The following is a 267,387-nucleotide window of genomic DNA, read 5'->3' on the forward strand; positions in this document are numbered from 1 at the left end:
CCTAAACTATAAAAGATAGAGGCATAAAATGTTCTAAGTAATTATAGATCTTTTAAATATCTATAAAAAAGTCCGCGACACACTATACCTATCTATGTTGAGTGAGGCACAATAACCATTTTTTTATTAAAAAATCTAGATTTTTTTTTGGACTATATTTAAATGCGTTTATTTAAATCATGCTATTGACCCTTATCAAAATAAATTATTTCATCACTAAGTAGGTACAGTTAATGTTGATAATATTTGGTCTTTGAATGATTAAAATTGGACGTTTGGTTTTAATGTTATGGCGAAATTAAAATATTACGATTTCTGCTGCACGTTGCGAATTGGGCGTCAAGGCGCGATGCGCGGGTGTGCGTGCGGTAGGGGAGAGATTTACCCCGCGTTCCAGATGACGTTAAAATCGCTCACGCTCAAGACCGTAGCTTTTCCCGTTCCACTAGCATGTGAGCGTCAGTGATACAAACCCAAGTGGAACGGATTATGGAGCGTTTTGAGAAAAGTTTAAAAAAAGAACATAATATAATATTTTTTTATACTTACTTACATTGAACAGAACTTGGATATTACGATCCTTTTCTTGAAGTCGTAAATAAAAGTAGGTAATTGTTTATAGTTACATATTTTATTTTACAAATAAAATACATACTTAATAATATATTTGTTTCGTTTTTAATATTATTTTTTTTTTACATAAGTAATCATATTTTAATATACATAGTTAAACTTATATTATATTTCAGTTTTCACACTGAATCATATTTCAATAACAAACCACATACTTTGCATATTGACTATTAACACATAAAGTTTTTATGTAACAATACGGTACTACGTAATGCTAAGTCAACAGGTACGACTCAGGAGAGACGAAAATTAGTATTTATTATATTTTATAAGAAATCATATTTTGACCTTTCATTTAAAACAATTTCTTTTCCAATCAAAATATTTTATTATTTAAATATTATTTTATATTATAATACCTATTTCAATTAAAATATTTTTAGTAATGAAATAATATGAAGTTTTGTCTCTACTCTCTCATCAAAACTTTCCGAACATGGCTTTCGCGATATAGTTACGTTAAAATTAAAAAAAAAAACTAGAACGACCACTTTGACCCATCTTCGTCGAAGGTCGTTTTGAGCGAAAATGATGACGTCATGAGTGACGTCATAGCCGCGATCAACACGACCGCGGTCGTCAAATGGAACGGCAGAAGGGGACGTTTTGAGCGTTTTGGTCAAAATTAACGTCTTCTGGAACGCAGCCTTAATTATCAGTGCCACAGACTCGCCCGGAGAGTCCACGTAAATATTACCTCGATCGTGGGAATCGCAGACACAATAGATTTTCAATAGTTATGCGACAGCCGGGTGCTGCTTTATTGATTTGATATAGACTATCGTGCTTCATTATTATAATCCTAATTTCAAAAAAGCTTTAAAAGTTATGACTACGAAAGTAATATTTTTAGAACTTTTTAAAATAAGTTTTGAATGACTATTATTTTTGATTGCTATTATAATTAATTAATTTCTTTAACTATAAATCTCCAATAGCGGCAGCCGGCTGCCAGCATAACAATTGAAGATCTATTGTGTCTGCGATACCCACGATGCCGATGCACGATGGAAGTATTAATGCATATTTTTTAATCCACACTATTTCTGCTGAATAAAGGCTATATTTAATGAGAGAAAAAAGGGAACCGTATTAAGTGTTAATAATTGTGTGAAAAATCTACCAAAATATTCCTTCTTGCTTATGCTTTATAAATTATAGACTATACTTACTTATCGCAAAGTGATGTACTATAGTCTTATAGTTCTGCAGGTAAGGATAAAATAATCAAACATAACACTTAAAATATAAAAATATAAAAAAAAAATACAATAAAAATGTGTTATATGTACATAATAATTATAATATAGTAGTCGCAGGCTAAATAATGTAAACTATTTTTATGTTCTGCTTAACTTAAAGATTGACTACCTTTATTTAAAAAAAATAATTTAAAAACCAATGTCCACCCCTGCGAAGCCGGGCCGGGCCGCTAGTACTATTATAAAGAGGAAAGTTTTTGATTTTTTGTTTGTTTGTTTGTTTGTTTGAGTCGAATAGGCTCCGAAACTACTGGACCGATTTGAAAAATTCTTTTACCATTGGAATCCTGCATTATTTCTGCTGAACATAGGCTAATTTTTATTTTGGAAAAATATAAGGTTCCGTAAGATATTTAGGATTTTCGGACGCAAGGTTTAAAAAATCAACCAGAAAAGTTACTTATTTTGCGTACGCTGCCTAAACTATAAAAGATAGAGGCATAAAATGTTCTAAGTAATTATAGATCTTTTAAATATCTACAAAAAAGTCCAAACACACACTACACCTATCTATGTTGAGTGAGGCACAATAACCATTTTTTTATTAAAAAATCTAGAATTTTTTTTGGACTATATTTAAATGCGTTTATTTAAATCATGCTATTGATCCTTATCAAAATAAATTATTTCATCACTAAGTACAGTTAATGTAGATAATATTTGGTCTTTGAATGATTAAAATTGGACGTTTGGTTTTAATGTTATGGTGAAATTAAAATATTACGATTTCTGCTGCACGTTGCGAATTGGGCGTCAAGGCGCGATGCGCGGGTGTGCGTGCGGTAGGGGAGAGATTTAATTATCAGTGCCACAGACTCGCCCGGAGAGTCCACGTAAATATTACCTCGATCGTGGGAATCGCAGACACAATAGATTTTCAATAGTTATGCGACAGCCGGGTGCTGCTTTATTGATTTGATATAGACTATCGTGCTTCATTATTATAATCCTAATTTCAAAAAAGCTTTAAAAGTTATGACTACGAAAGTAATATTTTTAGAACTTTTTAAAATAAGTTTTGAATGACTATTATTTTTGATTGCTATTATTAGGTAAGCATAAAATAATAAAGCATAAAACTACAAAAAAAAAACATAAAATATTTTAAACAAAAAAAAAACATGAAGAAATTGCAAAATATTATAAATAATAGTATCTTCTGCAGGTAAGGATAAAATAATCAAACATAACACTTAAAATATAAAAATATAAAAAAAAATACAATAAAAATGTGTTATATGTACAAAATAATTATAATATAGTAGTTGCAGGCTAAATAATGTAAACTATTTTTTGGATGCCCCAGGGGGTACGGGAAAGACGTTTCTTGCAAATTTATTACTAGCGAAGATAAGACAGTCAGGGAAGACAGCGATAGCGGTTGCTTCATCAGGAATTGCGGCAACTCTCCTAAAGGATGGTAAAACTGCTCATTCTACGTTCAAACTTCCGTTATCTGTAAATTTTGAGCAACAATCTACATGTTCTATCCGCAAAAATGGACCTCTTGGTAAAGTACTTCAAGACGCCTCCTTAATTATGTGGGATGAATGTACAATGAGCCATAGAGCACATATAGAGGCCGTGGATAGAACCCTAAAAGATTTAAGAAACTCTTCTGCTCTAATGGGTGGGATCACTTTTGTTTTTGCTGGAGATTTCCGTCAGACACTCCCAGTCATTAGCAGAGGTACGCGAGCAGATATCATCAAAGCTTGCTTGAAATCATCCCCCTTATGGGCGTCAGTTGAAAATTTAAAATTACGAACAAATATGAGAGCTCATCTCCATGGAAATACAAATAGTGATTTTCCACAACAACTGCTTAAACTTGGGGAAGGAATTTTTCCCACTCCAACTTTAAGCGGAAATTGTGCAATCCTTTTGGATGAGTCTCTAGGCCAGATAGTCCATAATTTAAATGATTTAATAGATGCCGTTTACCCTGATATGGAGAATTTGCACCAGAAGGACCTTCATTGGTTGTGTTCTAGGGCAATAGTCTCACCTAGGAATGATACTGTCAACGAAATAAACAATCTGATTTTACAGTTACTTACAGTAAGGGTAAAGAAGAAACATGAACTAGTCTCCTGGACGAAGTCTGTTAGAGATTTTAGCAATGACAATATAACAAAATTTTGTAACTGTTTATCATCATACAAATTCTCGGATGTTTATAAAATGAGCAGCTTAAATCACGCTTTTAAGGAATTCCATGACACATTAAAGTTATTCTTTGAATTATGTTTCCCAGTAATAATATGCAAGCAAAACAATAGACAGACGAATAAATTATGGCTTACTAAGGGATTAAGAAAATCATGCATCGTAAAAAGGAAATTGTATCTTAAATATAAATCAACAAGTGAAGACAAATCTAACAATTATAAAAAATATTTAACTTATTATAAAACTCTTAAAAAATGTATTTATAAATCAAGACAGTTACAAAATAAAAAATATATAAATAAGAATAAAAATAAATGTAAAGCAATTTGGGACATTATAAACAATAACATTAATGACATAAAATCGAATCATGACATAAATACAATTTCTTATAATGACAAAGTTCTTACGGCTACTAATAACATTGCCAAAGCATTTAATAAATACTATACAGAATTGACGAACAAAGAATTTAAATTTAAAATAAATGACATTGCTAAAACTTTAAGTACACAATTAATAAATACAATTTTTCTTAGGCCGACCGATCAACATGAGGTACTTCAAACAATAAATGGTCTTAACAACAGTAATTCAGTAGGAATTGATAACTTAAATACAAAAATGATTAAAGCTTGTGCGAAACATATATGTGGTCCCTTAAGCTATATCATAAATCTATCTTTTGAAGAAGGTGAATTCCCAGAAATATTAAAAACGTCTATAGTCAAACCTCTATTTAAAAAAGGAGATAAAACTGACATAAATAATTATAGACCGGTCACCTTGATTCCAGTTATATCTAAAGTATTCGAAAAAATTATGATAAAAAGGCTTTACGAATTTGTCACTACAAATAATATACTTACTCCACAACAATTCGGTTTTCGTAAAAATAGTAATACAACTTTAGCTTGTTTTAATCTTATAAAATACATAACAGAAGCTATAAATGATAAAAACCCAGTAGCAGCGATATTTCTAGATATGTCTAAAGCTTTTGACTTCGTAGATCATAAGCTGCTACTATATAAGCTAGAAAAATATGGAATACGTGGCAAAGCCTTGGACTGGATTAAAAGTTATCTATCGGGACGAAAGCAATGTGTACAAATATCGAACATTCAAAAAGGGAAAGAATCTACTACCAGGTCGGACTTTTTACCTAATAATTTCGGGGTCCCGCAAGGTAGCATACTAGGTCCGTTACTTTTTTTAATTTACATTAATGACCTTCCTAACGTAACAGATCAATATACAATTTTATTTGCAGACGACACCACGGCTATAATTAAGCGTAAAAATATAAATTATTTTCAAAATGACATTTATAATACAATTAAAAAAATCATGACATGGCTTAATAATAATAATTTAAAAATTAATATAAATAAAACAAAATTAATACAATTTAGAGATTATAGAACACGACCTATTGACTTGAATATTAACATTGACGGCACTGCTATAGAAGAAGTTAATTCAGCAAAATTTTTAGGAATAATTGTAGATAGACACTGTGACTGGAAGGATCATGTAAGCCATGTATGCGATAAAATTGACAAGTTTATATACGCAATTAAAATATTACGTCTAAAAGTCTCGACCGAAGCAGCACGTTGTGCATACCACGGATATGTTTCGTCTGTACTCTCATACGAGGGCTGCTATTTATGTATCCGGAACTGGCCATTTACAAGAACAATATTTAAAAAGTAATTACAACATTTGAAAATAGAACTCTTTGGTTGAAGAATACATTTTGTTTCATGTGACTGTCAATTATTTTTCCATTGTGGCGTCATTTTGAAAATTGCGTGTCTTCATTTGCCATGGATTTAACGCGTGAACATTTTCGTGCAATGATTTACTACGATTTTCGGCGTGGGCTAAATCAACAACAGTGCTTTATTCAACTCACCGCAACTTTTGGAGATGAAGCACCATCAAAAACCACTGTTTATCACTGGTACAGTGAGTTTAATCGTGGGCGGTCTATGCTCACGGATGAAAATAAAGAAGGTCGCCCAAAAACAGCTGTTGTCCCACAAAATATAGATGCTGTGCGGGAACTAATAATGCGTGATCGTCATGTTACATATCGCGAGATAGAGGCGTCCTTAGGCATAAGTATGACGAGCATACATAAGATATTACACGAACATTTGGCTGTAAAAAAAATATGTTCGCGTTGGATTCCGCACAACTTGACAATCGATCAAAAACGGGCTCGTGTCGATTGGTGCAAAAAAATGATAAAAAAATACAACCGTGGTACGTCAAAAGCCGTTTATAATATCTACACAGGTGATGAATCTTGGATCTATGCATATGACCCCGAAACTAAACAACAGTCAACGGTGTGGGTGTTCCAAGATGAGCCGAAACCAACAAAAGTTACTCGTGCAAAAAGTACTTTGAAGCAAATGGTCGCCTGTTTTTTTGGAATTAATGGACATGTGGCTACAGTGCCATTAGAGAATCGTAAAACGGTTAATTCTGAATGGTATACGACCATTTGTTTACCAGAAGTCTTTGAAGAAATAAGAAAGGACAACCGACAACGCAGAATCATATTACATCACGACAATGCTAGCTGTCACACCTCAGCTGAAACAACTCAGTTTTTGGAGGGTCAAAAGATCGAATTGACTGGTCATCCGCCGTACAGCCCTGATTTGGCACCTAACGATTTCTTTTTATTTCCATACGCGAAGAACAAATTACGTGGTCAACGTTTTTCGAGCCGCGAAGAGGCTGTTGATGCGTTCAAAATGCACGTTTTGGAGATACCTCAATCAGAATGGAAAAAGTGCTATGAAAATTGGTTCCAGCGTATGCAAAAGTGTGTCGATCATCGCGGCGAATATTTTGAAAAGCAATAAAACCATATTAAATGATATATGTTTGTTTCTTTTTTTAATTCCGGATACATAAATAGCAGCCCTCGTATGGGCTACTACTATGGGGAAACTCTGTTGAAATTGATAGGGCATTTAAAGTTCAGAAGAAGTGTGTAAGGGCAATCTGTGGAGCTTCCCCATTAGATAGTTGCAAACCAATTTTTCAGAAATTACAGATCCTCCCTTTGGTATGCTTGTATATAAGAGATATTTGTGTTTTTGTTAAGCAACATTCGCACTACTTTCCAAAAAATGCTGATGTCAACAATAGAAGTGCTACAGCAAGATACAAATATAAACTGTACATGCCACAGTGCCACATGGATGTATATAGGAAAAATGTGTACATTAACGCCATTAATATTTTTAATAAATTACCAGATAATTTTAAATCATTAAATGCAAGTAACTTTAAAAGACAAATTACTAAATGGCTATTAAACAATTGTTTTTACACATTAAACGAATATATGACATTTAAAGAAAAATAATGCCATGTATAACATATATATTAATTATTAAAATTAATTAAATTTGACAATTATAGACCAATAATTCAATGTATGATGTAATAAAATTAATTAATTAAAATCTCTTATGACATAAATATTTTCTATGTAATGTAATTATTATTATTGTATAGTTATTCAATTTGAAATGTATTTTATTTTATATGAAGCTGATAATATATTTCTTCAATTGACAAATTATATATAAAATTCTTTGTAAGATAATGATGTGGGTATTAATTAATTTTACTTATATATTTAATTTAATTGCACGCCATTGTTATGGCAGAATGTTAGAACTATAAGTAGTGAATAAGACCTTTATATCAACAACATTCTGGCAATAAAGACATTTGAATTTGAATTTGAATTTGAAAAAAACAAAAAGTTCACGGCGAAATAAAGACCTACAAATCGATCGACACCGTCACTAATATCGAAGATGCAGTCCATTATCCACAGGAGTTTTTAAATTCGCTGAATCCTTCTGGACTTCCACCACACGAACTGACGTTAAAAATCGGAATTCCAATCATGCTTTTGAGAAATTTATGCCCACCAAATATGTGCAATGGGACAAGGCTGCTTATTAAAGAATTAAAGGACAATTTAATTGTAGCTACCATTATCACCGGCCCAGCAGCTGGTCAACTAGCTCAATACCGAGGATACCGATGATTCCAACTGATCTGCCAATCCCATTTAAACGGCTTCAATTTCCGGTAAAAATATCTTTCGCATTGACTATTAACAAGGTCAAACTTTCGAATTAGTAGGCATCGACCTACGAAAAGAATGTTTTACTCATGGTCAACTATACGTTGGCCTATCCCGAGTTGGAGCTGCTGATAATCAATTTATTTTGCTGCCACAAAATAAAACAACATCAAATATCGTTTACAGGGAAGCTTTAACCCAATTTTAATGGAATCTTTTACGCAAAAAGAAGTATGGTGTAAAAAAACATAAAGCGCAAAAGTACAACAAAAATACTTTATACAAAAACAAATAGAAAATTTCAAAATGTATATAATAGTAGATGTAGGTAAGCATAAAATAATAAAGCATAAAACTACAAAAAAAAAACATAAAATATTTTAAACAAAAAAAAAACATGAAGAAATTGCAAAATATTATAAATAATAGTATCTTCTGCAGGTAAGGATAAAATAATCAAACATAACACTTAAAATATAAAAATATAAAAAAAAATACAATAAAAATGTGTTATATGTACATAATAATTATAATATAGTAGTTGCAGGCTAAATAATGTAAACTATTTTTATGTTCTGCTTAACTTAAAGATTGACTACCTTTATTTAAAAAAAATAATTTAAAAACCAATGTCCACCCGTGCGAAACCGGGCCGGGCCGCTATAATGAATATAAATCAAAACTGCTAAATTGATTTTAATATATATTTTATACCCGTGCGAAGACGGGGCGGGACGCTAGTAAATTACTAAATTATTCTCTTTGCTGTCAAGTTTCAACAAAATGTCAAAATGCAGGAACCACATTCACGCTCCTGCTTTCTACACGGCAGTCCACCACGCAGGACGCCGAGCCACTGACGGTCCTTTGCGGCGGACTGCAAGCGGTGGGCGGAGCTCGCACACTTTGTGCAGAACTCAGGTCGCATCCTGCTCGGTGTTGCCGGCCGGCATGCAGGTTGCAACACCATTCCCAGGATCGGAATAAGCCGGCGGACGGCAAGGCGGCCTGCCGTGAATAGGCCCCTTAACAATACAACTTCACTGTCTGCTTACGATTTTAGATAAAACTATCCTGCTGGCAGTGCTGGCTGCTTTCGAGTACATAACTACAATAACTATGTAGGTAATAGGTTACAGTATAAATTATTATTTATTACTTTTCCAAACTTTGAAAATATATTTTTTCAATAGACAAAACAATAAACTGATTTCTGAACGGAATGATCGAATCCAGCAGGATGAAAAAAAAAAAATGACAAAAATGAAAAATCAAAAATGTCGGTTGTGTTTCAAAAGTGCATGTTTACGAAAGTTTAATTTTTTACTAATTCGGGAATTCAAATTATTACTTTCGTACATATTGATTTATTTGATTAAAACGTTTTCCGTGTAATCACTAACATGCCAAGAACAAAAAGACCAGTACGTAAACAAGAGAAATGCTCGGAGGATGACGATACTTTGAAACGGCTGACCAAGCTTGGTGACTATTTACAATTATTAGTTTAAAAATAATAGTCCCGAAATTTGTTTAATCATTATTTTCACATTTATATTCCAGTACAACAAAAGAAGGATAATGTGGAAGCCCACGCACGTAACGAACAAATGAATATAGAGCTCGCCTTCAAAGTACTACTCGCATCTATCAGTAGCTCCCACTTGGATAAAACACTCGGACAGTTGGTAAGCTATTTTAAAAACTATACAGAAGATGGTTGTCTACATAGTACAATAAACAACTACAACAACTCATACTAACATAGTAATTCTATTTCATATTTCAAGTCAGTTTTAAATTTCATGCACGCAAAGTTTTTTATGATAGCATCTATGTATATTATTTTGCTCTAAGCTTTTTATAAAAAGAAATATAAATCATCGTATTTCCAGAAAACGGAGTCACAACAGAAAGAAACACAAGCAAGAAGATCTAACACAAGAAAAGTCAGTCGGGCAGCATCACATGATGATGGTAAATATTCACAAATCATGTAAAATATAATAAAGGCTTTGGCATGCTTAAAAGCTGTAGGGAAAAAAGAAAAAGTTTAAAATTTAATACTAATTTAATTAAAAAATGTTTGATACCAACACAACACAGGCATTTTTAGTTTCAGAACATGCTTTGATTATTCTGAGTGAAATATATTTATTTTGAAGCCTTTGTAGTGTAGTTAGTAAGAAAATAATATCATAGTAACCATAGGGTAGTTCTTAGATATATTTGAAAGTCAGAATAACATCAATAATAATTATTATTTTTTTGTATTGAATAATTATTGCAATTTTTAAAGAATTGCCATTTTCTTCTTGTCAAATATTTGTACTTTGTTTCTTCCTTAGCTTTGTAGGGGTTTTTATTTTAAACAAGTAGCTGTTAAAATACATTTTCTTTAATTTACTTTGATCCAATCTCTGTAAAATATAGCCAAGCATTATTGTTACCAATTTGAAAGTCACATAATGGCACATAATCTGATAAGATAGTTGTGTACATTTAGATCAAAATGAATTAAAATGAAATGAAATTAGAGACTTGTTACATTATTATTGCAGCCAAAGCTATACTTTTACTTTTCTATTGAAATTTACTACTTTGTTATTGTCTATGCACTGTTGTGCTACATCATCCATCATAATATGCACAGAACAAGTAATAATGCAATAGAAATGGTATAAAAACTAAGAATACTTTCCATTTCCACACTTAGCATGATTACCAAAGAAAGGCTTTATTGATAGGGATCAATAATCATTTTTATTCATCCCTAGCAAGAAACCCTTAATATATAAGACAGATTCACAAAGGAAATCTGTCACTTTCTCCCTAAAATATTTCATTGTTTCCGTTCTTCACATTTTTATTAAGCTTAACCGATTCAGTGCGGATGACACGGGAGCCGTGTCTAGTGTTGCCAGTTCCGATTTGTTTTCAGTCGGTACATGAGGTCGAGAAAATCGGGATTTAGGGTTGCAAATCGGGACAAACAAAAAAACAAGGTGTTTTTAAATTAGGGTTTAATTTATTGCATTCTGTATTAATAGTTCAAGTTTAGTTTTATATTATCTATATCAAATATGTCTTTATTCTAAAACAAGTAGTCAGTCTTGCTTGCTGTATTAGTGTAAATTAAAAAATAAAGTCGTAAAGTCGTATACCTATAATTAATCGTTGTCAAAAATTTTTATTTACTATTTTATAATATTCTAATCTAAAGACACACAAAAGGCACAAAAGCACTTCAGAACGTGAACGAAATGGAAACATGCAGATTGCCGAATGACCGACCGACCGACCAACCGCATTGAGTATTGACCGATTGATTGAGAGACGTTCGCAATGCACACACGTCTCAACTCTCTTACTCTTATCCATTACATTACGCTCTCTCGTTCATGCAATGCGAAGTGACGTGAAGCTGATGCCATTTTGAATTTGAAATAGTGATGTGATGAGTAAAAAATTAAAAACTACGCACTGACCTACTTAAAAAAAATTTTATGATTTTCTTTTTCACTTTTTGATTTATCGGGACATTTGGCGTCCCGATTAGGTATAAATCGGGACGCGTCCCCAGACCCTTGAAAATCGGGACATCCCGCGCAAATCGGGACACCTGGCAACACTAGCCGTGTCATACATGTTTTTAACGTGTGGCGTATGAGTGACGTATGACACGTTAGCCATGTCATTTAAAAAACGCTTGTATCTCTCTCAAATTACACTTTAGAAGATTCTACTCTGAACAAAATCATCTTAATTTTCAACGTAGAACAAGCCTATACGCATCGCCTCTGAATATTCTGTGAATTGAAAAAAAGTAGGGGCCGTCAACCTTTTTTAAAAGGTGCATTCACATCGGAAACCCAGATCTATTTAATATACTCATTTTTCTTTGAAACCTACAAAAGGTTTGCAATATTTGAATAAAAAATCGCTTACCTGCCATTTTCAGGTTAAAACTTAGTAGTTTTACTAACCGAACTCGAAATCAACTCAAAACAACGTAGCCTTCCGTTAACATCAATGGTTTGGGTTCAATTAAATAAATTAAGTTAATAAACACGTAAAAACAAAAAAAAAAAAACAACCTTTTTGAACGTGGCGGGTAACACGGTAGCCGTATCACGAGAAAATTGTATGCCGCCACGACTGAAAGTCTTCGAAAAGGTGCGTCGCATTGAATCGGTTAAGCTTAAGCTACAAATATAGTAAGTGAGAAGTAAGATTCATATTTTGTTCTTGCCAAGAAATTATGGTTAAGAAATGCACTAAGCCCTCGTTAGTACTTGTGAAACCATTTCTATTTCATTATCAGTTCTGTGTCCTAACCACATTGTTTCCACTAACCGGGTGCTTTTTGGGGGCAGGCTATCTCACAGAGAACTCGTCTCAAGGCTCGGGAGGGAAAGGCGCTACCAAGCTAATGGGTAAGTACAGCTTTCTTTCATTTGCACTGTCACTCCATATTGCACATGTTCTTTTCTATCTTGTAGGCTTTAAAAATGTTTGAAATCATATTTCTAAATATGTATGTACATAGTAGATAAATGTACGATGAAATCTTGTTCTTAAAACTGATAGTAGACTTAGTTATTTAATACCTCGACCGTGGGAATCGCAGACAATAGATTTTAAATTGTTATGCGACAGACGGGTGCCGCTTGGGGATTGATGGGTTAAATGGTTGACAATTTGATGACCTTTCAAACTTGTAAAATGTTTAGTAGTAGCGCCTTATCCTTTGCAGTGTTTTAGGAGTGTAGAGTTGATGTTAAAATATTAGAGCTAGCTTAGATGCTAAAGAGTAAAGGGTATAAGTTCCCTAGCATAGTAGTAGTCAATGCGACGCGAACTATTATCTATTATATGTATATTTATTTTAACAAAGTTATTGGGTCTTGACCCCCTGCTCAGCAGGGCTGAGTAATGGGCCACTGCGTTGCGAGTGTTGCGACGTCGCATCATATAAATCTACGACGGCGCAGAACGCATCGTGAAAATTTCCGAAGTAAAGAGTGCCATGCTATATGAAATTTTTGCGTTGCGTCATCGCATCTCATTTTTGCGATACGACGCGACGTCGCAACGCAGTGTTGTGTCACAGAAATGCGACGCGATGTCGGAGCGCCAAATTTCATTGGAAATAGTTGTGACGCATCGGAAATTTCCACGATGCGTTCTGCGGCGTCGTAGATTTTTACGATGCGACGTCGCAACGCAGTGTTGTGGGCTATGGCCTGGCCCTATGTATCTTGTGACAAGTAAGCAACAGGCTTTTGACAACAGTTTTTGCGCAATATTAGCAGTTTAGCGGGAATTTTGTAATACGAAATTTTTAAAATACGTTTTCACTTTTCACCCTGCGGATCTGATGCCAAACATCTTGCGATCTATTAGACCGCCTTCACATTAAGTCGCGAGCCGCGCGGCTGCCGCACTACTCGCGACTTAATGTGAAGGCAGCCTTAGATACATCAGCCTGCTACAGCTCTCAGATTAGTTGTGCAAAACTTTTGTAGGTAAAATACAGAGCACGTACAAATTCATATTTACTCCCGCATAATAGCTATCGAATTTCACTCCGCTATAGCACTGAGTAATAGTTTCATGCGCGAGTGAAATATACATATTATACGTAAGATTTCCACTTGCTTCGGAACTAGGACTATAGGACCACTCTAACTTGTCGACTGTTGCAGCGCCCCCGTCATTGTCGAAGACTGTCCGTCGGTCGCGATCGGCGGACTCTCGAGTGCGCGCCACGCCCATGTCGCGGCCGCAGCGTCGCCGCTCGCGCTCCGTCTACCGCACGCCCGCGTATAACAAGGCGGCGCCGAGCACGCTACCGCCTATCACGCCTAAGGTGAGTGACTATAGTGTGTGTGTAATGATAAAGCGGTGGACATCAGTAACATAGTAGCAGTTAAGAAACCATAGGTGATGTAGCTGGTCTTTCAAAACCTCAAGTCTCCAGTGAGTGATCTTCCAAGCTTTGCTTAATAAAACACAACCTATTAACTCCAAGTGCGACCTCCAGTTATCGGGGCCTGGAAAAGAGCGAGGGCTAGTTTATAAATCCTCGCACCTCACGTATGAGACAAATTTTTTACGGCGTCTGCTGCAGTGCCAAGTTACCAAGTACATTTGGAAATGCAAGTGAAGTTAAACTCAAGTTGGTGCATTCTATGATCTGTCTTCGGATTTGTATGTAAACATGTTGGTTTGACACAAAGTAATTGTGCATCTGCAGGTGAACCCGCAAGTGCCGCTGACGTTGCTGCGGCAGCCGCGCCAGGGCGAGATGGTGGTGTCCATGTCCGGCTCGCCCGTCATGGTGCCCTCGTGCTACGCGTGAGTACCATCGAGGAAATTGATTCCTAGGTAGTTGACGGACCTAGGTCATGTGGTCGGCGTATGTCAATTCAATGTTAGCTGTGCTCGGTTGGATAGGTTTGACGTAACGCGACCAAATTACTTAGGTCCGCCATCTGCCTAGGAATAAACTTCTCTGATAGTACATCTATTTAAAGTCCTGTCGCAGACCACGAGATCCTTTTCGAGCGCGATTATACTGGGTGTTTCAAATAACTAATAAGGTATACTAAGCCGAAAGAGGGTGACTCAGGGGGTCATTCTGCACAACTTTTGTTCTAAGACTTTTTCAAATTCGCGAAAAAAATTTTGCTTTTCTACAGTAAAAAAGTCCCATGACCAACAAAGTTTCTATGGAGTATACCTTATTTGAAACATCCTATATTATTGCTATCACCTTTCACAGGGACCCGATAAGAGCGTGATCTCGACTCGCGCGTGTGATTTTGTGAGCTTAAACAGTAAACACATTGTTCATGATTGATTGCTTAAAAATTTATAATCTTGTACATTTATTGTACAAAATAATTATTTCAGTTTGCAACCAGAAGAGAAAGCGAACTGCAACATCCTCCTCACAGATGGCACCATGCTGTCCCTCCAGCCCAAGAAGTTGAGGGAGTCCCAAGCGTACATCCCGTTCTCCCTCATGAACAACAACGTGTTGACCCAGCTGAAGACACTCAAGGATAGCCTGGATCAGATGGTCAAGCTCGGAGAAAAGGTCATCACTAAATAGTATTGTGACAAATATATTGTAGTGTAGTCCGGTCGTGGAATGCATAGAAAATTGGACTTGACTAAGCCGGCCCCTAGACGAGCAATTTTATTGTCAATATCTTATATCACGTATTGCGTAATATAATTGTCCGTCAAGGGTTGATATTGAACATAGCGCGCCTTCAATCAAGTGTTAAATAAACTGTTCAATAAAATTGCTCGTCTAGGGAGTTATAATTAGTATCATTCACTCAGGCAATAACATTGCTATTTCGCTACAACCTCATACTTGTAGAAAAGCCTAATTATGTATAGTTCTTGCAATCTACGAGTGCGCGGCGCCCTTAGTTGTGTGAGTGACCATATCTATACACGCGTACATGGCTCGCTCGCTACTGACTGCTCCGTCGGGTACGCACACCAACGAAAATGTCTATATTACAATTACAACTACAAATAAAGGCTACGCGCACTCGTAGATTGCAAGAACTATACTCATGTGTGAGAAAGAGATGAGCAGTGATCCGTCAACATGAATTTCTATGTAGTCCATGACCTTTATTGCGTTAATAGGGTGGTCAGATATTATCACAAATATGGACAATATTTTGGTAAAAGGTAAGAAAGGTACCTGCCAAATCGATGAGTCTGATTTTTTATTATTGACAGCCTCAGTACAAGGCTGAAAAGAATACACGTCGACATTTATAATTTTAAGAGCCCCCGTAGACTACAGACTTTTAGTCGGCCGATAGTTTGACCAAATCGGGGTTTCAGTACATTATTATCGGCCGAAACAAATCGCACCTTCATACGTCTTCGTACTAATTAAGCTTTCAAAATATCGGCCGACTAAAAGTCTGCAGTCTTCGGGGGCTCTAAGGTCATTTGAATAGTATTGTTTCTTTGTTGATTACTAACTCAGGTAACTTCCTACCTCTACTTTTTTTATTGGTCCCTCAGACACACCAGTTATATAAAAGGAGTTTTGTGGTCCCCAATATTGATGACTGTACAAAGGAGTTGCAAGGGGGGGAATGTCTTGGGGGGCCAGTTCCAAAGTTTCAAAAGTGCTAGCCAAATAGTTATTGTCGATTGTATTATTTTCGGACGACTGCTATACTTAGTTTATATTTTTAGGTTATATTATTTGTAATTAGAGTTATTGAAAATTAATGTTTTAAGATGCATGAGTAATGGTGTTAATTAAATAAGTAAAAGTAATCCATTTTTGGGACTTCGACAGGACATATTTTATTACAAGACACTAACTTTTCTCCACGTATTTTTTTGCTACTTTACATCGAGAAGCCAGATGTCAGCATTGGCTCTGATGCTGGATTGCATAGACCGCGCACAATGTAAAGATTGTTCTGCGAAGCAGTGTCTCTATCGGTATTCGCTTCGCACCACCTGTCCACATTCCACCAAAAAGATCCAAAAAACGAAGAATGTACTTTTGACGAACGTTCTTAAGTTTTGCGCGGCCTATATCAAGATAGACGTTACACGCTCATTTTCTCATCAGTTCGGTTCATCAATCTGGTAAGATTGACGCGAAACTGAACGTCTAACCAGTTGATTGACGGACTGATCATTTCTTTTTGATGTACTTTTAAGTACTGTCGCCAGATTGATGATTGATGTCTGATTGAAACTGAATGTGTAACCTTCATCAGAGACCTATTTAGCATCCAATGGCTACTACTGTATGTAAATTAGCTATTAATTTCAATTATTTTCGTAGTCCAGGCGTCTTATTTTGTATTGGGCTTGGGAGATTGTGTTGTTTGAATTGCTTGTGAGATATATAATTATTTTTGTTATGGCTGTTGTGTGGCCCATACGAATACTGATGTATAAAATCAATAGTTATGTTTACTAGCAAAATGTATGCCAAATATTCAAAATATTAGTTTAAACAATGACTTGTATACTCTTATACTACATTGATATAATAAATACTTTGAGAGACGACGTTTTTAATTTGGATAGCAAAATAGTAACTTGCTTTTCGATAAGTATATTCTTACATTGCGAAATCAATAGATAGAGTAGTTCTCGCTGTTTTGTTAAGCCTTTATAAGTTTTTTTTAAACCTAAACGCCACTAGTCCACCGACTCTGCGAACTGCGAAACAGCGGCGAACCGATTTACTGTCTCACTCGCTGCACGACAATGCGTTATATTGCATCTCGCTCTAGTCCTGTTTCGCATCGGTATTGCAGATATTTCGCTGTTCGCAGCGTCGGGGACTAGAGGCGTAAAAAAGTAAAATGTAACTGTGCTGAAAACTTCTTTACTAACTATAAACAGATGATCGTGAATTGACTAGAATTTAACATTACAATGTAAGCAATCACTTGTATCCGTGTTTTGCCAGCGTCTGCTCGACCTCTTTGACATATTTCTCGGGAACCTTCTGCTGTCTCATCTCTGCAACCTGTAAGTATTTTAATAACATTTTTATATGTAGCAAAGAACATGTTTATAAACGAAATTAAATTGCGGTCTAAATACAAAAATGTACAAAGTACATAAAGTTTGTCCCGAATATTTTTCATTGGAAGAATACATATTTTGTGTTTGTCAACACTAACTCAATTCTCTTTGATTCACAGGTCTCTGTATACATTATTTCTCAGATATATATCAGGACACTCTCCACGTTGAGCCAAGATCAAGAACCAATGTTGCTACCATGATTGCATAGCTATCAACATACGCAATCACAGTCGATCATGAGCAATCGGAGACAAAAAAACCTCTACACACTGGCTGAAGCGGTTTGGTGCCTACACCGCCAAGAGTACAAGTACGTAACAATTTATTTAAATAGCGGTGCGGTGGCACTGTTATTTACATACATTTGCTTGTCATCTTGCGGAGTAGCCGCCAAATAAATTGAGCCTTTCCAGATGCGGCGTTTTACGAGAGAGTGAGCGACTCGCGCGTAAACCGAGATACTGGAGCTACATATATCGCGGCCAGATGCCTACGCTCGTTTTTTACTCGCGCGTAAAACGCTTGCAATGAGCAGGACTCAACTCGCCCGTAAAACGCGCGAGTCGAGATACTTGGGTGCCATTGCAGCGTGCAGAATTACGCGCGAGTCCATTGCAAATGGACGTATTTGATTGGAGTGTGGTAACTTCGAGTCCAATATATATGTTTCTAGCGTAAAAACGCGCGTAAAACGTGGTAACTGGATGCAATAGAAATTGAAACGCGCGTATGGACTTCGCGCGTAAAACGCCTCATCTGGGCCGGCACTTAATCGCATTGTCTTGGTACAGAGGGCCTCTTGGTCCAGCATTCAGATACCTCGAAAGTAGCTTTAATCGCTGGTTATCACACTCGCGCGTGACACAACAGCATGTGCGCGCGCGCGAGAGATAGTTTGCGCTTGAAGCGACATTCGAGGCATGAGAATAGGGGCCCGTGAGCTTCTACCTAGTCAAGGCCTTTTCTTCGTCGCTTCTATAAAGAATCGATTGAACGCCTCCGTGGTCTAGTGGTTAGAGCGTCGCTCTCGACTCCGGAGGTCGCGTTGAAAACATGTTATTTCCAAGTTTGGTTAGGACAATGCAGGCTGATCACCTGATTGTCTGACAAGTAAGATGATCCATGCGTCGGATGGGCATGTAAAAAGTCGGTCCTGCGCCTGATCTCTCGCCAGTCGTGTCGGTCTTCCGTCCCACTGGGTTATGAGAGTAAAAGGAATAGAGAGTGCTCTTGTGTACTGCGCACACACTTGGGCACTATAAAATTACTCCTGCGTATCTGGACTGGTTTCAATGAAACCGGCCACCGTCACCGAAACCGGTGTGGGGAGTATTATTATTATTATTAAAGAATCGCCAATAAAAATGTATGGAGTTAGCATTAGACCAGTAGAACGTCAACTTCATAATATTATCGAACGCTTATGTCAATTTCATATTATACAGTTCGACAAGGCTCTAAATGAATGTGTCAATGATGTCAATGGGCGCTGCTGAGGAGAACTGTCAAAAATGACGTTTTTGTTAGAAGCGTTAGTTCCATTTCTCGCCACGGTCATAAACAGCCTTGTCGAACTGTATTTTGATCGGCGATTCTATAAAGAAGCGATAAAGAAAATGTCCTGGCTAAAGGTTCATTTTTTTATTTTTCTTATTGGCCTGGTCTCTGTACCTTCTGTTTGATGACTCCCCGCTCGAACTTCTCCTGCTGCTCCAGCTCCATGCGCAGCGCCACACCCTCGTTGTGGACTTTCTCCCGAAGCTCCGAACTGGCACAAACAGGTTTAGGTTTGTACTCAACTAGATTTTTTTATATGTAAAAGCTAGGATGTAAATGCAGTTCCGAAGGGAACACTGTACTTTTAAGGTCACTGCACACATACCAACAGAGAAAGGAATCGCATAAGGTGTGACCTTTTTGTTTTGCTAAGACTACTTTTTGGGATAAAATGTAGCCTTAATTTCTGCCATGCCAAAGGTCCTATTCTGTTCACCAGATTTTGTGTGAAGAAATAACAGATACATAGAGTACAGGCAGTTTAAAAAAAGGACGTATTAACATATTTTAAGTACTTACCGCGCCTTCTCCTTGTCGTTAATTTGCTTCATAATCTCTTGACGATGGCGCTCGATGTCAGCTCTACGTTTTTCCTCTTTCTGAATTGAAAAAAGCAAATAGAATAATATTATAGCCCGGTCGCAGAGCAGGTAGAAAATCTGTTCAGTGACCCATTGTCCCTTTTATTCGAAAAAAAGGAACGTTTCTATGGTATTTTTCTGCACTAATGAGAGGAGTAGTAATGGGTCAATGGACGAATTTTCAGCTTCTTACGCGACCGTATTTAAGCGTGATTTTTTTTTCAAATTAACCTCTTTTTCTTTACGAATGAACTCCTCGTTCTGTTTGGCGGCGTTGTTGAAGCTCTGCTCATCTTTCGCGATCTCCCGGGCTATCAGACGATGGATGTCGTTGATCTGAAAATATAATTTCGCATTCTGCATTAAACAAACACAATACGGGTGGTTTGAATTCTTTTAATGGACATTTCCTACGGCGATTTTCATTCAGTGTAGAGTAGCTTTATCAGGTACATTTGGAGCAATGAGCTTAAAAGATTTTGTCTTAAGTAATTTTTAAACCTGTTGGATTCTGGCTTCGTGCAACCGTTTCATTTCTAAGTTCCTCTTGATAGCTGCGTCTCTTTCCTTCCTTCGGTACTCTCTCTCCACGTCTTCTTGGATCTTCAGATTCCTGATACGCTCCAACTCTTCTTTCAACTCTTGTTCAGCCTAGGAAAGTAAATTTGAACAGCTGTTAATATTTACTATTTTACTATAAGATTAGCGCCAGAGTTAATGTTAAAGCCATTGGGAATCTTTATGTCAAATTATTATTAAGGCATAAAAACTAGCATCGTATTTTTAACCTTTTGTGCTTTGGCAATGTGATCAATTCCTTTCTGTTTCGCTGCTTTAATGGCTGCTGCTTCTGCCCTATTCTTCGCCTCTCGTTCTTGTTTCTTCTGCAGAAAGTTCTTGATCCGTACATCCATGATACGATCTTCTTCGTTCTGCAACTGTTTGTAGTAGAGTATCTCTGCGTTACCTAGAAAAGTTTCGGCTATTATTTTTGCTCTTTTGTGAAGATGGTATTAGTACGATAGCATTTCCTACCTGTATATGATTTGCTATAATTTTAGCATATTCTTTATTTACAAAATGTTGTAGGTTTGGTAGGAGATTTGATATACTTACCTTGGTCAAGAATCTCTTTTAGTTTTGCTTGTCTCTTTTGCTTCTCTTTTAGTTTCTGTGCTTCGTCAATTTGCATCGCTATGTTGGCTTGGTTGACTCGTATACTCTCTTCTTCTATTCTCTCTGCTTCCATTATCTGAAAATTGTTTAACCCACCTTCATATAGTGTTCTATGTTTGTTCATATCAGTTAATATATGATTCACTATACATATTTCTTGGAAAGTAACAATACCTTGACTGTATCATGTGCTTTTATTTGCTCTTTCAATGCTGCCAGGTTTTGCAGTCTCAGTTCGTTCTGTCTCTTCTCTTCTTGCTCAGCTCGGCGCACGGCCGCTTGTCTGTTTTCCTCCATTATTGCGTCCAATCTAAAAACAACAACACCAATTCGCTACCATGCATTTACGATACACCGACATAGGACCACCGACCACCGACAAGGCCTATGCCTTAGTTATGTGTCGGAATAACATTCTCCCTCAAACTAGATAAATCTTTACCTTTTTTCTTCTTCCGTTAGCTCCTTCTTAATAATCTGCTTCTCCACAATCTGCGCGTCTCGGATGGCGTGGCATTTGGATGCCAATATTATCCTATTGCACAACTTCGGACCTTGCATGGCGTCGGCTTTCAAAACTGAAATTAATGTTACTGTTAATCATTTCGATCTTTTATTACTCGGACCAAATCAAACAGCGTAGACAAAATTTTGTCCAAAAAAAAAATAAGGCTTTATGATCATAGATAATTATTATACTAATATTAGAGTTTTCGACTGTCGTTTCTACCAACCAAGAGCTAGGAAAATATTTTATACTTTCAGCTCTGGACAGAGTATAGGCGGCCTGGTCTGGTCCTTCGAGCTCGGGATCCGCAGTACCGCTAGCCTCCGCGCCGGGCTGCGGTCGCAAATACTCCTTTAGCTTCCGTTTCCGCTCTTCCGACTCCTTGGCCGCTCTCTGTATTGCCTCCTCTTGCGCCTTTATAGCTTCTATCTGTTCTTCTTGAGTTACAATCTGCGAAGACATGTATGTGATGAAAATGAGCTCATAGTGATTTTTTCGTTAGCAAGTAAAAACCAGTTTAAAATTTTTTGCATACTTTCGCTTGTTTCTTCAATCTTTCATACTCGCTCTTGTGCATGATGGCTGGGTAGTAGTTTCTTTCCTTCTTCGGGATGAGGTGGACTCTCCAGCCGCCGATCTGGGGCACCAGGGTGTACTCTCGCTTCGGCAGCTCGCATTTATGGATCGGTCGTTTCGTGATCGGAAACTTGAGACGACAGTCTGCGGGCCTTTTTAAAAGCAGAAAATAGTTTTGATGCTCTGAAGATTATCTTATCACTTATTATAGAAGTAAGTAACTATTCATGCTTAACATATTGGATGGTAGACCTATTATAATTCAGGTTCTAGCTCCACTCCAGGTACAACATGATAGCGGCTCTACAAGATGGTCCAGGGTAGTGGCCCATCACGATGGGCCAGTGTGGGGAGGACGTAGTGGCGTAGGATGGCCGATGGCGCCAGCGATGGCCTTGGAATGGCGGCGGTGTCGGTTTTTCGGCCGCACATCAAAGGATGATGGCCCAGCGATGGCGGTACGCCTCTACCCGTGGCCAAACTACAGTCGCTGCCCGACCGCGGTCGAGTGAGGATGTCGTATTATAATAATAATAATTTACGAATTTCATTCAAAATGACGAGTACGTGGTCTCATAATGAATGAAGCTATATTAATATATTATGATTTATGACAAATGCGAAAGTTTGTATGGATGTATGGATGTTTGTTACTCTTTTACTCAAAAACTACTGAACGGATTTTAATGAAACTTTACAATAATAATAGCTTAGACATAAATCCTGACTTTTTAAAGACACAAGGGAGTATCGGCGTTGTTTTAAGAAAGGAAAGCATATTATGCTATTATTACATTCGTCATTATCATCATCATCACTACCATAAACCATTATTTTAATTTTAGGCGTAGAATTGAAGAGAAGGTTCATATTAGGAGGAAGGTCATACGAAGTTCACCGGGTCATCTGGTGAAGTCATAAATTATTAAAAATCTAATAATTTATGACTTACGTACTTACGTACGTTTTGCATTGCCGCAATGGCTATTAATGCTTACACGTCCATCTTGAACGACGTTTAGATCACAAATCACAACTGAATACGGCCATCATGTAGAGGCCATTGCATAGCCATCGCATGCGCCATTCGATCGCCAGCGCTGGCCACTCATGTAGAGGAGAATTGAGCAATTATATGTCTAGCTGTGTGATGATGATGAATAGTGTATGAGTAATGTAATTTGATGCCCACCTGTGTAACTGATAGCATCCCGGATCACTTCCTCTTCTAACTTGATGGTATTTTATTCCCTCATGAAAATCTCTAACTGCTTTTGGCATCTTTAAAACTTTAGTGAAAAGGTAATTTCTTGGTACAAATTGAATGAGACGCGAAATTTTGTCAATTTCGTTGCTAGGATACTTTATTTTGGTAATTTCCAAAATCCAATATATTATTTTTCTCTATGGTAATTTTCCTTTGCCATTTAAAATGTGCGACCAACAAAAATGTGAAATTGTCTATGGTTGTTTGGGTGTGTTCCGAAACTCGAAAAGTGTACTAGTCTTACTTATGTCTACGGACATGTGCGATTTAGAGAGATTTTAATGGCTACTCAGAAGTCACGTGGCACTTGCTAGTATACTTTCTAGAGAAGAAAACACACTCCTCACTTTGACAACTAATTGACAGTTGACACTTCAATTTATCATAAAAGTAGAAGAATAATCGCAAAAATATTTCAAATTTTTCAAACTTTATCTAGGTATGTTTTCAAAGGTTACAAAAAATTTAAAAATGTTCACTTAAATTTTTAGTTTAAAATCTAGGAGAAATATTTTAATGCGTTAGAAGTTTTAAAACGTTTTGTAGTATTTAAGTTATTCTAAGATTATTTAGAATTCTAAATAAAAATAATATGGATTTGCAAGATTCTAAACTTACAAGTAAATATTTAGGACCACTTCTGGTAAGTATACTTGCTTTAGAAATATATATCTAGAAACTTAATATGCAGTACTTAAATGTAAATAAAAATAATATTATTATGCAATAACATACCATACCAGAAAAGTTATAAAACTGCTTTGACAAATTTTAAAATGAAATAATGAAAGATTTTTATACTATTTTTCTTACTACTTCATTTGCATATTACATTTTCAGGGCGGTGCTTTAGCTGGTTTAGCTGTGGATGTGGCCATGTATCCTCTGGATACATTGAAGACTCGACTACAGAGTCAACAAGGTTTCTATAAAGCTGGTGGATTCGGAGGCGTCTATAAAGGTTATATTATTAACACATCAACTTCCATGCGGTGCCGCATAACTTAACAATTGAAAATCAATTGTGTCTGCCATTCCCACGATCGAGGTATTACAAGGCCTATTCATGTTTGGCCTCGATGAATAAACATGCTTGCCACTTTGACATGATATTTGAGCTATCTTTATGCTTCATATTATGAGGCTGTACTATTTTCACTATGTACTATTATATACACTGTAATTTAGACATTAATTGTACTATTGACTTGCTGTAAATTTTATCAGAACTATCCTCTTATTCCCAGGCCTGTTGACTGTAGCTTCGACGTCGATGCCAACTGCTTCCCTGTTCTTTGTCTCCTACGAAGCTACAAAGAATATCACACAGCCGTTACTGCCTATACAATATGCCCCTCTGGTGCACTTGCTTGCAGCTAATATTGCTGAAGTTGTAAGTATCTTGGTATTAAACTATTCCTCTACATTTTGTTATTATATCTAATAATGCTTCAACTCCAAAGAGGCTACAAGAAGATAACAATAGAATAGCTATTGTGTCTGGTTTTCCCACAATCAAGGGATTAATTATTATGTGACCTGGATATCAAAGTAAAATTTAAGTTTTTATATTTAGTTAGCAATCGCGCCACATGGCCGGCTAACTACACTGCATAACCTACCTATCTACATTTTGGTACTTCTGCAAATAATTCAAGCATAATTTTTAATGTTTCAGCTAGCATGTCTCATAAGAGTTCCTACAGAAGTGGCAAAACAAAGAAAACAAACATTTGTTGGAGGGAACGCGAGCAGCATAAGCATATTGGTCCAGGTAACTTTTTTAACTTAAGGCCTATTCGAACTGGAGCGGTATCCGCTACCGTCGTGGATAGCAGTACAACAGTGGTCCCATGGAATGTTTAATACTCACTATAATTTTATACACATTTTATATCAGTGTTTTTCATCCGGTGAGCATTTTCGAAGCTTTGTAAAGGGGTTGTCACAGGTCGAGAGAACAATTTTAGTAAAAAAAAAAACAATTAAACACACAAACATGACAAAAACCAAAGACCTGTCCCTTTTGCTGCCTGCAACACAGCTTTCAGATAGAATTACATTGTTAGTTGAATGAAAAAAGTAGGATGAAAATCCTCATTATGGTTTATGCAATGATTTCATAAAATATATTATGTCATTAACAAAAAATATGTTGCACGTTTTCAGGCGTTCCGTACGGAGGGTCTATGTAAGGGTGTGTACCGGGGGTTCCTGTCGACCGTGCTGCGAGATGTGCCCTTCAGCTCCATACAGTTTCCGCTGTGGGAACTCTTCAAGAAGATGGTGCAGGACCGGAGCCATAGCAAAATTACTAGTTTTGAGGTATGGGGCCCATTTTTTTTTTAATTTTGCTCATTACAAAAACATTTCGAGGAATAAGGTCAGTGATCGTTTTTCTGTATATAAACGAAAAAAATACCCATTAGTTACTTATATTTTTGAACAAATACGTTTAAGCTTTGTTTGACCTTCAATGGCGTTAAATTAGCAATAAATTCGACCAACATTACGTTTCAAACTGGTAAGCTTCTCGTATCAGCTTTCACATAATGAGAACTTGCATTTGACAAACCAGCCATTATAAATAAGATTGAAAGGAAAAAACATACTGCAGAGGTCAATTATTGGCCGCCGATGATGACGTCAGAGCGAAACTTTAAAAATTTATTGAGAAAAAACTAGCCAATGAATTTCAAAATTATTTAATTTATATTCTTAAAATACCCTATTTTAACGAAAAAAAAAATATAAAAAGTACATGTGATTTTTTTTGGACAATGCCCATTGTAAGATCGCGCTCATGATTAAACTGAGATCCTAGCTTGAGAATTTGCCCTATGATATTTTAATATGCATTATAAATTATTATAATGAAATAGAATAATGGATTACCCATTCAATGAATAAGTGCATTAGGAATGTAATGTAAACTAGTCTGATTGTTGTAACTTGTATATTTTATGATAATGTCCCCGCAACTTCGTTCGCACAGTAAATTGCACATTGCGCAATATTAATATTTTATTTAATTTAATAATAAACTGAATTATAATAATACTTAAATGAAAATTTCATAAATAATAGTAATTGGTTGATGTTATTATCACACTATTTTTTTTGTTGAGTTATGAATGCAGTCTTGTTTCCCTAATTCATCTAAAGGAACTTGACTGCATTCATAAATCAACTAGATGTCCCGCGCGGCTTCGCCAGCGTAAATTAGGAATTTCTCAGAAACCGTACATTTTCGAATAAAAATAGCTATAAATACTCTTTTCACTTCTACTCTTTGTAAGTGCCAAATATTGCTATAAAAATTGCTCCAGTAGTTCGTGAGATAAACCCTTTCTAATATTATTCCCGTTTTTACCACATTTTCCTGAGTTTCTTCGGTCGTATTAGTCTTAGCGTGATAATATAATATAGCCTATATCCTTACTCCTTAAATGAGATATCTAACACTGAAATAAGTTTTTAAATCGGACCTGTAGTTCCTGAGATTAGCGCATTCAAGCAAACATACTCTTTAGCTTTATAATATTAAGTATAGATTTTTTTAAATTATCGCTTGACAAACTCGAGCCTCGATCTAAAAGACTATGAAAAGGCTCATAATCATGGGACGATGCATGGTATAATATTATGGTAGTGATGATGATGATGATGAATGTAATTTGCATAGTAGCATATGCTTTCCGTTCTTAAAACAACGCCGAAACTCCATAACTTGTATCTATAAAGAATCAGGAGTTCTCTCAGCACCTTCCGAACCACGGTATACCAGGTATACCTCGGTACAAAATCTTACTTGTTTGTAGCATATTATGCTTAGAATACTTCTCACGATGATATTTTAATATGCATTATGCACTTCTCACGAAACGAAAGTCACCACATGTTTCCCCATAAAATTTGAGGAGTTCCCTCGATTACTTATGGATCCTTCATCAGGTCACCAATTTCGTGAATATAATACCAAATTGGGACGATACCCTACATACCAAAAGAAACATTTTGAAAATCGGTTAATAAACGGCGGAGTTGAACATAAGAAAACGAACATAACACCTCCCCCATTTTCAAAGTCGGTTAAAATTGTAGCCTATGTGTTATTCTGATGTATAAGCTATATTATTGTAAAGTTTCATTAAAATCCGTTCAGTAGTTTTTGCGTGAAAGAGTAACAAACATCCATACATCCACACATCCATACATCTATACATCCATACATCCAAACAAACTTTCGCCTTTATAATATTAGTAGGATACTTACTTACTTACAGAGTGCGGTATGCGGGGCGGCCGCGGGCGCGCTGGCGGCGGCCGCGACGACGCCGCTCGACGTCGCCAAGACGCGCATCATGCTGGCCACAGACGGCTCGGCACACAAGGTAGTTCATTTTTCATTCAAGTTAATTTTTTTTGGATATAATTTTTCCGGTCCAAAAGCCTCCTTTTAAGCAAAAAACTTTTTTTTTCTATTTTGTGTGTATTGTTTCTTTTGGTGCATTAAAATAATTTCATTCATTCATTCAAGGTGCGCATAGCCCCCGTTCTGGCCCACATCTACGCTGAGCGGGGCATCGGGGGCCTCTTCGCCGGCGTGGGGCCCCGAGTCACGAACATATTCATAGGAGGCTTCGTCTTCTTCGGCATGTACGAGAAATGTAAGATGCATGTAGAGATATATTTGGACAGCTAACATTGACTATTTTACTATACAATATTTTTATAAGTAGGCAAATATATGTGTATATTATAATATAAATATCACAAAGTTTTAGCATTGTTTAATCTTTCATAAAGATTTTATATTAATGTTAAATTGTTTTAAAAAAAGTGATAATATGTGTATTAGGTTTTCGTGATTTTGTATGACAGTAATTTGAGAATGTTGCAGTTGGTAACATGGTACATGTTGGTACATATTATTTATTCATGTTATTGATTGTTACTATTTTGTCTTGTTTATATTACAAGCTTAATAATATGTTTATAAATGAAATGTGCAATACAGACTGTGATATACAAATTCACAAATAAAAGTAGCTAAAAGCAACACAGTTGTATTTTTTTTTTTATGAAATAAGGGGGCAAACGAGCAAATGGGTCACCTGATGGAAAGCAACTTCCGTCGCCCATGGACACTCGCAGCATCAGAAGAGCTGCAAGTGCGTTGCCGGCCTTTTAAGAGGGAATAGGGTAATAGGGGAGGGTAGGGAAGGGAAGGGAAGGGAAGGGAATAGTTGAGGGTAGGGAAGGGAATAGGGTAGGGGTTAGGGGATTGGGCCTCCGGTAAACTCACTCACTCGGCGAAACACAGCGCAAGCGCTGTTTCACGCCGGTTTTCTGTGAGAACGTGGCATTTATCCGGTCGAGCCGGCCCATTCATGCCGAAGCATGGCTCTCCCACGTATAAATTAAAATGATTAAAACGCCAAGAAATTATTAATATATTTATTTCCTTATACTTTTATACATTATATTATATTTCAGCAATATACATAGAACACGGTATCTCTATACAACGAGTTTTGGGTGCGATCAAAAACTGTCGATCGCATCCAAAAAATTTATACATTTTAGTCAGTCGCAATCGTCCAAATTCCAAATAACTTAGCTTGTAGTTTTGTCGCTACTAACTTTATATTGAGTGACGGAGACAAATCTTCTAGGTAAAGTATTTGTCACTGGCGATTGTGAAACGGACCGCCAAACTTATTCTATTAAGTACATTTTATTATTAAAAAGTGTTAGTAAAAAATGCGACTATGTCGCCGGTAAAGCATAGACAATAGTCGCATAGTTAGGGTTAGGTTAGACTTTAGATAGTTGAAGAATACTAATTGTTTGGTATAGCTTTTCCAAAATAGAAATACGACTCCATCATTAAGCAACGTGTGTAATGATTTTTGTAAATGTCAACACTTAATTTGGTCTACATTGAAACATCGGTCAAGTCAGACATTGCTGCAAGCGAATGGTAAACCCCAAGTACGTAACAGTTGGCAAATAATTAAAATTCAAAAGAATTGTCTGACTTTGACCACAGTTTTTAAGTCAAATGGTCATAAAATAATGTGTAAAGCTTAGGTGAAGGCTGATGCCCAGTTATTAACCGTGGTCAAAGTTTGACATTTCATTTTTAAAAATTTTGACCATTTAATTATTTTTCCAAAGAGTTTTTAGAACGTTCGAGAGTATTTCGACAACTGTGCACTTCTTGAACGAGATAAAGATGTGACAGTACGCGCGCGCGCTTTTTTCGCGCCAGCAGTCCCATGAAGTCAAATTGTGAAATGTCAAACTTGACACATGGTTTGTAGTCTATTTCCGGGGATGAGTTGACATTTGACAGTTCCATCGACAATGGCGCGAATTCACGATTCAAATTATTGGTACAGGAGTCTGCGCCTTTTATTAACCGACTTCAAAAAAAGGAGGTTATTTACCTTAGAGGTATAATTATTTATTACATTAGTATAGAAGTGCGAAACTTTTTTAATGAGTGTGTTATACAGTGCGCTGCTATATATTTTAATTATGCCCGGGCCGCACATGCGTAGAGCTTCGTGCTTAAAACGATACTATTGGACGATCTGCATGTATCGTCCAATGGTATCGTCTCTTAGCACGAAACTTCGTACGATAGACGCATGTGCGGCCGCGTCATTTGAAAGAAACCTTACAGTAGCTTTACAACAGTTTAGCTTTTTAAGGTCGGTTAACTACTTATTTTACTTACTTTAAATACATACTACACTTTCGTGACTTAGAAAAATGTTAAACAATTCTAAGTAATATGCACAACTTGCAGTGTATTATGTTACTATTTACAGAAGATATATCACCAAATACCTGTGATCTACAATTTACAAATATATAATTTTCAATAGTAGTTGTATATAAATCGTATTATGATTTTCACATTTTTAAACTGCTTACTTATGAGTTTTGCAATGTTAAAAAGTTAAATTATTTATATATTTGTATCATTTATATTTTTCAAATATGCTTTGGATAGTCATAGCCAAATTCCTAGTCTAAATATATGAAGGGTCCACTGCAATAATGATGAATGTCCTAAGTTGTTAGTTTAAAGATAATAATTGGGTTTTTAAAAGAACGGTATAACAAAACTTGGAATTAAAGATTATTTTAAAGTAAACACCTGTGAGTTGTGACGTTGAGCGTTTTATTCTTATTTCAAGTGACCGAATGGCATTACTTGTTAAGATTTTTATTTTTTTGGATGTTCATCATTATTGCAGTGGACCCTTCATATGTAAGCAACAAAATATACAGAAAACTTTATAGAATTTAAAAATAAAAATTAAAAACGCAATATGTACTTATCATCTACAATAAAAATAATAAAACAATGAAAATCAACTTTATAAATTCGTAATTTTCACTTTGATATTGATAGATATTTTATGATTAAAACTATTATCAATATTTAAGAACACAATATTTAGAAACCATCACGATTTGCACCACGTAGCGCCATCTAGCGAGATGTGTTTACTCGCTATAATTAAACGTTTTGTTTTTGATTGTTAAAATTTATATTATAAATTATTTATTGCTTTTCTTGTTTACTTTATTGGACGGAATTGAGCAGCCCTACCCACGTGTTTTTGGTTTTAAATCTATCACCAGAAATCGCTTCTCGGATTCGTTTTGGATTTTTGACGGCAAAACCGCTCATATCAGAGCAACTTTAACCTGGAATTTTTGGTCCCTCGTCATCAATCTCCTCGTTCGACCTGTCTGATAATATTTTAGTGCTAGTGCGTACTTTTGACCCATAATCGATCTTCACCAAGATCAGTCCCTACATCCGTTTGTCCTTATCTGAATATGACGTTGCTGTGTCGATGCGTGCTGTCCGCTCGTGCGGCGCGACGGAAGGGGTTCCAGGAGGGGAGGCGGCGCGCGCGGGGGGTGGCGGTGGACCCACTGGACGCTGTCGATGCTGCCGACACGGAACCCTGGTTGGAGCTGGACTGTCGCACTGTTTCGGGTGATGACTGAAAGAGTATAACAATAGTTAGGACATTCTTACGTTGTGTTTCATCGAATGCGGCAACTGGAGGCCTCGGGCCTCGGCCATCGGGGGTCAAGACAGTAACAAAACGCTAGTGTGCAACTCCAGACTGCGTTACATTAGCAGAGGATATCGCTTACGTCCGCATAAGTTGGTCTGGTCGTTTCTTGGTTTACTACATAAAACGCTTAGTAACTTCAGTTGGTCGTGTTCCTATTAGATCCGTAATCCGTTGAAAAATGTAAAAGAAACTCTGATTCTTTATGAAGTGGGTATTACCTTGTGCGAGTGCATGGGCGTGGCGAGGCGCAGCGCTAGGCAGTCGCCGGCGCGCCGCACCAGGCGGACCACCTCCTCCCGCGTCCGCCACTTCACGTCCTCGCTGCCCACCGAGATGATGTAGTCGCCCTCCCGCATGCCGCCGATCTGGAATATCGGAACCATGTTAACTTATAATTACTGAAGTAGTTTGAAGTGGCTTAGCGCCTAATTTATTGCGGTTAAATCGGAGGTGGGGGAATTTTCCCATTAGGGGGCAAAATTGGTAGTTGTCGGCCAGATTTGAAAGGCGTCTTAACCATTTTTATGCAACAAACTAAACTTACATCAGCCAGCGAGTTGGGTTCCACGGCCGCCACCATGACCGGCGCGTCACCTCTCACGGAGAAGCCGAACCCGTCCTCGTCCTTGGACACGATGCTGTGCTCGCTGGCCGCCCTCCTCAAGTCCTTCCTCCCGTTCCGCTTGTGCTCCCTGTACCCGTTCTCCTTGTATTCGTAGTCGTCCAGAACCTTCGGGTGATAATCGTTCTTGTCGAAGCTGCTGATGTAGACGCCGTTCTGTTTGGTCACTTTGTCGTCGTCGTTCTTGATGACCTGGCTGTAGTAGGCGCTGTTGTCCTCGGACCTGTCCCGCTTGTCGCTGGGTCGCCGCTTGAGCTGGTCCTCCTCCCTGCGTCGCCTGTGCCGGGACTGCTTCTGCAGCTGGACCAGTCGCGGCGCGCTCCAGTGTCTCTTGGCCGAGAACACCGCGATGGGCCCGAGAGCCTTGAACAGATCTTCGACGCGGTGCTGCGCGAAGTCAGGCGGCGTGAGCGCCAACTGGAACCGGGAGGATGCTGGAAATAAATAACAGGATCGCATTAAATGAAGATTAGTGTTATTCTGAAGTAAAAAGGTTGTTAAAGGTTTTTTTTTATAATTGTCCAAATCTAATTTTGTTTATACGATACTCACGTCTGATGGAAGGCGCATCTAGCAGGTCGGTGAGGTCGTCCTGCCCTGGCGTGTGGTCTCGCTCAGCTCGCGCGCGCGCCGCACCCACTACGCGCGACAGCGCTTCCTTGTCTCGCAACTCCCTGCAAAATATGATTGGTCAAAGCTTGAATATTGTATCGGTAGACTTTATTGCCCTGCTAAAGCCCTATAGTCATGGAAGGGATGACACTTTATGAGGCTTTAAAACAGGCCCTAAGTGCCCTTTAAAATAAAATAGATACTTTCTTAGGCACTAGAAAGATCAGTATAATACTAATTACTATACAAAATTGTAGTATTACTAACCGGCACATTCTCTGTAGCCGTTGCGCCTCTTCATACAGCGCGAGGGCTTCAGAGAGGTGAGCGCGGCCCAATGCCACCTGGTCAGCCTCATCCTCGTACTTTAGCGCCGACAGCATTGAATCTGTAATCAGAACATTGAAAGTTAGGCGCCTAACTGATTGATATAGATTTAGGGAAGGCATATCGCCAAAAATATAGCATAGCTTGAGATCATTGTGACAGAAGGTAGATGAAGTGGTTCTTACCGTCTTGTTGGTCAGGGCCATAGAGATCCGCGAGACGGGCAGCAGCGCGGGCGCCGGCCGCATGCATCAGACCCGTGGCGCAGTACTGGTGAGCCAGTGCTAGAACACAATACATAGATTGTTTATTGGTATTATGACGTTTACATCACGTACCTAGAAAAAAGGTTAGCATTATATTACCGAAATTGTGCCAAAAACGCAAGTCCCCAAAGTTTAAAGAAAGTAGCACAAGATCAGAAAATCAACTTGCTGACCTCCCAACTTCCACATGAAGATGGCACATGACAATGATGACTACCTTTATAGAATTCTGTCTTGACATGCACGAGGGAGACCCAGGAGTATGGCACGTAGTTGAAGACCGCCTCCGTCTGCATCTTGTCGTACAGCTGGCGGTACGTGGCGGCGAGCTGGGCGGACTCCTGCGCCAGGTCCAGGCACATGTCCAGGTCGAGGCGCTCCCCGCTGGCTTCGCGCGCTTGAAGCTGCAGCTTGTGGAGCAGGCACTCGCGGGCTTGGGCCTGAAATGGTGAAGTTTGGTCAATATCCTGGATAGGTTCATCCATATACCTAGTGTGTTTTCAGACCAAACTAGAGGCTGACACTAGTCCAATGGTAAGCCTTTTCTTCGACTCTTTGAGACTTCTTTTTAGCATGTTCACGCAACGAATGGACGCGACGCGCTTTAAGCGCACCGTCTGGAGCTGGAATTCACGCTGTTGCGTTCCTGGTACAGCAGCCCCGTTGCAGCAGCTACGTACCGTCATGAGCGCGCCCAGCACGAGCAGGGTGTCAGCAGCCAGGTCGACGGAGGGCGCGTTGGTGAAGTTCTCGTGGATGTAGCGCAGCGTGCCCGCCGCCCGCAGCAGCGCGTCCACCGCGCCGTCCAGACCCGCGCACGTGTTGCGTTCCTGGGGGATTATAAGGTTAAACTCAAAATGTCGTTCAAAGTATATATTTTTACCTGCACCTGATCTGATTATTTAAAAGCTTAGTAGTACTTTATACTCTTAACTTTCATCATCGTTTCTAGTTTTATAAGCCAAATTTCTACTTTAGGTCCATAACGTGCTTATTATTGAGGCAATTACCTGTTTAGCACCAATCTGCGTATATATCCCAGCTATGTTGAATAGCACGCAAGCCTTCTCGAACGCGACTGTTCGCTGACAGGATGGGACTCCTGGAAAAACAATAAAAGGCAACTTTTTGATTTAAACAGTTTTTAGGCCTAAATAAAAAAATATCCAGTAAGTGAATAGTGGAAAATTTGAGGCTGAGTAAGCCATGGTCTTACCAGTCAGCGAGTCGAACCATTCGAAGTAAACGCCGAGCGATCTGTCCGGCGGGAAGAACCGGCGCTCGATGTAGTACAGCTGGTTGTAGTACTTGAACAGCAGCGCCACACCCGCGGTAGACCGCACGGGGGTACGGATGGCCTGCAATTAAATGGATGCTTGATTACTTTCGACATATTTTGGGACAGCAATAGGGCGTTTCTCAAAAAACTAAAAGCGATATTTATTTGTACGGTACCAACGAGGCTAGTCACAAAATTTATACTTTTGACTTTTAACATGAAGACTTTATTGTGACTCGCTTCGTGGCTTTGGATAAGCATGATATAATAAGACCAGTCGGGAAAAATTCACTTCCCTCAGTCTTACACCCGTTGAGCCCTAAAAGTAACCCTAAAACGAACCAATGCTATGTAAGTAAACTAGATGACTCCACACGACTCTTAAATGCCATAACAACTTCATATGCCCTCACCTGTCTCATATCCATGAAGTCGGAGATGGGCTCCTCGTACGCGAGCGCGTCCTCGCTGTAGTGCTCCAGGATGAAGTCCTTGAACGGTTCCCGGAAGTCGATCTCCTTCGTCTCCTTCAGCCCCAGTGGTATCATCGGCATCACGCACTCCTTGCTGGAGGGACAAGTATTAATAGCAACTTGGGTACTGATTTGTGTTGATGCCAAAGTGTATAGTCGCAGTAGGATAACGAAATATAATATTATGAATAACTAGCTATTTGACCGAGCTTTGCTCGGTATTCGATAAAACACGAATAAAATGACATTTTCTAAAAATGATTCCGGGTAGTATTTAATCGAGTGACTGTAAATTACAGTTTTAGGTGACAAAATTACTAAATTTGAGTTACAAAATTACTATTTGAGCGACTGAGAGTGAGTGACGAGAAATTAACAGAACAGCTACCTAGAAATTATTTATTTGAGTTACTTAAAATACAAAATGAGCAGCTTTATAATTTTTGAGCGACCTAATATCTGTTTGAGTGTCAACGTTACTCACTCACTCACTTAGAAAAATTGAATCTATATTTAATATTGAAGTATTTCCAGTCGCTCGGATAGAATTTTAATATCTGAAATAGATTAATCGCAATCCACATTTTGTAAGCTCGTTCTGGATTTTATTATAAATCAATATTAGTCGTTAGTTTAGTTTATTTTTCGCTTAGTCAAATTAATACCGCTCATGTTATTAAAACAGTATGTTCATCATCAGTCGCAAAGTAATTTTTTATCCGCTCGTTTTATTATTTCCCAATGATTCCTAGGTAGATCGATTTATCGCCCTGTATATGACGCATTTGAAATCTGTCAAATCCATACAAATTTAGAAATGCATCTACGCGTCGCGTTGCGGTCTGAATCAACCCCAGTATAGAAACCTCGTTATTTGAAAATAAAACAAAGTTTCGGGACCTTTCACATCACTGAAATTATAACTCTGCTCTTATATTATAAAAAAAATATCCACAGCCGAATATATAACCTCCTCGTTTTTTGGAAGTCGGTTAAAAATGAGTTGTAAGATTCGAAACACATGTTGATGTGAAAGGAAAGGGTTTTATTTCAGTTTTATTATCATTAGCTTACTTTGCCTGATGCGGAATGCCTATACTAATATTATAATTAAGAAGTGTCTGTCTGTTACCTCTTCCCGCTAAGTTGGAAGAGGTAACAGAAAAGGTTGGATGAAGAACGAATTCCAGTGCAACGATCGAGTTACTTAATAAAATGTAGAGTCCTATATAAATGTGTTCTTATAGCTTACAGGAACTTCTTCCTAAAAGGGTCTGGCTTAATTGTAATGGACCTTATCCTATGTATTTTGACCCAGGGAATGCTGGAACATTTGCATAAGACAGCACCTTACATCGTAAATAGAATAATTGCAATGCCTCAAATAACATTTAAGCCTACCCATTAGTAGAAACAGCTGTCCCTCTTGTTTTTGTTCAAGATTTCTTTGGACAAGTTGGGATTCTTTGATTAATTTAATTAGAGTCATAATTTGTCTCCGCGGCATAACATAAGTTTTGGATTATCTTTTGGTTTGATGCGGTTCCGTAGGTATCTTTTACAATACACGTGAATCATAATAGGTATTTTATTGATTTGCTTGACTGGCTCTACCTCTAGAATTAATAAATACTGTTTTACTTGAAAAAATATCATTTAGTTTAAGATTAGACTAAAATAGACTACCTGTTCAATATCAGGAAAAATATTTTCAGCGTAGAGGAGTATAGGGGTCAATGTCTTACAAAGAGGTAAATTTACTAGCAGAAGATGGAATAAAAAGACGGAAGCTGTACGGGCTTAAGTTAAAGAAGAGCAGAAAAAGCAAACGCGCAAAGAACTCTAAACGCATTGACGTATATGAAAGAAACGTATGGCATCAGAAAAACCCAACCACATAAATCCATGTTCGGCAGTCCGCTAATTGATTTACTTCTTGCTATTCCGAATGTTAATTATATAAATAACTTGTGAATCCAAAGCATTTATTAACGAGCTTGTCAGCAGTCAGTTGTTGTTGTTTGAAGAAATTTTTATGACTGCGTGTGGAACTAGTGTTACGTGATGTTGCATTCTCTTGAGTTATCTGAAATTACGCTAACATGATGTGGAGTAATGTGAAGATGTATATTTTGCTAATATGTAGTTCTAACAAACTGCTAATTGGACGCTGTTAAGCATTCGTGTACTAACCCACAAAAATTACGTATTGAGTTATGAATGCAGTTATGTTATTTAGATGATTTAGAACAAGACTGCATTCAAAATTTAACAACAAAAAAAAAAATTGGTTTTGGACTCTAATGCTTAAGAGGAGTCCACACCGCCCTTTTTTCCATACAAACGTTGTCCCCTGTTTCCTCCCTGGATAATGCTAGTAGAGTTATAATTTTTTTCCTGAATATTTACGGCCACTAATACAACGTCCCTATGTTTTCTTTTTTTTCATAATTTAATTATTAAATAAGATATGAACGTTCAAAAACCCAAAAAAATGGCCAGATTTTCCGCTGTGTTCAAACGTCCAGAAAACAGATTTGGCTAGATTATACAAAAAAAAGCAAAACATAGGAACACAGCTCAAGCCTTTTTTTAATCTTTAATGAAAAAAGTACTTAAATCGGTTAAGTTTTGGAGAAGGAATCAGGGGACAACGAATCGTTGATTTTCTGGATTTTCTGCAGTTGTCTCTATCGCGTTCTGCGGTATAGGCTTGAGGTAAGGGAGACAGCTATAGATATTACACGTACTTTTTTTTCATTTCTCTAGCCCCTGGTGTATCCTCTTAACAGCGACCAATTAAATCTTTGAGAACATCTCTGTATTTTTTCCCTAATATCTCCCTTTTAATTGATTGAATTTAGATTGGATACTTTGAAACTGTAGTTTGTATATTATTCTGTCGTTGCGTTTTAACGTAGGTATTTCTTTTGATAATAATAATTGATTATACTACGCATAATATAAGCTCGATCATTATAAAATAATACTCCTGCGAAGCTAATTGAAACTAGCCACCAACATCAGCATCCATAAGGGAGCTTACGATATTATAATAGATATTATAATTTATACCATATTATGCTCTTAAATTCAGGGTGTAACAAAACTATGTGATAAATGATAATACTTTCGGGTTTGTATGTTCTCCTGTATAAGTTCACTGTGAAAGTAGCAGCGTTGAAATAGCAACTTTTAAAACTTTTGTATGGGCAAACTCATGACGCTCAGGCGCTTGTCCATACAAACCACAAAAAAATGTTGCTCTTTCCGCGTTGCTACTTTCTGAGTGAACTCTATACAAGGGACTACAAACCCTAAACTCCAAAGTATTATCACACAGTTTTGGTTCATTCCGTATATGTAAATGTATAGAAACAGATGACGTCACGCATACCTGTCGCTCTGGTACAGCTCGACAGAGGAGTTGAGCTCGGCCAGCTGCTCCTTCAGCAGCTGCAGGTTGGAGTTGACGAAGCTCAGCTCCAGCGCCACCGTCTCGCGCAGCTTTCGGTTGGTCGTCGCCTGCAACCATAGGAGGTAAGCATCGAGAGGAAACCTTCAAGGTCTCTAACTCCACGCTTAAGCTTCTTCATGTAGATTAGTGTTTCCTAACCCTTTTCAGGCACGGACCCCTAGGAAATGAAGCACAGATTTCACGGACAGCAAAAAAAAAATCGGATTACGTATGGTCCAGAGATGACATCGCGGACCCCATTCATATACTCGCTGAACGCTGGGGGTCCGCGGACCACAGGTTGAGAAACACTGATGTAGATCTTTGTCTGTCAAATGGCTTTTCAAACTTAGCCTAAGTTTGGAGTAAACATTGATATTATCTTAAGGAAGGGCCTTTATCCTAAGGGCCCTGACTGATTTGACTATAATTTAGGATTGAAGGTACAAACTTCCATTAAGTTGCATGGGTAGAAATATTGTCTTCATTGTAAGCATGGAAGAAAATTAGTTATCCAGCTGTTTGTACTGATAACTGATAATGCATATAAGCAGGGGTGATATAATAAATGGCAATAATGATAACTCAATTTCAGACAATATATGCTATGAGGCTATGACTTTATTGGATTTCTCTATTTTCCAGGGTCATCGGTCACCCTGACCCCAGTGACCATTGTTACTATTGTAATGCATGATGACTAAGCAGGTATATGTAGGGACTGAGGAAAGATATTAGCTTTCCTACTTTCTCACGACCAAGCAGGGGCAAATGAGAGCAATTTACGCGGAAAAACAGTTCCGCAGCTGGTTCAGGTAGATAGTGACCCGACCAAGGTCAAGATGGGTCGCGGGTCGCTAAACACAATACAAGTCAACGGACGACAGCGGATGTGACGTCACCGTGTTCTCATTTTGAAAATTGTTCTCGGAATTTTCAATTTTAAAGATAAACGAGTTCAGTCTCAATCAATTGTTTTAATAATACTTGTTTTTTTTATTCGAGGTAGGTAACTATTTTCCACATATTTAAGTTTAAACAAATTAAATTAAAACTTTTAAAAATTTTAATTCGGGCAAAGAGTTTTTCAACCTGCATGGTGGACGTTCTTGCATGCGAGTGTACACATAGGCAGTGTCGGTAAGGAGGTACGTACCCACTAATTTACTTACACGTTGACACTTGAGGCATATTTTGCGGGATAATCTCCTAGCACCTACCTTGAAGAGGTTCTCGGCGCCGGCGCGCAGACGCAGCTCCTTGTTGATCTCCTGGTTGATCTGACAGCGGCGCGTCTGCAGCCGCCCGCGGCATGTCGCCACGCGCGGGTCCGAGCCCTAAAACAATGGAGAATGCAGTTTAGTATAGGCCTCCTTGTGAGTGTGTATACGCTGGTAGGTACAGGGTCCAAGAAGAAAAGCAGGATTGTGGACATTGGCTCACCAGTCACCACACATGCCCATCATTGTATATTCTGTTGCCAGGATGGCAGGCGCGGTCCGAAGGGGTGGTCACAGGGGACATGACCACCCTCAAAATCTAAGGTAAAATTGAAAAATCTCAAAATCTTGCTAAATAATAAAAGGATTTCTAGATATCCCCTAACCACCACTTCGTCCGACCTTAGACAGCTGCTGTGAACCCAGAACCGTCCGAGGGCGCAGATTAAAAAAAATAGTAAGATGACTACTGAGTGACCCCCCAAAACTTCAGGCTGCGACCGCGCCTGCAGGATGGAGCAAACTAATTACGTAAAACCTTCGATATTTGTGATGGAAGCGTAAAACCTTTGAAATGATCTCACACCTGAGAGACATACTAAAGCTGTCTTGGCAGTTGGGACCCGCAAAGATCAAGAAGAAAATAATCCGGCAAAAATCAAGGATTTGAGCTACTTATAAAATAGGGGTTGATGCGATGTAAGGTATCACATAGCTAAGATCATAATATTAGTAAAGTTTAGTTGAGAGTAGTATTTTTAAACCTAGCGGCTAGTATCAGTAACTTAATATATTATTACTCATAGAAGTCATAGAACTTCAATTTTACAGAAAATTAATGTAAAGCTTTTTCATAAACTGTGTCAATATAAATCCATACTTCCATACTAATAATACTACTTATAAAGTGTGTCTGTCTGTGTTACCTCTTCACGCCCAAACAGCTGAATCGATTTTGCTGTTAGGTATGGAGACACTTTGAGTCCCAGGAAAGGACATTTAACCGTAGAAAAATATACAGGTCCTGCGCGATACACGAATTTTGGCGCAACGGGCGTCTAGTACTGTATATCTCTCCCCTGATGTTGTTATGGTAGTGTGGTGCGTGTGGTGGTGATCAGTGATGATCGTGAGCGCGGTGGTCGGTCGTGGGCGACATTAGGAGCGATCGATCACGGCACGGATGGCCTGATAGACATGTACACTGAGCTACATAATCTATAATACGAATATTTTTTCATCTTAAAACTAGTGTTTCAAACAAACAAATGTTGACTTGTAGAATGTGTTCACAGCGCGGAAACTCTACAATCTACATATTTTTCAGAGTAAAAAACTCTATGATTGGATTTATTATGTTAGTAGAGACGTATGTCGTAAAGATGGAAAGGGCGCCAAATCAAACGATGGGAGGACGATACCAAAAGGATGAAGAAGGCTAACTCGTAATAGAGAAGATCAGAAGAAACTAGGGGAGGCCTATGTCAAAGGACAACCTGACCAACAAAATGGATGCTGATTAGTCTAAGTTTTAGTTTAAATTTATGTAACAAGTAACAACTGTATTTTAAATGTTAAGTATACCCTGTATTATTTAAGTGGTCAGTGAATGAAGGCTTTTATTATTATTATATTGTTAGATAATAATTGATGTCTGAAGGAAATTCTACCAAATATGTTATTGGCAATAAAAAAATAATGATCGTTAATACTGGGTCATAAATTATTTATTTATTAATAAAACTAAATACACTTTCATTACTTCGCGTGTACATATTTTTATAATAATTACAGGTTGTATGTACCTTGCTATATACATTATACACACTGTATTAAATGGCAAAAACGCCTCCGTAGTCGAGTGGTTAAAGTGTTAGACAATCGTTGTAACTTGTATTGTATCCTAGATTGGTAAGATTATTATTATTATTATCATGGGTCGGTTCACGGTTGAGTCGGAAAAAGTCGGATCAGCGCCTGATATCTCTCTCCAGTTTGTGGATTATTCTACTACTCGGTAAACAATTGTATTGAATAGAGTTACAACTTACAAACATAATCGTTATTTATGCATTCATCAATTCGTATTCCATGTGAATCGTATGTTTGTTTTCTCATTAAAATATACGATGAATGTTTGTGTTTATGTGACGGAGTGTACGTTTAGCGTTACGTCGCGTCGCGTACCGCACGCGAGACGCACTTTCGTTCACAAGAAAAAACTCAGTCGGTAATCGTGTCACGAAGCTATTTCTTTCGTGGACAATAAATAAATATTAAATGAACATTCAGTAGTAACTATCGGTAAAGTTATCACAAGTCAGGAGCTTTACTCCCGGAACTGCTTAGATTTCATCGATTACGAGTCTGCATTCTTACCCCCGAAACAGCCCGAAACTGATAAAAATAAAACTTATCTAAAGTAACAAACAAGTTACAAAAGTGTTGATTGTTGCAAGTACAAATTATGTTAAACATTTCACTTATGCGAATGAAATTAAAAGCAAACAAATTCGAGGTTAATTAAAAACATATCTCATATAAACGTGCCAAGGATAACAAAATATTACTCTGTTGTGAAAAGTAACTCAGCGTGATTGTGAAATAAATATAAAAGTTATATTCAAATTAAAAATTTAACGGCCTTCAATAACTATGCAACAAATAACATACTATGTAATATTCTAATATTTTATGCGAGTATCTCTTATACTTTATCAAATCAGAAATTAATACTTCAGTTAGGCTAGAAAACCTTTTATCTTTATGTACCTATAATAATCGGTGTGGAGGCGGTAGGCCATTACATCTCATCTCACATCATTGACATGCAAAAAAAGTTTTAGGGCCAAAAAATCTTAATAGTCTCTCTCGAGAAATAGAACATATTTTGCTTAGCTTTAACTTTACTCGGAATTAAAAGAGAGCTTCAAAATCATAGAGTTATTCATGGTTTAAAGCTTTCTTTTAATCGCGAGTAAAGTTAAATCTTCTATATTATAAATAAGTATAGGAAAAAAATTTACACCATTCGGATCGTCCTTAAGATGATTATTGTCATCATCATATTGCCGATAGATGGTGGTGATGGCAAGGTTACAATCTACCAGCAAGGTTTGTAACCGAAGCCGGCAACCCGACACGGCGTGATTTGTGCAACCGGTAACGTATCAGTCGGGCTACTTCGGTTACAGCTGTAGTGGATTGAAAGGTAACATAGGGCTGTCGAAAAGTTCAATTTGAAGGGAACTTAGATTGCATTCGATATTATTTAGACGGCGTAGTTAGGTTGTGTATCCCACAATTTCTTCTTAATTAGCTATCGAAACTATCGAATATTCATTTTGACTACCTAGCAACTATAACTTTCGTTACTCAAAAAACAACGCCTTTCCTTTGAAGAAGGACATGTGGTTTGTGGTTTCATGTATTATTGTTCTCTATTATCGTCTCTCTTCAAGGTATATCTTCCGCCAGCCGTCAACAACGGCGTTATCGCACATCTGCAGTGCGACCATTTTCTGTTGTTGCTCGGAAATCATGAATTTTTACATCGATACATGTCTGTCATTGCTATAGAAAAGATTGTGCTTATTCTGCAAAGTATCGCAACAAATGATAATATTTTTACTTCTACATCTGATTAATAATGCTTTTTGTGCACAAATTATATTATATCTATTACCGTGTTGGTGAAGTATTACAGTTCAGACTGTGACTGTTCTCTGTTCGTAGCGATGTACAGGCGATAATCTGTTTGTTATGGCGCGGAACATTACCAATTACCAATAATTGATAAATTCAACCCTATTACCTAGTATAAATTATTCAGTAGGTCAATAATTATGAAATGACAATTAACTAAGTGTCGGTATGCGCTGATGTAACGTGTCAGGGTGACATGACATGACTCAATATTGTCAAGGGACCGTGGGGCAACCGGCAACACCGATTTTGGACTGTAATTGCACTGTGAAAACGTGAACGCAATGCAAATCACATAGGCGTGTACTCGCCTGATATTTGTACATACATAATATCTATTTTAAAAATAAGTAACGTAGCACGCATAGGTAAACTAGAACATAATAATTAATAGATTATATATTAATAGTTGTTGATTTTATTGCAATTATAATATACTTATTTTATGTTTTGAACTGTAGTCTTTATGAACGACATTGAATAATTTTTGGAGAAAATTTTGTCAATTATAATATGTATGTATATTTTTTTACATACTAAAATTATTATTATTCTTAATTAGATATTGTGGATGCAGCGGCAATATTCCACAGAAACAGCGTACTTTTTACACTACTTTTTAGACTCAGGACGAAAAGTAGCAAATGTTCCCAAAGCATAAAAATACTTCTAAGCCGAATGTAGACATGATACGTTCCTGCACCTGTTTCCTGTCTGTCTCAGACAGTTCTTAAAGCAAGGAATGCGAATTATATATTCTACAGACTATCTCTATTCTCTACCTATCTCTCGCCACTCTAAAATCAAACAATACAGCGGAACAAGAAAGGCCATTATGTAAATACGTCACGTAGTACGGCGGAAAAGGCGGGCCGCGGACACGGGTTGCCAGCTAACGCGTTTCCTTAAAACTGGGGAAAATTGCTAGGTGGAAATATATTTTATATTTCCTCTTGATCATTACGTGTGTGAATTTATTTAATTGGCGTTTAGGTTTATAGACGTCAAAAGTCTTTATTTAAATACTCACGGGTTTAAAAAAATATTAAGAACCCTTGAAATGATCTTTAAAAAAAATATTTACAAGTGCTATATTATGTCGACAATAATATTATTATGAATTCGAAAATGTGTCTCTGTTACCTAGAAGCTACAAATAGCTTAAACAGCTAAAGCCATTTCAATGAGCAAAATATGGAACTTGATTTGCAGGAAAGATACATCTAGTAAACAGTAAGAATAATAATTAGATTTTCATCCAATAAAAATTTGGAGAAAACTGTTTTTTTTTACATTTATCGAGGCATTTGAGTTTAGGGGTATTTTTGTACTGCAACCTTAGCAACACGAAGCCCACCGTCCGAATACAAAATAAGCGATAAGGTCGTCGGGTTCAGATTCATTTGGGTTTGTTTGTTATGGCCGTGCTTTCTCAGACACAAATAAATTGAAAATTTCGTAATATGAAAGGAAATATTGCTGTGTGCTTTCGTTCCGTAAGTATACAAATAATAATATGATATATACATATAGTTACTAGAAGCAATTTTTGTAGGGATCAAATTATATTTTTCATTGAACCTTTTTATAATGATAACTTTTAAGAAAAAGATTTATAAAAAGTTTTTAACATAGTACAATTAAATTGCTGTAGTTCAAATTAGTAGAAGCGTGATTAATAAGTATCAGTGTTGTTACTCGCATGATTAGGTAGATGAAATAGGATAAGCCAGCGCAAGGGTTACGACGAAAGACATACAACTTGCAAACAATGATCAATTAATGCATTTCTGTCTACTGGTAAGTGTTTCCAGTCAGTATTGTCATAAAACAGAGCGCTATGGAAAGAGCTATGTTGGAAGTATCGCTCATAGAATTAGCACGCTGAAGTGGAAGTGGGCTGGTCATGTCTGCAGACGAGAAGACGGCAGATGGAGCAGACAGGTGTTAGAGTGGAGACCACGCTTAGGCAAACGTAGTGTAGGACGTCCCGCAGCACGGTGGACCGACGATTTGAAGAAAGTGGCTGGTATGGATGAGGGCTGCCCAAGATCGGGATGGTTAGTGCTCATTGGGGGAGGCCTAAGTTCAGTAGTAGGCTGATGATAATTATGATGACTGTAATAAAGTCACCAATTGACTAACACGCATTTCCCATACTTATGCAATATGCAAGTAGGCCTTTTATTTTTTATGTCGTTTTTATGTATCTAGATTGACTATAAAACTAATCTGACATTTTGATGGAATAATCTAGAACTAGAAAGTAAATAAATAGCAGAGCTAATTTAAATGTGCATAATTAAAAAACTAACGTGTTTCCTTTCCTGTCAGTATTATCTTACGAAATAGATAAGTAAACATTTTCAAACTACTAACAGCCGTATGCAGATATAATGATACTTTAAGTGAATAAGATTTTCATATTTAAAATTCCATTTTTGTATCAATCTCCTCATTAAAGTTAAATAATCATTAAATGTCTTTGAGTGCGGCCGTTTCATAGAAATGTATTCACTTTATGTCAAAATGTTAACTAACTCGTTGATTAATCATTAAATGTGGCCGTTAGATTGACTAACATTTAGAATACCTAAATTAAAACCCGAGCTAATCCTTGCTTTTAACAGTCATTTCCTAATATTATTTAAGTTGTAATATGAGGAAACGTGTGGCACTCTCGCAACGTCGCAATGGACACATTTCAGTCGGCAATTAAAAAAACAACTTTGACATTAATGACGTTTCATTGTGACAACTCCGTCTCCCACGGGAATTTTCCCGCTAAATAATGCTGTTGACAAATTAACCTATTATTACAAATAGTGGTTTTGAGATAAAAACTACATACAGGAACCCTTTTAAAGAGTTGCATTAGAAAGTATGATAACTGATTCGATCGTCAATAATCTTTATTTACAGTAAAAGTTATTATTGTCTATGTCACATAACAGTCACAAAAATGGCGGACCGTGACATTTAATCATGTGACAGCACCGTGGACGATTGGCGGGAAATTGATTAGGCGCCATCTTGGAATTATCCGCCAATGGATTGGCTGCTGTTACGTCGTACGTACTTGTATACCTAATCCATACTTACTAATAATATAAATGCGAAAGTGTGTCTGTCTGTCTGTATGTTACCTCTTCAAGCCCAAACCGCTGAACCGATTTTGCTGGGTATGGAGATGCACGGAGTTTTGGTATGGATTTGCGGGCGTCAGAATAAGATAATTAATAATGACATTTAATAAATTATATTTTATTGTACACTGCACAGTGTACATACATAAAATAACTCGGCATAAGTTTCCATAGACAAAGAGCTTCTTTAGAAGTGCCTATAGTTAACTTCTGCGTGTTATAAAATGTCTTATACTCGTTAGTCGTTACTCGTTAGTGTCTACCACACTCCTAATTGCAATGTAACCAGAGTGTAAGACAATTTAGCAAAAAAATAGGCTTTATTAAGTGCAATTTTTTGCTTCCAGAAAAAACTAGAAAAGTTATTTGCTACAAGAGTAGCGTTTATAATTGACACGGGCCCACCCCGCCGTCTAACGCGGCGCCGCTGTCCGCGCATGCGCAGCCTAAGAAATATTTTAATGCATTTACATTTTTCACTGCACATAGTTGCACAAAATTACGAATTTATCCAGCACTAGATGTCGCCCGCAACTCCGTTGCTCCAAAATTAGTTTATCGCGCGGGAACTGTACTTTTTTCCCTGACTCAAAGTATCTGCATACCAAATTTAAGGTTTAAGCGTGAAGAGGTAACAAACAGACAGACACACTTTCGCATTATATAGATAACTAGATGACGCCCGCAACTCCGTTGCGCCAAAATTCGTTTATCGTCCGGGAACCGTATATTTTTCGGGATAAAAACTGTCCTATGCCCTTTCTCGGGACTCAAAGTATCTCAATGCCAAATTTCAGCAAAATCGGTTCAGCGGTTCGCGCGTGAAGAGGTAACAGACAGACAGATAGACAGACAGACACACTTTCGCATTTATGATATTAGTATGGAAGTATGGATGACTATCGTAAGCCTAAATGATTTTGTATTATCAGAAATATTTTCGGGCAGATGGCGAGTCTATGTTATTTGGTCGGGTTTATTATTTATTCATAGCCTGTCGGCTGGGTTACGCATAACCCGAACGAAATATATACGTCCATTTGCCTAGAAATCAATTTTCCTGAAAGTACTTGTATAGGCTATAAGAATGTAGCGGCATACCTGGGTAATAGATCTATGGCGGAAGTAGACTAATCGAAATATAGTTATGAAAATAATAAAGTTTTATTACGGTCCGTTTAGCAGTTAACTTTATACTGACACTGAAATGAGGCGTAGGAAGAAATTGAAGGTTCTCGTTTATAATGATAGCCCTAATGATAATCCCCGTTGTTTAAAGTTAATATTAACTGAAATTATCAACCACTATAACATCGTGTAGTCAAACTAAATTAAATCGGTTTGGACGCGTCGCGCGTCGTAATAAAGGCATTTTGGTGATGATGTCACTAAAAACCAAAAATAATAATCGGTCAAGTGCGAGTCGGACTCGCGCACGTAGGGTTCCGTACCATTATAGAGCAAAATTAGGCCAAATTTTGTGTTTTTTGTATGGGAGCTCACCTTAATTTTTATATAATTAAGGACTTTAAGAAAAATCCTATTGTCATTATTGATATAAAGCAAAAAAAGGTAAAAAAAAATCACGTTTATTGTATGAGAGCCCCCCTTAAATATTAATTTTATTTTGTTTTTAGTATTTGTTGTTATAGCGGCAACAGATATACACAAGCAGTAAAAATTTCAGAATTCTAGCTATTATAGGAGTTCATGAGTTACAGCCTGGAGACAGACGGACAGACATCGAAGTCTCAGTAATAGGGTCCCGTTTTTACTCTTTGGGTACGAAACCCTAAAAATACAAGGGGACAGTAACGCTTTTGAATAGCATTTTTATTACCTCATGCATTTATAATTCGCATACGTCTAGTCGCATGCATACAAACACCGTGCCGAAGTCTGGTGATGCCTCGCCGCACCGCCGCGCTGTGCCGGTCGGTCGGGTGTTAAGTTTTTTCGTTACGGAATTTCTTGATTCGGTCACCGCGGACTAGGCCCGCGATTTAAGCTAAGTATCCAAAAGCTCAAAAATATATTGCTTATAAATATGTGTTAGGCAAAAATAATAATTGTTATGTCCGATCTCAATTAGCAACTGGGTAAAATAATATTATGTAATATTACTTCAAAGAACGAAGAGATGGAAAAGACTTTAACGCGCGCAGCGTTTAAGTCTTTTCCTTGGAACAGATTCTAACGACTTTAGTCATAAGTAGGTAGAGGTTTTTTGTATAAAAAATCGTAGCATTTAGTGAAATGTAGCTAATAGGGCTCTCAAGGGTCGGTTTGCATAGTGTGTGTTAAGGTATTTAAGAATTTTTAAGATGTTTTTATTCTCTACTAAAATAAACTAAATTATTTGAATAAAGTTCGAATTTCTAATTTGCTTTTTAAAACTAGCTTTTCGTTTTAGTATAAGCCGATCGCAACCCTGGCCAATAGTGACATAGACTACAAAATACTATATCGACGGTAATGATAGCATGTGTTTATGTAACACGTATGCAATGGTGGTAGTGGTGGTGGTGGTGGTGAGTGGTATGGTAATGTGGTGTTGCGATGCGGTGTAGCGTGGCGACCATTTCTCCGCCATTTCACTTAGAAACCGCGGCCAGCGCCCCTACCATGGTGCTGAATCGCTGATCGAGTTATGTCACAACTCACACGTGTAATTACTTATTTGTGAAGTGTGAAGTCACACTACATAATGTCGACTTGCATGCGACTACTATTTTAGGGTTCGATTCTCATGCCTCTAATGTCGTTTCTCTCGATCTCATGGATTGTTGCTTTGTCGTTGCATTTCAAAGCAAATTCGAACGATAACAATCGGGTCCTCGAGCTTTTAATTATTCGACAGTTTTTACAGCGAAGTTTAGAGTTATAATTTTCATAACCCATTCTAAGTGGCATGGTGTTTCGAGAGCACTGCGGGGCTAAAAAGTTCGCTTTGATCAATCATGATATGATTCATTTTTCTAAAATCGCAAAATGCAACTCTGCTTGCAATTCATTTCTGTATTTTTGTACTAATTTGACATTTGTCAGTTTGACAGTTTTGGAAATTCATTTGCTGAATTGATTGAGAGGAATTGCTAAATGTGACCATTTTAGACCCGCTGATCAATCCTAACAAGAAATAGCTCAACTGAATGCTAATAGAGACGATATCGACTTGTCGATTTTACATGAATAAAGGAAGGTCGTTATGTTAAGTAATACGCGAACAGAATACACTTGGAGTATCAAAGGATTTTCGATGACGGTTTCACTTTTCGATTTTTAAGTGGCTCGTTCAGAATTTCTAATGTTTTATCGTCATTACGCATTTCGCACGGAGTAAAATCCTAAATTACGTCATACTTGACGTAATTTAGGATTTTACTCCTCGATTCATTTTGCTCTGAACGTAGCGCAGAAAATTAAAACTCCTTATTGTGCGGTAATAATATTTCATTTTAGGTAACATTGTAAATTGTAATATACTATATGTATATAACGTTTACTGAACTTTGTATTCGTTTTGATCATAACGTACCAATTCGGAGCATTCTCCTAGATTTTAATTTACTGAATAAAACTCGAAAGTCTTTTTCACACATACTCCAGTCGTAGAGCAAATCTAAAGTTACAAAACTTTATTGAGAGATTAATAACTCGATCGTTATAGAATCTAGTGTCCATGGTAGGGGTGTACCGTTAGAGGCCGGCTTCCCGGCACTATTAGCTGAGATTTATTACCCGCGTGTCCGGATGCCGGGATATATTATGCAATGAGAAATTTCTTACATCCTCGGGCTGGAATTTATGTGCTTCCTATTGATGTGAAACGTCTCAGCTTGGTGGAGTAGTGGTCAAGTGTTTATTTACAAGCGTAGAATACAAGCGAGCACATAATATCTGCAAGGATAATACGCTGGAAGGAAACTATTTGGTAAAACAATACAACAAATATATAATAAAGAAATAGGTGACCCGGTGAACTTCGTTACGTATCACATACCTCCTAATAAATTAGCGGAATTGGTTCAGCTCTTTTTGGGTTACAGCGAGGCTAGCAAAATTTAGGATTATTTTTTATTTATATAGATAAAAACATTTCAAAACCGAATCTACCAAATAATAATACCCCCACATCGTTTTCGGTGACGGTGGGCGGCTTCATTGAAACCAGGCCAGGTACGCAGGAGTAATTTTATAGTGCCCAAGAGGGTGCGCGATTTTTACATGCCCATCCGACGCATGGATCATCTAACTTGTCAGACGTCAAGTGATCAGCCTGCATTGTCCTAAGTATATATTAAGTCTATGGTCCTAACCTGACTTGGAAATAACATGTTTCCAACGCGGGAATCGAACCCACGACCTCCAAGTCAAGAGCCACGCTCTTAGCAACTGGACCACGGAGGCGTTAATCTACCAAATAAGTGCTTACTCAGCATGTATTGCGACCTTACTCGCAACGCTGATTTTCAATGAATGTTTGTCGGTTACCTCTTTCCGCCGTCATCGCCGCTAAAACAATTTTGATAAAATGAAAGCATGGAAAAGCTTTGGCCTTTGAGTCGTGAGCTGGAAGGATATAGGATGATTATTGCGGAAAAATCTAAGTTTCATGTGCGATAAATTACCTGTGCGAACTAAATTGCGGAAAATATCTAATTAAAAGCAAAACTGAATCGGTTTAATTAATTCATACTTTGTGTCTCGATGTTGCTCGCGACTTTTTTTTTTTTAAATAAAAAACCGGCCAAGTGCGTGTCGTGCCATGCGCAATAGAGGGTTCCGTAGTACTCCTAGTTTTTCATAATTTTTGTTTTGTTAATGAATGCACATTAACGTGTTTCACACTACTATAAGTTATATGTAACATCTTCTCAGTTACGTTCAAAGGAATTTGAACGAAAAGTTCCTTTGTACTTCTACGAATACATTTTTTTTAGTTGATCGACTATTCCTCAATAACTTATGAAGTCTTCTTAGCCGTGATAGTTTTCCTTTTAGAATTCAGCATATTTCTAATCTCGTGAATTTTTTCACATGTTAGACGGGGGACACTGGACTCAAACGATATTTTCCACTTTAAAATTTTATATTTCACAAATATATCTCTAAATCGGAAAATGATCTTTGAATACTCGTAATATTTTTAAAAAACCTATCCAACGATACCCCAAATGGTGGGGTGGACGCGAAAAAAAATCACCCTCGCATTGATGCGTAGGTATGCGTACTGTAAAAAAAATATTTTTTTTAGGATTTTCTATACCATTTTGTCGGCATCATTAAGATGTGCATTCATGCCGAATTACAGATTTGTAGGTCTTATAGTCTCTGAGCAAAACCGCGGACAGACAGACGTACGGACGGACAGACGGACAGACAGACGGACGGACAGACCGAAACTATAAAAGTTCCTTGTTGACTACAGAACCCTAAAAAGGGGGTAAACGAGCAAACGGGTCACCTGATGGAATGCAACCGCCGTCGCCCATGGACACTCGCAACATCTGAAGGTTTGCAGGTCGTATAGGTCCGGAAATACTGCCGGTGACAGTTCGGTCTAGAGTTTTACAGTGCGCGGCAGAAAGTTACGCGAAAAACGCACTGTGGAAGACTGCTACTCATCAAGGTGATGAGAATGGTATATTTTTTCGCGTGGATCGATGGCGAAAAGTTGCAGAAAGATTCTGAACAATTCCTCAGAGCACTCCCCGTGATACAACCGATAGAGGATGCAGAGTGAAGTTCAAAGCCAATCCTAAGGATATCGTCCACTTTGCTTCAATAAAAAGTAGCACATTCTGTATCTTCTCTCTTTAAACAGCAAAGCGCACGTCCATGGCAGGTTTCCGTTCCACTTAACTAAGCCTAGTGTTTCTTAATGTGCGATTCGCACATCGCGGCGTTTTGTTCTCGCATCTGTTGTAATCACGTTGTCCAACAATGGGATTACAAGTTACCAGCTTAATAAAATCGTTAATTTCCTAACCATTCATCATTTTATATGTAACGGCGAGGTGACCATACGGTTACTTTTGATAGACATATCTACGTATAAAAACGTAAATTTCGTCAATAATTCTATATGTTTTTATATAAATTATTATACTTTCATTATAATTTTGAGACAACAAAGAGCTTATTATCATCTTTTTTTTCAATTTAAATTAGTTTAGGCAAGTCTGTTTCTTTTTAAATTAGTTTATGCAAGTCAATTTTATTTTTTTGTGATTTGTCGACCAGACTACTTTTAGACTTACGTAGTTCTAAATAGTTCATATAATCAGGCGTTACTTTGCGAAATGCCATAGCTTAAAATTTAGTATGTTATCTTTTTTATTTAATCTAGAAAATAAAAAAGATAACATACTAATTTTTTTTAACGTAGTTCTGTCATTGGCTGCATATAAATCAATTTATCTGTTTGTACGTTTACTGTTATTGTTATATTCCTACAAAACCTAAATGCATGGCTACCTCCAACATAATATGTATTTGTTGTATGTAATCGGTACCGTTGCTTCACCTATTGTTTCAAATAAGTAAAAGGAATTACGAAAAGAATTGAGGATATACGATTATCACGATGATATACTATAGAGTTATATGAAGGGCAAATGTTATTGTAATAGTTGAGTGAAATATTCCCATAAACTTTGGCAGAGAAGTAAGAAACTGAGAGTCAGACTTAGAATATAAGAAAGTTCTTGCATAATTGACAATTACCGAAAAAGAAATAGGAGATAGGGATTTAGGAGATAGGGAAATAGATCACAAATTGGATATCTTGGTTGTAAGTACCGTTTAGTTACCCTAGATACACGAGTAGGTCGTAGTGAAGTAAGAGCTTTATAATATAAACCTTTACAGACTAAAATTACTCATCATGCTTCATCAATTTTATTCTAAACATAGAGAAACATTATATGAGAACTTTTCCGTATTAAAGAAGTTCCGTATAAGGCTCGCAGCGGGACCAGTGGTGACCAGTTTCACATCCCAGCCGCTAGAAACCCTACGGAGGAAAGTGACCACTTTCCCCGCAAATCTAATTACTCACAATCTTGTTAATGCCAGATAACATCGCCGCGTAATTACATACGTGCTTTATGATTTTTGCAAATCTGATTTTGTAGAGATAAAATTGGCCTTTCACGCCTTCATTTTAAAGGCTCTATGTATGTGCGTCCGCGAGACAGAGCGGTTTGCCCGCTACACAACGAGATCACAAGCAAATATATATAACGATTTTAGTTATAAATAGCGACACAGTCGCGACGATATTGACATCAAATTGGTTGTATAGCGGCTAGCGGCCAAACCGCTCTGTCACGCATATAAAGCCCAGTTGGACTATGATGGAAAACAATGATGAATGAAGCAATTGCGTCCACGTTTGGTTATGATTGACCAATATTTACTATCAATGACCAACTCTTAGAAATAATCGTCTATAATTGCTTATGATCGATCTCTATGCGCTATAGACTTAGCAATCCTGGCTATAATAGTTATCTAACTTGGCCCATCGTCGAGCTACATTAGAATAACACCGAATTAACCACACACATTCAAAAACATCGTAAAATCTCTATTACAAATTATTTGACGTTTAACATTAATCTGTACGGCTGGTGAAGTAACACAATTGCATAACTCTGATGTTGGAAAATACCGTTACAAACACATAATATTTATGATAGCAAATAAAACTTAACTGTAGGTTAATCTACAAATTCTTATTAAAATTCTCAACGCGGTATACTTCAGATTCGATACAGAACGAAACACTATGAAAGAAATAGGATGTAGTTTTTAAAGATAGGCAAATATTTGCTTCTTTGTAATTTTTATTCAACTTTTTTGTAGCAAAATTCAACTTTGTCCTACTAATTATCAGCCTATACTCGTATATAGAATGAACACAGACATATATTTATATTAGATCACGCGCGCAATTCCTCGCACGGGAACCGTACATTTTCCGGAATAAAAAGTATCCTACGTCCTTTGTTGGGACTCAAACTGTCTCCATACCAAATTTCAGCAAAATCGGTTCAGTGGTTTAAGCGTAAAGAGGTAAAAGACAGATACACATTCGAATCTATCTATATTAATATAAAACTCAAAGGTGACTGACTGACATGGTGATCTATCAACGCACAGCCCTAACCACTGGACCGATCAGGCTAAAATTTGGCATGCTATTATGGTAGATATTATGACGTAGGCATCCGCTAAGAAAGGATTTTTATCAATTCCACCTCCAAGCGGTAATAGGGGATGAAAGTTTGTATATAATAATACTTCTTAATGCGAGCGAATCCGCGGGCAAAAGCTCGTTTATATTATAAGTATGGATTTACCGATTCACCGTACCTTTAGACTTTACAGCATAGTAAATACTTCTCGTGGTTCTCATTTCTCCGCGACCGAATTCCAAAAGCGCTTACCAGAGCGTAACCGCTCACTCATTTACGTTTTCGATCAGTCAAACATTTCGTTATGGTTTGATTTATCACCAGAATTCGATTGCACAACATTCGACACAAACAAAATAGGTCCCGATACCGATCCCTGGAGTACTCCAGTTTAAAGAAAATATTAAAATGTTTATGTTTATTATCAATTGAGGTATTATAGTTAATAGACGAAAATAGGGAATCAGACGGATATATAAAATCTATAGCACCTATGTAATAACAGGAGGTATTATAATTATTATTAGTGCAGCGCCCAGAGGTTTTAACCTACGAAAATTGTAATAGTACATAGATTTTTGTTTTTGAGGTGTAATTTTCTTTTTTACACTATAACTTGCAAAGTATACCAAATTTTTTTTTGTGCTTTTAATTTTTTAGTTAAGTAATTAATGATTAATATACGTAACAAATTAGATTTGATAAAAGCTACATGATTAGTCTCGGTAATCTGCTAACATTCATCTAGATAGCATATCCGCACTCAATCTGCAGTAATAAAGGAGATTAAAATTATCTCGTTTGTAAAGTGTACGGACGTGCTCAGCGGTAGACGCTAGTGTGTCAAATTAGCGGAAAATTTCCTTTCACAAAACATCTAAAGCATTCGTAAATTCTCCTGAGTTTCGTTGCTTTTCATCTTTGTATTTGTGAACTGAAGACATGAGTGGACTAACGTTTTATAATAATAATAATACTCCCCACACCGGTTTCGGTGATGGTGGCAAGTTTCATTGAAACCAGGCCTGTTACGCAGGAGTAATTTTATAGTGCCCAAGTGTGTGCGCAGTACACAAGAACACTCTCTATTCCTTTCACTCTCGGACGGATGATCGACACGACTGGCGAGAGATCAGGCGCAGGACCGACTTTTTACATGCCCATCCGACGCATGGATCATCTTACTTGTCAGACAATCAGGTGATCAGCCTGCATTGTCTCAACCAAACTTGGAAATAATATGTTTCCAAGAGCCACGCTCTAAACCACTAGACCACGGAGGCGTTACATTTATATCATAAGGACAGTTGGCATTTTTTCTGTTATTCTTTGCACAAACCTTGTAATCTAGCTATACATCTGGCTATACATAAAATCTCCATTTTTGATTTCATATCATTTTCTCGGTCAAGCGTCAATTTATGCAAAAAACGGCAGTTTTCGAAATCTCAATTCTTATTAAAAGTTTTAAACTTCCATGAGAATAATCATATTGTGGGACGAAAGTTTCGATTCTTCATACCGTATTGATGGTATTGTCAAATCACGCGGTACTTTCTCCTCAAAGGTCTTTTGTGTTTGTACGAGTATAGCATCTATGGTAGCTTCATTAAATCGCTTATGTCAGATCCATTAAAGTTCTACCTTCGATGTATCATTAGAATCGCTTGTGTCAAACGCCTCCGTGGTCGAGTGGTTTGCGTGCTCTTGACTCGGACGTCGTGGGATCGATTCCTGCGTTGGAAACGTGTTGTTTGATGTTTCCAAGTTTGGTTAGGATTTAGGACAATGCAAGCTGATTGTCTGATAAGTAAAATGATCTATGCGTCGGAGGGGCATGTAAAAAGTCGGTCCTGCGCCTGATCTTTCACCAGAAGTGTCGGTCTTCCGTCCGTCCCACTGGGTTATGAGAGTCTTTTACTTCCTTTTGAATAGTGATAGTGCTCTTGTGTACTGCGCACACACTTGGGCACTATAAAAATACTCCTGCGTAACTGGCTTGGTTACAATGAAACCGGCACCGCCACCGAAACCGGTGTGGGGGTATTTTTTTTCAGACTCAGCAGATTTTTGACAGAGTTAGCAGTTGAATAAAGAATCATTATGGCAGTATCCTTTTTGATTGAATTATGCATTTTGTGCAACACTCTGAAAGTGTGATTTAGAGATTAAAATTCAATATTAGTCCATAGATATTATTATAATAATAATATCTATGGACGCTTCACACCACGTCAGTCTGGCTCCGTGCTAAGTACCTGAAGGACTTGTGTTACAGGTACCAGACAACGGAAATTTATTTAATACTTTTATAATATACATATATTTAAGATTTTTATTATATGATACACATATTTAATACACATCCATGACCCAGGAACTTTGAAAACTTTTTGTTCCGTCGGCGGGATTCGAGCCCGCGACCCCTGGCTTGAGCTACCAACAGCTAACAACTGAGCCACGCAGTTGACCAAACAGTCATTTTATCATTTATTTCGGCGTAATCCTTAACTTTTTTAAATTATGCATTTTATGCAACAACGTGAAATAGTGATATGTAAGTGATATAGAGTCGCTATAAATCTTGATGAAAGACGCCGCTTGTTACGGAATCGTCTGATCGACGTAACAATCACAGACCGTATGTGAAACGTGAACATACCAGTTTTTGTCACTTACTGCGGAGGCTAATTAAAATTAAAGCTATTAATAATTAACCAATAAAAAACCGGCCAAGTGCGAGTCGGACTCGCGCACCGAGGGTTCCGACAGCTTAAAGGTATTATAGACCTGAGTATTTGGTATGAATTTCAATTTAATACCTCTACGCGTTTATGAGGAAATGGGTAGTAAGTTTAAAATTATTAAAAAAAAATATATTATGTGATGTAACTAAAAATTTATGGTTTTCGTAATTTTTCCTTTATCTATGCTATAAGACGTTGCTTCGTACCAAATTTCAAGATTCTGAGTTCACGGGAAGCACCCTGTAGGTTTTGATTCCCTTGCAAGTGTCGAAAATTTGCGGCATAAACGGCTGTATCTTTTGATTGCGTTGGCTTAGAAGTTTGATTTTTTCACAGCTTCAAGGGACAGTAGACCTGAGTAATTGATATAAATTTCAGCTTCATACCTCCACGCGTTCCTGAGAAAAAGGGTCTTGACAGACGGACGGACGGACAGACGGACAACAAAGTGATCCTATAAGGGTTCCGTTTTTTCCTTTTGAGGTACGGAACCCTAAAAAACCGTCCAAGAGTGAGTTGGAATCGTGCACGAAGGGTTCTGTACCCTAAAATTGCGTTTTTGTATTGGTATTCCCATAAATGTCCTTTTTTTAGTTTTAGTACAATTGTCGCTACGGTGTGCGGAAGCAAAAATATATTTATATAAATATTGTGTCTGGCTATCGCGGTTTTTGAGATACGGCCTGGCTTAAGTACAAAAACCTAAAAACCAGGTATAATCGAAAATTGAAAAGCGTTCGATTTTGAATTCTAGCACGTTGAAATAAGCACCTTCGGGTCTCGCGTGAGATGGCGCACGCGATAGAAAACGCGTTGTGCAACACCAATTAATACGAATAGTATTGATTCGTGTGGAAATAATTGCTATTGGATATGACTCCGACCTCAATGTATTAACCTAGCATATAATGTGTTCAAAAAGGACGTTGAGCAGAAAATATTATGTTGTAATTTGTACGAGTATTATGTGATTTTTTGTAACTATTTAGGCAGGTAAATAAATTAGTTAGATACATATAGTTCATATTTTAAGCTTGTAACATGAACTTATGTAAAAAACTGAAACCCGACTACTAAAAGACGCTCTAAAAATTACGAAGCAAGAAAACAGTTTATCACTATTAAGTCTATTAACCACGGCTATCCTTTAAACATTTCCATATCACTATAAACTGTTTTCTTGTTTCGTACTTTTTAGAGCGTGTTTTAGTAGTCGGGTTTTAGTTTTTTAACTTTATTTTTATTTCAATTATTTTGGGGCTCGCTCGATAAATTTCTTAACCTTTCCAACTCCTAAAATGATCGAGGATCATATGGATTTTTTACAATTTAAAGTGAGGAAATGAATAGTTATTTATTGTTTCATATTGCATTGAAGTGATTTATGAATACTTGCAATTATCAGGTGATTGCTCGTAAACCCGTGAGAAATTGCTAATAACGGTTACAGATTTGAAATGTGCTAATAAAGTTCTTTCTTTTGATACCCCACACGACACCGTCAGGAAAAATATTTTATTTTGTTCTTTACTTTAAGTCCCCTAGATGGCGCTACAGTCAATTTAACGTGATGACATGTAGCCTTTAACCAGTGGACAATCAAGACGTTTCTAACGACACCTTATTTGTCCAAATGAGATAAGTCGTTTTAAAGTTACGAGCTAACAGATGAACATCCACAGTCCACACCTTCTATACAAACTATGCTTCCCTTTTAAGAGAATCAAGAAAACGATAAAATAAATAATAAATTGAGTAATTTTAATATAATCAATGAAATTAAAAATGAGAATAATGACATAATACATAACTCTACCGACATTGCGAATGAATTTAATAATTATTTAATTAACATGACAAATACACAAAATAATAATTCTCTACCTAACACTAACAATACTTACATTCAAAATACTATCTTTCTGAATCCATGTACTCTGAAATAAGTGACATCATTGGCTCTCTAAAAAATACTAAATTTGAAGGATACGACGGAATGTCTACTAAGGTAATAAAATACTGCAGAAAGGAAATAACACCAATAATTACACATCTGGTTAATCTATCACTTGAAACGGGTACATTTCCAGATCGTTTTAAGAAATCTGTAGTGAGACCGTTACATAAGAAGGGAGATAAAACACTATTAGAAAATTACCGTCCGATAACACTATTACCCGTACTGTCAAAAATATTCGAAAAAGTAATGTACAAGAGGCTTATAAACTTTATAGAAAAACATAATATAATTAAGTAAGAACAATTTGGCTTTCAAAGTAATAAAAGCACTACTACAGCAGCAGCAAAATTAGTAAGACAAATTGTTAAATACTTAAACGACAAAAGTCTACATTTTTCTTTCGATTTCGTGTCCCACAAAGTGCTGCTGAAGAAATTAAGCAACTTAGGCATCAGAGGTCCTGCATTAAGTTGGATACGATCATACTTATCTGACAGAGAACAATATACTGAAATCGTGACAGTCATTAAACAAATCTTAACTACAGTTAGATCTAAAAGTAGAGCAAATAGAGTCGGAGTACCCCAAGGAAGTATACTTGGTCCACTCCTGTTATTGATTTACATAAACGACTTCCCTGATATAACAAATTATGACTGTACCCTTTTTGCGGATGACATCTCTATATTAATAAACTATGACAATGATAATAAAAATAAAACTAATATTGACATACATAATTTGATCAAATCTCTAAATAACTTAAATATAAATCTGACCAAAACCAATTTTATTGAGTTTAAAAATATTAGGACTAAACCCGCCATCTGCAATAAAATAATATATGAAAACGAAAGTATACATAAGACAACACACATAAAATTCCTGGGTTTGCCTGGGTTTGCATATCGACGAGCACTTCAATTGGAAAGCTCACATAGAGCATGTATGTAGCAAAATTAACCGATTTGTATTTGTCCTGGGAAAACTCAGACAGGTTGCATCGATGCATACAGTTCTATCGGCATATCATGGATATGTAGCATCAATCCTTAGATATGGCCTGCTACTCTGGGGCAACTCGACGGACGTAGACAAGGCTTTCATTGCACAAAAAAAATGTGTGCTTGCGATGTGTGGCAAGCCATCGTACGAGTCCTGTAAACCACTGTTCCGAACACTAAGTATAATGACTCTACCGAGTATGTACATATACGAATTAGTTAATTACGCAAAAATAAATCATAAAAGTTTCAAAAAAGCATGTGACATATATCCCAGAAACAAAAGAAACCCTGACAGACTAGTACTCGATATCATTCCAAAATACGCAATGAACCAAAAACAATATTATGCTATGTGCATAAAAGCATATAACGCTATTCCTAATAATATAAAAAACCTACCGTACAAAAGATTTAAAAAGGAAATAGTGAAATGGCTAAAAATTAAAAACTTCTATTCTATAAAGGAATTATTCAATTCAAAAAATGACATACATTTGTAATTATATTATTGTAATAACGTTGACTTAATTCTATATAATTATATAATTTTTATTTTATTTTAATCATTGTGACCATAATTTAATTAATTTTCGTAAATAATTGACCATATTATTATAATTTAATTAATACTATGACATACATTTATTCTAATTAGTTCGTATGAACTTGATGTCTTCTCTGTTTTTCTTTCCTATATAAACGTGATAATTAATTTAAACAATAATTGTACTGACATGTCATCTAAGATTGATTACTCTACCAATTTGATATTTTAATTATTACTTGGACGAATGTTGACTTCCAATAATATCTAATGATTAATGTTAAAATTGGACAATTAAGAGTTAATTTAATTTTTTATAATAATTATGTATATTTGCATGCTATTTTATAATATAGCTAAAAGTGTTAGACTATAAGAACATCATTACCACCTTTTAGAGCAAATAAATAAATTGAAATTGTATTACATGCAATACATACATACATACGTAGGTCAAAATCATAACCCTCCTTTTTGTTTCGCCGTAGTCGGGTAAAATATATCGGAGTTAAAGTTTGTTATGTACCATCGCGGAAGTTGATTCCTATGCAATTGACAGACCAACGTTATTTGGTCGAATATGTCAATGCAATGTTAATTGTGATCTGTCAGCTGGGTTTGATGTAACGCAACCAAACTACTTAGGTCCCCGATTTGCATAGGAATCAACTTCTCTGATAGTACCTACATGGAATAAATTTCTGATAAACCAGTCCTAAAACTTTGCTTTCGCAATAGGATACCTAACAATATTTTAAGAGAAGGTTTCGGCAAAGTCTGCAGATAAAGACTACCTTTTACTAGTTAATATTTATAAGATTGCACTATGAAATGACAAATTTCCTCGTTGTTGGCTGAGCGGCAATTTTGCTGATGGTAAATTATATATTTGTATACTTAGCATAATATAAAAACTTTCAGAAATTATTCTACGGAAATATAGAGAATTCAGAAATACAGAATATCATTCTTTTCTATTTAGAAAGTTTATGCTCAGATTTTAAAATTTTGCTCAATTCTTCTCATTCGCTAACAACCTTTTTAATGTGTTTCGTTATAGTCTGTAGAGTGGCTGTAAGCTGGTCACGTGAGACTCTTGCATTAATCACTAATCAGTATGTACATCTGTAATTGAGGAAGCGAGTGCTTAACCAAATTAATACTTTTACTACTTCGCAATGAAGCACTGATTGAGAAAGATTGACAGCATTTACATACAGAAGTCGTTAATTTTAATATTCGGAATATGTATATGCATTTGCCATGAATAAATCATAAAAATATTTAATCGTTTTAAAGCATTTCTATACATTCTGCGTTATTATAAATCAATGTTGTTATCGTTATGTTTGACTATTCATAAGTATCTTTCTAAAATAAAAAGAGTTTAATTTATAACATTCAACTTATCCACATATCAAATTGAAGCCTCCGCTTTAAAAATGATAAGAGTAGCCCACAGTTTTAACCAAATTGAAATTTTGACTACTATTTTACTATTCATAGTAGTTGATTCATACGAATAATGCAGTTGGCAGGCCTACGTAATTTTGTCGGATTGTGTCAATTTAAAGTTAGCTGATCACAGCTAAATATAATATCAAGCTTGACAAAATCATTGTTGGCTGGGTTTGATATAATGTTACCGAATTACGTGGGTCCGTCTGCCTATGAATAAATTTCTTTGATGGTATTTTGACACTCATTAAAATTATTCTACTTTGAAGATTCGGTTAGTCTGTCTTTACCTCTTTTTCTATCAACCAAATGCCTCCAAGCCTCTGTTGTAAGCATTTTTTATGTAGAATCTAGCTAGGCAACAGTAGCTAGGTCCACATAATAAGCTATTAAGAGGATACACCAGGGGCTAGAGAAATGAAAAAAAAAGTACGTGTAATATCTATAGCTGTCTCCCTTATCTCAACCTATACTGCAGAACGCGATAGAGACAACTGCAGAAAATCAACGATTCGTTGTCCCCTATTCCTTCTCCAAAACTTAACCGATTTAAGTACTTTTTTCATTAAAGATTAAAGAAAGGCTGTGTTCCTATGTTTTTTTTTAATATAACCTAGCCAAATCTGTTTTCTGGATGTTTGAACACAGCGGAAAATCTGGCCATTTTTTGGGTTTTTGAAAGGTTATATTAATACGTGAGCCAAAAACTATGTATCCCTTTTGACGAAAAATGGGGAAACGTAGGTGAATGAAATTTTGCACGGTTATAGTTTAAATATGGTGAAGGAGTGCATCGAGCTAATATTATTTTGAAATTATGCTTTTATCATACATTTTTTTAACAAATAAAACATTACACACACTACAACACACACTAGTAAAAATGACAGATTTTTGAGTGACAAGCCTATACATACGAATTATACTCTTTTATTTATGATTGAAGTCTGTTGACAACATTGACAACAAGGTGACAAATTGAAAATCTATTGAAAATGGATTATAGTTTTTTTTATTGAATCTTAGATTCTATAAAGGCTGATTTACATTGATACAGTAGCTGGCGCCAGCATTACTGGATTCCGTCGCTGCACTGGCATTGGCACTTGATCGCATCGTTTATACGCGTCCAGTAGTCAGTTCTCCTTTTTTTGCGGTGACAATACGTTTGCATCCTCAAAAATGAGTGTTTCACAAAAACGTTTCTAAGGGTTGATCCAGACCGCAACGCGACGCGTAGACGCATTTCTAAATTTGTATGGATTTGACAGATTTCAATTGCGTCAGACGTCTTGCGAATCTGTCAAATCCATACTAATTTAGAAATGCATCTACGAATCGCGTTGCGGTCTGAATCAACCCTTAGCCTTAACGTCATCTACAGTTAACCCTTCAATATTCATGGCAGTACAAATATTCTGCAATGCAGTAGAACGCATGTTTTTGTTACGGTAATTTTGTGATTTTAAATTCCACAAGCACTCTTCCTGTCTATATAATTGCACAAACTTAATGAGCACCTCAACAGACCACTTTTTGGATAACATTTTCGATAACAATAATATTATGTTGATTGAATAAACAAAACGCGTGGCAACTGTACGATTTACGCGCCAGCGACTGGCGTTCACTGGCGCGTAGTGTTTATACAGATCCAGTGCCACTGGCACGGGCTGCGCGGCGTGCGGGGGGCGTTCACTGGATCGAAAAATAGGCAGCCGGTCTATTTCGATCCAGTGCTGGATACTGGATGCTGGACTGGATTGAAACATGTTTGCATTGATACAGTGCTGATCCAGCGACGGAATCCAGCGATGCTGGCGCCAGCTACTGTATCAATGTAAATCAGCCTTAAGACAATGCTTACACGGCTCCGGCCCGTCTTCAGAGATCAGCTGAGTCCCAGAGACAAGAGTTGAAAAAATATTATGACTAAGTCAATATTTTTTTACAAAATAGATATAGCCTATAGGTAGTAGTTCTACTGTCGTTGAAAGTAAGGTCGAATTTCGACCATTGGGCGACCTCTAGTCTTATTTAATAATTAAATTATGAAAAAAAGAAAACATAGGGACATTGTATTAGTGGCCGTAGATATTCAGGAAAAAAATATAACTCTACTAGCATTATTTAGGGAGGAAACAGCGGACAACGTTTGTATGGAAAAAAGGGCGGTGTGGACTCCTCTTAAGTATCTCATAGAAGCACGCGGTCAGGCGCCCAGCGTCGCGGACGGTGGACGGTGGACCGTATTGGATACTGTTATCTAATGATTTGAGATCGCTATGTGGCGCATACTCACACGGACGTATTATGATATTTTTTCGCACGTAATATTATAATGTTTGAAGTGATAGCCTCTAGCTTCAAAGTAAGTTTGAGGAAATATATTTTTGTCTTTGTCCATATGAACAATACTTAAAAGCATTTTTTGTTGGAGTTGCGAGAACAAGCTTGTTATTACATTACGTCCTTTGACAATCGCTGTATAACATACCTTTTTGATTTTTTTTTCTACGGCAAAAATTTGCTTTATCAATAAAAAAAAATCCACAGCCGAACATATAACCTCCTCGTTTTTTGGAAGTCAGTTAAAAATAAAGATTATTTTGAGTTCGATTGGTTTACATGTAAGTTAGTTTGATTCGTTTATCATTGTGCTTAATAGCCACAAAGCCATAAGACATCTCAATCCAGTCGCAATTCATTTTGTTACGACCAACCGATAATTACATTTGAAGACGATTATGGCACCCATTTAGAGAGCATTTTCTATCGGCCGCGGGCACTCGAGACAATTTCTACGGCAAATTCTTGCATCATCAATCATTTTAACGACTGAGCATTATAAGATTGACATTCTTTTTAAGAGCGTTCTCTTATAATCCGATTCGATATCGGACGTCCATATTTGATAGCCGAGGACAAGCAGAGTATTCATACTATAATCTATATATATATATAAAACTCAAAGGTGACTGACTGATTGACATAGTGATCTATCAACGCACAGCCCAAACCGCTGGACGGATCGGGCTGAAATTTGACATGCAGGTAGATGTTATAACGTAGGCATCGGCTAAGAAAGGATTTTGATAAATTCCAACCCCAAAAGGTTCAAATAGGGGATGAAAGTTGTATATAATAATACTTCATAATGCGAGCGAAGCCGCGGGCAATAGCACGTAATATTATAAATGCGAAATTCTGCATATCTGTCTGTCACCTTTTTACACCCAAACCGCTAAACCGACTGAAATTTGGTATGGAAATACAGAGAGTCCGGGATAGGATACTTTTTATTCTGAAAAAAATGTACGGTTGCCGCACGATAAACGAATTTTGGCGGAACGGAGTTGCGTGGTCATCTAGTGAGCTATAGTTCATTAGCCCCGCGTTCCATTTGATGTTAAAAACGTTTTGAGCGTTTTGATCGTTTTTAACATCAAATGGAACGCGGGGTTAATAATATCCGCCTAAACACACACATTATTAGATACGATATTCGAATATTTAAATCCAAAGTAAACGTTCTAAATTTAAAAAGATACTGTTATTGATTTAATCTTAGCCTTTTAGGAAAAAAATGTCGGAAGTCAAGTTGTGTTTCCGTTCAAACGAGCAACTGGAGGTCGTGGACTAGTTTTCCACTAAATTAATAACGGACCGTAATAAAATTAAATCCTGTCACTACAGCCGATTGGCAGCACCATTAAACATAATCGGTACTATTATGGTATCAAATATTTGTTTTATTGATAGTTAAATCGTTAATAGAGTAACAGTACGCTTAATAGTTGTAAAAGAACTGGAGCAGTGGGAAAAGTGTTTTATGCAAGCTCATGATGATACTTACTATTTTAACAGTTGACCTTGTTTAAATACATTTGCTACTGATATTATGATTGCGAAAGTCATTTTTCTCATGACCTATTCACGGTTAGGCTGCCTTTCCACCAGGAATATGTTTTTGAAAACCAATAGAATCGCTTCATTGTCATGACTTTGCCATGACATCGCTTAGCGCGGCGATGCTATTGGTTCTCAAAAATACATTCCTCGCAACACAGCTCCGCTCAGCTCTGGTGGAAACGCAGCCTTAAACTGCTAAACTGATTTAGAATTTTGGTAAGGAGATACTTTGAGTTAGAAAATACTATTCTTATTTTGATGAAAGATTGTTTTGAGGCATCCTGGATAGATACCCAAATTGCATAAATAAAACACATGTGATTTCTTATTTAGAATATCTTCAAATTTCTTTTTTCGATCTTTATCCCTGGTATAATGGTAACTATCTAACTATTAATTGCGACTTGACTAAGTTCCTAGATCTCGGTATCGCTAAGTAGCCTTTAACGGTCGATTAAGGTTGAGCAAGTGTCGGCGGAAGCGGGGAAGGTTTGTTACGACACCATTCATGGTCGTACAGCGATGCGCCAAGATATTGTTATCATAATCGCATGCAAAGTATGCCGTTACGAATTTTATGCAAGGTTTGTAATATGTAATGTATCTCTAATTAATGGTTTCTTCAAAATGGTTAATATTTACTTAAGTACTAAATTGCTCAAAATGTTATTGAAACGAAATTTGTTTAGGGCGACGGGAACCGTACTGTTTTAGCACAATTTTGGCACAAAACTATTCTACGTTCCTTACTGGTGCCCAAGTATTATATTATCCGAGATTTCATACAAATCAGTTCACATGGTTTAAGCGAGACAGACAGACAGACGGGGATATACGTGGGAGAGCCAAGCTTCGGCACGAGTGGGCCGGCTCGACCGGAGAAATACCACGTTCTCACAGAAAACCGGCGTGAAGCAGCGCTTGCGCTGTGTTTCGCCGAGTGCCTATTCCCTTCCCTACCCTCCCCTATTCCCTTCCCGTCCCATCCCTACCCTCCCCTATTACCCTATTCCCTCTTAAAAGGCCAGCAACGCACCTGCAGCTCTTCTGATGCTGCGAGTGTCCATGGGCGACGGAAGTTGCTTTCCATCAGGTGACCCGTTTGCTCGTTGCCATTATTTCATAAAAAAAGACGGATAGAAAAATAAAACAGACATACACTTTAAAATTTTATTGGCATGATACAAGTGGTACAACTGTGTGGACCACTATTTTTCATTTCTTTTGTTTGTCAGCATCGATGCTGCTAAAATTTGGCCCACCATAGTATTTATTACCAGCACAAAACAATAGCAAGTACCGGTGCGTATACGCACACCATTCTTCATGAGTGGGTGAATTAGCAGCTGATGGTAAGTCATTACCGCCGGGAAAGGAGGCTGGCGGTCGACGACCTACATTACACCCAAATATACAACCGGTCCCAAGCCGTGTGGCTTTCAAATAGTGCAGTGCTGTTTGAGACTTGAGCTTACTATTATTGCAATATGTATTCATGGTATTCTTGTTCTGTAGTATTTTGCATTATTGAAAATTCTATTCTTTCTCAGGAAGAATCTCTTTAAGATAGTGAATCGTTAATACAAACCATAGTTACTTACTTACTAATATTATAAATGCGAAAGTGTGTCTGTCTGTCTGTTATCCATGAGCGTACCGAGGGGGGGGGGGGAAGGGGGGCAGCTGTCCCCCCCTTGGATCATGTCGATGTCCCTACTAAGCATATTATCTAGTACTTTTATCTATAAAAATTAAAAATTAAGAAAACGAATTTTTGCCATTTGTTTGCAATACAATATTTTTACAACTAAAAATTAATAATTTTTTATTCTTTATAAACACCTAGCTTATAAAAAATTTGATTTGCCCTCCCCGGCCCAGAACTTGGTAATTTGCCCGCCCCCTGGCCCAGAACCTGGGTACGCCCATGTTGTTATCCCTTCACGCCCAAACGGTTGAACGGATTTTGCTAAAATTTGGCATGAAGGTACTTTGAATCTCGGGAAAAGACATAGGATACGTTTCATCCCGATAAAATGTACAGTTCCCACACGGAGTTACAGGCATCATCTAGTAATTTATATAAACTTAGAACTTCTGCAATTAATCGGTTGGTCGTTGGTCAATTCTGTCATTTCGTTCATGACATCTCTTTGATAACGCACGAAAAAAGTAGCCTATTTCTTTTCCGTGATCTGTAATCATCGGCCCAGTACTTCTAGAGCTTATATACAAACAAACAGTTCCTCCTTTATTAGTATACCAGATACCGATTAGTTTAATCAGTACCGGTGTATAAGGCCCGTTTAATGTCGGCCAGTCTCCCGGCACACGGAATTCCTGCAGGACCGGCTCGGCCTGTCATCTACCGGGACGACATTATGCAATGGATCGACGAACTCCCTGCGAATACGTGGAGTCGCTAGTTTTGCTATAATTTGCCATTTTGTAACATGGCGGAGGGTTGTTTGGGGGGTGACTTAATTTTGACGTGTCAAATTGCAAATTGACGCAATGCCATTTCAAACTGAATTAGATTAAATGTTTGCCATCGGCGGTGTAGTGCTGCCTGTTCTAAAGGGCATTGGGTAACTTTGTATGGACCTGTGGCGTCATTTTTTTTTCCAGCGGCCAGGGATCAAACCATAAGTATTTTGTGGCACTATATTAGAGAAACATATATTAGTAATAAAAATTGTTCTAAGTAATATCGGAGCTGAGCTACGATTATTTTAGTATATTTATTTTTGCACCTTATGTTCACAAAATCAATAGTAATTAACGTTACTTTATGTAGGTATCCTCAACAACAGGCGTAGAAAGGGTATATTAATCTGTTGGATATATATTTCTCACTAACTATTGCCCACGGCTTCATCCGCGTCAAATATGAATAATTTTTCATACATATTTTCACTCTGGGTTTAACTCTCGTCCGGCAAAAATATAGCTAGACTTGAGACTACATTTCATTAGACAGTGCTTTTCAGAGGGCCGGATGCAATATTAGGCAATTATAATTATTGTTCTTGTGTATCTATGTATATCTACAGGTTGTAACATAAGTGATAATACTTTAGTTAATACTTTAGTAGTATATATCAATATATTATGTGTCCCTTGTATAGAGTTCACTCTGATTTTTTTTTGTGATTTGCATTTTTTTGGGTCGGTAAATTCGGCTCTAACCACTAAAACCCGACCGTGTTCCTTTTTGCATGGGCAAGCGCCCTGTGTAAAGAGTTTCCCACAAAAGTGAGAAAAAATATGTTCTCTTTCAGCGCGAAGTGTTTGTGTGTTTGAAAGTGCTAATCTCAGGAACTGCTTGTTCGATTGGAAAAAAATATTTTTGTGTTGGATAGCCCATATATCAAGGAAGGCTTTGAGCTAATAATTAACACCGTTTTTTTTTGTATTTTCCTGAATATTCATGTTATTATTGAATTTACGATTTAGTTGAAAATACGAACTTAAAATGCTTAATATCTCGGCTCCGATATAGTTTAGCTATATGTCCCCCATAATAAAGTTTACTCCCCTTGATATGTTCTTTCATAATATGTCGGTTTTGTGAGTGGCCGCGAGATTTGAAAATGACGCCAATATTACCCAAACCCCTTTGAATGGCTCATTTTAAAAATATTCATAGTCGAACATATAATATAACCTCCTCCTTTTTGGAAGTCAGTTAAAAATGCGTCGCAAGTCACTCGCAACACCTCGCAACTTTGCAATTGGCCCTTAAGGCGCTGTGGTTGTTGCAAATACGTAAAATGGGTTTTTTAAAACACGTTTTTAGTAAAGGAAATGTCATTATTTAAGTATAAAATAAGTACCGTTTTAAAATTGAGAAAATTTCCTATACGCAAAGGTATATCAGTATCCATTTTGAAAATTCTGCTCGATAGAAAAAAATCTCAAAGATGACTGTTATGACGCTGTTTTTCATAATTAAATCATTTTTTGACTAAATTACACACTTTCTAGAAAAAAAATGTAGTATATGTGTCGTAACCGACGATACGACGATATAAACGATTTGATATATTTAATTTGTGTAATACTACAAACAAAAGGTTTTTACTCCTATTTTCTATTATCAAGGCACGCGGCGAGCGCGTAACCGCCACTGTACGAGGCGCGCTGATATGAATGTTATTTTAATGTCCTTAACGTCGATATTCGTACTGACAGACATCGACCTGCTAATTTTAGGGACTACTGGGCCTTAACGTTGTTTATGTCAAATAACATCAAATATTTTTGGTTTTGAACTTGTAATCGGCGATTACATAATTTAACTAAGCGCTCTGGCGCTGAGTTATTCTTGCTCAAATTATTAGATGGATTCATATTATTAGGTGCCGATAGTGTTATAGCTATTTTAACAAGGACTATTTTATCATTGTGAGCATAATACAGGAACCTGAAGAAAAATATTTGAAGGAATTCAAGATAAAAGCGACAAATCCAGGGCAGTGTACGGAATTGACGAGTGCTTTAGACAACTATAACGATACTATTTCCCTAATTAAAATAAGGTCATTTTAGTTGTTAAGGTATAATAAAAATATCCACAAAACTTTACAAAACAACATACTTAATTACAAATAAAAATAATTGGATTGTTATTACAAATTAGATAACCATGACATTTTTAATTTTATGATATAATAGGCCTAAATTTGAACTAATGAAGTTTTAATGGAATGGAACGGATATTTGGGGAAATACAGTTTCCGTAGAGCGAATCGCAATACAAACAAAACTGCCATTTTGCCAAGTGACAAATTATACAGCACACATTACATAATATATACTGATTGTATAATGTGTGAGTTGTGACGTGCATTATACAAGGAAAACAAACTACTAACAATGTATTTGGTATGTACTTTCATTATTTTCTAGGTGACAGATTTAAAATTCTAGCGAGCAATAATATCCTACGTTCAGATATTTAGATTTTTGCAAAAGTTGCTAAATGCAATGATTGGATAATATTAACTGATATACCTATATGATCTTTATATCTAGCAAACTTAAAAATGTTAGAAAGTTCTACTGATTATAATTTGGCGTAGGACTTAAAATATAAGTAATGTAAAACCAGTGTGCCATGTTAGGTTAACCGCCAAATTGAATTCTTCAATAGCAACATCAAGTATCCGACACGGTGTGGGAACAAGATCGCGATACCGATCACCATTGTTATTTATTACTCTGACGTATTATTGTTAATTATTTAATAGCTCTTACCCGTTATTGTTGAGCTAATAATCTCACGCAGATTGGAGGGGTCCTGTAATATAGGCTGCAGGCTTTATTAGGAGCGTTCCTGAGATCTTTTGCGTCATCCGTCCGACTTACAACCAGAAAAGCCAAAAACTTATTGAGTGTAGATATTTTATAAGAAACACCTTTAACTCTTCTGAATTCAAGACGTGAGTGGATGAATAGGGTAGGTAACATGAAAAAACTTCCCGTTTTTTTGTTTTAATGGAGGCTTTAGGACCGGAAAAAATATTTGAAATAGAAAAAGTATGGATTATGTGTGTAGCCAGATATTTAGCTTGGTTATGAAGTAGATAAGCTACAAGTTTTATGAAAATAATAAGGGAAAAAAGGAGTTATTGTCCGCATGTTACGAAATGTTAATTGTTCGATTCTTCCACTCACGTCTTCATTATTCTGTTTTTACATATTTTTGGTAACGCTGTATCGTATGCTTGTTTTAGATATGGCAAGTCACGTCGTGGCAAAAGGCGTAGTCAAACCAACTTCACTTTGGAGTTGTTTGGGCCCATTTTGCCATTTAATTTCACACACGAACATAGCGAATTTTTATAGATTGTATCTTAAAGTTAGCAAAAATAATGTCATATACGAAATGCAAAAGCAGCTCCATGTTTTCTTAGCAGCGGCGACCGGCCCTTATGCAGGAACTCGCGACACGCACCGCGCTGATAGCCGGCTATCGACCCTACATCAAATGTGGCGGGACCCCGCCATGTTAGATTTAATATATTATCGACACCTTAGTATTTTATTTGTCATGTATTTTAATATCTGTTAATATAGCATGATAACATCGCTTAACATAATACTTACTACGAAGGTTTAGCAAAGTAGAGAAATGTAGAGAAACTTATATTATATAGTATGTTTAATGTTGTGTACAGACAGACGAATAAACACCAACATTTGAGATAATATTGATTGTTATCTTTTGATTCAATTATTTACTAGCTAAAAGCCGAGCTTTGTGAGGGCTCGCGTCGTCTCACCATGACGGATTGATGGTTATAACGCATCTACATATAAAAAAAATACTTACTAATGATAACACATCTACATGTAAATAAAAATTACTATGTTAAAGCACACGTGATAGTTTTTCCGTGTACCACAAAATGTAAGGGTTGTGGGATATACTAGGGCTCGCTACGCTCGCCTTGATTAATTTATCAGAAACTTATGAGAACTTACCATTATAATAGACGCCATTTTCATAACTTTAGACAGCGACGATCGTCTCACATCACTTCACAGAGTCCTCAGTATCTCACTGTACTAACACTGTCGTAATTTCACTCAGAATACACCGTCTTAGTTAATTCTTCGAATATCTATAAGATTGGACATAAAATAATACGGAACATTTATTGACTGTACTTTAAAAGACCATAAACCTATATAAATTATTAGTGTGCCGTTAAATCTATTTTAAATACGAAAGTTTTTAATGTCATACATACGAGAAACTTATTTCATTATTTTAATAAGCGTTTGCTAAAACAGTAATCCACTTAAGATGCACTACTTTAATAATTTTATAGTGGTTTGGTTGAGCGAAGTAAATTGCCGAGATAACTAACCAGGAGTTAATAAATGAATAAAAATATACTTTTATTTGTATAATTTGCAGTATTTTTTTTTCTCAGGATATGACGTCAATAATAGACTAATTTTATTTCCACAACATTATGAAAACAAAAGCTTTATATAATACAATAAAACTAAAGAAAAACTTAATAACTTAAACTTTGCAGTAATTTTAATATTAAATTATGCAAATTGTTAACCAATTGGAAACTACAAGGCACGCCTCGATCAACGATCAGTAGCGAGTCAACGGGTATAAGTTATTCAAAGTATACAGTTATGTATGTAAATATGATAAATATCAGCTATCTACTGAACTAGACGGTAAAAAACATCATTAATATTATTAAATCGCTTGTAAAGTTAAGTTCCGTTGTGTATTACAATTGCTAATAACAACGGTGTGTTTGTGTGATGAAACACAGGAAATAGGCCCTTATGATTGCTCAAATGTTTAAATTTCCTTTACACATGCGTATAGTCTGCCCAAGAATACTGACAGAATATAAAGACCCGTCGCACTCAGAGAAATTGAATTTGGTGATTAAACTTCAATTTACGGCGTTCCCAATATTTGATCTATCTCTGGTTTTGCCCTACTAGAGATAGGAATAGCTCACATAAGACATTGGAGACATATATTTTATGTCAATTCAATGTTAGCTGCGATCGTTTGTATGTCAAACCAGAGATAGATTGAATATTGGGAACGGCCGTTAATGTTAGTTTGACAAATAACAAGTCAACACGATTTTTGAGCCTGAGTTCTGTGCACTCTATTTGGGTGTATTACACCCTAATTACAACTAATTAATTATAGAATCAGTAATTTTAATTCAAAAAGTTGGGTTTTATAGAAACTGAGAGCTTTTGAACTTTAAAATTTTGAAGAAAAGCTGAATTTTCTTCTTTCAGTTAGTATGAAAATAATAAAATATATATTTTTTTTTTATTTATATATATATATATATATATATATATATATATATATATATATATATATATATATATATATATATATATATATATATATATATATATATATATATATATATATATATTATATTCCCAAAATAAAAAATTAAAATGGTAAAAATGTATAATTTAGATTTAAAAATTAATATTTTTTGTATCTAGGTGAGCATACCTAAATACAGCATGCTGTGTGTTCCGGTATAGTTATTATGTGGCGCTCCTATTTATTTTCTAGTTTTGAATAGCAACTTAAAACTATTTCATATGCTCGACAAAGTCTTTAATTTGTTGATCCAACTATCTTTTTAACTCTTATTTTAATAAATCTCTAAGAATTTTGCAAAAATCTTATATTTTTATTCGACTTCGTCTAGACTATAAAGGCAAACTTTTATTTTTGAAATTTGTGTTTCTGTTTAATCGGATAATAGTCATTAAATAACAAACACAAGAAAAAAATTTTTTTGTCGACTTATGAAATGTATGGGTCTTATGTCAAAATCATCATTTAATTACAGTTAAGTAATTATTAATTAATAATCTTTTCTCAGTGAGGCAGAAAATGACAGATAACAATATCTCATTTTGTCTACACTTCCCTGGGAAGAATCTTGTCCGACTATGCTCGCAGATGTGACAATTTTGATTAAATCAAAACAAAAAATTCCTATGCCGTGTAAAATCGGATAAATTGAAAGCATCTTTACTCTACCATGAAATCTATTTTTCGTGGAGAAATATATCGAGATGGATATTAATATCTCTTAGCCAATGATATACTATGTTACTAACGTAACTAGATTGGAAGTTTACGGTAGCAACGCATTGCCACTTCGAAGATGCCTGCAGGCATATCTCACATACATAATGACATAACGAATATATGACTTGACATTGTCTTTTGAACAAAAAAGTGGTTACGCATTTCTGAGAATCTTTTGTAAGACATTGCTACTCTAGTATTTTAGAAACTCATTGCTCTTAGCATAATAGCTCTTCGGGTGGTATCTAGAGTTCGGAAAAAAGTAGAACAAATTATTAAAAAGTCGACTTACGGGTTTTTATGAATGAAATTTTTGCTAATTTAGCACAAGTTTATAAGTAAGAAAACTTATTGCATCGCAAAATGGAAAGTATAAGTAAATAAAAACAAAAAGTGACTCCATTAAAACGAAAGTACGCGGCGAGATGGACGCCACAGATAATAAATTGAGGCTGGCGGGAGAACGGCTTTGTCGGCGAAGCGGGGACTGTCAAAGGGAAATATCGCCAAAGTGCATATCGATCTGGGATATTCTAACAAGGAAATTAATCTTTTGCGGCAAATAATATTCAGGAAAATAGTTGTATTAGTCGATCAATATAAAATAGATGTTTGAAAGCTGCAAAGACACACTTAAACACCCAATTGTTGAATCTTCTAATATCTATTTTGCAAAGTAGAGACAAAAAGTACTAATAAAAGACCTGAATTGAAGCGCACAGACCACAGAAAATTCGTTCTGATATATAGCAAAATTCAAAATAGCTGCAGGCTTAGCACTGCTTAGAATTTCTTTCTGCCGTAGACAAAATGATGTATTTACATATTTATAGATCATTTTGTCTCTACAATTAATAAGTATCTACATATTATATCCATGTGCTTACAAAACGTACGTTCTGATAAAATCGAAACTTTTCCTTCTGGTTAAACCATCATTAAAATGCATTAAAATTGAAGAATCGAGCAAGAGGTCTGTTAAAATAATTGCTCAAAGAACATTTGTGTTAAGGCCAAGCCGAAATTTTTATTTGCGTAATATTGACGAGCAATGAAGCCGGCTCTGCAACTAGAAAGTGGATGAATAAACACACGTGACAGTTTCCTACCGCACTCAGAGAGATTTAACGATTATTTAGGTTTAATTTAATGAAATTTTTGACATAACTCCATACATTTTTATCAACCTTTTCATTAAATTAAACCTAGGTAATTAAATGTCTCTAATTGGGCCGATATTCTAGTCTTTAGATTAAGGTAAAGCTGTGTCCCGATCCAGGCAGTTTCTTATCCAGTTAGGAAATTTAAGAGGGGTACTGTATTTGGATTTGCGCCATGTTGGAAAGTTGGCATCGTACATGAGTGATCAGTGATCGGTGATGCATTTCATTCATGAAATTCCTGCGTCTCGCGAAAGTGATCTTTCAATATAATAATTATTATTATGTAGAGAAAATTAAGAAAAAGTAAGCGATTGTGAATTGTTTGAGCTTTAAAAGTTTTACGTTTGCCAGATTTAATTTACCTACTGAATAAAATAATTTAGTTACCCCTTATAACATAAGGTCAAAAAGTATAATTTATAAAAAAATATATTTTTAATACAGATATTTATTTTAATGGAATGCGGTCAATAACCAGCAAAAAAAATATTTCGTAGCTGGACGTGCACTTAAATAAATACCCAATATCACGCTACCGATTGTTAATTGAGTTCAACAAAATTTGTAAACAACAACAGAATTAGTTTACTAATTAGTTACACGATTTATGTATTTTTTTTTTATTTTTTTAACTGGAATTCTAAAAACTAAACCTAATCCTACCTACCTATTTTCAGAAAAAAAAACAAAAAAATCTACGCACACACAGACACAACACAACACAGCGCGCGTGCGGCGAGCGCGGCTCTCGCGGGGGAATGCGCCTGCGCCGGCCGCGCCAACGGTTGCCTAGATCGTGTTAAGGCCAAGTGGTAGAGAACTTAGGAGCCTTTTCAAAGCCTTCGAAAACTTTAGACTTTGGAACTATGGTTTCCTTAGAGTCTAAGACTTTGACTATATCACAAGATACAGTAAGCTTTGCAGGCTGAAACGCTTTGACACTTGTCTTGGTTTTTGGGTTTTTTTGACTGGTGTTTGTATGTATTAAATAGCGTTTGTGCTATTGAATTAGTAAACACATGGCAAAATACCTTCAGAAATAGAGTACGGGAATTTTATTTCACTCTGATACGGTATGGCTTGCATATCTCGAATCCTTAGTCTCTACATTCTGTAATCTCTAAGAAACACGGAACTCGTCAGGTGGTAGACAACAAAATTTTAGTGTCTACCACCTGACACGAGAACTAAATTCAAATAATTAGCGATCGTATAAATATGTAGGTTGCCAGCTGTTATAATTAACTATATGGCTTTTTTAACACGCTTTTATTTATAAGCTTGGATTGTATGTATGTAACGGAATCTTTGAGCACGATTTTTACCTATCTCCAGTAGTCTAATTAATTCGAAACTTTGCATACGTACTAAGAGCCAATGACAATGCACTTATTTGTAGAATTTTTTGGAAAAATAAAATTAAAAAAGCGTGTTTTTTTAACTATTATTTATAATACTTATCTATTGTGGACCAGGACCTACGATTAGTCTAGACTCTGGAGGTAGGTATAACAAGTGCAATATACTAAATGGAAAACACATCCACTTCATTAAAACTAATTGCACGTGGGACAGCCATACTTCGGCACGAATGGGCCGGCTCGACCGGAGAAAGACCGGAGAAAACAGGCGTGAAACAGCGCTTGCGCTGTGGTTCGCCGAGTGAGTGAGTTTACCGAAGTTTGCCCCCTTATTTCATAAAAAAAAATTGTTTACGTGTTGGAAGTTTCGGGAGCACAGAACAGAGGGCTTGGCTTCGGGCTTGGCCTTAACGCTACACTACCCGGAAGGGCCGCGCGCAGCTGACCGCGGCTAGACCGTTGCGCGCTGTAACAACTACCAGTTCACAGCTATTGTACCTCCAGATAACCCTTATATCCAGACCATAAGGACTAGTCTCATAGAAATTTCGAGATAACTGAACGGACTATAAGTTTGCTATGCTGCACTGAAAAACTACGTTAATGATAACAATTAATCTTAGAGAAATGTAATTTTTTAAGGAGAGACAGAGAGAGATAATCCACTCATAATCTCATATAATGAGATTATGAGTGGATTAGTTTTGATGTGTGTGTGATGATGTCTATGAATTATAATGTCAAACCTTAAAGTTAAGAGGCATACTTAAGTTAATAATAAGAATTTGAAAAACTAGAATTGAATAATAATAATTTGTAATTTAACTATTGTATTAAAATATTTTCTGTTCGAAAAGGGTGTTGCCTAAATAAAACTTATCTTCTATTTTTTTATGTTTTTCTTTCCAAAAAATCCAAAACGAAAGTAAGGAATATAAATGGCCGCAAAGACAAAATAATATGCGCCTGTCAGAAAACAACCAAAGCAGCGCAATCAAATATTATATTATATTGGTTGAATGTGAAAAACCTGTATAATGATGCCTTAAATTTTCCAATAGCAATAGCAGTTGAAACTTTGCTATTTACTGACGTGTCTGACAAATCTAAATATATAAAACTCAAAGGTGACTGACTGACATGGTGATCTATTAACGCACATCCCAAACCACTGGACGGATCGGGCTGAAATTTGGCATGCAGGTAGCTGTTATGACGTAGGCATCCGCTAAGAAAGGATTTTGATCAATTCTACCCTTAAGAGGTTAAAATAGGGGATGAAAGTTTGTATATAATAGTACTTCTTAACGCGAGCGAAGCCGCGGGCAAAAGCTCGTCCATAATATGTAGGTACTGAGTATGGAGTGTAGATGGAGGAGAACTATCTATGTATATAAAAAGTGTCCGCTGAAATGCGTTAAATTAGGGTGGCGATACAGTAGCAACAGGGCAAATTTTAAATCATTTAGCAGCTTTTATTTCAGCTATTTTAGGTTATATTTTAATATACTTCAATTTATATTTTGTCACCAACGGCTATATTCATTCCTGACCCTTTGCTGCAGCTAGCGCCACTCTTGGAGGATTTTTCAACTGTTATTTACTGCGTACAGCTGGACACTTTTTCAAATATCCCCCATATAAAATAGTTTTCCTCCATCTACCCTCTATAGTACTGAGGTACTGAGTACTGATATTAAAATTGTTCTATTATCAAGCAATTCATAGTTTTAAGTTAAGTATTATAAAATTTGAAGTAAACTTTATAAGAAGGATTAAAGAACAGACAAAAATCAGAACTACAACTCGACTCGACAATTGCAATTTTACCTGATAGTTATTGAAAACATCAGTGTTTATTTGCTAAGTAAGATTGAACACACTTTTTTGGTTCATCTTATTCGGTAAAAATTAAGCCAAGTGACTCATTTTAATTTGGGATCAATTTTACGGGGGGTAAGTATGCTATTGATTGATCGATAATCAATTAGATATCATTACCACGTAACGATTCACATAGTGGGGTGACCATAGAACTAAATAATTGCGCCAAAAAGCTTAGTAATCTAAAGAGCTTTTTAAAAATCATAAGGAGTTGTTTCAGAAAGGTTTAATGCTTGATATTAAGGTAGATAGCGTAACTTTTTCTTGTGAAGATATGTTTTTATCAAAATTTCAGTGTTTTTATAGACAGATATGCGTGATATTTCTACATACTTAAAGTTCAATACATAACATGAAAATAAAATTACAGATAAAGAGAGCGCCTGTTCTCATCATATGAGCAACAAGCAATCGTAGAACCCAATTTTCATGTAAGGCGTTTTCCTAACGTTAAAAAAAGGTTCTAATTTTGATCGTGACGCATAACATTTTTATAGCCGCGGTCCCAGTCTCACATTTTTAGGGAAGTCACAAGATTTTTAGGGGATATTGATAGAAATAAGTTAAATACTTACTAAATAGGAAGTAGTCCACAACATAGTAAGCAAGTACCTATATTTTGGGAATCAATGTTTAAAATTTTAATAGAAACTTTAAATAATAAAAATTATAATTGAGGTACTGGCTCACATTCAAACGTTCCATGCATTTGTTGCAATGCATTTCGAATAAAAGCAGACCTTTTTTACCACTTTTATTAGTGAGTGTGAAGCCTATTTGTAAACTAAGCACTATTTTTATCACATCAAGCTAGTAAAGGCTAAGGTGAATCGTGTGCGAAGTAATTTTCCGGTTGTCGGAACACGTGAGGCTTCCCCGCGGGCGGAAAGGGTAGAATAGGTAAGGGTTCAGCTCACTTAAATAGTAAGTACTTATAGTATTGGATCCGACCGTAAAATTCGAAAAAAACGATTCATGCAGAATTTTACGGTCGGATCTTAGGATATTAAGTTATAAAATATATCTATAGTAGGTACTTATATTATTCTGATTCAAGCTTTTTTGCGAGGAATGAGTTTTTAAGATCCAATAGAATCGCTGCGCTAAGCTAGGTCACGTAAATGAAGCGATTCTATTGGTTCTCAAAAACACATTCCTCGCAACACATCTCTGGTGGAAACGCAGCCTGGGTTCAGACCGCAACGCGACGCGTAGATGCATTTCAAAATTTGTATGGATTTGACAGATTTGCAAGACGTCTCACACTCACGAAATCTGTCAATTCAGTACAAATTTAGAAATGCATGATCTACATTTTGTGTGCCATCTCTTTAATTGGCACAAGAGCCTTGAGGTCAGTGACGACACCTTTCCTGTCTATATTTTCTCAGATAATACCAATTGACATTGATAAGATAATCCCAAATTAATGACGGAAACGTTTTATCAATATACGGAACCCGTATAATACACGCCCACTCGCGTGTAGGGCTCCGGTAATTGAGTTAGGCTGTTCTCATTTCAGACCGAAGCCCTATCACGAGACCTGAGCCTCACGTGCCCTCGATAGAGTCCATCACCACCTGCATCATCATCATCATATTATGTTGATCTTTCGTACCTACTTCATAAAATTATTTAAATCTCAGAATATCTAAAACCACTGTACGTAGAGCCATTATAATGTATTAATAATAATTGCAAAGCCGCCATGGAATAAGATTTTCAATATGTTTGTTATTGCTTATTTTTTTGGTGTATTATTATTGTATTGGTTTACCATGATTGGCCGCATACTCGGCGTACTGCGAAAGGTAATATTGTAAACAATTTTCTAAAGAAGAATTTTATGGATGTGCGAAACAAGGGTAGGTATATCGCATAAGGGTCTTCAAGCGCAATGCTTCAAGTAATTCAGAGAATCCCTATATTTTATAGGTCTACCAGAATCTGATGGAAAATTTAGATGGCATAATTTCAAAAAATATCCTTGATCATTGGATACATTTTTATATTTGCATGTTTCACTCACAGTATCAACCGTTATCCATACTAATATTATAAATGCGAAAGTATCTCTGTCTGTCTGTCTGTCTGTCAGTCTCGCTTTCACGCCAAACGCCAAAAGTATCTTTGTCTGTCTGTCTGTCTGTCTGTCTGTCAGTCTCGCTTTCACGCCAAACGCCAAAACTTCCGAACCGATTGTAATGAAATTTTGTATACAGATAGTCTAAAGCCTGAGAAAGGACATAGGCTACTTTTTTACTGGAAAAAAGGGTTGTAAGGGGGTGAAAATGAGTAAATTTGTTCAAATTAAGTTAGTTCCAACAATTCATAATAGATGGCGCCGTGCGTCTTCTACATCGCGCTGACGCTTGCTCAAAAGTCTTTCTATAAGACGTGGTATCATCTTACATTTAAGTTTCGATTTTTTTCGATTGTTATATCTATTCTACGGTATTAAATAACTCAGTACTTTATCTGTGCAGTGACGTAACCTTAAATCTATCAATGATAAATAGTTTATGGGTAAAGTTGTGTAATTGGAGGGCTAAATAAGCTTTAAAATTTGGCATAAAATATAAAGTTTAATATAAAAAAATGAAATACTTATTGTGTGCACACTGCACAGCTGTATTGATTTAAGGGGTACCAGGGTTTTTTTATAAAAGCTTTTGACACCAATTTTGTTGACATCGCGCGCTTTAAACTGAAGTCCACGCGGATGAAGTCGCGGGCAACAGCTAGTAAGAAATAAAGGATCAAAATGTTTTAATCCAATTACCCCGGTATTGCTAGAGTCAATTTCTTTTCTCACTTTTTGCCATCAGATCCTGGTAGACCTATAATAATTATTAAGTCCATTAACATATGCCCAGAAACAAGCTACAGGAAAAATATTTTAGGTCTTTACCAATGACTAAAGGGCTTGCTTGCAGCAAGAGGTGGGTGGCAACGCATGATTGCTGTTGCTTAATCTGTGGTACTTACGCCTGATTGACAGCAATTTTCTTAATATCGCCCATTAATTTATGTCAGACAAACGCATTAAACGAATTTGATGTAAACGACAAAATGCCGGCTTAACCGAAGGGCTCCAGCCGAACAAATGGTGAATACCAGCACATGAGACTTCATCATTGGGATATACACTCTATACTTATACAACTCAAGGTATATTTTCAGTTGATACCACCACAGGAGCCTTCGTCAATGGAAAATATGCTCTATGTTGCTACATTAAGGTGTGTTTCCAGTCAGCAGGGGTACAGAATTCAAGGCGTCCGTAGGCTTGGCCGTTGCGAAATTGGGGTCACATGAATAAGTTGGCAGACTTGAATGAACTGCAAACGGAACGCGATGTACTTCAATAAGCAGCAGTGAGCAGGTGTACACTGTACATGGTGTGGGTTAGCTACTATTTAACGCCTCCATGGTCCAATGACTGTAACCCTTGACTCGAAGGTCGCGGGTTTGATTCTTGGAATTTTGTTTCCAGCGGGGCTAAAATTGTCACATTTGGAAATTCGTCTCAATCAATGCAAAATGCAGCAAATGAATTGTCAAAACTGTCAAACTGACAAATGTCCAATTAGCACGAATTAGTAGACATGAATTGCAAGCAGACTTGCATGTTGCGATTAAAAAAAAATTATTATATAATTATTATTCATAATATTATTATGATTCTTCAAAGCGACCATTTTAGCCCCGCTGGTTAGGTTAGGTTGGGACGTTGCAGGCTGATTGTTTGATAAAAGAGTATTTATTTATCCATGCGTCGGGCATGTAATGGTCCTGCGCCTGATCTCTCGCCAGTCTTGTCGGTCATCCGTCCTAACTGCCACTGGGTTATGAGAATCAAGGAAGGAAGTGTGTTCTCGAATACTGCGCACACACTTGGGTTTTAAATACACTCCTCGCTTACTTGCTTAGCTGCCGAGGTTTCAATGATATCGGCCACCGACCATTTATATTATTTTTACTATTTATAACCTCACTTACATAACTTTGACCTTTCGCATGTGACCGTTAAGTTACCGGTTGAAACACAGCAGTAAAAGACGAAGTGTCTCATTGACATGTAAAGTTTCTGTGACCTTGTATTAGAATGTCATATTGCCTACCACGGAGAGCACTATGTCTTCTATTGTTTCATGTCCTCCGCTTCCAGCCTTCCAGCTAATACCTTTGTTATATAAAACCTGTGAAAAAGTGCTTTAATCTAAGTTAAACAAAAGTATCTTTCTATATTTATGAATGTGTACATTTTTAACTCAGCCTGGAACTGTAATAATGGAAATGGAAATTTGGAATGTCGAGGATAACTCAAATTACTGAAAGGACAAGAGTTGAAAAAGAAGGGTCTATTGACTATTCAATATTCAATTGTCAGTGTTCATTAAAATCATGATGATGATGTGAAGGCGATGATGCCAAATGTGGCTTCACAAGTTCAAAGGTCCCACGGCGAAAGTGTCGCATAGACTTGTTACTAGGCTCGTAACGACCACGGTGACAATTCTTACGTACTTCGTGGGACAGTCTCGAGTCGTAAATAGGCTTTAATACTTCGAAGGGTCAATTCACATTGTAAAGTACTTGCGAATTGCGATGCATTTAAGACAATTCAAACAGGCAGCCTAATACTACGAACGGAAGTCTGTCAATTCAATGTGTGTTTTCTTGTGTAGTAAATTAAGTTCAGTTTTGAATGACCTATTTAAAATGCATCACTGACCCTAAATAGGTAGCATCTATAGAAGGTTCGAGATAAAACTGTTCGTAACAGTTAAGAATAACTATTATTTAAGCTATTCAAACATTAATTAACTAAACCGTATTACTTGAAGTATACAATAAAAACTAATTTGGCGTAAACTTTTTTTGGCTAGCTAAACCGGTCACTGTAAAAAAACCGACCAAGCCTTGTAAAACCAGACTAAACACTGTAAGAAAAACAGATCAGCTTTAAAATAGACAATGATTGTGAAGGAAGTCGTAGGATCTGCCGTACCATTTAATCGTGTAATGATATGAATTAGGTATCCTTGTATCGCTGCGTGACAGCGGGCTAATACCACCTTCTCATCTCCGTGACACCAACGTGATAATTACGCCTTCATCGGATGCCTCGCCTACACCCTGAGGCCAAAAGCGGTGCATTAGAAGGCATTTCAGTTAATTGCTAAAGGGTTTGATGCCAGTTTAAATAAGTTGATATTATTATCCTCGATAAAATGTATAAAGTTTCATTAATAGATCCAACTGTGAATAAAAATAATAATTATATTTTGGTAAGACTGTTTTGATTAAACGTCATATTTCTGGTGAAGCCAAATTAAAGAACCAGGTACGCACTTCAAAGTTTAATAACTCCGCTAGTGTTGCGAATTTACGAAGAAAAAGCTACAGGTAACCGCATACAGCTGATATAACATGCCTTTTCTTCTGAAAATTCACGCGGAATTTATCATGTAATATTTCACAACTTTTAAGTTAGACACATTTTCTTTTCGTAGAAAAAAAAAGTCTGTCTGTAAAATTGTAAAAAGGAACTAATGGCCACCCTAACTATGGGATTGGCTGAATAAGTAATTTGGTAAACATCCCATTGTCTAGTGGGAACTGCTTTCTACTGACGGCCAATACAAGTGGTTCACATTGAAACAATTAATTTTAGGAAATGTTTTGCCTAGTCGAAGCGAAGTAGTGGACTATTTACATTACGGCGGGGTAATTTTCCAACGTAGTTCAGTGAAGAGGAGGTCTGTGGCTCTTTTATGTGAGGAAGTCTGCCAATCGCCAGGGATTTTAGTGGGTGAAATCCCACATATCCACCCAGGAATCTTTTTTAAGATTTCCCCTGCGTCAACAAAAAAAAAGGTATTATAATATTATGATACAGAAGATTGCGTGTGTAATCTTTAAGAAATTTAATTCTTCCGCGTGATTTGAGCCAAATTTGATGAAAAGCGGTTTATTGGTTTCGGAACCCTCAGTACTTAGATACCTGTTTTATTCTGCAACTCTAAGACTTCTGTATATTTAATATGGACCTATAAGGTTTTATGTAGCTTTATTTTCCGTGTATACAAAAAACTTGTCCAGGAACTAAGTTTCAGTGAGAGTGGTTAGGGAACAACTTTCGTTATCCAAACACGGCATCGAGGAAATATTAGAAGAAACTGGCAGTGCCTCATAAGAAATGAGTACTGATTCTTAGTGTGTGAGTGTACAAGGAAAATGAGGTATCAGTTTAATGTATCATCAGGAAAAACTAAAAAGGAACGGGGAAAATACATAGATTTCATAAAGATTAATTTCAATCATTCATTGTTCGGGGAACATCAGGTATACCCCCGTATTAAGGTAAAAAATGTCATAAATACTTATTTAACTAATTCTCATATCGTGGTGTTTATTATTAAACTCCTTAGAAAATATAGCTTAACCTATTTTAGTTGAAATTTTGTGTGCTTATTGGCTAGGTTTCGAGAATAAAAAATGGAAAAGATTGTATTAAAAAGGATAATACAAAATTATGAAATATAGGGTTTCTCTGGTTCAAATAAATATATGATTGGATCATCTTGATGACTAAACATACAGATTCTAATTATTTGTCAATAATCTTCACTCTGAAGAACTTCGGCGACACAAAGTACTATCAAAAGTTAGTCTACTCCTACGTCCATGGGCGTACCCAGGTTCTGGGCCAGGGGGGGGGCAGCTGCCCCTCCCTCGGTACGCCCATGCCTACGTCCACTCAGATGATAATTCTGAATGAAAATCGATTCACCGTTGACAGTTAAGATGATAAACGGAATTATAATGAGTACGGTACCATTGCCTATTTTGCAATACCACAAAAATTGGTTGCGCCAGCTCAAGATGGCATACGAAAATTGCGACATCGGGTCAGTGACCTTTCTGTCACCGGTACTAATGACTCACTGTCACAGTAGTCCACATAAATAAGACCGGTCAGCCCACGCGGGTAGCCAGACCTCTGATTAGACGCTGATGCATTCTATTGTCTTTCTAATAGACGTAGAGAAAGTTCTTGTTATTTTATCTGACGGACCTTTGAAGTATGTTTGAGAATGAACTTATTTCTGTTATGAATGAGCAGGGGTTCCCAAACTGTGCGCCGTGGAAAGGCAAGAGGGGCGCCGTGAGTCGATCCTCTATCGTAATCCAAAACAACAAATACTTATTTTATAAAATAAAATTATGTAAAGCAGGTAGATGATTAAATATTTGTTTATTATTATTTACCTGCATAACGTAACTATAATCATTAAAGGTGATTAATTATGTATGTTTTTCTATTACGGATATACGGATAGACGGACAGACGGATGAACGGACGGACAGACCGAAACTATAATAATATAAGGGTTCCTTGTTGACTCCGTAGTTAAACCCGTCAAGTCCGTAGTAACCCTAAAAATAATCATGCTATAATGTAACGTGATCTTATCAGCATGAAATGTATGAGCGCTGGTGTCACTTTTAACATGGCTTTACTCAAAAAGTACAATCAATCTTGACAAGCGCCCTATTGGTCATTGTACATGGGTATTAGCTAGGTAGGGGTAGGGCGCCGTTACAAAGTATTGTGATTTGTGACGTGTAACTGAGTCGCAGGCCGAAACAGATTGGGAACACCTGCTTTAGAGTATAAAGTCACTGTTAAACTCCAGTTCTACTAACGCTAATCTCTAAAATCTAAACTCTAAATATAGACTTCAGAGATTAGTAGAAATGGATAATATATATTTCGAGGGGTTGATTCAGACCGCAACGCGGCGTGTAGATGCATTTTGTACTGAATTGACAGATTGGCATGTCGCTTCGCGCAATTGAAATCTGTCAAATCCATACAAAATGCCACGCGCTGCCGCGCCTAGTCGCCTCGCTTTGTCGCGTTGGGTCTGAATCGACCCTTAATGCTCTAAAGTTGAACATCTGCACCGAGATTAATTCTGATACGTTGTCAGTATCCATATTTCGTAATACGTAATACTTTTGCTGACGAATTGCTGATGATGGAATTCCAATGTACTCGTATCCACCCAAAATACAAATAAACGAAATACGGCCCGATTTCTTGGCCTTCTTCCATGGGTAGCTTGGAACTTGTTAGAAGAAGTGAGGAAAAGAAGCAGTACATACCCTGACGAAGGGGTTCTTCTTGGGCAGGTCGTAGTCCACCTCGTCGCGCGACTCTTCATCATCGGCGGAGTGCACGCGCACGCACGTCTTGTGTACCTTTACCTCATCCATATTCGAACATCACTTACAGTTTACACAACACCACAACACATTCACTTATTTGAATCTTTTAAATTTTCACATTTCTACGCAATAAAAATTCACTTTCACTCGCCACTCGGACCTGAAACAAAACTAGCTGTTAGCACTTTCCAGATTACCATTAAAAGTAATGTTGTTACTGTAGTGTTATGGCTTTGGTAACGACTAACGAGTTCTGTTTACGTGCTTGTAGACTGTAGGTAAGGATGTAAGTTGATGATAGTTTTCTAATGAAATTAACTAGGAAACGAGGGGGTCACCTGACAGTAATCAATAGTCACCGCCCTCGGACAGTCACAACACCCTGAAGTCTTAACAGTCACGCGGTCGGTCCTTTTTTATGAGATAAGGGTGCAAACGAGCAAACGGATCACCTGATGGAAAGCAACTTCCGTCGCCCATGGACACTCGCAACATCAGAAGAGTTGCAGGTGCGTTGCCAGCCTTTTAAGAGGGAATAGGGTAATAGGGGAGGGTAGGGAAGGGAAAAGGGTAGAGGATTGGGCCTCCGGTAAACTCACTCACCCGGCGAAACACAGCGCAAGCGCTGTTTCATGCCGGTTTTCTGTGAGCCCGTGATATTTCTCCGCTCGAGCCGACCCATTCGTGCCGAAGCATGGCTCTCCCACGTAATTACATGACAATATGTACTTTTCTCCATCATATTTTGATTCAGAGCTACGAAAAAGACGGGGCACCACAGTAGGCGCCATACCTCTTCAAATACTCGTAGTCTGGTGATGAAACTCCGATGTATTTAATGACTAAACTAGATAACAGCTGATAGTGCAGTGAGCTCATTGGTGTCGTCAGTGAGATGTAATGATACCCATCAGTGCGGTAAACAACAGGATCACATTACTAACTCACTATAGTTACTAGGACATTATTGTAAGATGTATAGCATTATAAGACATTATAATATTTAAGACGCTAATCTTAATATAATGTAACATAGAAGAGTCAAGTTCATCACAAAAAGTACAGCTTGATCATTGGCAACACAGCCACACAGAAAACGAGGGTAAAACAATGCATAAGTGTTTCGCCGATGTGATATTATGAGGAAATCAGAGACCGAAAAGATCGAGGATTGGAAGTACTAAACACTATCAACACAAGACGAGTACGCCCAGTATAACTTTTCTGATATAAGAAGGGAATTAAATCTGCACACATTGTAGGACTACCCATTAGGCCACGGTTTCTGCCAACTAACCGGGCGGTATGCTCCAGTTGAGGCTTAGGCTCAAGGCCCCGTAATAATGGCCTATCGGTTATTGTCGTGCACAATGGGCTGTGCGAGCAGCCATGGCCGCAAATCTGAAATATCGCTATATTTTCCATTACTCAGTAAATCGAAAACTGAAAATGATATGGTAAGCGTCTCAAAATCGGTGAAATTATTCAACTGATAGTATTGATATGGTGTAATTGGTAACATAGTAAAGCGTCTCGAAATAGATTTAATAGAAAAATAAATGGATTTCGGACTAACGTAAGCAACACATGATAATATGAAAGTGCGATGTTCACGCATTACTAGAGTTTACAACCTCTTTCTCGCAAGATTATGCCTATATCCCATCGATCTCTTTAAATTGAATTCCGTACGTATAAACGTAGAGAAATCTATGAGCTCTTTAAAACATAATAGCTAAAATAAAGTCTTTTTCCTTTTTGAGAAGCGGTTAAAAACATTGAATCTGTTTAATTCGAAGGAATTTGAATAAAAAATTTTGAATCTCCTTAGCTCTAATCGCAGTAAAAAATGTAGGTCTTCGATAGAATATTCAAACAGTTTTTAAAGAACTTGTCCAATAAAGCACTAGTTACAAAGAATGTTAATTATCGAGTGACTTTGAACTCAATACAAGTAATTGTTTAGTTATTAAATAACTATTAAACCATTACGCGACCTGCTGTTGGCCTGAAGTCAACTAATGGTTCGTCATCATTACATTACACAATATCATTATACAGAAGATTCCGTTGTAGAAGAAGATATTAGACTTGCAGCATAGATTTTAGCAGCTATATAGTGTCTAAAGTGAAAATTACGCTGAAAATGTTGACTGTCCTCAGTACATGTGGTGACTTGTGGTTTTAAAAATGATTAATGGCGAATCCTGGCACTTCTTGAGAGGAAGCGCTTTGAAATGTAAGAGGTGGTAAAGACAGAAGATGAAAATAGAGATGGATAATATTATACAAGTCCCACGCCATAGCCACAAGATTTGGAGTCCTCTGAAAAAGGTCTGTAACAAGACTTACGGCCCCTTTGGAGAATGACAACGTTTGACAGAATATGAATAGAATTTATATCTTTTTCTAGTTAATATCTAGTGCATCCACGCGTCTCACCAGTATAAACGGGCGTATCCGTGCGACTGAGCATGTGTTACTCAAATCATGTATATCGGAGTAATGACTCGATTAGATCCACCTCGCACTTTCTAACGACAGACAGACGGCCGTACATAAATGCTTTAGCTATAGATATTGTTGAAGCTGACTCTGCAATAAATATTATGTTAAATGTAGAGCAAGAAAATCTGCTGTTAAAGTTATAAGATACTGTTAGTTTAGGGAGAATTTTAAATAAGGCAGCAATATTAAGCAGGTTGTAAAAATTCGGAGAAAAGATAATTGCTGCCTCAGAAAACAAGACCAAGAAGGCACGCAACGAGCAATGTAGAGTTTGGAAATTGACGACTTTTTAAATTCACATTCTTAATGATAAAAATGAGTGGATCTCATACAGAGATTTATACGTGGGAGAGCCATGCTTCGGCACGAATGGGCCGGCTCGACCGGAGAAATACCACGTTCTCACAGAAAACCGGCGTGAAACAGCGCTTACGCTGTGTATCACCGAGTGAGTGAGTTTACCGGAGGCCCAATCCCCTACCCTATTCCCTTCCCTATCCTCCCCTATTCCCTTCCCATCCCATCCCTACCCTCCCCTATTCTCTCTTAAAAGACCGGCAACGCACCTACAGCTTTTCTGATGCTGCGAGTGTCCATGGGCGACGGAAGTTGCTTTCCATCAGGTGACCCGTTTGCTCGTTTGCCCCCTTATTTCATAAAAAAAGAGAGATTACCATTTTTGTCATATTTTAATATGTGTACTATTTTTGTTACCTGTTTCTTGGGATATAATATTATAAGAACTACGTGCGAGCTTCAAGGAATAGAGCCACGCTCGGCTATTGCAAAATACTCTTTCAATGTTCCTCACAATCCCTCTGAGCTCCCGCGGCTCATATAATGCAAACGTAGAATTAATAGCAGTGTATGTGTGTTGTGGGAACCGTTTTTGCTGCGGAGAAAACTTTATTAGCTCAGATTGAATCATTGAGTTTTTCGCGTCGTAATGTGAGGCTATTCCAGTCTCATTATACTTTGTAACTAGATGCTAAATGTTCTGACTTGTCTCTTATGCAGGTTCATCTTTTGTAGCAAGAAGAGCAAAACAGTTTTTTAGTAAACGAATGATTCTGCTTGGAAAAATCGAAAGCAGAAATATTGACTTTGGTACCTTGTTTAGACTAGTTAGGAGATAAACATACAAAAAGTCCTGACCCCTCCGAGGTGAGCTCGAGGGAGAGGGGGGCAAAGAAGGTCCCGTTTTTTGGTTTTTCGCTTACTCATCAAAAACGATGCTTCGTACGAAATTCTCTTTTACTACATAATAAAAACTAATTAAATTCTCTACAACTTCGTCCTTTACACTTTGTATCTATCTCCAATCATTGCCTCGCTATGAGCTTCTAAAATTGGCCGATTTTTAAAAGTGTGTTTTTTAGGGTTTCGTGCCCAAAGGGTAAAAACGGGACCCTATACTGAGACATTTAATGTCTGTCCGTCTTCTTGACCGTCTGTCTGTCCATCTGTCTGTCCTTCTGTTTGTCTGTCTGTCTGTCCGTCTGTCTGTCCTTCTGTCTGTTCGTCTGTCTGTCTCCTGCTATAACTCAAGAACGATAATAGCTAGAGAGTTGAAATTTTCAGAGATTATGTATTTATGTTGCCGCTATAATAATAAATACTAAAAACAAAATAAATTAAATATTTTAGGGGTGCTCTCATACAACAAACTTGATTTTTCTCATACAAAAAACAATTAAATGAATATCGAACCTTTGCCTGATTTTTTAGCTTAATATCACTTTGGAGAAATTGTTTATAATTAGCAAAACTAGCCAGCTCAGCCTGGATACACAGACGGAAGGCAGACATCAAAGTCTCAGTAATAGGGTCCCGTTTTTACCCTTTGGGTACGAAACCCTATAAAACACACTTTAAAAAATCGGCTAATTTTAGAAGCTCATAGCGAGGCAATGATTGGAGATAGATACAAAGTGTAAAGGACGAAGTTGTAGAGAATTTAATTAGTTTTTATTATGTAGTAAAAGAGAATTTCGTACGAAGCATCGTTTTTGATGAGTAAGCAAAAAACCAAAAAACGGGACCTTCTTTGCCCCCCTCTCCCTCGAGCTCACCTCGGAGGGGTCAGGACTTTTAGTATGTTTATCTCCTAACTACGCTAAACAAAGTACCAAAGTTAAAATTTCTGCTTTCGACTTTTCCAAGCAGACCCCCATTTTGGGCATTCGTTTACTAGGCTAGTGGGGCGCGACGTGTTTAATGATGAAATATCCGAAAATGAAATATCTTCTATAGAGGCAGGTACGAGACTAAAGCATATAGTCATAGTGAAAATATTTTGTATGCTCATTACGTTTTTAAGAGTACAAAGATATGGATATCAATAAGAAGCTTTCAGTGATAAGTATCTTATCTGATTCAGAAAATATATTGACACACAGGTAAACGTCATAAACGTTCCCACCCTAGTTACAGAAGTGGGACACGGCTTATCAATAAATATCCCTATTATTGTATCTGAAAATTTAAACAGTGTAAATTAGTTGTAACACTACGAATTGTTGTATGTGTGTTGTTATTGTATTTGTGTGCACAATAAAGTATATTCAATTCTATTCCATACTACGAATTCTACGAATTATAAAAGCGGGTAAAATCGAATAAAATTTGTGAATTAATTCATTTAGCTAAACTTCTATGTTTCAGTAAATAGGTAACCTAACCTTGATATTACTGTCAAATGTAATTCAGTGAATTTGTCATGCCCTTTATCGTACAGAGTTTGCCCCTGCGTATTAAACATGCCTATTTGGTTTACATGTGAGGCTTCATTGTACAACACTGATTTGAATAGATTGTCTTCTCCAATCAATTTTGATTTTACTACTTTGATTCTGCTAAAAAGGGGTACTTTGAGGCATTGTCTTCTTCTATTTTTGGCCTTGCTCATTTTCTTTATAAAATTAATTTTGGTGTGCTAAATTTGGTTGGGTAAATTGTTCTTTCTTTCCAAAATAAATAGGGCCGATTCGTACATTCATTTAATGAATGTATGATCATCCACAAAGTCCCTTATCTATAGATCACCTTTCTTTTGTAAACGAAGCATAAGTTGCTTGTCCATAAAGTACTATAGAGTCCTGACTATAGAGTCAGCGGGCCCGTGAGTAACAAAGCCTATTCAAGCAATCTATACGCTTCTATAGGTAATCTTGTCAATATTGATGGTATTAGTGAGCGCTTAGCGTCGCCTAACTGTCCGACCACAGTTAGTGCGAGCGAGAAGTCCGTGCGAGCGGGATGGCACGCGATCAATTTGTGCATGAGCAAGTGGAGTGTGAAGGATTTAGGGTTGGCACCATCAAGTTTTTTGGATTAGCTGATCAATATTGGAGTTTCAAATAAGATTTTTACTTCAAAGGTAAGGATAAGGTTATAAACCCGAGGAGATTCACTTACAATCTTACTAATTATGTAAACAGTAATGATTAATGGTCATAGTTCCTTGTTGGTGGCGACAAAATGGAGCCTACAGAGCACAGGCACTACATGGGCTATTTGGCCTGAAATAAAGATATTATTATTTATAGGTACATTTTTATGCTATTGTCAAGTTCAGTTACATAGTTTACCATAATATGATGACAGCTAATCTGAATTATCGAAGAATCCGATGTGTTAGTAAATGGTCGTCGCTTCGCGACTTGCACGATGGTATCTGTTTATTTTTTATTTTTTATTTATTTATTTAACTCAGGCCCATATTATAAATACCTTATAGACATACATACATACAAATACTAAAAACTAACACTAACACTAAAACACTATTGTCTGCAAATGTTTATGCTCCATGCTAACTATGAAGTGTCAGCCCTGTCGTCGTTGGGGCATGACGCATCGGGCCCGCTTCCTGCACTCGTACGGGATCCCGGCGGCCACACCGGGTCGCCTTTGTTACCTTTTGGGGCTTTGTCCGGAGATTTTGGAAGTCTCCTGGAAGGATACTATTTTTCTCAGGAAGAACTGCATCCTTTGAAATTGTTTCCTGCGCTGCTTAGAAATTCTTCGGCGCGCAAAAAGGTAAGGAAGTTAGGATTTTATAGGGAATTGATTATTTGTTGAACATTTTGAAGGAACTGCTTTCAGTATTTTAATTAACTTGGTTATGGTAGTACTTGATGAAAAAATACATTCAAAATGAGATTTTTTGGAAATAGAAGGATTTCTGCAGCAATAAACCTTTGAGAAAAATATTTGGAAGTCCATTTCGCCATGACGAAAAGTACATGGCACAAAATTCACATTCCTTGTTTACGAAAGGAAATGCGCGCACGCATATGCATGCACCATTCCTTTCCCACATCGCATATGCGGTCGTGGCTTATCTACGGCGCTTACGCATAGGTCAATGTACTTTTAATTATTGATCACATATTCTTTTGTTGACCGAACTTTTTACGTATGTAAATGACCATTAGCTGTTGGTTACTAAGCTGTAGGCAGCAAGCATACAGTTGTGCTGTCTGCTAAGTACATTATTAGCCAATTCTGAGTTTTAGTTAGCAAGGCAGACCGTAGAGAATAGATACTAGACCGGCAAAATGCAGTTAACATTTTGTAGAGCATAAATTTTTACCCCGCCGTTAAGGAATTCTATTGAATCGATAATGGATGTGTTGATTAATTTTCACGTGAAACAGTTTTCAAAACTAGGAAAATTTAACCAGCCTATCAAAGTTATTCTTGCGCATAGGTTGAATAAGACAATATTGTTTGACCTCAAACTCGGAATTCGAGTACATCTAAAAATAGTTAAATATGAAGACATTATACAAGATGCATATTGCATATTGAGTTGAGCAAAAACACCAGATCTGCCCGTACATGGCCGTCATAAAAATACACGACTGGTACTGTCCTTTTTCAATTACATACATAATACATACATACAAATTGATGGGTGAGCGTCAATAAGTTTTTGCAAAGCTGAAACAAGAAGTTATCTTATGGCCATACATTACACACATGATCAGTATGGCGGTCAGGGACCATCTTACTGCGGAATACGATCGTCGACATCAATAGCGAGGGATTCTGTGGACTAAAGGACGATCTTCGTGTAGAAATAATTAAGGTTGCTGTGATAAAAAGTTTCATTATGCTTATATTCTTTAATCACATTAAAGTAAGAGAGGTATTAATATTGGTCACAGTAAGTTTTTAGTTTCTGTGACCAATATTAATAGTAGGTAAGTTTAAAAAAAAAAACAATCAAAAAGTTAAACTCTTCAAGATAAAATTCGAAATTTAATTTTGTCTGTCGGCACTCAAGATGGCGTCTGGCAAGGATATTATCTACCTGTTTAGGGTCGTTATAACTTCCCGGTAATTATATTTAATTCGGCAACGTCTTTAAAAATGGCAGATACTCGTAAGAGGTTGGGTTCCGTTGAGAAATATTTATTTCAGGCTTCTGATAATGGTTTCGTAAGTTTGCCTTTTGTTGTTGGCCTTTGGAAAGTCCACCTCTGCAAAGTAGCCTGCCGTAGTTGTCATGGGGACTGACTTCAATGAAATACACATTGACGCAATAGACATAACGACCAGTAGTTCGACTGCAAAGAGACGGACAGGTTTCAATATCTGTCAAATTCGTCGGGTTTCACTAGAATTATAAATGGAATGTGCCTCGCGCTGGCTGATATAATTTATTTTTAAATATTTAAAATAATGATTTCAAAATTGGATTCTGACAATTTTGATCGCATGTGCCAAAACACAAACAACAATACGACCAAAGAGGTCGTCCAGAGAATATGTCATAGTTTTAAATTCGTAGGTAACAATTTAACAACCCTAGCGACGATTTTCGTCATAATACGTCAAATTTAAAAATTTCAACATCAGTTCTAAGTCGACATACTCTATCATTCTGTCTACTCTGACATTGAAGTCATTAACGTTTTTATTATTTAACTGAAGTAGGTACCTAATTTATTTAAGTAAATAAGTTCTGAAACTAATCAACAAAGAACATAATACTCGTAGTTGTTTGATAAGAAAAAATATCTTACAGCACCATTATTTTAGCTTACACGTTTGCCAGCTTTTTTTTTATGAAATAAGGGGGCAAACGAGCAAGCGGGTCACCTGATGGAAAGCAACTTCCGTCGCCCATGGACACTCGCAGCATCAGAGGAGCTGCAGGTGCGTTGCCGGCCTTTTAAGAGGGAATAGGGTAATAGGGGAGGGTAGGGATGGGAAGGGAAGGGAATAGGGGAGGGTAGGGAAGGAAATAGGGTAGGGGATTGGGCCTCCGGTAAACTCACTCACTCGGCGAAACACAGCGCAAGCGCTGTTTTACGCCGGTTTTCTGTTAGATTGCCTTTTTGAAAACAAATCAAAGAATTAACATTTTATGTTATTACATACGACTAAAAAACAAAACAAAAAATGAGGATGATTTGAATAACGCGTGTTGGCAAAAACAAACCAACATACGTTGCAATAAAGAAAACTTCATAAATACCAAAATAAAATTATAATTATTTAATATAAATGAGAAAAACAGCACGTAATACCTAAATATATATAAAATTATAAAGTCAAATGAGTCAAGTAGATATAAAAATTAAAAATAAAGTATGAATCCAAAGATATTTCTGAGTGCAAACCTAAACATAACCATTTGTTTTTACTTTGTAAAGAGTTGGTATTCTGAAATTATATTTTCTGATATTTTTTTATCAACTTTATACACTTTGCTCTATTCTTTTTTGGCTAATGGCTATATCTGCTCAACTACACTACTACTAACTACAACAACTATAATAATAACATAAATGCTCTTTTCAAATGCTTAAATACGATGAAGGTCAAAAAATTTTGTTATGTCCAGTGGATTTTTTTTTATTTTTTTATGTAAGAAGGGGGCAAACGAGCAAACGGGTCACCTGATGGAAAGCAACTTCCGTCGCCCATGGACACTCGCAGCATCAGAGGAGCTGCAGGAGCGTTGCCGGCCTTTTAAGAGGGAATAGGGTAATAGGGAAGGGTAGGGATGGGAAGGGAAGGCAATAGGGAAGGGAATTGGGCCTCCGGTAAACTCACTCACTCGGCGAAACACAGCGCAAGCGCTGTTTCACGCCGGTTTTCTGTGAGAACGTGGTATTTCTCCGGTCGAGCCGGCCCATTCGTGCCGAAGCATGGCTCTCCCACGTATATTTATTAGATCTCCCACGTATAGAATTACTTAGCAGTAGCCTAGTGGCTATACTTCACCCTGTTTACCCATTATCCATCCTTGTCCAAGGTTGGGTGTACATATTATAACCATTTTAAAATTACTATCATAATCAAAATTACTATTACAATATGGTATTATTTATATCCGAGGCCTCATTACAGGATGACCCTACAGGCTACAACGTTCACCTCACCTCTACGTTGTCTTATGCAACAATGTTTTGGCCTTGACTTTGTTCGAACAACCCACTTCCTGTCATTACACCTTATTGCGGTGTTTGTTCAATTTTTACGGTCGTACGACGACTCGCTATATAATTCTGTTTATGAACGTTCCAACCGTTGTTCGGAAAACACACGAAAGATGTAATGTTTTAACACGTTCCGAATTAAATTGAAGTATTTATAATAATTTAGATTCTCCTTGATTCAAAAGGTTCTACGGTCTACCTCATTCATTCTAAATTCAGTCTGTCCTCCTTAATTCCAGAAGTTTGTCGTCATGTTTTAGAAAATGTATGTAAATTGTAAGCCCATAAAGGATTACCTATAGACTTCTGCCTACATTTAATGAAAAGTTGTGCGCCCACGAGACAAAGATTTTCCTCCGGTAATGAGAGATAATCTGTCAGAGATTAATCAGAGGTCGCGAGTGTTAAGGTTGTATTGCAAGCTTAAAGGTGAGATCACACTAGACGTATCTACACTGCAGCATTGCGACGCGCGACGCGACACTAAGCTAAACGAGCGTTGTGAGATGTGAGTCGCAGAATTTCGGCTGGCAGAATGCTGCATTCTGTTTCATACAAAAGTCCTGTTTGATTCACACGAGCGTAATTTTGTGAGTCATGATTTGCATGAAAAGATATTTACGCGGCAGAAATTCTGCGACTCGCGACTCACAAAGTTACGCTCGTTTGGCTTCACCCATAGCAGAGTAGACAGAATTATATAATATATATGTTTATTTTTGCGGTGTGCCCATAGTATTGAAGGATAGTGTCGCGTAGTTTTTCTGGCGCGCATTGTGATAATTATTATCAATTTTTTTTCTTTTTATGAAATAAGGGGCAAACGAGCAAACGGGTCACCTGATGGAAAGCAACTTCCGTCGCCCATGGACACTCGCAGCATCATAAGAGCTGCAGGTGCGTTGCCGGCCTTTTGAGAGGGAATAGGGTAATAGGGGAGGGTAGGGATGGGAAGGGAAGGGAATAAGGGAGGGTAGGGAAGGGATTAGGGTAAGGGATTGGGCCTCCGGTAAACTCACTCACTCGGCGAAACACAGCGCAAGCACTGTTTCACGCCGATTTTCTGTGAGAACGTGGTATTTCTCCGGTCGAGCCGGCCCATTCGTGCCAAAGCATGGCTCTCCCACGTATAAAAGAAGACGACGCGGACGCCCGCCACTACTTTGCGACGAAATCCTTTGCAAGCATGAAAAAGTAACAGATAGACACACTTTTATATTTATATAAGTAATATTAGGGATTTGTAAAAACAAGAATGTCCTATAATAAATATTTTGCCGTAAACCGCGCCATATGATAATATGTCGCGGCGCTTCCCTGGAGTCCGCTTAGTGTGGTCACACCTTTAATCTCGTAGCCAACTTATTACTTGGAGTAATAAATAATAATGAATGGTTATTGCTTTATCTACCGGACTTAACCTTTTAGTGCTCATCGTCCATGTTTTATCGAGCTCCTATACACACCGTTGCCTGTGCACGTAATATCTGGCCTAGACGATTTTAATACTTTGAAAACGATTAAGAACCGATGACTTTGCTCTACCATTACCCATTACCATTACAATTCGAATAACATTTACAATTTGAAATTCTCCAAAACTGTAGTTTTCATCTTTTACGGCCGTACTTAAAGATCACCGATAGATAAAGTCCGAAGGCATAACTTAAGGATTTCCTTTCTAATCATAGCTGAAGCTACGTCTCTGTCGTCGCCACATTACCAATTTTTAGCAGTTGAAGCTTGAGACGTGTTTCATCACAATACCTTTGCCCTATCCCTTGAATAGTTCACGCGTCGGTCACGCGGTGTTTCGTCACGGCTGGCGGCCGTCCTCGCCGCGGCCTTGCGTCGCACATGGACCGACCAGACGTTTGTGTGCTTGTCACGTCAAAACCCCCTAACTTATAGGCCTCAAGAGTGTGATGTGTTTTCCGCCTGTGATGGTTTAGTCAACATTCATTTTGTAGAACTTCGATGCAAGTTTAAATTCTAAATACGAATAGTGTTAAGTTATTGGCAGTGCCGAATTCATACTTTTTGTGAGAGTAGGCCACTTTATTTCCGCCGCCCCATGTACGCAATCTGTAGGGCCTCTATGGACGCTGCCGCTCCTAGGCCATGGCCTATAACGGCCTATTTATAAATCCGGGGCTGGTGATTAGACAAACACAATATAAGCCGTAAATCGCACTGCCTTACCATCAGGGTACCTACTACCTAGTCCACAAAGTTATTTTTCATGTTCTTATTATTATAATTTTTTTTGTTACTTTATCTTGTTTATTTTTTTTTGTACTTTGTATCCGTATAATATGTGTTGTTGAATGTTTGTTGAATAAATGTTTTATTATTATTATTAAATTATTTGAAATCTCTTCTTTAATTCATTGTAGGCACTAGAATTACTACGCAAAGAGAGCCTTAGAACTAAGAATTACTTCTTAGTTCTTAGGCTAACCATACTCCTTAGCTGTCGCCTGTCGATGATGTCTTTGAGACGATAAGAATTCACTTGAACATGTTAATAGTATAGTTAATTCAGGTATTCCACATGTCATACAAACTATGTAGGAAATATCCCCCCCTCCCTCGACAATTACTCACATAAGTAGGTGAGCAACTGCGCAGTCTCCGGTAAACATAACTTATTATAATCACATGTACTGCCAGCATTCCGCGTGTTAGCTCACCCAGGCTATGCTAATGTAGGCTAGGCTAATGCTAGCCTAAGATAACCACTAGTCCTAGTATGACTGGGATTAGATAGACTTATCACAATTTGTAGGAGTCAAGAAGATGTCAAAATAAGCCATTGATTTGATAAGTTTAAACATTTTGGATTCTCCGTACTAAGTCGGTAAAGACTGCCTCGTTTTTGAGTTTTTTTTGACGGAAGGGTATCTTTTCACTAGCGCACGGCCGTATTTTCAATCTTCAATCTATCTCTGGGTTGACATACAACCGATCGCAGCTAACATTGAATTGACATAAAATATATTATGTCTCTAATGTCTAATGTGAGCTATTCCTATCTCTAGTAGGGCAAAACCAGAGATAGATCAAATATTGGGAACGGCCGTAATTGGCTAACATCCCTAATCAATGAGTAACGCTATTGAATAGATAAACTCCTGTCAAAAAACCGAGACAGTGGTTCATGTAGAGATCCATAATGCGGTTATTCGGTGAAAAGAAACGTTAAATATAAGTTTTTCTTCCTTACTTATTTTTTGTTCGACAGAAAATACGAGTAGTTATGAACTTCGTATTGTTTACTTTACCTTTGCAAATATACGACCGTGTTGGAATATTTTACATTACTTAACTAACGTGTAATCGGTAGAATACTAATAAGTGATAAGTAATTACTTAAGTCTTGACTCTTGAGTATTTAAACAATATATTTATATCTTTCGTCGTTTGTTCGTCGGGTTTAACCTTGTAGATTACAAGTATTTAAGTTACTTTGTTGAACAATGAATATTATCTATGAATCGACCACGACTTCAAGTGCATAATTGTTTAGTTTGTAATTTTGAAATGCTGTGGCCTGCGTTTGAATAAGGTCCAAGTATTTCTTATAATAATATTCATATTTACTTCCTAACTTTTAAATATATTTTATAAGTGGTAATTTTTTTTGTAACTTACTTAATGTAAGTTTTTTAAATATATTTATTGTTAAGACTGTAAGTTAATATTAGAAGTATGTGAAATTTTCGTTTAATCGTTCAAAAGGGGGTCAAAAATAACTTTAGTTTGCACGCTCTAGTAACTGTCGGAGTTAAACCATAGTTAAACGGTTATAATTAACCGTGAAAGAGACAACTGCACGTCATTTCTTCTTTTCTAATTTTTAATTGCACCTATCACTGCGAGTGATAGTTTTGGCTGCATGCCATCAGTGGGGTTTCCGGGTTCGAGGCTTTCTTGGAACTTGGTACCGATGGTATCAGGTAGTCCATGGTACTACCAATTACCATGGGCTATAGCAGCGATCCTCAAACTTTTTTGGTGGCGGAACCAAGAAGTGACATTTTTGACGGACCACAAAAAATGAATGTTATGTCTTTGAATAAATTGTTTTCGCAAAATGCTCGGTCTAGACTTTGCCGATGATAATGATTTTATCAAGTTCTCATATCCTGAAATAATAGCAGAAAGTACATACCAGCTGATTAGATAACATAATGAATGAATAACATAGTTGGATTAAAATTAGTCGAAAGTAGTTTGTAGTACTTATCTTTACTTTTTCCCCTAACAAATTTATCGATTATATATTTTATAGTTTTTGTAGAGTTAGTGACTATTTTAAACTTGTATAAATTGGTTGAATTTAAAGGAAAACCACTAAAATTACAGCGCAAAGCTTAGGTAGAGTTTAGGAAGTGCAATACTTTGAGAGTACCCAATATTAGAGATTTATAAAGTAAGCGTGCGATTCTCTATTCAAAAATATTAGAAAAATATTCGCGCAAATAGTTTACAAACATGGTCGATGGACGTCAGGCCCGCGATGGAGTCAGGTAAAAAATTGCACAAAAACATCCTCAGCACGATACAGCCTCTAATGTTGGTAATTATACTAGACGATGACTTTTTGCCGACGGTGAAAAACGACCTTCGAAAACCCATAACAGCGCTCCGTTGTTAAAAGACCGAATTGTTAGCGATAAAAGGAGTAAATACGATCCTCTACGGCTCTGTCCATAATAGAGCGGTAATTCTCGGTAATTAGTCGTTATCTAAGGTATTATAAATAGCAACCTGGGTTAGGCCGGTCCTTGCGATGTACAATCCAAAACATAACACATCACATATACTTTCGCTAATCGGGAATTTTTTATCGTAAAGTTTCGGCAGCGAGTTCGACACACGTCCGACCCGTACGACGCGCGGAGGAGAACTAACTTCTCACTTCTGTAAATGTAGAAACGAAGTCGGAAGGTAAATATGTCGCTGCCCGCACAGGTAATTACTTACATTACATTCGGAGTTGTTCTACCTCTTAAAGAACTTTTATGTCCCGGACATAAGGGACAAATATATAGAAGAAAAAAATAATGCTCATTACGGATTATGGGATGATAGACGGTTTTAAGTTTTTAATAAGCCATGTGAATGACAAGTTAGTGGTATTATGCTTGTAATTATAAATACTCTATCATTAGTGATGGTGCTTATCTCTTAATATAATAAAAGTATAGAGTCTCCGTGTTTGTATAATATATTGAAGACAAGTTTAAACTACTGAGCAGATTTTAATTAAGTTTTCATCTATCGACAAAGCAGTTCTAAATTATAGTAATTTTTGATATTGTCGAAAAATCTGGCTTTTTTTTTCTGGTTACTTTCATCGAAATTCGAAATATACCTACGTAAACAAAAATAAGACCAAAATCAGTCCACCGGTTTTGGTGCTACAGCCTACGATGTAATGGCAGACTCACAGACTCGTCAAACTAATAACACCTCTCTGTTTTTAGCGGGGGTTTCAATAATAATTATTAAATAATGGGCATTGTCCAAAAGAAATCACATGAACTTTTTATATTTTTTTCGTTAAAATAGGGTATTTTAAGAATATAAATTGAATAATTTTGAAATTTATTGGCTAGATTTTTCTCAATAATTTTTTAAAGTTTTGCTCTGACGTCATCATGGGCCGCCAATTGACCTCTGCATATGTTTTAAATTTCCTTTCAATCTTATTTATAATGGCTGGTTCGTCAAATGCATTTGTTCTCATTATGTGAAAGCTGATACGAGAAGCTTACCAAAAGTTCGAAACGTAATGTTGGTCGAATTTGTTGCTAATTTAACGACATTGAAGGTCAAACAAAGGTTAAACGTATTATTTACGTGTTCAAAAATATAAGTAACTAATGGGTATTTTTTTTCGTTTATATACAGAAAAACGATCACTGACCTTATTCCTCGAAATGTTTTTGTAATAAGCAAAATTAAAAAAAAAAAGAAAAAATAAAAAAAACCCCATTACGGTTTGAGAAATCATACCATAATAATTCATTTATTAACTATTAGCTCTCCTACACCTATTGGAAGAAAAAAAAGCAAAATGAAATTTTAAATTCAATTTATTGAATGAACTTTTGCTGGATTTTCATACATACAAAACAAAGGAGTTCACAATTTTGTGCGTTACAGACAGAATAACGTAGAACTTACATTATCTACAGTATCAAGTATTACATTAACTATGGTACGCTGAAAATATATTATGTAGAGCTAGAGCCTAGAGGGGCATCTTTGGCGTATTTACATTTGAGTTGAAAGTTGAACTAAAATGGTCACTTTTAACAATTCCTCTCAAAGTCTCAATCAATTCAGCAAATGAATTTTCAAAACTCTCAAAGTGACGAATGTCAAATTAGTACGAATTCCTAGACATGAATTGCAAGCAGAGTGACCATTTTGCGATAAAAAAAAATCATATTCCCCACGTTCCACTTGACGTTAAAAACGATCAAAACGCTCAAAATATTTTGAGCGTTTTTGCATTTTGAGTGTTTTTATCGTTTTTCGTCAAGCGCGTTCCAACGCGGAGAATATACCTAATTCAATTTTTTAATCGCAAAACGGTCACTCTGCTTGCAATTCATGTCTAGTAATTCGTACTAATTTGATATCCGTCACTTTGATAGTGAAGTGGAACGCGGGGATTATGATTTATTATAATTATGATTCTCCAAAGCGACCATTTTAGCCCTGCTGGAAAGATGTAATGCTGGTATCAACAATGGCCCATCATGGATTTAAACACAAGAAATGATTGCACATGTTTGACATTTGACATTGCAGACTGCATGCTATAGCTTCGCAATCATATTGTTAATCATAGGCCAACGTGAAGGCCTTTACAGATTTATTACAGGTTTTATGTCTGCCACACCCGTTCATGTATTTTGTTCAATCAATTTTTTTTATAATTTTCATCATGTACTCTTTTATCTGCATAAATTACTCAATCGTGTATGGCGACTTTAAATCAATGAACATCGTCAAGAGACTGAACAAAATATTCAGACTATATTATATAGAAAAAATACAAATTAGAACATGGAAATAATAAACAGGTTCGTATTTAGATGCACTTAGCTAAGGTTTTGGTACGCTTAAGTACTAACGCCTTACGTCTATAATAATAATTATTGAATTCAAACTTACATCCGACGCAGTCAAATCCGTTATAAATATTTAAATATCCATCTGATATCACTTAAAGTACGGTAACGTTAATTTTGTAAATTATAAGTACAAATCAGTCTATAATTAATTATTAAAATAATTATTATAATTAAGTAAGTATACACAATTATTCTCATTCATTTTATTGCACGAATAACAACAGTAACTATAATAAAATAATAATTTCATAGTAATAAACCACCGATTGTAACAAAATATATGTATGATCTATTATTTTAAATCGCACATTGCAACGACGCATGTAATTTTAACTTTTTTATAATGATTTTAAGTTACTTTAAATCAAGTGAAGAATGCATATATGGCGTTATAGATTTCAAGAAAAATAATAAAAATGTAGATTTTACAATACTATAGTCACTAAAGAACATACCATGCACACATAATTATTATAATAATAATACCATGGTACGTCTCTTCACAAATTCTTTCATAATATTATCATGTCGTCAAGGTAAGATATAATATAGAGTAATGAGTAAAGTAATTATTTTTTAAGTATATAATTCGGTGGTTTATGACTATATTAAAATATACGTAGTACTTCAATATAATATGTCCTCTATACACGCAAAATATACGTTCTTTAAGAACTCATAACAATCTAATAAAGAAACGTCAGAAAACGCTTAAATGCGCTACAATAAAATTATACATATTATAAAAGATATGTTTATTATTATAACGGTACATATTAAACATCTATACTTATAAAACGTAATCTCTTTAGGAAATGCTAGCACTCGTTGGCTTCACTGTCTAATGTCTAAGAAAGTTCAGGAATACTTTTGAAGTAAAATTTAGTAAGATTCTTTTGACAGGTTATCTTTTCAATAGTACTTTTGATTGGCTTGCGTCATATACGTTGGACCAATCAACAAAGCTGTTAAACAGATGAGCTTCAGCTTTTAAAAAACTTTAGAAACTGGATATAAGACATACGGAAAAATTACGATAGTTCTTAATAAAAGAAGAAGTAGTTGTTGATAGTGTTGAGAGAATAGGTATTGTATCAATAAAATAGTGAAGATACTTGGATCAAAGTCGTAGAGCAAGTCAGATATAAACAATCAATATGTCACGAAACCTAGGAGCCAATACTAGGTATTATTTTCGATAAAACCTCGCTAGGGCACTTATGGATAGAAACGATTTATCGTTATTAAAATGGTATAAACTGGCTTTTTAGAGAGAAATATGAACTTTGAAAAGAAGTCGGTTCTTAATAGTTTATTAGCGATTGATTGCAATGGAGTGGCAGCTCTAAGGATTGGCACAGTACCACACCCGCAAACTCCTCAAACAATGCGCGTATAGGTGGGTAGAATCTCAAACCGAAACTTTATCGAAAATCGTTCTATTGGCCTCTCATATTGCTGAAGTAGATAAATATCTGTAATCTATCGTACTTATGCTATCACTAAGTCTTTGTCAATAGGACGAATCACTTACTGGACGTGGTTAATTATCTCCCGGTGTCCCTCCGCAGCAGTCTGTTGACTCGGTATATCCTGTTCTTGTACAGCTCTAGAGGGGATCTGCGGAGCATGCGCGTCGCCGCCACCCTCGTGACGGCCGCCTTGTGGCTCTCGGGCGACAAGATGGCGGGCGTCTCGCGTCGCCGCAGGAAGTCCGTAGGGAAGACGGCGTCGGACAGCATGGCGTCGATGTCGCCGTTCAACATGGCGAGCGAGTCCGCGGACGTGTAGTTGCTGATCGGCGTGCAGAGCGGTATCGCGTTGGACCACTTGCGGTTCCTGGAAATTTGGATAATGTTGAAGGATCCAGCCAGGAATTTGCTTCGGTTTGCCATCCGCCGAGGGCGACAAGTATATTATAGACAAAATTCTTTGCAGCCTCCTTCTATACCTATCTATATAGGCTATTCAGCTCATCAGGTAGTTTATCAAGTCAATGTTACAACTCGAGTAAATGTCGGACTGATCTATCTGCCTAAGCAAGGCACTTAAGTATGTTTTAACAATGTTGTATAATTACTTGGTTGGTAACAGAACAAAGCTCTCACTTCTGTCCAAAACATCCACCCGTTTGTATTTGGTTGTTACTAAAATTTTTAAAGTCTGATGCCTAGCCAAGACAAGTTGTTCGACTCACTTGAGACACCGGAGCATGGGCGCGCCCTTCAGCCGGTACCCGGGCTCGCAGGTGAAGGAAACGGTCTCGCCGATCTTATAGTAGAACTTCACCGACGACATGCGACCCGATATCGTCGTGCCCGGGTATGTGCATGCTTGAGCACCTGGGACGGGATAGTTCAATATGAGGAGGCTATTGGATGCCCAATGGAGATTTTAAGACCAAGATCGGTAGTGCGTAGCATTATATTCTCTCGACGACCTCTGTGGCTCAGTGGTGAGCGCGTTGGTAGCTCAAGCCGGGGGTCGCGGGTTCGAATCCCGCCGACGGAACAAAAAGTTTTCAAAGTTCCTGGGTCATGGATGTGTATTAAATATGTGTATCATATAATAAAAATCTTAAATATATGTATAGTATAAAAGTATTAAATATATTTCCGTTGTCTGGTACCTGTAACACAAGTCCTTCAGGTACTTACCACAGGGCCAGACTGACGTGGTGTGAAGCGTCCATAGATATTATTATTATTATATTATGTCATAGACATGTAATTTGTCTGGTGTTGTAGTGACAGTATTGCCTACCATCAAGCGATTCGTTTGCTAAAACGAGAAGACAATTCGCATCGTCTCAATGGTTTCCTTAACAATTTTAATAACGCCTGTTTTTGGGGATTCAGAAAACGGAAACGCACTTGTTAGTGATTTCTTTCGGAAACTGTAATCACCGTTCGGTCAATTCCTTATCGCGCTTTAATTTTTTTGGAACAAATCGGAGAAAAAAGTTATCGGCTCATGATCGTATAACTCACAAGTTGGCGGTTTATCGCTCCATCGTCCGCTGTCCTGGCACACGAGGATGGGCCGGCCGTGCAGCGTGTGCTCGGGGTTGCAGTGGAACTGCAGCACGTCGCCGGCGCGGTACGGCGCGCGGCCCAGCACGTAGCCCGACGCGGGCGGCGGCAGCGCCGGGCATGATACTTCTGAACATGGCAACAATAATATCTACCATGGGACTAGCAGAAAGGTCCGAAAAATACTGTCCATGGACCATGGTAAGAATGTGCACTTTGATATTGGCAGAAATACCCAGAATAAATACTGTATTTTTTCAATAATTGCCTGATGATGAGCTAGAATTTTTGGTGTTATGGAAAACACCTACTAACATAAACGTCTTAAAAAGTATTTCTAATATATCCAGTCAGCCAGTCACATTTGCACAACCGCGGGATGCTCGCCAGCCAAGAATAAATTGCTATGCTGTGTTTGCTCTTAGGCAATATGATATTATTTTCTAATTGATCATTCTTAAAGATACAATAGCGGATTCCAGACACTGGGTAATAGAATAACTGAATTACATCATGAAATAACCTCCTCAGTTATTACGTCTTTGAATAATCTCCCCATACCTTTACACACCGGGAACGGCTTTGCCCACTCCGCAGCTGGCAGGCAGACGGTCTCAGCAGGCCCACTGAGCGCCCAGCCGGCGGGGCAGGAGAAGGCGGCGCGGCCCCCCACCCCCCGCGACACCACCGCCACCCTCGGCCGCCGCTCCCCCTCGCCCACTGCGTCCAGCACCACCTCCCCGCACTCCACACCTGATCACACATCTGGGCATCTGGATTAGCTGCTCGACCACACTGTACTATTTTCTCCTAATTTATTTTCTCCTAATACAAGTTTTACTTAAAAGAAGAAGAAAATTGAGTGGCATTGCATATTAAGTAAATTAATCATGACATTTGCAAGTCATCCTAACGTCCATCATGCTTACTTCTAATTGCCGTTGGTCTTGGTAGAGGCTGTATAAGGTACTATCAGAGAAGGCAGATGGGAGACCTACGTTGTTTGGTCGCGTTACGTCAAAATCAGCCGACAGATCACAATTATTGTACATGATCCGACCAAACGACGTAGGTCCGTCAGTTACATAAGAATCAATTTCCTCGGTACATGTTGCCGTTGGTCTTGGTAGAGGCTATGAGGTACATTCACGTATATACTTACTTTCACAGACCGGCAGGGGCGCGCTCCAGTTGCCGGACGCCCGACAGTGCAGTACGGGCGAGCCCAGCAGGGCGTTGCCGTTGGCGCACGAGAACCGCACCTCGGCGCCGAGCTGCGTGTCCGTGCTGCTCGCCACCAGCCCGCGACGCAGCGGCAGCGGCGGGCAGTGGATGTCTGAGAGAACAGATCATTGTAGGATGGTATCTAGTGAAGACGGCAAATGATGATTTTCAAAGGATTTGTTCCAATTTTTGTGAATTAGACTAACCTAGTGGTACTCAACCTTTTTTTTATACGGGCCACAAACACGTTTAGGTCTCGGTGTCGCGAGCCGTTAGTTAAAAATAGCGTTCTTCTAAATTAGCGATCTAGAAGTGGAAAAAATTTTGACGACATTTATGACAATTTTGCTCTATTTTGGCGGTGGGCATGAATTTCAAAATGGCTTAACTTTACGCGGGCCCTGATAACATTGAGATACAGACAAGTAAAGCACAACATAAAATCACCCAAGCCAAATCTTTGAGCACTTATAGAACTGTAGAGAAAAAGAGAGGGTTGTTCCATTACCTTCAACAATAATTTCAACTTGATGGCTCTGTCTGGCGGGCGTCTCGCACTTGTAGACGCCGGAGTCCTCCTTGACGGCGTTGATGATGCTGAGCCGGTACTCCAGCTGGCTGTCCCGCCCGGGGTCGTCCGTCCACCCCTCCTGGTATTTACGTTCCGATCTGTGGAAGTTTAACAATGCAAGCTCACAGAATTGGTAAAGTGAGAAGGAAACAGGGCTCTGGTTTCAGAGTACGTTAATCTCTGGATGTTTTGCATGGATGATTGGTGAGGTTATTTTTTGTACCTAGAGTATTTCTGTTCTTTATTCTTATTTCTTTTACATCATATTTTAATAACGTACATAAACATATTTTACAGACATAAGCCACAAATATAACAAATACTCACTCAGGATTAAAGTGTGTGACGTTCCACTTGGGGTTTCCGAACCTCCTCATCCACAGGCACTCCATGTGCAGTATAGTGCCGGGGTAGACTAGCAGCTTGCCGTCGTTGCTCTGAGCGATCGGACCGTTGGAATGTCTGAATAGTATCGTCGGAGGTTTCTCCACTGAAAGAATTTTTTTTGGGCGTAATTGTTTTGACACGGTTTCGGAAACATAATGAATGATTTCCTTTAGAGGACTATTCACTTGGTTAAAAGACTTACTTGCGTAATCATTCTCCTGGTTCAGACCGAAGCATGTAGGCTTCACACCGTCCCAGACACCCCCAATACATCTTCTGGTTTGTGACCCTACCATTGCATATTTGCCGATGTCGCTGCATCTATAAATATAGAAGTAAGTTGTAGATTTTTTTATTTATTTATTAGATGATAATATGAATTCTCTCAATGAATTTAATTACCTGGATATTATGACAGCTCCAGGAGGAAAGTCAACAGTTTCAGTAATTTCTAGGTCGTTGTAGAATGACACAACATGAGGCTCCTCGTTTCTGAAGGTGCAGGTGTTGTTGCTCAACAACTCTTCACTTTGAGCCTCTAATTCCTCTGCGAAGCGCAATATTTAGGTCAGCTCAAATATATATTTTTAAATACATTAGGGACTTGACTTATCATTGACTGACATGATTAAATTCTTCAATGATTTACATTTTACTTAAACACACTTACCACAGTTAAAGCTCTTGCCAACCCAGTTTCCATTCTCGCATATCAGTATCCACGTGGTCTTCTCTCCCATGATGGAGGCGATACACCTGAACGTCACCTCGGTCCCGTGCGGGTATCCGCCGGTCGGCGTGGTCTCGTTCACCTCCGAGCCGTCCCGGTATATCAGAGTGCCCTGGACCCTAAACGTTACGACATCATTGGGACGAGTGAGGTTATCGTGGAGCCGTTGTTCGATTTCAACGAATTCAAAACATTCTCCAACCCAGAACAAACTCTCTCGTCAAAAACGTACGCATGCACTATTTTACTGATAAATTTTGCAAAAAATTGCAACAAAACGCAAGCTCGGCCAAGACAGAAAGGAAAAAGCCAAAAACAGCGAACGGCTGTTTCACGTACAAAAATGAACTAAGCCCTGCCTTCTGAGGATTTTGGAATCGTTCAAACGATGTCGACCGACAGAGAAAATCTATAGAACCAAACTTATGAAAAATAATTATCGAAAACGAAGAGTTTGTGAGTAGAACGCCCGAGACGAAGTGTTCTTCGGTAGTGGTAAAGTTGATGGAGATGAATCTATCGGAAAAGTTGATGATCGTGATTAAAAATATAATGAAGATATAGAAGCAAAAGTCCGAACCTAGAAGGCTCTCACCAGGGCTTGGCATCCCTGAACGCCTGGGTTCCCTTCAGTCTTTCCAGCCAGCAAATAAGAAATGCAGACTTTGCAAAAACATTATTGTTTGCCGTTCCCATCGATACTGGGGCTCAAAAAGTCTTTGATAAATTGTATCTTTATTAAAATACAACTTATCAACATACACGTACATAATACAAGCAAATAAATTAAATTAAACCAGTGCTCTTCAAGCGCGATGACTCCCGATCTGATCGTATCTGATATTTGGAACAATTTAACACCAGCAAGCTCAGGGCAAAATTAAATTGTAAGGTACAGGGTACACCAATATTCACTTCAGAAATCAAAATGTCGTCTCAAAATAAACAAACAGTCCACACAGAAGCTACAATGAAAGCGCTCACCTTAACATTTAATTGGCCAATGGATCGTTTTTCTTGATTTAAGTACATTTTATTTACACAGAAAATATTACAAAATACGTAAAGTAGGCTTCAAGAAATTTGGTTTTTTAACAACCCATTGGCTCTGTCTAAACAAAAATATGAATAACATAATGAAATACTACAAGCATGAAAAGTAATATACCTCGCCGGTGGTCCGCACTCCATCGCCTTTCCTGGCAAATCTGGCTCAAGCTCGGAAATGTCTTCTCTCACAATATCAGACCCACTCTGGAACTCTGAGGTAGGTCTAGGTCTGGACAGATTTGCTGCAAGAGGAAGCTTCTAATTAGTTAGGGAATTTCTTGGATTAAAGCGCGGCAGCTAAGCTTCTGTATTTATCATAGTCGACCTTACCCAGTGGTCGACAGAAGTCGTGGACCGTTGGCTGGAGCCTGCCCAAGTGACAGTTGAGGGTAGCTGGTGGCGACCTGCCTGGCTCACAAGCGATACTGACAGAGGAGGCGTGTGCTACTGTCAGACCTGCTCTATACCCAGCCTCGTAGGTTGCTCCGTTTAGTAGCGGTAGTTCACATGGAGCTAGAATAATGGTGCCCATGAGTTTTATGTTGGAGTTTTAAATATTAATTGTCGAGAATATTCAAAAAGTCACTATTGTTAAAGTTTATGTTAACGATATAATATTGTATTAGATAATTCATAATGGCCTCTTTAGGTGAATAAGAGCATAAGACGAATCAGCTTCGAAAACTTTACCTGCACTTTTACAAGCATTACAATGTAAAATAATTAGTACTTTTATAACTACAAAATATTATATAACCACAGTTATCATCGCAGACGTTTGTCTTGTAATGATAGGACACGGGTGGAGCAAAATTACCGTGCAATTATTGTAAATTAAATACAATGTTGTGTTACCAACAAATATATAAATAAAAGTTTATCTCAATTAAATTTTTAAGACAATTACCATAATTTTGTGTTTACTGTTAGCAATTATGTATATTTCTCAGCAATGGTAGATAGCTAATCGTTATTTTTCTGTGTTAAAAGGTTCGGGGGCTTTTATTAAAGACTAGCTGTTGCCCGCGACTTCGTCCGTGTGAACTTTAGTTTATAGTTGTTCCCGTACATCGATTGAGTCGTTAATTATCTCCAATCTCCATGCCAAATTTCATTAAAATAGATTAAATAGTTTAGGCGAGAATCATAAAAGTTATTATCATAAAAGTTATTCATAAATATTGTGCGGGAACCGTATGTTTTCCGGGATAAAAAGTATCCCTTGTCCTTTCCCGAGACTCAAAGTATCTCCATACCAAATTCCATCAAAATAGATTGAATAGTTTACGCGCAAATCATAAAAGTATATAGTGCAGTAACCGTACAAATTTTCCGGGACAAAATGTATCATATGTTCTTTTTCGGGACTCAAAGACTTATTATTATAGATATTATTATTATAAAGTATCTTTATACCAAATTTCAGCAAAATGGATCCAGCCGTTTACGCGGTGATGTCGTGACCACGCGAAATATAACGTTCCGCGCAGCTTCGCCCGCGTAAATGAGATATTTCACAGACAAATTAGTCCACAAAAAATAGCCTATGATCCTCCACGTGGTCTATTTCTCTCCTGTGCCAAATAACAGAAAAATTGCTCCAGTAGTTCATGAGATAAGCCCTTTCAAATAATTTCCCATTTTTTTCCACACTTTCCTCTATTTCTTCGCTCCTATTAGTCTTAGCGCAATAAAATATAGCCTATAGCCTTCCTCGATAAATAGGCTATCTAACACTGAAATAATTTTTAACAAATCGGACCAGTAGTTCCTGAGATTAGCGCGTTCAAACAAACAAACTCTTCCCAATTATAATATTAGTATAGATTTTTTTGAATTTATTTTTAAAAATATTCATACCACTTTTTAGCAGACCTTAAATTGTGATACTTGCTCTAAAAGATTAGCTGTATCATTTACTAACTAGATGACAGCCGCAACTACTTTGAGCCATAATTCCTTTATCGCGCGGGAATTGTAAAATTTTCGGGGATAAGAAGTATCCTATGTCCTTCCCCGGGATTTAAAGTATCTCCATACCTAGAAAAGCCTAGCAGAAGAACCTAGAAGAGGTAACAGACAGACAGACACACTTTATCATTATTTTGTGTTAATAAATTAGTATGGATTTATAAGTAGTTAGTTTTATAAGTACCATTTGCACCACTTAGGGGTGAACAACATCGCTTATCTTCAGATTATTATAGCAACGAATTGCAACACGATTGTTTATGATTACTCAATGTCACAACTCCTTCACTTACAATAGTAAATATTCAACGTATGTAGGGCAATGATCCAATATGAATATCTCCAGAGACTTACATTTGAATATTGAGTGACCATTACAAAACTACAGCATAGCATATTAAATATTAATGAGTATTACCTGCGACACATTCGGGCATGCTGGTAACTGCCCACTCGCCCAGCCAGCACCGCAGATTCGTCGGTCCTTGCACATTGTATCTACCACAAGGAAAATAAAAATTTGCCTTTATATGCTAAAATGACAATGAGTACAATATTGCTTGTATTTGTGTAACTTAAAGACAAAACAACAGAAGCCTATGAACTGAAAGATTCATGTTAAACATATCTCAACGCGGGAAAACCAGCCGTTTGGAAACTTGAACCTTGTGATCAATAATTCCATATTTATGGAGAAACTATCGAGGTAAGATTTGTTAGTTTGCATTGGATGAGTTTCGTACACAGATATGGAGTAGACAAATCGGATGAAGATAATATCTTACTGTTTATCTGGGGAATTAGTGGTCCAATAGGACCTAATAGGTCCAATAGGATCACTTAAGCCCAATTGTAGAGGAAATACTTTTTTTCACGTTTCTTCTTGCGTGAAGTTACGTACAAGACGAAACACCTTCTAGGTACTAGGCAAACTCATAGCAGACTTACCCATACTCGCAGGAGAAGTGTACGACCTGGCCATTGGGCACCGGGTCGGTCTCGTTCAACTCCTTCTCATCCCCCTGACCCTGAACCCCGGGCAGCAGGGACGGGCTGTTCGCCATCGTGTATATGCCGTACTCCGTGGGTGGAACGTGGCAGGGCACTAAAAGATTTTCGCTCCTTTATGGTATTCAATTTTTGATTTGACATCGTTATGAATGAGATATATGTTTTTATGTTTCATTGCTATTTTGGGAGAATTAGATAAGTGAGCCACTGTTATATTTTTTAAATAATATTTGGGTTTCGTAGTTTCTCTTCATTTATTATCATTAAATGAATCAATTAGTCAATTAGCATAAAAACATGCATCTTCTTTTCATTGATTGTGGTATGCATCGTCTAAATTAGTGGTTTCAGTGGTTATTGTAACATGACAGTGAATAAATAAACTCATTAATTTAATCATCATTTCAGTGGTTATTTTAACATGACAGTGGTTTGAATGTGGTGCAAAATGCAGTTGCTTAGTGGTTGCTAGTGCCGACTCACAAATTTCACATTTGGGTTTCTCAGGCTTCCACCTGCCTCGTACGCATTTGGCTGTGGCATTTGCCTCCAGGTTCAAGCCGTATCCTTTGCCACAAGCCACACGGACTATGGTTCCTGAAAAGTAAAAAATATGCTTTATATTTTGACCCGTGTATTATTTTTCTCTATGATTTTGACATTGTATTCTTCAGTGAACATTTGATTATTTTCTGTGACACGTCCAGAAACTTTGAGATTTTTTTTACCTTCCCTTTCATATTTGTATCCTGTATCTCCCTAATAATTATGATATACCTTTGTTTAGGTATACTTAATCAGGTATTTTTGTAACTATTTCATTTACAAAACGCAAACTGCTCTTATTTAGTAATTAATCATTCAAAAAGTTGCAAGTATGAGAAAAGCTTTCTCCTAACTCGAACGTGTAATGTTTCACAGAACTACGAATGCGCTGAGAAATTTTTACCACTTGGAGACAATTGTTACGCAATTCTGTCTGCTCTAGAAAATGTTAGGTATATCAAGGAGAAAGTACTTTGCTATTACAATTTGGTTAGTAATACAATTTTAGATAAGAACGAAGTCGAACATGCATCATTCAAGTGCAATATAATCTAGTCTATTTTAACTTCATTTACAATATGAACTAATTTTAATTCATAAATCGAACTAGAAAACGAGCGGCTGATCACCTGATAGCAAGTTATAGCCAAGTTACATATTTCATATACTTATTACGAAATACAAGCTGGTAATACCCTAATAATATTAAAGCCTTCGAAAGCGAATCGCAGACACAATAGATTTTCAATTGTTATGCGACAGCTGGGTGCCGATTGATGGGTTAAGCCACTCCATTAAAGTACCACGCAGATGGAGTCGTCCGTCCCACTGGGTTATGAGAGTAAAAGGAATAGAGAGTGATCTTGTGTACTGCGCACACCTGCGTAACTGGCCTGGTTTCAATGAAACCGGCTATCGTCGCCGAAACCGGTGTGGGAGGTATAATAATACAGTGTAGTGTAATAACACTACACTTTGAACTTACCCGAGCTAAAGGTATTATTAGGATCCCTCCCGTACTTGACAATCTCGATGTTGATGTAGGGCTCGCTGGCGATGGGCTCGCAGGGGCTCTTGGGCCGGCCCTTCTTACCGTTCCCCTTGGCCCCCGTCTCCACCGCCTCCCCGCTCTGACCCTCCTCCTCGCTGCTGCTCGTTTGTCCCTGACGATTTCTACCGCCCTTACCGTCCCTACCGCTTTGGAACAAAATTGATGAAATGATCAGTATGATCAACACTTTTTCAATTAATACAAAAATATTAGTAATACGCAAACCGTAAAAAAGTCATTTATCGCAACAAGTCCATTGCTCTTAAAGTATTTCCATACCAAATTTCATCTAAATTGAATCTGTCGTTTAAGCGTGTCTGATACCTCAAGAGACAGACACCTACAGACCAAGAACCTAGATATCTAAACATCCAGCTTAAATATTTTATTTAATAGTGGCGAAACATACGTTTTAGGAATAGTTGCTGTCGTCTGATTAAGTCTGTCTGTTTTCCTGCTCGTTCGTTTCTCGCGTTTCTCCAATACATTGCCAATTTCCGTTGAATTCGTGTTCCTGTATTGTAGCGGAACTTGAGCCGCTTCTTCCTTCTGAAGAAGGTTCGTCGAAACATTCTTTGGACTCTTCTCTAATGGTATCACTTTGAGGTGATCTTCATTTTCTCTACTAGCTATGATATCAATGAGATCGAAAAGTGTGTTTATTGTCGAAAAGTGGCTGTTATGCACATCATTCACGTCTCGTTTTCTCCTAGCGCCTGTATATGGTGTTGCTGTAGTTTGTAGACTTCTACTTTCATTAGATTCTAAATCTGACTTATTCTTTTGTTGTTTTTCAACCTTTTCGTTGGAAAATCTTTTCCTCCTTTTATCTACATATCTTTCGAAGTAGTCGTGTTTTAACTTATTAATATTCTCTGATACATCATTAGTATTTTCTATACCACGATCTGGGAACGTTCCTCCTTTTAAGATTGTCAACTGTGGTTCTGTTTCTTGTTCAGCAGAATCATCATATTCCGATGATTCCTCACGATGAAGAATTTCGTCCTCTTCAGGCTCATACACCGGTTGGTAGGAATAAAACTTGTGCCCTATAGGTTCCCCGTGCACATTGTAAACTGTGTATACAGCGGTGGGATAATTTTCACCTTCAGGTCCATCGGACTCTATCATATCTGCACTAACGTCTCCGTTAAAATCTAAGTCGAATTTCTTCATTATTTTGAAGTTAGCGTGTCTCAGGGTCGGTTTTTGGCTGTCGTGGTTATATTTATTGTATAAGCTATCTAGTTCAGTGTTACTCTCCTCTTGTCTTTTCAGTTTATTGTAGTACTTTCGGAGGTAGGCTGAACGCTTGTGCCGTACTTCAGTTTCGTCTGCGGATCGTCGTCTGCGACTCCATCTTATACGAGGATGTTGGTAGAGTGTACACCTGGAATAAAACAATGTTACTAAGGAATTTGTTGTTAGTAATTTGTAGTTAACGTTGTACTACTACTCTTTTAAGGAATATGTACTTTGGTTACTGTTTTTTGACTCTAATAAAAAAAAAAAGGAATCGAGCAAGCAACAAAATACTATTGCTGTCTAAAAATATGGTATGTCATACTTGGGAAGCTCTCTAGGGCTCCAATGTCCACCAATACACGTAGCTCCAGGTGGACCTTCGGACAGGACATAGCCTTTCTCACACTCGTACATAATTTGCTTGTTGTTTACCACCTGCAACGTTTAATAATTAGTTAATTAATTGATTGGTGGAAAGAAAAAAAATAAAATAATTGGCATATTGTGTTATTTTACCTTTTTAACATACGGTCTGTAGTCGTACAGTCCCATGTTGCCAACTAGTAGCACTTTTCCATTTTCCACGTAGCCAGGGAATGGACAAAACACTGTAACATTTTTTTTATTAATTTGAAGTTAGGTAAAGCGACCCATGATTTTATCGAAAATTTATAATAGGGCTACTTATAATAGATTATCATTCTAACCTTCTTCACATCTAGGCGTTTCTCCAGTCCACACTCCAAATGAGCACACCACGATAGGATTTCCTTTCAACTCAAAGCCGTCCTTACACCTGAACCTCGCTTTCATTCCGTGCTCAGTTTTTGGCGCTATGACCATCCCGTTCCTAGGATTTCTAGGCATCTTTTTACATCTGAAATTAAAAATATATGCAATTATTATAAAAGTTCTACTAATATTTATAGCTATTTATCGAGTGATAATACTCATAAGTCATAAATATGGTTTTAGTCCACCTATGTATTTTATTTTACTGTCCGTCTTCACAACTAGTCTACTAACAAAGTATCTAATAATTTCGTTTTGCGGTACTGTTTTTATTTCAGGTTCATTTACATTTTACGCCAATGAGGTTATTGGTAATCCTATGTTAAAATATCATATTGAATTCTCTTTCACAAAACAATCCAGATTTGTATATGTGGTTTTTACTTAACTATTTGGAGACTGTATTGATTACCTGGCTGGCTGACATCTTGGTATCTGCGTCCATGTGCCATTGTTGCAGGTCACCGCCAGGTTGTTAGACGGGAACTCGTAGTTCTTCTCGCACTCCACCATTATCATTTCTCCTGTAAAGCACAAGTATATTTTAGAATGTTCTTATAAAAGTTCGCAACAATCTGCAATCTTTTATTCTTTTTCTTGTTCTAGTAAATCGAGCTGGCGGGAATGCTATCACTTTAAATTATTATTTCTGTATCTACTTTTATTTAAACTGCTCTTTGTTGCATAGCTCGACGCTTTTGGAACCTGTTTATTCCTATGTAAATTTAAAAATGCATTGCTGCGTTGCCAATGAAAAATGTTTTTGTAATTTGTATAAGATGACTCATATTGTTATGCTTAGAAGTTAGATCGTAACTCACCATGCTGCACCATGGAGGAGCTGCCGACGATCTGCGTCTGCTCATGCGTGTCGTTGTCACCAGTTCGGTTCTCCATCATCACGACCCGTCCTTGTGATACATGCGGCACCACGCACGGGGCTGGAAATATCATAATCAAGAGTTATGTTTCAATCTCAAATATTTCCACAAATGTAATTGTTTTAGATTGGTGCTTTAAAACCTAATTATTTCTCTAGGCAGTGTGGCTGGATGTTTAGTGAGCGTCAAGTTGTATTTAGAAATTACTTTTTTCTCTCAAATCGAAAATCGTCTTCTATTCTTCTATTTATCATCTTCATCATCTATCAGTTATTTACCATCTTCTCATGAAAAAAAAATATAAGCGTACCTAAGCACATAGGCAGCGGGTGGCTCCAAGTGCCGTCGCTCTGGCAGATCGCTGATCCGTTCCCCTCCATCTTCATTCCGTCCTGGCATCGGAATATCAACGACGCTCCCAGCCCCGTCCCTGATGAAATGTTCTCGAGCCATCCGTTCCAAAGTTGCCCTGGATGTCCACAGTTGATTTCTGAAAAATATTTTAGATCTTTTGGTTATTTAGAACTTAAATTATGTAATGTCAAAATTAAAAACTAATTCTAAAACATTAAAATAATTGAGGATAGTTTCAAAAATTATTTCATCTCCCTGCTCACTTGTCTAATATCGATATTTAACGCTTGAAAATTAAATACCTAAGTGAATTTTTAGTAGGTCATAATTTCAATAAATTACCTTTGCACACAGGTTGCGCCCCCGACCACTTCTTATCGGCTCCACAGCGTCGCGTCGCGTCACCCACCAGCCGGTAGCCGTACTTGCACTCGTACGACACGACCGAGTTGTACGCGCACGACGTGTACACCGCCTTCCCGTGCCGCGGCGCCTCGGGCGGTGGACACTGCACCTGCGTCACCACTAGATGGCGACACGCGTCGCTTTACTTTCCGCACTAGATGGCGCTTAAGACGCTAGATAGCGCTAGAATCTTAGTTAGTGAAGCAGAGAATTAAGTTAATTTTTCGCTATTATATATAGTAATTTTTTAAATGTACTACAGCTTCTAAGTAAAATCTGATGTAACTTACCACAGAGATATCCGATTCGAGATAAATGTAAAGAACATGCACGGTAAAATAGTCATGCAGTAGGAAAATGAAACAATAAGATTTAATCCATATTTATTTTTCTACAACGTTTGAATACATTTCGTTTAAGAAGAAACTTGTAAACATAGATATAGATAATTTTATCAAGAAAGCTTTATCTACGTAATATCATCTACTTCGCACCACAAAGTTTAGGCTATAGGCAGTATTTGGTTTGGTTTACCATGGCCATTGAATTCTATCAGAGAATTTGGATAAATAACAACTCTATAGTAGTTCGACTACGTAAATAATTCAAATAGTCCCCTTCTCTCCTTCTATTTGCAGCAGGAAAGGAGAAAAATATGATTTAAATAAAATTATAACTCAGACTTATTATAGGACATCTCACTTGCTTATAGTCACTTTATTTAAGTTATTATTAAGGTTAAGCTGTGCCTAAGTGGGTTCTGCGATTTTCAGTGGAAACAGCGCTTTTGAATTTTAAAATGTCCGTTACTTAGACTGGTAACGCCATCTGTTGTAATAGCATGGAATTAATATTTTCTCGAAGCACGAACTCAGATTAGGCACACTTACGTGACTGTAAATATCGGACCGAGTCCAACCAAGTGTGAGATCCGATCATATTGCGTCATGACAATGATATTGCTGATGATAGCCATGATAAATACTAAGCGCCATGCCATCTAGTCCTCGGTAACAGATCCACGTAACTCCAAAACCATGCAACATTCCAAACGACACCGAAATCGGCAACTACATTGTCACGAAGCAATGCCAAACGCGAGGTCACTTATGATGAGTCCTGCTCAATCCTAACTCAAGACGGAGCTTACGTTTCTAAGCAGAAAATAAAACAATTCGAAACTTTAGATCATGCAATAAACTGAATAAAATTATATTCAATTTAGCTGAAGCAATGTTTTAACGTATCTTTAATGTTAATCATATTAATAAAATTTCAACATGCGCTATCAAAGCTGAGACAATTGGATCAGAGAACAAAGGAAAACGAAATGTTAGGATTAAGGAGGACTCATCATGTAATGTATCATCTGGGAGGGGTACTCACGGACACAGGTGGGGAGTTCCTTGGGCGCCCAGGCACCGTCGGCCTGGCAGTACCGCTCCGCCTTGCCCACCAGCTCGAAGCCCTGCCCGCACTGGACCACCGCCCGGCAGCCGAACGAGTGGCAGTCCGCTGTCACCCATCCATGGGGCACGTCACCGGGCTCACCACACGAGCGGGCTAGAAGGTGGTATTTAAGGGATTTATAAGGTGGTGGTTTCGATTTGGCGTTGAGTGTTGATCTTTCCTAGCCAGGTGGTGAAATTAGTTGTCCACAAGAAATGCTAGCTCCCGAACCTTTCTAGAGCTAGAACATTAGTTCCTCAGCCATAAAAGGAATTATAATTTTATGGCGAAGATCCGAAGATCAGAAAGAAAAAAACGAATCAATATTAATTGTAAAAGAGCATTGTGAAATCTAGATTAAGTTACTGGTTGGCCGAAACGTAACCCAAACCCTTATCTATTGTTCTATTCCAATTCTATTTCCTGAGGTACGCCTCTACCGAGTCCGCTAGATCGGTAGTTATTTAGGGCCCGGATAACCTTTATCAATTAGGTCTGATTTATTAAGGTCCAGGGATTTCCCGATTCGAACACAAAAATACAGCTCATTGAGCATTACAATTTATCTAACTCGCCGATCTCTTGGGACTTTTTGTAACGTTTGGTCGCATACAATTGTTTGTGTCTTCAAATGAATGATCTACCAAATAGCCATTGTACAGTTAACGATTACGAAATTTACGACCAGCCACAAAGGATCTATAAAGGAATGGGGTATAAACACAAACTTAATCATACAATTTTAAGGACCCCTTAATCTTAAAAATTGCCTTAAACTCACGTTCGCAGGTAATATCGGGGCCGTACCACGACGCCTGTCCGTCGATGGCCAGACACTTGGCACGGGGGAAGCCGTTAGTGACGTAGCCGGTGTGGCAGTTGTACTGCACCGTGGCGTCCAGGTCGAAGGTCGCTTGCTCGGGGAGCGCGGAGTGGCGCGCGTGTTCGATGGTGGGCGGCTGCAGGCAGTAGACTAGAACATGGAAGTTGTGTTAGCGGAAGTCAGGAGTGCTTCACAATATTGAAAGTGAGCTGGATGATTTTTCTAAAATGGCGTGGGTAGGTGAAATCCGAAAGTGTAGGAGATTACAGGGAATTGTGACTCTGCTATTGGTAAAACACAAAAACTTCGTCTAAAATTATCTATCAATCAAAATCAATTTCTGTATCAAAGAATCGAACGACTGAGCTGAAACATTATGGACTCAAAATCTGTCTGTCCTTAAATTCTTTAACAAGGAATCGAACAAGTTGAACTGACACCTTATCTATTGTGTTATTAATCTGTCTGTAAATTCTGTCATTGTTTCTATTTTGCACTTACTGTTCTCCTTGCAGGCGGGAGGCTGACCGGCCCAGGAGCCGTCGGCCTGGCAGCTGCGGCTCTGCAGACCCACCACGTGGTAGCCGTGCGGGCACGAGTACACCGCCCTAAAATACAAGGTCCATTAATGTTGAAACAATTACTTGAAACTAGAAAAACTATTCAATTTGCAAGCGTGCCTTGCTCTGAGGCTGCCAAAAAAGGTGTGACGTGACGTAGATAAATGACGCCGATTTTGTGATGCCGCTTAGGTAGTCCTAGTCTAGTTGTAGTCTTTTACTAAAAAGGTGACGCTTTTTAGTAAAAGACTAGAAGAGAGAAAATACTTGAAATAATTTTTAGTTTTAGTAGGATGACGAGTTTTGTACCTATGAAAAACGTACAGTCTTCAATATTCATACGACTCCTTTTTGAAAGTTGGTTAAACCTATAAATTGATTGGACACTCACTTGTCACCAAATAGTCTGCCGGTCAGTGTCACCTTGCCGATCTCAGGCTGCTCTAGCTCTGGACACTCGCGATCTGCAACAAAGATATTTAATAAGCACATGACTTATTGGACACTACAGTCATATTATACTTTTGTTTACTTTTATGGCGCCTTTAACTAATTTAATTTAATTTTTCTTTTCCCTGGAATGGGAAAAGCATACCGATTCTACAAATCCTTAGAACGAAGTTAAATTTGGTTTCAAAATTAGCTAAGCTAATCCTTGTAAATTCAATATTGTTAATAAAAACGCCCGGAACGCCTTAGAATTAAGCAGTTTGTGATTGTTGATCCTATAATGAATCTCGTTGTGATCTCGTCGTCGACATAATTTGTCGTGACGACTGACGAGTCGCCACTCGTCGGCCGTCGCCGAAAGCTCCCCAATCAATAATCCCGTGAAAGCTTTTATTAAGTCCCTTTTGATTAGCAAAGGTTTTTTTTAATTAAACTTCCCGCTCCGAAACAACTTCAATGGAGCTTTCGGCTTTGACAGATCAATTCAGATTTTTTTGCGAGATTTCATTAATTTTTCATGATAAAATTTCATTTCATCGAGTTGATTCACGGCTTGAAATGTTCATGAAATTATGATAAATTGGTATTTCGTTCGACAACTTGCGCCTAATTTATAATTAAGTCTTCAATCAAAATGACATTTTCACAAAGTTTTCCAACAAATATAGTCGATTAGCATAACTTTGTGGGACTAACAGACCCAACAAACTAACTTGAAACTTTTAGAAAAACATAATTTCCCTCTTCGGTCAAGAAAAGTCCCGAAGGTTTACGAATGCTATGAATAAATATTGGGCAACTTGTTCAATAACATAATATTGAATAATAATCGTCTTTTGGAAGTTTTTCGGAGTCCGGACAAACTTAACGTATATTAAATCGATAGCTTTTGCCTACTTCTTTAAAGATGAAGTGTTTGATAGACCGTGAGATGGTGACACAAAATTCTTGGTCATTTGTACTAGTATGGCGGTTCTTCAGGAGTCTAATTACGTAAAGGCAAAAAGGATAATAATGGTCATAGCGCTCCCACTGGCGGCCCAAACGTTGAACGCGTGTGGCTTACAGCCCGCCATAAAGACACGAAAACATTAATTTAAATAAAACAATTGAACCATTTGTACCAGGCTAATTTTTCCATAGCTAATCATTGTCGAGTAGCCATTCACGAAAATCACCTTGCCATACTTTTCCGACAGTTCCCAATGGCCGTCATACCATTGCAAAGGATGGTTTTTTTTTGCCAAACGATTTGTACCACCATGAAACTTTTTTTAACAGTTTCCTGTATGATCATAAGTAGAAGTCTGATAATGCCATACCTGTGGGAGGTGGCGAATGTGAACAATATTTTTTCAAAATCCTAAGATTTTATTCATAATTCAAATGGTTTTTCAAGTATGGCGCCAGTCTTTCCCTCTACTAGAAGTATGGCAAATATAATAATGGTCACATTGTATCGTATAATTTCCAAAAATCCAAATGCCATACGGGTACAAATCGTCCAATTTTTATCACTTTTTTGCTAAAGTCCTACAGCCATCCGCCCCATGGTTACAATCTGTAATCATTTTTTTTGGTACAATTGCATCCAAATGACGAGAATACAATGATGCTATGATGTAAAAAATGATTTTACGTATTTTAAAGTCGTATTTTGTGTATGGCATTACGCTACCGCCTACTTCTTTTTTTCGACTATCTGAAAATACAATAATTTTTGTGGAACAAATCGTTCGACACTCGTTATTTATCCGACGCGTTCGATTAACGCCCACGCGTTTGGGCCGCTAGTGCGAGCGCTATGACCATCATTTTCCTTTTTGCCTTTACGTAATTAGACTCCTGAAGAACCGCCATACTGGTACAAATGACCAAGAATTTAGTGTCACCATCTCCCGGTCTATGAGTTCTCACTTGTTTTAAAATTTTCGCAATCGCCAATCAACATAGATTTGACATAGTTTCACATATAATCCTACCATAATAATTAATAAAGCTTAAATTCTTTTTGTCTTTCTGTCTATGAAACGACTTCTCTAAGACAGTTGAGTGGGTCTTGGAGAAATCGGTTCAAAGACACATACGTCAGTTTGGGTTGTTGTTAAACTTAATTTAATATTATTTATCTCTATCTTTGTGTTTATTGACAAAGAATAATTTTAATATGAGTAAAGCTAATTTTAAGGGCGCGTTCAGACGTGCGCGTATTCTACGCGCGCGGATTCAGCTCGCGTATTTTCCCAAACGCTACAGCAGAAAACGCGCACATCTGAACGCGCCGTAACTCGTATTCGCGGTAGCAGACCTAGTATAATGTAGGACTCATCATTAACCCTGCGGTTGACGGCTCGATATATTTATAGCTGGAACATCGACGAGTCTCCCCCTGGAGGCAGATTGATATACCACAATAGGCTGTACTGTGTACAACAACGGAATCAGGCTTACAACCAGTGGTATTGCTAATTTATATCTGTAGGCATTTCATTTTAGTATAATTTTATCAAGTGATGTATCATAAAGTCTTGAAGAATAGAAATGTAAACTATTGAGAGGTAGGTATAAATTAAAATTACTTATCATAGCCCACGATTGGTATAAATATGTCTTTGTATACTTAGCTATATTCTTTTAATATCAGACTTTAGGTCTAGCTAAAGGAATTCAAATTACATAGAAATAAATAAGTTATTTTTGGAATCGGTCAACATTTAAGTATTTGAATTTAGAAATTGGAACCCAAAATTAGAAAATAGCTGACATTCCAAATTCAAAGAAACCGCCCCGACATCAGATATAAAGCCTTAAAAGCTCATTACACGAATATTAAATGGAAACCATCATTTTCCAAATGTTTAGAGCGACAAATCAAATAACATTAAACATGGATAAATACTGTTATAAGTATAATAAAATAGTCATATAGTAAATTAGAAAGTGTGTCTGTCTGTATATCTGTCTGTTTCCACTTCACGCCATTAAACCGATTTTGATGAAATTTGGTATGGAAATACTTAAAATACCGGGAAAGGTCACAAAGGATACTTAAATTATCGGGCAAAATGTACGTTTCTCGCACGATAAAAAATTCTACGGGCTTGCGGGCATCACCTAGTAAATAATATAGAAAGGGGGTGACAGACGTGCGAGTAAGTACGCGGACTTATGGCTCGACGATCTTAATCGCCTGTGTGTCAGCAAAGAGCCGCGAGCCGCGAGCCTGGGGGCATGGTAATCCAGTGTGAGCGATTCTCGTGTGTCACCGACGCGCGACGCGAGCCGAGTAAGTCCGCGAACTTAAAACCCTCGTGTTTAAGTTCGTACGTCTATCGCCTTTTATATTAAGTACTAGTTACTATCTAATCTGTGATGTAGGTATATTGTATAGGTATTAGTCGGTACTTATGTAGTCTTCATAGCACAGGGTGGCTCGCTCGCCGCCTCTCGGGGACTCGAGTACAAATTATCTACTTAACCCAGTTCCACACTTGCCAGGCACGAGGTATAAACTATAAACACCTCTATGAAGAAATGTGTTGGCAGTTAGGCGGAATTTTATCTTGAGGACCTTGAGGTCTTATAGCATAGTATATAAAAATAATCCTTATTTTTCCGCATAGACAGTTGGACCGATTTTAGTAAAACTGGTGCAGAATGCAGATATAGAGTGGACCACGGTAAAAGGCATAGACTACTTTTCGTCACGGGAACTGGCACTGATATTTTCTTTTTAAGTTGCGAGAAATATCTGAGTGTAAAAAATTAAATATAAGTAGAGTAAGAATTTTTATTGCAACATGCTTTTCAAATAACATAACCATAGCGCAGATTACTTATAGAACTTAAGGTCCACAATTCAAAACCTGATATTTTGCGCGTATTAAAAAAAAACTTCTTAACTCTAAAGTGGTGCATGCACATCGCAGTTCATAAACTAGCTTATTAAAAAGTTATTACAGGTCGGAAGTAGAAAGCGAGCAGCAAGTCGGATGTGTTTGCTTCGAATCGATTCCGTCTAGAATCGACAATTGCCTCGGGCGGGAGAAAATGTATTATTGAGAATATGGATATTGAACACAAATATCATTATACTACTATACTAGAACTGGTTTTGTTCTTTTAGATATTAAATTACAAGATAACGCCCGTAACTCTGTTGCGCCAAAATTCGTTTATAGCGCGGGACCCGCAAATTTTTTCGGAATGTTAAGTATTCTATGTCCTTTCCCGCGACTCAATGTGCCATGTCAAATTTCAGCAAAATCGGTTCAGCGGTTTGGGCGTGAAGAGGTAACAGACATACAGACGCACTTTTGCATTTATTATACAATATATTAGTGTGGATAATAGAGAGACAAAAAACACTTAAGTAAATAAATAAATAAAATAATTAAAGTTATGGTTATAGTTAAATATGGCGTCCTTTATCTTTAACTTTAACCTTAACTTTAACCGGAGAAATTCACAGATGTCTGTTGCGTTTATTTTTTTTATTGAAGCCACAGGTAACGGGATTAAGGCGAATAAAAATTGAATTATCCGTAAAAATCGACAGGAAAAATATAACACTGTAAAACATAGTAAATTTTCAGATATACGTATATGAGCAGAGGTTAAATATGGCGTCCTTGGACGCCATACTTAACTTTAACCAAAGATTTGACATTTTGCACTGTAATTATAGTTAAAGTTATAGTTAAAGTTAGTTGGTGCAACCCAACCTTACTGACATTACGTTTTGTATCAAAGGCGCTGCCGCTGTCTCTGGTATTCGATGTCCGACAAACTTTCATTAAATCGTCGCCCTGACCCCGGAATGTTCTAGACGAGAATTTCTTAATAAATATCTAAGTAGGCGCATCAAACACTTAAATAGCGAGCGCCGCATCAAACTCCGTTTTACAGCTTTGTCGACTGAAATTTACGACGAAAGAAATCCGATTGGAAACGGGATCGGGCAAGATCAGATTGGATCATCAATTAGGATGATACGATTCACTCGAGTCATACGAATGAATTCATTCATTTTTCTTTAAATACATTCATTCGGCATGTCTCATTGTGTGCTGTAACGCGTTTCTTGGAATGAAAGACGCCAATTGGAAGTAAAAATTTAGCAAAATTAAACATTCGATATCACCTTTAAATAAGAAATAAGTATGATAAAAATGTAACAGAATTTTATTTTTAATTAATATATTAGTATGATAGAGAAGCATTCAGCGATTACCTTCTCTTATGGACATTTGTAGCAAGAAAGCATGTAAGTACGTTTTCAATGCATCTGCAAATAATAATAAAGTTACTGAAACAGATAGATCAAAATCGTTTTTATCTATTTCCAAGCGGTAACAAATCTACAGACACAGATAGACATGAAAGAATACTTAACTCTGTTTACGTGAATATTTTATGTTATAAAAACTCAACTCCACTAATGGGCATTGGACATCATATCTGTAGCACTTTCAAAGTTCCTAAACCGGTTAATATGGAGGTGTTCTACAGGAGTTAAGCTTGCACTCACTTTGAGTAGTACTTTAACGGGCATTAAACAGTTTCAAAGAGCACTTAATATTAAGTTGTAACGACCCGAAAGCCTGAAAAAACATGGCGAATGGAGAGCTTTATTGAAGTTGGTAATGTGTATACTATGTTGTAAATTAAATTAAAATTAAAATACATAATGAAATAAAAATTACACGTCATATCACGGACGTAAAAAAATTTTACGTCCGTGCGTCATATATTTTTATAATTTTTATAAACGAAATTTTGTTTGTGTCTGTGAAATAGGGTTGCTGAGGATTCCTCTTCCTCATAATGAGGAAGTTCCGCAATAATTTGGGTTCCTCAACCGTTACCGCGTCCTCATAAATAAAAATACAAAAATCCTCTTCCGCTATCGCTTCCTCAAAATTTAAGAGGAATTTATGAGGAATTTCACTGCGCATGCGCGTCGCGTATCCAATCATGGCAACGCACACGCCAGAGCGCGATGCCGGACCGAACGGGCGCTGCTGTTCCTTGTTCCTTGTCTCTCTCGCCACCCGCGCTGTTCCTTGCTTGTTTGTTTTAATTTTATTGACATAATATAGCAAGCGTTGTGTTGTTTACGCGTGTACGCACTACGCAGCTACGTACGCAGTGCGAATAATCTAATAATTTGATTTCTATCGAAAACCGAAATGATACCGAAGTGTAGTGCTATATCAGGGGTTCCCAGACTTTTTTGTCCACTGCCCACTTTGAGAACAAAATATGTTTTAGTGCCCCCATTGTTTCACCTACTTTCTTTTCCTAATTTAAATTAAGGGGCTTTTGCCCCTTAATTTGTCGGTAATATTAGCCCCCACAGCCTCTACAAAACGCCGCCATTTTTTTTGAGTCCCACACTGCCCCCCTTTAGATCTTCAGCGCCCACAAGGGGGCGTAATCACCCACATTGGGAAACGCTGTACTATATGGACGTACTTCCTCTTCCGCTTCCTCATCCGCATCCTGTTCCTCAAAAAAATATCCTCTTCCTCATCCGCATCCTCTAAATTTGCGCGTGACAATTCCTCTTCCTCCTCCTCTTCCTCATAATCACTTCCTCAACAACCCTACTGTGAAATACATTTAAGGCGGGATTATATGATTACGTCTGGCCTATGCAGATATAGATTATATCTGCATAGGCCAGACGTTTTAGAATTTGAGGCAAACTAGCTCAATAGATGGCGCTCGAAAGGTACATATCATAGACATAATATATACTGGTACATATTTACATAGCAAGCCATCGTCGATTTTAATATTTTCAGAAATAGTGTGATCACGTGGTAAACTCGACATGCAGAGTAAGAATTAGCAGAGAGGCCATGTTCACCACTTGATACAAACGAAACCTTTAATGAATTTTGTATTATAATACGAGTAAAATGATGTATTAGGTATTTAAATATGTACCTTATTATATTTCAACTTTAATAATAATCTATACTAATATTAGAATAGTCTGTCTGTCATCTTTGATTTTGATTCATGTTGAACCATTTTTTATGAAATTTGGTGAAGAAACTAGAAAGGATACTTTTATCCCGAAAACATTTACGGTTCCTGTATATTCGCAAATTGTTGTGACTTGTGAGTAAAGAATTAATAATTGTACAAATGCTCTTTACTATTTATTTTAAATGTCGTCGCGATTTTCGTTCAAAAATATAATTTTTTTAATAAAATCAAATAAGGTTTTAGGGCATTTCATTTCGATCACAATATATTTTCTGTAAAGAATCCTTAGTTATTTCCTCCCGAGGTGCACCAAAATCATGGTGTAGGTATCTATAGATCTAGATCTATCCGCATGATAATAGCACTATGTTTTTGCGATTTCTTGTGCAGATTTCAGTACTCCAGTGCTAAGATGTGATAATTTTTTCTATTGCTATGGATTGGACATGTGCGATAAAATAACATAATATCATTTTACAAAGTTTTGACACATAGATAACTATCTGTTGCAGTACTCTGTACATTGTTTTCTGACTAAGCTGTAATGACTTTAAAACCTACCAAAAACGTAAAAATGATCGTTTGGCGAATGTAAATTATCAAATAGCATCTTATTAGATAGTCTCTCGCCATATAATTTAGGTTACAAACCAATATTGTAGTATTTGTAAACCAAAAATGTTGACTAGGTTCCGAAATAAAACTCAGTCTACTGACCATTGCTCAAGACGTCAAATTACGGCGCTGTACTATTGTACGGCCAGAATACGGGGATATATTTGTGGACATACTTTATGATAGACAATCAGCCTCTGACATACAGATTTGACTGTCATTCAATTTTTATCCATCAAAGCGCCTGTGGAATTAAAGTGGCAAATTCAAAATCAAATCGTTGCTTTTGTAAAATAACAAATCGTTCGAATTTATGATCTAAACTACTTATTTTTATTATTATTATTATTATTTATCAAAAACGAAGCTGACCAGGACCTTCGAAATCATAATTTAAACATTTTGGTGTAAAAATATTTTTTCCTGCATTTATTTTCGCTGAATTCTAGTCGAAATAAAATTTTGAAAGTATTATTCTTTATTACTCTTTTTTTAGTAGTAAATGGATTTAAATCAAAATTCGAAGCTGTCAGGAACCTTGGTAAGGAACGTAACAAAGCTACAAAAAATGTTTAAATGCTTATAATTACTTCTGGTCAAAGTTCTAGTGAAAATAAAAACATTAAATTTCACTAATCCTCGTTGTATACGGCCATGACAACATAGAATATCATTGGCCATGAGTCATGACACTACGAAAAATAAAAACGAATGCTATAACCAATTTTCGTATATTTGGTGGATTGTAGATGGTGGTTTCGTAGATGGGTTAAATTTTGGAAAATATTGCAAAATGCAATGTTCGGGATATGTTGTAAAATATAAGATTTTCTTTAAATTTTTGGCTCGAGTCACAATCAGCCTTTTTGCAAATAATAAAAAATCTTTGAAATTAAATGTTCTAGGCTTTATACAGAAAAATAATATTTATTTTGCTTGTGTAAAGTTTTAGGTCTTTTTCTGAATATAATCTTCTAGAATAGCTACAGTTCTAACTTACTTTAATGATAAAACAAAACCACAATAACCAGGCATGTAAAAAGTATAAAACTAGCCCACACAAAGTTTCTTCCTAGAGCCGAGAGCGGTATATCCCGTGCAATAAATCTCTACCCCACAAAGGAAGCCGGAAGTGAGCCCGTAGATATACCACCTCCGTTATGAACCGGAAGTGCACGATGTAAATGAACAGTCGACTATGTTAATTACAGAAAACCTCTTTGAGCTGAATTTGGAAGTTTGTGAAATATTTGCGTATTATGTTTCTTTGCATTTAATTCATTAAATATAATGTAGAGTAAGTAATTTGTATCCTTTTAATAAAAATTTCCATGTTATCTTTTACTTTCCTTTAGCGGTTTTGTATGTATAAATTTTAAAATAGTTTTCACTGCATCAAGAACGTACTTAAGTTGTGTATAGCATCGAAATCAAATATTGTATAAAATAATCACCTAATTCATCCTACTAATTCTACTAATATTATAAAGGCGAAAGTTTGTTTGGATGTATAGATGTATGGATGTGTGGATGTGTGGATGTATGGATGTTTGTTACTCTTTCACGCAAAAACTACTGAATGGATTTTAATGAAACTTTACAATAATATAGCTTATACATCAGAATAACACATAGGCTACAATTTGAACCGACTTTCAAAATGGGGGAGGTGTTATGTTCGTTTTCTTATGTTATACTCCGCCGTTTGTTAACCGATTTTCAAAATTTTTCTTTTGGTGTATAGGGTATCATCCCAATTTGGTATTATATTCACAAAAGTGGTGATCTTATGAAGGATCCATAAGTAATCGAGGGAACTCCTCAAAATGTATAGGGAAACATGTGGTGACTTCGGTTTCGTGAAAAGTATTCTAAGCATATGCTACCAACAAGTAAGATTTTGCACCGAGGTATACCTGGTATACCGTGGTTCGGAAGGTGCTGAGAGAACTCCTGATTCTTTATAGATACAAGTTTGGGAGTTTCGGCGTTGTTTTAAGAACGGGAAGCATATGCTACTATGCAAATTACATTCATCATCATCATCATCACTACCATATTATACCATGCATCGTCCCATGATTATGAGCCTATTATTGGTACTTTTCATAGTCTTTTAGATCGAGACTCGAGTTTGTCAAGCGATAATTTAAAAAAATCTATACTTATAATATTATAAACCTGAAGAGTATGTTTGCTTGAACACGCTTATCTCAGGAACTACAGATCCGATTTAAAAACTTATTTCTAATTTCAGTGTTACATAGCTCATTTATCGAGTAAGGCTATTGGCTATATTATTATTATCATGCTACGACTAATGCGACCGAAGAAACTCAGGAAAATGTGGGAAAAACGGGGGAAATATTAGAAAGGGTATCAATTAACGTATCTCACGAACTACTGGAGCAATTTTTATGGCAATATTTGGCACATAATATGTACATAGGAGACCACGTGAAGAGAGTATAGCTATTTTTCATGGGAAAATGTACGGTTTCTGTAAAATTCCTAATTTACGCGGGCGAAGCCGCGCGGGACATCTAGTTTCTAATATTTAAAACACTGGTGGTTCGTAATTCGTATTCCACGATCATGAAATGCCTGTTGCCTTTAGTCAAAAAGTCAAGAAGTCTAAACTTTATTTGAAGTTATGACATATGAGTTAATCGTCTCAATCACCCTCAATCAATCTTTAATTATGTGTAAATAAAAAGTTTAGAAAAAAGAAACACAAGGCGAACATTTTACATATTACTACAGTCCCGACTTCTTTTACAAAAACCTTTAACAAAACATGTAGCACATTATAAATAGCCAGATAGGACAGCTCCCTAGGGCCGGCATTTAAATATTCCTTTTCCATTCCGCAGCCGTCATGATTACGGAAAACTGGAATTTAAAATCGGACATGAGGTAATCCTGTTACGAAAATGCTTTTTGGGTCAACTTGCGACTGAAGGAACATGTGATATTAATTTTACCTTTTTATGCGGATGTTTGAGATTTAAATAAAAAACTAGACTGTCACTTTTTACTTGAAATCAGCTAATTAATTATTATCAAAGAAGTTGGTTCATACTTCATAGGTACATGGCGCCTGCCGAACCTACGTATTTGCTCAAGTTAAGCGCCCCACATACGGTACGATTCGTCTATACGATCGATCTGATGAAAACCGTGACGATTGAATATTGATCGCATCAAAAAGGTCGCTCATACACGAAACGATTGGTCGTAACGATCGATCATTTACTTGTTTGAAGCTGAAGTAGGTACGTATAAAGATGTGGCGGTAGCATTGATTCGGATGCAAAAGAAAAAAAGAAAGCCTAGAATGCTTTAGATTCTAGAAGAATGTAGCGCCAGAGTGAAACAACATCGAATCGTTGATCGTAAAGAGGCATACCTACACTGTCGATTCATCGTTACGATATTCATAATTGGCATGGGTTTTTGTTGCGATGTCCGATATCATCTTCGATTAAGTAAATCGTTAACGATCTTTCCATACACCATCGATTCGTCGTTTCGATCGGTTTGACGCGACGGATCGTACAGACAAATCTCCGTGTATGGGGCCCTATGTCAAACCCAGCCGACAGATCACGATTTGCATTGAATTCAGATAATCATAACTTAGATCCATCATCTGCCTATCAGTGAATTTCTTCAATGGTACATTAAAAAAACCAGGAGCCTATTCTTGTGATTGTAATCTTGCTACGCTTTCTTTTACAGGCGAACAAAAAAACGCCCTGGATTTTGGGGACTGTTCTGCTACTCTAATATACGAGTAGCGGCTTTTCTTAAATGCGAATTTTAATAGGCACATAATATAAGGCTAATTAAAAAACTAGTTCACGCACAGGAAAACTAACAACGCCCTCTGTCCCTACCATGCAGGTACTAATAAAAATTGTCGAGGTCAAATACCGTTCTGTCTAGCCTCCTTTACGCCAAACGTGCGATATGGAACTTCGTTCTATAAAAGTCTTACCCAAGCCCAATTCAGTAATGAATACAAGTTAACATTGAAGATCATTATAACGCTTATGGAACCCCACAATCTACCATCTATTGAAGTGTTTCAAGCTATTCAGTGCGTGTTCACGGTCAGAGCAGCTTTGTGGCATCGCGGTCGAGTGGCGGCCACATCCCCGAGCTGTGCGCGTCATACTGCCCTTGATGCTTATCTATGCCTTTTCATATGCTATTCATATTTTGTTACTATTTTACTCTGAAACTTTTCAGTTTAGAGTTTCTATACATTACTTATGATTTGAAAGTTTCGGAACCTGCTATCTATAATCTACGATCTAGGAGTGGCGTGGGGTTCCAATATCACAATTTCTATTGTCTTTACCGACTCAACGTATTTTAAAGACCGCTATCCAAATTTAAGACATGTAATTAGTTATTACTTTTGCTTCTTTTTTAAAAAAATCGGCCAAGTGCGAGTTGCACTCGCCCATGAAGGGTTCCGCAGCAGCAATAAGGTTTATTTTTATGAAATTAAGAGATTTTTGATTTATTTTCATATTTCAGTTGATTTAATGAAAGTTAAATTAAGGTTTACCATTTATGACGTATAAAAAAAAACTACTGGCTAGATCTCGTTCAAACCAATTTTCGTTGGTAGTTTTTATACTAATGTACATCATATATATTTTTTAGACTAATCACGCCCCTACTTTAGAAGTTAGAGGGGGGGGGGACACACATTTTTCCACTTTGGAAGAGTCTCTCTCGCAAACTATTCAGGTTATAAAAAATGATATGAGAAACTTTAATATGATTTTTGAAGACCTATCCATAGATACCCCACACGCATAGGTTACATGAAAAAATTTTTTTTTGTTTCAGTTGTATCTATGGGGACCCCTAAAATTTTCAATTTTTTTTCTAATTTTGTATCAAAATCTTAAAGCGTTTCACAGACTACATCTACTTACCAAGTTTCAATAGTATAGCTCTTATAGTTTCGGAGAAAAGTGGCTGTGACATACGGACGGACAGACAGACAGACAGACAGACAGACATGACGAATCTATAAGGGTTCCGTTTTTTGCCATTTGGCTACGGAACCCTAAAAAGGAATCTATCTGTTTTCTTCATTTTGAAAGGAATCAATTTTCGTCAAAGGTCTAGTAGAAGCTAAAGCTCGCATCTCTTTCTTCTTTTAGAAGAACTTTGTCTCTTTCACTTTGTCCCCATACAATATGAGCTCACTCAAAACGTGTCAGCCGCAACGGTGAAAATATCAAGTTCATCGTTTTATTTTAATTCTTAATGGTTTAAATGTTATTAATTATTATTGTGCGCCCTACATTTTTTGTTTGTTGAACAAAATCATTTTAATCCTATATTGGTGTTATATTTCACGGAATAAAATATTAGCATTGAAAGTATTATATTGTAGCACGGTTTGTGGCTGACCGAGGTTTACGTGTGGTCCGCGGTTACGGACGTGTTGGACGTCATACAAATTCCAATTTATTAGCTTTTCCGTTGTATTTATGATCTAGATATGTTATGTAATCCATCAAATCGATTTTATCCGCAGCATTCTAAAATGGTTGCCGTTTAATGTTATGTGAAATTCTAGCCAATAGAATTTCTAGCTACATTCGCATACCACGAATTCCTATACTACCTAAAGTTTCACATGAGCCTTTATTCTGCCCTGTCTTTGGGGATTTTAGACTTAAGGCCATCCCCCGAGAAAACGACCTTGATCATACATTTGACGCGTTGCCGAGATCGCATAAAAATCGCATTTTTTTACTTATCTTAGTTCAAAAGTGATCTAAAAAAATTCAAATGGGGAACATGTAGTTAAAGAAATTTTCTATCTATTGTCATGTGTTTCAAATAAACGCAATTTGTAAATACTAGGATGTAAATACTAGATGCTGAAAGTATGCTTGAATTTTAATAAATTGGTATTAGTTCGGAAGCTGATATAATGAGTATAATAAACAAAAATAGGAAATTAATAACGGGGAAAGGAATGTTAAGATACTGAAGATTATTGCTGTATTTTTATTATAACTTTGTAGCTTTCAAATTATGAGTTTACAAGGCTCTAAATACGGTAAATTGCGGCATCTCTGTAGGTATAGATGTTTCCAAAGTTGTCTTTATACAGACTTCCCTATTTTATGTAATTTACAAGTCCGTGAGGCGTCAACAAGTTAAGAAGTAATGAATAATGAAAGGCTTCCATTACTGCCACCTGTAACTGCCGCGGTGTCGCTCGCCAAGTGTTTTTATACGCAATTAAGGAATGATTTATTATTTTCACCAGTGACTCGGTCCTCATTGGAATTATTAAATTTTTTCGTTTTAATCGGAGGCCTTAAAATGCTGGAAAGAGGCAAAATGAGTATGTGGCGACTGGCGTTATCCGCAACTTGTGCCACAATACTGCATCGCGCTATCGAAGTTTTCTAAGTGCGTTGGTACACGAGATCTTTATTAAACGGGAAAATGGATCACCACACATTCCCACCATTGCAACTCCTGTGTCCAGTGTCGCCAGGATCAACAGTGGTAACCAACTACGAAAATCCTTTGATAAGATCTCAGGGGTGCCCGAGGGACAAGCTAATCTGTCTTGGACCCGTAATGAAATTAATCAGAAGGATATACGACACCTAAAATCAATCACGTGTGCTTCGGCCTGACCGAGCATACAACCATGCTTGGTGTTCCTTTGCAGCCTCCACACATATCCCCACAGGTGTGAATTTACAAGATCCCGATTCAACTATTTTTACCCTATTAAACTGTTAAGATTATCAAATCCAAACAGGGTGTAATAATAAATAAATAAGACTTTATTCCCGTATTTAAAAACATAACACAACCATAATAATTATTAAAACAAACATAAAGTAACAACACGGTAGAAAACTAAAAAAAACATATTATAAGGATTAAGGAAAATAAAAACATTAACAAAAAAAGTCTTAAAACTAAACAGGGTGTTTTTTTCAGTTTGTGGCAGTGCTATGCCAAAAAAATGAGGAATAGGCACGGAGCTAATAGCTTCATGGGAATAGGTGACCACTCAGGTTATGATTGACCACTCAGGATATATAATTGAGAGCAGTTCAAAGCAGCAGCAGTTCAAAAAGGTTACTAATAAGGAAGAATTATAAGGATGAATAATATTTTATTCGAGTAGCTTGTGGTTTCGTCATCGGCGTCGGACAGCCAGTGCCCTCCGTGTACAGTACAATGACATTTTCAGGGTGTTGTTGCGGCTGCCTCGCTTCTGTAGTGCTTCTTCAATGTTTTGTGAAGCACGTACGGACGATTTTTATGCGATTATTCGCAAAAAGTAGCGTCTATGCATCAGCGCTTACGTGAATGCAGCAACAGCATCCTGCAAATGATATATGCAAGATTTGACTGTCCCATTCAAGATAAATGGATGAAAATCTTAATGGGACTAAAATAAGATAGGTTTTGTCATAATTTTAATGTGAACCGTAAAATTAATAACATTTAAAGTGGTGATTTGTATAATGTTCTGATAATGTTTGGTAACGTAATGACTTAAAAAAATACTATGGATGTTAATCTGAAAATAAAATGATTATTATTATTATTATTAATAAGGAAGAATTTATAGTCAGGAAGAATATAAATTCTTCCTTAGGTAGCAACTAGCATCAGAGAAACTAATTTATAGGCAGATGTCTTATAATATTATTTCCTCGGATTATCATACCAATGATTGATGACCAGAATTGTCATAACGCTATTTAATTACGTAGGTTCGCAATCTGCCTATAAATTCCTCAGATAGTACTATCAGAGAGGTTGATTCATAGGCAGATGGCGGACCTACGTAATTTAGTCGCGATCGTCAAACCCAGCCGATAGATGATGTCTTACAAGTTGACATAATCCGACCAATTAACGTAGGTCCACAATGTGCCTATAAATCAATTCCTCTGATACGAGTAGTACATAAACATGTTTATTCCACAAACCTTATTCAAACAATTTAATCACGATTCTGCCCTATCAGAACGTAATATATCGTCTCGTTTCAGGCGTACCCCTACGTACATTTACGTGCCCTCAGGGGTAGAGGTGAGCTGGTGACACGAGGGTGGCAATTAGAAGGTATGACATTAGAAAGCAGTTCTTGGAAGCAATTGGAAGGAATTGAGCTTTGGAAATTAGATTGATGACTTCCCGACTCACGTGAAAGCTTCAAAATAAATTAAATGTAATTTGTACTGCACAAATGTGATGTCAAATAGGGAATACACAAAGGCGCAGAAGGCGCTACGCCATGCCAAATTTCAGCTAAATCGGCTGAGTAGATTAGGCGTGGAGAGGTAACAGACAGAAAGATAGACAGACACACTTTCGCATTCACAATATTAGTATGGTTATAACATATTTTAACAAAAGGTTAAATGTGCAAGTAGGCTTAAAGGCGTGAGCACACTGAGAGCGTGCCGTGGCTCATCGCAAAAATCCGCCTCCATACAATTTGTGTGGAAGCGGAAATCCGCTGCGCCCCGACACAGTGTGCGATACGCGCATCCGCTTCCATACAAATTGTATGGAGGCGGATTTTTGCGATGAGCCTCGGCACGGCCCGTCTCAGTGTGCTCACTCCTTTATACTACAGATAATTACTAAAAACCCAATTGCGCGGGACTTACAACAATTTTATAGATTCTAGAGATAGCATCTATAAACTGTTATAAGTCCCCGCAGTCCAGTTTAGTTTGAGTTTTTTTTCTGTTACCCTTTAATAGTAATTAGGGAATGCAAATCTCGCGAGATTGGGGCTCAAGCGAGATCCCGCGAGTTTATGAATACAATACCGCGAGATCTCGCCAATTTCCAGATCTCGCGAGATTAGCAGTTTGGTGGATTTTTTTGCAAATAATCACAATATTTGAATAAATTACGAAAAAAAGGAATGAATATTTTAAGTATTTTAAGATAAACATTCATTTTCACGATTTTTTCAATAGAATTTTATGCATCAAAGATTGTTTGATGTATCTGTCTATAGTTTTTAAGTAGTAAACTTTGACATACGTATCTACTATCTATCAAATAACAAATGAAAGAAACAGCCAGTATTCTCTTCTAATGCGGTTTTATAATTTTGGACGTGGCGGTAATATCGTGGACGTCCGCGGTAAAACTGTACCGTAGCTACTTAAAAATTATTAATATCTCCTTCTACTTTTCCTATTTGTCAGCTGTTCTTGTAATCAAGAAGTAAAACAATACTTAGTGCGCAATCTCTTGATATAGTGCGGAACTAAAACGACACTTACTGTTTGTTTTACTGTTACTTAAATACTTTTTTTAAATAACCTTATTTCAATTAATTTAATTCTATTTACCTATTTAAATTTACAAAGTAGCTTTTTGTAGTTTTTTTAAATTTTATTTGAAAAATATTAATGATGTACCTTTTTTTTGCTTAACAAACCCTCCAGATATATTCCTTAGCCCTATCAACGTGACAGAAAAAAAAAAGTCCGACGGCAGCATAAAAAGCCGCGGATCTCCTCGCTCGTCCTTTTTTTTACTCCATCAAAATGTAGGAGTCTTTGACCCCCGTTATCGGTGAGTGAGTGTAATATGTGTTTGTGGAATTGTCCAAGGTCTTTTAATTTATTTATTTTTGTAATTCTGCTTTTTCCTGTATTTCGATTCAATTGTGTGGCGAAAAAGCATATTGTATTTTGTCTAAATTGAAAATATCTTTTGGTGACAGACCACGTGCTTTGTTAACTTTCTTTGTTTCAACTCTTAAACCTTGTAAAAGTAGATTTTATTTAAAATATTAACTGTATTAGTTCTTTTACCGTGGTCATAATACGAGTATTTTTATCTTTTATTTGTCATAACAAAATTGACCATGACCTAGTTATGGCTGTCATTGTCAAAAGTTCTTTAACCTTTTGTTGTTGTTTTGTTGTAGCTTTTTCTAAATTTTACTGTTTCTCTTTCTAGTCTTTTTGTGAAATTAATGTTTGTGATGGACTCCGCAACCACGTGCTCAAAGTCTTTGGGTGGAGAACATTCCTCTTAGACTCTTGTTCGGAACATTCCAGGGGTGCTTTGTCCCGGACTACTTTGCCTTGCTCCGTCCGGACCACTTGCTCTGTCCCGGACAACTGTGTTACTTTACGGCTGGACATCTGCTCTATCCTGGCTGCTCTATTCCAGCTGCTAATGCCCTTTCCGGACCACTGCTATCTTGCAGCAGAGTTTGGTCGCCTGGAGCCGACCGCGTGCTGCTCATGCCGTCTGATTGACGCACCTACCACACACTGAACTAGCTGCCACCGACGGGGTCCCAAAGATCTCGGCACCAACAGCTGGCCGTCGACCCTACGCCTGTCTGGAAGCTCACGGAGACCTGAGGAGCTGGAGTCCCCCAAGTCGCTGTCTCATCCCAAGATAAGTGTAGTGTCCCTACCCGTGAATTAAAAGAACCGCGAAATAGACTGAGGCTAGGCTTCGTACCCGCGTTACCCGCTCTCCGACTGACTAGGTTTCTCTTCTCTCATCTTTTTTTGTTTTTAATAAATTTGTTAAAATTGTTAATTCTCTTTTTATTTATCTCTTCTCTTTTTTTTTTGTCCCCTGGGACAAAACGATAACATAGGGAAGTAAAATGTATGGAAATATATAGAGACGCTTTAATAAATTCCCGTCGACGATAACTTTTTAACGTGCACGATTGGATATCCAACGTTGACACTTCTGAACCGCACAAAACTTCCACGGTGCGTAAAATCAAAAGGGCATTTAACGTACACCCAACGTTTTATCGTGGAAGCCGGCGTCCACGATAACGTGACGTCCAGAATTTAAAAGCGCACTATCAAACACAAATCTTTTAGTAATAAAATAGTTATTTTTAAAAAACTAAAAGTCTAAATTCAGGACCTAGTTGATAATCACAGTGCACAGTTGCTTAGGCCAGCTCCTCTTTGTTTTGACTCCGTCCGCGCTTCAAATAAGACGTTTTTATGCTCAAGTGCAATCTCGTCAAACTCGCGAGATCTCGCCTTTTTTTCGCCAAAGATCAAACTCGCTAAAAAAGGCCGAAATCTCGCGAGAACGAGATTGCATTCCCTAATAGTAATACAGTAAAGTCTATTAGGAATTTTAACTATGTAATCCATACTTAGTGTACCTGTATGTTTGTTAGTCCGTCCGTCCGTCCGTCTGTCTGTCTGTTAACTCTTCACGCCCGAAATGCTGATATGATTTTGCTGAAATTTGGTATGTAGATACTTTGAGTCCTGGGAGGGGAACAAAGGATACTTTTTATTCAAAAAAAAATGTACGGTTCCCGCGCGATAAAGGGATTTTGGCGCAACGGAGTTGCGAGCGACATCTTGTAATAAATAAAGTAGTAGCAGTTTGTATTACATTAAATAATGGATCAAAGAAAAACTTTATCTCGAAATATTTTGCAATTTTGTTGGGAACGAAAAAACATGTATCAAATTAACTTACGCGCACTCAACGAAATTGAATCACGAAACACTACACTTACTAAAGCGGTGTAATTTATCGACGAACTTCTGGTAATAAGTGCGTGAGCTTTACTAAAGTATGAGAATAAATTGCTCAAAAATCGGCCAAGTACGAGTGGAACTCGCGTACGAACGGTTCCGTATCATTAAAGAGTTTAACGTTGTTAGTGGCGGCCGAAAAGGAAGATCTTCCGACCGAGCGAGATAGCATGCTCGGTCAGGCCGAAGCCCACTGACGTCATCTCAGACGTTGTATATATCTTGCCGTTCTCCGAAACTTCGATAGCGCGATGCAGGATTGTTAGGCGAATTGTGGGTACCGCCACAAGAGCAATAACAAGCAAAAAAATCACTTTTGTTGCATGGAAGCCCCTAAAATATTTAGTTCATTTTGTTTTTAGTAAGTATAGTTATAGCAGAAACAGAAAATATAATGAAAATTTCAACTCCTTAGCTACTACCCTTTATGAAATACAGCCTGGAGACTCTCCAGGCTGTATTTCCAGTGTCCGTCTGTCCATCTTTAGTGTGTCTCCAGTGAAGACAGACAGACGGACAGACGGACTGACATCGAAGTCTTGGTACGGAATATAATATTGCCCTTTATGCACGGTACCCTAAAATGCTGGGAAAATTGCTCGAGAAACGTTTTATAGTTCGATTTTTTATTTATAATGAATGGTCAACTTATTACGAGCAACGCTTAATACTGCAAGCTTATTGACCCAGTAAATAAAAGCGCACTCCGATGAATTGGAGTTTATAAATCTGTGAGTTTATGACTTGCAGTTTTTATAACGCCGTAAGACATTGATATATTTTTGTGACATAAAATCGTCATAATTATTTTAACAATCCTAAAAAAAACTAGGCCTTTACATCCGTTGTGGATGATTTAAACAGTATTTTTCAAAGCGAAGTAGCCACTCCTCAAATACTGTAAGTGCCTGGGACAAGATTTTTAAATGTCCGTATGGTCGCCTAAGCACATACGGCATTCTCGCATCATAGTCGGCCTAGTCCAGAGGAAAGAACTAGTCAATACGTCTGGGACCAACTATGTGCAGGTTTCCTCACGATGTTTTCCTTCACCGTCCGAGCGTCCGTATTATGTACTTAAGATCAGAAAATGTCTCATTGGTACACGCCTCCACCCGGGTTCGAACCTGCACCCTCTAGGAGTGCGAACCAAAGGTCTACCCATTAGGCCACTACCCATTTTAACAATCCTAATGATTTAGTTAATGAAAATAATAGAGAGTTAGCAGTTAGCCTGGTTACTGTAATAAAAACTCCAACGAAATGAATATTCGACGGGAAAGCTTCTGAGCAACATATGAATTTCATTTATTTTCAGTCATGTACTTTGTAAATATACTTTGAAAATATAACTTAAGTAAATTACATGTAACTGCGGTTAACTGCGGTTCTAAGTATTAAGCTGTGAAACTTGCAATGATACAAGCTTTGCCAAGTACTTAGTACAACATCGTTGTTAATGGCTGTTGTCGGTACAACGAATGTTTGTGTTTGTGCTAATCCTTGTTAGTATAATGTGGATATGAGTTTGATGACTCTCCTTCCCTAGAGAGCTGGGACCCGATTCTTATACCTCGAATGTCCTTTCCACTTCGAATGTGAGATATTTCGATTGAAGCGCCAACGCGGGCCCTAGGGTCACAATTTGCCACAAACAATTTTTTGGAAGTTGTGTTTCGATCCCATGCACATTTTAAATATAAATATTATTATATTTTTACGTATTAGTATCTAAGATTTTGTTTACATCGTCGTCGTATACTTAATACTTAATAGAAAGAGTACGTTTATATCTGTTTTCGGTATACGCGTCGCCGCCACAAAGGAAGATGTAGTATAATATATCTTGTCGTGCTCAGAAACTTCGGTAGCGCAATGCAGGCGTTAATTGTAGGTACCGCCATCCGCCACACTGTAAATACTTCTTCCAGGTACATCTTAATTCTAAAAGGCCTGATAGACGCACGAACTTAAAGCACACTTTTAAGTTCGCGAACTTACTCGACTCGCGTAGGTGACACACGAGAATCGCTCACACTGGATTACTATGCCCCAGGCTCGCGGCTCGCGGCTCTATGCTGACTACTGCTGACACACAGGCGATTAAGATCGTCGAGCCATAAGTCCGCGTACTTACTCGCACGTCTGTCACCCCTTTTAAGTACTCACCGGGTTTGATACAGGACATCCCGCACGCGCCGTCGCACAGGCATTTCTTCTTCTTGCTCTTGCAGTCCTCGTCCGACGAACACTTGCGGAGGCACTTCTGACCCTGTCGACAAAAATACTGGTTATAGTCCTGGCAATATACTACTTCTTGTTGGCCGACATTTTATGATAATAATCAGTAACGACAGCACTCAGAGAGATTTTAAAATAATCATAATTACTTAGCTTTAATGCAATTAAGAGATTGTCAGAAAACTTATATATGAATACAGTTTGCGTCGAAATTTTAATTCAATCAAAGTTACTCTGTGTAGCCGTTACTTATCCGTATGTGTGTACTTTCATACATCTCCCGAATGTGTGTACTTTCATACATCTCCCGAATTTGACGTGGGAGAGCCATGCTTCGGCACGAATGGGCCGGCTCGACCGGAGAGATACCACGTCCTCACAGAAAACCGGCGTGAAACAGCGCTTCCGCTGTGTTTCGCCGAGTAAGTGAGTTTACCGGAGGCCCAATCCCCTACCCTTTTCCTTTCCCTACCCTCCCCTATTTCTTCCCGTACCCTCCCCTATTCCCTTCCCTACCCTCCCCTATTACCCCTTAGAAGGCCGGCAACGCACCTGCAGCTCTTCTGATGCTGCGAGTGTCCATGGGCGACGGAAGTTGCTTTCCATCACGTGACCCGTTTGCTCGTTTGCCCCCTTATTTCATTAAAAAAAAAGAAATGTGTGTACTTTCATACATCTCCAATCTCCATATCGATTAAACAATCAGCCAGATTGTATCTCGAAAAGCTCGCATGAAAAAATACAATTTAATTACGCATATCAATGCCGTTAAGTTAAAATCACTATATTTTTTACCTCTGGCAAAATGAGAATTCCGTAATACCTATCTAATCCTACTTATATTAATATTATAAAGGCGAAAGTTTGTTGTGTGGATGTAAGGATGGGTGGATGTGTGGATGTTTGTTACTCTTTCACGCAAAAACTACTAAACGGATTTCAATGAAACTATACAATAACATAGCTAATACATCAGAATAACACATAGGCTACAATTTTAAGCGACTTTCAAAATGGGGGAGGTGTTATGTTCGTTTTCATATGTTCAACGATTACTCCGCCGTTTGTTAACCGATTTTCAAAATTTTTCTTTTGGTATATAGAGTATCATCCCAATTTGGTATTATATTCACAAAAGTGGTGATCTGATGAAGGATCCATAAGTAATCGAGGGAACTCCTCAAAACTTATAGGGAAATATGTGGTGACTTCGGTTTCGTGAGAATTATTCTAAGCATAAGCTACAAACAAGTAAGATTTTGCACCGAGGTATACCTGGTATACCGTGGTTCGGAAGGTGCTGAGAGAACTCCTGATTCTTTATAGATACAAGTTTGGGAGTTTCAGCGTTGTTTTAAGAACGGAAAGCATATGCTACTATGCAAATTACATTCATCATCATCATCACTACCATATTATACCATGCATCGTCCTATGGTTATGACTTATGAGCCTATAAAGACCCTGTTATAGGTACTTTTCATAGTCTTTTAGATCGAGTCTCGAATTTGTAAAGCGATAATTAAAAAAAATCTATACCTACCTAATATTATAAACCTGAAGAGTATGTTTACTTGAACGCGTTAATCTCAGGAACTATAACAGGTCCGATATAAAAACTTATTTCAGTGTTAGATAGCTCATTTATAGAGTAAAAGTTAAGCCTATAGGCTATATATCATCACGCTAAGACTAATACGACCGAAGAAACTCAGGAAAATGTGGGAAAAACGGGGGAAGTATTAGAAATTACAAATTACTGGAGGGCAGTTCCATGTAAAAGTCTACCATACCGTTGCCATGGACACTTGCAACGTTAGAGGAACTGTAGATGATCCTTTTAAGATTGAATACGCTCTCTTTTTGAAGGTTTGCAGATTGTTGATTGCCTTTTTTTAACATAGTAATTGTAACTCGTTTTTAAAGTATTAATAATTTAATAATAATGTATAGCGCAGGGGTTCCCAACCTTTTTCAGCCTGCGGCGCATTACACGTCACAATATTTTGTCACGGCTACTAAATAAACTCCTTTAATAATTATTATACATATTTAGGTTAAGCAGGCAAATAATAATAAATGAATATTTCATCATCTGCCTGCTTTGTATAATTCATATTATAATTTTATTTTTTATTGTATTTTGTGGTTTCGGAAAATGATGTAGGATCGACTCATCACTCACGGCGCCTCTCTTGCCTTTCCACGGCGCACTTTGGGCGCACTGGCAGGGCGCCGCGGCGTACAGTTTAGGAACCCCTGGACTATAGCTCTGGACTATAGCCTTTATATTGAACCAATTTTCTAACATCACCAAGTATAAATACAAATATAAGTACTCCATGATGACGATTGCCTGGCACTGTCAGCAATGTATCCTATCCTATACTAAACTGTAACGGCTAACCTATACAGGATAGTCTTGCTGTGAAAATTAACATCTGTTCTTGGAGACTTACCAGCAGCGTGGCCTGCTCCTCATCCCGGGGGCACTGCGCGGAGGGGGAGTTGCGGGGGTTCTTGTACACGCGGCCGTCATCGTCGGCGTCCGGCCGCGTCGTGTCCTCCTCCTCCTCGTCCGCCGTGCCGTGGGGGAGGGATGAGACTGGAAGAAGAAGATCTATGAATGTTGGTAGCTTTGTACACTGAAGAAGATGGTCTATAAGTCGTGGTAGAGTGATAAATGATAGTTAGGGCTGTAGAGTAAATACAATGATTAAAGTACAGCCTTTTAGGCTTTGAAAATGAATGTCCTTGGAGTCCAATTTTACGACGTTGGAATGCGTCTCGTCGACTTTATTGCGTCGTACGTAAGTTCCCTTTTTTGTAGCAAACCTAGAAAAAAGCTAAGAGGAGCAAATGTTATATCTTTAAGTTTACTCTGAGAAACTAAATTTTGTGTGTGAAAGAAAAAGCTCAACACCATGAAATGTTCGGAACAAATCGCCAGAAGCGTCCTACAGAAAAAAATTCCTTAACTTTTTTGCAAACTACAAATTGGCGATGTACAAAATAAACAAGGTTTTTACAACCGGGCTTTAAAATGAACCGGCCGGTTAATTCAATCACCGGTTCTACGAAGCTCCCGGTTGCCACAAACCTCGTTACAAATGCAGTTTTTACAACTAAATTGAATACTGTTTGAATAAAACATGGTAGCAAACAGTAGCAGTGGGGAGAAAACTAAAAACCAGCTATTAATATGGGTAAAAATAACATGTTGATTGTTGTATGCCTTTAAAAGTAAGCTCGAAGTATGAATTACTATTAATTGTAACTATAGCGACAAAAGATACATTTAAATTTTTCAAAGTTTAAAAGTTCATGACATACAGCCTAGTGCCAGACAGACAGACAGACGGCCAGATAGAGAAGTCTCAACATTATCAAGTATAATTATTCTTTATTATATCCTATATATATATCCTATAATTGTTCTTTTTCTATGCCCTTTGGTTACGGTAATGTAAAAAAACACCTTAAATTATACAGATGGATTCAGAACCTACTTATTTGGAAGTCAGTTAGAAACTACTTGTATATTTTGCTAGACTTCGTAGAATAAGCTATCACCAATGTACTTTCAATATCTAACAAGAAGTAGGTAATCACATATTGTGATCTGTTTTCCCGATGCGGTGAGAGATTCCATAACAATCGACAGCTAAGAGTGTGGACACAATAGCGGCGGAAAGTGATATAATATTTGAAAACATATTAATTCAAGCGAAGCGATATAACCACCTTTCAAATACTGTCGTGCCTGGGACTTGACATGGCATTCTCGCAAAATAGTCGGTCTAGTCCAACGGAATAATAGCCCAATACGTCTGGGACCAACCAAATGAGGGTTTCCTCACGATGTTTTCCTTCAACTTTTGAGCGTCCGTATTATGTACTCAGTAACCAGTTTTCAAATACTTTAGTGCCTAGAACATAAGCGTCCGTATGGTTGCCCAAGCACATGCGGCATCCTCGCAACAAAATCGGTCTAGTCCAAAGGAATGAATATAGCTCAATACGTCTGAGACCATCCTGCCTAGCATACGCCAACGAGATATCTCACTCTACATGTTTTCTCGATGTTTGATGGTTTGTCTTTTCATCTCTATTGACCCTAGCATGACAAACATTTTTTCTCGCGTAGATCTATCATCGAAATAACACATTTTTATAGAGTTTGTCGAGATAATGTCGAGATTTTGACATTATGAGACGAGTAGTTTTTAATTATCTCGAGAGTGAGATATCTCGTTGGCGTATGCTAGGCATGCATCCGTGTGCGGGTTTCCTCACGATGTTTTTCTTCCCCTTACGATCGTCCGTACTATATACTTGAGATATAAGAATATGTCTCATTGGTACATGCCTCCCCCAGGATCGAACCTGAACTCTCTCGACAGCGAACCAGAGGTCTACCCGCTAGGCCACGGATGCTCTTCAAAAAAAAAGTGCGTTCATATTAGACGTGGCGTGATCTTTGTTATCCGCGGCCGTGTTGACGTGTATCTAAACGTGAGCCGTGGATATTTCAATATTCCCGTCGGCCGTCGGTACGTTCAGAGTAAATAGTGGGAAGGGTAAGATGAGATACCTATGTAGGACTCGCTGCGCTCTCAACATAATAAGTTGCGTATGCATTTATTTAGATCTACACAAAATATTATGTGGTAGGTTATCCCATCTTTACTTACTACAAAATCGCTGTCCGCTCCGCCGCTCTCCGTCCCCGCCTTAGCACTAACGGCATTATATAATTCAATTCAATTCAATTCAATTCAATTCGTTTATTTGCTATAAAAGTGGTGAATACAGTAGGTGGTAATGATTATTTTCTTAAGATCTAACACTTTTAGCTATGTATAAAATAGCATGCAAATATATATTTAAATTATAATCATGTACAAAAATATGTTTTACACTAAAAATATTCAAATCAATTTTATACATAAGTTATCAATCATCATTAATAATAGTAATAATTAAACATATTATCATAAAGTTATTATAATCATACAAAATATATTTTACGCTAACAATACCTATTCAAATCAATTTTTACATACTTAGTAATAATTAAACATGTCATGAGAGTAATGAGAAATCTATATATTTATGTCAAGAAATTAAATAAAGTAAAAATGTCAATTAATTTAAAAACTATTGTCATAAAATAAAATAAGTTAATGTCAACTGTTTAAGAATTCCTTTACATCATAATAAGATTCATTTATTAGCATTCTTTTTAGTTCTCTAATAGACTGTTTTTTAGACAAGTGTTTTATGTGATCTGGTATTTTGTTATAAATCTTTACACACATTGTATATGCATTATTTAGAAAAAGAGTTGTTTTTGGTTTTTTATTTATAATTAATCTATTTGAATTTCTAAAATATTTAGTTGGGTTTGTGTCAATCAATTGTGTAAAAATGTCCTTATTGTGTGTAACGAATTTAAATATTTCTAAAATGTACATGCTAGGTAGAGTCAATATGTTGAATTTTTTAAAGAAAGGCTTACATGACTCATACGGTGGAATCTTAGCTATAGCACGAATACATTTCTTTTGCACAATGAATGCTTTGTCTATATGCGTTGAGTTTCCCCAGACAACTAGACCATATCGCAGGACTGAGGACACGTAGCCGTGATAGGCTGTAATTGAGGTTTGGATACTAACTGTCCATGCTAACCTGCGCAAGACAAAAACAAATTTGTTCAGTTTTGAACAAACTTTATCTATGTGTGCATGCCAATTACAGTGTTTGTCAATTTGTACGCCTAAAAACAAGTTTTCCTCAACTTCCTCTATTTTTTCATTATTGTGTGTTAATTTTAAGTCAACGGGTTTTTTGTTATAAGTTCTAAATTGTATATACCTAGTTTTATTAACATTAATTTTAAGGTTATTACATGTCAGGCATTCAATTAAATATCTAAGTGTCAAGTTTATGTCATTTTCGATTTTATTCACGTCCGATTTATTATATGTAAATATTATAGATATGTCATCAGCAAATAATGTAAATTTATAATTATTCATGATTATTGGATTATTAATTTCAATGGGAATGTCATTTATGTAAAACAAGAATAGCTGAGGACCTAGTACAGAGCCTTGTGGAACTCCATATTCATTAAGTAAGACTGCAGATTCAGTATTGACTAATTCATTATCTCCGTTAATGTTTTCTATTATTGTGTATTGCGTTCTATTTTCAAGGAAGGCCTTAATCCAATTTAAAGCTGGTCCCCTTATTCCCATTTTGCTTAATTTCTTCAGTAGTAATTTATGTGAAACAAAATCAAAAGCTTTAGTCATGTCAATGAAAACAGTTATGCAGTGGTTCTTTTCATCAATGCAGTTTACAATTTGGTTAGTAACGTTGAAACATGCTTGTTGAGTTGATTTGTTCTTTTGAAAGCCAAATTGTTCATGTTTCAAGATATTAAATTTATTTATGAATGAAGTTAGTCTTTTATGCATTGCTTTTTCAAATATTTTTGATAGAATTGGAACTAGCGCAATTGGCCTATAATTACTTAATTGCTTTCTGTCACCTTTTTTGAATATTGGTTTTATTATTGAAACTTTTAACTTGTCTGGAAAACAACCTTCTACGAAAGACTTGTTTATCAGTTCAGTTAAGATGGGGGCAACTATATATTTACATTCTTTGATTACCTTTGTGGAAATTTCATCATAACCAACTGTATTCGTATTTTTTAAGGAATTAATAATGTTTATTGTTTCGTCACAGGTGCAAGGTTTTAAAAAGATGCTCATAGGATTGTCATGAATATTGCTTGTAAAATTAGAATTTGAAGCTATATTTATGTTTGTAGTTTTTATAAAATATTCATTAAATGCGTTTGCTATATGTGTGGGTGTGGTAAGTTTTTTATTATTAATTTTAATGTCTGTAATAAATTTATTGTTGTTAACTTTGCTTGAGCATTGTTTAACAATATCCCATGACGCTTTACATTTATTTTTTGCATTTGCGACATATTTACTATGTGAATTTATTTCTGCAAGTCTAAAGCACTTCCTCAGTAATTTACTATATTGCTTGTATTTATTTTTCGTGGAAATATCTTTTTTTCTATAATAATTATATTGTAATTTTCGTTTTGTTTTACAACTAACTCTTAAGCCCTTAGTTATCCAGTGAGGTAATTTATGTTTATTTGTAACCTTAAGGCGGATTATAGGAAAGCAAAGTTTATATAGCATAGTGAATAAGTCATAAAAATTATTAAATGCTTCGTTAAAAGGTTTTGAGTTGTCTAAATATGTATCAAAGCAAATGTTTGACAAATAGTTTTTGAATTTTTTTATGTTGTCTTTTTTATACTCTCTCTTGTAGACATAGTAATATTTATGTAGGGTGAGGTTATTAGATGTTTCTATTGTTGCTGAAATAAATTGCGCTGTGTTATGATCCGAGAGACACATGTGAAGTAGTTCGCTATAGACTTGTGTTAAGTTACTTAAAATATTATCTATGCATGTGGATTGTCTAGTTGGTTTATTAAAATGGATTGTTAAATTATAGTTACTTGAGATATCACGCAATGCATTTGAGTCACTGTTTATTTTAAGTAAGTTAATATTAAAGTCTCCTGCAATGACTATATTAATATTTTTCTTTGAATTTTTAGTTATATTATACAAAAGTGAGTCTAGCTTTTCGATAAATATACTAACTGCAGAATTTGGTGTTCTATATAAGCAAATAATAACCATATTTATATCACCAATTTCTATGCCACAGCATTCAAAATTATTATCGATTGAGGAACAATAGTCAATATTATTATAGGAATAGGTATTATTTTTTATAAGAATGCATACTCCACCTCGTTTTTGTTTCTTAGACCTACTGTAAGATGATGCTAGATTATAGTTGTTTAGAGCTATATTTTGTTCCGACCCTTTTTCGACAAAGGTTTCGGTTAGGCATATGATATCTGGTTCCTTATTGTATGATTTTAGTTCTGCTAGCGCAATTTCTAGTTGACATCTTTTTGTATGGAAGCTAGCAATGTTTTGATGTAAAATTTTAATTTGTTTGTGTTTTGATACGAAATGGATGTTGTGGTTTAAAATAGTCAGTTATGTATTTTTGTATTTTGTTGTTGCCATTATGTGTTGTGTTATTATTTTCAGTATTCGTATTTGATTTTTTGTCGTAGTTCTGTAATATTTTTTTATTCTTAATATTATATTGTAAGTATTTTTTTTGGGCCAAAGTATTTCTTGTGTTATTAATTCTTAGTTGTTTTTTAAAAGCGGTTTTTGTTACTTTTTGTGTGTATTTATTTTTAGAGTAAAGTTTTAAAAAAATATTTTCATAATACACCTGATCAATGTGAAAGTTAATTCTATTACAAATATTATTCTTATTTAAAACATGAATATCATTAAGATTAACAAAGTAGCAGTTTGAATAATTTTTACAGGTCATCTTAATTAAATTATTTAGTTTCCACTCATTAAGATACTTATTTTCTAAAACACTGAGAATTAATATGGGACAAGTTATTTTAGAAGCTTTGAGGAAACCACACAAATCAGTTATAATTTTCATGGGATTTTTATCATTTTGCCCTATACTTAAAATTAACTTATCTTTAGTATCAATGTTATATAAATATGGAGTCTTCAAAATTTCTTCAGTAGATGCTCCTGATTTGATGAATGACACTACTTCAAACTTTTCATATTTGCTATAACTCCTAGTTTTCCTAAGTATACTGGCTAGGCCAGTACATTGACTTCCTCCAAATAAATATAAGATTTTTTCCGTGCTATTTTCTTTTACTGTATTTTTTAAATTATCTGGCTGAGACTGTGATTTTGTATTATCAGTTTGCACCTCTTTTTCGCTAAACTTACTAATCTTATTGTCTGAATGTGTGATTTTGTATTCATTGTGAAGTTTGGTCTGTTTCTCCGATTTTTTAATGCTACTGTTTCTAGGTGTTTTTGGTTTTGGACTAGTGTATACAAATTTTAAGGTATTAAGTTGCTGTTTTAGGTAAATAATTTCTTTTTTCAGTGTATTATTTTCCAATATTACATTTTCTAGCTCATTTTGAGTGCTTTGTAACTGTACTGACATATTATCAAGTTTTTCTTTCATTTCTAAAAAATTTTCATTAGGTTCATGTGTAGATAAGTCAAAACTTCTATGTTGATATTCAGAATTACTTGATAAGTCAGATATATTTAGGCAATCGTTTTGGAGTGACTCGCATGACTTAGATTTAAATAATTTTTTTGGTCTCATGGTAACATAACTGTAACTGGGACTGTCCATATTTTCAATTTAATGTTTACTTTTGATTATTATTCTTCTTCTTCTTTTTTAAACTTAGAAGAAAAAAAAAAAAACTTATTCTGTAGTGTGGTAGCCTTGTTTTCTATAATATAATACTTAATCTGTGCTTGTTCTAACCAGTTGTCAACTTGGAAGTTGTCTATGGTCTATGATTAGGTACTTGTCGATATTGAAGTTGTCACTTGTCAAAGATGATGTCACCTGTCAGTTGATATCACTTATTGTTGTTTTGTTAGATTACCGTAAAGATTTGCTGTAAAATTATCTATAATCCAAATATAATCCAATGGCCAATCTGAATTTTGAATTTTTGGAAAAAAAACGGTTTACTGAAGTGATACGAACAAAGGAAACGTATTATTTCTGTGATATGTCCATCCAACACTGTGATGTGAATCTTTTCAGGTTTCTTTGTATGTTTTCCTTATTCAGGTTTGATTTTCTATTACTAATAACAGTTTTCTAGTGAGATTTGAATGTTGAAGATGTTAATAAGGGAGCAGTTGCAGTGGTATTCAATATGTACTCACAGTTTTGTTCCCGATGGGAGTTTTTTGTTCCAAACACTTGTATGGTAATTTAAGGTTATATTGTACTTCTTGTTGCACTTTATATCCCAATTATATAATTATTTTAATTTTAATTTATCTTAGAGACGATGTTTAGAGCGTTTTTGACAGCTGTCAATTTGTTTGTATAAGCGGGAGTAACCGCGGGCGGAAGGTGTAGCGGGTGCCTGGTACCAACAATGATCGAGTTACGTCCACATGCGGGCTGATTCTGTTACGCCGCGGGAAAACACATCAGTATTAATATATATATTTTTTTTATGAAATAAGGGGGCAAACGAGCAAACGGGTCACCTGATGGAAAGCAACTTCCGTCGCCCATGGACACTCGCAGCATCAGAAGAGCTGCAAGTGTGTTGCCGGCCTTTTAAGAGGGAATAGGGTAATAGGGGAGGGTAAGGAAGGGAAGGGAAGGGAATTATAGGGGATGATAGGGAAGGGAATAGGGTAGGGGATTGGGCCTCCGGTAAACTCACTCACTCGGCGAAACACAACGCAAGCGCTGTTTCACGCCGGTTTTCTGTGAGAACGTGGTATTTCTCCGATCGAGCCGGCCCATTCGTGCCGAAGCATGGCTCTCCCACGTAAAATAATGTCCCATTAATATTATGTCCCGTAATATTATGTCCCATCATAAATAATATCATTAATATTATTGATCTATTTATAAATATAGAACGAACAAACTTTAAGATCGGTGAAACTTGATACTAAATAATGATTGACTCGACGACCTCTGTGGCTCAGTAGTGAGCGCGTTGGTAGCTCAATCCGGGGGTCGCGGGTTCGAATCTCGCCGACGGAACAAAAGGTTTTCAATGTTCCCGGGTCTGGATGCAGTGCCGTAAATAGGGCGGTGCCAACGGTGCCCAGGCACAGGGCATAGACTCTGGGGGGCGCAAAAATCACCAGACCAGGCAGGACTATTATTTTTTCGCTTTGCTCCCGATAAGTTCCCACTGCGCCCCTAGTGCTGCACAGTGTGGGTGGTATAACAGACGAAAGGCCTACTTGATATCAGACGACTCGCCTGCTTGTTTGCCCATATCAGTTCTTTAAAAAAATATGTTTTCCAAAATTTTAATATAGTATAATAATTGGTCTACCAACAGTCAACACCATGTTTTATTTTATCACCCTGAATATAATAAAACAGGTCTTTATAATATACCTACATAGCATATTTGCTCTGGGTACCTATAATAATACTTATCTAATAAAAAAAAACAAGGGCGCACTCGCACAGGGCGCAAAAAAAGGCTTATTGTGGACTGTATGATTTTTGTTGATATTATTTATATATCTATATTTGAGCTTTGATGACTTTAAATTAAATCACTTTTAACTCTTCACTTCGATTTATTATATTAAAATTAAACTTTGTGCACTGTACCAAGGCAAAGGGCGGACTACTCAATATTTATACTCGTTACACCCGTAATCTGACCTATCGGAGCAATTTATATCCGTCCGATAAGAATGGTGTTCTCTGACCAAGTTCCGTCAGAGTTTCTGGAGTCGTAGTTGCCGTATGAGTCCTATGCCCAATTACTATTCTATCACAACGCTAGTTTCTCAGATATTGCCGAACGTCTGTTCCTAAATATCCTTTATTTATTGTTCTGACAAAGACAATGCTTTATTACTTTTTAAGAGAAACAGCTTTACTCGTTACTAATTTTTAAGGAACACAATAACGTATTTTAACTAACGAACCTAATACAGTCAAAGGGACCGAACATGTGGCGATTTCACTTTAACAATATCTTAGAAATACACTACTTAACTTTCTAAAATATGTTCGCCACCCTTGCCATCGTTGTGTCCACAACAAGGCTATTTACGGCATTGTCTGGATGTGTATTAAATATGTGTATGATATAATAAAAATCTTAAATATATGTATAGTATAAAAGTATTAAATATATTTCCGTTGTCTGGTACCTGTAACACAAGTCCTTTAGGTACTTAGCACGGGGCCAGACTGACGTGGGGTGAAGCATCCATGGATTTTATTATTATTATTATTATTATTATTATTTAATTATAAATCTTCTGATCACTGATCTACCTATAACGTATAACGGTGCTCCCACACCGCCGTTATAAAATTTTTAGTAAAGTTAGTAAACATTTGTTAGCAAACATTTATTCACAAATGTTAAAAATGTTTTCATGTTAGAAAATGTTTAGTAAACGTAAGTAAACATATTAATGACAAAACAAATTAACTATAACAAAATAAAACATATTAATAAAGACCTTTTGTTTGTAAACATTTTATAGGTGACGGCGGAGTATGCGGTAAAGAGACGGAAAAGTCGGAAAATTTTCCTCCTTTTACATTTTTGCCGAAGAATTTTTCGGTTTTGCGCGACCTATAATGTACTATTAGTCTAAGAGCGAGTGTAAAGCAAAATGCATATTAACCCATCAATCCCCAAACCCGGCTGTCGTATAACATCCATACTAATATTATAAATGCGAAAGTGTGTCTGTCTATCTGTCTGTCTGTCTGTTACCTCTTCACGCCCAAACCGCTGAACCAATTTTGCTGAAATTTCGTACGGATATACTTTAAGTTCGGGGAAAGGACATAGGATGCTTTTTATCCCGGGTGTCATCTAGTTTGAAAATATATTGTGTCTGCGATTCCCACGATCGAGGTAATAATGTTCGATAGGTATACTATTTCATCTGCCGTTAATGCTATGGGCGTTCACTATTCCCATCGAGGAATTTGAGCGTGGAATATTGACTTTCAAAACGTTATCGCAGCATCAGTAGCAGCCGAACGCTGACTCTCAGTCACCTAAAACGTTTTGCCAATACGAACGATAAAACAAGGTCAAGATCTCTGCTACGAAGCTACGTCGAGATGTGCTACGAGTTTAAATTACGTGCTAAACAAGATTTGTTAGTGAGAGAGAGACAAAATCTAGTGACCACTTAACTGATTCTACGCTTTCTCATCGGGATACTAACTGGCACTCTGAGAGATTTAATAATTACTAATCTTTAATTTAATCAAGATTTTGACACAAACTCTATTTATTCAGTACTTTTAATCATCAAATCCGGAGTGTATAAAGAACAGATTCACATTTTGATGTCTGTAGACGGCGTTAATGGTCCCAGATCCTAGAGCGATCAGACATAACATTATTAACCTAAGGTTTCATTCATGTGAATGAAACCTTAGGTTTTCAGTAGTGCCTCGCCAGGTGAGAAAGGTAACTAAGAATCAGTCTTATCATCATAAGTTTTTCTTTCGCGTATTGATATAATACGCGAAAACTTTGTAACCCTTTTTACGAAAAATGGGGATACGTAGGTACATGAAATTTTGCACAGTTATAGTTTGTATGGTGAAGGAGTGCATCGAACTAATATTATTTTGAAATTATGCTTTTATCATACATTTTTTTAACAAATAACACATTACACACACTACTACACACCTACATGAGAAATGACAGATTTTTGAGTGACAAGCCTATACATACGAATTATACTCTTTTATTTATGGTTGAAGTCTGTTGACAACAAGTTGACAAATTGAAAATGGATTATAGTTTTTTTTTTAATCTAAGATACTATTAGACAATGCTTATACGGCCAGTCTGAGATCAGCTTAGCCCCAGAGACAAGAGTTGAAAAAAAATGATATATTTAATGTTTAATTATTTAATGAATATTTTTTACAAAATATAGGTAGTAGTCCTAAATATGTCGTTGAAACTAAGGTCGAATTTCGACCATTGGGCGATCTCTAGTTTTACTTAAATTCTCATGGCTAATATTTATATTATATATTTTGTAGTATATAATAATTCTGAACTAGTATCATTTTTTTTTTTTAACGGGCTTTGGCCCACCACACATTCCCACCACTGTATCTCCTGTGTCGCCAGGATCGACAGCGGCATCCAACCACGAAAACCCTTTGATATGATCTCAGGGAGCCCGAGGGACATGCTAAAGCTGTCTTGGGACCCGCAACGAAATTAATCAGAAGAAAATAGGAGGAGTAGGAAGAATTCCAGATTCCCTCCCCAATATAAAGCGGGAGACAGCACAAAGTTGCAGTGACCGAAAGTCAAAGAACTGAAGGGGAGAAGCACCACGGGAATTTAACGTTAATAATAATAGTGACTACTATGCTACAGCTAAATTAATTTATTATGTTAGACTGTTGCCAATAGTAATTGTGACAAAAACGCTTGAAGGCACGGAAGTTCCTAGCGCTGTCCACGAGATCACCGTAGTATGCGACACCAGATGTGCAGAGTAGGTTGTTTAGCATTGTAGTTCTTTCGTCCTGCCAGAGACTGCACTCCCAGAGAACATGATGAGCTGTTTGTTCAAACATGTTGCCTTCGGTCGAGCACTCGCACATGGGTGAACTAGTATCATGTGAAAATAAGTTAAGTATGTCTGATCGCTCTGGGATCTTACTCTATAATTTTTGTACAAAGATTATTCCTATCAGTACATCGTAGCCAATCCTGAGTTATGAAATCAGCTTTAGTACTAGGTTTTACGATCATCTCATACACTCGTGTATAGTCTATACATATTTATGAACTAAACCACCAACCCCGAATATAATATTCAGAAGTTCGCTTGTTTACGACATAACACATGTCGGCGTTAAACTTAGTTTATCTAGAACATAACCCAGTACTAGCGTTATAATGTAAGCGCGACACAGCGTAGACAGCTAGTTAAATTGGGTTTGTTGCGTTCATGCATGCTGTTTGTTACAGCTAATGAAACTTCATTAACGGTGCTCCCTAACCGGGAGCATTCGCTTGTAATGTAACGTTACAGAGTCGCGCATTACATCAGTGAGGCAGGAGAACCGTGCTTATGCTTTGTTCAAACCTACGCGACCACGCGACTGCGAAGCGGGAGCGTCAATACAAAACACACATTTGACAACTTGACGCAACTTGACGCTCCCGCTTCGCAGTCGCGTGGTTGCGTAGGTTTGGCCTTGCCATTTCAATTGCGTCAGGCGTCTTGCGAATCTGTCAAATCCATAGTACTAATTTAGAAATGCATCTACGCGTCGCGTTGCGGTCTGAATCAACCCTTACAATGCGCACCTTGTAATGATACAATGTGTAATATCTTGGTACAACTTGTAACATCAATGCTCCGTGACAGTGAGGTCAACTTGCTACGAGTATATTATAATGCTCAAAGTCGAATCGATAATGTTACATTTCACGCGAATGCTCCCGGTGAGGGAATGCCTTTAGACCTCTCTTCACGTTCCGCCACAACGGATAACCATGATTGCTATTAGCTCATCTCAAGTCAATCATGACCGCAAAAAATATGGCCCTCTATACGTTCGTAATTGCTTATATTGGGATTTGGAACTCTCCGACATAGACAACAGTAAGGACAGATCTGATAGCAAAAAGTGAGAAATTAAATTAACTCTAGTAATACCGGGGTAATTGGAATAAAACATTTTGATCCTTTTTTTCCTTATAGCGGCTTATTCTGTGCGTGAAAAATGCAAATATAAAATCCAATGATCAAGGATATTTTTTGAAAATCTGTCGTCAAAATTTGCCATCAGATTCTGGTAGACTTATACTTAGTTAATTCTTTTTTATTTGGGAAACCCACAAACCCACAAACAACTGTCATCTCGGAAGAAGTTCTTCTCCTTCTTAGTTTGTGGTTGCAGTCGCGGCCCAGATCTGGACGAAAATACAACTAAAAATAAATCGGTTCGTTCCCATCGTGTCGCGACCCACATTCGCGCCCTGACGGCTCTCGGGTCAAGGTCAAGAGGCTTTCGATGTCCTCCCCCTCCCCTCTCCCCCCTCCACCACTCCCGGGGGAGGAAAGTACCACTCTCAATTACCTAGCCCAGGCGCTCCCAAACTTTTTCAGAAATAACACATTTTTATGCTTATTTTTTGTTGTAGCATTTGTTGTAACTTGTAGCATTAAGCAGACTGGAGCAGAATAAGTATATTAATACTACATATTATCACAATAGTAAGTTACTTTAATCTGTACAAAATAAACTGTCTTTCAGGAAGATATTCAATTAATTATGTCTCTAGTTCAGAAAACTCAACTATACCAATTACCGTCTAACAATTTGCTTTGACGATAATTGTGTTGTTTTGTAGCACACCTCGCTTCCTACGTGGCCCTAAGGCAAGCAGAGGACATATTGTGAACTCCTGACCTATACTCGTATTGACCTTCGTAATCTACGTTTCACTTGAACAAGCATCTTGGAATATTAATCAAATTCTATTTTTAACAGTAAAATTTAAATTAAAAAAAAAAAAAACAACTCGCGAAGCGTTGTTGTCTTGAAACGATATGAGACGCGATACGACGATGCGCTGTAATGGAGTAATGATCCAAAGTTGAACTTTATTTATAACACGAGATGTTTCATTGTATGAGGATGCGACGCGAAGTAAATTACTATAGTCTGTCAAAAAAGTGAAGAAATTAAAAAGTGGCAACATATAGTAGTGTTATCCCTTTCAAATCAATCTAAGAAAAAAGGGATGACGCTATGATGTTGAAATTTTTTAATTTCTTCACTTTTTTGACGGACTATACTGTAGTTAAGAAAAACCAACTTTTTTGTCACTAAACACGCAGCGTCGCTACAGTGTGACCGACCCTCATTATCATCTCGAAACTATTAAATAAACTGAAACTATTAACCCGACTCTGAGCAATTAACCTTAAATCAAAGTTGGGGAAACTTGGGCACCAAACTTCGGCCCCAAACTTCAAGATAGTTGGGGCAGGCGGCACACAATTACCGACAAGTGGGCTCAGCCGCTAGTTAGTAATGTTACTAATTTAACTTAGCCGAGTGCGAGCCGAGACGAAAATGTCGACGCCCACGTCACAATTCTACTCTGCCCACGTAAAGAGACGTAATTTACGAGAACCGAAACTTCAAAAAAATATTATGGGTTAAGTTGTATGATGCATCATGTTTTTTTATTTATTTATTTATTTATTTATCTATTCCTTCACAAAAGTAGATGCTAATCTTCTATATACAATGTGTCCCGACACCGGTGTCCGATTCTTTAATGTCATGATCTATGGCATATTTTATCGACAAATTGGCTCTAAAATTTTCTCTCTCTCACGGTTGTAAAATGGCAGCCATTTTAGTTTTTCTCGTGCTTTCACACTAATCTGACCAGTGCTTCTCATGTAAATATCCTATGAAGATAAAAAAGGTCTCATTTGATAGCTAAACTTATGAACTACGCTTACACAGGCAACATTTTATAAATTTCGTGGAATTAAACATAGAAAAACCAAAGTATAAGAAAAAAAATTGTATATTTTTTAATTAATGGCTTTTTGTGAAAAATCTAGCGCATTAAACTGGTTCTTTTTTATTTTAAAAAGATAGAGGAGATTTTCATTTTAAATAAATTCTTTACTTCAATGATCTAAGTCAGATATTTTAGAAGTTATAACGATTTTCGCTCGCTTTGAGCTCGTAGTTAAAATTATGAAATGCAAGTTGTCTCAGTAAATAAGGCTTTTAATTTTTCTTGATTTTGTGAAGATTATTTGATTTTTTAGAGGTATAATGAAAGCAAAGATAAACACAATAACTATACTTACCTACTTGGTGTGATACTCTCATTAAAATAATAACATGCAAACGATAATATAAAAGTTTCTAAACAATTCAAATATAAACCGAAGAACTATAAACTACATTGTCCAGAACAGTTTATATCTGAGTATTTAGTTTGAGAGCGAAATGTGTAAAGTTTTTCAGTGGAGTTAGATAATAATAATTTTCATTTTATCCGCCCGCGCCATGGAGCCTGTCGCACTCGATCGTAAATTTGATCGGCAATAAAATTTAATTTCACCCAATCGAATAACGCTGAGAGAATCGTAATAAAATGTAATGATATTAAACGATTTATATTATTCAAAATCGTTTTCCGAAATAAAAGTTATTTAAAATTCAGCGATCCACGTCTATTTTTCCTTTATTTTAACAATTATCGGTGGTAACAGTAAAACCTCCAGGGGTTGTCCATTAATCACGTGAGGCTTGAAAGTGGGGGGGGGGGGGGGGGTAGGTTAGTTGAGGGTTAAAAATGCTGAAAAAAGATCACGTGATTAATAGACGGCCCTCAAGTACAAACGTAAAGATTTATCGCGTTGAGAAAACAGTAATATAGTATTTATAATACTATGGCAAAGTCGCCAACAATAATGTGAACCGTACTTAAACGACACTTCGACTTGAATGACGTAATTTGATATCATTAAATTTTGAAGGTAAGCATAAAACTCTTCAGTCTCTTGAAAAATCCAGCCTAGCCAAAACGTTTTCTTTACCACCTCTTTATAGAAGCACCAATCAAAATATAGACATAGGAGTATAATATTCATGTCATGTCAATTCTATAATTTTGGTCGGCGATTCTATAAAGAAGAGATAAAGAAAACGTGTTGGCTAAGCCCCTAGGTTGGTGCTCGTCAATCAAGCACGTTAAGTGAACGTAAAACTCTACGAACAACGTTCTTAACGGACGTTGTTCGTAGAGTCCACATCCTGAGGATGCTCCGGTGTTGGGGCGAAACGCGCGTCGAGGTTTTCAACCTGCATGGTGGTGAGGGCCTTGCACGGATTTGCCAACATTATTGCTTGTGTGGTGGTGGTGTTTGCAAGTTCTTGCATGCAAGTGTACGCATAGGCAGTGTGGGAGGAGGGAGGTGCTGTACGCATGCCTATGCGTACACTCACTCATTTACTTAAAGGTGGAAGTTGTTTTCGCGGAATATTGCTAAAAATAATAACAAACTAAATTTAAAATCGGATTATGTATGGTCCAGAGATGAAACCGCGGACCCCCATACATTTTTTTTTACATAAACATATTATACTCGCGGACCCACAGGAATCCGCGGACCTCAGGTTGGTAAACGCTGAAATTACACAGTTTGTAGCAGTATCACCACACAAGCCTACCAACGTATAAAGGGTTTTATTTGGACGCAGATCGCAAATAAACCATACACGCTACCAATCCGCAAATATCATCAATTTAATTTAATCTCGCCTCTCGGCGCGTTAATTACATTTTTTCTGAAGTATTTTCCGTTCCCCGGACAGTCTTAATACTTTTAATTCCTTCCCGCTTTCCATTATTCTATGTTGGGAATTTCTCACTAAAAATATATTGTAAAAATGTCTTCATTGCGGCGGGATTCAGATTTCAATTCGCTGTAAAAATAACTTTTGTTTTATAATTAAACTTCTTTGGTTCTTTGTTGTACATTATTCGGTGTTAGTGGCTACGGCCAAAATACGTGCATATTTTTTTTTTTTATGAAATAAGGGGGCAGACGAGCAAACGGGTCACCTGATGGAAATCAACTTCCGTCGCCCATGGACACTCGCAGCATCAGAAGAGCTGCAAGTGCGTTGCCGGCCTTTTAAGAGGGCATAGGGTAATAGGGGAGGGTAGGGAAGGGAAGGGAATAGGGTAGGGGTTAGGGGATTGGGCCTCCGGTAAACTCACTCACTCGGCGAAACACAGCGCAAGCGTTGTTTCACGCCGGTTTTCTGTGAGAGCGTGGTATTTATCCGGTCGAGCCGGCCCATTCGTGCCGAAGCATGGCTCTCCCACGTATAATACATTATATTATTATCTATTTTGGAGCATGAATAGATACAGGGAACTGCGATAAGATTGGGTAAGTACATATTAAGGTTCAGAATATTATATCAGCTCATGTTGGTAAGGAATTAAGTTACGAGTATGTTAGAATCTTGGAACCCATCTTGCTACATTTACGCATTTATAATAACTAATGGTCGAAATTCGACCTTAGTTTCAGCGACATTATAATATTGTGTTAAAAAATATTATATATATACTAGAGATCGCCCAATGGTCGAAATTCGACCTTAGTTTCAAAGACATTAGGACTACTACCTATATTTTGTAAAAAATATTGACCATCATATTTTTTTAACTCTTCTTTATGGGACTCAGTTGATCTCAGACTGGCCGTGTAAGCATTGTCTAATAGTACGGTATCTAAGATTCAATAAAAAAAACTATAATCCATTTTTAATTTGTCACCTTGTTGTCAACAGACTTCAATCATAAATAAAAGAGTGTAATTCGTATGTATAGGCTTGTCACTCAAAAATCTGTCATTTTTCCTAGTGTGTGTGTTGTAGTGTGTGAGATGTTTTGTTTGTTAAAAATATGTATGATAAAAACATAATTTCAAAATAATATTAGTTCGATGCACTCCTTCATTATATAAACTATAACTGTGCAAAATTTCATTCACCTACGTTTCCCCATTTTTCGTCAAAAGGTATACAAAATTTTTGGCTCGCGTATTAATATATAGATAAACTATAGCTGTGCAAAATTTCATTCACCTACGTTTCCCCATTTTTCGTCAAAAGGTATACTAAATTTTTGGCTCGCGTATTAATATATAGATTAGTAATGTGTACGACCATGGCACAAAATAAAGGCGATGAAGCTAGCTCTGTTCAGAACGAATTACCTGTAGTAGGTAGTACTATCGAATTATGGAAGTAACTTTTTGAAAATTAGAAATATTTTGTATGACGTACTATGGCAACTGTAGGCGCGAGCGGCTATGACCCGGCCGAATTTACTTATGATGTGAATAAAATCAGTAATCAATAATTGTACTACTAAGATATTATTTTACTGCGGGAAAACAACCATTAAAATTTCACGCAGTATATTTTGTGTTCCGGCCCTATCTCATCCGGGGTAATCAGCCTTTTTCGTATCGGTGCTATATCTCATAAGGTTTTTTTTAAAATCAGTTCTGTCAACTATGCTATTTATTATATATTATTTCGTCAGGTGTAAGTGTAAAGAACCTTGTTCTGTGGGTCCAGTGCTATATCCCGTCAGGTGTAATCAACTTTGTCTGAACTTTAGTTCTGCTTAGTTTTGCGCTATACCTAACTGCAAGGCTAACCAACCGTTTTGTGAACTTTAGTTCAGTGCTATATCTTGTCAGGTGTAATCAACCATGTCTGAACTTTAGTTCAGCGCTATGTCTCGACAGGGCTAACCGACTGTTTTGTGAACTTAAGCCCAGTGCTATATCTCGTCAGGTGTAACCAACCATGTCTGAACTGTAGTTCAGCGCTATAGCTCGACCATAGGACTAACCAACTGTTTTGTGAACTTTAGTTCAGTGCTATATCTCGTCAGGTGTAATCAACCATGTCTGAACTTTAGTTCAGCGCTATGTCTCGACAGGGCTAACCAACTGTTTTGTGAACTTAAGCCCAGTGCTATATCTCGTCAGGTGTAACCAACCATGTCTGAACTGTAGTTCAGCGCTATAGCTCGACCATAGGACTAACCAACTGTTTTGTGAACTTTAGTTCAGTGCTATATCTCGTCAGGTGTAATCAACCATGTCTGAACTTTAGTTCAGCGCTATGTCTCGACAGGGCTAACCAACTGTTTTGTGAACTTAAGCCCAGTGCTATATCTCGTCAGGTGTAACCAACCATGTCTGAACTTTTGTTCAGCGATATAATATCTCGACAGGGCTAACCAACCGTTATGTGAACTTTACTTCTGCGCTTTATGTTGACAGGGCTGACCAAACGTTTCGTGAACTTTAGTTCTGCGCTATATATAAGCAGGGCTAACCAACCGTTTTGTTAACTTAAGTCCAGTGCTATATCCCGTCAGGTGTAACCAACCATGTCTGAACTTGTACTGAATTTAAATCAAGTGTTATAATTTCCTCAGGGGTGACTGAAGGGGTGACTATAATTTTTCAAAACTTTAGTGAAGTGCTTAGATTAGCCTATATCTCGTCAGGGTTAACCAACATTGTTCTGAATTTAAGATGCTATTATACCTCGACAGGGCTAATCAACCGTTTTCTGTTTTTTTCCGAACCTTGGTCCCTAGTATTATATCAATAGGTGTAGCCAGCCTTTTTTCTATCCGCGGTGCTGGTAGCGAGCTGGGCGGCGCTATTATATTTTTGAAAAAAAAAATTACTTCCAAGGTCAATACGATAAAATCCATAATTAAATAATTATTCTTGCTCTGTACTCAATATTTCTGTTCTCAATCTTAATTTTTTTGAAGTCGATACCAGCTAATTAACTTAATCGTGGAGTCTACAATATTTGCAATTTATAGGTCTGGTACCGACTTCCAAATTATGAAGACTGAGATCAGAAATACTGAATAAAGAGTAAGAATTTTTATATGTATACTTTTTAGATCACTAAAGAATATTTTACTGTCTTCAACTTGGAAGTCAGTTTTAATATTTTGTTTAAAACATTTCTCGCATAAAAAGTATCCTGTCCTTTCCTGGGACTAAAAGTATCTCCATGTCAAAGTTAGGCGATATCGGTTCACCGGATTGGCTTTGAAGAGGCAAGAGATAAACAGGTACACGTTCGCACTATATTAAAAGCAGTTTGAACAACGATAGCATTACCCATTTTGTAGCAACACCATCTAATATCTCTGTAATGTCAGGTGTTTTATTGTTTTATTTTCCAGGACCTAAAAACATACTATTGTGGTTTAAAGAGATAATAGCGATAGCAGAACAGTGGATGTCGCAAGCGGTCGGAAGTGAGGCACAATGGTTATGTGATACGGCCTAACGTGAGAAGCCTCGCGTAATAACGCAAAAACTAACCTCCAGTACACGGTACGGTTATGTATTGAAGAGTTGTACTAGAATCTAGATGAACAACAGCGTAGAATCTATCTAGATTCGATGATGAACGTTTGCGCTAAAATTTGTTTGTCGCGCGAAAATCGTTTATTTTTCCGGGATAAAAAGTATCCTATGTCCTTTCCCGCAACTCAAAGTATCTACATATCCAGCAAAATCGGATCAGCGGTTTGGGCGTGAAGAGATAACAGACAGACAGGCAGACGGACAGATAGACAGACAGGTAGTTAATGGAATCAGGCGTTACTTTGCGGAAATCCATAGTTTAAATTTAGTTTGTTATTATTTTTAGCAATATTCCGCGAAAACAACTTCCACCTTTAAGTAAATGAGTGAGTGTACGCATAGGCATGCGTACAGCACCTCCCTCCTCCCACACTGCCTATGCTTGACTTGACTTGACTTAACGGACGTTGTTCGTAGAGTCCACATCCTGAGGATGCTCCGGTGTTGGGGCGAAACGCGCGTCGAGGTTTTCAACCTGCATGGTGGTGAGGGGCCTTGCACGGATTTGCCAACATTATTGCTTGTGTGGTGGTGGTGTATGCAAGTTCTTGCATGCGAGTGTACGCATAGGCAGTGTGGGAGGAGGGAGGTGCTGTACGCATGCCTATGCGTACACTCACTCATTTACTTAAAGGTGGAAGTTGTTTTCGCGGAATATTGCTAAAAATAATAACAAACTAAATTTAGACAGACAGGTACTTTCGCATTTATAATATTAGTATAGGTAGGTGTTCAATTTTGACGCAGAAATTCGTTTGTTGCGCGTTTTGATGTATAGAGACTTGGGATAAATCTAGAGTTTTTCTTTGACTATAAGCTTGCCCAGGACACAAAGTCTTCGCTCGACCGCTAATATTTCTAATGTAAATGGCAATTCATCGTTTTCCGGATTAACTGCTCCAGCAAAACACAAGGTTTCATCACTTTGAATTTAATTTCTTACAGTATATTATTAAACAGGATTTTCATAAAATTAATAAAAATAAAAACGAATTTAAGATTCAGAGACCAATTACGTCGGACACCAACTTCTATAAAATGAACCCTCGCGCTCCTATATTTCTTATCCAGCCCCAATCCCGTCGGGGTGAGATAAGCTCCCATTACGCCACGAGACAATGTGTAAAATTATAATACGGCAAAATTGGGACGAGTTTTATCCGACCCCGGTAATTGAATCTAAGCCGTATCCTCGCGGAGTAGGGTAGAATATTGTTAAATTCAAATCTAAACTGGTATTTTCAATTGTGTACGCGATAAAATAAGACGTCATGATTCTAATTGATTTTGCAAATGAGGTCGGACGTAACGTTTGATTCACAAAGCAGCTCCGTGGAGTGTGACCGACAATTTAATTTACGGGAAAAGGGACGTCATATCAAGTGATACAGCCGACTCGAATACACTTTACCCTTGTCATAGACATAAACGAATTTTGGAGCAAAGTCATCTCTCAATAAATGCATTTAAAGGAAAAATTAACGCCCCTGTTTCGGCGGTTTGTGAGTTTAAATTGTTTTAGCGTTGTTGATTAGTTAATGTTTTAATATTAAGAGGAGTCCACACCGCCCTTTTTTCCATACAAACGTTGTCCCCTGTTTCCTCCCTGGATAATGCTAGTAGAGTTATAATATTTTTCCTGAATATCTACGGCCACTAATACAATGTCCCTATGTTTTCTTTTTTTTCATAATTTAATTATTAAATAAGATATGAACTTTTAAAAACCCAAAAAAATGGCCAGATTTTCCGCTGTTTTCAAACGTCCAGAAAACAGATTTGGCTAGATTATATAAAAAAAAGCAAAACATAGGAACACAGCTCAAGCCTTTTTTTAATCGTTAATGAAAAAAGTACTTAAATCGGTTAAGTTTTGGAGAAGGAATCAGGGGACAACGAATCGTTGATTTTCTGGATTTTCTGCAGTTGTCACTATCGCGTTCTGCGGTATAGGCTTGAGGTAAGGGAGACAGCTATAGATATTACACGTACTTTTTTTTCATTTCTCTAGCCCCTGGTGTATCCTCTTAACTAAGCAGATAATGAATCGATAAACTCCTGTGAAATAACCTCAGAGGAATAGTATAAGACTATTTCTCACTTATTTTATAATAAACTAGCGACCCGGCTCGGCTTCGCACGGATATAAAATATTTAAATCTTTTTATTTTAAAATCTGTAATATCTTTGAAAATATTCATTTAAATCATATGCTGTAAAGGGCCATATAGATCTATATTAAATCAAGAATGTATTTAAAGTGTTTATTTGATTCATGCCGTATTGGTAAAATTTCATTCGAAAATTAGCCATTATTTGAAGTTAAAAGTAAATGACAAAAAATGTTATTGTGAGATAGGTATCCATAAGAGATATATATATATACCATCGCGGAGTTTTCTGTAGACCTTTTCAATGTGTACAATACTCGGTACATTATTTTGATAAATCTCGTTGTGTTCAGCCTGCGTTTGCAATGTACCTAAGCGGAAAAAAATGTAATTATTTACGACATCACATTAGGAGCCCCAAAATTAACAGTATTTTTCCACTATTTAATGAATGTTATTATACTTATAAACCTTCCTCTTTAATCACTCTATCTACTAAACCGCTAAACTAAAAAAACCGCATCAAAGTTTTAAAGATTAAAGGGAACAAATGGTTATGAGGGAAAAAAACGACTTTGTTTTATAATATGTAGTGATGATATAGAGAAGCGTCTTAAATTTAAATGAATAATTGACATTGGTTCAGTATACAAGGGGTGTGTGTGTTGCTAACAGTTCACTGTGAAAGCAGCAGTGCTGAAACAGCATTTTTTTATTTGTATGGGCAAGTGCCCCAGCGTCATATATTATATTCCCATACAAAAGTTAAAAAAGTTGCTCCTTCAGCGCAGCTACTTTTAGCAACTTTTACCTATACCCCCTAAAGTATTATCTCTTAGTTTTGTTACACCCTGTATGCCAAATATCCTCAGTATTGACATTACTTTGCCGAAACACAAAATGTCCCACAATTTGTCGTCCGCGCCGGTTCTCTCAACTGGAGTGCCTTGCGCCTCATTTCACTTCAATTATTTTCAATTTTTCGCGTAATTTCTTTTCAATTTTGAGAGCACTTGATAAACGAGGACCGTTTTCATTCATTAATTATACTCAAAAAGTGTTGATTGTACAATTTTCGTCGTGACACCCACTTCATTCGTTAAGTTGGTTCGTTTTTTCACAATATTAATCTGGTTACTTTAAATAAAAACTGTCGTTTCATGAATTTTTAATGTTTGTAATAAACGTTACCTTTGATTGTGCTACCTACGAATATGTGTAAATGAAACAAGTATGTGCAAATAAGTTTAATGATTCACTATCCAATGGATAGTGGAAAACTGGACAAAAGCGAGTCAGATTAGCGTGTGAAATATTTTTAGAAAGAAAGAAAGAAAAATTTTATTTTTAGTACACACAAGCACAGTATAGCAATATGACACATCCCGACTAATATTGCTATACTGTAACACAAGACACAATTATAATATAAGCAGTACAGCAGCAGACAAACTAGTATAATTATTAAACGAATTGCGCCTAGATGTGTCCAAAAAAGGGTTCAGTTCGGCTTAGGCCATGTACCTATGTTGGACATAATATGGCTGAACCGCTAAGTGAAATACGGATGTCATTTACCTAACTAAAAAATTTTACTAATTTATTGTGCGGGACAGACGGCTGGACAGTATTCAGCCGTCTGTTCAGTGGACACACAGACATAATGACAACGAAGTCTCAGTATAATAGTATTTACCAGCTTGAATCTTTGTGTACAGACTCAACGTCTTGATAAATAATGTTGCTCTTGCTATTAAAATAAAAATTACAACCTAAGTAAACAAAACATAAACTTAAAATTACTAAGGTAGGGCTTGTCTAACTTAAAATGACGCGCCCCTCCCTCGTATTCACAGTACAAAATTTTTCGTTATATCAACTAGTGAAGTGGTGGGACGCGACATTCAAAATCAGCAAAATTACAGTTCACAAATAATAACAGTAAGATAAAATATGATAAAAGAGAAAATAGTTTTAGACAACATAAAGCCAATCAAAAAGATTTCATAAAAATGTAAAAATGAAAAAAATTGTATTATGATTATTTCGGAATTGAATTTAAGCATTCCAAGCTATTATTTCGATCGTAAAAGGCACAACAGAGATATTAAATAACATTTCACCGCGTAACCGAAAACCCCCGGGTTTCAGCATCAACCGAACTAATATTTTACATGCGGAATGCGGGACTAATATAATGAGTGCACCTGCAGGCTGCAGATCCGGTACCCGATGCGATATGTCGACGTACGACATGTCGGAGAGTTACACAAAACTATTAAAACTCTGTCCATCAAGCTAACTGCACTAATAAGCTTGCCAACTCAATGCACGACCAAAATTATACAACGTCGAAGATTTTTTGACAATCATAGTAGTGTCATTACTCATTAACAACTGTACGAATTTTTTGCACCTTGGGGGTGACGTCTCTTTTTTTTTTCTTACCGATATACCTAACCAGAAAAAGATAGTACACAAATTTCGGGCAAACATAATATTATTATGCTATATTACATTGTTCAGTGTCCTGAATTGTATCTTAATAATAATAACATGCTACTATCTATTATTTAAATAAATAAAAGAACGCAAAGGAATTAAGAATCTACTTAACTTGTTGTTTTGTTTAAAATAAAAGTGCTTCGATATCGTGCCGTATCGTGCAGTGTAAACGTCCCTGGCGCAGGTATAGCAGTCCAAACACGAATACATTTCGCAATATCCCCATTATGCGCCCGCCTCAAAGGATTCCGGTAAGGCGCTGACACGAGGAATAGTTTTATGGGATCAAATGCTTTAGCGAATATACTAACATTCCATTGCAGACTAGCGTTGTGCTCAGGTTAGTCCTTGAAGAGAGGTTGGTGCAATTCCTTTGTTATACTGGTTTTAACGCTGGATAATTCATTTATAATGGTGATATAAATGGTGTTGTGTGTATAATTTATGTGAATCTAAAATCTAGCTAAATACAATTCTTGGCTAAAATGTTGGCGTTAAATATTCACCAACTTTATTAACTTAATGATCTAATCTGGAGTTTCACACAATTGTGGCTAATGAAGCTTAGACTGTACAATTGGCACCAGGGCGGCTAGGGCGTCTAGGGCGGGCGGGAGGGCGGCTAACTCACTTAGATACCTGTTGGAGGGAGAGGGGGGATCGCCCCTAACCAGACTCGACAAATCGGCTGTTTTAAAAAGTTTTTAGGGATGTAGGTTATCGATAAAAATATCGATAAGTAGGTAATACTTGTGTGAAAGTTGACATTCAAAATATTAGACTATAACCTGCAATGTTAGGACATTGGAAAAGGTAATAAAACAAAGAAAGAAAATTATAAAAAACACCCCTTAAAATCTGTATTAGGTGTAGATGTACTGACATCTATATAGGTTTATCACTTTTTGTTTCAGGGACCATTCAGTGTCAAATCCGTAAAGGGTCGCGGTTTACCACACGAGTGTGGGGGCTGGAAACACGTTCTCAGAAGGTAAACAGGTAGGTTATTCATAACTCTAATCCTCTGACAAAACTTTGTGTACCAGACCCCTGTGCTCAAACGCGAACCCCGTCCGACGGAGTTTCGTTACTTATTTGTTTTAAAATATGTTAAACACGACCTTTTCGTTATTCATGTTTACAACGCTAAAGCTTATAACATAAATTAAATGTGCTTAAAATGTTGTATTTTGGTTGGAATTTAAAGTTTTTAAACTTTAAATTCCAACCAAAATACAACACTTTAAGCACATTTAAACATAATGGGAGTACAAAGAAACAACCTAAAAGTTCATTTTAAAAGGAAGAATGTAAAGCACACATGTTCACCATGATTCCTAGTCAAAATTGATTATAATTTATATGGAAACTTTACGTTACCAAGCGTTTGTTGGCTGTTGCGTAGAGAAGTTGACAAATCTGAAATCTGATTCTTCAAAGTCTACTCACAATGCGTGATTCGAATGCTCTCCGATTCGATAACATTAGGTTCACGTATTGTGAATAGACTCTGAACGAACAGATTCATAGTAATCGAATTCATTGTGTGACCGCAAGCAATCAATACTAATAATAATAATACCTGCTAAATCTGCATCCGTCTTTCTGCCTGTCTGATAAATGAACAAAGTTGTGGACGTAATGTCAAAATTTATATGAATTGCTACGAGTCAATGCTAACTCCTTACTCCATATTTAGTACATAATCGATATCTATAATCTATAGTTAATAAATAAAATACTATTATAAATCTGAAGAGTTCGTTTGTTTGTTGGAACGCGCTAGTCTCAGGAACTACTGGTCCGATTTAAAAAATACTTTCAGTATTAGATAGCTCATTTATCGAGGAAGGCTATAGGCTAAATTATATTATCACGCTGAGACTAATAGGAGCGAAGAAACAAAGGAAATGTGGAAAAAATGGGAAAAATAATTTGAATGAGCTTATCTCACGAACTACTGGAGCAATTTTTATGTTTTTTGGCACAGATAAAAAGTAGACCACGTGAAGGCTATTTTTTTAAGCTAATTTGTATGTGAAATTCCTAATCTGAAGCTGTGAAGGACGTCTAGTAATCTATATAATTATATCGATATTTTTAAAAAGACTGCGTTCCCATCCCTGTTTTCCAAACGCCGTCCGAACTAACTTCTAGAAGTCGTTTCTTCAAATTGTATTCCGCAATAAATATCCCTCGCACAGACTTCGGACAGACAAGTTCAAACTGTGAAAATGCACTTTATCGAAGGAAATGTATTTTTAAAAGCCAGCTGTTTATAGCTGCTAGTCACGTTAAAACATTATTAGATTTTTTTGACCACGGATTTTTAGTAAACTTTTAAAATAGCTTTACACTCTATAAAAAATACCAAAATCGAATAGATAACATTTTCATTTATACGTATTTCTACATTGTAAGGACCTGTTTAACCACTTTCTGATAAAGTGCCGAATATGCTATTCACAACTTTTTTGACAGATTCTCCATACTTGATCTGTCAAGTTAATTGGTGGATAGCCTATTCGTCACCTATCAGGAAGTGGTGAAACAGGCCCTAAGGCTCGTATGTAAAAAATTTACTAGAAGTTATTTTTTTAGTTTTCATCAAATATTTCCACTTTTCATGTTTGATTTCGGACGCAAAAGTTGAACGTATTGATTTAAAAAATGCTTTTGCGCAACCCGATCCCGGTAATTTTACGGTAAATAGTAAAAAGAGGGTAAAGAACGAACCTTTTCAGACTGGATCTAAGCGGGAGAACTAGGAGGCTTTGAAAACTTTATACTTCAATATCCTGTACAAGGATAATCTTGATTTTAAATTAATCCATCAAAGTACGGCTCAAACGCACTCCAACTAATATCCGGTTCGTCTCTAAACCGGCTGTGCCCGGTCGTAACCGGATAAAACCGGATCGAGCCGGACGAGGCCCACCTGCCGCGTAATAGCTTTTAACTATAACCTGATATTGTGTACCTAAACATCTACGACGGGCTTAGAGAGTACAGTGCGAAAAATGAAGGATAATTTAAATTATTTAAAAGTAGTGAAATAATATTTTTGTGAGCATTTTCTATTTTTTTGATTAATAACAGCCACGAGCTAACATGACGACGTAAACGAGGTTATTCTCGCCGGGCCCATATATCCATATATTAATCTTATATATAAAATTATCGTGTCACAATATTAGGCCGCGTACTCCTCCGAAACGGCTTTACTGATTTTAACCAAATTTTATATGCATATTCAGTGGGTCTGAGAATCGGCTACTGGGTACTTTTTATATTGATAAGTGCATTTGTTGAATAAATAATCATCATCATTTAGTGCCCTCTTCATAACGAAGTTCGGCGGTCAGCTGGTTGAATTTCTTCCAGTATTGGGCTAATTTCTTTAATTGTGGGTACGTACATCTGGTCCATTCCTTTATGTCATCTATCCATTTTCTTCTTGGTCTACCAGGTGGTCTCTTCCCCGGAAATCTACCCTCTATGATCAACCGTATAAATTCATATTGGGATCCCCTTTGTAGGCGACCGAAAAAAGCGACCTTTCTTTGGATGCAGATGTTCATTATTTGGCGTTCACAGTACGCTCTTTTTAAAACTTGTTTATTCGATACAAATTGTGACCAAGAGATTTTTAACATTTTACGTAGTGTCCACATTTCAAACGCCTGTATCCGTCGACAACTATCTTTGTTTAAAACCCACCCTTCACAGGCGTACAAAAGGATGGACCAGACATAACATTTAAGAACACGATATCTTGTTGAGAATGCTAGTTTTGGATCACACAGTACTTTACTCATTTTAAAGAAAACAGTTTTTGCCTGTCCTATTCTACATCTTATTTCCTCTAAATTATTTAGATCCGAAGTGAATAATCTCCCTAGGTATTTAAAACTATTTACCACTGCAATAGCGTTATCTTTACATTTTATTTGCGGGTGGGGTATAGGCGTCCTTGATATTGTCATTATTTTAGTTTTATTTATATTGATATTAAGTCCCATACTAACTCCAGCAGATTCAACATCATCCAGTAGACTTTGCAGTCCACTTTCAGAGAATAAATAATAGTAAATTATTACAACTCGAGACTGGCGGCGACCATTGTTTGTGCGACGGGATAGCGATGGACGTTGCCATGGTGACATACTTATTTAGTCACTTCAATAAAATAATACGGGCGAAATACTTTATATGGCAAAGAAACGTTTGCCGGAACAGCAGCAATATATCCATACTAATATTATAAACTATGCAAAAGTGTGTCTGTATGTTACCTCTTCACGTCCAAACCGCTGAACCGATTTTGCTGAAATTTGGTATGGAGATATTTCGAGTCGGGGATAGGATAAATTTTATCCTGAAAGAATGTACGGTTCCTACGCAATAAACGACTTATGGCGCAATGGAGTTGCGGGCGTCATTTAGTATTAAATAATTCGTTTACTATTTAGTGTGATATACAAATATGTATAATATCATAAAATCAAAATAATTTTTATTGAGAGGAATGTTTCCGAACGTCGATTCTAAGGTGCCTACCACCGGTTCGGAAACTAAATCCTACTAATATTATAAAGGCGAAAGTTTGTTTGGATGTTTGGATGTATGGATGTATGGATGTATAGATGTATGGATGTGTGGATGTGTGGATGTATGGATGTTTGTTACTCTTTCACGCAAAAACTACTGAACGGATTTTAATGAAACTTTATAATAATATAGCTTATACATCACAATAACACATAGGTTACAATTTTAACCGACTTTCAAAATGGGGGAGGTGTTGTGTTCGTTTTCTTATATTCAACGATTACTCCGCCGTTTGTTAACCGATTTTCAAAATTTTGCTTTTGGTATATTGGGTATCATCCCAATTTGGTATTATATTTACAAAAGTGGTGATCTGATGAAGGATCCCTAAGTAGTCGAGGGAACTCCTCAAAACTTATAGGGAAACATGTGGTGACTTCGGTTTCGTGAGAAGTATTCTAAGCATATGCTACCAACAAGTAAGATTTTGCACCGAGGTATACCTGGTATACCGTGGTTCGGAAGGTGCTGAGAGAACTCCTGATTCTTTATAGATACAAGTTTGGGAGTTTCGGCGTTGTTTTAAGAACGGAAAGCATATGCTACTATGCAAATTACATTCATCATCATCATCATCATCACTACCATATTATACCATTTCAAAGTCTTTTAGATCAAGACTCGAGTTTGTCAAGCGATAATTTAAAAAAATCTATACCTACCTAATACTATAAACCTGAAACGCGTCAATCTCAGGAGCTACAGGTCCGATTTAAAAACTTATCTCAGTGTTAGATAGATCATTTATCGAGTAAGACTATAGGCTATATTATATTATCACGCTAAGACTAATACGACCGAAGAAACTCAGGAAAATGTGGGAAAAACGGGGGAAATATTTTTTATGGGAAAATGTACGGTTTCTGTAAAATTCCTAATTTTCGCGGGCGAAGCCGCGCGGGACATCTAGTAGTACATATAAAAATATATCTTCCAAGTAATAATAATATTGAATAGTAATTTTTCGTCAAAATTCGTAGCAGGTCTACGGCGTAGCGAGCTGGGCGTAGGCGGCGTAGAGGCGCTACGCTGACGTAGCTTCTTTATTGCTTCTCTTTCGTTCAAACAATTGTTGTCTTAGGTCCACTTGTGCAGATCCAGGTTAAAGTCAATACCGGGTTAAAAAGTATATTGTCTCTTACATTGTTCATATATTTTACGAAAGAGATAACGTTTAATCCGAGGTTAACTTATCCTTCGATCGTGGATTCTTGGAAATCTATTGTTATTCTATTGTGTCTCGCTCTCCGGTGAGCTTAGGGGGCTTGATGGGTTAACCCAGATCTGTGCCAGAGGGCCTTATAATATTACGTAATAGAATTAATTTACCATTGAAATACTCTCATAAATTATCTGTTTACACTAAAAATATAAACATAATACAAAAAGTTTTCATCTGCAAATATAATAAGGTTATATTATTTATTTAAAGCAAGCTTTGCAGACTGTACGTCATACAACCAAGGCATTGTTACATTAATTGATTTTCAGTTATCCACTACACCGAAATATGTTCGCACACGAGACACGCGATTACCGCTCCTGTTCAGACGGTATAAAGGTGATATTCGAGTGGCGAGAGTATTGAATACCAGGGGGATAGCAAAGACCATCTATCTTCACGAGTTCAGAGGTGCTTTCTGCTGCCATCATCATCACCATCATCAATTAACTGGTATAATAGTGTTTGCGGGACGCTAGAGGCGTTTAACATGAACAATGACACAACTGAACTCTACAACTAATTTCAACCACAATTTGTTTACTTGTAATGTATATATACTTTTGTTTGTTTTTTACAATGCGTTTGCGGTAAACCAGGAGAATTGGAATAGCCAAAAACGCCATGACTCACATAAATAAAAGTCAGAAACTTGTACAATATACCGACAATGTTTTACTTAATTTTCTTTAAAGTAGAGACAGCATGAACCCTGAAATTTGGGTAAAAAATCTTTTTCATTGGTCAATTGACCTATCGAAAATTCCCATTAGTGTAACTTCTGTGTCGCAAGGACACATGTGGTCACGAAAATCCTTAGTTTCAGGGAGCTCGAGGAATAAGGTAAATCTGCCGCAGGAACCGCTACCAAAGGAGTTAGAGAATCATGAACAATAATATAAATTATATACACTCTACTATATATAATTTATATTGTGTTAACATGCTGTATGTGATTTATACTGTGCAGTGTCACCACCGTGGCTCGTGTTGACCTCAAGCTGACCCGCTGTCAGACTCAAGATGGCGGTATGTTCTATCGCACGTGAAATATGTCGTCAACATTCAATCTTTTTTCGAGAAAAATATGAGTGTTCTTGGATATTTCGTCAGAAGATTACATCCGGCTACGGTTGAAAATCGTTGTCAAATATTGCTTAACTGGAACTCACAGATAGTTTCAGTAAAAGTATATGTTTATATTTGCTATTGCTACTTGGTATTGGAGGGATATAGAAATTTAGATATTTCTAAGTCTAATATTATTTATTTTTTTATGTGAAAATGTCCCTATTTCTGTTTGATTACGTGTGTAGTTTTACTTATAACAAGTAATTAGTTTAAGAAAAACAATGATCTGACAACATAATTATGATAAAAAAAACACTTTCTAAAATGTCACCCACGTCATTTGTTAAAATCGGACCAGCAGTTTAGCTGCTACGGAAGACATACATACGTAGACTTATAATATCCATGCATACATAGTACGTAGAATTCAAAAATCACTACCCTTTTTTTTCTCGTAGTCGGGTAATAACATTTAAACACTGACATAATTATTATAGCGACCATAACTCAACGTATCTGCATACCTTTAACGCCTCCGTGGTCTAGTGGTACAGAGCGCGGCTCTTGACTCGGAGGTCGTGGGTTCGATTCCCGCGTTGGAAACATGTTATTTCCAAGTTTGGTTAGGACAATGCAGGCTGATCACCTGATTGTCTGACAAGTAAGATGATCCATGCGTCGGATGGGCATGTAAAAAGTCGGTCCTGCGCCTGATCTCTCGCCGGTCGTGTCGGTCTTCCGTCCCACTGGGTTATGAGAGTAAAGGAATAGAGAGTGCTCTTGTGTACTGCGCACACACTTAGGCACTATCAAATTACTCCTGCGTAGCTGGCCTGGTTTCAATGAAACCGGCCACCGTCACCGAAACCGGTGTGGGAGCTATTATTATTATTATTAGTGACCATAAACTTTTGCAACTATAACTAGGGATCTTAAAGTATGTAAATTATATGGAACTTCCAACATAGTATGCAAATTAAGGGTCAGCACCAACATGTTCAAACTATTTTAAGCTGTAGAACTACATCTGAGAGTGATGTATGACCCGTGTCTACCCACGTATACTTTTATAGCAACTACAAGCTAAAAGGCAAAGCCTGCAAGCTTTGCGAATGCTCTCGCCGTTTTTCTGCGTGGTAATAATATTTAAGGCAGTTTTTTGATATTTTTATAGGAACCAAACCTTGACTGACCGATGATAACACATCATATAAACAAAAAAACTGTAAAACTCTGGAATGGGCTGTCACCAGCAGTATTTCCGGACCGATACGACCTGCAAACCTTCAAGAAAAGAGCGTATACCCTCTTAAAAGGCCGGCAACGCACCTGCAGCTCTTCTGATGTTGCGAGTGTCCATGGGCGACGGTAGTTGCTTACCATCAGGTGACCCGTTTGCTCGTTTGCCCCCTTATTTAATAAAAAAAAAAAAAATACTATGTTAAAGCACAAATAAATAGGCGTGATAGTTTTTTCGTAAAGTGTACCACAAAATGTAAAGGTTGTGCGATATACTATAGGGTTAGCTTCGCGCGCCCTAATAAACTTAACGTGGAGAAATAATAACGTACAAGAAATTATATTTACAGACCTATTTACTAAAAAAAAATACTCAGCCAATTTTCACAAAACAATAAGGTCTTTGCTTCGAATTCTGGGAAGATCACATGACACCTACAAACAGCGTAAATACAGCGACAGTGAGGACGTAAATGTTGCTAAGCCGACTAGATATTTTCAGAACCATTTTTTAGAATCACCTCCATACAAATTATACCTTTTTTGGGGAGGACTAAAGGTACCTCTATACTAATTTCATCTAGGTCAGTGGTTTAAGCGAGACAAACATATTAAATAGAGGAAAAGACAGACTTGTTGCATATTAATAATACAATACATTAGTAGCATAAAGCATTTCGCTGTGTGGCTAAAAAAAGCTAATATATTTGTGTGTCTTACGAATTTTCGATAAAATCACGAGTCCTGACTCGAATCTTACATTTTTTCCCGTACTGAAATGACATAACGTCATTCATAACGCCATCAAAGAACCTCTCAAAACAAGCGTTGATTTGAGAGCCTCTAGATTATTCACCGTTCTTTATTTTTCTACTCTGAATAAACCGTCCATAAAACAGTGTATTATGTGGTATCATAATGCAGATACAATAAACTTCCAAATCCGGTAATCCCACCTTACGGTTTTTATCCGGGCAGCCGGTTCACCGGGCGCCTGGCGCGCCGCCAGCGACGTGGACAAATACCCGGATACCCGGCCGTGATGGATGCAATACCCGGTGCATACCCGGTTATAGTTATAAGTATAAACATGCAAATATAATCAAATGTAATCGTGACAAAAATTTTATGATGATGATGAAAAAAATAGAATCATTAGGAGAGCTACAATCGATAATATAATGCTACCTTGGTACGGTAGCATTATATTATCGTGTTTTTATACGTGGGAGAGCACGAATGGGCCGGCTGGACCGGATAAATACCACGTTCTCACAGAAAACCGGCGTGAAACAGCGCTTGCGCTGTGTTTCGCCGAGTGAGTGAGTTTACCGGAGGCCCAATCCCCTACCCTATTCCCTTTCCTATCCTCCCCTATTTCCTTCCCTTCCCTACCCTCCCCTATTACCCTATTCCCTCTTAAAAGGCCGGCAACGCACATGCAGCTCTTCTGATGCTGCGAGTGTTCATGGGCGATGGAAGTTGCTTTCTATCAGGTGACTCGTTTGCTCGTTTGCCCCCTTATTTCATAAAAAAAAAATTAGTACCTATGTCTGTATTTGTCACACAATATTAATTTGACTTTATTTCATGCTTTGGAAATTCGCCGACAAACAAAGATCAAACAATGTATTGCTATAGCGTCCGTACAAACATTTTTTAACCGACTTCGAAAAAGGAGGTTATCAATTCGACCTGCTACATACAGGTCGAATTGATAACCTTTCCAAAACTGCCCAGTTTTCGTATATCTTAGTCTATAGCAGCGTCTGAACAAATGTGCCAAATTTCAAAAGTGTATGTATGTATGTATGAATGTTTTTATGTTTGTGTTCGTAAAGTAAGTTTATTGTTTTACAAGTGTTTGAAAATGCTTTAATAAATATACATTTGCACAGCCTGGCAGAATTAAAACAGCTGTCTGTAAACAGGTAATTTATAATGCTCAGAGAGCGAAGCAAGCCGTTTGTCCTACGAAACACGTTACTTTGCTTGAACTGGATTTATAGACTGTATTAACCCCGGAGTAACACGGACGGCGACAACGTTAGCCCGGAATAGCAAGTTTAATAATAACACTAGATGACACGCGCTACTCCGTTGCGACAAGATTCGTTAATCGCGCGAGAACCGTACATTTTTCGGGATAAAAAGTGTATGTCCTTTTCTGGGACTCAAAGTACCTTCATACCGAATTTCAGCAAAATTGTTTTAGCCGTTTGAGCGTGAAGAGGTAATAGACAGACATTTATTATTGTATACTTTCGCTTTATGATATTAACGAGCTTTTGCCCGCGGCTTCGCTCGCGTTAAGAAGTATTATTATATACAAACTTTCATCCCCTATTTGAACCCCTTAGGGTAGGAATTTATCAAAATCCTTTCTTAGCGGATGCCTACGTCATAACATCTACCTGCATGCCAAACAGCCCGATCCGTCCAGTGGTTTGGGCTGTGCGTTGATAGATCACTATGTCAATCAGTCAGTCACCTTTGAGTTTTATATATATATATATATATATATATATATATATATATATATATATATATATATATATATATATATATATATATATATAGATATGGATTAACCCTGGAGTAACGCGGACGGCGACATCGTCAGCTGAGAATAGTGGCCCAGAATAGTGAGTATATTAACAAGCCCATTTGAAACATTTAGCTAGTACAATATATTATGGTATAAATATATCAATATTTTTCGGGATAAAAAGTACCCTTACCTTTCCCGGGACTAAAAGTATCTGCATACCAAATTTCATCTAAATTTGTTTAGCCTTTTAAGAGTAAAGCGGTAACAGACAGACAGACAGATAGACAGACAAATAGATACACAGATAGATAGACACACTTCTCATTAATAATATTAAGTATGGATAGGTACTTAAATCCGTCTATCATAAAATGAAACCTTATTGAAAGACGTCGCCATTTAGAATCGTTTAGCATACATCGTCTGTCATAAAAAGAATATTTAGCATAATTTAGGTCTTTGCTGTATAATATTATGTAGGAATATTTTATTATGAAAACGTAATATTTTATATTATAAACTGGCTGTAGACAGTGGTCGGTAGTGCATTTGACAAGTAAATTAGCTGTAGACGTGATGTGCAGACACTAATTACATATCAGACATCAGTAGTCAGTTCAATATGGCATAACTAATATGTATAATAGTTCTGAAGTATTCAAAGGCAGACTAGTTCTAAACTATTCAAATAGAGACAGAGGGGTGTAGGTCTGTTGTTAGCCAATAGTTCACTCCAGATTGGAACACATCACACAAATATACACCATACAACTTTATACAGTATAGACTATAGGGTTTGTGCAAATCGGGGACCTAAGTAGCACAATAGACATAAATACCAGTAGTTCGACTGCAAAGAACCGGACAGTTTTCAATATCTGTCAAATTCGTCGGGTTTCACTAGGATTATAAACGGAATGTGCCTCGCGCTGGCTGATATAATTTATTTTTAAATGTTTAAAATAAAGATTTCAAAATTGGTTCTGACAATTTTGATCCCATGTGCCAAAACACAAACAACAATACGACCAAAGAGGAACACGTCTATCGAATATGTTATATTTTTAAATTCGTAGGTAACAAGTTAACAACCCTAGCGACGATTTTCGTCATAATACGTCAAATTTAAAAATTTCAACATCAGTTCTATGTCGGCATACTTCTGTCTACTCTGTAAGTAGTTTGGTCGCGTTACATCAAATCCAGCTGACAGATCACAATTAACATTGAATTGACATATTCGACCAAATAACGTTGGTCAGTCAATTGCATAGGAATCAACTTCCTCGATGGTACATTGTACCCTATACACAGTATTGTAAAATGAGTCATATGCAGATTACGTACCTACGTTATTTGGGCAGATTATAGCAAGTTAATATTTCTAACGGCTCTCATCAGTGTTTGATATTATTCGACCAAGTAGCATAGGAGCGCCATTTGCTTATCAAACAATTACTTACGAACATTAAAAATATTATGTTCGTTACACATACTTTGTTTGTCTAAAACTAAATGACGCATGCAACTCCGTTGCGCCAAAATTTGTTTATCGCGCGGTAACCGTACATTTTTCTGTGATAAAAAGTATCTTATGTCCATTCAAGGGACATAAGATACTTTGGGACATGTCCATAGTATCTTCATACCAAATTTCAGCAAAATCGGTTCAGTGTTGTTTGGGCGTGACGAGGTAACAGACAGACAGACAGAAAGAGACACTTTCACATTTATAATATTAGTATGGATATTCGTGTTTCTGAATTTTGCAAAAATTAATATGCAACTTTAAATAGTCTGCGGATTTATTCTGTAAAGTTTTTGCTACAGATTGTAAATGATAAGGGGGCCGGGGAATTGAGGAATTATGGAGATATATTAAATACGACGCACTGGGAAAACAAAGTATTTCAGATTTGTATAAAGTTATCGGCTTTGTAGAAAGTATTTTTTGTAGCAGAGAACATCCAACTTAATCGCGTTATCGACGTTATTTAAACTGTCCAAATAAAACTTAAAATTATATCTCAGACAAAGATGTTGTCCTTAAGAGAAGTCCACACCGCCCTTTTTCCATACAAACGTTGTCCCCTGTTTCCTCCCTGGATAATGCTAGTAGAGTTATAATTTTTTTCCTGAATATCTGCGGCCACTAATACAATGTCCCTATGTTTTCTTTTTTTTCATAATTTAGTTATTAAATAAGACATGAACGTTCAAAAATTAAAAAAAATGGCCAGATTTTTCGCTGTGTTCAAACATCCAGAAAAGAGATTTGGCTAGTTATACAAAAAAATAAATAAACATAGGAACACAGCTCAAGCCTTTCTTTAATCTTTATTGAAAAAAGTACTTAAATCGGTTAAGTTTTGGAGAAGGAATCAGGGGACAACGAAACGTTGATTTTCTGCAGTTGCACGCGTTCTGCGGTATAGGCTTGAGGTAAGGGAGACAGCTATAGATATTACACGTACTTTTTTTCATTTCTCTAGCCCCTGGTGTATCCTCTTAAGTTGGTTTCTTGGTTCGATAATCGGAAAACATAATAACTTGTTACGTAATACAAAATATCCCATCATCGTACAGGCACTCAAAGTTATACTTTAGACCAAATAATCAAAATCAGTTCTGTGTTTTAAGGCGAGGATAAACCTCAATTTGTTATTCCGCGACTTCCGGTTTACCTAGTTCCAATATAATAACGAAGTTTTAAAAAATATGAGATATAAAGCACAATATTTAAAATACCTTAAACCATAAACATTTGAATAAAACGTAATACTTTGGCTGTAATTAATTTACAAACTCACCTCCGATAAAAATCTATTTCATCGAAATATAAGTATTAACTAGGATAATTATACATTTTATTTGAATAAATTGTTAGTAAATCTATATTAAGAATTTTTTAACCGAACAATTTTGTTTCATAATGTATATTTCCAAAGATATTTAAAAAAAACATGAAAAATAGAGAAAATCCGTTTGAGTGACTTCAGTTTTATGCTAAGCTAAAATGAATCTTATTGCGATGCGTATACGCTTGGTCTTTGGTTGTGTGCAAAGTTATAGTTTTGGATTGAGATTAATCCCCGCCTTAAGAAGTAAGCAGACCGACAAGATAAAAATCAACCAATAAAATTATAGAGCAAAAATTAGCCCAAAAATTTTGTTTTTTGTATGGAAGCCCCCCGTAATTATTTAGTTTTAAATATTTAATTTTATTATTAATTATGAAAGTATGAGTACAACTGAGTATTTTATGAACAATTCAAGTACATCTCTTTGACCATTATCGATATGGAGCAAAAAAATAGCAAAAAATCGCGTTTATTGTATGGAAGCCTATTATATATGTTATTTATTTTGGTTTTTTTTATTTATTATGTATTAAATATGATATTTATTTTGTTGTTATAGCGGCAACAGATCAAAGACGTCTATTTAAACTGATGCAACAGGTATACACAAACTGTGAAAATTTCAGAAGCCTAGGTATAGCGGTTCTTGAGATACAGCCTGGAGACAGACAGAGAGACAGACGGACAGATAGACAGACAGATGGATGGACAGACGGATTTTTAAACTGATAAATATAAATCGTGTGTTTGCAACAAAATGAGCTTCTACAGTAAACCACGTACATAACCTCTAAAATCCGTTAGCTGTTGATATTTCATTTTCCAATAATTAAAGTTCAGCAATCTACGAAATTAAAATTGAAGTAATAAATGTGCCATCATGGCCGTAACCGCAGAAATTTTCGTCGAAATGGAAGAAATCCGTCGAAATATTTTTAATTATTATGAAAATTCTCTTTTCTGGATTTTTTAAATTGGATTCCTGAATATCAGATTAAAATGTAAAATGATAGGTGTAAATGTTGGGGTTTGCTTTTTTCATCACAATAATAATATGGTTATTGGTTAGGTACTTCAGAGTTCAGTGCTTAAAGATTACAGAAACAGCAAGGTAAACTAGTTTCTTCTGGGAAATCTGTTGTATGCAGAAAGAGGATACCTTTTTTATTTTTTCTGTAATAATTAATGTAACGTTGTACTTGTTTGTTTTTCTGGATTATGTTTGTAAAAGAGCATGTTCATATTTCTTTCTATCTTTCCAAGCTGGAAAGACTGAAAGTTTATAATAATGAATGAACGATATCTGTGGCTGTTTAGGCGACGCCTTGATAATTTGGCTGTAGCGATATCGATTTTTCTCAGCAATGACTAAAGCTAAGAAATTAAAGTTCATTGTCAGTATTCATCAAGTCTTTGTCTTTGAATTACTCATAGCATAACACGATTGGTCAACTTTTATAACACAGAATAATCAATCAAAAAGACCTCTGTAAAAAAGGGATTCCTATTTTGCCAACAGAGGAGAGTGATAATTAAGCTTCCAAAATTTGTACATAGATTGGTTCAAGCATACACTTTAATTTGCCCATAGCTTATATGAAATCTATTCATGGTTTTTAAATTACGCGACAAAAACCATTTTGTCGCTTACGCCCTTTCCATTTTTTGCTGTTCCATTGCTTGTTTTCTATGCCGGGTCGGCCTCTCATAGAAAACAAGCAATCTAAAACATATCCAACACGGTTTTTTTACTTTAACACGGCGTCACCTTAATACGAGTAAATGAAGCACCGAGTGAAATCCCCTGATCGTTTTATTGCAAAAACATCATTTCCGGTCATTTTCCCCGAGAGTTAAAAGCGTTCCTGTGTATCCTTTATCAGTTGAATCGATTTTTTTGAGTCGTTCTGTGGACATCGGAAATACTGTCGATTAAGACTGACCGTGGACCGGGTCAGATCAATTTTTTGCGCTGGAACCGTACATATTTCCGCAACAAAAATTATCCTACGTTCTTTCCCGACTCTCAAAGTATTTTAATACTAAATCTTATCTAAACCAGTTTAGCCGTTTAGACTTTATAACGTACTAAGATGATGCCCGCAACTCTGTTGCGTCAAAATTAGTTTATAGCGAACGAATCGTACATTTTTCCGGATAAAAAGTATCCTTTGTCCTTTCCCAGAACTCAAGGCATCTCCATGGCAAATTTCAGCAAAATTAGACAAACACACTTTCGCATTTATAATATTGATATGGATTTCATTACTGGACATACGAGTATTAACATTACCACCGTCGATCAAACCTGGTCATTTAGCCAAAACTTTTTCGTTAACGCTTCGTTGTAGTATCGCCAACCAAAATGTATGGAATTGTCATGCCCCTGATGGAAAGCAACTTCCGTCGCCCATGGACACTCGCAGCATCAGAAGAGCTACAGGTGCGTTGCCGGCTTTTAAAGAGGGAATAGGGTAATAGGGAAGGGTAGGGAAGGGAAGGGAATAGGGTAGGGTAGGGAAAGGAATAGGGTAGGGGATTTGGCCTCCGGTAAACTCACTCACTCGGCGAAATACAGCGCAAGCACTGTTTCACGCCGGTTTTCTGTGAGAACGTGGTATTTCTCCGGTCGAGCCAGCCCATTCGTGCCGAAGCATGGCTCTCCCACGTATAATTGAGAAGCTTGATCGAAGTAAAATAAGCCTGAACATAATATCCTTCCTTTCAGAATTTTACAATCGCCCATTGCTTCAGGTTCTAAACTGCATTACCTTACAATTCAGTAACGGAAAACGTTCGGCTTTTGCTATTTTCTTGAGGAAATCACGTATCCAATTGTTTGGTCTACCTGTATTGTCTACCTGTATCGTTGGATCGTCTCCAAGACGTCTGCCCCCCCTTCCCTCCCCCTCTATCATACAGACACGAGCGACTGAACACTGATTCTAAATGAAATGTCGATAAAGAAAATATAGAGCCGTTTTGTTCAGTTGTTTGGGAGGACATTTGAAACTAAGTGTTGCCCGCGACTTCATTTAAACTGTAAACGCTGGTCGGGACCGTAGATATTTCTGCGTTTTTCTGTTTGAGCAGTTGACGCAAAATAAATAGACACGTCATATTACAAAACATGACGTGTATTTATGTGTGCTGTATGTTTGTATGCTGTAATAAGGATGTTAGGATGACACTTAGCTTAAACGGCTAAGTGAATGGCATTTCCAACTCCATAATGTATGTTCCGTAAACTATATTACCAAAAGAAAATACACACATAATTTTAATCCTCGAATGATCGCTTTTATTGTTGCAGTAAGCGAAAATAACTTAACACACATTAACAAATAACTCATACATTATTTGTTAATGTGTGTTAAGTTATTTACTTTATATTACTGTATACCAGTAATGTATTGACTGGTTGAAATTAACAAACATTACTATAATTATGTCCATAAATTACCAGAGTCATAATGTAGACTAATTGTAATGACCATTGTTACGAGCGCCCGGTCTTATCCGGCTACACCCGGTTATGTCCGATTTAACCGGATTTATCTAGGTACGGTGGAAACTCGATTTTATTTGGATTGCTAACCTTTTGGTGCAGTCGTGAATAGATGCTGTTTAGCGCAAGCAAAATATTATTCGTTGAGATAAACTAAAAAGCGTTGTTTTTACAATATTAGATCTAATAAAGCAATAGCAATATATTATATGTTTTAAATGAAACTCCCTTACTATTAAAATATTTACACAGCAAATAATAACATTAACAAGGTATGCTTCTAGTGTTTGTCTTTTAGTTACGATGGAAAAGTAATACGACAGTCAAAGATGGTGGCCCTAGAATGACGCACTACGCTGCATAAAATAAGTAAATAAACTTACTTACGAGAAGGAAAGTGTTTCAATTCGTTACATCTCATATTATTCGGAAATATCCAGATTTTCTAATCAACAAAATGCTCATAAAATCCGGTTACTCGAGTATCTACTATTTATCCGGTTTTGTCCGGGCGCATTCAGCTACAACTAGACGCAACCGGCCGGAACCGGTTTGATTTATCACCGGGCCCATTATCTGCCCGATCCACTGTCATTTTATATGGCGCCTCGCAATTTGTTTCATTGTTAAATTATGCGAAAACACGCCGCGCCGCGCTTACATGGCGAAATTTTAAATTGCTCGTATGAATATTGCGCGGGTTTTGGGTTAGCTGGAGAGTTCAGCGTCATCACACCCACCATGGTTTACCACTGAGGTCAGACTTTTATTAACTGGGTCAAGCTGAAGTTGACAAGCTGCTGTAAATGAGTCAGTCGGCTTGGTCAGCCTGTGTCAGTCAGTGTGTGTCAGTGTCAGTCGATTTACTTCCGCGTTTGTGGGGCGCATTCAGATGTGCGCGTTTTTTGCTGTAGCGTTTGGGAAAACACGCGAGCTGAATCCGCGCGCGCTGAAAACACGAACGTCTGAACGCTACTGCGGACTAGTATCAGATTTGTACGTTACAGAAAGATGGAAATATAAGACACTCAATGGTACTAGACTGATCTATCAAAATTCTATGTTTTAACAAAACCATAAAATCTAGTAGTAGTCTTCTGAAATCCTTGTACAATAACGCTTTCCCTTCACATCCCTCATATGAGTAACGTCAAATTCATTAAGTACACTTAGATAAATATAGATCTGGAAACTTCAGCACGAATCGAGTCTTAAACCAACTGAAACTTGGTTCAAACTCCGTATTAAGCCGCGAATATTCCTACGAGATCCTCGGGATGGGAAAGTTTTTCGTCCAACTTTCAATTTCGGGAGGTATCAGTATCGGTTAATTAATTAAAAGTTACTCCGACTTCGGCTCAGCCAAATTTCGGAAAGTTTGAAATTAGCCATTTTGGCTGAATGAAAACTGTGGGATAAGTTTTGATAAAAAAGATAGCACGTAATTGGTAACTCGGCTAGTTAAAATTCGACCTAGGCTTGGTAAATCTCAATTTATAGTCAGCGTGAATAACTACATCAGAGGCATTTATATGTCACGATTTATTTGTGATCTCGCGTAGCCGCCAAATCGTGCGTTCGGGAACAAAGAATAGACAAATTAGTGACAGATGGCTCTATATTATATACTCATTACTCAGTATACCTATTTTTCCTCATATTTCATTCTCCGGTGTTAAAGTTTCACTAAAATCGTCCGTTTAATAGACTATATAGTATTTTCAAGACTTCAACGTATTGTGTTGGTCCAGAGTTCAGTTTTGAGAGTTTAGAATTTTCTCTAACCTTTCTTTCATTGGAGCATAATATATCCCATAGTTATTTTTAATTAAACCTCATCAGTTCAAGGGTCACTCGATCATGTGGAAGCAAAAGTCCTACCGTATATTAGCTAGCATCGACCCTCGCCGGTGTGACCCTTTGGGAACTTGGGACGAGAAAGGGCCGGGAAAACAGTTTATTAAATACCAAAGGGTCCAGTTTTGGAGACAAAATATGTTTGTCATTTTAGAAAAAACTTTGTTTTTTTTTATTTGAGGGGTCTAAAGGCTACAATATACATGGGGAGGCTTATCCTTCCGTTCGGACTGAACGCAGGCCGAACGGACTCGTGTACATACACGGGAATGCACGAAATGAATCCACGGGGTAATTACGTACTTTGCAACAACTAAGCAACAGGCGTTTGACAGCAAATATGCACGAAATCTACTGTCTGTTATAATTTTTGTAGGTCTGTATTTGACAGACATACAGCAGGCCAATCGCGCTTCTGTCTGTCTTTGACAGACATACAGCAGTCCAATCGCGCTTCTGTCTGTCTTTGACAGACATACAGCAGTCCAATCGCGCTTCTGTCTGTCTTTGACAGACATACAGCAGGCCAATCGCGCTTCTGTCTGTCTTGGAAAGACATACAGCAGATATAATGGAATATCCACTGTCAAACTCCTGCTGCTATCCTGTCGCAGGATACGTAATGGTCCTGTCGCCTGTCGGTGAGTCCGAACAGTAAGAACGGCCTCTACGGGCTTAGGGTAGCGTTTAGCAAGTCGCATTCTGATAAAAAACAAAAATTGAACTCTTCTAAATTAAGTAATAAAATAATTCGCTTGTTACCGGACTAATATGTGATATTTAAATCGTTTGCACTATAGTCGCTATGCCGAGTTTGATCTAAATTGAAACAGTGTATAGAAACGCGTATAATAATTCTAGGAACGCCTTTATTACCAGTAATTAGAGTTCAATTCGTTTGATTTAGCAGGTTACATAAGAAGTGGGAAGTAAATACTACCGTTTCTGCTCAATCAATACAATAATAAGTCTCTGGTTCCGCGCTTATGTACTAGCATAGTAAAAGTTATGTACCAACTACATAAGTCAATATTTATTTACAATCGAATATTGCTGAGTATCGCGTGGTATTTGTTAAATTACTATGTATGAAAGACATTTTTAATAAATAAAATACATTTTAGTTGGATAACATTATAATTATAATTTGTAATTGAAATGAAATAAATAGGTTTGAAAACGCGTTGCATTGGGTAATAGTTACACATTAAATTATTTTAGTTATCCAACAGAACTGATTTTTACATTCAGCTGCAGGATTCAGCCAGGGTAGACAGAATAGTTATGTAACATAACCTAACCTAAAAATTGTTACACTCACAAAAGAGTGACGTCGCAAAACATAATATTATCCAATCTGGCATTTCTAGCATTTAAACCAGAAAAATAAGTAATAAACGGCCGAGAACCTCTTACACTAATGTGTAAGATTATATTTTTCTGGTTTATTCCACATTTGAAACAAGTTACGTACTACGTGCTTCAATTTATAGTGCCCTAGTGTCTGCGCAGTACACAAGAGTTCCGCTCTCTCTGAGTCTGAGAGACACTCTCTGTACCTTTACTCTTAACCCAAGGTAGCGGCAAAAGAACATGTTCTGCCCCCGTAGACAAGTGGTAAAACGCTTAACGCTAACGCTACAAAATGTATGGATTTGACATTAGTATTCGCTAGCGAAGCGATGACTTATGTCAAATCGCATACATTTTGTAGCGCCAGCGTTAGCGCTTTGCCACTTGTCTACAGGCCCTGGGACCGGCTTTTTACATGCCTATGCGACGTATGGATCATCTTGTCAATCAGGTGATCGCCTGCATTGTCCAGGTCCAGGCGTTAGTGTGTTTGCGAGGTAGTGTGTCGCGCAGGGAAAGTACTTCCGTACATTGCATTCGCTGCTCGCACGCGATATAAAATACACGGTTATTATATCACTGTAATTCATACTTCCATACTTATAAATGCGAAAGTGTGTCTGTCCGTCTGTCTGTCTATCTGTTACCTCTTCACGCCCAAACCGCTGAACCGATTTTTAACCGACTTCCAAAAAGGAGGAGGTTATAATATGTTCGGCTGTGGATATTTTTTTTTATTTGTGTATGTTCAACGATTACTCCGCCGTTTGTGAACCGATTTTCGACATTTTTGTTTTGATGAATTAGGTAACCATGCTCACAAAATGCTGATGATGGGATCCATGAGTAATCGAGGGAATTCCTCGAAATTTATATGAAAACATATGGTGATTTTGGTTTTATAAGAAGCATTCTAAGCATATGCTACCAAAATGCAAGATTTTGCACTGTGGTATGCTATGGTTCCGAAGATACTAAGAGAACTCTGGATTCCTTATAAATACAAGTTCGCGGGCTTAGGCGCTGTTTTAAGAACTGAAAGCATATGCTACTATGCAAATTACATTCATCATCATCATCATCATTACCACGTCAGGGTCACCAATTTCACCAAAATTAAACATAACAAATTCAGCCTTAACTCCAGAGCGTAAGGCACACATTTGACATTACTTTGAGAAGTAAGCTGCTTCACCACCTCATTGTTTAAAAAACTGCTTAGAATGAGATTTCTTACTGACAAAGTCCGTAACCGCTCAATTATTAATTTTTACCGCTCATTTTATTATTTTACTGTTCAATAATGTTTTCAATGATCCATTTCATTATTTTTTACAACTCATTTTTGTTTACTTTACTGCTTAGTTTTTACTGCTAAACTAGTTATTACACGTGCCATTTATAATTTTTAACTTACCAAAACTGCAATTTACAACTGCCCCTTTAAATAAGTTCCTTATGATATTAATATTTAATACAATAAATAAGTACATCTTCTTATCTTCATAAATTATTTAAAATTCTCGTGTCCCTTACTCCTCCGGAACGGTTTTACTGATTATACTCCTATTAATCCTTCGACCGTGGATTCTTGGAAATCTATCGTTATTCTATTGTGTCTCGCTCACCAGTGAGCTTATAATAAGATACGTAGAATAATATAGTGTATTAATTATTCTACGTATAGTACTAGGTAACTAAAAAGAGTGAAATTATTATTTTTAACAAAAAATTAAAACCGACTTCCAAGGTAAAAACAATAATAACATCCTTATAATATGAACTAAAAAGTATTAAATAATTTTTCCTATCTAATAGTGCCTTTTTCCGAATTCGGCTAAAACTCTACTATTTTAGCTGTACTCAATCTTCATCATTTTGAAGTCGATGCCAGTTCCAAAAGTTTCAAATATTCTGGCAGACTGAAGATTCAGCTATCATGTACCGACTTCAAAATGATGAAGATTGAGTACAGAAATAGTAGAGTTTCAGCCGAATTCGGAAAAAGGCACTATTAGATAAGAAAAATTATTTAATACTTTTTAGTTCATATTATAAGGATGTTATTATTGTTTTACCTTGGAAGTCGGTTTTAATTTTTTGTTAAAAATAATGCTCTTTGGTCCATACCAAAGAGTCAAAGTATCTCCATAGATACTTTGACTCCCGGGACAGCACATAGGACACTTTTTGTTCCGGAAAAATGTACGTTTCCCGCGCATTTTTGTTTACATTGTTACTATTACGATAAACATCATATTCTAGTAAGATAATATTTTATTATATATGTCGTAGGATGATTTGATAAATCCGTGTTTTCGCGAAATCCCTAGAATTTTCGCGAAAATTCGATTTATCAAATCATCCTACGACATCGTAGGATGATTTGATAAATCGAATTTTCGCCAAAATTCTAGGGATTTCGCGAAAACACGGATTTATCAAATCATCCTACGACATATACAATATTATTGTTGGTGAATGGTGGCTATGTACTTCAGAGAAATTCATAGGCACTCGGGGGGACTTATATTTGGCCAAGTTATCCTAAGACTCAAGTTAATGTTAGTCGTAAACGGTTGCTAGGGCCGACTGAATTGCATATCGTCGGTCGAGATGTGATAGCTCGTATGTGCAAACTTTCGAACTTTACATAGAGACAAACTTTTTTTTAAATTATAGTAACAGTGCTTGAAGATGTCACTAAAAGTAGTTTTTTGCCATCTAAATATAATATTGTAATGCTCAAAACATTAATAGTTTATCACCAGAAAATCTGTTTAAAACTTTCTTCATCAAAATCTAATTTTAACAAAAATATTAGTTACGAGTTGCCACATCCAGTACGAAGATAATGTAGTATGTACTAGATTAAAAAATTTCAAAAGTCGATGTGTCTTGTCATATCAAACCCAGCTGAAAGAATAGCATTGACTCGTCTGCCATGAAATATCCGGTATAAAATAAACCTTGTTAAAAATATCTTAAATGTCTAGTCAAGTGAATTTTCTTTATCTGCATAAAGAGACTCACAGCAGAATCATTGAGTTAAATAAATATAGTAATAAACGCGTTTTTTGTTTCTTATCTCTACAAATTTTCAGTTATTAGATTCGGTAGCCGACCCCGTTACAGATGTCATAATAAATTAAATTATTCAGAACGTCACATTAAACTGATGACCATTATAATTGAATGCTCATATTAATAATGTTGTCTGAATCCCATTACACATGTCATGTCTATGTACATATCGTATGTACTACATGTCCATGTACATTATTGATTCGTGTAAACCCCGACCACATTATGACTATTATAGTTATTACATGTGGGAAATCAACATTCAATCATACATTATGTACTATTCGGAGGAAGGACTAATGTTCAGAGAGATATAGATTTGTATAAGTTGGTGATTACATATACGTGGGAGAGCCATGCTTCGGCACGAATGGGCCGGCTCGACCGGAGAAATACCACGTTCTCACAGAAAACCGCCGTGAAACAGCGCTTGCGCTGTGTTTCGCCGAGTGAGTGAGTTAACCGGAGGCCCAATCCCCTAACCCCTACCCTATTCCCTTCCCTTCCCTACCCTCCCCTATTACCCTATTCCCTCTTAAAAGGCCGGCAACGCACTTGCAGCTCTTCTGATGCTGCGAGTGTCCATGGGCGACGGAAGTTGCTTTCCATCAGGTGACCCGTTTGATCGTTTGCCCCCTTATTTCATAAAAAAAAAGTCATTGGTTAAAGCAGTGAAGAAATGTTTCGTTTACGAATCTAGAGATCAATAAGAACACATTATGAGCTATGCCTTCTCAAAGAGAAAGTTTTTCCTTGTGGGATACCACGACGCTATTTCCTTCCTAGTAGTCAGTCCCCCTAGCATAAAGTGACTAGTCTGACGACTATATCATAATATGTAATAATAATTATAATATCTTATATATAAAATTCTCGTGTCACAATGTTAGGCCGCGTACTCCTCCGAAACGGCTTTACTGATTTTAACCAAATTTTATATGCATATTCAGTGGGTCTGAGAATCGGCTACTGGGTACTTTTTATATTGATAAGTGCATTTGTTGAATAAATAATAGTAAATACTAAATTATTACAACTCGAGACTGACGGCGATCATTGTTTGTGCGACGGGATAGCGATGGACGTTGCCATGGTTACATACTTATTTAGTCACTTTAATAAAATAATACGGGCGAAATACTTTATATGACAAAGAAACGTTTGCCGGGACAGCTAGTTATTCAATAATAAAGTACTAAGAAGAGATCAATCAATCAATCACTCAAATGCTTCAAAAAGCATAATACTTAAGGTGGTCAATGATGATTATGATTGTTTAAATAATTTTAAAGCCATCAAGTTCTTTACACGACAATAAAAAATATATAATTTTACGGTATCCTTTATTTTATTCCATCTCTAAAACAGACCCAGCAGAATAGCAAAGAGACGATCAAACGTCTAGCCAGTCGAGTTTATAGAGTCATCAGTCTAGTGAGGCCCGGCAGTCGTAAAACAACGCGATCCTCAGATTCATCCGCCAGTCTGACGTCCCCTGGGGGACCGTTACGACCTCCGAAATGGAGGTCACTCCTCAAATAAAATTTGATTGCTGACATGAAACAGTAAGTGAACTCTCGTACACTGGACTCTAATCATTTCTAATTACTATAATAATAATTATTGTAGTTTTAATTACTGTCCGTGCTCGAATTAAACTGTCTAAGTGTAGGGGCTACCAAGAAATTACTTATAATGTCGGCTGTACACTCTCGCCAAGAGCTCTCGGGCGAGAGTCTCGTACGAGAGACCCTTGCCCGAGTGCGATCATGTACATTCTCGCTTAGTTTAATCGCAGTGATGAACTCAGAGAAGATGGACCATTATTTTTCTTTATGAGATGGACGAAAACACTTCTCTTGCAGCTGCCGTAGCTCTCTATTCTATGAGCTATTATAAATATTTATCAAATATTTACACATTAACATAACAATATTTAAGTACATATTAAAAATACAAAAATAAAAAAATGGCGTAGATGGAAACGTGGATGATCACCATTCACGGTTCACCGATCACCATACATCGAAAGCGATCATGGTTATCCAAAGATCTTTAATCATAATTAATTTTATTTCTCACAGATAATGACTGATAATGACGTTTATTGTTGTTATTTTTCTATTCTGCTATGTCTAGCGGCGCGACTAGTAGTGAAAAACGCGAGAGTGTACAGTAATGCGCTCGCTTTCCTCGCGAGACACTTTGTCTCGGGCGCAAAATACCGACACCGGACCGAGAGGGTCCGAGACAGGCGAGACGAGGCGAGCGCACCCATTTACACTCTCGCACTCGGGCCGCCTCGCTGTGTCTCGGCGAGGGTGTACAGCCGACATAAGGGTTGATTCAGACCGCAACGCGACGCCTAGATTCATTTTTAAATCAGTATAGATTTGACAGAGTCGGAAGACGTCTCACGCAATTGAAATCTGTCAAATCCATACAAATTTATGCCGCGCCGCGCCTCGCCTCGTCTGTCTGAATTGACCCTTAGGGTTATATAAAAACGGGTAATTACTGAGACATCGATGTCTATCTGTGTTTGTATTATTTAATAGAAAAATCCCTATACAATTGTGTAACTGCCTACAATCGCCGTTTTTGCTGAATATAAAAGAAAGTTTTGATTGTCGCATAGTTTATAACTCATGATTTTTTCATTTGGAAAATGTACATTTTTATTGCAAAGTTTTTATGCTGCAATGTATTTTATAACGTGGCTGGAATAATAGAGAGAATAGAGATATTTTTACTGAATGGATTGTTGTGCAGAGCATGTTTAGTGGAAAATGTGCCGGGGCTGGTAGTCCTTGGCCTGATATGGAAAAAAATAGAGTATTGAAAATATGCAAGCTTTTTGTTCAAAGTAAAAAAAACGAGAACACTCCGGAAGTGCCGGCAAGAATGAGAACGAAACAGCAAAATCAAATAGTAGGAAGAGACCTCTACAATCCCTCCGCCTTACGAATGTTCGATTAGGCCACGTGATCTTACAAGCCTGTAGCATTGTTTGCCTATCCCTAAAACGTGCACAATGCTGCTAAAATAAACAACTAGATGACGTCCGCAACTCCGTTGCGCCAAAACTCGTTCATCGCGCGGATACCGTACATTTTTCCGGGACAAAAAGTATCCTATGTCCTTTCCCGGGACTCAAAGTATCTGCATGCCAAATTTCAGTAAAATCGGTTCAGCGGTTTGAGCGTGAAGAGGTAACAGACAGACAGACAAAAAGACGGACAGACACACTTTCGCATTTATAATATTAGTATGGATAGTATGGAAATATGGATATGGATGTGTGTACCGTAGATATACTCGTAGTCTTCTTTACTCAGAAGTGTTCAGTTCTGTGAGGAGACTGAAGTCGCTAAAAACCCACCGACGCTCTTTATTTCTATCCTTTTCAATAAACTCAAAAAGGATTATGTCGACAGTCTTCGGTCGAGTGTCTCGCTTTACCGCGTCCTTTAAATCCGCGCTTATCGTTATAAACTGTGCTAGAACTGAATATTCATGCTGTAATATCATTACCTTGATGAGTGGATGAGTGGCAGTATTCCACCGTGAGTTTTTCTCGTAACTTTCTGCCGCGCATTGTAAAAATCTGGAACGAACTGTCACCAGCAGACATATATGATCTGCAAGAAGAGAGCGTATTCCCTCTTAAAAGGCCGACAACGCACCTGCAGCTCTTCTAATGTTGCGAGTGTGCATGGGCGACGATGGTTGCTTTCCATCAGGTGGCCCGTTTGCTCGTTTGCCCTTATTTCATAAAAAAATTAAACACCAAAACGTTTTACTGCCTGTCTGACTATTATATCTTCATGCTTCGAAAAGGACATAAGATTTTGTATCACGGAAAAATGTACGGTTCCGACGATGAATGAATTTCAACACAACGAAGTTGCAAATAATCTGGTCTTAAATCCTTACTGATCCATACTAATTTAAACCCCTGAACCCATTATGATGGAATTTTGTGTGGAGATAGTATGAATCCCGATTCCCGAGAAAGGACGTGGACGACGTTTTTATCCCTGACAAATGTGCTGTTACCACGCGATAAACGAATATATTCGCAACGCAGATACGGACAACATCTCGTCTTGAATAAAGCTGAATACATCCTGTTGTTTTAACGGTGCTATATTCATAACTTTCAATACTTTAGTTCCGCGCTCGTCTTCAGATCATGAATAATTCAGGGTAAAAAAGGGGCAAGGAAGACGGGGCACGGGGCACTGAACACGAGACACGAGGCACGCGGCACGGCGCCCGGGGCATGGCGCATGGAGCCCGCGGGGCATAGAGCACGGGGCAAGGGGCACGGAGCATGGAGCACGGAGCATGGAGCACTGGGCGCGGGACTCGGGGCATGGATCTCATGGTATGAGATTCGAAGCAAATAATCCAGACTCGGGGAATGGAACTCGGGGTATGAGACTCGGGGCAAGGAACTTGGGGTATGAGACTCGGGGCAAGGAATCCGAGGCCCGAGGCCCGGGGCACGGGGCAAACATAATTGCCTCCGTAATTACATTCTCACCAAATTATTTTGCAAATAAATAAGAAAAAAGTCGGAAAAACTTTTTCTAAAGCGCCCATTATAGCCCAAAAGTACAGTCAGCTTAATTTATAGTTCATTAAATTTAGAATTTTATTTCAGTCATGTAAAACGTTACAAAATTAGATACTATTCACCATAATACTATTGGATAATAGAATAACTCTTTTTTCTTGCAATATTATTACCCTACCTTTTGGCCCAGCGCAGTCGGATAGCTGTTTCCTACAAAATTACATAATAAGCAAAGGCAGTATTTTGTAGGTGAAAGACAACAGATTTTATCTGGGGAAATAGTAAGTACTCATATACTATTTAATTAAAATTGAAGTTTGCCTATAACTATTTAATTTTGAGGTTAGAGCATGAGTAATATATGTACACATAATCGTAACTTATAAAAATATTCGTATATTATGTTTTGGCAGCTCCTATACATTTTACATTTTCGTACGCGTTGACGACTTCTGTGGCTCAGTGGTGAGCGCGTTGGTAGCTCAAGCCGGGGGTCGCGGGTTCGAATCCCGCCGACTGAACAAAAAGTTTTTAAAGTTCCTGGGTCATGGATGTGTATTAAATATGTGTATCATATAATAAAAATCTTAAATGTATGTACAGTATAAAAGTATTAAATATATTTCCGTTGTCTGGTACCCGTAACACAAGTCCTTCAGGTACTTACCACGGGGCCAGACTGACGTGGTGTGAAGCGTCCATAGATATTATTATTATTTTCAATAACATCACGAAACTGTCTGCAAAATTAATTTACTTTGCTAAAACCTCAGCAATTAAAATATGTTACTGTAAATTACTTTGAATTTTCACCCCAAGTTCAGGCGGAAGTGACGTCAACAAACACTGAACGCTGTTCCATATATTTCGCTCGAATAAGCACACGAGAACTGAAGAGCGATGTACAGGTTCACAGTTATTTTGCTTCCACGTTTCGCAAAATGATCCCTATGTCTGTAACATAAAGGTGGGAGTATAACTCTTGTGTTGTAGCTACACATAGCACAATGCGCGTCGACGTCGTACTTTAGACTTGATTGATTTTAGTTTAGAGCTCGTGTCGAAGAAATAAAGAGACATCAATAAAAATTGTAGCAACGGTTTTCAGAGTGAACTTTTAAAATGTATTTAGAACCGTTTGTTGTGTATGAATAAATTGAGCTATTTCCGAATCGCTAGTAAATCAATAATTTTAGTGAAGGACTTAACGCAGAATAAATTACATTCTTTCTAATATATCAAATTATCTAGTCACAGTGTTTGTGCTCGAAAATTTTGTAATGTACATTCGTTAGGCCTGAGAATAGGTTTTTATCTATTTTTTATATTGATACTAGAAATAATTATTTATATGGCAAAACAACATTTGCCGGGTCAGCTAGTATTTCTATAAATATCGATCTTCGATGTAATCTAGCCAACATTGCAGCCAACAGCACCTTAAGCAGCCCTCATTACTTTGCCTGGTGTTTCTGGCGCGGACTGTCCTGGGTACCTGCCAAGCGCCTTTTTTCTCGCCCGTATCTCCCCACTTTTTGTTGTGCCGATTTTTCTTCCTTTAATTTGCGAAATCACGATGGAGAGCCTTTTTTCTCGGTTTATTTTCATCTTACATCGCCTGCATTACGAATTTTTGTGCAGAAATTAACAATTTAATGAAAATTAAGCAGCTAAAGTAGAGCTGATTAATTAGGATTTCTTACAAAATAATGTTATGAAATACGTTTTAGAATTTTTATTGTGATAAGCGAAAATAATAGAAATATGTGTCACTGTCAGGGAGTGAATCAATCTCTATAAAGGCAAAATTATTTAACTGATAGAGATAGACCAATGCACAACCAAGTATTCAGAGAAGTAACCTGAATTTTGTACTAGTATTCATCTATACTTAATATTATAATTGGGACGAGTTTGTTTGTTTGTTTGAACGCGCTAATCTCAGGAACTACTGGTCCGATTTGAAAAATTATTTTACTGTTGGATAGCCCATTTATCGAGGAAGGCTATAGGATATATTTTATCACGCTAAGTATAATAGGAGCGAAGAAATAGAGGAAAATGTGGAAGAAACGAGGGGAAAGGGCTTATTTGAACGCGCTAATCTCTATATACTCTAAAAGAGTTTGTTTGTTTGTTTGAACGCGTGAACGCGTGAATGGACACAGGCTATTTTTTGTTGCGTGAAATTCCTAAATTAGGCAAGCGAAGCCGCGCGGAACATCTATATAAGTATAATAAAATCGTAAGAAAGTCAATTCTGTATATTGAATATTTTTGTACAATAAATAATACTTGGGATGTGATCTACTATGCTAACGCGGACGAAGTCGCGGGCAACAGCTGGTCTTAAATAATAAATGGAATAAAAATTAGGCAAGTTCGGGAGCTGTGCTAGTCTACCTAGCCACACTAACAAATAATACCTAGAACTGATTATCCAAGCTAATATTACGAGTATAAATACAAATGTGTATCTGTCTGTCTGCCATAATAGACCTCCTCACGCCTAAACCGCTGAACCGATTTCGATGAAATCTGGTATGAAGATACTTTGAGTCCCGGGAAAGAACACTTTTCATCCCGGACAAATGTAGGGTTCCCGCGAAATAAACGGATTTTAGCGCAACAGAGTTGCGAGCGTCATCTACTTTTTTTTATGAAATAAGGGGGCAAACGAGCAAACGGGTCACCTGATGGAAAGCAACTTCCGTCGCCTATGGACACTCGCAGCATCAGAAGAGTTACGTTGCCGGCCTTTTAAGAGGGTAATAGGGGAGGGTAGGGATGGGAAGGGAAGGGAATAGCGGAGGGTAGGGAAGGGAATAGGGTAGGGGATTGGGCCTCCGGTAAACTCACTCACTCGGGGAAACACAGCGCAAGCGCTGTTTCACGCCGGTTTTCTGTGAGAACGTGGTATTTCTCCGGTCGAGCATGGCTCTCCCACGTATGAACTTATTGTAAGTCCGCTATAGCACGGTAAAAAAGTGTACAAAATAAAACGGACACTAAGAAAATCCCTGCAATATAATGCAATAAAAGACTATCACAATTCACAATCTAAAGAACTGTATAATGAACAAAGTTGCTTGTGGAAAAAACTTCGCCGAACCATAAAATGGCGAGGCAAATCGAAAAAGAAAAGTTGTACTGTTTGTGGTTATTGCGAACAATATCTACCCACTGCTAGAGCGAGTAACAAAGGAGGTTTTATGTACAAATTCCGGGAAACAGTATTTACGATCATTGGTCAATCGACGATACTACGGAATATCTAGAGGGAAATTGCTTGCAGTTAGTGTTATTACGATATTTCTTTCTTTTACGTTGTACTTTCTTTACCAATGGTAGGTTTGTTCTCAATATTAAGAAGATAAAGCTTACCAATATATTATAGACTAATGTCTATTCGGGATTGAAATCAGTTATCACTGCAAATCAATGATGCGGGCCCTTAGACGAGCAATTTTATTGCGCCATGTTATCATTTGAATATATTTTACAGTGTTTTATTTTGTTTAGAATATGCCTTGTATTGAAATACTGCAAATAAGGTCGAATTTCTTAAAAAAGGATTCTTTTTTTTTAATGAAATAAGGGGGCAAACGAGCAAACGGGTCACCTGATGGAAAGCAACTTCCGTCGCCCATGGACACTCGCAGCATCAGAAGAGCTGCAGGTGCGTTGCCGGCCTTTTAAGAGGAAATAGGGTAATAGGGGAGGGTAGGGATAGGAAGGGAAGGGAATCGAATAGGGGAGGGTAGGGAAGGGAATAGGGTAGGGGATTGGGCCTCCGGTAAACTCACTCACTCGGCGAAACACAGCGTAAGCGCTGTTTCACGCCGGTTTTCTGTGAGAGCGTGGTATTTCTCCGGTCGAGCCGGCCCATTCGTGCCGAAGCATGGCTCTCCCACATGATTCTTTAAACGAAAGGAAAATTTACAAATTGAATTTAAATAAAGACAACATGTTATAGATTTTTGACATTTTGTGCTAATCCTATAGCTTTGTTCACGCTGTGCCTTTTCCTGTTCGTCAATAAATGCGTTATAGCGCAGTCAACAGCGAACGTGATACTATGACCGTATCAAAAAAAAACAAAAATGACAATGTTGGCGTTGCGTTCAATTATTGCGTTGACTATTCAATTATTGAGTGCGCCAAAACGAAAGTTGAATGAAAGAAGATGACGAAAATTGAAGACGAAAGCGCATAGTGTGGACACAGCTATTGACTTCTAAACGAGAACCAACTACGGATGGATTTAAGCGAAACAAAATGTTTCGTACTATATAATCTGAACGCTTCTCACTTTAACAGAACTCCAGAGAAACTCTACACCGGTTTAACCTACAAACCCACTAAGAAGAAGGTTTAGGTGTTCAAATATTCATAAGCTACACTTACGTCCTAGTAAAGACTTCAGCGACTAGAGATTTCAGGGGGAAGGAATATTTATACTAAATTATTTACCGGTATTATATTATTACGAGCTTTTGCCCGCGGCTTCGCTCGCGTTAAGAATTATTATTATATACAAACTTTCATCCCCTATTTGAACCCCTTGAGGTTGGAATTTATCAAAATTCTTAGCGGATGCCTACATCATAACATCTACCCGCATTTTTTTTTTTTTTTTAATGAAATAAGGGGGCAAACGAGCAAACGGGTCACCTGATGGAAAGCAACTTCCGTCGCCCATGGACACTCGCAGCATCAGAAGAGTTGCAGGTGCGTTGCCGGCCTTTTAAAAGGGAATAGGGTAATAGGGGAAGGTAGGGATGGAAAGGGAACGGAATAAGGGAGGGTAGGGAAGGGAATTGGGTAGGGGATTGGGCCTCCGGTAAACTCACTCACTCGGCGAAACACAGCGTAAGCGCTGTTTCACGCTGGTTTTCTGTGAGAACGTGGTATTTCTCCGGTCGAGCCAGCCCATTCGTGCCGAAGCATGGCTCTCCCACGTTTAAGCCGAATTTCAGCCCGATCCGTCCAGTGGTTTGGGCTGTGCGTTGATAGATCACACATTACCTCTTTATTCCAAAACCTTTTTCGCACCTAACTGGTTTCAATGAATTTCAAAATACTTTAAGTCCATACATTAATTAGTTTATACGGAAAAATATAAAATTAAAATCGCGAACAAACTAGAACGAAAAAAACTCAGTTGGCGAAGAAAATAATATTATGATGTTCTCTGTGCAGATAGAGAATTGCTGGAGTCTGGGAAGGTAGGTAATTTTTTACACATTTTATTTTTTATTTGTGTGTCATTTAGTGAGATAAATGCTACAATATTGTCTGCAATAGTTTTGCTTCTTTGTTCTTCAGTAGTTTCTTTAAAAATATAAACATTTCGAAATATAAAAACTTATAAAAGTTTTGGGTGTTGTTGAGTTGAGGTGGAAAAATTATAAAAACTTATAAAAGTTTTTTTGGTGTGCAGACCCAAGCTCTGACTTATTTTATGTCCTATTTCAAAAGAGGTTCTCCCTGGTGGTTGAACGCCAATGCCTTTTGTAAAAATCATTTGGTAAATATATTGTTCTAATCAAAAATCTAAAAGTAAAAAAGCTAAGAAGAATAATGGGCGAGTTCTTTTCCTCAATTTTATTCAGACTGAACGTCTATAATTATTTTCATTATAATGGTTTCAGTAAAGTAATTGAAGTGTAGAGTGAGGTAGATGGGAGACTGTTTGGCGCCCAAAATATTGAGTTGGAATCCTACTTATTTACATTTACCTGTAAATTTACGTTCAGTGAAAATAACAAAAGAACACGTAATTTATTTCAGATTTTAGTTCTTTAGGACTAGTTTTTAAAAGCTTTTATTTAATTTGCTCTTTATGTATGTAAGTATGTAAGTATGTTACGGTGGAATTTTGGACCTCATTTTTTTCATAATCACAAGTAACTAAATAATTCTGAACATACAGTGAGTTTTTGTTCAATATAATAATAATTATCACCAATTAATTAAACTTCATCAGTAAATAACACATTAAATAACAATCTACAATATCTCTAACAAAATATTAACCAACATAGGGGGTACATCTTAACCATCTCGATACCTTAGATGCCTCGGGCACTTACGCTGTCGAACTCTATATAGCCAATATTAAGTACTAGATCTACTTTCTATCGAGTTCTCGACTCTGTATATCTACTGTCTACTCACCGACAGCGAAGCATATAGCGAAGAGCAGCAGCAGGTGGTGTATTTTGTACATTTTCTCGCGTTATCACGGTGTTTAGGGCATAGCGGGACGCGTGCGGTCGCGTCGGGCGCGCGCGGCAGTCTGCCGCCCCGCTACGCCCTCGCCCTGCCTCACACCTACCTGCAGATGTAACTGTACAGTTCGATCACAGGGGTGTATTCTCGTGATTCGAATATCGCTGTATCATTGCAATTTCATCAACAACTGTTGAAGTTAATGGAATAATTAATATCACATTACCTCTTACGTTTTTCATATTGAAAGAAAGAAAAGACATAACATTTTAACAAGCTGTAAACATTATAAGATATTGGTGGGCCAAAGTATCACAATAATAGTGTATCTGGCACTTACGAACATGTTATTTACTACGTCTAGTCTTACGATATTCAGAGAAAAACTTTGTAACCCTTTTTACGAAAAATGGGGAAACGTAGGTGCAAGAAATTTCTCACAGTTATAGTTTGTATGGTGAAGGAGTGCATCGAACTAATATTATTTTAAAATTATACTTTTATCATACCTATATATTTTTAACAAATAAAACGTTACACACACTATGACACTACTACTAGGAAAAATGACAGATTTTTGAGTGACAAGCCTATACATACGAATTATACTCTTTATTACAAATTGAAAATGGATTATTGTATTTTTTTTTTATTTAATTTTAGATACTATTCGACAATGCTTAAACGGCCAGTCTGAGATGAGCTGATTATTTAGGTAAGGCGCGGAGTGCAGACAAGTAGGTGGTCTTTTTTTTTTTTAATTTTCTGTGCATTGTTCACATACAAGGTGACAAAGCCTAAACTTTATTTAGGATGTAACAACACTAAGTAATAATTTACTTTACTTTAGGGTTCCTTATATAGAGTTTACTGTGAAAGTAGCAGCGCTGAAAGAATGATTTTTCTTCACCTTTGTATGGGAAAATTCATGACGCTCGGGCGCTTGACCATACAAATTACAAAAAAATGCCCTTTCAGCGCTGCTACTTTCATAGTGAACTCTTTATAAGAAAGCCTAAAGTACTATCACTTAGTTTTGTTATAGCTTGTATAATACAACATGATACAATATAATATTAAGAAGATACACATTGGATTCACAGACTTGCTGCCCGCGGTGTTTGGTGCATGTTCCAAATTCAAATTAATAAGGGGGTGCAGATTCATTTGAAGAGGCGTTAATTGTGTTTTAAACTGTTACCCAACAAGTATCAATGCAATATACCTAATGGTATTTTGTTTCCCTTGTTATTTACACTTATTCTCTTTGAGCCTCATTAATAAAATTCGGTTTAGTAGTTTAGGCGCTATAAATTACAATGAAATAAACAGACATACTTACATTTCAAAACTTAGTTTTTACTAGAATTTTTTGCCCTCGTAGCGGTCGTAGCTACGTGTACTACGGGCCTACGAGGCCAAAATGTTCTACGGTCTTACCACAAAAGATCTACTGAACAGTTGTTTTGAGACCATTTTGTACTGAATTTTTTCTAATCAACTGTTTAACAGGTGTTTAAATCTTTTGTATTGAGACCGCTAATTTTTAAGTGTTTAAACACACCATGCCGAAGTTCCGCGGCGGAAATTCCGCATGATTACGTCTGCAATGTCAAACGCATACAATATAACGCGACGTAATTTCGGCATTTTTTTTTTATGAAATAAGGGGGCAAACGAGCAAACGGGTCACCTGATGGAAAGCAACTACCGCCGCCCATGGACACTCGCAGCATCAGAAGAGCTGCAGGTGCGTTGCCGGCCTTTTAAGAGGGAGTAGGGTAACAGGGAAGGGTAGGGATGGGAAGGGAAGGGAATAGGGAAGGGTAGGGAAGGGAATAGGGTAAGGGATTGGGCCTCCGGTAAACTCACTCACTCGGCGAAACACAGCGCAAGCGCTGTTTCACGCCGGTTTTCTGTGAGAACGTGGTATTTCTCCGGTTGAGCCGGCCCATTCGTGCTGAAGCATGGCTCTCCCACGTATAATACGGCATGGTGTATCATCGGTAATTTAAAATACATTGCAGGCGGAATCAAGCCGAACTTCCGCCGCGGAAATTCAGCATAGTGTGTTTAGACTTCAGACACCCTAAAGGCCCGGCCGCACCTGCGTCTATCGTCCGAAGCTTCGTGCTATGAGACGATACTATTGGACGATACACGCAGATTGTCCAATGGCATCGTTTTTAGCGCGAAGCACTACGCATATGCAGCCGCGGCATAAGACAAACTCACCGCTTCGCACTTGACGTATACTGGAACAATTTTGACGAGGCTCATACTGACAGATAACTTACGTATAAAGAGTAAAGGCTTCATTTTATCGCCAATGCAATCAAGCTAAAAAATATAATATCCCCGCACTCCGTTGTGCCAAAATTCGTTTATCACATGGAAACCGTACATTTTTTCGGGATAAAGAGTATCCTATATTATTATCCATTTCCTGGACTCAAAGTATCTCCATACCAAATTTCAGCAAAATCTGTTCAGCGGTTTGGCCGTCAAGATGTAATAGACAGACAGACTAACAGATATACTTTCGCAAGTATATAACATTTAATAATAATTAAGGATATCTAAAACGGCTGGATAGGATGTAGCGGGAATTTTTAAATTTAAGCAAATTATACGTATAAGGCTGGCCGCATACGCACGTTTTCCGTATTCGGAATACCGTGACACTAGCGCAAACGTTCGATTCTTTCACGCGCGAACATGTCGGCTTGTACTTGTACGTACGTGCGGAATTCGTTCTGTTCGGGAAAAATCAAACGTGTGAGCCAGTATAATATTTTCTACTGATTCTATACATTCGAATTTCCGAATACGGAAAATGAATTCGGAAATCGAATACGGAAAACGTGTGTCTGCGGCGAGCCTAAAGAATAACAAGCTTTCCGCGTTGTCATGATTTTCACTTTCATTATTTTATTCCTTTTTAAAAATGTCAAAAAGTCGTGTCTAGTTCAATAATAACATTATATGGCCTGGTCTAAGTAAAGTAAAATAAAAGTTTAAATTCTCAATACGTCATCTGTAGAATATAAATGAGTACTTCAGGTAGGATATAAGTTACAACCCAGCGTGAAGGGTTTACAGTTCGCGCCAGCTCAGTTCTTTAGAAAAGTTCCTACTGCGGTTCACAGATGTCGATAAACTGTTACATGATTCAAACTGAATAGGGGTGCACTGTGCAGACAGTTTTATTTATATTATACAGAGTGCAATTAAACCTTCCTGCCAAATTTTGATATATTGATCATTGTTAAAAATATAAATACATGTATTTTTTCTTTTATAATCACTCTGTTGAGAATGAGAATCAATGTTGAGAAATAACTTCCGAAAGTTATCCTAAAAAACACTACAATTAATAGACACGATGCGTCGGCCGCGCGTGACGTGCCCCCGCACGTGACCCTCCACCCGCGTCACCCCCGCTCGTTCCCCCGCGCCGCGAGTGACCATTCTGCAACGATTTTAAATGGGATTAAAAAATATGTCATTGAAAAAAAATACCACCCAATTTTGTTTGGTGAAATCATAAACCTATAAATATTAAGTCTATGGGTGAAATAGACTCTCCTAATGATACCTAAGCCCTGGAAAAAATTTAGCAGGCAGGTTTAATTGCACCCTGTATAATACCTTTGTAGTGGATTCTAAGGAGTTTTATTATGTTTTTGAATTATTGTTTTTTGTATATTATGACATTTTAGACATTTACTTTTGCTGGAGAATTTTTCCTATGTATTCCGTACATAGACTTATATACTGTCGTACAACTGCAATAAAAATATTTAGTTACAAAACCGTGGATATTTTAATATATTAGTAGTTTTGAAGAATATCCACAACAACCTTATCAGAAACTTTGAGGTTGTACTACTCGAATGTACAGTTTTTTAAATAATTATATTTTGGAAATCACAAACCATAAATAATATTATGCTCAAATATTAATTATGAGTATAATTTAGTATGAGTCAGCCTGATTTAAGTTTTGAGACTCCTTAGCCAAGATGCATTTAACAATTTTAAGTTGGGAAACGTCTAATGAAAAAAGTTTTTTTAATTTTTCTGTGTTTCAAAAAGTTTTTTTCTGACATAACCTAACTATGTATCTTTTAAATCACATTCATAACATATGAATACTATATTTTTATGAATAAAAACGTCTTATTCTTTGTTATGTCTGTGTTACTCGGAATTAATTAGATGATTGTTCTAACGAGTTATGTTAATGTTGCCCCACCACACGATACTACCATTATAATATTATTAACTCGGAGAGACTCATAAATGTTACGCGGATAATTTTATTACATCCAAATCGGTTATGAGCTAGTTATAAGATGGTTATAAGTGTTATTTATTAATAGATTTTTCCAATAAGTTGAAGTATTAATGTCGTTTTAATTGGGTACTATATTATAAATAATTTTGTTTCTATTGGTCGAGAAATGTTGGAAAATGTGATGTGTTATTCTCTAAAGGCAGGCAAAACAGCAAAATGAGGTAAGTTTCTGTATTATTTGACTAGATGTCGGCTATTTTGGAAAAAAAACTATCTTTGACCTTTCTGGAACTCAGTGCGTGTTCATATCAATATCCTAATCGGTGTAGTAGTTAAACTGTGACAGAAAAGATCTTTTGTATTTAAGACTAGCGACCCGCCCCGGCTTCGCACGGGTATAAAATATTTTAATCATTTTTTAGTGACATAGGCACTCAGTAGTTTTGACAAATAATTAATTTATATTCATTACTACCCGTGGCCCGCATTGGTCGGTACCTACTGCCGCAAAAGCTACGTCCCGCAATTTTTAAATCTGTAATATCTTCGAAAATATTCATTTAAAATTTAAATCATAATATGCTTTATACGCTTTCATACGTGGGAGAGCCATACTTCGGCACGAATGGGCCGGCTCGACCGGAGAAATACCACGTTCTCACAGAAAACGGGCATGAAGCAGCGCTTGCGCTGTGTTTCGCCGAGTGAGTGAGTTTACCGGAGGCCCAATCCCCTACCCTATTCCCTTCCCTTCCCACCCCTACCCTCCCCTATTACCCTATTCCCTCTTAAAAGGCCGGCAACGCACCTGCAGCTCTTCTGATGCTGCGAGTGTCCATGGGCGACGGAAGTTGCTTTCCATCAGGTGACCCGTTTGCTCGTTTGCCCCCTTATTTCATTAAAAAATGCTGTAAAGGGCCATAATCAATAAATTATTAAAAGTATTTAACTGAATAAGGCTTATTGCCGTATTGGTTAAAATCACTTCTAAAATTTGCCATTATTTGAAGTTAAAAGTGAATGACAAAAAAATGTTATTGTGAGATATCCTTATTTGTATATACTATCGTGTTTTCTGCAGACCTTTTCAATGTGTGCAATACTTGGTACATTATTTACATGAAGAATAGACCACGTGAAAGGACATAGGTTTCTTTTTTGCGGAAAAATGTATGGTTTCCGTGACATTCCTAAATTACGCGGGCGATGTATAGTGATACCCTTCCCGCGAGCGCATCGCCGCGCCGCTTTGCAGCTTTGGTAGCGCAGCGCCCACTTCGAAACGGGCGTACATCGCAATATTTTAATTTCGCCATAACTTCTAAACCAAACATCAAATTTTAATAATTCAAAGACCAAATATATTCTACATAAACTGTACTTAGTGATGAGATAATTTCTTTTGATAAGGATTATTAGCATGAGTAAAATAAATCCGTTTAAATGTAGATCAATAAAAATCAAGATTTTTAAATAAAAAAATGGTTGTTGTGCCTCACTTGACATAGATAGGTATAGCGTGTCGCGGACATTTTTGTAGATATTTATAAGATCTACATTTACTTAGAACATTGTATAGTTCTATATTTTATGGTTTAGGCAGCGTACGCAAAATAAGTAAATTTTCTGGTTGTTTCCGAAAAACTGAAATATCTTACGGAACCCTATATTTTCCAAAATAAAAAGTAGCCTATGTTACTCGCAAATAATGTAGCTTTCGAATGGTGAAAGAATTTTTAAAATCGGTCCAGTAGTTTTTGAGCCTATTCATTACAATTAAACAAACAAACAAACAAACAAAGTTTACCTCTTTATAATATTAGTATAGATAATAGTATCCAGGATATTTTTAATATTTTAGTAAGTATTTATGATTTTTCCTTTGATACATTACTTGCGTTGTCTTTATTCATTCAGAACAGATAAGAAGACTTTTGACCAAGCACCAAACGTCTGAAGTTGGTGTTACCATTTTGTAGTATAATTTAAATAGGACTCAATCGAAAAAGAAATGAAACAGCTTTTATTAAAATTTAACTAAGTTAAAATAGGTTTTCCTATTTCAATATCTCCGATGCTTCAAGGTGTAAATACTGATTTCTGACTGTAATGTGATGTGAGAATTGGACTTTGGTACTAAATAAATGCTCCATCTGCGCAAAAAAGGAATTCTTCTGAAACCGTACGTGTTTGCTTAAAATAGTAGCCCATGCTCGTGGCCTACATCTACTCTACAACTGTGCCAAATTATTTAAAAATCGGTCCAGTAGCAGTAGTTTTTGAAGATTAGCGGCTTCAAATATAAACAAACTCTTCAGCTTTATAATATAAGTTTAGATTAGTATTGACTCTGTTATTGACAGTTTAAGTATTATATTTTCAGAGTGGAATTGTCGTTTCTGGTACTGTTGACGCTGGTGGTGGCGACGACGGGGCGGCCCCCCGACCCCTCTCCCCCGCCCTCCCCCACAGAATCCTTTATAGAGGTATGCAACTACGAGGAAATCTGGAAGATTTGCCCCAAGATTTTTTTTTTACTAGTTGATGTCCGCAAGTCCGTTGCGCCAAAATTAGTTTATCGCGTGGGAACCGTACATTTTTCTGGATGTAATGTCCTTTCTCGGGACTCAAAGTATTTCCATACCAAATTTCAGCAATTCGGTTCAGTGGTTTGGGCGTGAAGAGGTAACAGACAGACACACTTTCGCCTTTATAATATTAGTATGGATATGGAAGTATGGATTTTAATAAAATATTAATATTTTGGGAGATCGCAGACGGCACACTTTTTGTGTGATCGAGTCTGCGGCGCACATACAGTCGGCATGGATATGGCCGCGCCATGCCGACTGTATGTGCGCCGCAGACTCGATCACACAAAAAGTGTGCCGTCTGCGATCTCCCTTAAGGGGGCGACTAACCCTAAAGTGTCGATTTTATAATTCATTTTTATACTTGAAAAAAAAATCCACAGCCGAATATATAACCTCCTCGTTTTTTGGAAGTCGGTTAAAAATAAGCCCCGAATTGTTTAATTTTCTAAAAGTGTTAGTCGCCCTCTTAATATTGACTGAACGTGTCCCAGGTGAGCAGCGTGAGGTGCGGTCCAGCGAACCTGTACTGCGGCTCCGCGGCGGCCATCTCCGCGCCCGACCCCAACGACATACACCATCAGCCCCACTTCGGATATTCTGGCTGATTTACTATATTCTGGATCATTTCCCGACGCTTATCGAATCATTGGGTACTTAGTCGAATTGCATTCGATAGTTTCGACAAAAAATTAGTAATAAATGGCCTTTTTAGGTTTCCGTAAACCCGTACCCAAAGGGTAAAGACCCTATTACTAATACTTCGATGTCTGTCCGTCTGCATGTCTGTCTCCAGGCTGTATCTCAAGAACCGCTATAGCTAGACTTCTGAAATTTTCACAGATTGTGTATATCTGTTGCCGAGTATAACAACAAATACTAAAAACAAAATAAAGTTAATATTTAAGGGGGGGCTCCCATACAACAAACGTATTTTTTTTTGGCTTTTTTTACTCGTAATCCATAATGGCAATAGGTAAGCACTTTAAATATTCACAAAATCCTTAATTTTATTCATACTTTAATATTTAATAATAAAATTAAAATAAAATAAATAATTAAGGGGGCTCCCATACAAAAACACTATTTTTTCGCTCTATAACGGTACCGAAACCTTCGTGCGCGAGTCCGGCTCGCACTTGGCTGACTATTTGACATAAGGCATCGCAAGCGATATAGCGCTGCGTTTTGTCAAATCAAATACATTTTTGTCTAATTCATAATTGACGGAATTGACTGTCGGTTGCATGAGCGTGTAATGGACGCCTTACTTTGTTAATTGGTATTGATAGGCGTCCATTAGACGCTCAATGCTCATGCCCTGGTCAGTCAATTCCATCAACCATGACTTTCGTTTGACTGTTGGTGAATGTCGGAATTAATTCCACATTACACAGTCATCCCGACTGATCGTCAGTCATACGCAAAACTACACAAAGAAAAGTTTGGGTAAAAGATTGGCTATTAAAATGAGATTTCTATGGCCATATAAACTTGTTGGCTGGAATACGTGATTCGGAAGAGGATAAAGACTATACTAATTATTTTCGAATGAATGCTGCCTCTTTGGAGAGTTCCGTGTCCGAAGTCGCCCTGACTGACGCGTGATTGACGAAATGCCATTAAACGTTTACTCAAAAGTCATGATTGATGGTTGTATGACATAAAAACCAAAATATCCAGATAACTGTCAATCAATTTCATGCAACCACCAGTCACTTCATTACACGGCAGGTTATTCAACACTCACAGTCATGCCATGACTGTGGTAAAACTGGCAGCAAAACCTACCGTGTAATGGACGCCATGGGTATAGTAGAATGCAATTTAGCTAATAACTCTACATGTCAAATCCTGTAAATAGGCAATCAATGCTACTACAGCTATTTTCAGAATTTTGTTTTATTTCATACCTATACCAAAAAATATATCGGGCTTAAACCTTCATTACAGTCGTAGTTAAGAGGGCGACTAACCCAAAAAATCAAACATCGTCCTTCTCTCTTCACACTCACGCCCGTCTTTCATATGCCAGGTGAAAAAGACGACGCGGATTCATCGCCAAATTAGTTTTTTTCTCTATAACTAGGTCGGTTTCTCAATGATAGAATTTTATACAATGTGTTAAAATATTAACTTAGTTCAATGCACGGTTATGGCAATAAATGAAAAATTCGTGAAAAAGAGATGCGTCTTTGTGATTTTTTCTATCGAGAAAATTTTTAGCTATCGTTGCACAAATTGAATTCTTGAAAATATAATGTAGTAAGTATCTAATTTTAGAAAATGAAACACTTCAGGGCTTATTTTCGAGTATAAATGAATTGTAAAATCGAAAATTTTGGGTTAGTCGCCCCCTTAACATCCGTGAATTAAAAAGATTTAGTCATATTATCTACTTTAACATTAGTTAAAGTAGATAATATGACTAAATCTTTTTTAGATTTAGATTTTACAATCATTAGATTAGCAATCACCCGTATTGGCACAATGCGGTCAGTTAAGATTAAATTTCGTATGGTGATTGATACAGGATACTTTGGGACAGTGCAGTCGAGCTAGCACGGCCACCTGTAGAAATGCAAAGGTATAGACAAACTGTGTAGATAAACTTAAGGTGGTGTTCCGATCTTTTTTCGTTCCGAAAAATTCAATTAAAATGCCACTGTATGACAGACAGATGTACACTGTATGATAGTCCTAAGAATTCAAATAATATCCTACTTTATTACAAATACTAAAGTCTGTCATAAAGTAGCATTTTAATTGAATTTTTGTTGGTCACGATTAGCCGCGGTAAAGATCAGAACGGACCTTAAGTTTATGTCCACAGCTTGTCCATACTTTCGCATTTCTACTGGTGGCAGTGCTAGCTCGGCTAGACACAAGATAAAGTTTGATGTAAAAAAATAATATAGGGTTTCCGCGCGATAAACGATACGTCAAACGACAAGTAAATAATATAATATAAATAAAAGGCGAAATGAACATTTATTTCCCTGGCTCAAAGTTGCCCCTATACTTCGGGGGCAGGGTCCTCACGGGGTTGGAGCCGCAGAAGTCCCGGGTGCTGCTGCAGGGCACGCTCACCACCTCGGGGTACGGGTCTGCCGTGGCCGCCGGCGGCGGGGGGACTCGCCTCCGGGACCCTAGGGCTCCAGCCACCACCACCATCAGACACAACAGACGCAGGATCTGCATGTCCTAAAATATCACGTAAGTATAAATATTTGAAAATTAAGGACCGATTGTGGTGATTTATTTAATCATTATTTTCTATGATGACGTCACTAATAATATTATTAAAAAAATTAGGGACAGAAGTGCTAATAATAATATCATTTAACAAATTAATATTGGTTGATGAAGTATTTACCAAGAGAAGTAAAATATAGGTACTTATCGTACTTACTGTCCCAAAAATATTATACTTACAGATAACAGAATCAAAATGTTTGATGTGCTTATACAGTGGAACGACATAAGACAATAAGTACATACATTGTATATTATACAATTTATAATAATATTATTATTATCATACAATGTATAATAATATAGTTATAGAGTGGATATGTAAGTTATTTTATTAGTAAGAGCATAATAGATTTTACCTTCACACTTTCATATAAGTATATTAAAGGAAAGAAATAAATGAACACAATGCACCTATTTTGCTGCAAAAACTATTTTGCTGCAATTTGTTTTACTGAGTTATCAGAAAATAATAACATTCAAAATTATGGCGAATGACGACAAAGCTTAAATAAAAAATTGTATAGAATTTTCTTCACCAATACGAAGGATTGCGCGTGTTATTTCAATAAATCGATTTAACTTGAAAAAGTGTAACCAATTTTAAAATTACTCAGTTATAAAAACAAAGGTGTGTGTTGAACAAAAAAAATCATTAATTTTTACAAAGAAGTCAGCAGATCATGTGAGTATGAGTTTTTATTGTATGAGAATTTTTAAAAAGCAGTTTTAGAATCCACCGATGACCAAACTATCAGACAGTGAGAGTGGGGCAACTAATGATCATTTTCAGGAAAACATATTAAAAATCTATTTATCAATCAATTTACTTAAGGTTGGAGTCCAATCGGAAAATCAAAACACATAACTTCTGACATGACATGAAATGCTGGGTCTCGTTATTTTCATTCTATCAATCTAGATTCTAGATGACGCCCGCAATTCTGTTGCGTCAAAATTCGTTTATCGCGCGGGAACCGTACATTTTTCCGGGATAAAAGTATCCTATGTCCTTTCCCGGGACTCAAAGTATCCCCACATCGAATTTGGCAAAATCGGTTCAGCTGTTTGAGCGTGAAGAAGTAACAGACAGACAGACAGACAGACACTAGACAGACACACTTTCACATTTATAATAATATATTGGTATAATTAGTAATTAATATTAATAAATAGTAATTAGTATTGATTAGCTGTCAGCGCGGCGTCATTAATTTTCATTTTCGTCCTGTTTCAGAATGCGTTTCTTCAGGCAGTGTGTATCGTTGTGCCTGGTGCTCCTGGGGCTGGTCTCCCTGGCCCATGGCTCCCTGCAAACCCCCCCGCCGGGCCTCCTCTTCCCCCGGGGGTGCCCCAACCCCCCCTGCAGAGCACCCGATGATCGGTGATTGACATATTATGAATAAACTTTAAGAAACAACGGAAATTGTTTTATTCTTCTTTATCAGTATGTGTTGCGGCTACACCGTAATGGGCGCGCGGGGCGCGTTCACCTGAGGGGTTAGTGCGAGTTTTATTCGATCATACGCATCGAGCACGTTAACGCGAATTTATATGGAATCAAAGCAGCACCATCTACTGGCTAACGTGGATACTGCTTTGATCCCATATAAATTCGCGTAAACGTGCTCGATGCGTATGATCGAATAAAACTCGCACTAACCCCTCTGGCTGCGCCGGCGCATACGCCTTATGCGCGAGCGCACACTACAGAGCTTTCTGCTTTAGTTATTACTTATTGATTGGTTATACTGATAGTTTTGACTACTGCATTCAATCTTTCATTGTCATCGTATTCGTAGGCGACCAGTACTTACCTATTTGTAAAATTACAACATTAATACAGTCCACTTAATTTCCTAATCTTTTATCTAAAACCTGGTAGCCTACAGTATTTTTGTTACCATTTTGATAGCATTTTCCATAAATACAGAAGATTTTGGGCAGAAGCACCTGCATGTTAAAATCTCAAGCAAGTTAAAATGAGGCCAAGTATGTATGTACTAATTATTACTCATTATGTGTTAGTGTTTGATATATTAAAAATCGGCCATCCAAGTGCCATTTGGACTTCGAATAATCGCGAAAATTCTAGGGATTTTTCGAAAACACGGATAATTAGATAATGGTGATAACATTTTTCAATTATCCTTAAAAAATTAGGTTTTTTGGGAAAACGCGAGTTGCCTGAGTAACATTGCACATTCTTAACGCTGATTGGCTTGATTTTTGCTTACTGGCCAACTCTTATTCTGATTGGTTACTTACTTTTCCTATGTGTCTTTTAGGTAATACACCATAGAATTATAAAGGACATAACCTCAGAATTAGTTTCTGGTTCTGTTAAACTTTCAGCACTAATTTCACATCTATCAGTCATTTTGTATTTACAGATTGTATTTACACACTTTTAGATAACTTTTCGCACTTATTTTCAAGTCCAACTGCAATTTTAAACTCATTAAATATCAAAAACTGCTAGCTCGCTTACAAAACAACTACAAACAAAACAACGCGCAACGCGTGACAATGAATTGACATTTAAAACGTCAAGTCTTCAACCAATCAGAGAAGATGTTGTTGTGAGGCACTTAAATCGACCAATCAGTGATTTTTTTCGATAATAACTAACGATTTGTTTCGCAATCGTACTAAGGCGACTCGTATTTTCGCGAAAACATTACTTTTTGTCGACGAAGTCTTGTAATAGGGTCCTATTTTTACTAGAGATGTGCCGACTGGTCGCCGACTAGTCGGTAGAGCCGACTATCCGGCCACTTTTGTAGTCGGCGACTAGTCGGCGAATAGTCGGCAAAAAGCGCCGACTAATCGGCTTTTTACTTTTTTGCTATTATTGAAATTATAATAAAGAAAAACCTTGATTATTATTTATAATATTATGTTCAGATCACACATAATCAGTGTTACACATTTTAAAATTAAATGAAGTGTTTCGGAAGTTGCTTGCTAGTAAAGAAATTATTTTTGTAAATTTAATTTTAACAAACAAATTAAGTATGTATTATTAAATCGAGATTTCATGTACATGAAATATTAAATGAAAACCATCAACTGTATCATAGCTAAACAAAATAAAGTAATGTACGCAATGTAAACACACTTAACACGACACGTTTGCAGGCGGCGTGTGCGACGCGAAATAGCAGTAAAAAAGCGTTACGGAAACATCCGTAACCATGATCGCCTTGGCCGACTAGTCGGCCGATTAGTCGGCTTCTTTGCAGCCGACTAATCGGCTAGTCGGCCAAAGTCATGATCGGCACATCTCTAATTTTTACCTAAAACACCGAAAATGTGTTACCCACCTACACCCTTAATGTGAAAGTAAGTATATCTCTCTGTTACCTCTTCACACTTTCACGGGTGAACCAAAGTAAATCATCTTGATTATCAAGATTCGGGATAGGCAAACGTCAATCCCTGTAATACGAACAAAGTGAAAAACATAATTTCTTTCTAATTATTTATTTCTCTTTATCATTCTTTTGCCGCCCCTGGTCAGCCGCCAACATTAGGATCGGGCAGGTCCGAGTTCGGGTTGATGGGCGGAGAGGTAGGCGGGAAGCCCCTGCGACCGGAGTCTCCCTGGGCTGCCGGGAGCGCGGAGATCAGACCCAGAAGCACCAGACCCCATGAAACGAACTGCTTGAAGAAACGCATTCTGGAAGAGAAAGGAAGATGTGTTAGTCTTGATGTCTTGCTCGATCGAGCAAAACCGTATGTGAGTACTTAGCATAATGCCGGCACTCGACATAGGCCGCCTCCCCATATAGACGAACGCGTCGGCCAACGCGTTCGCCTATGTCGAGTGCCGGCATTAGGCGAACGCGTTGGCCGACGCGTTGGCAGACGCGTTGGCCCAATGTGTAGAACGGGCGTTCGCGCGTTGGCCGTAGGTATTTAGACGTTGGCCGACGCGTCTGCGAGCTTGCCGCGCGGGTCGGAAATGTCGGCAAAGATCAAAGGACATTTGTCGCAAGCTTCGTGCTCCATCCATACATAGGCCGCGCGATCAGTTCGCCCGGAGTTATAGGTTTTGATAATTATAATAATATGTAATAATTAACTAAATAATAAGTAGGTAATAAAATAATTACTTATATTATTTTAATATTATAAAATATTATGTAAAAGTGAGTTTATTTCATTGTTTGTTACGTTTTCTCATCTTTTATTTATTTATTTCGAGAATACCCTTTAAAAACTTTTTCTTGTCCACATTTACAAAGTAATTATAAACTGTGAATAAATATACAGCTGCAGCTGTTAGCGACTCAACATCCATTTTGAATCCGTCCGCACATTGGCGCGATCCAAAGCATACTGAACGAACTTCCTATGTGTGTATTACTCGCAAACGCCGTTGCAAGCGCACTGCCAACGCGTCTGCCAACGCGTCGGCCAACGCGTTTGCCTATATGGGGAGGCGGCTTTACACGAAACTAAAAGTTTCATCAATTTGGAAGTCAGTAAAATTATGTATTTACTAGCCTAAATTGCTAACCTAATAATTGAAATTACACCTCAATAACTCATAGTTTTTTGGAAAGGGAGGCGAGTGTGCTATTTTTGAAGGTACTCGATCGCTGCTTAGTCGTTTTGTAGATTAGGTAAGATGAATAAAAAAGTTAAGTTGCAGGAGTCATTAAGAAGCAATAGCTATTTAAAGTCATAACTTAATAACATAAAATTTTGCTTACGTAGGTAATTTATTACAAGATTTTACTTAGACAACAAGGACTAAAACTTTTAGTCGAGGGCGACATAAAATATCTGGTAAGATTAGATATGAAAAACTGAATTTTTATTTTATGAAATTATAAAATGTTTCTACAGGCTTACCGTGCCTTTAAATCATCAGTGCTTTATATTATGTAAGATTCTTTGGGTACTAAGTATACCCCAAAGAATCTTACATATACATATATCCCCTGTCTTCATCCGAGTTCTGACAGATCCGATGACATATTTTCAATGCTTGAAATAACTTTTTTTTAAACGCATCAACAAAGAAATCGGATTTTTATACCATGATAACTAGAGACATGTGAGAAGCCTATATACAAGCTGAATCAGACACGCTCGAGCATGTCGCGAAATCCCCTCTTGGCCTCCCCTACTATTTCTTACGTTACGCATTTTTTTAAAAGTTTTCTCGAATAAAGCAAAATCCAGTAGAGACACGCTATTCTAAAGGGGCTACAAGTAAAAACCCAAAACAGTGTTCGAAAACTTAACATTTTTCCTAACTATAAATAATAATTAAGAGCGAGAGGAATCGAAAACTTTGGGCGAGGCCTTTACCCAGCAAATGCAATGGAATAACATATAGGCTCTTAAAATGGCTAGTTTACTTTATTTGAATTATTTAAGTAGTTTTTGTTTTACTTACATCAAAGTTTACTGCCAGACGCACTTGCACTATCTGTAGTTTTCCAAGAATTTAACTACTTTATATTATATTATTATCAGTTCCACTTTTTAAACATTAAATATTTTTTTTTCTCCAATTACACACATTTCGTTTCGTATAACTGAATTTGATACACACTTTGTAGGTGATAGCCATAGTTAATATTTTAACTGCGAAAGTACGTCTGTCTGTTTGTTACCTATATACGCCCAAACCGCTGAACAGATTTTCCTTTGGTATGTATAGACACTTTGAGTCTCGGGAAAGAACCGCATAGTGGACCGCCAGGAGCACCACGGACTGTTTTGCACGGAGTGCCGGCCGCCCGCGCCAGTCCCGCCATGCCTCCATAAATGACATCATCCGCAGGGCTCCTGCCACCGTCATCGGGCCAGCTACACTCGAGCCGAACGGTATCTCGCGTAACGATGGCAGGAAACCAGAAACCGATGGAATGACGCTCATTCCATGGAGCCGGGGCAGACCTTTGGTTTGGGACGCCACCTGCGTGGACACGCTGGCGGCGTCTCACGTGACGGCCAGCTCGAAAGAGGCGGGAGCTGCCGCCGCTCACGCGGAGATCAGCAAGAGGCGGAAATAATATGAGTGTCTGGGCGAAGACTTCAAACTTCTGCCTTTTGCTGTTGAAACCTTGGGTCCGTGGGGGCCTGACGCAAAAGCCCTTTATAAAGATGTCTCCAAAAGACTGGTCGCCAAATCAAATGACCCCAGGGCTGGCGATTACCTCGGCCAACTAATAAGTTTGGCCATTCAGCGAGGTAATGCTGCCAGTCTAATTGGTACTTTGCCCGCAGCCTCCGATTTAGATTTAATTTTTTACTTATAGATAGTGTTTATACAGGATGCAATTAAACCTTCCTGACAAATTTTGATATATTGATCCTTGTTAAAAATAAAAATAAGTACACGTATTTTTTCTTTTATAGTCACTCAGTACTAAAATGTTGAGAAATAAAATGTAACTAAAAGTTATCCTAAAAAATACGTTATAATTAATGGACACGACGACGCGTCGCCCGCGCGTGACGTGCCCCCGCGCGCGCACCTCCCCCCGCGTCACCCCCACTTATTCCCCGGTGCCGGGAGAGATCGTTTTGCAACGATTTTAAATGGGATAAAATATGTTATTAAAAAAAATAACACCCCATTTTTTCTTAGGAATCCGAGGTATTGTGATTATTTTCGATGAGAAAAAAAATTGGTACCATTACTCCCCAAACACTTTTTTTATCCGAATACGCCGAAACATAAAATTAAATTAAGAAATTTAAAAAAAACCCCCGCCAAACAACTTTAAAAAGTAATAAAATAATATATTTTACTGACTTTAAGTTTCAATAATTCCTAAGTGTAAAGTGATATTTTAGTCCATAATTGTTGTCACGGTGTGTCGGGGGACCGCTAACAGTGTTGTTTGCATTTTGTGTAGCCATGTCACTGATTATCTCGATTAGGTTCGCTGTGAACTGACCCTTAAACTATAATGTTAAGCGAAATCAAACATCTACATTAGCGGTCCCCCGACACACCTTGACAACAATTATGGACTAAAATATCACTTTACACTTAGGAATTATTGAAACTTAAAGTCAGTAAAATATATTATTTTATTACTTTTTAAAGTTGTTTGGCGGGGGTTTTTTTTTAATTTCTTAATTTAATTTTATTTCATGCTTTTTGAACTTGTGTTGGTTATAGTGCAGAATAATTCCTATCAACAGGATCATATTATATCCCAATGAATACCATCTACGAATATCCTTTTGGATGAGGCCGTCAATATGAGTCCAAACATGAAACCTCCACTTTGGGTTCATATGGAGCTCGGCTCCTATAGAATCCAGGTGATGCTGCAGCAGCAGCATGCAAAAATTTATTGGTTATATACGTCGTACTAGTTGTCGCAATTCAAATGAGCCTAAACACGAAACCTCTGCTCTAAGTTGGCGAGGAGTTGGATATCCTATTGATTACCAGGTGATGCTGCAACACCAGGTCAACTTTCCATTATTATGTGTATACGTATATTGAATATTCACAACTAGAATGAATAAAAAACCCATCAAACGACTACAAGTTGCTAACGGCCTTTCATGAACCAGATAAACACTGATTGTCCAGCACTGAGCAGGCTGATGATGATGAATTATAGCTAAGAACACTCTCGATCATGTCAGCTTTCAAACAAAAAAACTAGATCAAAATCGGTCCACCCGTTTGGACGCTACGATGCCACGGACAGATACACACACAGACAAACAGACAGACAGACAGACAGACACGTCAAACTTATAACAATCCTCTTTTTTGTCGGGGGTTAAAAAACAATTGATTAACTGAACATGTCCTTCAAAAAAAACTTAAACATCATACAAAACGAGACGACCTTTATAACCGAATTCACACCAAAAATATGGTTCATACATCGGATATATTATTTGTACAACTAAAATTTAAATTGTTTATCAAAAATACTAAGTTGCACTCTAAATTGGATAATCTTACAACGGAATTTCTCAAAACGATATCGAAAGGTGCACCACAATAAAATCAATTTCTATTATCAAAACAAGTCTACAAATTGACAAATCGTGCAACAAAAATATTTTTAACCTAACTTTATTTTCTTTTTGTTTCTCTGTTTTACTGAAAAACATGTTGGGGCCTCCTCATTTAACGCCGCACTTACTCCTTTGCGCTCGCTCTTTACTCTTTAGCGACCACAGATATATCTTGATCTATTTCTGTGTTAGCGACAAAGATTTTTGGTAATTATGATGAGATATGGTGAAAGATTTTATTATTCCAAAACTATATAGGTAATTCAAGGTTTCTTGATAAAAATTAAGAAAAATTATCAAAATTCACTACTGTATTGTAATTGTATGGGTTAATAAATTTATTAATGATTCTTAAGTAATTAATAGCAATTTTGGCCCAATACGACTTGATTGGGTTAGGTTAGATGGCTAAGGCGGGAGCTTATTGTGTTCTATTTTATTTTAATCGTCCATAGCACAAAAATGATTTTCGATAATATCAATCGATTTTTTACACGTGCATGTTCGTTTCAAAACTCATTACTCAAATTAATTTCTTTCTTGTGCTATTCAATGGCTGCTAGATCGTAGCTACAAGTAAAATTAAATATAATAAATAATAATCCTAATTCGGATACACCTCTGTACCTAAGTACGCGTAATCCCTAAAATATAACTACCCCTACGTAGTGGATTTTACTATTTCAAGCTTTATTTCAATTTTATTGATTTGTATCCTACGTATTGCTGGTATTTTTGATTTGTATGATATAGATTGTAGGAGTATGTAAATAGTTATAAATTATGATATAGATTCGATTCGATATACGTGGGAGAGCCATGCTTCGGCACGAATGGAACGACCGGAGAAATGCCATTCTCACAGAAAACCGGCGTGAAACAGCGCTAGCGCTGTGTTTCGCCGAGTGAGTGAGTTTACCGGAGGCCCAATCTCCTACCCTATTCCCTTCCCTACCCTCCCCAATTCCCTTCCCATCCCTACCCTCCCCTATTACCCTATTCCCTTATTTAAAAGGCCGGCAACGCACCTGCAGCTCTTCTGATGCTGTGAGTGTCCATGGGCGACGGAAGTTGCTTTCCATCAGGTGACCCGTTTGCTCGTTTGCCCCCTTATTTCATTAAAAAAGAAAAAAAAAAAACACTCTTCGTCTTAATCTTTATTTCCCCCAACTCTTTCCGAGATCTTCCAAGCTGACAGGAGACGGCTTATTGACGCCGCACCAGTAGTTGGCGTCGGTGCACTTGATGCTGCTGACCTCGAGGAAGGGCTCCGTCGTTGCGGGCTCCGGGGGGGGATCCGGCAGCCGGCGGCGGCCATCTTGGCAGCTCGCCGCGCATACCAGCGCTAACACCAACCATAGACGTAGGAACATTCTAGAAAAAATAACTGTTCGTTCGTTCTTGAAACGCGGTACCCTACCACGATATGAGCAAGTGTTTTGTTACCTGCTAAACAAAATATGAATCTACAGACATATCAAACTTAGGATAGATTGTATCGCGGAATTTACGGTTTGTGTACTTCTGTCTGGCCAACAACGTTGCAGACTCAAGATATTTACGCAGCGTATAACTTTTTAATTTGACTTTTTGCGTCAGACCAGTACAAGTAGGCTTGTATCACAATTTATATGTAATTGATTGTACCGTTGGTTCTTGGTGGAAATGCATGTTGAACACTAATAAAACAATATTTGCGTGCACTTTTTCCACTATATTATATAGTGGAAAAAGTGCACGCAAATATTGTTTTATTAGTGTATCACAATTCACAATGCACCATCGAAGAAATTAATTCATAGGCAGTGCAAGGACCTTCGACTTTATACTTATTATTATTATTACTTTGGTCGGATTATGTCAACTTAATGGAGGTCGTCATTAACTGGCTGGGTTTGAGAAAATGCGACCAAAGACGTAGGTCCGCCATTTACCTATGAGTCACCTTCTCTGATAGTACATTGTGATTTGTGCTTGTGTAGTTATTCAAATTTTGATATCATTTGTGTACTAACGCACTTTTTTATGTTGAATTATATATTTTTTAGTGGGATGGTACACAAATGCTCAACAGCGTCCATATTATGTAGAGGCGTGATACTCACCTAAAAGTTACTGTTATAATAAATGTGGTTGTCCAGTGTCCTATTAATACCACGGCGGTTGTCATTCGTGTCGAATTAAAATAAATGAATACATTTTTTTTCGATTTCATGACTTCAATTGCTTTTTTAATTGACCACATCGCTAGTCATTCTTTTATTTTAAGACTCTAGAGTCCAACTGAAGGACTTTGACAGAAGCGGGTTAAATCAGACCGAAACGCGACGCGTACATACCATTTCTATTCGTATGGATTTGACTTTAGAAATGCATCTACGCGTCGCGTTGCTGATTTGACCCTTTGTTGTAAAATCTTAACTAATAAACCACATAATATTCGGCCAAAGCTAAGATATCTATGGAGCATTATTTTGGGCTTTTCGCTTATTACCTTTTTTATGAAATAAGGGGGCAAACGAGCAAACGGGTCACCTGATGGAAAGCCTTCTGGATGGAAACTTCCATCGCCCATGGACACTCGCAGCATCAGAAGAGCTGCAGGTGCATTGCCGGCCTTTTAAGAGGGAATATGGTAATAGGGGAGGGTAGGGATAGGAAGGGAAGGGAATAGGGGTGGGTAGGGAAGGGAATAGGGTAGGGGATTGGGCCTTTTTAGAGGGATCCGTACCCAAAAGGTAAAAACCTGACCCTATACCCTAAGACTTGAGAGTTGTCTGTCCGTCTGTCAGTCTGTCTGTCTGTCTGTCGCCAGGCTGTATCTCAAGAACCGCTATAGCTAGACTTCTGAATTTTTCACAGATTGTGTATAATATCTGTTGCCGCTATAACAACAAATACTAAAAACAAAATAATATTAATATTTAAGGGGGGCTCCCATACAACAAACGTGATTTTTTTAAACTTTTTTGTTCGTAGTCAATAATGATAAGATGTAGGCCCTTGAAATTTTCACAAAGGCCTATATAATTTTACTTTAATAATTATTAATAATATTTACATAAAATAAAAAATCAAGGGGTGCTTCCATACAAAAAACACAATTTTTGGCCTATTTTTGCTCTATAACGGTACGGAACCCTTCATGCGCGAGTCCGACTCGCACTTGGCCGATTTTTTATCTCTCCTCAGGACTTAGGACTTTTTCAGCTTAGTTTGGATTAGATTAGATTGGGAGCTCCAATTTTATATATGCAATAATATATTGGATGTTTCTTTTAACTGTAATGTACTTATTTAAATTTTTAAAATTTGTTCAATTTCAATGTTTTTGGGAAATTAACTCCCTTGCACCTAGTTGTATAGCTGATAAGAGTTACCCAATAATGATTGCCCTAAGTTTTACCTTTCTTGACCCTACCTCAATCAGCCAATCTCTTACATGTTGAAAAGGATATTATGTTAGGGAGTTGATAATGAAAGAAACAACAATCAAAATAAAACTTAATTTCCTTCATCAGATGTCTAGCCGACAGTATATACTTTTTGTGTTACGAATGGTGGCTCGATGGTGCCTCGCCTCACCCTGGCGGGCCCGGCCCACGCCGCCGTCGCCATTGCCACCGCAGCACACAGAAGAGCCATCTTCAACCAGAACTTCACCAACATTTTAGTTTCCTAATAAATATATAATAATAATAAATCTGGAAAAGGAAATTACCTACAGATCTTTTACAACACAGCTTTAGAAATGATCGTTCAAGATTTCTAAAGAAATTATCTTTTCAGACTTTTTGTCGGGTTTCCAATTCTATACAACAATATTGATTGGTCCATTTTGACCTCATCATCCCTGTAGTTTCTTGTAGTAGTTGTTATAAAAGTTTACTATTTTTTAGTTTAGTGATAGGCTATGCGATGTTGAATAAGTCTGATTATAAGGAGTACACTTCGTCAAGGAGTAACACTTAGCACTAATCAATTAGGCCAATCGTATGTACTGCTATTATATTAGCGGTAGTTTGAATCTTATTAGATCTAAGACAAGCTCAACTCGGTCCCTGCTGCAGGTTCATCATGCAAGACCGCTATCCTCAGAATCCGAAAAAGTACCAACGTTATGAACTTCAATTTCTCCTGAAAATTTAGCAAGGTTGATGAAATTTATCTATCATCAAAACCACTTTGTTAATAAATACACAGGATTCCAGTGAAATGATGGTCAATTTCTACTCCAAGGCATCATCACTACCTTAGATAATCGTATTCAGCGCTTCCTCAATCCCACGGTAGCTGTTAGTGAAACTATAAAGTCGTTAGCGATTCAACATAATAATGAAAAAAAAATTTTTTTCTTAGTATACATGTAGCCAGTGTACCAAAATTGGTACAGCAACGTTTCAGTTGCTATAAAATGGAAAAAACGATTTGAAAAAAACTTGTTATGTGCTTATAGGATACATTATTTATTGTATTTGAAGAATAATGTCTATTTACGATGATATACTTAACGTGTAAAATGTAATAATCACAAACAGGTAACTACCTCGACGTGTCATTCGAAAGCATATTTTAGCCAAATATTGCTATAAATGTACAATATTTAACGAGACTATTTAATTTTATACGTAACGACAACACTTTCAAGTTTATTGTTATGTAAAATTTTTTCACCTAATGTCAATATTTTTTTCATAAACAATTAAAAACAAAGTGTTCCCAAATTGGCACGGTGGTCATGAATGGGTTAAGAGATGTTCAAATAATTTTCAAGCATTATTAAAGCATAATCCAAAAGGAAAGTTCCTTCTTTAAGATCAAGCCAGACGAGCGTAATTTATGAGTTGTGAGTCGCAGAATTTCGGCTGGCAGAAATTCTGCTGCATTCAGTTTCAAACAAAAGTCCTCTTTGATTCACACGAGCGTAATTTTGTGAGTCATGATTTGTATGAAAAGATATTTACGCGGCAGAAATTCTGCGACTCACAAAATTTCGCTCGTTTGGCTTCACCCTTAAAAATGCAAAAAGATAGGAGTAGTCCTATCGCCTACGGAACATAGAAAAGCTCAAAAATGTAGAGCAAGTCAAATTGTCAAAAATAAAATCACCGGTATAAAACCAAAACAAGCACGAACTCGGAACTACGCTTACCGAAATTGAGCAAATGTCTACATCGTCTAGTTATATTTTATATCAGCTGACTAAATGTAATTTCACGTCTCTGATTTAAATTAAATCGATGCTGGAAATAACCAAAAATTGAGTACTAATCAATTTGATTATGAGGTCAGAATATAGACGAAGAACGGTTTCGAACTACGGTATTGTGAGTACGATCCGACTCTGCCTGGAAAAATATGCGGTTCCCGCGCGATAAACGGGTTTTGGCGCAACATCGTTTGCGGGCGACATCTATTTCATTAATAAGACAACGTGATTTTTTCACTCGATTATAATTCCTATCCTCTAATAGGCACCAGCAGGCTGGCGGTGATCTTCTGGACGCTGCCGCACCAGTCGTTGGAATCGTCGCACTTCACGCTCACCACTTCAGGGTAGGCCTCCGTGGGGGGCGGCGGGTTCGGCACGTGGCCCGACGCCACACACAACAGACCCAACAACAGTATACACTTCAACAACATTCTACAGATGACTGGCATTGTGGGTCTCGACACAAGCCTTAAAGAAAAAAAAACATTCTACAGATCTGTAAACGAGGTGTTGTATGTAGATATTTTTTTTAATAATTTTAGTAAGCGATTAAACGTTAAAATATATGATAAAGTTGTTTATTTCCACCACCCTTACAAAAGGGAATACTGGAGATGACGCCCGCAACTCCGTCGCGCCAAAATTCTTTTTTAGCGCGGATACCGTACATTTTTTCGGTATAAAAAGTAAAAAGTCCTTTCCCGGGACTCAAAGTAACTACATACCAAATTTCAGCAAAATCGGTTGTGTGGTTTGGGCGTGAAGAGGTAACAGACAAGACAAGACAGACAGACACAGTTTCGCATTTATATTATTAGTATGGATATAGATGTAGTCGTTCACAATGTTAAGTGTTAAGTAATTGAAATGTTAGAAAATAATATTTTTAAATGTTTTAATATCTTACCAGTTAACACTCAATCGATGCGAGTGAAAAATTTTGTTCTTACTTTTTAGTTACGTTTTACATTGCCTGAAATAATATAACAATTTCGCGCCCCTGATTCAATTGAATTTATTCTGTGACTATCGTAATAATCGTTTCAATTTCATTTGTTAGTTTGTTGGTTGTTGTTGTTTCAGTTGTTAGGTCACATTAGCTAATTTGGCAAACGTAATTTAGCCTCTAACTTGTGGGAATGTATCTACCGAACAAGTAGAGTCGTTACTCCAGAGTTCAGATGGTGTAAATATAAGACTCCTGTAAGAACCTCCAACTTTCAGACATACTTCGATGGCGCGACTCATATTGAGCGCTGTTTGGTCTGCTACTATGCTATTTCGGGAATAAAAAATAGATTTAAATCGATTCTCATTCGTAGCCGTAGAGCACACAACATTTGAACAAAATCGATCCACCCATTTCCGAGTTTAGCAATAAAGACCGCAACATAAAATGAGAATTTAAGTCTAACCCCAAAAATCAAACATCGTCCTTCTCTCATATACTTCTCAAATATACTACACAGTGTAGTATATAATCAAAGATAATGTAGTATCTAATTTTAGAAAATGAAACAATTCGGGGCTTATTTTTCAAGTATAAAAATGAATTATAAAATCGACACTTTAGAGTTAGTCGCCCACTTAACATAAGGTGTATGTAAAATAGATTAACAAAAAACACAAAATAATTGATTATACACTTCGCTTTATTGTTGACCATTCTATTTTATCAACCGTCTCCTCAGAGACCAGCGAAGTAAGCCTCGTCGAGTAAGTGACAGTTGTTATTTTCAGCCGAGAGGAACATGTAGCCGGCCTGCCCCCAGTCCTCGCCCCACGAGTTCTTGATGATCCAGTACGGTGTACCGTCACTCTCGCCGTAACCCACCACCGTCACTGCGTGGTTCGTACCGTTTTTGTTGCTGAAAATACAAGTTAAGGTCAGATTTTGCAACATAACATAAGCCATGCGATGCATTTAATGAGCCAATAATTTTTATAGGCAGTTCGACAGCACAAATCTGCCTATTTAATATTATACAGTATGTTCTCCTACGGTAAATGAAGTTAAAAATAGCTCGTTTAAAAATACATCGTATCTCATCGCCTCTCAACATCGCAATGTATGACACCAGTTTTTGAAGACAATTACCTACCAAAGTATAAAGGGACATAATATTCGTGTTTAATTGCCCAAGATCAACATGGTGGCAATAATAATTATTCATCATAGCCAAACAAGAAGGACAGTCTTGCGAATTAATTTTTATGAGAAGTATTTGTACCACATTTTTTTTGGCATCTTACCAGTCCGGGTTGTAGTAGATGCCATTTTCGTAGTGCTTGAGCTCGTCCATGGCGTTGATGCTGGAGGCTACGGGTCCGTAGTTGTACAGAACGGCTTTCATCGCGAGAGACCCACCGAGCACACGAGTGAAGCTCTTGATTCTTGTTACTTTGGTGACACTGTTGTACTTGCATACACCCTCCTAAAGTATAAAGAAACATGAGTATAAGATGACGTGAATAGCTCACAAGTTATAATAATTTAGCTGATCCGGCTAACGCTGTTTTGCTATTGTAAACGTTGTGGAACAATGCCTTTGAATCTGAAAGGAAGAACCGAGCAAAAAGTTGTCTTCATGCCTGCCTAGCATACGCCAACGAGATATCTCACTCTACATGCTTTCTCGATGTTTGATGGTTTGTATCTTCATCTCTATTGACCCTAGCATGACAAATATTTTTCTCGCGTAGATCTATCATCGAAGTTACACATTTTTATAGAGTTTTGTCGAGATAATGTCGAGATTTTTGACATTACGAGACGAGTAGTTTTTAATTATCTCGAGAGTGAGATATCTCGTTGGCGTATACTAGGCAGGCAGAACCTCCGACTTTTAGACAAACTTCGATTTCGTGATTCCGAATAGGTCGTTTGGTGTAGTATAACATTCATGTTTTGGGGTGTGAAAATCAGTTCGCTGAACTGTACGATAAGCACACAAAATTTCATCAACATCGGTCGAAATGTTTCAGAGGAGTTAGGCAACGAAAACTTTTGACAAGATAATATACCATCCTCATCACCTTGATCATCATGATGGCAGTCTGAAGGCAGTCTTCCGTTTTTCGCGTAACTTTCTGCCGCGCACTGTAAAACTCTAGAACAAACTGTCACCAGCAGTATTTCCGGACCTATACGACCTGCAAACCTTCAAGAAGAGAGCGTATTCCCTCTTAAAAGGCCGGCAACGCATCTGCACCTCTTGTGAGGTTGCGAGTGTCCATTAGCGACGGTAGTTGCTTTCCATCAGGTGACCTCGTTTGCCCCCTTATTTCATAAAAACAAAAAAAGTACGATTAATGATCTACTTAAGGCAACATAAACGTACCTCTGCCAGATAAATGCCATACTGCATGTCGGTGGGGACTCCGTGCCGCTGGACGTGGTCGAAGGCGGCGTCGAGGAACCCGCCGTTGCAGCCGTGGTTTTTCTCCCTAAAACATTGATGTTCGTTTTTACTAACAACAACTTTAATGTCACCGTATGCCAATAATATACTTCAACATAACCTAAGAGTAAGTTCACCGTATATGCTTTATGCGTATATGCTTTTTATAACCGCCTACATGAAGTTTTTTACAAATTTAAATGGCTCACATTATATTACATCGCGTTGACGCCTCGCGTTGCAGAGCGATCTGACCCCAAATGATCATCATTCAGGAGTAAGAAAAGTACTCCACAAAAAAAATTCGTAAAATGTCGCAATAATCATGAAGTTTGTGAAGTTTGCTGTAGTGCCACTTATTTAGCGCCTTTAAGCCTCAACAAAGTTTTCGTCAATGGTAACGCTTGCCGTGAAAAATTGTTTCGAACTTTAGGTGCTTAATTTTCATACAATTTTCATTCGCAGCTTGCGAAAACCTTGCTGTAATGTAACTTATGCAGGCTTAAGCTACATCACTTACGACCAACTGCAGTCCACCAGAGACTGCTCGCTGAGGTCCAAATTCCAAGAGGCATTCTTCTTGGCGAAGGCCCCCTCTACAGCCGCTACCGTCGCAAACGCATAGCACGAGCCACAATCACCTTGGTCTATAAAATAATGATGACAGATATAAAAGAAAAGTTTTAATCGTTGAGGAAGGCAAAGGCCATTGATTGTTACAATCAGATTAAGTCCTACCTGTTGAAATAAGTTAAAACACACATATTTTATTTGCAATTTAAGAGTTCTAGAGAAAGAAGGGAGATACAACAGAAAATCTTATTTCTGGCATTCATAGAGTTTTCAAACCATCTACTGTTAATGCCGTGCCGTGACCTAACATCCATAAGCAGAATGTGAAGTTTCAAGCTCGTCTCTGCCAGATTATGATGTGGCTCATCACCATCATTTGACCGTTCATCATTATCAGCTTTACCTTTAACAGTGCTGATGAGTCCCTCGACCCTCATATCGTAGTTCTTCGGCAGTCGGAGGACCATCTCCTCGAGCTGTTGGGCGGTGAGGGGGAAGGTGTGTGTGCCGGCAGCAGCAGGGCTCCCGGGGCGGGTGGCGGTGAGGTGCGCCAGCTCCGAGGGCAGGCGGTCGGAGAACCTGTTCAGCCCCAGCCTGTAGCTCAGTTTCCTGCTGTTGTGCTCCGTTACCAGTCTACAGAATGTTATCGATGTTATCCACTGCAAAATCCCCCGGGTGTATGGAATTGTGATAATACGAAATATTAAACTACTGCACTACTACCACGGCTACTTTCACTAGTAATCTCAATAAAAGTTCAATTCTTGTCTCTGGGACTCAGCTGATCTCAGACTGGCCGTTTAAGCATTGTCTAATAGTATCTAAAATTAAATTAAAAAAAACAATAATCCATTTTCAATTTGTCAACTCGTTGTCAACAGACTTCAACCATAAATAAAAGAGTATAATTCGTATGTATAGGCTTGTCACTCAAAAATCTGTCATTTTTCCTAGTAGTAGTGTCATTGTGTGTGTAACGTTTTATTTGTTAAAAATATATATGATAAAAGCATCATTTTAAAATAATATTAGCTCGATGCACTCGTCACTGTACAAACTATAACTGTGAGAAATTCCATGCACCTACGTTTCCCCATTTTTCGTAAAAAGGGTTACAAAGTTTTTCTCTCACGTATTAATATATAGATTTGACAAGATATACAAGATTTATAAACAACTTCAATGTGTACCTCCAATTCCTCTGAAAGATTAGTGCTCTTAACTCCTCCTCATCATCACGATATTTTTTGTTGTGTTGATTCTTGTATCTAAAACAATTTAAAAAAAGTTGAACAGTTTGGTCAACATTATCATGTCATTTTTGAAGCTGGTTTTTAGTATTAGTTATTTTCTCTACCTTTGAAAAGCCTCTGCAACATCGGAGGGAAGACCTGGATGCGCGTTGTATGGCGACGATGCCTCGTCCCAGGCACAATGTTTTTGAGCTAGCAAAATAACCAAACATTGCAATTACAAAAAAAATATTTTATTTTTAATTTTTTTAGGCATCTAAGTCAAGTGGCAGTCGCCAACTGTTACGAAAAAGTTCGGAAACAAAAAATTGATGAGATTTATGTTTTTACAAACGGCATTTCTAATTGACCTACGTTATTTTATGGCACTTGGATGACACAATAATCGAGGCATGAGTGTCTGATCTTTTTATGCAAGTCTGCAAAATGATACTTTACTGGGCGGCATGACTTCAAATTTCCTAAAGACCCTTCTCGGTTTATAAGCCGATTCTCCGATCCGAGACTCATTTATTTTCCAAACTTTTTGATGATAACCGACCGTGTTTCAAAGTGATGTCATCAAGACTGGGTTCGTTGTAGTCGTAATAGCGGGTGATGAGGTGTCTCACCACCATGCCGTTCCGCAAGCTCAGCTCTGTCTCTTCCCATCTGACGGACAGAAACGCAAAATGAACAGATATTGTCCAACTGCACTCAGAGACATTATGAATAACTTTAATTTAGTGAAGTTTGTCAGAAAATGTATGGAATATGTCAAAATCTTCGTAAAATTAAGTTTAGTAATCATGATGGGGTTGATAAGATCATTGCGCGGAAATAAATTAATTTGGTAAAATCAACCAACGGCAAAACTTTAGGCACAGTACAACTAATGTAAAAAATTTCAGGTAGTAGATAGTAAGTAAGAAAATAATAAAAAAGAGAGTCACTGATTTGAATAAAGTAAGAAAGAGAAGTGTTGCTAAGAAGATTGTTGTGATTGTAGCTATAACTAATTAAAATAGGTAAAAACCCTCAGACATTCAACTGAAGTTCGTTCTCCTTCATCACCAGGAGCTGCGTCACCGACTGATGATCTTTTTCCAAAGCCGCAGAATACGTCCATAAATCCACAAGTTTGTCGTCATACATCGTTTTACCTGATAAGAGTTTGAATATCAATCGTTGAAAAAAGATGTACTGCATCATTGTCATTTTATATAATAAATTCTTATATTATTATGACTATTCGTTACTTATTTAGAGGTGTATATAATTAGCTAAAATATTAATTAAAACCGTTACTGTTAGTATCTAGTTTACCTGAGTGTTTAAATTTGTCTGATGAATATGGTGGAAGGAAATTTCTAGGTTTTTCATTGTTCTTATTAGCCGTACACATCGTTCGGCTGACTAGTTCACTCGTTGCTTCTGGATGAATCTACAAGAAAAGAACTAATATTTTATTATTATGCTCGAGTTTAGGAGATTAATTCTACAGAATAGTTACTTCGCTTCATATATTTACTTCTTTGCCAATCTTCTTTTATATAAGCTGATATTTTTTATTATTTTATATAAAAATATAAGTGGGCAATTGATCAAACGGGTCACCATCAGGTTTAATATTTTTTATCAGAAAAGCAACTATCGTCGCCCATGGACACTCGCAACATTATAAGAGCTGCAGTTACGTTTTTATTTTTAATTAAGTATCTTGTTATTTTCAATTACTAATTATCAATTCAGAGACTCATTTTCTGAATTACATTAAATCTTATTGATAACATCTCACCGTGTATATAGCCTGACAGTCACCGTAGTAGTACCGCCTCACCATGCCGCCGTACGTGTCCCTGCGAGAACGGTTGTGTCGCTCACTGTACCTGGTGACGATATTCAATATAACGATGCTAGAATTGCCCAAATATTCCCGCCTTAGCTATGCCAACCCTCTCTAAGTCTATACTTATCCAATATTAACTGTCCCTGTTTACTCAAGTGGTCAAGGTGTCTCTGTCATCAAAACAGAGCTGAGAATAGGGTGTGACCACCAGACCTTGTCCACAGAAAAATATGCAATTAACTTGGTACTGTTTGGAAAAAATTACTGGTTCATTTTTACCATATTTCGAAGGGCCTGATGATCCCGAGGTCCGTACTAATGACGTCCCCCTTGAAGTGGTACTCGGTGGGCAGGCGTAGGCTGGTCTGCTGATCGTAATCCTCAGAGATATTGTTTTCTGTTGACAAGAATTCAAACAATTATGAGATAATTATTATAAAGGGGCTTGTGAACTGATTGTTTCTACATCAGCGTACTTTGGGAAAAGTGGCCACTCGACCAAACATACCATAAAAAATATTTTACAGCGCTGTTGAATCGGACGCCAGAAGTCCAGCAATCAGAACACATAATATATTATGTACTATTAAATTATGTAGTTAAGCCACGTCTGCAGAAGATGCACTTTCCAGGAGTCCTTAAATATTTTCAGGCATTCATGTTATGCATGGTTTTGAAACTGATCTATTAAATTCTGTCGATGTGCCGATCATTAAACATTTTCACAATTGCTTAATTTTACTTTTTTGCTGTGATGATTTAGATTCAGTTAGTCTCATCCTTATGGTTAAACCTCAAAAAGCTTAAGCGAAATGAAGTCAAAGAATTACCTAATACAAAAGCTGAGGAGAGGCTGAGGAGGCGGAAGCACAGGACGACCAGAAATTTGACCGCCATGATGGTGTTACCGACGCTTTACTCTGGGCTTCGCGTTATATACTCCACGTCTGATATCACATAGTTACAATAAAAATTGTAATATAATTAGAGTTATATAGTTAACAATTATTATATCAATCTGCTACATTATCATCATAGTTTTAATAAAATTAATTATTATGAAGGGCAGCGTTTTAATTATCAATTAGCATTGGCCTTGATTTTTTACGATAAAATTAAACTAGACTTTCCTTGGTGCAACTACAAATTAAGCTTAGGTACAATCTTAAACACTGCTTCTGCATTACAAGCAGTCGTCAATACCACTCCACTAAGAATCGTCACAGCATGTAACTTTACCAAATAAAAACCCCCCCAAAAATAGGTTAAAAAAGAAATTACCAAATTATCTTTAGGCTGGGCTTAATGTCGTTAATTTTTCTAGTGCTATAGCTTGACTTGAATAATGACAGGGGCCGTATCATCTTCGTCGCCTAGAAATTATGAGTACCATCCTAAATAGCTTAGTTCCGTCATTTCACTATTCCACCTACTTGCCATAAGCTTTGTATAAGACAGAATAAATAAAAAAGTTGGACATCAAGAAAATCGGATTTTTTATTACTACATTTCAATAATTCGAACCAATTACACCAGATAATATTTGTTCCATGGAAACGTTGCTAACGATGTATCGATAATAATAATTATTAACAATTTTTAATGTTTTTCATCATTAATTTTATCAAAAGATTTACCAGTGCAAAACAAAATAATTTTAGGGTTAAGGCTAGTACACATTACACTTAACATAAAAACACCGAATAGCAAATGAATCCATACACGTTTTACAGTATTTTCAGCATAAAACTGTATGTTTTATTTCTATCACTTGATATAGAGCTAAAAGGGACAAACCTGTCGAATTTATAAGTACCTATTATGTCGGTTTTCCAGTTTGGTAATTTTTTTACGGTTGTGAAACAGACCTAACATTTGCACCAACCCTAAGCTCATAGTGAGCTATATATAGCGAAGTTCAGCTATTACTGACACAATCGTGACGATGGCAGTTATAGCTTTGGCGCTTGTGTGCTTTAAACTCTGCACAGCTTTTGTGTTAGGTACGTCAATACTAAATTTTTAATGCAAACTTTTAAATAACTGCTGTAAAAATACTTGAATAATAAAAAAATGTAGCAAACTTTCTATATTAGTAAGGATGGTAAAAGTAAAGATGTCCATGTCTGGACCTTCTATACATGGACTATGAAGATCCAACATTACTTCTTTCTCGTCAACATAACACAATCCAACTCGTAATATAGATAGGAAAGTGTATTTGTTTATCTGTCTGTCTATTTATCTGTTTAATTAGTAATTACTAATACCGATACGTCTTCACGTGGAAACCTCTCAGCCGGAGGTATAATTCTTATTAAGTATACGTTTTATCTCGGAAATGAATTGTTGCTATGCTATAATGCAATTTCTGTGCCATCTTTGCCACCACATCTGTTTTTTTTTTTGTATTTATTTTTTTATGTAATAAGGGGGCAAACGAGCAAACGGCGGGGCTAAAATGGTCGCTTTGGAGAAACATATATTGAATCAAAATATGATTCATATTTATTAAACTTCACTTTGCGTGCAATTCATATAGTGATTTGCTTCGGCTAATGATTGGTCGCCGCTCGCGGGACCAATAATTAATCTAAGTGAATCACTATATGAATTGCACGCAAAGTGGAGTTTAAAAATTAATCATATTATGATTAATTATATGATTCTCCAAAGCGACCATTTTAGCCCCGCGGGTCACCTGATGGAAAGCAACTTCCGTCGCCCATGGACACTCGCAGCATCAGAAGAGCTGCAGGTGCGTTGCCGGCCTTTTAAGAGGGAATAGGATAATAGGGGAGGGTAGGGACGGGAATAGGGTAGGGGATTGGGCCTCCGGTAAACTCACTCACTCGGCGAAACACGCCGGTTTTCTGTCAGAACGTGGTATTTCTCCGGTCGAACCGGCCCATTCGTGCCGAAGCATGGCTCTGCCACGTATAAAGATATTTCTCCGATCTTAGTCAAAAGACTTGCTATATATTTTTTATGCTTAACTGTATCCTTGTCAACAGAAAACATCTACGCGATCGACCAGCAGGCCACCCTGCGCCTGCCCACCGAGTACCACTTCAAGGGAGACGATACCAACATTGACTACGAGATCGTCAGACCCTTTGAGATATGGTATTGGTGCCACTAGAATTTATAGTGTAGAGCTTCAAGTTATAGAGAAACATATTTTCTTCATAAAATCATTCGAGAGAACTATATTTTTCTCACCTCTGGGCGGAAAACGCCAACTTTATGAGGAAAAAAATAGTATACGCACCATGGGCAGTAAATAAGAAAGCCTCAGATCGCATGTTTGTTTAACAATAATAATATTTAATAATAATAATATCTATGGACGCTTCACACCACGTCAGTCTGGCCCCGTGCTAAGTACCTAAAGGACGTGTGTTTACCAGACAACGGAAATATATTTAATACTTTTATACTATACATATATTTAAGATTTTAATTATATGATACACATATTTAATACACACCCACGACCCAGGGACTTTGAAAACTTTTTGTTCCGTCGGCGGGATTCGAACCCACGACCCCCGGCTTGAGCTACCGACAGCCCACCCACTGAGCCACAGAGGTCGTCAAATTCATCGACGTCAGTCGTCAATTACATATTATGATCTGCGGGGCTAAAATGGTCACATTTAGCAATTCCTCTCAATCAATTCAGCAAATGAGTTATCAAAACTGTCAAACTGAGAAATGAGTCTACTAGAATCAAAAACCGCAATGTCCAATAATGATTTTATTGGACACTAGCTGTTGCCCGCGACTTCGTCCGCGTGGACTTTAGTTTATAGCGCGCGGTGTCAACAAAATTTGTGTCAAATTTAAAAACTTTTAAAAACCCTGGTAAGTGGTACCCCTCTTAGGGCCGCGCTACACCGGAATGGCAGCGCTGAAAGTGCTCGCCTCGCCGCTGCCATTCCGGTGTAGCGCGGCCCTTTATTAATTAAAATACTCAAAAACAGCTGTGCAGTGTGCACATAATCTATACTAATATTATAAATGCGAAAGTATCTCTGTCTGTCTGTCTGTCTGCCTGTCAGTCTCGCTTTCACGCCAAACGCCAAAACTACCGAACCGATTGTAATAAAATTTTGTATACAGATAGTCTAAAGCCTGAGAAAGGACATAGGCTACTTTTTTACTGGAAAAAGGGATTGTCAGGCGGTGAAAATGCGTAAATTTGTTCAAATTAAGTTAGTTCCAAAAATTCATAATAGATGGCGCCGTGCGTCTTCTACATCGCTGACGCTTGCTCAAAAGTCTTTCTATAAGAGGTAGTATCATCTTACAATTAAGTTTCGATTTTTTTCGATTGTTATATCTATTCTACGGTATTAAATAACTCAATACTTTATCTGTGCAGTGACGTAACCTTAAACCTATCAATGATAAATAGTTTATGGGTAAAGTTGTGTAATTGGGGAGCTAAATAAGCTTTAAAATTTGGCATAAAATATAAAGTTTAATATAAATCGCGCTTTATAAACTGAAGTCCACGCGGACGAAGTCGCGGGCAACAGCTAGTAACTAATAAGTATGATTAGTTCTATGTTACAATGAAGTAAAAAATAAAACGCCATCTGTTGAATCGTATTAGAACTAAAATGTTCATTGCATCAATATATTTCTGGATTTTTTATATTATTATACATAAAATATATTTAAGTAAAAAATAAAACGCCATCTGTTTTCATATAAGTATTAGAATTAAAATGTTGATTGCATTGATATATATTTTTTTCTTTTTTTTATGAAATAAGGGGGTAAACGAGCAAACGGGTCACCTGGAGGAAAGGTAGGTAGGTAAGGGGAGGGTAGGGATTGGAAGGGAAGGGAATAGGGGAGGGTAGGGAAGGAAATAGGGTAGGGGATTGGGCCTCCGGTAAACTCACTCACTCGGCGAAACACAGCGCAAGCGCTGTTTCACGCCGGTTTTCTGTGAGGACGTGGTATTTCTCCGGTCGAGCCGGCCCATTCGTGCCGAAGCATGGCTCTACCACGTCAATATTTTCTGGATGGAATATAGGCCAACACGGTACACTTGAACTCCTTTATTTTACAGCGCCTTCTGTTGTCAACTTGTCACATATATTAGAAATGCAGTAGGAGTTCTATAAGATAAGATAGATTGATTATTATTATACCAAGTGATAATATTATTAAACATAATATTCTAACGTATTACAAACTATAAACAAAAACATATAAACTAATAAGTATGATTAGTTCTATGTTACAATGAAGTAAAAAATATAAAACGCCATCTGTTGAATCGTATTAGAACTAAAATGTTCATTGCATCGATATATTTCTGGATTTTTTATAATATTATACATAAAATATATTTAAGATTTTTGAAATTTTATTTTAATACACATCCAAGACCCAGGAACATTGAAAAATTTTTGTTCCGCCTGCGGGACTCGAACCCAGGACCCCCGGGATGAGCACTGGCCACGCGCAATGCGAATTCATTTTCATCGATATTTTCATGGAAATAAGATATTTTCCCACATCAAAATGTAGCCTATGTCCTTTCTCAGACTCTAGAATAACTGTGTACAAAATTTCATTGCAATCGGTTCAGTAGTTTTGGCGTGAAAGCGAGACAGACAGACAGACAGACAGACAGACAGAGATACTTTCGCATTTATAATATTAGTATGGATTAGTATGGATTGCGGTTTTTGATTCTAGTAGACTAAAATGTCAAATCAGTACAAAAATACATAAATAATAATAATAATGTTAGCATTTGTTACAATGTGTACCTAGTTATAATATGACCTACATATATAAATGGGTGTAAATATGGACTAAGTCAGAGTAGACAGAATGATACTAAGTCGTCTTGAAAAACGATAAATGATTGCAAGCAGAGTTGCATTTTGCGATTTTAGAAGAATGAATCATATTATGATTCATATCATGATTCTTCAAAGCGACCATTTTAGCCCCGCTGAGACATTTCTTATTTTCCTGCCCTGGTGCGTAATGTACTACTTCACTATATAGAACGTACACAGAAAAAACAGATTGCTGTCAGAATGAATGTTTCAATCTCAAAAGAGATCATAGAGGAAATAATACACGGGGCAAAAGAGATTGAAACAGAAAATATATTGCTGTCAGCGAATATTACTCAGGAATTTGTAGGAACACTATTCCTCTGAATTCTCGACTAATCTTTATCGACTTTAATATAAGAACCCATTGTTTGTCCCCTTAGGTACAGTGCTAAAAACAACAGGTCTCGTAAAGACACGTACGGAGGCACGGTCAAGCGGTACTACTACGGCGACAGGGAAGTTTTGTTTACAGTTAGTATATTCTTTTTCATATAAAGTATTATCTCTTGGGGTTAGAGCTTCTATATCCCCTGTATTAAGTTCAGCATAAGATTCCCTTATATCAATATCAATTTATTTCTCCGCGTTGTCTTTATTAGTACATAATTCACTAATATTTAAATACACACTGAATTTCTACTGATAAGTCACTTATCACTTTACGTGGTTACTAAAATTTTATCTTTTTTTTTTTATTTATTATCAATAAACCTATCACTGATACATGCTAATCTTCTCTCACAACTATTAGATCCATCCAAAATCTGAGAGCGATCTAGTCAGCCAAACATCATGTACGCCAATGCCGATTGAAGGAGAGCTAGAAAATTTCCTGCCATCCAAAAAATTTGTACGCTCAGGTACAAATTGATATCAATATTTCTTTGCTTACTTATATAAAGTATATAACGTTATACTCTAGTATAAAATACAATTTCCGTTTTAGGAAATGCTACTTACGACAACAAGCAAGTAGATGTGTGGAAGTATACAAAACTATTCGGCCAAAGCTTGATGCAGGAGGCAAAACTGCTGGTTATAAGAGGATCAGAATATGATATACCTGTAGCGTAAGTTTTCATCGTAAATACATAATACTTAATCCCAAATCTGAATACTAAAAAAGAATTGTCATTGCCTAAGTTTTTATAATGAGAGATGAGATTTTAAAATGTTTCACGAAGAGACGATAATAATAAAATTAAGTAATCCGTTCTCATATTAAATTTCCAAATGTACAAGTCCTTAAATTTCCAAATCGGCCGGAGATTTTCACATCTAGAAGATGATAAAGAAGAACTACCTACACTAATACGTATCAAACAATTTACTAATAAGAAAACCGCCATATTATGTTACCGCGCTTATGTAGAGTCACTGCTGCGTTACTGTGTAATAATGTGGGGCACACACATTACGATAAAGCGTTTAAGGATGCGTCAAAAACATGATGAATCATGAAGGCCGTCTTTTAAGGAGTCTTGTTACCACTACCGGCTAATATTTTTTACTTTTTGTAAGGCCGATATGTGGGCAAGTAAAGTAAAGGCTTTACAAAAAGTAAAAAATACTTATAACAGATACGAGGAAAGGGAGGTATCCCTGTATAACGGTGAAGTCAACAGCCATAGCATCACCCGGTACTACGACTTCCAACTGCCAAATGAGACGGATCTCACTTATGAAAAAGGTATTGAATATAGATAAAAATACTTTGTAGATAGAGAGATAAACACAATTACACAAGTTAATATACATAATATTTAGATTATAGCATATGAGTAGTCGTAAAAAGTAGTAGTATTTTGAGCATTGACTGTATGCTATGGAGTTCCTCAAGGTCATTTTCTAGGACCGACTGTATTTACAGTATATATAAATGATTAAGTCTATAATAAATTCTTGCCAATTTACATTTCTTATTATTTGATTAGAAAAAGAAATCTGTGACTGGGACTACTTAGAAAGCAAAGAAATAACGACCAAACTGAAATACTTACATGCGGATGTACCATCAGATATTGAGGAAGCATTCCGAAGGTAAAAATGAGGAGTCTATAACTTATTTTATTTATTTTATTTTGCTTTACAATTTATGTACACACAAAATGAAGTTAAGAAACCAGCTCAAAACTAAAAATATATTTTGTATATAGGTACACCTTTTACTACGCCTATTATAAAATTTTCTATATAATTTAAAAATTTAAAATTCGCTATACATACACATATTATATTATAATATGTGTATGAACAGTAAATTTTAAATTTTAAAACTTTTTTTTACTCGTTAGGTATAAGACACACCACAGCAAAGAATATGATGATGAGGAAGAAGAAGAGTTAAGAGCGCTGATGTTTAAAAAGAATTGGAAGTAAGTTTTTTAATAATACCGGCTTTCATTATATATTTTCTACATAAAATAATATTGTAGGCGTCTCATAAAATAATATATTTACAAGCACTAATTTACATTGACACAACAGCGGGCGCTTCATTCTGGAATCCGGACTGTATTGAAAAGAGTTCACTTCCGGATATAGGTCGCTGAACATGCTTATACCTTAAATATAAGCAGATCCGGCTTTGGAATCCAGTGGTTCCAAGATCCGCTCTGTATCTATCTTAATCAAACACAAATTATTACTATTATCCAGTTGAAACCAACAAACCCTTTGTACCTTGTCGCGTACATACATATGGGCAAGGAAACTTGGAAATACCCTGTCAATCCTCTATGAATAATCTACAGACTGGTGACGGAGCACAACAGCAGGAACCTGAGCTACAGGCTGGGGCTGAACAGGTTCTCCGACCGCCTGCCCTCGGAGCTGGTGCACCTCACCGCCACCCGCCCCGGGAGCCCTGCTGCTGCCGGCACACACCCCTTCCCCCTCACCGCCCAGCAGCTCGAGGAGATGGCTGACGAGATACCAGACAGCTATGACTTGCGGATGGAAGGCATTATTAGCGAAATTAAAAGTATGCTCGTTTCAATAAAATTCACATGAAAGCATTACTTAATGCTCCCAAGCAAAAATAGTTCCAAAAAAGAAAAATCCTTTGTGAAAAGGTTCCATGTCTGCCGTTCCAGGTCAAGGCGATTGTGGATCGTGCTGGGCCTTCTCCACAGTAGCCGCTGTCGAGGGTGCTGTCGCTAGATCAAATGGCGGCCGACTCTTGGACCTCAGCGAACAGTCTCTAGTCGACTGCGGATGGTCGTAAGTATCATGACAGTATTTCTGTCAATCTTCTAGTTCAGAATCCATGTAGCGCCCAAGTTCATCTCTCTTTATGATTTAGTAAACTTAGTAAACCTAATTCAAAGAATTAAATTCAAGCATTGCAACCAAAGTTGCAACTTGCAATACTTACATCAAGTGTCTTTTTTCTCAGTGAGGGTAATGACGGCTGTGACGGAAGCTATCTTGACAAGTCGTTTGAATATGTCCACAAGTACGGAATACCCACCGAAAAGGAATATGGAGTGTATCTTTCGGAGGTAAGTGTGTATAATATGTACCTATCTACAATTCGATAAAAGATCTGGTGTAGATACATAATTATTATATTATGTATCTGTCTCATTCACCGTGTTGATAACAGGAAAGGCATGATACTTTTTGGATACGCGATTATTTGCTATTTGCTCGTCAGGTTCAATTGTGATCTGTGATCATATTTTGTCAGGATCACACCTACTCTTTCTTTTCCTACTCTTTCTTCGTTCCACAAGTATTTTTTATTTAAGGACGGCACCTGCAACTACGACAACGTCTCCGAAGTGACAAGTATAAAGGGTTACGCGAAAATCCCTTCCATGAGTCCAACTGCGATGAAGGCCACGCTGTACCTCTACGGACCGGTAGCCGGCACCATCAACGCCATGAACGATCTCAAGTACTACTATAGCGGCGTCTACAACAACCCTGCATGGTGAGATATCTAAACAATTACTGGATATTTTCAGTGTCATCACAAAGGTCTAGTAATAATTTGATTGATTTTATCAATTTATTATGCTCTTAAACTAGATATTGAAGAAGTTTAGAAGAAGGTCCACATACCACAGATAGTGGTAATATAGTAGAGGGGGAAACAATGTAGGTACGTTATGTCTTCCTAGTAGTAGTATTTTTTTATTTTTTTTTATGAAATAAGGGGGCAAACGAGCAAATGGGTCACCTGATGGAAAGCAACTTCCGTCGCCCATGGACACTCGCAGCATCAGAAGAGCTGCAGGTGCGTTGCCGGCCTTTTAAGGGGTAATAGGGGAGGGTACGGAAGGGAATAGGGGAGGGTACGGAAGGAAATAGGGGAGGGTAGGGAAAGAAAAAGGGTAGGGGATTGGGCCTCCGGTAAACTCACTCACTCGGCGAAACACAGCGGAAGCGCTGTTTCACGCCGGTTTTCTGTGAGGACGTGGTATTTCTCCGGTCGAGCCGGCCCATTCGTGCCGAAGCATGGCTCTCCCACGTCAATTCTTTGCAGTATTTCTTTTCGGCAGATTTTCTAAATTTTATTACCCCTACTTTTACTTCTACGAGATAGAAATAAACTTTTTTTATTCTTTTTCAGCAATAAGGGACGTCTTAATCACGCAATCACAATCGTGGGCTACGGTGACCTCGACGGGACACCGTACTGGATCATCAAAAACTCCTGGGGAGAAGAATGGGGGGAGGGCGGATACTTTCTAATGGCTGCAGATGATAACAACTGCCATATTTTAGAAGACGCCTACTACGCCCTCGTCTGATGTCGAATAATCTAATTTACGTTATTAATAAGCTAACGAAATTATAATAAACGATACTGCATAAAGTTACTTGTATTTTATTGGCCCTGTTCTTATTGTTATTGTCATAATATCAGCTAGATGCGTGATACAATGTTGTGGACTGGTATAAAGACATTGATCCAACGCTCGATATGAAACTTTTTATTTTACAATATTTACAAAATTAACACTCATATACCCATCTCCGTAACCTAAAAGCAGTCTGTTAGCGAAATTTTCTCGTTCGTCTTCTGAATCGGTAATATCCTTATTATCTCCCCCCTACCGCTTCAGGTATAAACCACCGTGTCGTTCCCAGCGTCGATTCTCCTCCACCAAACGTACTCCTGCTTCAGACCCTTCTTTCCCAAATAAAACGGGTACGTATGTGTGGTCGCCAGATAGAACACGCCGTGTATTTTAACCTCCACCTTATTCCCCATCAAATTGACCACCTGAGGCTCCCCGTAGCACTGGGAGTCCCTCGCGTCTTGAATACTATTACACCGCAACGCCAAAAACTTGTTGGGATGTTTGAGAGCAGAGACCCACAACCACAGCACCCTGAAGTGGCTGCAGGTGGAGGTGCAGGGCAGGATCGTGAGGTCCCCCGGCTGGTACTCCCCGCCGTTGACGTAGATGTCCACGTGGCCCATCCTCGTCGGCATCCCGTAGCCGTCGATGTTGGTGTGGATCACTTGGACGAAGTCCGCGTCGGACGCGTCCAGTCGATCACCGGGTCCGAGGGTCCGAAAGCAGGGGCCGGCCGGCTCCAACGCGATCAGCCGGGAGACGTTGCGGCCGGTCATCTGGCGATAGTTCTTGGCGATGTAGCTGATGGTCTGACCGCCGAGGCTGAAGCCGACGAGCTCCAGCTTGCCCGGGTCCAGGCCGGACCTCGTCAGCTCCACCAGCACCTCAGCCACGTGTTTGCCAACCGGACGCATGAGACGCGCAGCTCTGGAAATGCATGTGTTCATCATTATAACACAGTTCAAAAATTATTTTTATGTAATAGAACATGTAGCTCTAAAACTATTACAGTATAACTAGTTTTTATTATTCGTAGAGTATAACATTATAAATATACGAAGTTAGATGTCAATGACGTATTTCGAAAGTCTGTTTAACATGGGTCTTCTGTTGTGTTTAACAGCTTAGGTACTAGCTGTCATAACTGTCAGCTAAGTTTAGGTGTATTTTATAAGAACCGCAAAATCATTTTCTGAAAGTCTACTTTCAGAAATGAAGGACTGTGAACGTAAACTTGTAACACTTATGTTGCTACATTATTTACGCCCGCTCGTGTTCTAATTCTTATAGGGCCTTCGCTGTTAGTGTCTAAACACACTATAGGCCGAAGTTACGCGGCGGAAATTCAGCATGATTACGTCCGCAATGTCAAACGCATACAATATACGGACGGAACGCGACGGAATAGTGTGTCATCGGTAATTTAAAATACATTGCAGGCGTAATCATGCGGAATTTCCGCCGCGTAACTTCGGCCTAGTGTGTTTAGACAGATACTCCTCGACTTTCAGGATCTCGAGTGATACAGCTTTTCAATCAAAGAAAGAATAAGGATACTATAAAGCTCTCGAAATTCTCGCAACATAGTTCGCTGTTCGACGCTTAGTGCCTGTTGCATCACTTCCTAATAAGTGCCGGATAGGCTATACACAACTTATCTGACACAAACTCCATACTCCATCTGTCAGATAAGTTGTGGATAGCCGATCCGGCACTTACCAGGAAGTGGTAAAACATTCCCTTAGAATACTTTAGCTCTCGAATCCATTTCTTGCAACATAGCTCGACGCATAGAGAAGCTATTTAAGGCAACTTACAGGTAGTAGAGCACTGTGGCGAACCGCTGATTGTCGACGAGGATGACATTGTAGCCCAGCTCCTCGTACTGGTTGGCGAACAGCGCGGAGATGGGGAAGTTGGTGCTGTCCAGGTACCCGATGGCCACCACCACCGTCCGCCTGAAAACCATCAATTTTAAACTAGTGGGTGGTTGCAATTACGTCGTGCACCAAATTGATTGTCGTGATACCGTCAACTATTTCTCGTACCATACTTCAGCTCAATTCTTCGAGCCACCGCGTAAAAAGTATCTTATGTCAATTCCCCAGACTCAAAGTACATATCTCCATACCACATTTCAGCAAAAGAATGCGATTGAAGAAGAATTGCGAGGAATGTGTTTTTGAGAACCAATAGAATCGCTTCATTGACGTGACCTCGCTCAGCGCAGCGATTCTATTGGATCTTCAAAACACATTCCTCGCAACACATCTCTAGTGGAAACGCAGCCGGTCAATTCAGAACGCAACGTGACGCGTAGATGCATTTCTAAATTAGTATGGATTTGACAGATTCGCATGACGTCTGACGCAATTGAAATCTGTCAAATCCATACAAATTTAGAAATGCATCTACGCGTCGCGTTGCGGTCTGAATCAACCCTTAAACTTGGGCAAGAGGTTACCTTGTAAAATCTATCCTGGGATCCGAGGCTATCTCCCCGGCGGTCCAGTAGGAGTACCTGGCGCGGGAGCGACCCTGCCCCTGCACCACGAAGTACAGGTAACGGAGCTGGCTGCGCGGGATGGCCGCGGGGAAGGTAGACCCGGGACCTGAAACGTAAAAAAGGAGCTAGAGGGCCTGTTTCACCACTGCCTCATAAAGTGCCGAATAGGCTATCCACAATTTGTTTGACATATTCTCCATACTCTATCTGTCAAGTTAAGTGGTGGATAGCCTATCCGGCACTTATCAGGAAGTGGTGAAACAGGCCCTAAGCATTGTCAAAGCTATGTAGCGGCAATATTACTCTATAATAACTCCCACACCTATTTCGGTGACGGTGGCCGGTTTCATTGAAATTATTTTTATAGTGCTCAAGTGTGTGCACAGCACACAATAGCACTCTCTATTACTTTTATGCTCAAGACCCAGTGGGAAGGAAGACCGACACGACCGGCGAGAGATCAGGCGCAGGACCGACTTTTAACATTGCGTCGGATGCATCGGATGCATGGTTCATCTTACTTATCAGACAATCAGGTGATCAGCCTGCATTGTCCTAACCAAACTTGAAAATAACTTCTTTCCAACGCGGCAATCGAACCTACGACCTCCGAGTCAAGAGCCACGCTCTAAACCATTAGACCACGGAAGCGTTGAATAGTGAAAACGATAACAAAAAATATGAAAAAGGTTATATGAAACTGCTTGGTCAGAAGTCAGAACTGAAACCGTCATATTATATTTTTGTCTTTTATTTAGTCAACGTGAATAGCAGAAACTTGGGCTCTGCAAAACCAACGTAAAAATACATGCGTTTTGGATAAGATGATGATGGAAATTAAAGGATTTGTACGGAGCACACCGAAAGTTTAGTTATAAACTAAACTTTCGGTGTGCTCCGTCTGACTAAATAAGGAATTTTGCGGGAACTGTACATTTTCGCGCAAAAAAAGTAGCCAAATTTCCTTCCCCGTAGTCTCTACAATCTACATGTGCGTCAAATTGCATAAAAATCGGTCCAGTAATACACAATTGTTTTGTTAGAATGTTTAAATTACGGCTTAACAAATCATGCAGGTCATTAAGAATGGAAAATCACGCAGGAGTTAAATCTTCCATACGTTCCAAATATCATACTTTAACCGTTTAAATAACGTGGGTCGGCTACGTTGGCCACGCTAACTTTGTTGTTATTACGACATAATAACAATAATACGTGTTTGTCAACATCATCAGTAATTACGGAGCACGTAGCCACCGGATAATCTACCCGATAATCACGGGGCTGACGAAAGTCCGTGAGAAACGTAGCAGTTGCAAGATCTAACTACCCAGTGGACACCAACGTATCACGTTAGTGTCGGTTGCTGCAACATATTGTGATCCTAGCACTTTTGTCATAGTAAATTAAGGTAATATGTACTATATAACAAGATCTTAATGACCAATGGACACCAGGTAAAATAACACTAGCGACTTGTTAAATCTCGAGAGAGTGTGGGTTGCTGCAAGCAAAGCGCGGTCCGAAGGGGGCGTCACAGGGGACATGACCCCCCCCAAAATCTAAGGTCAAATTGAAAAATCTCAAAATCTTGCCAAATAATAAAAAGGAAATTTCTAGTTTATCCCATAACAGCGATAATTTTTTTTTGTGTGACCCCCTCTAAAACTTCAGGCTGCGACCGCGCCTGGCTGAAAGATGTGAGCCAGTGGATGTTACATAATCTTCGATCTTATTAGTGTGAGTGCAGTAGGTCGCTACAAAATGTGAGATAGTGGACACTGGACGTGAATGTAGATTGCTAAAAGATGTACGATATACCTATGATAAGCACTGTCAATTGACACCAAACTACTTCACGAGTAAAAAGTGTGGGTTGCTGCAAAAGCCAGTAGGTTTTAGCATCCAAGGAGTTGCTGTTAAATGTCACTGACATCTTTGCGAGACGTTAATCACATCGGTCAGTGGCCATCGACCTAATTGGTTTTTTCTTATGAAGTCTTCACTATCTGGACCCTAATGAGTTAGAAAAAAAGTTCAATTGCTTAAGAACTGAATAACAAAACAGAATAATTGAAAATTAAACTTAACAGTAAATGATTGCTTGTTCTCGATTTACGCTAGCTTTAAAAATTACATCGATCTGTTCATCTGCTTAGGAGCTTTAATGTCACGAACAAGTAATCAGATAGAATTTAAGTTTTCGCCGAACCTGGAAGTTATAAATAACAATTTCGCCATCACTGCGAGGATGTAACATTTTGTAATGTGGCTTTGCTTCTTCTTGACTTCCATTTTATTTTTTCTACAGTCTAATATGGTTAATTTAAATACTTCTGTAGCAATTATTTGGTTATAGTTATTAGTTACGTTGTATAACGAAGTATCCTAAATTAAGTCCCTCGTTTTAGGCTACAAGTGAAGGTAGTACCAAGGCCAGAAGGCTTGCGGCTAGATTAGTTCGGCAGTGGCCTAGAATCTAGATATTCGCCGATTATTTAAAAGGTTGAATTGGGAAACTGACTTATTAAGTATAAATTTTGCGATATTTTTATAAAATTAATAAATTACTGACAAAAGAGGAACCGTTATTAGCCTGATGTTTAATATATATCCATGTTTCAAGACCGTATTTCATCTCTCACTACAAGTTTTTTTTTTTTTTTACATAAACTACCTGTATAAGTATTTTATAATAATACAATCTAGCCTAACTAAGACTAATAAGTAATTTTACATTAACTTAATCTGCTAGATAGAGTTACTACTGCTCACTACAAGATGCGAGTAAAATTTTACGCCTGATTTTCGCATGGTCCGTAGTATTTTTAATGTCGAACTGGCCCATTTATGCCGACGCATGCTCCCTTCATGCCCATCCCATTCAATATTTTTTTAATAACTAGATGTCCCGCGCGGCTTCGCCCGCGTAAATTAGGAATTTTACGGAAACGATACATTTTCCCATAAAAAATAGCTTATGTCCCTACTCCCTTCACTTGGTCTACTCTATATCTGTGCCGAATATTGCTATAAAAATTGCTCCAGTAGTTCGTAATTTCTAATACTAACAACGCTGAAACTCCCAAATTTGTATCTTTAAAGAATCAGGAGTTCTCTCAGCACCTTCCGAACCACGGTATACCAAGTATACCTCGGTGCAAAATCTTAGTTGTTGGTAGCATATGCTTATAAATATAAACGTGATTTTTTCGGCCTTTTTCGCTCTATTATAAATAATGGCAAGAGGTAGGCACTTGAATTTTTCACACACTCTTTTGTTATATGTGTACTTTAATATAAAATAATAATATTAAAATTGTGTAAATAAATATTTAAGGGGGGTCACATACAAAAAACACAATTTTTAGCCTATTTTTGCTCTGTATCGGTACGGAACCTTTGTGCGCGAGCCCGACTCGCACTTAGCCGATTTTTTTTTCAAATTACGATACACAATATTTTTTTTAACTTACAATTAAGCATAGTCTACATACATACTGACATAAATCCACTGGGGTATCCTTCATCCTCTCTATCGGCACATGTCGAATTGAAAAACAGACAAAAAGTAACGTGCACTAATATAATTTTGAAACATAACATTTTTGTTAATCATGTTTTTCCGCAGGTCAATCAGACCCTTGAATAGCGGCAATGAATTGACGTGATCATTTTTCGAATTTCAATCACGTAGGACAAAACCTTGTACTTCGTGATGGGAAAATAAAAAAAAATACAATTTCGCGCCACTGTCAACGCGCGCACACTTTGGCGGTAAAATACAAACTAAAGTTTGGAAAGGTAATTTCTTAGCGCGACATCAAGGAGATAAATTATCTTTAATCATGGTTATTTGGGAGTCATAAAGTTAAGCGTAATCATTATGCCGAAATCTTTATAGCACTTTTAATTTGTAGAGCTTGTGTCTGCTTGTGTCACGTGACGTATCAAGTTGTCACGATTAAAGACACGCATCATGCATCAGTTTTTAGTTTCTCCTAGACGAGAAATAATTTAAAAAAGGTGTTTTATTTCAGCTACAAAATCGATTATTTATTTTCACGCAGAAAGTAGAGCTATTGTAGAGTGACGCATTAAAATCTATACAATATCTATATAATCTATAAAATGGGGAAACGTAGGTGAATGAAATTTTGCACAGTTATAGTTTATATATTGAAGGAGTGCATCGGGCTAATATTATTTTGAAATTATGTTTTTATCATAATTATATATTTTTAACAAATAAAACATTACACACACTACAACACACACACTAGGAAAAATGACAGATTTTTGAGTGACATGCCTATACATACGATTTATACTCTTTTATTTATGGTTGAAGTCTGTTGACAACAAGGTGACAAATTGAAAATGGATTATAGTTTTTTTTATTGAATCTCAGATACTATTAGACAATGCTTAAACACGGCCAGTCTGAGATCAGCTGAGTCCCAGAGACAAGAGTTGAAAAAAATATGATAAAGTCTATCAATATTTTTTACAAAATATATGTAGTAGGTAGTCCTAATGCTGTTGCAAATAAGGTCGAATTTCGACCATTGGGCGATCTCTAGTACATATTATAAAACAAAGTCGCTCTTTTTTCCGTCATGTCCCTTTGTTCCCTTTCATCTTTAAAACTACGCAACGGATTTTGATGATTCTTTCAGTGTAAGATAGCTCATTTATCGAGGAAGGCTATAGGTCATATTTTATAATGTTAACTAATAGGTGCGAAAAAATAGAGGAAAATATGGAAAAAACGGGGAAAATTATTTGAAAGGGCTAGCTTGAACGCGCTAATCTCAGGAACTACTGGTCCAATTTGAAAAATTATTTCAGTGTTAGATAGCCCATTTATTGAGGAAGGCTATATACTATATTTTATCATGCTAATACTAATAAGAGAATGTGGAAAAAACGGGGGAAATTATTTAAAAGGGCTTATCTCGCGAACTACTTGAGCAATTGTATGTTATTTGGCACAGATAAGAAGTAGACCACGTTAAGGATGATAGGCTATCGATTTCAATCATTTTTTCAGTGGCTATATATTTTATACACGTGCGACGCCGGGGCGGGTCGCTAGTATTAATATACTTAAGAGTAATATAATTATTTGAATAATTCACAAATAAGTTTCACATATTATTATATCGCAACAGCCAGGATGCACGTCACACGTGTAATATAATGATACAAACTGGCAACTTGTCAACAGCCGACAACAATGACGAGAAAACATTGTACAAGTTTTTGCCGCGCACGCATCCCTGACATCATTGTACACAATATATTTAACTTTTATTCATTTGCTATTATATTTAAAATATTATAAAGAAAAATATTTAAGTAAATACAATAATGTAAAACACATCTACCCTTGACTCTTGATTCTTGAGTCTTGGCAGACAGACAACTAATAATTGATCTTATAAGTTCTGTTTTTCCAAAAACTCTCTTAAACGTGTTTCCGCAAATTAAAAGTATAGGCTTTTGACTTGATATACTGTTTTTCTGAGGCCTGAGGTACGGAACCCTACTTTTACGTAGACCTTAAGAGGATTCCACACCGCCATTTTTTCCATACAAACGTTGTCCCCTTTTTCCTCCTTGGATAATGCTAGTAGAGTTATAATTTTTTTCCTGAATATCTACGGCCACTAATACAATGTCCCTATGTTTTCTTTTTTTTGCATAATTTAATTATTAAATAAGATATGAACGTTCAAAAACCCAAAAAAATGGCCAGATTTTCCACTGTGTTCAAACGTCCAGAAAACAGATTAGGATAGATTATACAAAAAAAGCAAAACATAGGAACACAGCTCAAGCCTTTTTTTAATCTTTAATGAAAAAAGTACTTAAATCGGTTAAGTTTTGGAGAAGGAATTAGGGGACAACGAATCGTTGATTTTCTGGATTTTCTGCAGTTGTCTCTATCGCGTTCTGCGGTATAGGCTTGAGGTAAGGGAGACAGCTATAGATATTACACGTACTTTTTTTTCATTTCTCTAGCCGCTGTTGTATCCTCTTAAGGCTTACAGATGGTAATATTTTTATAGCAAAAGACTACTGATGCGTTTGCTTGATTCAATTATACTATGAGCTAAATTGAATTGAATTGAATCAATATTCAAATAATATTATCAACTTAACAATATTATGTCTGTATACATTTTTCTGATAAGCACATAGTTATTTTTATGGAAGTGAAAGACTATTTGCTAAGTATCCTTATTGAATGTATTTTCCGCAACGTGAATAATAACGACTGTTATCATGGCGTCCGATGCTCCGACAAATATACTCCCATTTTACATCCGAAGGCACCTCGGGCATCTGCAGAACAGACTTTGCAAACTCTTCGAAAGACGAGCGTCTGGTCTCGCAGGTTCCACTCCTGCAGACCTTCGGGTAAACTACGATGAGATGGAAGGCGGCGACTACTAGAAGTATGACCTGGAAATGTAAAGAAGTCCACGCCCTAAAAAATCGGTGACATTGCTTATTAATATTAAACTAAAGTATCTTCATAAAAAATACATAATACAGGGTGTAACAAAACTAACTGGTAGAGAGTTCACTGTGAAAGTAGCAACACTGAGACCAAATTTTTTTTTCACTTTAGTATGGGCAAGCGCCCGATCGTCACGAGTTTTCCAAAATACGTACACACCAAACTATTATTATCATTTAGTTTTGTTACACCCTGTATATCTTCACATCTATCTTTGAATATAATCGAAAACATATTTTTTTTTTATGAAATAAGGGGGCAAACGAGCGAACGGGTCACCTGATGGAAAGCAACTTCCGTCGCCCATTGGCACTCGCAGCATCAGAAGAGCTGCAGGTGCGTTGCCGGCCTTTTAAGAGGGAACAGGTTAAATAGGGGAGGGTAGGAAAAGGGAATAGGAAATAGGAGAAGGTAGAGAAGGGAAAAGGGTAGGGGATTGGGCCTCCGGACATTATACAATATACAGTACAATTATTTTGGAAACAATTTTTTTCACCCCTTGGTATACCTGAAATCAGTGGTGGCTTTACCCATTGCGAGGCCTCGCAATGGGTAAAGCCGCCAGTGATGGCTGCAGGTCCTTGCGAGGCCCTTTATCTTACAAAAAAATACCCCTGCAAGAGCGAGGCCCTGGGTGATGGCCTGTCCACAACCCCCTACGCCACTGCATGCAATACTTAATTAAATTATTTTTAAATTATTATCGGGAATAAAAAATAATAAAAAGTCCAATTGTGATTAAGTATTATTTATTCATTTAATTTTTAAATATATTCATAACTTGAACAAAAATAGATAAAAATAAATTTCACGGTTTTTCCCAATTCATATCCAAGGGTACTGGTTCTTGGAGGTCCTCGGAGCCAGAAGGCTGGGTCTTGCAGATCCCGGTCTCGCAGGGGTACTCCCCTTTTCTGGGGTACTCCTGGGGCTGGTCATCCACAGGAGAAGCTACGATGAGATTGAAAATGGTGAATACAGCTAGAAGTAGAGCCTGGAAAAAACGAGTCTGACATTGGTCAACTTCACCGGATTTCCAAAAAAAGATAACTTTTAACATCAAACCAAAGATTACTAAATAGATAAATCAAACTATATAACTATGGCCATTGCTTAAATGCAAGTTCGCTTCGCTTTGCTTGGGGAGAGAAATAAAAAGCCTCGGGCGAGCAACGTCCATATGTCCATACCAAGCGAGCGGTAGGTACGGCGGATGCCGTGCGCAGCGTTGCCGTAGTAGCAATGTGTGGTAGGCCCATGAAAATTCCACCATCCTAATTAGAATCTAAATATGTATAATAATATAATAATAATACTCCTTACAATGCTCGTTTTTTCCATAAAAATGTGTACCCCCCGTCATAATTCGGTCGACTTATGTCGATTCATTAACAGACGGACGGACGGACAGTAGTTCATTCGAGGGATTTGTTCTTAATACAATATAATATACTGTCTGTCTACACAATTACGAGTATCTTCTATTTATATTTTCTGTTCTGTTAATAATATTTACTCCTTTTATTATTTTATAGCAAAAATTCTTTCCTATTTTTCTTATCTTTAACAATTTCCTTTATATGCTATTATTATTAACGAGCTTTTGCCCGCGACTTCGCTCGCGTTAAGAAGTATAATTATATACAAACTTTCATCCCCTATTTGAACCCCTTGGGGTTGGAATTTATTAAAATCATTTCTTAGCGGATGCCTACGTCATAACATCTACCTGCATGCCAAATTTCAGCCCAGAGAGTCCACCGTGCCCGGTCAGTGCCTGTATTATTTCCTTATTAAGTTTTATCTCCTTGAAGACCGCTGAACCTATATCCTGTGCGAACATTTTAGTGACAGCGCCAGTAGAACCCTCTTGGTACTTTCGATCCCACTCGCGAACAGTTTCCTCACGGATTACCCTCTTCGCGTGTGAGACCGGACACAGGTCGTAATTCTAACTGCAGCTTCTTTGTCCAACTCGTCAGCACGCTCGTTTCCCGTTAATCCCACGTGTGCCTTGACCCAGAATAGAGATATCTCTCTGTTCTGGTTCAAGGCACAATTACGGTTATTTGAAACACACGCCAATAGAACGACAATTTCATTAACTACATATTGGCCGTTTCAATTTTTTTAGGTCAATTTTGAAATAAGCTAAGTAAAAAAATGGATTTTGGCGCGATCTCGGCAACGCGGCAAATGTATGGTCAAGGTCGTTTGCTCGGGGGATAGCCTTTAATTAACGTGACCAAATTACTTAGGTCTTCCATCTGCCTAGGAATCGACTTCTCTGATAGTATATAAATGGATAATTGCCGAGGGCCAAAAACCCAATACGACCAAATATGGTACAAATAAAATAACTAAAATACATGATACAAACTTGTAGAAGGTAAGTATCCAAATTGTCAAATTAAAAAGTATTTTTATTGTTCCTTCCTACGAATAATAAAAACTAAGTATTTATTATTCGTAGGTTCCTTCATTATAATTTTAATAAAAACTATTAGAACTTACCCAAACTCTCATAGTGAAAATCGTAACAAAACGTGAAAAATTCTCAATAACATCAAGAATTTTATATTATTTACCAGTGTTAATACCATCGACATGAAAAACATCGATATTTCATACTTTTATGTTTTAGGTAAGTAATTACCATAAACGATAAAAAAACAACAAATAAAAGAACGTATTAAGTACTTACTTTAGTATATTATTAACTTAAATAAAAATTTAACTATTTCGTATCATTTTAATCACTGAATATCGGTATAATATTAATTATTATGTCCAAGCAGTCGACATTATAGTTTACTAGATGTTTGCCACCATAGACATAATTATACAGATACAATTTCGCATTTAGGAATACTTGACTCAGATAATTGATTTTTAATTACCTTAATTATCAATTATTCGTATGGTAATTTACAAGTGTTCTAGCCTCTTTTAGAGCATAAAGCTTTAACCCCCATAGTCACTAACATCTTTCACTGCTTAACATAATCCCAATTCACATCCAATGGTACTGGTTCTTGGAGATCCTGGTAGCTCGAGTGCTTGGTCTTACAGATCCCGGCCTTGCAGGGGTACTCCCCTTTCCTGGGGTACTCCTGGGGCTTGTCAGTGGTGTGCCATGGCTTGTGCAGCTTGTTCTTCATCAGCTGCTCCAGGGCTAGGTGAGCCTTGCCTTTGGGGTAACCTGCGATGAGCTGGAAGGTGACGAAGACCGCAAGAAGAACTACCTGAAAGGAAAATAAGCTTTTGAAAAATTGAAGTGATCGGTGGTATTTTTAAGCATGTTGTTTCTAATTTTAAAATTCAAATTAAAAAAAATATGTCTTTATTATTATTATTTTTTATGATGGGCCAATAAAATTTCCCTTTTTATTTTATTGTATTATCAGAACTTAGTAGTAATAAAATATAATAATATTCTAATTGCAATTTGCGTAAGTATTAGGATTAAAACATTTGAACTCACCCAAACTTTCATTTTGGAGGTCGTAACAAACAAACTTGCCAAATTCAAATTCAAGGACTTTATATACCGGCAAAAGGACACCGATATAACATAACTTGGATTCGACACAATATTAATTATTATACTTACAGGTAATGAATTATCAATAATGAATTAATTTATAATAATTATAATCAGTGCGCCAAAAAACCCTACCGGAAGAAGATATAGTTTTGCAGCAACACAAATTAAGTATACACTAGCTGTTTGACCGAGCTTTGCTCGGTATTCGATAAAACACGAATAAAATGACATTTTCTAAAAATGATTCCTAGCTAGATCGATTTATCGCCCCCGAAACCGGAAACCCCCTATATACTAAATTTCATGAAAATCGTTGGAGCCGATTCCGAGATTACATTTTATATATTTACATATACTTATATAAGTACAAGAATTGCTCGTTTAAAGATATAAGATAAGATAATAGACTCATCTTTAAATAATACTTAGTATAATCTTAAATCCTTCTTTAATATTTTTTACACATTATAAACATTAAACACCAAACCACAGAACAGGTTTTATCTTTTAACAAAACAAACTCAGTTGTAGTCTCTAGATTAAGTTATTGAAACGAAGTTATTTCGCAAAAAATTTATAGCCATAATAATATATTAAGTTAGCAATCGATGCAATCACATAAGAATAATCACATGTATAATTTAAATACTCAGGGTAAATTATAATTTGGCAATATACGGTGCTTATCAGAACGCAACGTATGTTATGTGTGGACAAAGTTTGTATAAATCACATTTTATGTAAATTCTGCTGACAATGCCCAGAGCGTGGTTGACTTGACACACTTTGAATTTGGAATTGTTAAACTTTGAACTTAGATCAGTAGAAATTACGCCATCGTCGACAAATCACAAAATACGCAACAACTAAAACATCATAATGTTAGAGTTAGGTCTGTAACTTGTTTATTGGGTAGGAGGAAAGTACTTCATAGTATATATTTTCGCACATAAATTTCGTTCACGAATCGACGAATTTTTGAAAATAAACGAATAATAATTTCAAAAATCAATCTATTTGCAAAAATGCATTTGATGGCTTAATCGAATGTTTATAAAACATCGCTGGTGTCCGAAAAGTACCGTGAGTGGCCTAATTTTATGGTTGTTTTGCGTCGCCGAGTTTAATCATAACTGTTCATAATAATTTTACCGACATGTCGCATGTTTGTGCCGGTGAATTGTTTGTTTACATGGACATTGGACATAATATTTTTAGTACCCATACTTTTTACTATTTAGTATTACTTTACTTACTATACATTAATTACTTAAATGTAATTAATTCAAAATTTTGACATAAGCCCCATACATTATCTGTCAAACTCTTCATTAACTTGATGGTTTATCTTATTTAGATGTCTCTGAGTACGGTGGTGAAAGAATTTTTCAAATTGGACCAGTAGTTCCTGAGATTATCGCGTTCAAACAAACAAACTCTTCCGCTTTATAATATTAGTACTTATAGAATATAGATAAAAGTGTGTCTGTCTGTCCGTTACCTCTTTACGACCCGATTTTGCGGAAAGGTATGGGGATACTTTAAGTTCCGGGAAAGGACATGGGATAGATACTTTCTATCCCGGAATAATGTACGGTCCCCGCGCGATAAACGAGTTTAGCCGCAACGGAGTTGCGGGCGTCATCTAGTTATAACAATATAATATGTGAAACTGTGTCTGTCCCACAGATTAGTCTGTCCGTCTGTTACCTCTTCACGCCCAAATCACTGAACCGATTTTGCTAAAATTTGATACCTATGGAAATACTTTGAGTTCCAGCCGGGCTAGCACGGCCACCAGTAGAAATGCGAAAGTATGGACAAACTGTAGACATAAACTTAAGGTCCGTTCCGATCTTTACCGCGGCTAATCGCGACCGACAAAAATTCAATTAAAATGCCACTTTATGACAGACTATAATATTTGTCATAAAGTAGGATATATTATTTGAATTTATAGTCTGTCATAAAGTGGCATTTCAATTGAATTTTTCGGAACGAAAAAAGATCGGAACTTCACCTTAAGTTTATCTCCACAGTTTGTCTATACTTTCGCATTTCTACTGATGGCCGTGCTAGCCCGGCAGGAAAGGACATTGGATTCTTATTTACCGGAAAAATGAATACCCATAGCCTATTGGCAAGGGCTAAAAAGTCACTTTCAATCCTCACTCCTTAGGTACCTACGTCTAGAGCAGGATTATTGAATATTTTTTTTTTATGAAATAAGGGGGCAAACAAGCAAACGGGTCGCCTGATGGAAAGCAACTTCCGTCGCCCATGGACACTCGCAGCATTAGAAGAGCTGCAGGTGCGTTGCCGGCCTTTTAAGAGGGAATAGGGTAATAGGGGAGGATAGGGAAGAGAAGGGAATAGCTGAGGGTAGGGAAGGGAATAGGGTAGGGGATTGGGCCTCCGGTAAACTCACTCACTCGGCGAAACACAGCGCAAGCGCTGTTTCACGCCGGTTTTCTGATAGAACGTGGTATTTCTCCGGTCGAACCGGCCCATTCGTGCCGAAGCATGGCTCTCCCACGTATATAATAATATTTTCTTTGTTATTAAATTTTTTAATGGTTTTTATCTTCGGTTGAAAAAAGAAATACATGTGGGTGTACTATATCCCAACGTGTTACGTGAACCTTTTTTTTTTACATGGGGAAATGCTTTACGCAATCGGCCGGGGTATGTCAGACACCCTGCCCTGTCGTCGGTCTACCTACTAAAACCCAGTGGTGCTCCACTCCTCGCTTAAGGCCCCCCATCCCCTGAGCAAACGACCTTGACCATACATTTGCCGTGTTGCCGAGATCGCACCAAAATTATATTTTTTTTTACTTATACTAGTTCAAAATTGACATAAAAAAAATTCTAACGGCAAATATGTAGTTAAAGGGCCCATTCAGTCTTGCCGTGAATGGGCCTCTTTAATGAAATTGTCGATCTATTGGCGTGTGTTTCAAATAAACGTAATTTGTAAATACTAGGCAAAGAGAATATAATCACTACGTTATACTAGGGAGATGCTGAATGTATGCTTGAATTTAAATAAATTATTGGTATTACCACAGAAATATATCAAGATAGAACGGCGACGCGCGTGCATTGCTAAGAAATCGCTCGTGTCAATTTTTGCTTTGCTTTTAGTTAAAACAAATAACTTACCCGTGGCAAGAAATACCTCCTTTTGACCGATTCACTTTCGTACTTCTGTTTTTACAATTAGACACTGCACAATGAGGCATTTTTGCACAACCGCTCTGCTGTAATCAAGTCGAGACGTGCGCGCTGACTGAATGAACGTTCGACGAATCTTGCACGACAGAGCAAGATTGAAACACGCGTACTCCACCCGCTTAGCCGTTCTATCTTGATTTATTTCTGTGGGTATTACTTTGGCAGCTGCTGATAATATCATGAGTATAATAAACAAAAATAGGAAATTAATAACAGAGAAAGGAATGTTCATATATGCTGAAGATTATTGCTGTATTTTTATTATAATTTTGTAGCTTTCAAAATACGAGTTATTAATACTCTAAAAACAGTAAGTATTTGTATACTGCGTCAAGAATGTCTAGGAGGCGAAACTTTTTTTTTAAGCAATAGCAACACTCTTTTGACATTTGTCCCTTTGTTGTATCAATACTCTATGACATAAAATTTACAAAACAAAGATTTTCACTTTGTTTAAATTTAGTTTTACAATGTGAAAACTACATGTTACTGTGATTAATATTAATAATTAAAGTGAAAGACGTGTCATAGTGCTGAAAATTTAAAGATTTTCATTGAAGAAAAATAGTAATACGCGAAAATATCACTGAAATTCTCGCGTCCACATTTCCGATTCTGATCGCACAATCGCCAAAGTAGCAGGTAATTAAGCGTTTGTTTTATCAATTTTATTTGTTTATTTTATTGTATACCTAATGCAATTCTAAGTAGCCTGAGTAAGTATTATGTGGTATAATAAAACAACAATTTTACTTAAACCTTATGTTTACGTAAACAATGAACTGTCAAAGAAATCTATCATATAACGCGCCTAACAATGATTGATATTTTGACTTAGGTGCTTTGCGTTTTTAGATGTAGGTATATAAAATTCTCCTGTCACAGTGTATGTGCTTAACTCCTTTAACACTTTGATGCAGCGTAATATAATATTATAATTATTACGTTTTATGTTTACAGGTAGCAGAAAAAGCGTTTAACGAAATAACCGAAATGACTGGGAGAATTTATGCTATCATTTTGAAACACTGAAAATAAATACAAGGAGTGGGAATTAACCCTTAATTAGGATATCCTAAATTCGATATTGAAGAGCTGATTATTGAAGATGAAAGTGCCTCTTCACTGTGACACCACTGCTGTAACTACATGGACCTAGAAAGTGGCGATGATTCTGTTTCCGGCTGCATTGTAGAATATTATTTGGATGATCATATTTTATTAAAATAACAAAACCCTGTTTTTCACTTATTTATTTTTTGTATTTTCATAAATAAGTATTTCCATAATAAAAAAGGAGTGAGCTTCTCTCAGCTCTCACTGGTAATCAAAGTTGAACGTGGGAGAGCCATGCTTCGGCACGAATGGACCAGCTCGGCCGGAGAAATACCACGTTCTCACAGAAAACTGGCGTGAAACAGCGCTTGCGCTGTGTTTCGCCGAGTGAGTGAGTTAACCGGAGGCCCAATCCCCTTCTACCCTATTCCCTTCCCTACCCTCCCCTATTCCCTTCCCTTACCTTCGCTACCCTCCCCTATTACCCTATTCCCTGTGCGACGGAAGTTGCTTTCCATCACGTGACCCGTTTGCTCGTTTGCCCCCTTATTTCATAAAAAAAAAGTAGCTCTGCAGCTCTCAGGGAGAGGGTACTTAAATAACAGGTGTTATAAATTCATAATAATATGTAGCACTAGTGACTAGATGTCCCGGTGAACTTCGTGTCACTTATAAACCTTCCCTGGACTTCCAGGAATATTTAAAGACTAAAATTAGCCACATCAGTTCAACCGTTTAATCGAGTTATTGCATTTTTTATATAGTCCGTCAAGAAAGTGAAGAAATCAAAAAGTGGCAACATCGTAGTGTCATTTCTTTTTAGGGTTCCGTACCCAAAGGGTAAAAACGGAACCCTGTTACTGAGACTTCGATTTCTGTCCGTCTGTCCGTCTGTCCGTCTGTCTCCAGGCTGTAACTCAAGAATTGTAATAGCTAGAGAGTTGAAATTTTCAAAGACTATGTATTTCTGTTGCCGCTATAACAAAAAATACTAAAAACAAAATAAATTAAATATTTAATGGGGGCTCCGATACAACAAACATAATTTTTCAAACATTTTTTGCTCGGTAACAATGATGACAACAAGTAGGCACTTGAAATTTTCAAAAGGCCATAATTATAATATGTGTTATTTAATAATTATTAATAATATTTAAATAAAATAAAAATTTAAGGAGGGCATCCCATACAAAAACACAATATTGGCTGATTTTTGCTCTAAAACGGTACGGAACCCTTCGTGCGCAAGTCCGACTCGCACTTGACCGATTATTTCTTAGATTGATTTGAAGGGGATGACACTACGATGTTGCCACTTTTTCATTTCTTCACTTTCTTGACAGAGACAGACTATGACATATACAAAGATTATAATAGGTAGGTACTTTACATAGATTAGATTGTTTCTTGTAATGTCGTAAATTAAAGACACGATATAACTACATCATAATTATTTCAAATTTTCTTAACTACATAATATATATAAATAATAATATTTACACTGTATTGTACTATATTTAAACTGTATTTAATATAAAGTATCAAAATCTTTTATAGTGATTGGATACAGTGTGGCCATAAGAGGCCACACCGGAAACAAGTAGCGACTCTATTAATGTCGTGACTTTTTTGACGGGCTTATAATTCTGTCTACTCTGGTTACGGCATCTCCGTAGGTGGAGCGCCTTAAGGCAGAGTTGCGGGTACGACAGAACCTACCGCAAATCCCAACGTGAATCTAAAGTTACTGTCTTTAAATACCTACAGGGCTACAGCCTACTGACTATAAAGACTATATACAACTATATATAACTGTGAAGTATAATAAATTATATAAAAAAATATAAATATAATAATTATTATAAGATAAGTATTTGTCTCAACTTACTTTTTGATTATTTCCAAAGACTATTTAGACTAAGTAAGTATAGGTCTACCAGAATCTGATGGCAAAAAGTGAGAGAATTAAGTGACATAAGTAATACATGAGTAATACCGGGGTAATTGGAATAAAACATCTTGATCCTTTTTAGGGTTCCGTAGCCAAATGGCAAAAAACGGAACCCTTATAGATTCGTCATGACTGTCTGTCTGTCTGTCTGTCTGTCTGTCTGTCTGTCTGTCTGTCTGTCTGTCTGTCTGTCTGTCCGTCGGTATGTCACAGCCATTTTTCTCCGAAACTATAAGGGCTACACTATGGAAACTTGGTAAGTAGATGTAGTTTGTGAACCGCATTCAGATTTTGATACAAAAATGGAAAAAATATTAAAAATTTTAGGGGTCCCCATAGGTACATACAACTGAAACAAAAAAAATTATCTAACCTATACGTGTGGGGTATCTATGGATAGGTCTTTAAAATTCATATTGAGGTTTTTAATATCATTTTTTTCTAACCTGAATAGTTTGCGAGAGAGACTCTTCCAAAGTGGAAAAATGTGTGTGTCCCCCCTCTAACTTCTAAAGTAGGGGCATGATAATTCTAAAAAAAATATATGATGTACATTACTATAAAAACTACCAACGAAAATTGATTTGAACGAGATCTAGTTTTTTTTATACGTCATAAATGATAAACCTTAATTTAACTTTCAGTAAATCAACTGAAATAATATAAAAATAAATCAAAAACCTTTGAATTTCATAGAAATAAACCTTATTGCTGCTGCGGAACCCTTCATGGGTGAGTCCAACTCGCACTTGGCCGGTTTTTTCTCCTTATAGCGGCTTATTCTGTGTGTGAAACATGCAAATATAAAAATTTATCCAATGATTAAGTATATTTTTTGAAAATTTGCCATCAGATTCTGGTAGACCTATATTGTATACAGTAACAATAATTATTCTCATGTTCTACACAAAGTACTTTCAGAAAAGTAAATAATTGGGAAGAAAACTAAATTGCAAAGTAAATCGCGGAAAAACGAGACACAATAGCTTATCTGTTGCTATCGCGGCTGGATGTGGCCGGCTGGCCGCTTGGGGCTTCATGACTTAAAGAAAGACAGACATAGAGGAAAA

The 267,387-nt window shown here is 37.2% G+C and overlaps 9 protein-coding genes and 3 long non-coding RNA genes across 15 annotated transcripts; 5 read left to right on the top strand and 7 right to left on the bottom strand.

The window, feature by feature from the left end:
* The first annotated feature begins 9,474 nt into the window (after window positions 1–9,474).
* Window positions 9,475–17,274, top strand: LOC121732578. 2 transcript variants are annotated; one of them, XR_006036400.1, is made up of 8 exons: window positions 9,475–9,681; window positions 9,760–9,884; window positions 10,092–10,173; window positions 12,573–12,632; window positions 13,905–14,068; window positions 14,456–14,556; window positions 15,115–16,801; window positions 16,977–17,274. XR_006036400.1 is itself a non-coding variant. In XM_042122512.1 (7 exons), the coding sequence occupies exons 1-7, from the start codon at window positions 9,600–9,602 to the stop codon at window positions 15,314–15,316; spliced, it is 816 nt and encodes a 271-aa protein (XP_041978446.1). In that variant the 5' UTR covers window positions 9,475–9,599; the 3' UTR covers window positions 15,317–17,274. The 2 variants fall into 2 exon arrangements, 1 of the variants encoding a protein (XP_041978446.1); XM_042122512.1 differs by having other exon boundaries at window positions 15,115–17,274.
* Window positions 17,275–17,580: 306 nt separating this feature from the next.
* On the bottom strand, window positions 17,581–23,532 carry LOC121732524 (cilia- and flagella-associated protein 45-like). The gene is made up of 12 exons (XM_042122442.1): window positions 23,393–23,532; window positions 22,160–22,352; window positions 21,876–22,074; window positions 21,559–21,694; window positions 21,291–21,426; window positions 21,057–21,192; window positions 20,729–20,907; window positions 20,442–20,591; window positions 20,172–20,276; window positions 19,879–19,958; window positions 19,474–19,570; window positions 17,581–17,740 (listed from the first exon to the last, which is right to left on the bottom strand). The coding sequence occupies exons 1-12, from the start codon at window positions 23,479–23,481 to the stop codon at window positions 17,657–17,659; spliced, it is 1,584 nt and encodes a 527-aa protein (XP_041978376.1). The 5' UTR covers window positions 23,482–23,532; the 3' UTR covers window positions 17,581–17,656.
* Window positions 23,533–23,932: 400 nt separating this feature from the next.
* Window positions 23,933–28,529, top strand: LOC121732568 (S-adenosylmethionine mitochondrial carrier protein homolog). Its single transcript, XM_042122500.1, has 7 exons — window positions 23,933–24,110; window positions 24,308–24,428; window positions 24,715–24,860; window positions 25,146–25,241; window positions 25,637–25,792; window positions 27,754–27,861; window positions 28,008–28,529. Exons 1-7 carry the CDS (start codon window positions 24,060–24,062, stop codon window positions 28,170–28,172), a joined length of 843 nt encoding a protein of 280 aa, XP_041978434.1. The 5' UTR covers window positions 23,933–24,059; the 3' UTR covers window positions 28,173–28,529.
* Window positions 28,530–30,096: 1,567 nt separating this feature from the next.
* On the bottom strand, window positions 30,097–102,657 carry LOC121732469 (rhophilin-2). 2 transcript variants are annotated; one of them, XM_042122354.1, is made up of 15 exons: window positions 102,534–102,657; window positions 87,733–87,955; window positions 39,838–39,954; window positions 38,558–38,685; window positions 35,101–35,254; window positions 34,625–34,766; window positions 34,419–34,510; window positions 34,089–34,238; window positions 33,626–33,848; window positions 33,328–33,426; window positions 33,083–33,203; window positions 32,756–32,877; window positions 32,126–32,637; window positions 31,800–31,946; window positions 30,097–31,503 (listed from the first exon to the last, which is right to left on the bottom strand). In XM_042122354.1, the coding sequence occupies exons 2-15, from the start codon at window positions 87,841–87,843 to the stop codon at window positions 31,324–31,326; spliced, it is 2,298 nt and encodes a 765-aa protein (XP_041978288.1). In that variant the 5' UTR covers window positions 87,844–87,955; window positions 102,534–102,657; the 3' UTR covers window positions 30,097–31,323. The 2 variants fall into 2 exon arrangements, with proteins under 2 accessions (XP_041978288.1, XP_041978295.1); XM_042122361.1 differs by lacking the exons at window positions 87,733–87,955; window positions 102,534–102,657 and adding exons at window positions 73,010–73,149; window positions 77,010–77,029.
* Window positions 102,658–105,296: 2,639 nt separating this feature from the next.
* Window positions 105,297–206,430, bottom strand: LOC121732407. Of its 2 annotated transcripts, XM_042122280.1 has the most exons (31): window positions 206,322–206,430; window positions 147,349–147,494; window positions 144,818–144,920; window positions 123,391–123,463; window positions 122,941–123,047; window positions 122,398–122,589; window positions 121,554–121,730; window positions 120,105–120,287; window positions 119,719–119,898; window positions 119,349–119,468; window positions 118,940–119,051; window positions 118,443–118,612; window positions 118,252–118,343; window positions 118,058–118,170; window positions 116,897–117,880; window positions 116,422–116,633; window positions 115,374–115,487; window positions 114,828–114,984; window positions 114,298–114,377; window positions 112,239–112,421; window positions 112,027–112,150; window positions 110,799–110,977; window positions 110,531–110,675; window positions 110,331–110,449; window positions 110,069–110,231; window positions 109,679–109,839; window positions 109,109–109,282; window positions 108,508–108,699; window positions 107,905–108,075; window positions 107,112–107,256; window positions 105,297–106,753 (listed from the first exon to the last, which is right to left on the bottom strand). In XM_042122280.1, the coding sequence occupies exons 1-31, from the start codon at window positions 206,371–206,373 to the stop codon at window positions 106,462–106,464; spliced, it is 5,415 nt and encodes a 1,804-aa protein (XP_041978214.1). In that variant the 5' UTR covers window positions 206,374–206,430; the 3' UTR covers window positions 105,297–106,461. The 2 variants fall into 2 exon arrangements, with proteins under 2 accessions (XP_041978214.1, XP_041978220.1); XM_042122286.1 differs by lacking the exons at window positions 105,297–106,753; window positions 107,112–107,256; window positions 107,905–108,075 and having other exon boundaries at window positions 108,661–108,711.
* Window positions 206,431–210,684: 4,254 nt separating this feature from the next.
* On the top strand, window positions 210,685–213,994 carry LOC121732684. The gene is made up of 3 exons (XR_006036422.1): window positions 210,685–210,896; window positions 213,059–213,161; window positions 213,761–213,994. It is a non-coding gene; the product is annotated as an uncharacterized LOC121732684 (long non-coding RNA).
* A 3,040-nt stretch (window positions 213,995–217,034) lies between these two features.
* LOC121732670 lies at window positions 217,035–217,941 on the top strand. The gene is made up of 2 exons (XR_006036419.1): window positions 217,035–217,206; window positions 217,759–217,941. It is a non-coding gene; the product is annotated as an uncharacterized LOC121732670 (long non-coding RNA).
* A 2,050-nt stretch (window positions 217,942–219,991) lies between these two features.
* Window positions 219,992–222,085, bottom strand: LOC121732663. The gene is made up of 2 exons (XR_006036418.1): window positions 221,935–222,085; window positions 219,992–220,203 (listed from the first exon to the last, which is right to left on the bottom strand). It is a non-coding gene; the product is annotated as an uncharacterized LOC121732663 (long non-coding RNA).
* A 9,351-nt stretch (window positions 222,086–231,436) lies between these two features.
* On the bottom strand, window positions 231,437–237,742 carry LOC121730302 (cathepsin K-like). Its single transcript, XM_042119290.1, has 12 exons — window positions 237,635–237,742; window positions 237,084–237,201; window positions 236,754–236,844; window positions 236,282–236,399; window positions 236,007–236,118; window positions 235,518–235,627; window positions 235,081–235,168; window positions 234,127–234,356; window positions 233,671–233,797; window positions 233,091–233,196; window positions 232,003–232,184; window positions 231,437–231,617 (listed from the first exon to the last, which is right to left on the bottom strand). The coding sequence occupies exons 1-12, from the start codon at window positions 237,699–237,701 to the stop codon at window positions 231,437–231,439; spliced, it is 1,530 nt and encodes a 509-aa protein (XP_041975224.1). The 5' UTR covers window positions 237,702–237,742.
* Window positions 237,743–238,749: 1,007 nt separating this feature from the next.
* On the top strand, window positions 238,750–247,502 carry LOC121732541 (cathepsin K-like). The gene is made up of 13 exons (XM_042122467.1): window positions 238,750–238,807; window positions 239,819–239,930; window positions 243,058–243,148; window positions 243,429–243,537; window positions 243,624–243,747; window positions 244,258–244,367; window positions 244,612–244,717; window positions 244,972–245,052; window positions 245,431–245,660; window positions 245,773–245,899; window positions 246,075–246,180; window positions 246,430–246,614; window positions 247,257–247,502. The coding sequence occupies exons 1-13, from the start codon at window positions 238,750–238,752 to the stop codon at window positions 247,435–247,437; spliced, it is 1,620 nt and encodes a 539-aa protein (XP_041978401.1). The 3' UTR covers window positions 247,438–247,502.
* Window positions 247,503–247,597: 95 nt separating this feature from the next.
* On the bottom strand, window positions 247,598–253,921 carry LOC121732552 (lipase member H-A-like). The gene is made up of 4 exons (XM_042122476.1): window positions 253,495–253,921; window positions 249,956–250,103; window positions 249,309–249,449; window positions 247,598–248,418 (listed from the first exon to the last, which is right to left on the bottom strand). The coding sequence occupies exons 1-4, from the start codon at window positions 253,601–253,603 to the stop codon at window positions 247,749–247,751; spliced, it is 1,068 nt and encodes a 355-aa protein (XP_041978410.1). The 5' UTR covers window positions 253,604–253,921; the 3' UTR covers window positions 247,598–247,748.
* Window positions 253,922–259,433: 5,512 nt separating this feature from the next.
* LOC121732641 lies at window positions 259,434–260,096 on the bottom strand. Its single transcript, XM_042122595.1, has 2 exons — window positions 260,011–260,096; window positions 259,434–259,771 (listed from the first exon to the last, which is right to left on the bottom strand). Exons 1-2 carry the CDS (start codon window positions 260,020–260,022, stop codon window positions 259,517–259,519), a joined length of 267 nt encoding a protein of 88 aa, XP_041978529.1. The 5' UTR covers window positions 260,023–260,096; the 3' UTR covers window positions 259,434–259,516.
* Between the last annotated feature and the right edge of the window lie 7,291 nt (window positions 260,097–267,387).

This window comes from Aricia agestis, chromosome 1 (genome assembly GCF_905147365.1).
Source record: "Aricia agestis chromosome 1, ilAriAges1.1, whole genome shotgun sequence".
NCBI classification, from domain to species: domain Eukaryota; kingdom Metazoa; phylum Arthropoda; class Insecta; order Lepidoptera; family Lycaenidae; genus Aricia; species Aricia agestis.

Bases quoted from the DNA above. Each gene is read 5' to 3' on its own strand.
- LOC121732578 (XM_042122512.1), top strand. From the start codon at position 9,600: ATGCCAAGAACAAAAAGACCAGTACGTAAACAAGAGAAATGCTCGGAG. The intron at 10,174-12,572 runs GTAAATATTCAC...TTTTGGGGGCAG, and splicing joins GGCAGCATCACATGATGATG to GCTATCTCACAGAGAACTCG. The intron at 12,633-13,904 runs GTAAGTACAGCT...CGACTGTTGCAG, and splicing joins AGGCGCTACCAAGCTAATGG to CGCCCCCGTCATTGTCGAAG.
- LOC121732524 (XM_042122442.1), bottom strand. From the start codon at position 23,481: ATGCCAAAAGCAGTTAGAGATTTTCATGAGGGAATAAAATACCATCAA. The intron at 21,193-21,290 runs GTATTGTTACTT...AACAATTTTCAG, and splicing joins AAGCACATGATACAGTCAAG to ATAATGGAAGCAGAGAGAAT. The intron at 20,277-20,441 runs GTTTAAAAATTA...TTATATTTTCAG, and splicing joins ACGAAGCCAGAATCCAACAG to ATCAACGACATCCATCGTCT.
- LOC121732568 (XM_042122500.1), top strand. From the start codon at position 24,060: ATGGATTTGCAAGATTCTAAACTTACAAGTAAATATTTAGGACCACTT. The intron at 25,242-25,636 runs GTAACTTTTTTA...GCACGTTTTCAG, and splicing joins GCATAAGCATATTGGTCCAG to GCGTTCCGTACGGAGGGTCT. The intron at 27,862-28,007 runs GTAGTTCATTTT...CATTCATTCAAG, and splicing joins CAGACGGCTCGGCACACAAG to GTGCGCATAGCCCCCGTTCT.
- LOC121732469 (XM_042122354.1), bottom strand. From the start codon at position 87,843: ATGGATGAGGTAAAGGTACACAAGACGTGCGTGCGCGTGCACTCCGCC. The intron at 33,204-33,327 runs GTAAGAACCACT...TTCTGATTACAG, and splicing joins TGGCCCTGACCAACAAGACG to ATTCAATGCTGTCGGCGCTA. The intron at 31,947-32,125 runs GTAAGTTTAGTT...CCGATATTCCAG, and splicing joins AACCCAACTCGCTGGCTGAT to ATCGGCGGCATGCGGGAGGG.
- LOC121732407 (XM_042122280.1), bottom strand. From the start codon at position 206,373: ATGTACAAAATACACCACCTGCTGCTGCTCTTCGCTATATGCTTCGCT. The intron at 110,978-112,026 runs GTATATTACTTT...CGTAACGTTTAG, and splicing joins GAGTGCGGACCACCGGCGAG to GGTCCAGGGCACTCTGATAT. The intron at 110,676-110,798 runs GTAAGTGTGTTT...TGCGCTTCGCAG, and splicing joins TGGCAAGAGCTTTAACTGTG to AGGAATTAGAGGCTCAAAGT.
- LOC121730302 (XM_042119290.1), bottom strand. From the start codon at position 237,701: ATGGCGGTCAAATTTCTGGTCGTCCTGTGCTTCCGCCTCCTCAGCCTC. The intron at 233,798-234,126 runs GTAAAGCTGATA...ATTATTTTATAG, and splicing joins ACTCATCAGCACTGTTAAAG to ACCAAGGTGATTGTGGCTCG. The intron at 232,185-233,090 runs GTACGTTTATGT...TTTATACTTTAG, and splicing joins ATGGCATTTATCTGGCAGAG to GAGGGTGTATGCAAGTACAA.
- LOC121732541 (XM_042122467.1), top strand. From the start codon at position 238,750: ATGGCAGTTATAGCTTTGGCGCTTGTGTGCTTTAAACTCTGCACAGCT. The intron at 243,538-243,623 runs GTACAAATTGAT...TTTCCGTTTTAG, and splicing joins CAAAAAATTTGTACGCTCAG to GAAATGCTACTTACGACAAC. The intron at 245,900-246,074 runs GTAAGTATCATG...CTTTTTTCTCAG, and splicing joins CTAGTCGACTGCGGATGGTC to TGAGGGTAATGACGGCTGTG.
- LOC121732552 (XM_042122476.1), bottom strand. From the start codon at position 253,603: ATGTTATGTTTCAAAATTATATTAGTGCACGTTACTTTTTGTCTGTTT. The intron at 250,104-253,494 runs GTATGTAGACTA...TTTACGTTTCAG, and splicing joins CAGTGGATTTATGTCAGTAT to GTCCCGGGTCTACCTTCCCC. The intron at 249,450-249,955 runs GTAACCTCTTGC...GATGGTTTTCAG, and splicing joins CCCAGGATAGATTTTACAAG to GCGGACGGTGGTGGTGGCCA.